This window comes from Ciconia boyciana, chromosome 5 (assembly GCF_034638445.1).
Source record: "Ciconia boyciana chromosome 5, ASM3463844v1, whole genome shotgun sequence".
NCBI lineage: Eukaryota > Metazoa > Chordata > Aves > Ciconiiformes > Ciconiidae > Ciconia > Ciconia boyciana.
In genome coordinates this window covers 64,824,501-65,096,197 of record NC_132938.1, presented here as the reverse complement: position 1 = coordinate 65,096,197, position 271,697 = coordinate 64,824,501, and the positions used below count along the sequence as shown (strand labels likewise).

The window sequence follows — 271,697 nt, the reverse complement described above, 5'->3', positions numbered from 1 at the left end:
GGCCAAACAGAGTGCAAATGTCCTCTTATGACAGAGACAGTGATGAACTAAGAAATGTCCCTCTCATTAAAGCTGCAACCACCTCACTTAGCATTTCAGAAGCTTGAAATTATTTTGGGGAAAATTGTCCTCATACTGGATAGAGACTGCCTCGTGAAAGAGTAGCCCTAGATTAATGGTGACAGAATAGAAGCTGATGCTTTAAGTGTTGAAAGGAGGTGTGCAAATATTAGATGATTATAAATCTGCTTAAGAAAGTGTAAGACTGTCAAGACCAACTGTTGCAAGACATTACTCACTTACACAATATAGCGGCTCAGCATTCCTCCTGAATGCTATAGCCACCTTATCAACAGAGGCAATGTGGTTTTTTGCTAGAGACACACAGAAAAGTCAACCTTAAAACCCAATACAAATGTGACCATGATTTTTCAGTAAAGACTATTTCAGTTTTCTGCTTTTTGAATTTTTGGAACTAGGAAACAGTTATTTCCTAGACATGTATATTGCCCTCTTATCCACATGCCACCCTGTGACAACGTACAAACAAGCAAAATGCATACAACAGAAACTGTAAAGACAATACATACACTCTGTGCAACATGCTAAGATAATGGTCTACACAACACTTCTACCTTTACTCTAAAATGGATTAAACAATTCAGTGCCTCATGCAGACTTTCTGGACTTACTTTTCAGATAAGGTTCTCTACTGCTTGTGTCGTGGCAAGAGCAGCACAGGTAAAAGACCATTCTTGAAATAAAAGCATATTTTATAACAAGATAATTATATTCTGGACATAATTTTGTTGTGCATTTACTCAGTGACAAAGGGATCATCACTCTTGTTCACTCTGAACATGCAATGCTGCTTGAAGAAAATGCAAACTGGATCTTAGTCCTTCTCCAGAGCTCAGGGCTACTGTGCAACTGGAGCAGTATGCAAGCTCTTCTCTGCCAAGCACCAAAGTATGACTGTGATAGTCAGGAGGAACATTCAACATAGTCTTTCACTGGTGGGCCAAAAATTCACAGTTCTGATAGCACTGACAGCAATTTAAAAGTTGGCCTTTCATCCAACTTACAGCTAGGATGAAAAGCCAACACTCCAAATTCTGCACACACTGACATACAAATTTTTATGTTAGATGCATAAAAGGTTTCTTCAACATACACTCCTCCCCCCACCCCCTTTTTTTTTTTTTTACAACATTATCTAATGTTTCAGACATCCATTAAAAAAAATGCCTGGAAATTTGTTTCCACCTGTTATTCATTCTTCATCAGCATATTTCTAGATCCATCATATCATCTTACTTGGAGTTCTTCTAAGTGATCTCTAATCTACCACATTTAAGCTCCCTTCCGAACCCAGTATGTTACAGAGCTCCTTTCACCTTTAATTACTATGGATTCCTACAATGGAAATTACCCTATCAGTGGGAACACAGCAGTAGCCTGTTCCAACAGCTGAGGTAGGGGGTTTACCTAGAACATATTTTTATGTAATTATAATAAGCCTCCAAACTTCTGAAGAGAATTAATACTTAAAGTTTCTTTCCTCCTCAGGTGCTTTTGTCAAGGAAAGCATGTTCTGATGAACTGACCAGGCATACTGACACTTGTCAGAAATCATTAAAAGTATAGCAGCTTAGTGAAATTGAATAATACATTTTCTTCAGTTCATCAACAAATGCTTGCATTAAAAAAACCCAAAACCATTGCTATGCGATGTAGAATACAAACACCTCTGCCTTTACTGTCTGCATGGTATGATCTGGGCATTCCTTGATGTTAGGACTCTCAATTTTCTTTGCTTTTCCACTTCCATGTTTAATGGAAACTTACAGCTAATTTTCCTCACAGCCCAAAGTCCCTTACTAAAAAAGTAAGGGACTTTGCCCTTTTTCCTTCTTTGCCCTTTTCCAAAGCACGGAGACCATTGGCAAGACTCCCACAAAATCTTTTTTGCTTATTATGTGTTTTGTCTTAGCTTTCACAGGTATTAGCAAAACAATAGCTTGAGTTATGACCTCGCCTTCCAGATGGTGAAAAACCAAGTTCAATGGCCATGGTTTCCTTTACATGCAATAACTGCACTAACATACTACACTCTGTATTTGCTAATTAAATTAAACTCCACATACACATATAATACACATTCACATCAGTACACCCATTCTGGGTCATTTGTTGCAGAGCTCTCCTAGCTATGTTTGCAGCTACTCCTGTTGATAAATGACTTTTCGTATTAGAAAGAATATACAGACAAATATCTGCAAGATTAGCCTCCAGGCCTCTTGTTTTTATCAGCAGCAATATTTCACCAATGTTATTTAGCATTACTCAGCCTTGCACAGGGCCTCTGCAGTAGGTAAGTTTCCCTACTAGCTGTCACGTGTAATTTTTATGATCCACAACTTCTACAACAAGAAAGCCTCCCTCCATCACCACCATCACACAGAGCACCTCCAGAGCTCTACTTTTAAGAGCTGTCACTGATGCCTGGTACTTCAGCTGAGCTGCTGGCACATGTACGAATCCGATACTGCCATTCATCTGCTTTACAATGACCTAACAGAATCAATCAGCAGCTTCATAATCAGGGTGGCCATTTTATGCTGAGTAACATCAGAAGGGTCAGACAGACCAAGAAAGGAAACTCACAGAAAGAGAGCAGGACAATGAAACACATCTTAAGCTGTACCGCAACAGTGCGCTGCAAATCCAGTGTTCAACCATCTTCTGTGTAAAATTTTGGAAATTCTCTTTTTACCTGTATTGAGTATTATCTCTACTGCAATTTTCACTGTAAGAAAACTGACAAAACACCAACATCAGAGTCACAGCTTGAATCTGCTTCATATCAGCCTCTCCGAACAGGTAAAATTTGACCTCAGCTTTAAAAAAAAGAGAAGGGTAAGCCAAATCTTTTTTAAAAAAACCTATAGTTCAAGCATTACTTCTGAGAGCCTCACTAGCCTGTGGTGCAAGACAACCAGTATCACGACAATGCACTGACATTAAATTTTCCTCAGTAATTGGTAGTACATTTGTGCCAATACATCAGCAAGCTAGAGGCTGGATCATCCACAGTTCTGAAAGGCGATAGTAAAATGCAGGTATTAGAATTCACTGAAGTATGTTGAATTATTTCCTTTTGATTTATTCTTTACAAAATGCCACACTAAGACTGGTATTCACACAAGCAAATGGTTTTAAGTAAATTTGCATCATGGATGTCTGAACTGCCCACTTCACGTTGTTTTCAAAACTACAAGTTGCTTGTCCCATCCCTATGACAGAAGTCCGTCACTGCTTTTTCATTCATGGTAGTCTTTGGATTAAATCTACATAATAAAGCAAGTATAAGTAACTGGTAATGGAAGTGAATCCTGAAAACATATAAAATGTTTCAGAGCATGGCTGAAAAATCATCTGAGCTGTCTCTGGAAGCTTCCAAAGAACTACTCCATGCTATGTCAAACTGTAATTAGGAATTTCCTGCAGTCTCTAAAGTACAGTCTATGGGAGAAATGAGACCCAAAGATAATGAAAAAAGGGTCAGCAACTTGCTGGCAAAAAAAATACCATCTTGTACAAGAATTATATTAATAGTAGAATACAATGGAGACAATGTACAGCTGAAACATGTTTGGTAAAGCATGCTGAGCAGAAAGACTAAGAAACATCCAGTCAAGACTAAGCTATTTCATCAGAGAGGAAGTATTTACCAAGAAGCTTGTTTTAAAAGAAAATACAATTGGTAATATTTGGTGAAGACAAGACAGACTTTAACGAGTATAACTAGACAAATTTCTGCTACCCAACATGTGTGTCTGCTACCCATAGGAGTGTTTTAAATTAGGTAGAAGCTGTGTCTTAATGGTTGTTTTGCTCAAACACTCACCAAGCCTATCTTGCCTGCTGAACAGGGCACAACCTGGCTTAAAAGTTGACTGTTTTTCACTAGAGTGGAAGTACCTTACCCAGAGAAAAAGGGTTGGTTGTCAGCCATTTGCATCTCACTGGGGAAAGGGTTGCCATGCCAAAGAACAACATGCTGCTTTGGAAGCTTGGTAGAGCAGTCCCTTTAAATGTACCACCATCAAGCACAGCATAGCTAGCTGGTTGAGGGAGGTGGTTGTCCCACTCTACACTGCACTGGTGCAGCCCCACCTCGAGTACTGTGTGCAGTTTTGGGCGCCTCAATATAAGAAGGACATCAAACTATTGGAGCGTGTCCAGAGGAGGATGACCAAGATGGTGAAATGTCTCAAGGGCAAGACTTAGGAGGAGTGGCTGAGGTCACTTGGCTTGTTCAGCTTGGAGAAGAGAAGGGTGAGGGGTGACCTCATCGCAATCTATAACTTCCTCAAGGGGGGCAGCGGAGGGGGAGGTGCTGATCTCCTGTCTCTGGTGACCAGCGATAGGACACAAGGAAATGGAATGAAGCTGCATCAGGGAAGTTCAGATTGGACATTAGGAAAAGGTTCTGAGAGAGTGGTCCACTAAGAGAGTGGTCGATCACTGGAACAGGCTCCCCAGGGAAGTAGTAACAGCCAAGCCTGTCAGAGTTCAAGGAGTGTCTGGATGACACTCTTAGTCATATGGTTTAGTTTTAGGTAGTCCTGCGAGGAGCCGGGAGTTGGACTCGATGATGCTTATGGGTCCCTTCCAACTTGAGATATTCTATGATTCTATTACAGGTCTGATCTGGCCCTACCGAGCACTGTTTGTCCTTCATCCCAAGGCACACAGAAAAAAGCAGCAACTTCACTAGTGAACAATGTTATTTTCAAATTATTCTTTCTCAACCTTGTCTAGATTAATAGTCCAATTTTCCTAATCTTACATGAGCATATACACAGATAATGGTTGCTACTTTAGAGGGCTACAGTTACAGCATCTCACAGCGCCAAAGCGTGAGTACAAAACATAAGACAAGATACATAAAACACTGGTTCTTTAGGCGAGGAAAAATTACCATTTCAAGCACTGACTCACAGATTTTCACTGACGCTTAGTACCTGCAGCTTTAATGGATTTCACAAGACCAGAGACGTGTCCAGTCATTCTTGAAAAACAGTCATGAAATGAGCATTCAAACAGAGACATCTGTATGAATTAGAGCTGTATTTAGGAAACATCCTCTCTCCAAGTGAACAATTACAAGACCAGCTGTTGGCCAAGTAAGAGGGCTTGTGGCAGGTGCTCCATGCTGCAAGGCCAAGGGGGACACACCACCACCCATGCTCCCACCAATGCAATTCCCTTTGCTGCTGCACACAAGAGGGAATCTGCCAGACCACTTGGCTTTGCAATGAGGAACAGTATCAGGGCCCCAGAGCCAACTTTATCCCTGCAGACAATCTGTTTCACTCACCTACTACCCTCAGAGGACCTTTTTCTTTTCTCAAGATGCTGCTTTGCCAAGCCCTTGGGTGTGTGCAGCAGTGCCAACTATACCCAACTTGGCATGTTGCTGTTGCTTCAGTCCCACAAATCGGACTCAATGCTACAGGCACAAAGTGTACAAAAGATACTCTTTTCCACTTCACTGTTGTAAAATCTGTGCTATTTGTTTCCTCTTCCTTCCAAAATGCAGAACATCGTCATCTGAGCAAGGCCAAACCCAGGAACTGGGAAGCCCACACCCTGTTTCGGTTTCTGACCAAACTTCTTGAAACATTTGACAGGAATAACCTCATGTTTATTACCTTCTGAGTTATCACAGAAGAAATATTAGTTAAAGCAATATAACCATAGCATGCTTTGAGAGCCTGGTCTGCAAGGAGTTTGGTTCATGCAGAACCATAAGCACACATATTCTTGGCACAGGGAAAACAGAGGCCTTGGCAGTGAGCTCCTTCTCGTGTCCTGCACTGCTGCTCAGCCAGACTCTCATGAGAGACTAGTTTTGGCCCTTCCACATTTATTGGTCTCATCTATTAATATTGACTTGCCTGTCCTGTTGTGATTATCCCCTGCACAGAAGATTGCCCTCTTATGTCTCCACCTACAGTGAATGTAAGCATGTAATAAATGAGTATAACTGAATCAGTATGGTCACTTACCTGGAGTGTTTTAGCGGACATGAAACTGCACTCCAGTAGGCTGATTACAAAACCTCCAGGGCAATAGTAACTCAACTATGATAGCCAGAACATCACTAGAATTACAATAGTATTTCATCTCTGAAAGGAGTTGTTCATTATTTTGCACAATGATCTCATCTCAGGATCCATCATTTGCTTGTTCAGTTGTTTTTCTTTTTACTGCAGTATCTGGAGCTTAGATCATGAGCTGTTCTAGAAAGGGCAGTCTTGACTTAGCCAAACTCACAGGGGGCATATGAGTAAGATGCAAGAGTTAACTGAAGTTCAGTGAGAGCTACTTAAGTTTATCAGAGTGGGAAGGTAGCAAAAAAAGACTGTTTACCTGCAGAGCAGGCTCCCCTTGGCTAGTGCTTGTACTCCCAAATGTGTGACAGCTGACCTAACTCAGGCATAAATTCAAGGGGCCTCTCCTTAACCCCTTTCTCAGTTAAACTCTTCTACAAAATTGACTTTCAGACATGAAACATCTGCATCAAATAAGACATCCAGGTAAGCACAGACAAACAGAGCACTCTCCTCTTTCTGTTCTTATACCTGGAGAGTGCAGAAGACAAAGGGTCACAAGTCAAGCTGGCAACAGGCACAAAGTTGGCATTTCTACTTCTAAAAAACTTCTCTTGCGCCTTCTCACCAATCCACCCTCAGGTACTGAAGCATCTAACTCAGGAACGTTCTCTGGGTATGCCAAGATGGGACAATATTCACGCTCTACTTAATCCAGGGAAACATTTGAACTATACTTTCATTAGATATTAATTTACATCCTGAGTTATACTGTGATCCCAGAGCCTTCTCAGTTTCTGAAACAACTTAGGCTATCAAGAGCTCTACACTTCATTATTTCTAACATGTATGCAGACTTTGCAAGTATAAATCACTGTCATCAAATAATGCTGAGTTTTAAATATTTAAGTTGTACATTTGGACTCATCACAAACTAGGTAGAATATTTATTTCCTGTTTTCCAATTACTTCAGTTACTTTACCTTTACAAAGGAAATTTATCAAGTTTTTTTCCTTAGACTTTTAATATAGTAATTTTACCTGTACAAATAGAACTGAAAAAAATGTAGATGAGGCCTGACCAAAACAGCTCAGAGGTGTAAAACCTTTTAAAAATGAAAAGTGATATTTTGCATCCTAACCATTTTTAGATTTTAAAATTGCACATTATTTTGAAATAAACAAAATTACACTTTCCTGTGTAAGCACAATGCTGATGAAGTTATACAACCTATCTGAAATCTCACTTAAAACTCTTACAGGCTAAATTCCAGGCTCTTTACTAAGGAAAGAGGTACTTAGTACAGAGCTAAACCTTCACTTAGCTCTTTTCCATTATCCTGCAGTTCAAGTAGGAAGAGGGGGCATCCACCCTAGAAAACTATTTTTCATCAAGTTATAATTCTTAACACCTACTTTTTTTTACCTGGTATTTTCTCATTCTAGCTATTGAACAATCCTCTAGCTTTTTGGAGGCATGGCAATATTTAATAGTGTCAGTTAATTAAAACACCTGACTTTTCCAGAAGCTTCTACACTGGAAACTTTTTTGACTACAGGAAGAAACCTTGAACAAACAGCAAAACAAATCAGACATTTAGAAACAGGAGATAACTGAAGGCTACAGGAGCTATATAATCTCTCAGCTGTGAAGAAACCACCACTTGCTCTTGATGTACCTACAAAAGGTTCAGGCAAAACAGTAACAGAGTGTGCACATGTTCTTTGTTGTCGAGCCTATAATTCTTAATTAGGTTATTATTCCCATTTGCTATGCCAAAGAGGCTAAAGAAGAAGCCAGAGGTTCCTATCCAGGTATTAAATAGCACCACGTCCTTAGGCAAATGACTATTTGACAATCTCTCCTCTTCCTCACTAGACTGCTTACACAGAGCAGTTTTTAAGACAGATTCAATCAACTTAATTTCACGGTTAACGTATTACAAAAAAACAGTTCTTAAGACTTCTGTGTAATAAAGAGTCTAGAGTGCTATTTCTCATTTAATGTATGATTTTTTAAATAGATTTGAGTCACAGATTGTCAAATATGAATTGCTGACTTTTTAACCTTTGAAAAATACTTTTGTCTGAATCGTAACATGCAAAATAAATAAAAATAGATGGTAGAACTACTAAGGAATTTGTCCTTTCAGTTATACAAAGAAACAGTTTCCCACAAGAAAACTGATACTCTAATTATAAGCTTCTGAATGAGACAATCTTGTAAAACTTTGTATCCACTGGTACTATAAATCAGAAGCTTCTAAGTTAGTTTCATTTATTTTCTTCATCTGGAAGCCTTCCATATGCTTTAGTGTTTCAACATGCTGTTCTTTTAAATCAGAAAAGAACTTTGTTATTACAGCTATAGGGAGGGTTATTGGTGCTTTAACCAGTAAGTTAGATTTTCATCCTGGCTCCTGCCTCAGGGTTTGGATGATAACATTCATTTCCCAAATTATGTAAACAGGTATACTTCCTATTTATTTCCAAGGATAACACTAAGCCATACTATACCTAAGGCTCAGACAACTTTATCTCAAAGAGAATGGGTTTGGTTTAGTTTCATTGCTTTATTTGAAAAGTACCTGGAAATTGGTTTGGCAGTTTTTTTGTTTTTAAATCTTTAATACATGGTAGCTGCTACCTCCAGGGTACATCTCCCAAAACACTTTCTTTTATTAGTACAAAGACTTAACAAAACTTCCTTTTTCCCTCTGAAAGGAGTTTTCAATGAATGACAGACTAAAATGTGTCCAAAACTCTTGTGATGTGATCCTGGCCCAGACAGAGCTTCATGCCTGCTCAGCCCAAACTTTTGCCTCCCATGAGCTTTTTAAACTCAAAAAAGTCAATTTTTGGTTTTCACCTGCCTCTTAGAGGCTCCCCCTACCTGTACAGGCTTGGTGGCTCACAGCACCTTCCTTGTAAACAGCCCCAGTTAACCCAGGCTTCTAAGGCAATCATAAGACTGGGTGCAAATGGAAGAAAAGGTGAAAGACAGCAACCATGCTGAAACAATGACAGTTTGTTACAGCCTGGATACAAGTTCTCTTATAAAATAAAGCAAAGCAAGAACAGCTGCAAACACCATGCTGACAAAACAAACAAGCACCTAGATAAATTGTTCCAACTTTACCATAGTGTGATATAGAGTGTTTTGATGTTCACTTAAAATCAGTGTGCTTAAATCCATTTAAAATCAGTTTAAACTGCATTGGTTTAAAACAATTTTCAGCTGGTGCCATTAAATTGATACAAACTGCATGTGTTTTCTTACAAAACAGCTTTTGCTTTGTACTTAGTTTCTCTCACCTGGCTGTCACATGGCTTACACTACTGGAATACGAAACTCTTTCAGTCCCAACTTTCTACTCCTATCACTGTGTCACCATTTAGAGTTGTACAAGGAAAGAAAATTCAGCACTTCATCTTCAGCCAGAACAAGGGTAAGTAACTGCAGTGCCTACAAGGCAGCAGAGAGATCAGGCCCAAAGGGAAAGACACTGAACAAAGGTTGGGGAGTTCCCTCCCTCTTCCACCAGGGGCTTCAAAACTCTGCGTCAAACTTTACACCTGCTTTTAGTCTTCCATCTGCCTGCCACAGACAGAGTACCAAAAAAAGTCATGGCAAGGAAGCATGCAGTGAAAGACCCAGCAAGAAGCATCATTTTCACCCTGTGGCTATGCAAGCATCAAACCTCCTACCTTAACTGCTGGGTGAACGAACTCTACCCCTTATTTGGCTGCTCAAGGACCAGCTGGGCACTGGGATATCCTGATATCCCAAGCTATATGGAAGAACAGGCTGGAGTGGAGAAGAACCTACACGCTACAAGTATGGAAGACAGTATCTCTCATGCACAAGGAAGCCATCATCAGGTGTGCTAGCAATGAGGGATTTCACACTGATTATTCTTCACTGACAATATATGAATATTTTATTCCAGCTTTGTGGTAATACTTGATAATCAAACATCTCACTTGTAGGTGTGCAGTAAAAGTAGGTGAGCTATCAAGTTAATTCATTAAATATTTAACTTCCTAACATGTAATAACAAGCGAGAATTCTCCCCTAAGCCCAGTATTAACTGAGGTGTCAAACCATGGCAGACAAAATTCTGGCAATCTATGAGTTAGCTGGACTGATGTACCAGGAAGGAAAAGTTCTGCTTCCTTTCTTCACCAACACATTAATATCACTGTGGAGGAGCAGCTTGTCAAATACACAGAGCTAAAAGTCATATTTCAGCCCTGTTTTATGAACTCCAGATGCCTTTAAATAAAAAAATAAAAAAACCCCAAACAGAACACCTCCACAAGAACTTTTTTAGAAGGCTCTTTTTGGGAAAAGCGGGCTGAAGAAGAGAAATGCAGGACAGGAGCTAAGGGCAAACTTAGCCAGAAAAATATAACACAGACCTCCTTGCCAAGACACTAGGAAAGAGCAAACTATCTATGGAACACATCAATGATGAGACCCACAGATGGCAAAGCCTCCCAAATGTCCAGCCAACTCACTGAGAAAGGTTTGGCAACCCTCTCAAAGAGCATCTCATAAGCGTGGGGAGCTAAGAAGGCCTTCTGTAATTTCTGCATCTCTGTCACATTCAGAGATTTACAGTTCAAACCCAAGCCATGTCCCCAAAATCCTGAGATCTGAACTAGCCCAGGTAGCTTGGCAAATGTGAGTCAAACAGCGTGTATGCAAATCCTGCCCGCAGGTTCATCAACACAGAAGAGACGTGCCCAATACATATAAAAGTAATTCCAGGTGTTCTCACAGAGTTTGATGAAACACCATCTTTGTACTCACCTCCCTCACTAAAAAAGGTGCTTACCAAGTTATCTGTATTTTGACCTATCCTGAAACCATGAAATTATCATTATGTCAATCACCAAACAAAGATATGTAAACAGTGAAGCCTTTCAGTGTCTGAAAATACAGTTGTCAGTTGCTTGCAACATTCTGCGTGTATGCAGGAAACAGTGAAAGGAAAATTCTATACATGAAGCAAATAATATAAAGGCTGTTGTGGTGGGAGAGCACTGCATTAATATCCTGGTAACCAGGCTCATGCTAGCCCTTTAAGGTGATGATGGGTCACAGTTTTTGATACACAAGGTGAAAGGAAAAGTTGATCAAGAGAGAAGAAATACTTCAGGTGTTACTAGAGAGACTTTTTTTCCAATAAAGCTTCAGAGATGTAACAGTACAGTAAGTGCAAGCAGATTATTGAAAAGGAACTACCAAAGATTTTGCAATATACTGAGCAGAAAATGTTACACAACTGCCTTCTAAGACACTTCTAGACACAGTACTTGAGCTGTTTACTGAGCAGTCCACAAGCAGCCTACTCAGATATTTGATCTTATCAGAGCAAGCCACCCACATCTGACCCAGTAAAAGTGCATATGTGGAAGAAGAATTCCCCAAAACAGTGTAACCTTTTTATATAATCTGACCTTTAGCAAACAAAAACTCTCCTTTTCTATCATGTTCATACAGAAAGAAATCAAGTACAGAGTTTCACGTCACTTCTAAATCATGGAAGATACACCAGAAAAATGTCTACATCAATAAGCATGGCATTAAGTCAAAATAGGAATTTCTTCTCAGACGTGTCAATAATCCAGCATTTGTTTTAGTTCCAAATTTATGGAAGAATATAAATAAAAAATGTTTACATATCATGCATGCACCTAATGGGTTTCAGTCTGGCAAGGTAGACCTGAGACTCCCTGAGGAAAAATGGAAGGCCAAAGAAGCAGAGTTGCTCATTACAGGAGGTGCTGGACACTGCATACCAACAATTTCCACATCTATGTGACCTGAAAATGTGTGTTTTGCTTACATTTTTCTTATGGCAGAGGCAGGATGAAAAACAACAGGAACTACGTTTCATCTTTTTTTTTTTTTTTTTCCTCAAACCTACAATTTATTCATGGAAATACACTTGCGGGCAATCTTTAAGGTTTCAGAACAGGGAAAGCAGGAAGAAACAGAACCTACAGCAGCAAAAAAATATGCAGCGAACAAACCTACATCAACCACAAGAGAACCATTCACTGTGTTTCAGTTTGCTTTAGAAACCATAGCCTGGACTGACTGAACAATTTGATTTATACTTTCAACTTAGTCCTTGTGTGTGGCGCCAATTCCTCATGTCTACAAGTCAAGCACAGGTACCTAGGAGAGAATAAGCTCTTGACATAAATGAACATATGACACTTCTATATACAGCATTGAAAGGAACTTACTCTTCTAGAGATAGAAAGAGTGCAAAATAAGCAGTGTTACTGTAAACATATTTGCAACACTACGCTATTCTCATGCTTGGTATTGGTCAGCACCGATGTCAACGGAGACACAAGGGAAATGAAGAATACTGAGATCTAAGCCCTTCCATCAGACACAGGAATGCCTCCAGGACAAGTGTAATGACGCAGGTCATGGGGGAATTGAGCTCTGCTGTGGCTAGTGTTATGTTTATGGAACAGCTATAGAGGAAATCAGTCTTGATTTCTGTAAAAGGTACAAAACCAACAGCTAACAGATTAATTACCAGCCAAGATTCATTCTCTTCCCTCAGCAACATTTCAGACAGCTACTCTCAGAAGACAGGAAACTTATCTAAGGATTACAAAAAAAAACACATTGCAAGTAAGATCATATTCAGTATTAGACTAGAGGATGAACAGCATGAACAGCACTTTTGTACAGTGAATTAAATAGCAATTTATTACAAACTGAAGACTACAACATACTTTCTGTAACAGATACGTCTCCAAAGCTTTCACACATTTTGCCTTGTAAACCACACTGAAAGTGTGCCTCAAACCAAGTTAGACAATAGAAGATGCTATGTAATAAGCACTGATAAAAAACACCCACTCCATGACAGTGCTGAAAGACTGCCTCATGTCTTTTATATAGTGACTCTTAGCTTCTGTATACACCTGGACACCTTGATTTGCTCACCTGTTAAGATTTTTTTATCACTCCATGCACGTTAACTATCACAAGCCATCTGAGAGGGCAACAAAGTGAGGACATCCATGAGCAACTACTTTGTTAAGCACAGCAAGCAGCCTCAGGGCACTACCAGGTACTCATCCATTTTTCACTGCCTCGATAATAACATGCCACAAAAATGGGAAACACCGTTTCTCTGCATACACTTTGATTACTTTGAGGTTAAAGAAGATTATATCTTAAGTATGTTAAATCTTAAGTCACTCCAAAAAATAAAAAAAAAAAACCAAGTCCCCCCCAAACCTTCAAAAACTCAAATGGTTCATTGCTTAAATCACTAAAAAATTACTTTTGTGATAGCTCAAGAACTAATAGGCATTCAATGATGAACTCAGTGTACATTCAGGGAAGTAAAGCATGATCACACAGTGAGTATATTCTTTAACTATTTTCAAAACTTATTTTGTAAAAGTGATCAATTTCAAGTTTAAAAGATGCTATGAAATACAAGGTCTTAAGACGCCAAGAAAAATACTGTCACTATTCTTTTTTGCATTTCACTTGACTTGCTCATCTGTCTCCATGACTTCACATTGTAGGTTTTCAAAAACTAACCCTACAATCACGTTTGAATTGTAGAGGAACAAGCTAGGTGTAATAGCATGTTAAGTAACAATGGAACTTCATTTCCCATATGAATAATACTTTCTCCTGCTATTATTTCACTATACTGAGTCTAAACTCTTTTACCAGACAGCTAAGAAGCTCAGATCAAATGTGAAAGAAGAAAGATGTTAGAATCTACAATTTATTAGCTGCCAGTGTCCAGCTGTGCAGTAAACCTTTTGTAGGAAGAATGGCAAAACGTAACCTCAGTTACCTAGTTGGATAGCACAGTGATGACTGATGAAAGAATGTCTCCTTACATCCTACAGGTCATTACTAGGGCAGATAATGTCTGGCTATACTGTAATGTCAGCTCCCAATAAACAGATCATATTATTTTGCTCAGTTCTGCTCAACCCTTCAGTTTTAAAAACAATCACCCAACCCCATCAAAACCTATTGCAAGTTTCTATTTTCTGTTTTTACATGTCCTACTCTATGTAATTCATTTAGATGGTGACCAAGGGATTTAGTATTGAGGTCAAGCATAAGTTACAGCAGAGAAAGAACTTATGCTGAGAAAAACTGCTTCTTGATGCATACTTAACTTTTAACGCAGCATGCACTTGGGAGCCACTAATGAGTTAAACCTACCCCAGACCTTGCCAGCTGCTCTATGTGCTTCTGAAATAACCTCGGAAACAGTCCGTGTCCCAGCTCCCAGAATGTCAAACATTCATGCATTACAGTAACAGATGCTCGATTATGGCATTGTAGCTTTCTGTACTAGCACACTTTCATTTGTTCCCAGCCATCATCTCCAGTGACCTCCTACAGACCTCAGCTCAAAAACAAAGGGGAGAAAAATGCATTCAGGATCCCAGACAAAATGCAATTTTCCCTCAATATAATGGTGCTACCTGACAAACTGAAAACAAAAGCAAAAACATAATATGCTAGAAATTTTCAGATACAGTCATAGTATCACACACTTACAGTATTGTTAAAACAGTGCTTATATTAGTAAAATCAGCATATAACAATTTAACCTGACAGAATTGTTTCCATCCCAAGAAATCAATATCAAATTTTACCACTTACTAATCCTCGCAACACAAGATGTGACTTGCACATGCAAAAACATGAAGCATATACTGGTTGCTCAAACAGGTTGTAAGGTTTCCTCAGATACTGTTGAAAACATGGCCCTTAACTTTAGCCTCATCCTCAAGAATCTTTTAGGGAGTACAGTGTTATTTATCAATATCACAGACAGTTGGGTGAAATTTGTATTTCTGCAGGCCTTCTGTGCAAGGACTGATACTGAAACTTTTTTTCCAGCAACATGAAGGGATTTCAAAGTAAGATCTTCCCAAACACCCAGAACAGTTTCCACAGCAGGTCCTTTTCACATAAATGTTTGCCAAAAAGATGATATTCATAGGAAATATTTTTTGTTTTACACTTAACTAGGAATGTTCAAACAAGTTCATTCTTATAACTGTATGAAAATTATGACACAGAGCAAGCATGAGTATGAATGCAAACAAACCTTATCTGTGAACTGACACTTGAAATAAAGTACACATAACTGGTATAGGGAACTCAGATACTACTTAATAAAGGAACAGTAATGCTTGAATCTTTTACCAAAACATGCATAAGACTCTTAATCTAGAGCTGGCTATATAACCTGAAATACCCTAGCCTTAGATCTCCTTCTTCCCTTCTATAACCTACTCTTACCTACCCTAAAAAGGTATCAGTACTTGATAGGACCTGATAGTACCTGAAGGACACTGTGCATCATTTCATTTTCTTAGTTTCAGAGTCTGTGTCACTTGCAAGCAAACAGATCTGGAACTCAAGTGAAAAACAAAGTCGCAGGACTGGTACACAGCAGATTTCAATACACAACATATAGTGGTCAAACAATTTTGCATCAGCATACTCAAAAAAAGCTCTGAGCTTTAAAGGCCTCCCTTGACGTTTGATGTGGCAGTCTTAAAGGGGAAGGTGAAGGGTCAGAGGATGTACTAGAGGTGTGCAGCAAACAGTGGGTGGCAGCCATCTCCAGTCCTCCAGCCCTTCACCTGATGAGCTCACCAGCCTGAAGTCTTATAAGCCATCTCCCACAGGGTTTGCAGAGGTAACTTCTGACTTGTGACTAATTTTTTATGGTCTCTCTGGGTGTCCAGACAGATACAGCCACCATAGAGATAACCTCACACAGCCGTTCCAGAAAGCTGGAACAACTGAAAACATACCATTCATTACTCAGCCTCCTGACACATCACTGACCATTTTCATTCATTGGCCGGACAGACACTTCATGTAAGGGGACTTTGTGTCCTTTTATCTCCTCTGTTCTCCTCTTCTGCTTTCTCCTAGCAAGTGTCATTAATAATGCCTCTCTGGATTTCGCTTGGTCTGACCTCTGTTTAGGAGGAAGACTATGGTAAATCCTCTTGAAGTACCAGGGAAAAGCCTAGGTATTATTCCAACACCAGCTATGCCTGCTTTAGAGAGCGCCTTCAGAGAGCGCTGCATGGGGAGGGCATGTGGAAGGTCTGTAGGAATGTTTACAAAAGTGGTCTCTTTGAAAGGAGTTTCTTAACAGCCAGCCGCTACATTGAAGGAAATAATCCTTGCAATGCCAGTTTAGGACAGGACGTATGTACATACAAACAGAATTGGATTTCATCGGTCTCATCACCAGGGTGTCAAGTGACAGTGAAACTGGTACAAAATGTTTCACCCCATAAAAATCTCAAATCTTAATGAAACCATAACAGTTGCCAGGGAGACAGCTTTCCTGTGTTCTGGGAAAGCAAACACAGATTTGATCTGCCAGGAGTCTCGTATTGCACTGAAAACAAACAGCTTAAAGGGTTAAAGTCAGCGGAAGACAGATGCACTGCCCTTTCCCATCAGCCATCCATATCCTGTGTCAAGTCTGCTTGAGACCACAGTGAAAACTGGAAGCCAGCCTGGGTAGCCCATGAATCTCTTGCATAGCACAGGTTTGGAAACATTCATCCTTCTGTTAACAGCTGCCACTTCAGAAAGTTTTCAAGAAATATGTTTGGAATAGAAATAATTCGGAATACAGAGGCAATTGAACAATGAAACCCTTAGGTCATGCCCATAAATACTTTCTTTCCCCACTGCTATTTTAGTTAAGGACAGATCACGCCACCCTTACACATACTATTCAATCCACTTGCAGTAACTGCTCAGAAAGTAGGTGTTATTAATGAATTAACTTTTCAAATGGTCGTTTAGCCCCTAATTCCCCTGGCTTTCAGTGAGAAGCCCAGTTGCAATACAGCTCAGAGCCTGTATCTCACATGGAGAGCAGTGTCTCCCAAGTCTCTGCTGGGGAAGTTTGTGCACCCTCATACTTTTTTGATCTTTAAAAAGTTACCATGGTAACACCTGCGCTGCACTGCAGCCTGGAATTCAGCAGGCCTTGCTACTAGTCCTGTGCTTTAATTACTGGACCAGACTTCTCCCTGATGTTTTACTTCTTTGGTTGAATTCACCATCATAACATCCTGGTAAGGCAGAACAGGTCAGTTATATATACCTGTATAGACAAAAAAAAAATCCACTGAGTAGCACACTTAATGAGCAAATAACTGTATGCAGAACTGTTGATTTTGCTGGGCAAAACTAACTGAATTTTATGCAAGAAGCTTAAAATAACTGAAAGTTATTAACTAATGAAGGCATTTAAAACCAAGCAGCTTCTATTTGTAACTGAATTCAAAGTGTTTGAAACTTAAGACTAATAAATGTACTACCACCATGAAACGGAACAACTAGTTCTTTTTTGTGTTTCTAGCAACTCCATCATTTGAGCTAGTAATGCAAGATCATACAAAACATTTTCTGAGTAGGTTCAGTTTGCACCACCTGAGTCAGCCAACCACCAGTTCTGACACAAGCCAAGTAGACAAGCAATAATCTGCAGACATAATGGCCTGTTATTCAAGTATCTCAGAGAGCTGGGCCTGGACTAAGCTGAATCTGTGGATTTTACAGCCTCAGAATCAATCTAGCACTACAGATGCCAAACTCTTAAATTAGTGCAACTTCCTAAGACTGGAAATATGTTCCTGGGAGAGCATGTCACATTATGAAGTACACAGGCCATATATATATATATGGCGCATATATATATATATACATATATATATATATAAAACAATTAAAAACAACAGTATAAAGGGAACGTTTGCTTGCTTCTTATATATACATAGACACAGACAAGAAACATGAACACTAATGGGAACATAGAATTCCCATTCTCAGAGGTAACAACTTAACATAAACAAGTTTTCCCAACAGGAAGGCCTCTGGAGAACAGATGCTAGAGGGGACAGCTTAGATCTGTGTTGAGAGAAATAAAAAATAAAACCTGTTAAGACACACAAAAAAGGAACTTCCAGCTGGAAAGGTGAACCTCCTCTTCACAGTGTAAATCAAACACTGCAACTGTTCTTTAGTTTCATTTCTCAGCCCTTTTACACCCTCCTCTTCATAACTTGTCATTAGCTTGCTCCTTGGTTAAAACTAGCAGTCCCAAACCATGAGCACAGTAGTCTAAGGGCAACCAAACAATAAGTGAATCATGCCTCCTGTCTGGAAAAATCTGTCTAAAACCCCAGTCTCATTGGTCAGATGGATCACTTCAAATATGTCACAAGTGCTGTAATGTAAAAAAAAAAAAAAGTACCCCTAATCCTTACTTACGATCAAAGGAAGGAGATGATTGCAATCTTTTTAACAATACCAAACAGGGGGAGTAAAGTGAGCATTTACACACGCTGATCTCTCCTCCAGCATTTTTTAGCCTCCTTCCAATGTTAACAGTCCTCTCCATCCCCTTGAAATCCATCACCCATGACACCATGAATTCTAGACCACCTGCAGGTGTTTGGTTTGTCAATACAAGTCATGTTTATTTTCTCTCACTCAAAGTAGACAGCTGCCCACATGCTCTGCACCAGTGAACCCTAGCTCACCATTTTCTTAATTGTCCCACTTTAACCCTAAAGGAGGGCTGATGTGCAAGATACTAACCCTGTGTTCCAAAGGAAGGCATGGAAATCCAAATGAGTTCCATAACAGCAGCTTGGGAAGAATTGCTAGACAGAAGGAGCAAAGTACCTTCTTTCTTTATTATATCACCTATTCCTTCAGACAAGCTCTGGCTATATTGCCCACAATAGGCTGAAAGATACCTCCTCTTTGACATCTTCACCTGTGTCTGGCACAAGCTGCTGTAAAACAAATAATCAGTACATAATACAAAAATGCCTCTCGGTCACTACTGACCTAAAATGGATCTGAGTAATACTAGATCTAAGAAGGCTTGCAAAGTTTTCTTTCCATCTTTGCATCATTCTATCTTTTACCTAATGAGATTATTTAATGGTATACACCATCTATGCGATCATACGGATTAAGAAAAACATAACAAAGAGGCATTTATCAATTTTCTCAGTGCCTTTTTAAAAAAAATTATCAGCTCAAAACACACCTTATCTTTTGTGTTTGCATCAAAAGCAATAAGTAGTTGAGAAAGCTAAAAGGATAATTCATTTCAGCCAATGCCAGAAACTTCTTTATCCATCATAAAACTTAAAATATCACTGAAGACCAGTAAAGTAGAAGTTATGCAATACAGATGCTTACCTTTACAGCCCATCTAGTACAGCTGTCACCATTGGATTTAGTGATAAACTAGCATAATGGCTCTGCTTACTGGGGAATTTTGTTATTCTAAATTTCATCTGAACCATTATTCCAGCTGCTTTAACTGCCAATCCATTGCTAGCCAGGTCAAACTGATACAGACAGGTTCAGCAGAGACGGCTGAGAGAAACATCAACTTTTTCAGCTAACACCTCCTCTGACAGTCACCCAAGCCAGAGACTTTTTAGAATCAACACTTCCATAGGAAGTGGGGTGGAAAGGAATGGGTCCTCTTCTCAAATGTTTAGTTTCTGAGACTAAACACTGATGACTTAAGTAACAGAAAACTCTTCCTACACAATAAGTTTTCTCTGTAGTTGTCTGACAGAAGAGCATCTCTTCAGTGCCAGCAAGCTTACAGATCTACACTGCTAGGCAGTTCAAAATCAATAGCTTAATTTTCTGGATGGAAATTCAGGAACAATACAGGGGACCCACTTTAGATTTTCCTTGTGGGTTTTCTTATCCCTGGTCTGAGAGGCTTGTACTGTTGCTGGTACAAAACCCTTACACTAAACATATTCCAAAGGGAAACCATATCAAAGCCCAGATTTACAGAAGCTTCAGTGTTCCCAGTTTTGAAGAAAACCACTCCACTGCATTTATGTAGAGACCTAAACACGAAGCATGACCCCCATACGTGGGGGTCACGATGGGGGTCATGACCCCCACTCTGCAGAAAAAGCAGCAAGGATTCTTGACAGCCACAGCTATCGAAGTGAAAAGAAGGTATCCTGCAGGCTTTAGGAATACATGGAACAGCTGTGATCCAATTTCACTTTCAGTCTTATTTTATGGAACTGTGAATATTAAATGTTGACTTTCAGAACACTAATCCATATCACACCCTTTGAAACACAGTACAACGCTTTCTGCAGTTTGCCTTCATGGGCAATTTTTGCACAAGTCTAGGCCTTCATCGGTTGCATGTTTCCTCCTACCATCTGTGGCTCTGAAAACATTAGACAAGATACCTTTAAGACAATCATAACAGAATGAGGTAGCTATAACAAACAAAACACCAGTAAATACACACAGTTGGTTGCTCAGAATCTCAGTTCTCTCTCATCTTACCCCTGCCTAACTCGCATTTTGTTCCACCTGCCTCATGTCATAAAGTCAACCTCCTTGCAAGCACACTTTCTGTTTGTAATTTGAAGTCACTGCTTAAGTTATTCACAATTAGGGATTTAATTTTTCTGAAGATATTAACTCCTGCTTATTTCAAAACAGAATTATATGTGTCCTGAGTTTATCTCTTAAAAAAAAAAAACAACACCTCTTTATAAACCATTCCACAAGGTTTTTCCTTGGAAATCGTGATAACTTGGTTGTGTACACATAACTCTCCCACTGTTTATGGCCAGGTTTGTGACACCTTTCTGCTGCATTCCTAAGAAAAGTACAGCTCATCCATTTCCCACAAAAGCTGTCTACTGACTTCTGAAAACTAAGTAGCTTAAGAGTGCTTTTGACATCATACTATATCTTGCAGCTGGCTACTAAAAATGTTCCCAAATATTCAACTTTAACATAGTAATTTAATCCCCAAAGCAACAAGCTTAAAAATAACATTTTGAAGTTATAAAATGAACTCAGAGAAACAGATAATTGTGTGCCAGTGCTGCCAGAGCACCTTTAATTGAACCTTGCCATAGTCAGATACCGTAGCACATTATATTAATTACAAGTTCTCTGCCAAATCAGAACTCATAGCAAGAGGCATTAATGTAGAGAACAACAGCCCCATGCAGTGTTCTGTAAAGGCAAAGGCTTTCTTTATCCACACTAAGAAACAACTCCAACCCTCAGACACTAAAATTCTTACAAATAGCTAGGTCCCTAACAGAAAGCATGTTAAATTAATTATTTACACTTGTTTATTGCTTTAATTTTTAGTCTGTTAAAAATATACTCAGAGTCAAACCTTAAACTCCACCCCACCTCACTTGGAGTAGCATTAAAGATATAAAAGTATCACCTTTCATTACTTTGGTTCTTCTCACTTATTTTAAAAAACACATAGACCCCTAACTTGCATTTGACATTATAGGCAGTATTAGTCTTTCATGTAGTAGGCACACAATTGTGAACTCTCAGAAACATTCATTTCTCTCCCTGTACTGTTTTCAAAACCAAGCAGAACAGAAGGAAAACTGTCTATAGGATATGGGAATATCACTGTTATACTAGTCCAATAATAGTGGTACATACCAGTTGACAATTAGAATGGCTTTCTATTTTGAGGTTATTCCAATGTATTTAAAATTTCACTCCACAGTAAACCATGAAATGTAGACTGTGTACTTGTTGCTTCTCTAAGCCACTGAACTAAGGCTCCTCAATTCATCTGCAGCAGGACAAAAATCACTGTTACAATACACAATCTTCTCTAGCGCTAATAAAGAAGCAACAATTTTAAGTATCTCTAATATCTACACACGTTGTAAATGAAGCAAAAGACCTATCAATGCTAATTTTAACCCCTGGAGTTAAAGCCTAGTGATAGATCAAGTTAAGCAAGTTGCAAGTCAGCATTAAGGGAATTTTAACTCCATTAGGGGGATTTTCAGGTAAAAAGGCATCAACTCTGCAGCAGGCTTTGCTGGTATGGTTATATTCTTACCACAGATGCAAATCAAATTGTTTGCACAACAAGTTTATATTTACAAAACACAACACTGCTGCAAGTATTGCAGTGTACTCTGCTTGCTTACAGTCTGCCCACTCAACCTCTATAATTTATTAGAACTTCCCAAACACTTCCCTTAAAAGCATTGTATGCAAAGTCCCCGCTCCCTTCCCCAAGTTGCTCCATGTTTCAGGTTAAGCCATGTTCATTTCACCACATCTATTCATAGAAGGATGCCTGAAGGACAGGTCTTACATTCCTGCAAAGGCTCAGAGGGAGATGTGGTCTCCTGGAAATGGAAAGGTTTCTACCAGTGCTGCAACTATCAGCACTTGATTTTTAACATTAGTATGTTCCAAAACAGCAGAGCTCAGATTTTCATGTCCAAGAAAGCTATTTTACAAAATTTTTTCCTTCTCCCTTCCACATGTACATAGTTAGATTTCTCAACTATAGGGCACATGGCTTTACAGGTGAAAGGATACAATGAATAGCCTGTAAAAGTAACCCAAAGCAGCCCTGAAATAGTCTGTCTTTCCCCTCTGTAAAGTACATTAATTTTATATGTATTATATGTCTTATATAAAGGTAAAAGGTGTGATATTAAAGGATGTCAGCTTTCTCTTAAGGCAGCCCATAGGTTTTAGCTGAGGCTGCCATTTCAAAGTCATGCCTATAAAACACTTCTGTCAAATCAAGTGTTGCACCTGCTTTTATACCTATACATATATTTTAACAGGACTGTCAGTGTAAGAAGATACTGAAAGCATGCAAGTTTAAAGCTAAAGACTAAATAAATGCATCATGAGTCAGGCTGTGGTAGATCACAACAGTGTTTAATAGACTTTTTCATGCAGGTGCAGAAAATAACCAAGTCAGCCTATTTTTACAGGGAATACTATAAAGCCTAGAATTCCTCATCACATTTTGTAGGCTAGAACAGGAAACTCATTATTATGAGTTTCTGTAAAAAGGGCAGCACTCCTGAGTCTTTTTTTCCTTGCATGGCTGAACAAAGCTTTTCTTCATCTTACTGTAGTAAAATGGTCAGCTTTCTGCCTCACATAGATGCTTACAGAGGGAAAGGTTGCAGCCTGCACACAAAACACCAGAGGACTAAGTTGGAAGAGATCTCTGGAGATCATCTGGTCCAATGCCCCTATTTAACACAGGTCAGCTAGAACGGGCTGTCCAGGACCAGGTTCGTTTGGGTTTTGAATATCCCCAAGAATGGAGATTTCACAGTGTCTCTGAGAAACCTCTGATCCTACTTGACCCCTTCTCAGGAGAAAGATTTCTTATGTTAAAACAGATTTTCTTGTTTTTCTGTCTGTGGCCATTGCCTTTGCCCTTTCACTGGTGTAAGAGTGAGAGCAATCTAGCTCTGTCGTCTTTACTTCCTGTGAATGATCAAGTTTTCTTTTACACAGAAGAGTTCCCATAGAATCTAAGTTTAACTGCCTAAATAAAGAACAGCGACTCTGAAATTTGAAGGCAAGCTCAGTAAGGAAGCTAGTAGATTAAAACCCCGTCTGAATAAAACAGTAATTTTCTTATACTACTTTGCTTTTTGCTCAGGGTGAGAGAAATGTATGTCTGGTTTATTTCTTGCCATCACATAAGATAGCTCCTTCTTAAAAGGCTGAATAGTCCATAAAATCAAGCATTCACTTCATGTAGCTGAAAGCCTCACAATCCCAAACTCTACCTGAAGAGAGACCAGTAGCAAGCTACTACAAACATGAACCATACTGTAGGGCATAACCCCGTCTTTCAGATGAACCCAAACGCAACATGAAGACAGGGGTATCCTGGCATGTTCAGAGCACTGCCATGCTGAATGACCAGCTGTAAAGCATCATGGCACACTCTTACGTCTTAAGGCCAGAACTGATGCTGACCTTCGGTAATCTCTAACAAGCTCTGTTTTTTTCCTCACCTTTGATGAGGATTCATTGCTACTCTTATGCTGCAGGGTATTGAAACACTGTGACTAGAGTCTAGCAAGCAAAAGGATCCTGCAAGTTCCCTAAAAACCACACTGCCTTCTAAGTGGTTAACTAAAGAAGGAAGTATTTCCACCTCCCAACAGCACAGCTCCTCCCTACCTGGGAGTATGGTATAAGAAACAAACGTGTAAATACTCTTGAACCTTAACTTTGAGAAAAAGTTTGTGTAGCTCTTTTTGACCATGTTTGCTCTGTAAGCAAACTACAGAGGCAAGAAGAGTATTTAAGGCATTCAGGATCAGTCAGTGAGCGGGTGACTCAACCTCTGCAAGTCTCCGCTCAGACAGTCTTTGCACAGGTGAGTAAGCAGCACTTCTAGCTTCTTTTCAAGAACTCCACGATTGACTCATTTGATATAAAGGTAAGGGGAATCTACAATTGCTAGAAACAGGCACAGACTGAGCAGCAGGTATGAAAACAGAATAGCCTGAAGCTCCAAAATTCTGATTTAGCCTTAAAACAAACCTGAGCTTAGTGAATTCATAGGGGAGAGGAGTCTGTCTCACAGGCTATCCAGGCAACACAGAAATGGGCTTCTCTTTCAAACTTTCTTGTAGTATAAAGAAGTTTCAGTCCTGGCCCTAGGTAGGGCCATAAGAGAAAAAGAAATTGCCAGAAGCATATCTGAAATGAAAGTAAATTTTTGATTTTTGACCTAACCTGCTTTTCAACTCTTGCCTTCTGATGGAAGTTCACTCCAGACAGGTTTTTGATTTTGGTAACTAGGCTAATTCCCATTTCTCAGCTAGTAATGTTCAACCGTGTGGCCAAAGCTTTAGGATTAGTACCACAGGATTTACCAAAGATTTGAATTTAAATAGTCTGGGGTTACACACACTAATGAAACTAACCACCACTCTCATCTGGAGACAGGGGAAACTAGATATGTCTGTGTTCAATTAGCAGCTCCCCTACTCTACTGCTAAATCCAAATCCTTCCCTCAAAACGGAGAGGAAAAGCTTTTTTTTTTGGTTTTTTTTTTTAAAGAATAAAAAGGGCATATTCCAACAGTTTAAGGCATGCTCATATTCAGCAAGTACAATAATGTTACTATACCACTATGAATAAGGAACAATAAGGGACTTAATACAGAGAAGCATGAGATAACATAAGCAGCATTGTTTTTCAACTGTCAGATTAAATGGCAAGACTAAAATACCCACATCGTCTTCTCACGCACTTGCCAGATGCTACCTGCAGGTAAATTAGCGCAAACTCCCACACCTCGAGCATTTAAAACTAGACTGGGTAAGCTAAATAAAACATTGTGTAATACTCATTTATGGTCTGGCAAAGGGAAGGACATGATAGGATGGAAGGATTAGATATAAAACCCATTAAACTACCTAATTATGTTAGGGTTTTCCTGTAGATATTATGACTGTGTAGGACAGGTAGCTACCCTAAATAAGTAAGCTTAAGCATGAGGTTCTTAGCAACTTCTGACAAACTACTTCTCTTCTGCTCTTCTGAGATGTTTCTGCTTCCCTCTAAAATTAGTAAGCCCTACTGGAAGGAACATTTATTTGCCTATTTTCACATATTCTGAGAAAACATTGCTCTCTTGGTCATACCATTCAATATTTTTCACACTTCTTTAATTTGGCACCTGTAATACCAAAATGCTATGATACTTATTTCAGCAAAACTAGAATATCAACAGGACATTTGCTTGAATACAGAGCAAATACAGCCTACAGGACCTACCTGCCTTAAAAGTTCTGCCTTTTGCCTGAACTTTTGCCTTGTATCTGACTTGGAAAGAACGGACACTTCCATAAATCTCAGAGCAGTAACCAGCCAGCAAGCACTAGGGAAACAAGGTGATGAAAGCCAATTGTATAACTAAGACAAAAGCATGAATTGAACCCAAGTCCTTGTGAAATTCATTACTGGAGATTCTGCCTTTGCCTCAGTACAGCTTGAAGGACTTTAAAGGTTTGAAAGTCAAGCTATTTTTTAGACAACAGATTTATTTCCTTCTTCCCTACCCTGCCCCTCCTCTTTTAAGCAAATAAGAACAGCCTTCCTTTGTGAACAGTTGGGTGGAATGATTGAACTGAGATCACATGTCTACTAGGATTTGAAGTGACAACCTCTATTCAGTCCAGACAGCCTCATAACTGATAACACAATGCCCTGGGTCCTCAAACTTAGGTGGCATGCATGTGACTTTTGCAGTTAACAGAGCCATCAAAAGTGTCAGCATGAAAGAGCAGTCAGGTCCAACAAATTAAATTGGACAGATAACTGGGCAGAAACTTGAGTACCACCAGGAACGATTAAATGAGAAGCTGGTGTCTGCTGTTTGCTGAACAGCCAAGTCTCAGACTTCAGTGCCCCTGAAATGCAGGATATGAAACCCAGACTGAGTCATATTTTGGACATTCAGCCCACACCAAAACAGCATGCCAGAGATCAAAGGTGAAAATAATCACGTGCACTTGACTGAAATGCAATTTACCCTTAGCATCTCTGTTATAAATGTTAAGATATTATTTAAAACTTTATAGAAACCCACCTTCCTAGAGCCAGGGCTCACATTTAAATACTGGATATTTTTTTTCTACACAATCCGTTCAGTTTATGTCTGACAACCATTATGATCACACACAATATTAAAACTGACAAGCTCTTTCAGACTAAATCAAAGCCTGAGCACTTCAGACAGATGACAACATCTGCAATTCATTTGTCAGTGTCCTGCACCCCAAAGCGGGCAACTGAAGCAATTACCACATTGCTGATAATCTTGCAAGCCTATTTTTTCTCCTATTGCCCACTTCCATTAGGAGAATTACATTTTACCTTTAGGTGCATAAAATAATTTTAAACTGCTCATTTGCTAGTGCTTTAGCTGTACAGGTGACTTCAGCAGCTTAATAACTGGGGCTCTTGTATTCTGGCCTAGCAGAGAGCTCAGTTTTCAAAGAGTCTCATTCATTGCACAGGATGACCTACAGAGCATCCAAAGTAGTCTGTCATTTTGCCCTGAGGGCAACCACTCAGCTCTGTCTCTGCTACGAGAAATATCAACTGTCACGTATACAAACCCTCAAGGGATCTGGCTTCTCTTGCTGTTCTTTGTCCAACTTTATCACCAACAGAAATGTCAGTTTAGCAGACAGTTCATGGGGCACACTGTCTCAGGTTCCACCATGACACAGGTTCTCCTGGGCTAAATATTGCTTAGGGTATGAAGTTGGAGGGTTCATCGTCCCAGAGTTCCCCATCCCAGGACACAGCCCACCACAATGCATCTGCACCAACAACAGGTTTTGGGATAACCTCTCCTTGCCGGAGAGGCTGTCTTCCCTCCAAGAGCCCCTCTGTAATCTCCCAGGCCTGATCTATCCAAGCAGCATGAAGAGGCAGTTTGCTCCTCTCCAGTCCTCCTTCTGCCTGGAGCCAGTTTGATTGCTACTAGGGGTTGCTGTACTGTACACCCTAAATGCCTCTTCTCCCACTGCTCCCTGGAGTAGCTGAGAGACAAAAATACCATTGTCCCCATTCTTCACATTCAGTTCCAGCCCCAAAATGGTTGCTGAAACTTGCTGTCCAGACATCATCCCTGAGGTACTTCCCATTAAACTTCTGCCTCTTTTTTGTGGCCCCTGTTCAACTGTCGCAAATTTCCATGTTTTTTCTCCTCAGACTTTGATCTACTTTTGAGCAAGCAGAAACAATAGTGGGAAAACAAGATACACTGGAAAGCTGCATCCATCACTGAAACATTCAGTGAAAGTCTAGTCATTTAAAACATGGAGAGACATCCCAGCTAGCACTATCACGAGACACGGTTTTCTGACACTAACACATACACACACACTATTTCCAGGGAACCTTATGAATACAGCCACTGCCCCTCCCTTCTTTTTAGAGGAGAAATTCAAAAGTATTACCAGTATATGCTCAGTCCAACCTTGTTCAGAGCAAGAGACAAAAATCTTTGTTCAGGCTTAGAAGGCATTTATTGCTCCTCTATGATGACAAAAACTTAAAGGTAAACAAAAAGGTTTCCTTGGTATTAGCAGTAGACAGTGTTAGATATCCATGTGAACTTGTATTGTGTTATTAAAAACAATCTTGGAATTTTCATGCTGCGTATACATTAAGGTGATTCCTTTCATTATTCTCGAAAAAGAAAGTGCTAATATCAGCAAAAATTGAAACTAAACTTGTCTATGCTGCATTTTATTCTACGATCATGCTCCCTTCTGGTTTTGCAGTCCTCCTTTATGTTATATAACCTAATTCTACTTTGTCATCAATTTATCTTCCTTGTTATTCACTTTACATTTTATAGCAGTAGATCAAAAGCATAATTTCTGGTGACAAGTTGCACTTCTTAATGAAAATACAAAAATTTTAGTTAAAAACCAAGATATTGATTTTATTTTAAAACAATAATTTGTTTTAATTTAATTTAACAATAATTTAATTTAATTTCTCTGGCTTAATTAAAAAAAAGAGAAAACATCAATTATCTATCACAACTTCTTTCTCCACATCATCTCTGAACTTTTTAAGCAGAGCTCTTAAAAAGAGGCAATGATGCAATTTAACAATAGTACATTGCCAGTAAGAAATACAGTTCCATTGTTTCAAGTAGAAACAGTTAGTGGGGAAACAAGCTTTCAAATACATGTCTGCAAAAACATACAAATAACTGCTTAAGTTCGAATGTCTTATAGATGGTTTGCTACCCAACTCAAATAAGCTTTGAAACTGATCTGGCTTTGTTCTGTAACTTTGATTTTCACACGTTTCTGTAGAGGACAAAAAAACCAAGTTTCCTACACAAAACTGTTGCCTGTAGCAGAAAGTGCTAGAATAGTCCAAAGAGTCATATTCTGTATGCAAAGACCACATAACAAGCTCAACTATGTTACTAGAAAACTAGCATCTTCACACTTGTTTAACACACTTGTTCTCAACACTGATTCTGACAGTCAAGCACACCACTTGAAGAGTGCTGGTTTGTAACTCCCTGGTAACACATTAAGTTTTTTAAAATGCATTTTTAAATCATGTTTTCATTGGGGGGCGGTGTCGTTTGGTGGGGTTTTTTTTCTTTCTTTCCTTCTTTTTTTTTTTTTTTGAGTGTTACATGGATTTTAAGAGAAAAAAATAACTTCTGTCCTGACAAAAATAGGGACAATTCAGCCAACTCTGTTACTAGAAACCGTCGGTGTCCCACATTTCCAAACACTCTCATCAGTGTATCATAAAGCTGTGTAACCGTAGTGTTCAACTACTGTAGCATGACTTAGATCTCCAGTCTTTGTGAAATAAAAGGCCACCCATGGTCAACTTGCAAAAGTAATACTTGGCATCCTTAGAAATCAGTTGTCTCCACTGGTGGCTTCTTATGAGACTCTTGAGAAACCAGTTACTCACTCTCAGCTCCCCATCTGTAAAGCAGGAGTAACATTTTTCCTTCTCGCAAAGAGCGAACGTAAGGGTAAGATGCAAGTTGAGCCACACTCCAGACACAGACCACTGGTACACTCAAATACTGTGGCTGATGACTGATGTAAGAACTTTTGAAACCATTTAATAGCTGCAAGCAAATCAGCTGGACAAACAGTTTTTACCACACCTCAGACTCGTTAGTTCTGGTGGGTTTCTGTCCTTACTGACAACAGGCATCCCAGCTCCAGTACTAACAATGGCATGACATGAGCTCTGAAATCCCACTTTGTGTTCAAACTCTCAGGTTCTGAGCAGAGTTGCCTTTGTCAGCCAAATTCAGGCACAAGACACACTTGCCTCTGGATAGACTAGGAACCCAGGACCTGGGACAGAGGTTCTTCTGCCTGGATGCCCACCTGTGGTTTAGCTTGGTGCAAGCTAGTGACATAAATCCCACATAATATGGGGCAATAGGACTCAATTCCATAAGCCCTTTCAGACAGACAGTGTCATGCAATTGCAGAGGTTTGCTGTTCTCCTAAATGCATGTGATGGCGCTATATCATTCAACCAACTCAACAAAAAATAAGTGTCAAGTGTTCAATCCCCTTGCCACCAGGATCTTGATAAAAAGAGTAAACCAACCAGCAACATCTCTTACTTCCTTCTAGTTTCCCAAACTACTGCCATCCTTCTCAGCCGTTTGTCTCCCTTCAGGAATTGTTGAATCAAGACTCGTTCCCCTCTCCTCTCTTTTTCTCCCTTAAAATGGTTCATGGCCACCTCTATTGCCCAACTGCAGTCTTCAGCATCTGCCTCAGGCAAGCAGAGGACATGCCAGTAGCTCACTAAGTGCTTGTTTCCAAACCATTTCAAACTTGACAGATGGTGCCATAGTTCAAAGACACAGCCCAGCATCCATCTGTCAGTGCCAGGCATGCATTTCTATTTCTACACATAAATACAGGTTTACAGTACACAAATTACTGCAACATGTTACGGACATACCAAACATGCTAAGGGCAGAGAGACAAAATATTTAAGTGAATGTATGGTTTTCTAGGAGTCAAAAAGGAAGTATTGTTATTACAAGTTTAACATTATCAGCATTATTTCAGGGCCAGTACAAACCAGCCATATTAGAAAAACTCTTAGCTTCACAACCCGTAACACATACTTACCCAATCTTTGTGAGAAAGGGAAAGAAGCATAGCAGCAAGCCAATGCCACAGGTTATTTCTATTTGTACAACCCACCTTCTCCACAGGCTCCTCTATTTCTTCCTCTTGGAAATGGTCTCTTGCTCAGTTGACATTATCTCCTGTCTCCTCAGTCCCCTGCCTTCGTAGAGCTCTCGTATCTAGGAAAGGGTGAGGGAATAAAGATGACATGAAAAAAAGGCAGTCTCCCACTGCCACTTACTCAACTCCCCTAGACAAGCACTTACCTTCAGTATTCTGTGTAGGCTCAGATAAAAGGAACAAAGGTAAGTTACCTCTGCATAAATCAAGCCGCTCTCTAAGGAAATCCATTCATGGCTGTTGGCCTCTGCTGCTTCTTTATTCTCTCTACATTGCCTTGGAAGGGCAGCATTAAAATTCACAGCTCTTCCTGATAGAGTTCACAATTATTAATGAATGACAACTACCCGAGAATAATCTACTTTTTCTAGCATATTACTTAGCAAGCATTTCAGGATCCACAGCAATACCTCTCCTGTAACAGATAAGCTCAAGTAAGCATATCGCAAAAGGAATCATGTAATTCCACTGCCCAAAATCTGATGGCTCATTAAGTCTTTTCACCTAACAAATGTTTTGATTACTTATCATGACAGGTATTTCAGAAAACCATGTGGTTCTACTGTTTCTGCAAATACAACTCTACAAAGCTGACAGGCAGGATGTTGAAACCTCTGCAGCAATTTTAATAGAAATCTCTTTTGGAATGCGATGTGTAATACTATACCTCCATTGAATGGAAACTCTCAATGTGAGATTCTGGTCAGGATTATCATGATTTCCCTACAGCTTTCAAAATTCTAGATTTGCAGAATACACCAACTTGTATGGATGAGCACTGAGAGCACATCCTTGGATTCAGATATTCAGTTTGGCCAGATGCTCATCCCAGTCCTGGACATAATTTTTCCTAGAATTCCTAAACATGATTTATATTGGATCAGTAAAATAACCAAAGTAGCCCTTTTGTCATACTACTCATTTGGTCAGTTTTAGACCGGCTAGAAGAGGAGAGAAACTGGCAAAGTAAAGCACATTACAAGGCAACATACAAGGAGAAGTTATAGGGTCCACAACCTAACAGAAGTTTAACCCCATTTTTGAGATTAAAGCTTGGTCATTTCATATTTCATCCAAAGCAGTACTCCCATTTCTAATTCCTACCATAAGACTCACACCATGGGTCATTTAAGACATGCTTGCACTGGATGACTAAAGGGAAAAAGGCTTCCTGGAAGCTATGAAACAAAACATTAAACCCAGTGCTACACTGGTAAAAGAACAATTGTATTATGAGTCAGATCTCAGTCATAATGCTGAGTATGTACTACAAGAGGTATATTTAATCTACAGAAAGAATGGTTTTGTTTTGTCCAAACAATTTTACAATGTTATTAGAAACGGTATATATAATTTAAGGTAACCACCAGGAAGAGTTGAGGTGGTTATGATTCTTCATATTTATTGTTCACTAGCTGCAGTAGATTGTTTTTGTAATGTAAAAGAACACTTCATATATACGGTTCCACTCATAAACATCTAGAAAACAATAAAATCCAAAAGAAAGGGTTGGGTTTCTTGTTCGTACTTTCTCACAGTACTGTCAGCATTAGCTGATGTTCAACAGAAGAGAATGATACTGCTCTAGCATTATTTTAGGTGAAGACAAGAGCAACACCATGTCAGATGTACCCAGGAAGGTACTAAATTCTGAGAGATGAACCACTTAGGAATGCTCAAGGGATCTCCAACAACACTCAGTTGCAGATGGCTGCACTCAGGAAATTAGCACCTTTCACCTGAACTTTCAGTATTGTACTGCACTTGGAAAATAGCATGCTTTACGGAACATGCAAGAGAATGAGACAGATCACTCTCCAACATCTTCACTCGTTAAGGATTAGCTTCATTCATTCAAAGTAGTAACTATATTCCAAAGGCTAAAAAATGAAGCCTTAGCACTCAGAAATGCATCGGTTGGCAAATTTCTGCACATCAAGTTCCTGAAGCTGATGGGCTGGTAAGCAAGGTAAAAACAATGTTTTGTTGCCCTCTTCATTGCAAGGTTAGTGACTAATTATATCACATCAATCCCTGTGCAAATTCAAAACCTGAGTTAGAAATGCAGGGTGCAGCACCCCACCCCGATAAGCTTATTTACATATCACCCCCAGCAATTTGGAAGCACAACCTAGCTCTTGGGCACACACTCCAATTCAGACTCACTTACAAACCCTACATTTACTTGATGCTTTTGTGTGCACTAACTTGGTTGTTCTGGAAGCTCCTTCCCAAGGGGAGAGTTGCCAATCACCCTCAGACTACCAAAAATTCCAGTGTCCTTATGATATTCCAATTTTTTTCAGCGTTCTCTACTATGGTTTAAGAGCCAGCAGATCAATACCTGGCTCCAAGCCTGGTGTCACTGGCAGAATTCCATTTTTTTTTATCATGGGTCTGTCTACATGACACCAGGCCTGCTGGTGACAGATGAGGTACACCTGTCTCAAAGGCAGAAAAGGATCTTTGTACAGGAGTTAGCAAGGCTCATTGAAAGAGGTTTAAACTAGATTTGAAGGGGGAAAAGGATAAAACCAGGCTCGCTAGAGATAAGCCTGGGGGCAGCGTGCTAGTGAGGTCCTTCGTTCTGCTGTCTCAGTGGAGGTAGGGGATGGAGATCCACATGGCAGCGAAGACACGAGGGTTACTGATGTGTTAGAAATTGTGGAAGCGCCTGAGAACAGTCACATAGGAATTAGGGCTTCTCCCCCAAAAAAGGTGGCAGGATCAATAGCCCAACTGAAGTGCATCTACACCAACGCACACAGCATGGGCAACAAACAGGAGGAGCTGGAAGCCATTGTGCAGCTGGAAAACTATGGTATAGTTGCAATCACAGAAACACGGTGGGATGACTCACACAACTGGAGTGCTGCAATGGATGGATATTGTCATGGTTTAAACCCAGCCAGCAACTAAGCACCACACAGCTGCTTGCTCACTCCTCCCTGGTGGGATGGAGGGGAGAATCAGAAGAGTGAAAGTGAGAAAACTCATGGGTTGAGATAAGACAGTTTAATAAGTAAAGCAAAAGCCGCACATGCAAGCAAATCAAACCCAGGAATTCATTCACTGCTTCCCATGGGCAGGCAGGTGTTCAGCCATCTCCAGGAAAGCAGGGCTCCATCACGTGTAACAGTTACTTGGGAAGACAAACACCATCACTCTGAATGCCCCCATCCCGATTCCTTCTTCCCCCCGCTTTATATACTGAGCATGACATCATATGGTATGGAATATCCCTTTGGTCAGTTGGGGTCAGCTGTCCCAGTTGTGTCCCTTACCACCTTCTTGTGCACCCCCAGCCTACTCGCTGGTGGGGTGGTGTGAGAAGCAGAAAAGGCCTTGACTCTGTGTAAGCACTGCTCAGCAGTAACTAAAACATCCCTGTATTCTCAACACTGTTTTCAGCACAAATCCAAAACATAGCCCCATACTAGCTACTATGAAGAAAATTAACTCTACCCCAGCCAAAACCAGCACAGCTATAAACGCTTCACAAAGGATAGGCAAGGAAGGAGAGGTGGTGGGGTAGCCCTGTATGTTAGGGAGTGTTTTGACTGTCTAGAGCTTGATGATGGTGATGAAAGGGTCAAGTGTTTATGGGTAAGAATCAGGGGGAAGGCCAACAAGGCAGATATCATGGTGGGAGTCTGTTATAGACCACCCAACCAGGATGAAGAAACAGATGAAATATTCTATATGCAGCTGGGAAAAGCCTCATGATAGCTAGCCCTTTTTCTCATGGAGGACTTCAACTTACCAGATGTCTGCTGGAAATACAATACAGTGGAGAGGAAACAGTCTAGGAGGTTCCTGGAGTGGGGGGAAGATAACTTTGTGACACAGTGGATGAGTGAGACAACTAGTGAAGGCACCCCGCTGGACCTGTTGTTTGTGAACAGAGAAGGACTTGTGGGGGATGTGATGGTTGGAGGCTGTCTTGGGCACAGCAATCATGAAATGATAGAGTTTTTGATTCTCAGAGAAGTAAGGAGGGTGGTTAGCAGAACTGCCACCTTGGACTTCCAGAGGGCAGACTTTGGCCTGTTTAGGAGCCTGGTTGACAGACTCCCTTGGGACGCAGTCCTGAAGGGCAAAAGGAGTCCAGGAAGGCTGGACATTCTTCAGGAAGGAAATCTTAAAGGCACAGGAACTGCCTGTCCCCATGTGCCGAAAGATGAGCCAGTGGGGAAGGAGACCAGCCTGGCTGAACAGAGAGCTTTGGCTGGAACTCAGGAAAAACCAGAGAGTTTATGAACTTTGGAAGAAGGGGCAGGCAACTCAGGAGGACTACACGGATGTCATAAGGTTATGCAGGGAGAACATTAGAAGGACCAAAGCCCAACTAAAACTTAATCTGGCTACTGCCATAAAAGACAATAAAAAATGTTTCTGTAAATACATTAGCAACAAAAGGAGGGCTAAGGAGAATCTCCATCCTTTATTGGATGTGGGGGGAAACATAGTGACAAAGGATGAGGAAAAGGCTGAGGTACTTAATGCCTCCCTCCTTTGCCTCAGTCTTTAATAGTGAGACCAGTTGTTCTGAGGGTACCCAGCCTGCTGAGCTGGAAGACAGGGAGCAGAATGAAGCCCCCATAACCCACGGGGAAATGGTTAGTGACCTGCTACACCACTTAGACACACACAGGTCTATGGGGCCAGATGGGATCCCCCCAGGGGTACGGAGGGAGCTGGTGGAAGTGCTCACCAGGCAACTTTCCATCATTTATCAGCAGTCCTGGCTAACTAGGGAAGTCCCAGTTGAGTGGAGGTTAGCAAATGTGACGCCCATCTACAAGGAGGGCCAGAAGGAGGATCCGGGGAACTACAGGCCTGTCAGCCTGACCTTGGTGCTGGGAAAGGTTATGGAGGAGATCATCTTGAGTGCCATCACACAGCACATGCAGCACAACCAGGTGATCAGGCCCAGTCAGCACAGCGTGGATTTATGAAAGGCAGGTCCTGCTTGACTAACCTGATCTCCTTCTATGACAACATGACCTGCTTAGTGGATGAGGAAAAGGCTGTGGATGTTGTTTACCTGGACTTTAGTAAAGCCTTTGACACTGTTTCCCACAGCATTCTCCTGGAGAAACTGGCTGCTTGTGGCTTGGATGGGTGTACTCTTCGCTGGGTTAGAAACTGGCTGGGTGGTTGGGCCCAAAGAGATGTGGTGAACAGAGTTAAATCCAGTTGGTGGCCGGTCACAAGTGGTGTTCCCCAGGGCTCAGTACTGGGGCCAATTCTGTTTAATATCTTTATCAATGATCTGGATGAGGGGATCGAGTGCACCCCCAGTAAGTTTGGAGACAACACCAAGTTGGGCAGGAGCGTTGATCTGGTTGAAGGTAGAAAGGCTCTTCAGAGGGATCTGGACAGGCTGGATCGATGGGCCAAGGCCAACTGTATGAGGTTCAACAAGGCTAAGTGCAAGGTCCTGCACTTGGGTCACAACAACCCCATGCAATGCTACAGGCTTGGGGAAGAGTGGCTGGAAAGCTGCCTGGCAGAAAAGGACCTGGGGGTGGTGTTAGACAATCAGCTGAATATGAGCCAGCAGTGTGCCCAGGTGGCCAAGAAGGCCAATAGCATCCTGGCTTGTATCAGGAATAGTGTGGCCAGCAGGACTAGGGGAGCGATCGTGCCCCTGTACTCAGCACTGGTGAGGCTGCACCTCAAATACTGTGTTCAGTTTTGGGCTCCTCACTACAAGAGAGACATTGAGGTGCTGGAGCACATCCAAAGAAGGGGAGTGAAGCTGGTGAAGGGTCTAGAGCACAAGTCTGATGAGGAGCAGCGGAGGGAACTGGGGTTGTTTAGCCTGGAGAAAAGGAGGCTGAGGGGAGACTTTATTGCTCTCTACGACTACCTGAAAGGAGGTTGTAGCGAGGTGGGGGTTGGTCTCTTCTCTCAAGTAACAAGTAATAGGACTGGGGAAAACAGCTTCAAGTTGCTCCAGGGGAGGTTTAGATTGGGTATTAGGAAAAATTTCTTCACCAAAAGGGTTATCAAGCACTGGAACAGGCTGCCCAGGGAAGTGGTTGAGTCACCATCCCTGGAGGTATTTCAAAGATGTGTAGATGTGGTGCTTAGGGACATGGGTTTAGTGGTGGATTTGGCAGTGCTAGGCTAACAGTTGGACTCAATGATCTTAAAGTTCTTTCCAACCTAAATGATCCTATGAACCAGCCTTAAAAATAACTCACAGCTCCTGGCTATCAGTGTTAAGAAATCCACACTTCTACTGTCCACATTATACCTCTTCTGTGATTAAACCCAGTATTTCACTTCAAGAGCTGTCTGTCCTGAATTTCTTCCATTATAAATTAAATTAGTTTTTTAAAAGGACCTGGGCATCTGAAGGCCTCTTTTCACAATATTCACACAGTGAAACAAGACAGTGTTATTACAGTAGCACTCCTTGTAGCCCTAAAGATGAAATGTGTCAGTATTTCCATTATCATAACCTCCATTTCTCAGAGGTTAATAACTTTGATGTATTACTCTGCAGCTACACAGAACAAGCCACAAAGCCTCTACCTTGGAGGAGATCTGCAGGATACAGATGGGTCTTTTCCAATTAAAATTAATTTCTTCAAGCAAAACAAATCTTGCAATATTACAATGTTAAGATAATTTTCAAAACATCAAGGAAAATAAAACTATCACTTAATAAATGATACTAAGGTGAAATGTGTAAAATGCCATACTGAATAAAACTGCATTTTGAGCCGCAGGTATGCTCCAAATTTAATTTTTATCTTTAAAGTGTTTGGAACATAATTTTTTTTCCCCCGTCTTCTAACTATGAAGAGAAAGGTTTCTGACCTCACCAAAAATCCCACACTTGAACTTTGAGGCTCTTACATTTCAACAGACCTCACAGTCAAAAACAATCAAATGTCACAGGTAATGTGTGAAGATTTCCATTTAAAAGATTTGTTGCAATTCTAAAATTACCTCAAACTCTTAACCTAAAAAATGTTCATTTGCTCATAATGTTTTCTCACCAGTCCATATGTTAGAACTGAAGGACAAATTCAGTTCCATTAATTTCCAGCACTTACAGAAGATTTAATACAGCTAATGGCACTCTGGCTTTTGATGCACTCTTAAAAACATATGTAAAGATATTATTTCACATATCATTTTCTAGAACAATAGCTTTCAGTTTTCAGTCTGCATTCTTTGTTATTCTGTGTGACTCTGTTTAAGTACAAAGGCCCTGGCCCCCAAAACATACTGATCACTTTCTGATAAGAATATTGAATATATATAAACACAGGGGAAAAAAAACAATGAGAATTCAAAGCTGCATTAATGAATGGCACTACTATGTGCAAAGCAAATGGCCAGTTTTGATGCCTTAACACAAAGGTCCCTCAAATTCCATATGCCCACCTGAAGATGTGCTTTTAGAGACAGATTAAGGATTTATACTGGAGAAGTCCAAACTCTCACACAAATGTTAGAGTGGACACGCAACAATTGCCGTTCACATGAAAACAGTTCAGTCATGATTCTGCTCTTATAATACATGTGTGATTTGATAACTCATTCTCCACACAGGTGAAAGACTTTTTACACAGAGACCCTTGGGCCAGGTTGGGGCTTTAAGGACAGTTCTAGATGTCACTGAGTTTTGCAGAATTATTTCCTTCTACTGATATGACCATTGCACAGGCATTAAGGAGATTTAAATGTAGCTAAATACTCACCACACTAAATCCATGCTTATCTGATACTTTACACATTTGTAGAATTTTAAGAACTGATTATAGTGAAACAGCCAATCCTTCCCGCATTGGTTTGCCTACTGCAAGAAATACGTAATTGTAGGATTACACCTGATCTCTTACTTCCATTCATTCATTCCATTCAATTCAGAGCTTAATGGGACTTGCAGTCTCTCACTGGCCATCATGCATGTAAACTTGATATTCTGCTTTGTGGAAGAAAAAAGGTATCAAACAGTTGCCTTATTATATGAACTACTAACAATAGCTGCATTTTTCATCAATTAAATCTTCTAGAATTTAGCTACAAAGTCAACTATCTACTTACTGTAAAAAGTATAATTAATAACTTGCATCTTTCTAGATATGACATTAACATAAATGTCCTTTGCATGTATCTAAAATATATGATATTAAGATGACTTACAGCGCAGACAGGTAAAGCTAACCTGGGTTTGATACCACTCAGGTGACCAAGTCAACTGAGCAATAACACATCTTACACAATTTGGAGAAAGTTTCAAGTAAATCAACCAGAAAATGTACACAGCCCCTAAAAAATGACACCCAATGTTGTGCAGGGCTATCATACCTTTACAGTTCAAGAAACTACCGGAGTCCAGATTTTACAAGAATGAGCTTTAACTCTTAACACAATATTGGAAAAATAACAAAGTGTTCGGAAGTGGATCACCTAAAGCATGTTAAGTACTGCGGAGCCACACTGAGGATGAATATCCCCAAATCTAGATTCCCAAAACACAAGTGTGTTCTGTTGTGAATGTGTTGGAGGCTTAGTGGGATGAAGGTTCTCCATTCTTGTCTGTGCTCTCTCAAAGTAGCCTGACAACAGGGACAAAGAGGTAAAGTTACAGTATTAATGAAGCAAAGATCTGAGCATCTATTTGCAATACATTTTTGTTTCTTCACCGATGTAATAAATGAAGTATCAGTTTAATTAGTCTTTCCTGATATATGTGTTCTTCAGTATGTGAGGTATACGGGAACTTCCAAGTTCAGAGGTTGGAAATGGGAGAGCGCGCAATGGTGGTAAGTGCAACATTTTCAGGAAAATTCCATGCAAGGATATTACACAGAGAACAAGATGGCAGCTTAAGTTAAAAATTTGCTTTCTTCTACACTCAGAGAAAGCTACAACATACCTATAAGCTAAAGACAAGGTGCCCAGCTACACAGGCTAGAAGCCCCTCCTTACCCAAGTTTTCAACACTTTTTTCCCTCTTGCTACTTTCCCTTTTCCACTATGCTGCATATACCCGGTGTGCATTAGCCATCTCTGTTATTCTACTCTCCCTTAGTGCTGTGCTAACAGCTACAACACACAAACAGCAGAAGTCAGGGCAACAGTATGTCATGCTGCAAGATTCCTCAAGGACCTTCATACTCCAAGATGAGGGTCATCTCCACACCAACAATAGCCACTGGCTAGGCAACAGCTGTAGGAGGTTTCACCAACAACCTCTGACCAGGACAGTGATAATTAGGTATAATGGGAGCCACAAAGCTGAAATCAGATTGATGAGCAGCTGTGCAGAACATCAACTAAGTGATCACATCCAGACTTCCAGGCTAGGGAATCTTTGCAATAAATGCATTCTCCAAGGACTGAAAACATTTTGGCCGAACTCATGCAGGTACAGCTCGAGATAAACGTGGCAAAGCTAAATTGGTCATTGGAGGACTAAGGACCTCCCCCTGCCTCCCAAACAACTGCTACAATGCTGTCTCACAATATTGCCATAAATATCTTCTTTTGAAAAGACAAGTGAAAATCCCACAGAACACTATTTATCCCCTAGAAGACAGTAACCTGAAAGCTACTCCCTGACCCTGGTAAGTCCTGAGTAGACAACGTTACCTCCCAGCAAAAGTATGAATAACTCAGTAGGGCGCAACCAGCACTGAAGCCTAAGATCCAAAACTTAAGGACAGTTCAATGAGGTAAGAAATATCGATTCTTTTAGCCAAGGGAAGAAAAACTGTACAGGTAAGCTCAGTAATAAGACACCAGCAGCTGCCAGTGGTGTTCGTGAAGATCAACTGTCTGTTGTTCCCAGAAGGTAGAGAAGTGACTTTCAGCCAAACCATTAAGAATATTGATGCTTCAAACTAATGTACATATAAACATATAAACAGCAATAAAGCTGAGTTCTGGTTAGCCAAATAAACTGAATTTTAAGAATGGTATAGAAATTGTTGAATTCCCATTGTACAGGCTCAGTACCAGTGAAAAAATAAACAGCAACAACTCAAGAATTTAAGAAGCAGAAATATTTAAAGACATTTTTCAGGTAACAGCTAGTAGTCTTCAATATGTAAAGTGATGGAAAGAAAGAAAAGTTGTAGATTAGCGATGAGAAAAGACTGAATATTGTATTTCAGTAGCAAGTTGTGAGCCACAGCAAGAAAGGGATGAACTCAACTCTTATAGCATCAGATTTTTCCATCCAGCATGTGTCACTTAGGGACACAGCATGTCAGGTAAGATCACAGCAGTGCAACGTAACAGAGTACACATTTACCCATGCCTTCTTGACTCATCACAAATGAGTAATCCGCTGCAAATCACAACCAAATAACTTATTATTTGCACCTCTGAGACCCAAACATTGTTACTTCCAGAGAACAAAAGCTTAAGTAGGACCTTCAACTGACGGAATTGTCGTAAGGTCAGCCAGCATGCCCACAGTCATCTACACTTCACTACTCTACAGTAGCATTTTATGTATTTGACTCACGAAAAAGGTGGTGAATTAAACCACTCCAAGTAACTGTTTATTCTATTGTAAAAAAGGAATTAGGACACAGCTTAGCAGACTTCCTAAGTTGCTTATCAATACCAGGAATAACAATGCCACAGAAATACTATTATTATTTCTTGTTTAACTACCTTTATTATACACATATATTAATTTTACTTTCTTTTAGAAGTTCAATAACAAACAACATTGTACACATAAAATACGTGCTCATTGTAAGCAAATCAGCCACAGAACTCTTTCCAAGGTGCCACACTGCTCGTCCACCTCCAGCTCTATACTGTGAAATTGTCTTGCAACTCTCAAACCACGGTAGGGAGCCTAAAAAGGAGCCACTCAAAAGGCAGGGATGTATTCATTTGGTCGGGGACCCTCCTCCTCAACCTCGCCCTGTCCCGCCCGCTCCTGGGCGGCGGCGGGGACCCCCAAAAGCCCCCTTGGTCCCGCAAGCGCCCTCCACGCACCGTCGCTGGTGGCTTCCAACCCTGGTTGCAGCAGGGAAGCAGCCCCCGCCCTCCCCGCGGCGGCGAGGCCGCTCCACCGCGCTCAGCCCTGCCCGCGGCTGGCACGCACCGCCCGCCCAGCGGCAGCGCCTCCCTGCGGCACGGAGGTCGCGCCGCAGCCCAGCCGCAGCACGGTTACGGACTGCAGCTCTGAAGCCTGGTTTTGGGATGTATCGGCCTCTGAACATCTACTGCGAAACCCGTTTTCCTTCTAACAAGAAATTACACGACTCCAAGGCTAGGATCCGCCACTGCATGTCACATTTCTTTAAATCCTCAATAAATTAAATAGCTTTCTCTTAATTGTGAAGTTAGAGAAATCTCTCAAAAATTCAACAAGAGGCAACAGATGAGAAGAAACTTGTCTTTTCATGTTCTTTAGCAGGAAAAAAAAATGCTTGAACTGATTTGAGCTTAGTACTGGCACAGTACTAAGCAGCAAGAGGCATTTCTGCATAGTTTCCAAAACTCACACCTCTTGAGGAACTCGGCACAACTCCTTTTAAAACAAGCCTCACTCACCAGTCACCTTCGAAAGGGGATGGGGTTCACTGCATCCTCACACTTCACTGGAGGTGTAGAAGCAAGCTGAGACTGGGAAAAACCTGGCTACAGCAAGTTTACAAAGGAAGCAGATTAAAGAAAGTTATGATCTATAGACCATAAACTGTAGGAAGCACCTTACAAGCATGCCTCATCGGAGGCTTGTTCCAAAGCAAGTAAACTCCATCATGATCAATAAGCCCTTGAAGGGGATTCCAGCCAATTCATACAGGAAAAAAAAAAAAATTCTTTCAAAGAGAAGAATAGCCAAACAAGACTAAGAGGTAGAGAGGCTGCAGCTAGGCGAGTGCAGCCAGAAGTAACATGAAAGGCTGCACTCAAGATACAGAAGTCTACTGAAGCATCCCAAAGTGTTGTTGCTCCATATATTGTACAAATCATTCCTTTAATTCTTCCTCTCCTTTATTATTTCTCGAGTCGAAGCCAGGTGCTCCCTGAACAGATCTCTGATTTCAGAACTGCTCCACTCAGATTAATAATAGATATCAACTCTGAAAGGAAATAGTTTGAAATTTCAAATATGCTTTAGCACCACAACAAAGTCATTTTTGTCCATTGTCTCCACAAGTGAATGTATTCTCCTGCAAAGGAAAAGAATGTATTTTCTAGGGGAAAGGTTTCTTCCCAGAAGAAAACCAGTTTAGCGCTAACTTTTGCTCTGCACTGGCCAGAAACCTTAACCTGAGTGCAGATCTGCTTATTTCCACAGATAGCAAACTTTCAAGTGTTTAAGGGCTGTGACAACAGCAGTTGTGAGACTGAAGAGAAAAAAATTTTCCTTGCTAGTATTTACACCATGTTCTCCCCCACAGATGTGAAAGCATTAGGAGAACGCAGTCAGTTACCCTCCCTATTTTACAGGTAGCAGAACTGAGACAGGCTTGGCACATGATTTGCTTTGAGTGGTGTGACCAGTCAGTAGAAGAGCTGGTATTATCACCAGACCACACAATCTCAGAGTGATGCTTTACATTCATTGACCACCACAGCGTCTCCCTTTCCTGATCATGCTGAAAGGAAAAACCTTAGTTTTCAAACTCTTGATTGTCGTGCAAAATAAACTCTCCTAAGCTATGAGAGTGTGTAAGATTAACTTAACTCTCCTGAGCCCTGTCCCGTACACAATTATGCCAACAGCAAAACTGACATACACAGAGCATTACTGGCAACATACGCACAAGACACACTCTCCTTATGATACTCTTCCTGTTGAATATAAGCATGCTTCACAGATGTCTTGTTCCAAAATGATTAAATTCCTTTATGAACAATGAAGCCCTTGAATTGTATTCTAGCCAATACTTAGTGAGAAAATAACAAGTCTCTCCAAGCAGAAGAATAGCCAAACAGGACAAAAAAGCTTACATAAATACTACAGTTGATTAGCCAACTTTCTAAAATGCTAAGCCTTGCAACAGAGATCTGAGTGAGTAACAAAAGTCAAAGTTGGTTTATCTGCTAGGTCATTTCCTACTGTGAAAGATGCACAAAGATTTTCCTTTACCAGAATCAGTCTTATAAGATATAACCTCTCAGGAAAAAACTTTGGGCAAATATCCTTAGGTGTCAACATTTTTGCCTGCCTGCTTTCCCAGCCCTCTTAAGAAATGACTTATATTAACAGAACAATACAAACTTGTCCTAGCAGGAACATGAACTGTGTGACTGTTCCCTTCTCAAATATATTCCTTTTCTCATTCATTCTCTTTGCAAATACCTTGAATTGCCAAAATCATCTGACCCACCTTCCCCCAGCAGTGAGCAGGGCATGAGCCCTTCCCACAGATAACCCTTTCTCCTTTTGCAAGCCGTTCTGACCATGGTTCAGCTGAGGCATTAGCACAGGATCCATGACTTCTGCAGAAGAAATCATGCTTGTCCTTGGGGACCGCTCATTACATGAACAGCTTTAGCACTCATTTCATCCACCACTAAATGTCACCACCCTCCCAAACTCAGTGCTTGCATTCAGCATTAACAATACTTCCTAGCAAAAACAAGGATGAGCACACATCTGACTGTACAGCTTAGACATTCATTATAGCCTTGAGACCTGGTCAGTAATTGAGATACATGCCTTAGTTTTGCAAATCTGTTTTGGAGAGATGAAGCTCAGGGTCTCAGATCACTGCTCCACACATGGACACATATCGGTGTCAGGTTTTTCCTTGCTATGTCACATACCTACAACACTAGGCATTTTGTAGTGTCAAACTCTGTCTTTAAAAGCAGCACGCGTCTTATTTTAATAATTTTGAAAGGCAAGACTTAAGGGAAAATGTATGCCAATAAGCCACGTGGCTCTTCTCACAATCCAACTCCTTCAAGTTAACTGCACAGGCTGGGCTGACCAGATGGATACTTGGCTATGTTTTCATAATTAGGCCTGTACTGAAGTAAAAGAGATGGTCTCACCTTCAAATTTTAGCTCTTGCCCACCCCACCTCATCTGCACAGAGGCAACTGTTTGTCAAAGTGGTGCATCTGACCTAAGAACTCATCTCTCCTTTTAATTTTCATTTTTTTCCTCCATTACTTTTAACCACCATCAACTTCTCCCTATGAAGTTCACTACTGCACAACAGCTCAGACAAGGGTGCTCAGCATTACGGTGCTGCCACAACCTCCTTTTTGGCTGGGAGACCGCATTGCTGCCAGATGCGGGAAAAGGAAATCTAAGCATCTACCTGTCACACCTGAAGGCAACCACAGTGGTTTCTCTTGGGAAAATTCCTGTAAGGTGGATAAAGGGGATTTTACAGAAAAGTCAGTTTCAACTTCAATTATGAAGCAGTTGCTACTGTCCAGAAACCAACAGCTTTTTCTAATTGGCATTTCAGATCAGGGGTCTGTAGTTTGAGAATTAGCAATTGCAGTCTCTTGTCCTTCATCCTGCAGGATCCTTGCCCTCTCCCCCTTTTCTCTTCACACTTATTCTTGGGACACAGACAATAACCTCTGCTTGAACAGTACAGAAACCTTGTGCTGGCTCTGCATACTGTTTCCACATTGCCCAGTCAGCCTCAGTCCAGTTCCAGCACTGCACTACTCATGTCACTCTACAGCTACAGTGTCTGGGGCACCAAGAAGTTAACAGGACACAAAGATATAGTTGGTAACCCTGCCTAGTAGCTGTTGCATTCCTTAGAAGTTTAGGAGCACTTTTTTTTTTTTTGTAACCCACCTGGAAGCCAGCAACTTTCTCCAGGCCTATGATTCAGGTTAAGTACTTGTCTCAGCTAGAGTCTTGGAGACATCCAAAGAGCACATAGAAAGCACACAGCATTTAAAGGTGAGAGTACTTGGACATCAAACAGATAAAGCAGCAGTAAACAAAATCCTAGCTCAGTCTGAACAAATAAATGCCTGAGATATCCTCCTTTATCTGGGGCTGAGGTATGTCAAATTTTTTTCCATCAAGGCTGGTAAAGAGTCTCTTCAGGTCTTAATATCGTAGGTTCCCTCCTAGATCTAGCACAGAACAGTTTAGATTCACTTTTCTCTGTGCCTATACACCCCTTATTCAAGAGCTCTGGTCCACAGTCCTGTGAAGCATCCAAAACACAAGTGGAGTGAAGGGGTTGAAGAGGACATTAATTACTTACTGCTGACAATTAGTGAGAGAGTTTAAGGTTCATTCACCATAGCTGTCAGCCAGACTTTTTCATCTGGCACAACCACTGGCCCATGATCGTGCTACAATATCAAGTCTGAGGTGATGCTGTGTATAAATTACTGAGTAATTTCCATGGCTGAGGACTTAAACAGTCAAGTCCAGCCACTGAAGAGGCATCTATGGCATTATACCATGCTGTGTCCTGGCCAACTGTTACATACCAAAATCCTTGCTTTCCTTCGCTTGGATTGCACATAGGTGGCAATGGCCTAGCAGCCAAGTGCCTCCTCAGATTTAAGCTGACAGAGGAAAGAGGGAATGACCCCATCTACCACCATGCCACAGATCACCTGCATTGCCAAGCTCATCTGTGGCACCTAGTCTTAACTGCAGTGCCCAAAGTCATAGTGACCATCTTTAAGGGGCTTGAAGTGAAAACTCCAGTACCAAAACAAGGAGTGTAGCTGATGAGTTCATCCTGCAATGCAATTAGTAGAATGCAAATGTTGGATAGATTATTTCCCTGTCACTTGCAGTGAAAAATGAGATAAAATGTGTATGTTTTAACAGTGTGCAATGCAGCCCTGTAGAAAAAGTGTCATCTGAGTGCAACAGGTACCAGAATTCAAACTTCTCCAGCTTTGCTATATTAAAGACACCCTAGAGCACTATCAATTATTGTGCATTCATCAACACATGGCAATTGCTGTCACATGCTAGTGATAGATCAAAGTGCTAATCCTTTGTTAACTTACATTTGCTGCATTAAGCCTGCATGAATCAAGTGAAGCTCAAAGATATGCAATGATGAAATCTTACTAACAGAATGAAACCTGACACAAATTTAACCATTTCCCTGCTCTTGAACTATTTTCCCCAGATAACAAATTTTTGGTGCAATTACATTTGTTCAAACATTACCTCTACTTATTTGACCATTATCAAAAAGAAATGAGGCTGAAATTTGTTAAGTATTCTAGCTTGGTCCTGAGATCGTGAAAAAAAGATTACCTTGCTTTAGCCTGCAATATCTTTCATTAACAGTCAATTCTGCGCTTTGATCACATGTGGCAAATAATGACTTGGGGATCCTTTTCTCTTTCTAAAAGTTTGTAATTTCACTAAATGTTGCTAGATATTAGTCCTGTGCATGTCATGTGCTTGCAACAGATCAGTTGGAATGAAAGCATACTGGTGCAATTGTAACCAGTGTAATTTTTCATTACTTGACATGGCCATAAATAAGGAGTACAACAGATTTACTCAGAAATAGTTTTTATCAATAAAAACCCAACAAATAAGCAACTCACTTAAGTAACATTACACATATAATGTAGGTGGGAAAGTTTGAGATGAGATAATTTATATAGCTGAAAAACGTAAATTCCAACTATTGCTTGTAGAATACAGTAAATTATATTTCAACACATACTTGGAGTTACCAAGAGAAGATGTCACTTAAAGGACAAAAGTCAAGAAGAAAACTGCTGGTTTAGCCACAGGGGTTGTGACTTGTCTCTCCAAACTTTATCTCATTCTCTGGACATCATATTAGAAGAAACAGTATGAAAACACTATGATGTTATTTGCTGTTCTTCAACGGCTTTTTAAAATGAGGCAATGATTTAGCAGCTTTCTAACTCTCCCTTTGTAGAGATGAAAATTTATTACATCACTTGATCACTGCAGTGGGAGCAGATATATCATTCTGATGGAAAATCCATGCATTCATACCTGCCCTTACAAACATTTTAATCTCCTAGAAATAACCTTGTGTTCTAGGAGAGGGAAGGGAAGTACAAATATTTGTTTGGGTGCCTTGCTGTGTAAGGAAAAGCGTAGGGAAAAATACTAATCAGCATTTCCTGGAATCAAGAGTGTGGTCATTAAAGCCATGGGAACCTACAGTTACAACTCCATAGCTTACAGCTGAAGTTGCATAGAACTGCAGATGACATTGCAGACCACTGCATCTTTTTGTTACACTACAGAATTCCACAGAAAATCACCACTGGAAAGGCTGCTCAAAGCCTTTTTTATGTGGGAAAACCATAATTGTACTTCAGACATATCAGTCAAGCAGAAGAAAACAGTAGAAAAATCATCTGAAGCACACACTCTTAGCCATGCCCCTGTTTGACACCAGATGTTTTTCATTTAATTTAACTAAGAGCTTTCTCTGCTTACCACAGTTTATGAACTCAACTGACTGCAGAAGAGGTATTTTATCAAGTCTCTACTGCAGAGTTATTCGTGAAAACATTTGTAATTTGGCACATGAGCATACAGAAGGTAGAAACTTAGCTATTACTGTATCAATAATATATATATTTATTCTGAATTTTATGATTTTTTTTTTTACCTATTGTGAAAAACATTTTTATAGAACATCTATTTCCTTTCAAAGGAAATTTGCCACTGGTACTATAAGCATCTTGGTTCTATTCTAGAACCCTTTCCAGAAACTAAAAACACCAACTAATTGGGCTAAAATATTTTGAAAAAGTTTCTGATTTAAGACCAAACTGGTATACTCCTTTGTAAAACCCTTGATGAATGGGTGCCCTGTTTATCAATTAAAAAAAAATCTACATCTGTAAGATGTAAAATATTTACAGGAATGTTCACATACAGTTATACACAAGATAAAGCACGTGGAGGGTGGGATGAGTATGACCGCCTGTTGAATATCAGCTGATCTTGGACTTCATGTCCTTGGACTTGCCTTCTTTCCTAAGGTCTGCTTCTCAGTGTGATCGGAAGCAGCTTCTACTGCAAACTTTACATCTCTGGAAAATTTCCTGGGAGCATCACCAAGCTGAGAAAATTACTTGCCCAGCTTTTCAAGGGGCTAAAAGACCAGGGATGATTTGAGTTTGGCCGCTGGCAAACGGGGGGTTCTACAGCGAAGTGTGCCTGTAAACGAGGTATCATGTGCTTACCTGTTTCATGTCACTGCAGTATTGAGGCACTGGGCACTGCTGAATCAATAATACACAATAGCAGCAAATTCACAAATAGCACTTTTTCCTTTACTGTTTACAGTAGATGCTCTGCTCAACTACACCTTCCTGCCTCTAGGGTTCCCAACAGCAGTCAAGTCGGGACTTCAAGCTCAAACTCTTGAATAACAGAGGCCATGAGAAACAGTGAGAGTGCACAATTGTTGGACTCCCCACAACAGTTTCTGTGGGAGATGCCGTGCCTGGCTGTATAAGTGGTGCTCATTCCCACTTCACTTAATTTCACCTCTGGTAGTATCCATGGCTTGGTTCCCATCTATCAGGGATCAGGACAGGGCCTTACTGAAGCATCCAGCCCAACCAATTGCTTTAGATACGAAAGTATTACTTGCAAAAAGCTATGAAATACCTTTTCTACCCTCAGGAAATGTAACAGCAAATGAGAAATTGGATTCTTTGTGTCGCTCTACCATGCATTACCAATTAGTCAGGAAATCTCACTAATATGAAGTGCTACAACTATTTTTTCTGATACTGCTATTATTACTTTTACATGAGATAATTAATCTTTTCCATGTCTGCACTCAGTATACCTGTCACACAGCACCATCCCCAAAATCCTTGTTACATATCCCTAAAGCAGCACTGTTTACATTCACACATTATTATTTATCAAACTCTTCAGACCCTATGTGCATATCTGCATCCAGCTCTTCTCCACAAAGTTTTCAATTTCTCACACTTATCTTTGAAACAGCTAGAAGCAATTGCTGGAAAATCCTGACAATCCTATTCAGATAAGCCACAAGTAACACTACACTGCTATTATCCAACAGTGTTCAAGTAAATGAGAACATGAAGCAACCAGCCTGTACAGATATCTATCTTTGTAATATCTTATTTAGTTATTTTATCAGACAAAGGTTAATAGATGTGTTGGGTAGCATACAACTCACCCATCTATAAAGAGATCCAAGGAACAGCCACACATCCAACAACCTAACAACATTTAATTAGAAATATACTACATAATACACTACAAGTATTGAAAACAGGATCCTTTTTCATGCAGCTAAGTGGAGATTATCTGCTTTCTTTTCTTCAAGGTTACACCCAAGTTTCATACATGGCTTGATCCCCAGCTGTGCGAACGCTTAACTTGCATTCAAGTTAATGGGTGTTAAATATTTCAGTCTCTGAAACCATGACCACAAAACGGAGAATTTCAATTGCTACATTTGAATATGCACATTTGAAATATAGATCTTGATGAGCAGGTAAAATATTTCCATTTCCTCCAATTTATGGATTCCTTGATTTCAAATCTAAAAGGAATGGATCCGATCACACCACCTGACCTCCCACATACCAGCAACACACTAAGTATCTCCAGAAGCACAGAATTACCATTTGCATTCACTGCCTGGTTTACTCTTTCACATCTAGTCTCAAGCAAAGAGCAAACCTGGGTTGTGTATTGCGGAGTATCCGATTCTGCTGTGACCCAGAGAAACTTCACTGACTTTAAAGTTTAACAAGTGTAAAATCTCAGTTACGTAATGCCATTTGCTGTGAAAACGTTATGCTATTTTTTTAACGTATACAATTATGTCTTGGAAAAAGTAGCGGGCAGCTTCTTTACAAGATGGCACTCTCTACAGAGTGACTTTCTACTTCTTCCCATTTTAACTGTTGTGCTTTGACATTGTCTACAAGTCTGCCTTAGATACTTGTTTACAACATGAAAATAAATTAATTATGTAGACAGATATATTTATATAACTATTCTCTCAGATTTACTTCAGGAGAACAAATTCCATGAGAGAAATAGATTGCCTGGGAACAAATGGTGATTGTCAGACCACAGCCAGGGTAGTATTACACAGACAACTGCAGCTAATTTGTTAGTCACCAGGCAGAAGGCAAATGCAGCACGAGGTTGTATTTCTCTCTTCCTGTTTTCCATAACCACTTCTTTATACTTCAGCTTTCAGTGCCTTTCCTTGGCTCTCCCTTTCTTGACAAGATCATCCCTTTAATTAGCCACCCTGTTGCTATTTCCTCCTTTTCTGAGAAGTGCAACCATTCCTTCTATATCTGTCTATAATTTGCCTAAACAGCAGTTACTCACGTGGCTCTAGCAGCAAACATCCACTATAACAGAAAAAAAAATTTTATGAAGCTACCCTGACACTAAGAGGCAGTGAACACAGCATTGCTTCTTGATGCTAAAAGGTGTTTCTCAACTGGTAGAGTTTTTATTTTTCCCAATAGATGTTTTGCAAGAGGAAAAATTTAAAAAAATGCACACTTCTAAAGTTGTATATACAATAACTTGATACTAATACAAAGAATTAAAAACCTCTCGACAGACCTACTGGATAAAGCACATCATCCATGTTGTGCTACACTCAGTAGCTGTACTGCAATATGCAGACTCACTGAAGCCTGTCTGCAAATTTGGTGTACGTAAATGACAAGGTAATTAAAAACTTACTGTTAAAAAATAATCAAGTGCAGCTCTAGCTTTGGGAAGAATTCAGTCTGAGACACTACCTGGCTTCCAATATATATCAAGTAATTAATCTAGCTCTCCACAACCTTGCCAGTGCATGCTAACTGCATGAAGAGTAAATGAAAAAAGCACAGTCTTTGCTTTGGGCTGGTCAGAGTAGGCTCTGGTAGTATATATAGCAGGGTCAGTACATACATTCAGCACTTACTGTTAGGCAAAGCTGGTGAATGAAGAGTTCCACCCAGTTTTGCTGGTTATGGAGTTTCTTTAAAACACGGATATTTGACTGTAAAAAAGAAAAAGGCTATATGTGGAGTAGGGCCAAATTTTCTTCCCTGACTTAATTTAGAAACCACAGTCTCGGGTATGTGCAAGGCAGATGCTGTTCTATCCCTATTGCAAACAACTAGTAATGGGCACTTTGGGAGCACTTATACAGAGTACAGGCTACTGCTACTGAATAATTGGCTTTCTACTTACATAATTCTTCAGATAGATTTGTTGCCTTTTAATAAATTTTGTACTGAAATAAGAATAACCTAAAAGCAACTCAAAATCTAACTTAAGTAACTAGTATTACAAATCCAAGTGAACAAATCCAGTTCCACTGGTCACTGACAAATACCAGCTTGCTTTGCAGCACTTCTTCACATGTCAAGAAATCACTTTCCAGTACAGAAGTTGAATGCCCATATGTCCATTTTACAGCTGAGTTATCTAAGGCATCAAACAGGCTAAAAGAACTTAAGATCCCAGAAGGAAGCAGGGTCAGGCTAGAGCACCAGCAGATATGAAAACAGTAGTCATTCTTCCAGCACAATATCAGTGCTCACTAACTTTTGACAATTGGCCTGCCTGTAGCGTCCCTTTTGAACTCCTGCTGCCAAATCACTCATGTAACATTTTCTCTAAAATACTTTCTACTAAAGGTTAGCATCTCCTTATTTTCACATAACAGCCCTTATTTGAATTATCTGCCTTCAAAAAACCTTTCAAGACAATGGCAGCCCAAAACAGCCTCATGTTGCTGTTGGGTTACTTTACACTAGGTAAACTTACTAGGCACTTTACACAGGGATTCTGGTATAACAACAGTTTTGCAGCCTCAGTATATTATGAATTTTATCAAATCTACTAGATTAATTGTACAGATTGGGATGTTAACACATGGTCCTTATATTTAGCTTTTCTCAGCTCTTATCTTTACTAATCGAAGCTAACCATTTCAATTGGCCATTCTAGAGGCTGACACGTTACTGTAACATTGGAAGTCTACCCACAGCACCTCTCAATGTGCTGTCAGAATACAGACTTATCCATGACCAGCATGCAGGAAAAAAAATCAAAGACAACTATTATGTTGGATTTTCATTACGGACCACCAGGACTCAATCCATTGATAAGAAATGCTTGTCTGACTTGAAACTCATCTCTCTGCAGAAAATTTTGGTGTTTGATTTGAACACAAAATTCAAGCATGAGACCAGAGCAAGAGGGTAGTGTTTTTTGGCTGGACCATCATATGTTTAGGAAGATCAGACATCAGTGTTACTATCAGTAGCGTGGGGCTATAGTCAGCATGCGGGGATATAATTTCCCAGCACGTCCTGCTAACCAGAGCTGTTCCAAGAGGCTGCAAGGCTCCAGTTAACCAGATGCCATTTGGTCTTGGCTGCTTCTGCATCCCAGGTGCCTTTCTCTGACCATGCCCAAACTGCCCAGGACCTATCCTCACCAAGCTACCTGGCTGTGGACAGGCATCCCAGCAGTGGCTCAAAGGTGGGATGCACTCCACTGCTTCACCAGACTGGACAGCCTTACTCCGCACAAACCATCAGCAGAAAATTAGATTTAAGGCGAAAGGGGTCTAACAGCAGCAGACTGCGGCTCCCAAGTTGTCTCTGGGCAGCAGTACCAAGAAATTAAGGCCTACCAGCATCGCCACTCTTTCCTCTCCCAGTCTGTAGCAGCAGCAGCTGTGTCTGTTTCAGCTTTATTTCCCTGTGGCCCCAAGTCTTGCCCAGGGTCCCAGGCACAGGGCCAACAGCCACAGGTTGAGGACCACTGCCTGAGCACAGAGATGCACACATTTCACTGAACCACCAAGTGTCTCTAGCTTATCTTTCCAGTCTCCACAAGAAAATGCAAGTCAATTAGCTAAAAGCTCTGCATAGACAAGTTGAAGCTACATCTATTTCTCCAGAAAGCTATGGATGTAAGCTATATGCAGAATCTACAGGGTTGATAATTAATAGTCAAAACATAAAACAGAAAGGAGAAGCTGATACTAATCCACAAAAGAGTTAATCTTGTAGGCAAAATATGAAAGAAAGCCTAGCGAAAAACTATGGTAGCTTGTTAAAAATGAAATACTCGGTCTAATGTTTGGCCTTTAAGTCATTCCAGACTGACTACGGTAAATCTGCTAGTGTTTTGGCCTCTAGATAACTTGCCTAGTAAATCAAAGCAAAACAGTGCATAATTAAAAACTAGTCTGCTTCAGATTATAGAATATACAATTTATTTTCACAAATAAGAGGACAAACCCCATCATTCACTTGACATTTCACCACTGTCTTGATATATAGTCTTTCCACTGGTGAAAATAAATTGCCTAGCAGCTGTGTCATATATTTTACCTAAATGTATATTTAGATCCATCATGTGTAGAGTCTAACAGATTTGTAGAGGTTTTAAGGGGCAGAGATAGTCCCTACTCAACTTTCACGCAGGCAAGTTGACAAAACATGATAGTAAATGGCATTTGGGTAAACAGAAGAGTAGTAGAGACCAGCAGGACATTTCATTCATACCAACTCGTTAAGAAACAGCCTTTACCTTGTTTGAATGCCTCCATTCCAACCAGCGGCTGCAAGACCTCTGTGCTCAGGATCAGTATGGTATTAACAGAGCAAGTTTCACAGTTAACATCTAAATGAGAAGCCCAACACCCCTGACCCTTGTAAGCACAGGGTTTTGTACCGGGTGGGATTACCAGGCATATCAATAAAGTTGCTGATCCATGTCTCAAGCATGTACATGCAATCATGCACCCAGCCAACACAAATTCTCCTGTAAAACTCACAGAATTTCAGACACATCACTAATCTATCTGGCTCACTTTCTACTCCCCTGTGAGTTTATTTCCCTGCTCCACCCATCCCATTTAGACAGCATAAGTGTTGAAGGCATGCTGAATCATTCTGTACAACCTCAACTCTAGCAGTGCCAATTCCATCCATTATCCTATAGCTACATAATTATTAAGGCTGTGCACTTGATGGAAGGTGCAAGAGAAGAGGGAATAATCTCTGCACGTCTTCATCCCTTTTTTGTGGCTCCCATTCCACTATAGTCAGAACAACTCCGTTCTACTTTCCTCAATCATAGGCGACGCTATTGTGGCACATTTTGAAGGAATAACACAAGAGTTGCTCCAGCTACAAGCATTGAGATAGTTTCTGCAAAGAAAACAAAACCTTAGTCCCAAGATATCCAGTCACCATCTTCATTACAGCTGCCCTCAGCACTGCCTATGACCTGCTACATGACTCAAGGGAAGTCTATATCACAGTAAGTAGAGAAGATATTTTCCTATTGTTACTGTGTGACAATATTTCTATTGACATTGTCCCCCAAACCCAAGACAACTCAGCTCACAGCCAGGGATCAGAGCCTGTTATATATCTTCCATCTTCCCTTTGACAAGGAGCTGCTGGGAATATTTCAGCTGAAAATGAGCACTTGCTTCAGGCTAGATTTTGTAGATTTTCTATATTGCTACCTCAAAGATCTCCTTACAAAGCAGGACTTCTCAGCTCTGACACTGTCAGTGCTCTTGTCAAGTTCTATCACCCAACATGTGAGGGGAGGAAGGATATTTATGTCACCTGAAAGGACCAATAGCCCTTAGCAAAACTTACTTGCACTAAAGCACAGTCCTGAGAATCACTGAGCAACAGTGGCTCTGCTTTCTCAATAAAATGTTTATTGCAGACAGGAGTGTCAAAGGAACTTCTCTCTAGATGAGCATGAAGTTATCATACACATGATTTATGAGATTGTATGCTTTGAAGAGAAGGCATTTCTTCCACTGCTCCCTTAGAATTAACAATCTACCTGATGCTCATGCAGCCACAGGAAACTAACTGAGAAATACAGACTGAACACGAAGCAATCCTGGTTTGAGAATCAGCATCTTGCAACATGGCTGCTTCCACATCTGTGCAGTCAAGAGGGCATATACACATCAACAGGCACACAGGAGCTAGCTTCCCTTGCTGTACTCTTTCTTAGAAGACTGATAGCACCAAACACTATCTGTAACATTCAACTGTTTTTTACTAATTGCATTGCAGTGTAGAAAGGAAGATTGCTCCAAAGAGCCAGCCCTCTCAAGTAAGAAAAGAAAAAAAAACACAATGACTAATTGGCAGAAGTGCATTTATTCCAGTAGGTCAACAGGCTGTAAAAGATTAAATGCCAGTTTTCCATGCATCGGAGTGCAAGCTCTGATAACAAGGGCAGCATTGCCAAGAAAATTGTTATTACTCACAAGTTAAAGGAATGGCTAGGACAACTCCAGAAAGTCATACACAGAAACATACTCAGACAAGAAAAGAAATAACTTTGTCCCATTATATCTTTCTTGACATGTATAAACTAGCTTATTTCACTTTCAGTTTGAAGTGACAACACTAATGTACTGTCACATTAGTTACACTGATTCTGTTACCATCAACACAAGCATGTTTTCCATTCATTTGAGCATATCTGTGGCTCATTTCAATCTTTACAGAAGAGGTTAACCAATTGGGGTGATCTGAACATAATTCTTAGAGGAACGGTTAACACTTGGGATGATCATGCAGCTAAACAGTCATGGTATCAGGGAGAGTGCTCTGAATACCGTTTGTCCTGCCCAATGAATGCTGTCTAAAGGTGGTGTAAGCATGTTGCATTCAAGGCATGTTGGCTCCCTCCATAGGCAAGTAGGAAAACCAGCACTCTCCTGGGCACGGGATGTCCCACACATCTTAAAAGATGAACCACTCTCCTCAACTACAGGAGACTGGATGATTAGTTATCCACACAGTGCAACAGGTAATGCTGCATAAGAAACTCCCTGACCACCTTGCAGGCCACACTAAGATGATTTGGAACAACTCACATTTGGCTGTCTTCTCTGGTACTTGGAAACACTAATTCAGTTGGGCTAGTATTAGCTTGTTTGTAAATTAAAGGTACAGGACAAGGGTCCATGTCCTCCCTTATCTGAACCCCTGGCATTAAGGGGGTTTTGGATGGGGTTGCATTTTCCCTCCGAGAAATACCATGGGACTCATTGCCTGGACATGCAAGGGCTTTGTGTGGCCTCCCATCACAGCTTCAGGCTACTCCTTCGAAGATTCGTCTCCAAACCTAGCGAGCCTAAAAAATTCAAACCCCCAAGGGGTCCTAAACTTTTACATAACTTTTGGCTGCATTTTGTAATTTTTCTTGTCTAAACAGATCTTAGAAATACACTGCTGCTTATTCTCTCCTGAAGAGGAACCAATGGAAGAGCAAAGACTAATTTCTGCTTCCAGGTATTGGAACAAAAACACTCTGGCTGAGCCTTCTCTCAAGCCCTCCTCTGAGGAATTTTAAACCCAGAAGGTGCCACCAGGGACCAGTATAATTCAACAGTTTGCCCTCCAATGCTAGAGAAATCCCTGTGGGGCATTTTTCAGCTAACAAAAATAAATCCCTGGCTAACATGCTATATGCAGACATTTGCACAAACCACCAGCAAGACCTCTGATAGAGGAGAAATCAGGTTTTTAAGAAAAGTTCTTCATTACTATGTTTAAGAAAGGATTTTTGTAGTCTCAGCTCAGCAACCTTTAGGCTTTTCCTGAGACTCCCTAATGCACTAGCCTGGCGGCTCCTGTGTTCAGTGAGATGATGCTTCATCCATGTTAATACTGAAAATAAACCATGACACCACTGTGAATCCCTGTGCGTCCTTCAGAGTTTAAAACGTTTCAGCAGAGATTCGGAGACGAGCTGCAGAGCACATCAAGAATGATCCGTGTGACAAAGTGGCAAGTGTTTGAGAATTAACCAAGTGTTGTATGGCTAGCACTCAGGTTTTATGGCAGCAGATAAGTTGTTTGGTGTTGTAGGAACACAAACAAGAGTTCAAGAGGAGGGATGGCCTGGAGAGAACCCTTCCTTGAGCAGATTCCTACTGTCACTAATGAGAAAGGAGTTCAGCTTCTGTGAAGTGTGCAAACTGCTGGTAGCAGGAAGTGATACAGTCAGGTGAGAGTCTGAAGGCAATTTTTAAAAGCTCATAACCACAGGATGTTCTCTAGAGAAATTTTCATATACTCTGCAGCATATTCCCCTATGCTGGGTGCTGTTATTGCTGCTTTTAGAAGTGCTTGTGCTGACCTGATTCAGCCCTTTACTAGCCAACTGCCATTAGGCCACAACTACCCTTGGAGAAGGCAGCTCGTATGTTTCAAAGCAACTAAAGCCCCTATTAACCATGCACAAACTAATTATGACAAGAGATACAAAGGCAAGCCTTAACTGAGGTGAACCGAGAGCCTACAAGAGGTTAGGTACAAAAGCTCAGAATTCAGTGCAGCCTATTTTGTCTTGCTTGCTAAGTAGCTTGGATGTGTCTATGGTATAAAGTCCTTTGCAGCATGGACACAGCAAGTGAACATAAGCTTGAATCAGAAATCCACATTCTGCCACCTGACTGCCATAAGGCAAAACCCAAAGAAAGTGCCTTGCAGCGAGGGTTGGCATAGCTTCCTCTCTTGTTCTTCCACTTGTAGGTCCCACGGGAGTCACTGTCTGATAGACAGGATAAGGTGCAAGAGCAGCTTGCTGCATCCTGCAGACATAGCCTTTCCCCTTGCAGTGGAAACTTCCACTGTGGGAGTCAGCTGCTCATTAAGGAAAACTACCCAGTTATTTCACCCTCACAGGTGTGGAGATGCTGTTTAGACATTAGGTGGCTCTCTGGGTCATCATGCATAGCAGCCATTTCCAGGAAACAAAAAACCAACAGCATGGAAAACATGAATAAAACATATCCCATGCACAGCAGTAAAGAAAAGCCTTTATCACAAGCTAAAACAATACTGCACATGATTTATTCTTTAAGACATGCCCCAAAACAACTAATCAGTTTAAAGAGTAACTTTTTAATGGGATATAGATCAGAGAACATTTTAGGTACTACAACTGATGCCATTTTACAGCAGCCATTTGTACTACTAGGTAATCTGACAGCATATTTTCACTTGGTTTCCTAACTAGCTTCTGCTGCACGTGCTTTAACCTTGTGAGCCATTTAATTCAGAGATTACTCACTTGCTCAGAATTAGGCCCATGCTGACATACTTCTGTGGAAGTAGTGCCAAAATATGCCCCTTTTTTATGCAACACCAGCTTTCAGAAGTACAGTACTGCTAACTCAAGCTGGGCTCCCTCCTTCTCATGGGCTACCCCGTAGAAACAAAGGCTAAGTTACTCTTGCACATCTGTAGCACTTTGGGACTCTGTGACTGTTGCTGGGGAAAACGCGGCATGCTGAGCTGCTGGAGCTGTAACTCCGGCCTGCCCAGGGCACATGTCCCAGCCATGTGCAGCTCACCTGACTGTTTAACAGGAAGGACATGGGACAGGTTTATAACTGTACCTAGCATACAAAATAGTTGGTGAACACCCAAAACTAACAACTGAGAACACACTGTTTTCACAAAAGGCTATTCACCTGGCTGAGACAGCCCAAGTACAGCAATTGTCACGTGTCCAGCACCAACGGACCTGAACCAGTTTTCTGTCTGCCATGAGGCCAGCACAGAAGATCAAACTGCCTGTAAAGCAGGGCCATCCTTTGTGGAAACCTCTGGTCACCACCATGAGAACAAATAGTCAATTACAGGAGAACTCTTGCCCTGTACTGTCTTGTTTTCTTTATCCCTGATTACCTCATTTCCATTGTTCTGAGGGTTTTTTTAATCAATTGTCCACTCTGGAAAGTATATCAAAGAATTAGTTTAAAAGACTAACTTTCAGTTAGAAGACGAGGCTCACTCTTCAGCTCCCCCAAGACATGTTTCTTTAAAGGCAAAGTCTGCAACAGCTGCTCAGGAAGCAATTATGACTTGTATTAAATTTACTGAACAATACTGACTTCGAACTGCATTAAGTATCCATGCTTAGTGTAGAACAGTAAGACTGGTTACCTGCATGAGATGTGCAGGTGCTAACAGAAGGCCCGTACACCCACTACAACCTAGTTATATTTGCTGTGAGACAGAATCAATGTTTAATTTCTGAAGCCCTTAAAATATGAGGCAACAGACTCCCTTTCCATGTACTTCATCTAACTTGCAGAAATCCTAAGTTGACTTTGTGGTGCTCTCAGGAAAATCAATCCAGCTAAGTACAAGGGGCTTCCCACCAAAACTGAATATATCTCATTTTGTGAGAATGCAACGATTTGTTCTGCTAGCCCTAGCATCTTAGGAATTGATTGCTATGTACTGGTGAGAAAGAAGAGCTAACCATTTGCATAGATTCTCTCTTATTGTAATACAAGCTAATACCACAATCGATGCTGATAGCAGCCAGAAGCAATTGCAGTATGTCAACAAAGGAAGAAAATGCCTGCCAACTCTACAAGTGTGGGAAACAAAATAACTAGCTTGGAGGAGCACATGGAACATCTTTAACCATCTTCTCCTTTAACTATCATAATTGTTTTAGACCCTCAGGAGCAGGTAGCAGATGGCTAGTATCTGTCTCCTAGTGAGACATTTGAGTAAAAATAGGTCATCAGAAACCAACATAACAATTACAGTATCTTAGTGAAAGAAAGGCCCAGAAACAGTGATCTGTGGGAATCAAGCCATCTACTCTGTGTGAGCTAGAGTACAGAATCTGTCCTCAACAGCCTTACCTAAAACCATTAAATACAGTATATATGCAAAGCAAACCCAACTTTCTCTTTAATCACCTGCAATTCTGCCCATGACCGTACTTCCCCTCCCAGCTCCCACATGCATAAACACACCTAGACATCCCCAATGCCTGGTGTGAGCACAGGATGGACAGGCGGGTTTGTAATAACCCTTCGACGCAAGCCAGACAATTTTCTGCCAGATCTCTTCCTACCAGCAGCAGCTCCAAGCTGACTGCCCCATGAGCTGCAGTAGGATTCCTCAACACAGGCTGGTGCATGCAGCAGCTTGGCAATGAGAGATTAATGGTCACAAGGCATCAAAAGCAAGATCAGGGTAAAACCAGGTCTGTCCTTGGGCAGAGAGAGGAGGAACAATTGGCTATGAAATTGACTGTCTGCATGTCAAGCCATGTAATTGAATTGTCAGTTACCTTTTTTTAATTAAAAATTACGCAAGAGTCCAGTGTGATTAAGTATTACAACTGATAATCCAACCTCTCTCCTTTAGTGGTCTTACCAATCTGGCTCCCAAAGGCTATCCACATTCATGCCGGGAGGCAGTACGCTGATGGGATTTCAAAGAGCAGCTGCACAATTTCATGACCAGCATCACTATCTGTAAATTATGTTAAGAGTAACCCCAATGCCACAGGCTCTAGCTGACAGCAGAAGGCATTTCTGGACAACCCCACCATTCTGCTAACAACAGCCCCCACACATGTGACGTAGGGAAGACTGATTTGAAAATCACCCACTTGCCTTTTCATTTTCCCCAAGTATCCAGCTCTGTCACTCATCAGCACTAATAAGATGTCAATGTCACTCACTAGTCCTCACTAGCAGGCAAGGCACAATTATTATTAGCTTCTCAGCCATGTTTGATAATTCTACAAGAGGCAACTCAGGAAGTAAAGACTAAAAAGCCAGGCGATTAGGAGATTCAAAGGCTTATGTACCTATATGTGTCTTCCCATCTGACACACTTAGTTCTTCAAGCATTGCTGCTGAGCAGTTGTTCTGCCTCTTCAGGTGTCCAAGACCAGCAGCCAGACACCACTGACACCCTCAATGCCATCATTCAGCTACTACCCAACCCACCCAAAAGTACCTACACTGCATTGCTAGCCATGGCTTGTGTCTGAAAGCATGCCCAGAGGTGCCCAGTCATTTGATGACAGCCCTACAGCTTCAGCAAAAGGCCTGGCCATCCCAAAAGGGCTTTGAAACCAGAGACCATATCCCCAACAAGAAATTAATTATTTGCTGAGGCCAAACTCCCACAGATTTAGCTGTCTAACACCACTCTCCAACCATCAGTGGAGAAAAGTGAAAACAACAGGAATGATCCCATCTCCTAATAGAGGAACGCATCCCACCACTGCTGGAGGATGCAAGTATTCGCCAAGCTCCTGGCACAAGCACACCATAGGCTTCATCCTGGCTCCCCTTTCATTTAATCTCCTTCGCGTGGAACCTAATGCCACTGCCACATTGCTTCTGTTTGTTCATTTGTACTTCCTAACGGCTTAACACAGCATAAACCTTCCAGGGCATCACCTGGGACCTGTGTTTGCCAAGGCTGCTTAACTCCTTGCACACCAGTGCTTGAAACGATGTCTGTTCTTTGCAAGGTGAGAATAGCTTCTTTCCAGAAAGCCTAACCTCCACATTGCTCGCAATGCCCCATGTGTTCAGGATAGTCCTCATCTTCCCACAGAAAAGCATATACCATTTCCTTCAGCTGAGCACCCACTGAGAAGCCAGGTAACTCTCTTCTCCCAGGCCCACAGACTTCCTTGACTAGCGAAAAACTAGAAACTGTAAGATCACTTCTAAGCAAGCATGTGGCATAAAGCTACCCAGAGGTGGAAAACATTTTACTGACTCAACTATATCAAACCACAACAGAAAAAAAAAAGTGTTTCACACGTGGCAATATGTACTTTTAGCAGCTTACTTTTTGATCAAGGAATTTAAACATGTATTTCATTAATTAAATTCAAACTTTCAGATGAAGTATGATTATCTTATTGGAAAATGGAATGTAACCTTCCACTCAGAGCCAGAAGTTAATGTAGATATTACCTGATGAGCTTGCTTGCTTTGTTGTCTGACCATAAATTTCTGATGCTGCTCTGCTTCAAATACAAGCATCACAGAATAAAAATAATTAAAACCTGCAGCATGGCTACTGTGCAGAAAGTGGTAAGGTACAAATCTTTTCACCTTCAAATCACTTCGTAGCTTCAAAAAGCTTAAAGCCTAAATAGACCATTAGATCACCATGTCTGACCTCCTGTAGATCAGACCCTTAAATTCCACTGTTACCTCTGGACTAAACTCAGCCAGTATTAGCTGACTAAGCCACTTTCCGGCAAGGTCGCCAGTCTGGATTTCAAGAAAACAAAACAGTGGAAACCTATCCTTTCCCCTTGATAGTTAGTTCCAGAGCTTAATCACTGCTCTTAGGAACTGCTGCTTTGTTTTCTCATTACAGTTGCACATTTTCAGCTTCTACCCATTTGTTATTACATCTCTCACCCTAATTTAGTTAACATGTTTTCCATGGAAGAAAATGGATAGTTAACTCAGCCACTCCAGGGACTTCTGAAAGAACTCAATAGCATCAATTCCTCAGGTCCTCCCTAAAAGGCATTTGCCTTTTTAAAAATCAGTCTGACAACACTTTGCTGCATTACCCCAATGCTTTAACACCCCTTTTAAAACATGTGTATTAAAATTTCAGGCTTATTTCTCTTAATGGTTTTGCCAGTGCCAATATGCAAGCTAAAAAGCAATGAAATACTAACATACCTATGTCTAATTTGCACACAGCCCTTTCAAGGTCTATTTTGCATTAATGACTTCCCTCTATCCAGACTGTCTTGCCTTACCAGTCTGTCCTTACTGTAATGCAGCATCCACAAATATCATTGTTACCTATTTACTTGCAGACTGTAAATAGAAATGCTGAGTTGTGGCTGCTTCTAACAAAAGCCCTCAGCAGATAAGGATTCCTTAATCAATTGCCAGAATGAGATCAGTTCACTAACTCTAATCCTATCAGCTCTGAACAGCTAACCCTTGCAAATCACAAACTCCTGTGAAGTTGAGTACCTCTTGTCCCCCAAATCTACTACACCTGCACAATTACTTTTTCCAACCCTAGTGTTTCTATTTAAGAAACTCCACATGGCTTGTTTGCTGGCATCTGTTTTCCTTTAAGCCATATTGACTTACACTAATACATTCCCATCCTGTAATTCTTTATTGAGTGAATCTCATTTCACTTTTGATATATTTTCCCTGGGACTACTGACAGGATAGCAAGCCTACTGATGAGCCCTAAACTAATGAGAGCTCCCAGTCCAGTGATCAATTCCCTTCTTTTTGGCTCTTCACACATGCCACAAAGAGGAGAAACATCACGCTGAAAGGCAAATTTCAGCTAAAAACAATACTTACAAAAATCAAATTAAACCTGGAGTAGATAACAAGGGCTTTTTTGCTGTAGAAGTCATGGCACCTTTTGCACAGACCAGCGAAAGTCCTCCTGCTCCTGTCTTGGGTTTTCAGTTATCCCTACAGTGCAAACATACCTTCTCAGGAACATGCATAGTATATTAGCCCCCTCGGCTGGCTGTGCATCCTGAATTCCCAGCCAGCCTCTACCCATGCAGAGTCTCCACTGAAATCATACTCTTCCCCTCTCTGCTAATCCTCCCCTGTCTGTTAATCTTTATTCTGCATGGAAGGAAAAAGCATCTCATCAGAGAAGATGCCCTAAGGTTAGGGGAACAGGTATTGAGCTCCATTAACAAAACCCTATAGGTCAAAGCTATTAGTCAGCGGCTGGTAAAGGAGGCTTACAAAGGTAAGTCTAGATTTTCAGCCCCATCTCCCAGCACTGCTTTAAGCAAAAGGAAATGTCTTATATCAAGCTACAGCTTTAGTTATATATATGGCTTCTGTTCTTAAAACGTTTGTAAAAAAGCCTTTAGTGGAGGGTTACATTCAGGAACTCTTTATTCTATACACACACCCTTTTATTGTCTTTTTTTCTGTGTACAAAACAAAACCTATGAACTAGGATCAAGTTTGGCTATATTTGTTTTTGAAGATCTCAAACTTTTTAGCACAGAAATAACCTGAACTCAAGCTTTTGAAAACAGCTCAAAGAGCTTCTTTATACGGAAGACTTCAAATTGTGTTTCGGCATCTGGCCTCCCACTACAATATACTCTTGAGTATTGTTGCCTCCTCTTTTTTCTGTACTTGCCTTCATTTAAAGCTTAAAACTGTACCACACCGTATCAGTGCTTTAAGTCCCCACAGTGCTGCAAAATGGATGTGAACAGAGTAACACAACACAGGTGAAAATAGACAAGCACTACCTTTTCCCATTTTTAATCCACAATTTTTCTGAATCTTATTTTGAGTCTCTATGATTACTCAATATATATACTTTGCAAGTATAGGCTTTGCAAGAGGTCTGGCATCTCATCTGGGGAAAGATGGGACTTGTATCTTAGAATGTACTTCACTTTCAAAAAGGAGATGACAAAAAAGGAAACAGCACAGGCTTGGAGCACACTCACGTGACAAGACATCTTACAAAGATGGTGGTAGTTTAAAAAACTCTCCAATTGTTCCTCCCTGTTTTTATCCATTACTGTAAAGCAGAAATACATAACCACAATTATCTGTTTCCAGATAATAAATACGCTAATTCAAATAACCTAGTCATATTGCCTATGAGGAGTTGCAACGAAATGCCATACCCAGCATAGCTAAACAAGGCAGTAGTTAACTATAGAAAGTGACTATTCCCCATCCTTCAGAGCAGACAATTCTAGCTGCCAGTGGATTTTGACCATACAAAACAGTTACAGATTACTATACCTTACCATTTCCCTCCAATTTTATAGTTAGTGCAGTAACCTGGGACTGTCCATATAGAGTGGAGTCCAGCTAGGCAGAATATGCTGGAGAATACAGTCTTTATGCTTCCTGGCTTTTGAAAACACTCAGTAACAGTTACTGCAAATCATTACATGATGCTTTAATGGCACTCAGGTGTGTAACCTGAGTTACATGCAGTACATGTTTTAAAACCAAAGTCACAGCAGCAGTGCAGTGTTTTGTACCCAGAAATGATCAGGTACTCAGATATCATTCTCTGAAGTCCCATACAGACAAAAATGGAAGCATATATGTACCCTCAAGTGTAGAAGTTGCAACAATGATTGCAGCATTTGAAAGCCAACAAAAAGATAACCGTGCCAAGCCTCACCCTGAATTATGTGGTAACTGTCAATACATGTTTTCCTTCATCATTCACAAAAACATTCCACACATGCTATGCTATGAAAATATTTTATCAATTGCTTTCTTTATAGCATGGTAACAAGCAAAAAGGAAATTATGAAGCACTTCTTATTTATCCCAGAATACACTGGCAACCTAGTTCTCCCTGGAAAATGGGAACCGAGACTGCCACAGTAGTAATATTAGAGCAAAGAATTTCTCTTTCCATTTAACAAAAGTGAAACTAAACAAATTTTGCATTAATGAAAGCAAGAAACAGCAAATGCTGAATATATATTAAAAAAGACAGCTTTCTTTGCTCTTTAACATCAAAGTCTAGCAGAAGCCACCAAGCTTGTGAGACACATGGTCAGCTAGCTTACTGCATCATTTCAGGCAAACAATGTAATTAAAGTGCACTTGAATCAACTCAGCACAGTTAATAAAATAAACTATTCATTAAATAAAACCAAGACTGGAATAGGTTGAATACTTTAGACCTTCCCTCATTATGTACAAACTCATCTTTCAGATCTCCCCTTATCATGTACGAATACATCAGTCACATACTATCAGTTCTACCACAAACATAATGAACACACTGATAAAGATGCAGGTAGCTAAAAGCAAGCCTAAAGCTATCTGGCAACCTACTCTCCATTGAAGCCCTAGCATAAAATACTCCAAATTCAAAAATTCTCTTCCCTAAAAAACCCCAACATTTAGCAATACAAGAAACAACATACATAGAGCACGAGGAAAAAAATTTTCTTCCTAGAGTTTTAGAAAAAATTACTAAATAGCTTAGGGTGACACAAAAAACCCCTAAGAAAATAATGAAAAAGATACTTCAAAAAATACCTGCTTATCCTTTTTCTAAAACAGAAAAAAAGAACAATATACTAACCAATCTAAGAAAAACTCTACCTAGCCTACACTGCAAGCTTACATAAACTTAGAGTAATTTGGCCCAAAGCCAAGGCACTGATTAACAGGAGGGGGACATTAGTTAAAAGCAGCTGGAGAAAGACCCAAATAAGTTGTTTGACAAGAGAATGTTTAGGTCATGTTATGATTTTACAGGTTTTAAAGAGTTGAGTGATATGTTGTTCTAGTTTAACATATGATAAAAGTTGAATAAAGCTACAGTTTTTTCAAGTAGTTGTTACATTGTGTGAGGTTGGTTTGGGGTTTTTTTTGATAGTATTAAACAGTTGATAAAAACTCAGTCTTGTTATAAGAAGAAGAGTTCAGGTATTTCATTTAGACTAATAATTCGTAGAATGGGGAGGAAGAATATTAGTATTATTAGTGTTCAGCACGTAAAAATCACATGTTCTAGGAAAATATTCAACTTTGTTTCTCTGTTTATATATTTTGGGTTTTATATTAGGTGTCTTGAGATTGTTAAGAAGATCTGAAATAACAAAAGAGCTGGCAATGAAACTCTAGGCTATTTGAATATATCTTTTTATTTTTCCATTGAATAAATATTTTTTTAAAGTGTGACAGGAATACACCTAGTTACTCAGGCAATAAAAACTTTTTGGCAAAACAGCAGAGAGCCTTACTGCTAGATTAGCTGTCCAGGCTGGTTTTTAACATTGTGGTTAAAAAAAAAAAAAGGGCAAAAAAAAAAAAGCTGTTTTCTGGAAGTGTTCTGGTCCAGTTTTTTCTTAAATAAATGGTCATAATTTCAAGTTTATGCTGTTGTAATACAATGAATGTTGTACACTCACTAAGAATCATTCAAGGCTGCCTAATTTTTAGTCTAATGTTCTTAGTCTGGTAAATTTTTTTACTTTGCTTTTGGATTATCTTTTGCAATGAATAACAAAGTTGGAGTAGTAACTACTGCAAAGAACAAAAACATCATTTCATAGTGAAGTAATTTATCATGTATAAAGGAAAGTCTCTAAGCTTTAAAAAAAAAAACATGGAGAGGGATTTGCGTGGCTGTTGCCTCTCTAACAGATGACTTACAGTGTTTTCAGGTTTCTTCACAGAAGTCCTTTTTACTAGATAAATGCAATTCAGTGTACTAAGCTTTTATTGAAAAAAAAATTGTAAACCCACAGACTTCATGAATCCTAAGTTCAGTCCCACACTATGCTTAAAAGCATATTATATTGTTTTGAATCAGTCTGCAAAGCCCAGTGGTAGTGTTTACTTCCTTATTCTGAGTTAAGTCCTATTCTTGTCATTTTTTCCTCTGGAGGAGGGAAAACTTTCCGGTACCAAGTGACCCATTAGTTTAAGTACCAAAGTATGACCTAAGCTATGCATGTGGGAAGCAAGCTCTGTAACATGCTTTGAGTACAGGTGAAGGCTCAGAAATCTAAAAAGCCCAGAGGCTGATTAATTCGTTCTTCTGTACTTGCTACAGATGAACACAGTTTAATCACAAAATAAAACTGGGAATGTGCTGGTAGACTTCCACAAGAGCAGAAGCCTTTACATTGGTTCTCTGTGCTTAGCTCTCCATCTAGTGGGGAGCTGCTGATTTTGGCTCCTGCATTAGGGCAGGCCCTGGCTGAAGCAGGAAGGATACCCGGCCCAGCAGTGGGGCATGGGCTCAGAGTGGTCAGCACCGCCCTATTCCCATGTTCTGTTAGCTGATCACCAAAGGTCATCTTGGTTTTGGGGCTAGAGTTCTCCTCTCAGAAATGGTTCAGTAGATGTGTTTATTGCTTTCCAGAAGTCACTCCTGGCCCACAGGGAGAAAAGATACTCCACAAAGCAGCTGTGAACACACCCTATTACAGCTTTTTAGAACTGTCTTCTCCCTTAAGTAGCAGAGTGAAGCAGCAAATGCCCTAAATTGGGATGTATATGAATGGCATACATAGCACACCTCCATCTGCAAAGGGCATGCTCCCAAGAGAAGAGCTGTGCACAGAAGTCAGTGTGACTTGCTTTTCAATGTAAAAAAAAGAAATCTGTCAGACAAATATGAAGAAAACCAACAGGCTCCAGACTAACAGTGACTATGTAATTTCTCTTGAAGGGAGAGAAAATTCTCAGCCAGTACCACTTTGAGCAAGTTACAAGTAATTTCACTTGAAAATACGTGGTCAAAACACTCTGCAGCCCTGAAAAGGAACACCATTTATGTCACTATTTTGCTCTTCCTTTTCTGATGCTATTGGACCAAGATGTGCAAGAATACTTGCATAGTGAAGAATAACATTACAACCGGGTCTAAACTCGACAGTTTCTTACTGAGTAGTAGTGGCAAGGCGCCTTGAAACAAGACACCTCTTTATGAATCTAGGCAAGTGTAATAAGTATAGCAAGTGTGCATGCTATGTTCTTTCCTGTATTAAAGAATTTGATTTGATAGCAAGTACTTGCTGCTGTAAAATTATTTGAAAGAGCAGTGACGTGCTGTCACCCCGAGCCTGACATCCTTGAAACCCTGTGAATTTCTTTCTTGAGGGATGTTTGCTTTGTCATCCAACTTGGTTTTGTTTCTGTAAGCAGTTACAGAATTGAAAAGTATGAAGTTGCTTGGATCCAAGGTATGCAGCTAGATATATGATTAAGTGAATGGAGTTTCCAACAGAATGGAGATAACAAAGCATAAAAGCCTCTGAAGACTGAAATGTTTGTCATGTTTTTTAAACATCAACAGTAGAGATGGAAAAAGAGTAGCTAAATATTAAAATTCTGTGAATGCCAATATCACTAAATGTTTCACTTTTTTTTTTTTAAAGAAATTTACATAAGATATTTCCTGATAGCAAATATAAAATTTTCAGGCTGCTCTCTTTTCTATGTCAGTTACAGTACCAGGCAAATCCTTGTTGGTTGGTTGTTTTTGGGAAATGGTGGCTTCCTCTACAGCTGTTGCTTTCATATTTAGATGGTTCTGAAGTTGCTTTTTCTCCCAGATTGGAACAGTGAAATTAATGAAATCTTGGCAATGCATATTTTGTTGCAATAGGCCTAAATTTTTGTTATTGCAAAACCATTAATTCATCTCCTTGTAGGATTCAACAGGTAAGAGTTTGTGCATCCAACTTAACCCCAAATCCCCAAGTAACGTAAGTTTCATGGGTCACTGAAGTATTACAGGGCAAAAGAGAATATAAATGAAGTCAAAACATAAGTGATAATTTCTGGATAAGCCAGGCACACAACGAACCTGCTCTGAAGAAATGAGACAGGATGTCTGATACTCTGTAGAACAGCTGTTAACCAAGGTTACACTGCAAATCTCAAGCTGTAATGGTATGACTAGTTACAGGAGTGAATTTACCACATCACTTGAAGTTTCTATTTTAATTATAAACAAGTCCCTGCACTTCAATGAACTGATCAAAAGCCTAATCACAAATTTTTGAATATTTTTTTCTATTGATACTACATTAGATTACGACTCAAGTAATTACTAATTAGATACTGTGTATCTAACTGTCTATGTATATGTTTTGACACTATAGTTGCCTTTAAAGTAATTGGGAGAGTTGAGAGGAAAAAATGTAATCTGGAAATAAAAGAAGCTATCCAATTAATAGCCAAAGCCAGCTCTGAGTTCTGACACTGTTGACTTGGAAAAAGCAGTACAGCAAAGATGTGTAGTGCACTCAGGACTTGCTTGTGGTCAGCTTGGCTTTTACTGCCTTCTACTGAAATGCCAGCACCTCTCCTGTAGCCAATAAATTATTTACATCTGCTGTGTTAGCAGGTAATGCTATCTAGTAAGACAGATGACCCTTGTGGGTATTGGAGGCGAGCGTTCAGAGTGCCAGACACCAACCATTGTAGACAAAGACCCTTATACTGGACTATGTCAGCCCACACTGAAGGACAACAGCCACCCAACCTCTATCTGTAATAAGGATCTGGAAAATCTTCCACCTCTGCTCTTTTACAGTAAACTTGTCAAGAGGTGGGCAGCTCCTTCCTGCTCCCACAGCTGCTCTATCACCGCTCTCCCTCCCAGAGAAACTAAAGGATGCTACCAACTGGGAGCTATTGTAACTTACTTGGCCAGTTGTTTTGGGACTCAGAAATATCACCTGCCAGGCTGACAGAAGTCCATCCTATTTATGGATGAATGACCCTTCACTAGACTGCTGGCTTTTCTAACAAGCCTAACAGCACTACAAATCTAAACACATAAACATGTTTAAAAAAAAGGGCAAAACAAAAATCAAGGCATTGGAGTTGTGGATTAAGCCAAAACCTTTGACTCGAGAAGATATCAACATTCTCCAGATTTTGAGACAAACAGACTAGGATGAACATAGACTGAAAACTCATTAATAGTATTATTACTTGACTGAAACGAAAAAGGAGCTAAGGTAATTCACATCAAAGCTGGAATTACAACCTGAACAAGGTCACCTCAAACTAAAACATAACCTCTGGTCAGGAACAGCTACTGATGACACTCTGCCTTGGCTCTCCATTAGCAGAAGAGCCTCTGTGAAAACCTCTCCAGCAAATTGCATAGTAAGACTCATATATCTGGCAGACCATAACGATGGGTAAAGAGTGCACAACTCCAGACTGATAAACATCAGAAAATCCATTTTAATACTTTGTTGCTGTGCATAAGCATTTCTAGTTAGTCCTGCTTACCACATGACACCTTTACCTAGTCATTGTATCTCATTATGTAAGTAATCTGCACCATATTCTCCAGCCACTCCAGTTTCAGAAGGTGTTCAATCTTTCATAGTGCAGAATCCCCACCCATCAGAGTCTCTTGTTACACCTCCAGTTCCAAAAAACCACTATGGATACTTTTGTAAAACTACCAATTCATGCTGACCTAGAAAATAAAACAAAGAGCATACCTGACTTACCTTACTTGGCATGTGCTATGTTCTCATCACTTACCATATCATTGCAACAAGCTTTCTTGGGAACACTGGTCTTTACCCTATCTCTCAGCACAGATAACTCTGTGTCCTGCTGCACCAATGCAGAAGGGTCAGTATTTCCTTCAGTTAAGATTTCAGACTTGCGTTTTATAAACAGAGAAGAAGGAAAAATGCTGTTTTTCACTTAACATTTTCAGGGGCGAAAACTGACAATTCCAAAAATTGAACTTATTTCAAGTTACTGCTTAAGAAAAAAAAAAAACAAACAGGTCCCTGCAACACTTAAACCAAGTGGCTCATTCTAGCCTTTATTAGAATAATTACAACTAAAAGAAACATGGCACTTACATTTTCACAGCAGGACAAGCATCGTAGGAAATAATGGACTACAAAGCTATAGCAATACAGTGGAAAAAAGATAAAATTAAATAAACCAAAACAAAGCTTGCTGCAGACATTACAGCTTCTTCTACGTGGAAACCACAGCTTACAGGACAGCAGAGTGCAATGCGGAGGCAGCAACAGCATCTTTCTACGCTCAGAGAACTGGGGGACTGTCACCCCAAATATGGTATCACCTAATTGTGTCCTAAGCCAGAGTGAAAGCAGAAGGTGGGGAAATGAAGGTGGGTTATTCATTTGGTTCACAGTCCTGCTCAGTTCCCTTCTTCCAGCACAGCAGGCAGTTGATTGCCTCTGTTCAGACAATGGCTGCACAGTCACTGAGCCATCTGGGCCTCCATTGCCTGCACTGTCCATTCTGGGGCTGTCTGACTTATCTTCTCCAGCAGGTTGTTAACCTGGAAACACAGTGACTGAATCTGCTTGTCCCAAGTTGGCAAAGCTTCACGAGCTGAAAAAACAAAAAACAAACAAAAAAACCCCCAAACCATACAAAACAAAGTAAGTCTTAGCAATTCCCTTGCCTTTTCAACTGCAATCTTTTCTTCTGCCACTGCCCTCACCTACCTCACAGAGGAAGACTTCCTTGCAGGTACATCATGCTCATTTCTGTATTCAAAAGCTACAATGATTTTGGCTGTCTGTTAACAACCCTAACTCCTGCACTGCAAAGTATAATTGAACAGAGAACTTCCTGGTGAACCTGTTCCAAGGAGACTGATGGAATAAATTCACACTTCCCTGTGGGTAAGGAAACGCACAGTAGGGAGGGTGGGTGAAGTGTGGTCCTCCATTAAGGGAAACCCTGCCACCTCCTGGTCACAGCAAGACGCAGCAAGCTCACTTCAGACGGAAGATATTAAGAAACTTAATTTCCTTATCCTGTAAGGCACCAACTCAAAAAGCTCACTCTGAACGGTGCTAAAAAATATAAATTACTGTGGTCGAACTTACTCTCAAAATGAACAATTCCATCAATCTGATCAATGAATCCATTCATGCGACCCTCAGTTATCATCTGAGAAGCTATCTTTTCTGCCTGAAACAACGAAGGGAGAAAGATGTTAAAACTTCTTCCATTCTGAAAGAAGTTAAAAATTATTAAAACTTAATAGTCCTTATGGGTTTTTCAACATCTCCACACATTGGGAGGGGGACACCTACAGACAACACTAATTATGAAATGATTAGACATACTACCAGTGGCATCTAACTCCACTATTGTTCATTTCACATCATGTACCTTTCCTTCTCATAAGATGCGCTAGATATTTAACCTTCCTCATAATATGGAATATTTAATTATTTCCTAATATTGAACTAATTTTCCTAATATTTACCACATCTATTTTCTCATGTCTCTGATGTTCTGTGTTTTTACAAAAGATGTAGAAAACTGATACCTTAGCTGCAGGGATCTCTAGTAATGCTCCAAGCTCTTCAAAAGTAATGTTGTTGTACAGTTTGCTCGCAGATAGTAAGTTGTGTTCAATAACAGCTCTGTCCAGGATACTGGAACCTTAGGTGTTAGATGAGAAAAAAAACCCATTACTATATGATTGAAATACTTGGTTTATATTGTAGAGCAGATGGAAAATGCTTTTTTTCCCCAAGGGTTACATGTGCAGAAGGTCCAGATGCATCTGCCTTGCATCAGTGTTATGCTACGCAGGAGAAATTGAACAAAAAGAAATGGATGGCATGTGGTTGATTTTAAGATAGGTAGCTTACACCCTTTTATTTAATTTCTAGAATAATCAAGTGGAGCCCTTGGTTTTGCTACAAGACTCAACACCTGAACTGAGGAAGTTTGACCTCCTGTGATCAGTTCCTAGCTTGCCAAACGGAAAGACCATTGCTTTTTTTTTATTCATTACAGCTCTTAGAGGTACAATTAACCTCTCTCTTACTGTGCTTGTATGGTGATAAGCCCTCATCTAATTTGGCTCTTCTTGATTTAACAATTTAACTCATTTGCCCCTTAACCTCTAGTTGAAGATAAGCACATTATTAAATACCAACTAACCTGCATTCTTTAACTTATACAGACAAACAGTACAGGTTATAAATGAACAACAAATTGACCCAAGGAAAGGACTGCAGTTTATTGTTAGTAAGTACCTTTAACCACTTTTCACCTCTGCAGTTACACAGTTGTTTATTTGTCCTTAATCAACGAGTATTGTTCACTAGGAAGGTTTTCCTGATTAAGAGACATTTCATGCTTTTGCATTTTTCCACTTCAATATTCTTCTAATTTAGAAAATTGAGACCAGTGTGTTTAGGATTCCAGTGAAGTCATTACTTCACATTATTTCTCACTGTTCAGAGGTTCCAGGAAGAACAGGGCTAATAAGATGTCAGTGAGATGGATCAGAAACCAATTTGGAGACAGTGTGAGGTCCAAGTCATCCCCTCACTATCTGTCATCTTTCTGTCAAGTAAGGAAGCAGTTCAAATAAATTTATCATCCGCACAGACCATTTACAGCCTACGTGCATGCCACGTGTTTCTAGGCATCCTATTTATAACAGTGTCTTAGAACTGGAGAAGCTCAAAAGGACAGAGACTCAAAGTATGAGGCAAGGTTAGAAATACTGGGAGGCTGTCAGTGAAGAGGACTGTACAGGGACAGAGAAACAAGACTTTACAAGTTTCCTTCTAGAAGAGTATTTCAAAACCTTAACAGCCAATCAGAAAGACGAACTGTGGCTAAGAAGCTTTACTATTAAACTATACTCATAAGGGTAACATGCTGGGAAATAACTTTATAATAATCATACAAGCAATACTAAACTCTTTTCCATCACGCTTCTTGACTGCATTGGGCAAATCTAACTCTCGTGGATGAACACCTAGCATTACAAGGCTTTAAAGAAATACGTACCATCAGCTGTAGTTGCTTTCTGGTGAGGCATTAGCATAGCTGCAAACTCTTGCAGTTGATTGCCACGGATAATTCTGTCGAGATACATTTTCTCCAAGATCCCATAGGCTGCAAGCTGCTGGCATCTCTCATCCTTGAAGAGTGTAGCAAGCATACGAGAACGCTGTTGTCCTAGAGGAGTTAACAAGAACCTTCATAAATGATCACCAAAGCATTGAGTATTTAGAGGTAAACAACAGAAAGTTATCATCTTTTTTTCTCAATACATGCAATTAACCAACAAAGCTCTACCAAAAAAGGAACTCAGCTGTGTTGAGTTCCGAAACACTGTTTGCCACTGACTATCTTTTGCATCTTTAGCCAAGATGCCACCTTATCACTGGCAAAGACAGAGAATTAATCCAACTCTGAGGTAACAGCATGCCAACAGGTAATTTTGACACCATGTTCACAATTTTGGATTCCTCACCAAATCTTAGTGAACAAGATCCCTCCCCACAAGTAATGCACAAGCTGATTTGCTTTGGAGGATATGAAATACCTATGTCGGGTCTTTTAAACAAAAAAGTAACATGTATTTTACCTGCTGATGCCAAAATAGTACAATGCAAAGCATGCTTCAATGCCTCCAGTCGCTCAGTTTCATGGACTATGCTCTTATAGGAGAGCTCATTGTATCTTTGGGCAGCCTCAATGAACTTTCTTCTGTAATCAAGAACGCGAGCATAGCAAACCTAGAAATAAAGTATCTCTCGGAAAAAGAAAGCTAACAGGGGTGGCTGCATAATATAGGTGTGTATAAACTGCCACATTATCAAGTGTCAACTCCTCTAAATATTGCTGTATTGCATCCTAGGGAAATCTGTGTCTTTGAACAATTAGCTTGACTTGTAAAGCCCTTGCTAAAGAATCATGGAAAGCAATTGAAAGGGCATTTCCCAGCACTATTCACATGTTAAACACTGCAAATGTCTAAACGCCAGAAACTAAAGAAATTAAATATTGTACAGCTGATATTGTACTCATGTAAGCTTCCCTTTCACTACTGACATTGACAGCTAGCACTTAGGTAGCAATTTATATGTTTCAAGTGTTTGCTTTTCCCTTTCAACACTGTAACAGCATCTGATATTTCTTCTCTCCCTTCCTTTGTGCTTTTCTAATGCTTACAGAAAATATTTACACTTTCAACTGAGTGCACCCTTTAAAACATAGCATGGGGGAAGGAAAAAAGAAAAGGGAAAATCAACAAACCAAAACCACCACACCCCGAGTTACAGCTCACGGCACATCTGCTTTGTGTTGTAGAATTTTAAACGCCACCACACTTGATTGGTACTGTCACACTATAGTTATTACTGCTCATCCCAGTTACTAAAATGGTTTGAGAAATCAGCGTATCAACTATGTACATAGTAAACCCACAAATAAGAAGAAAGGTCAGCAGTTACTTTATTACTTGAGACTTAAAGGTACTTTTATGGATGGGACTTTACTATTTAATTACTGTTGGGGAGGGGACTTTCATTGTCCCTAATATTGGACGTGTCTTTTTTCCCCTCTTAGATTTACAGACAAAGGTGGAGGCAATATTTTCAACAATATTTCGGATATTTTGAAACCTAAGTTCTACTTTCAATCAGTAAAGCTGGCATTTAAGGAACTTTACAGACTTATCTCCAAATCATAAGGAATGACCTGTTTAATTATTGCTAAGATGTGGCGCTCAAGCTCCCAAAACCATTTAGAAGCTTTTCCCCTTATCTCTTTTCTCATTATGAAAGTTTTAGTGGCATTGCAGAAAAATATCTCAATGTGGAACCATCTCCCTTTAGAAAGAGAAAGCAATAAAGCAAGTTAGACAACCTTATAATGGATTTGCAGCTGTTCGTTAGTTGATTCATTCTGAAGCAAGGAAGCTCGATTAATATAAGCTTCTGCTTGAACGGGGTCATCATCCTCCAGATACAGCCTGGCAATTTTCAGGTAGGTCTCCAGTTTATAATCTACATTGTATTGTCTGTAGAGAAAGAGAAAAGCAAGCGCTCAGAGTTCCTCCACAACTATTCTTGCTCTTAGCTGTTCTAAACATACATTATGATTCTTAAGCACTTGGCTATGTTTGCTTTACTCTGCTTTCTTCTTCCCTAACACCAAAATTAGTGCTGTCTGTTCAGGGTAAGGAAATTTGAGATGAATGCCAATATAGAACTGGCTCCTACAAACACCAGTAGAATAATGCTGTCCACCAAGACACAAATGTACACTCTAATAATCTGGTTTTAGTGGACTGGAAGTTTTCCATAAGTGGTGAGCCACTCGAGTTAAGAAGCAAACTTGCAGTGGAACAAATAGGTGCTAAATAGGCAAAACCTACAGCAATTCCTTCTACATGCATACAGAGAAAGAGGATAGAAAGGACAGCCAGAGAAAAGTAACAGCAAGGGTTCAAGACTTAAAAAAAAAACCAAAACACAAAACCACAAACAAACAAAACCCCACAAAAAAACTCAACTGTATTTGTTAATATCCAATTTCAAACTCTGTCTTCATTTTGAACTATAAAGTTGAACACGTGGAAGAACTGCCACCTTTCAAGAACCTTTCAATATCCTTAGAAGCATTTTTGTAAAATACTATCAAAAAGGCTGTTACCAACAAGACTAATAAATAGTGCAAAACTTCTGGTGCAGTATTTTTACCCACTAAACTGTTTACCGTAATGTACAGTCATCAAGCTATACTTTTGTCATCTGGCAGTAGTTCTGGCCTGAACTACTGAAACTCTGGGAAAATATGCAACCCCAAAATTCTCACTTGCTGGTCTAGTTAAGTATAAAGGGAGCAAGTATACCTAACAACACAGAACTGCGTCTAGCACAGTACTTACTTTTGCCCTGTTTCCAAAGGGATCCCCACCAATACTTGTGCTGCATTTCTCCAGTCTTCTTCTTTCTCATAGATTGACGCAAGATGTTGCCTTATTGAAGCGACCTAAACAATCATAAAATCAATAGCAAACACTATAAAAGCTGAATGGTTCTGTATTAACTTTCACAGTATTTGTTCTTGTTCATAAATCCCCTCAACTGATACCCCAGCTTCACAGACACAGCAACCTGCACGCACGCAAATCTTCCCACACACGGAGTCCTGCGTGGGACTCCTGGATCAAGCTTTAATACCAAGCTTTTTAAATATAAGTGCTGATTTGAAGAATTTCCACTTAAGCTTGTGACAAGATAAAAGGATTTTATCTTCAGGGAGCTATTGCTAGTAGTAACCTTTTATAAAGCTTTTAAAAAGATGAAACGAGGCTTTCAAGAACCAGAGATTCACAAGATTCACAAGCCATTTCTCACAGTTATACCTCTTATCATGCCTGTGAGATATGAATGAGGTGAACTATGATTAGATCCTAATGCAGAAACTTCTACTTTGTAGAGCAGCTGTCAGCAGGTAAAATATCAGTGCTTACAATCTGGGTTTTATAAGCAGAAGTGTGGTTAAAACACCAAATCATCTGATGCCTTGGATTTAATTTATGCATAATCATTATAACATAAAGGCAAGCATGTTCAGTGAAGACTTAGAGTAAAAGCTGCTTAAAAAGACAAAAGATAAAGAGAAGCAAACACAAGTCATTGCGGAAACTGCCTTGCTTTTCTTCTCAAATACTAGATCCTAAAGGCTTTTTATATAAGCATCTTCCATAAGAACTCTCAGATGATGGTGTATACTCGTACAACAAAACCAAGAGCTGAACTGAAAAAGAACTGCAGCACATTCAGTAGTTAACTAGAATTGGGACTTCAAGAAAACATTTTTTCCTGGTAAAATGATTATGGCTAAAATACACACACACACAGAGATATTTATTTTGAAACAAAAGCTATTTGTCAAGATGCTTCTCTCTTTACATCACCTGTCTGTTCCATTAGTTGGGTAAAATGCAATACAATGAGTACCAGTCTGTCTCTCAACAGTACCTCCAGTAGCTCAAGTATTGTTCCATTGTAAGAAGTCATTTTCTGGTAGTGGAGGAATTACATGCCCAGCATCCTGATGAAGAGACAAAGTCCATATTCTTTGCAGTCCTAAATACTCTCTGCATTTAGCTCAGGTTTTGCATGTACAGGAACACAAAATTGGACTCCAAGTACGAGTATCTGTTTTGAGCAGCTTTTTTAAAGACTTGAAATAGTCAACAGATAAGGGAAAAAAAACCCAAAGCCAAGCCCGCAAACCAAAAACCCATCATTGATCTCACCTGCTCTTCAAATGAAATAACTCTAGGCTGTATCTTTTCCAAGGTGAAGTGGTAAATTTCTTTGGCGGTGCTGTCAGGAAGACTTGGAAGATGGGTACAGAAATCTGTCAGTAGCTGACGTGAGATCACTAGACTGACATTCTCGTTCACCACTGGTTCAGAGACGCATAGAAGAAAAACACAAGGTGGATACAATGCTTGTCAGTGCCTTCACTGTAATTGATCATTTGCTTTTATACTGAATTTGAATATTTCAAGTTTTAAAATCTGTATCCAAGTGAAGGGGTTTTTTTTCTTTGTTTTTAAAGGGTGAATTTTTTCCTCTCAGAAACAGTTTGCTTACAATAGAGGTCACCAGAGTTCTAACCCCTGACAGGTAATAATTAATTTCTCACTTTGATTTATAGTTTAGAGAGATGTTTCATTCTGAATCACTGTTCTCAGTTGCTGAAACTTCTTGGACAAGGTAAACGTTTAGGCTGAATTTCACTAAGTTTTATTCTCAACTTAAAACAATTACAACAGGTATAATTTATAGAGGTATTCAATAAGCCACACATCCAATACAACACAAAAAAACCCTAACCATTTCTTCTTGACAGTTTTTCAAACTAACTTGAGACAGGGGAAGAAGGGAATTGTTAGTTTAAATACCACTTGGCATCCAGTATCAATTTTAGCTTTCAACAGAGACTACTTTATGTTTTCACCTTCCAACAGTCACACTGACAGGTTGGAAAGTTATAATAACTTACAAAGCTTACAAGTCCATTCTCCCTTAACTTCTGAATGTGGCAATGATGGTTCCTCTTCTAGTTGTGTTTGAGTTCCAATAGGACCAAAAAGTCATATATTTACGTAGCCTCACGTAGAGCTAACAAATATGGAATCCCATAGACCTCTGGCCTTCATTCATTGTGCAACCTATTATACCAGATGCACTTACTTGCTTCTACGAAAGCTTTCAAAGCTTCAAGTTGTTCTACACCCGACAGCTGAATGGCTTTTTCCAATATTTGACGATATCTGTCCACAGATTAAAAATATAATAAATTAAAAAAATCACTCATAGGGCATATTTTTCACTAACAAGTTCTGTTTCTCTGCTTATTTTCTATGTCAGAGTCCTACTTTTGCTTGTATTTTCTATACCTTTCAGGTGGCAATTTTCCAAAGTGTTTGTGCTCAAATGTCAGGAATATTCACCTGGAATTGGTATCTGGCTCTTTTTAAATCCCAGGACTAGATGCTCAGATAACATAGCTCATCATTTTGTTATCTGTGAATATATGTGCAATTTTGAAGGTTAAAAAAAAAAAAAATCATGTCCCTAAGATAGTGCACAGAAAAAGTAATGAAAACTATATCACTCATGGATTAAGATTAATAAAGTTAGTCAAACATTCAAAATGCCATATTCAATGAGAATGAGAAACAGTGTTGGGAGCGGGAGGTAAATAGTATGTTACAGCCACTTGACATGAGCACAGGCCCAGACCATGCATTTTTAAGTGCCTCTTCATGCAAAAATAGCAACTCCAGTTTTCATGCTTCATAAAGCAAATTAAACTTTGCCTTGGCCATAACCTCAGTGTGTGCAATACTGATGAAGTACTGCATTCACACTGAAGCCACATTTTGAGGAGAACATTTCCAAGTTTTTACATTAAACCTGTAAAAGTGAAGCAACTCCTCTAGAAAATAAGCAACTGGACTAGGACTTGAAGAATATCAGTTGACTGATTGACATCTGACTGAACCCTCGGGGGAGAGAAAATCTATGTGACGCATTGCACTGTAAGTAGCTCAAACCCCAAGGTTTACCATCCAAAATACCCACTTATATGAAACACCCATTTATATGAAAATAATAATAATGGAGTTACTGACATATCTACAGCAGTCGAGGAAGATAAATTCCCCGACCTATCAATTTCGCGCAGCCGACGGGCAGGCAGCCGAATTCTGAGGGGCGGCAGGCAAACACGAGGGAACTACGGCGAAGGGCTAAGGCCCCGCGAGGGAGCCTGCGCTAGGACACCACCAGCACAGAGTAAGCCATCGTTAGAAAGGAAAAAGAAATAAAAAATGACAGAATCATGAGGTGAAATCTTTTTTTCTTTCTTCTTTTTATTTAAAGGAGCGCGGCCCTTGGACAAGAGCCTCCTCGCCCGCCCAGGGCCTGGCAGACCCTCATCACCCCCGCAACGGCCGTAACCCCAAAGGCCGCTCACCCGCCTCACCCCGCCATGGGGAGGCCGGCGCCGGTACTCACTTGCCCGCCAGGTCCTTGTGAGAGCCGCTGGAGTTCATCAGCTGCGCCAGGTCCTGCCTCACTGCGGCCGCCATCTTCCCCGACCCGCCGCTATCGCCCTCGCGCGCGCCGCAGACCTCCTCGTACCATAGAGCAGAGGCACCGGCAGGCTAGAGGGGCCGCCGCACGGCGGGGTCACGTGGCAGGGAGCGTCCGCGCACGCAGAGCCCGGCCGCCGGGATAAAGCTCGGGCGGGCCCCACGCACCTTCCCCCGGGGCCGCAGGGTGGCACATATAGAGCTGTATACGTAGATAATCGCGCGTGGCGTGTGCGCATATCGGCAGCCTCAACACGGGGCAAGGCTGGATCCTCCTGGAGTGGCGCGCGCGGCCCCGGAAGCGGGCGGCCCGGCGTGGGTGGGGCGGGCCCGGAAGCGCGGGGCGGGGCGGGGCGCGCGGGGCGCTGCGCCGGCGGTTGCTAGGGCGCCGCAGCGCAGTATTATGGGATGCGGCGGGGGAATGGCGCGGGGCGCGTGATTTTGAACAAACACGGCGGCTTCGTCGCGGGCGCTGCCGCCGCCGCGGCCGCCGGGCGCGGTAGCGGAGGGGAGGGGGCCGGCGGGGGCGCGAGGCGCGGAGGGCGTGCAGCGACGGCGGCGGTGGAGAGAGGCATCAATAGCGGCAGTGGAGGAGGAGGAGGAGGAAGAGCAAGAGCGCCCGCCCGCCCGGTGAGTGCGAGGGGCGGGAAAGCGGCGGCGGGAAGACGAAGAAAGAGGTGTGGGCACGGCCCCGCTGGCGGGGAGGGAGCGGTGGAGCCCTGACAGCCGCCTCCTACCGGGAAGGCACAGGCCCGGCCCCGCTGGACGCGCTCCCCGCCGCGGGGCGGGCTCTCGGGCGGCCCCGTCGACCTCCCTGGGCTTGTGGGGACAGCCGTCCTGGTCTCCTCTCCGCTGCAGGAGATGCCCCCTTGGCGGGTCTCTTCACCGCTGCTTACTGAGATCAGCTGCGCCCGAAGCTGCAGCGGAGCGGTGGGGGGCCGGCGGCGAGGCTTCCTTCTCCGACCGGGTGTCTGTGCGGGACCCGCCGCCGCCCCATTCCCTGCCGGTCCGGAAGCAGTTGGGGTTTGGTGGCGGGGCAGCTCGGCGGCGGACGCCCGGCGGGGGGGCGGGGTGCCCGGGCGACGCGGCGGGGGCAGGTGTGGCGGGGGCGGGCCGCGGGGGGCGGTGGTGACGGGGTGAAAATGGCGGATCTTTCGAAATACGGTGGCGGCTGCTGACGGAGCCCGGTGACTCCCGGCCGCCCCCGCGCCGCCCGCCGATGAGGTGAGGCCCTGGGGGGCGCGCGGGGGTAACGGTCCCGGGGGGGCGGCCCTTGCTGGCGTCGCGCGATGCCAACAGTCGCGGCCGCTGGGGCTCGCCTCTCTGGGCCTGGGGCCGGTGGGGTCTGGCTCCTATGGTCCACGAGACACCGGATCGGGCGGTGGGGAGCCCTCGGGGCCGGGCGGTCCCGGGCCCCTGGCTGTGGCGGCGGCGGGACGCGGTGGCGGCTGACTCAGGCCCGGGGACGCTCTCCTCGCCAAACTTGCCAGCGTGGGCCGCCGGAGGAGACCGGGCTGCCCCCTGAGGACGTGCCGGGGCCGCGCCAGACTTGGTCCGAGGTGAGAACGTCCTGCCTTTGTCTGCGGGGATGTTTGCTCGGGCTCTGCCCTGCAGAGCGGGGTGCGGTGAAAACGGCATAGGGTGTTTTCCAACTTCCTTAACTTGCCCAAGTGCGAGGGTGTACCTGTGCCTTCAACGTGCTGCTGCACGGCTGTGGACAGCCTCTGAGTTCGAAGTGAATTTAGCTGGACCATCTTTTGGGATAGTCCCAGCTTCTGTCTTCATCTTGAAGATGAGCTCTTGCTCATTACAAGGTATATTGGAGGTCAGAATGTTATTAGTTATTTGTGGCCTTGACTTTGAAGCACATCGTGTCCTAATTACGTAACATTTGGTATGGAGGTTTTGAATTCTGGAAAGCACTGCGGTATTGAGAGCATGTGAAATTGTCCACTGGAACATAGTGTGAACAGGAGGAAAGCTCTCAGACTTCAGATTTCAAGTGAAGAAGGAACAGATACGTAAATGATCTTTGATTAGGTTCATCCTTCTGAACAGTTGCTTGAAATATGTTACAGTTATTGTAGAAAATACTGACTGTAGAAAAATAGCTCAGAATATTCTTTGCAATGTTTACATAAAGCTGGCAATAATAGGCAATGCCTTGTGGTGTGTGGTTAGCTTATTCACAATAACTTTTTGGCTTGTTGGAGGCAAGAATAATAGTGGGTTATCAGCTGAGAATATTTCTTCTGTCAGGGGAATCCTTTAGTAAAATAAAATGCATTAGACTTGTCTTTTTTATTCCCCAAGATGTCCAGTTTACATACGCATCAGCAAGTGGTAACTGTTGGTTACATGCCTTGTACAGACTGTATCAACCTCCAGAGAGATGTATGGCTGTATTGCTCTGTAGGCCAAGCACTCTTAAAGGCTGGCCTGGAGTGTATGTTAGAAAATACAGCCCAGCTTCTCTAGTGGGTTAAAAAGGTACTTCATGCTTGGTGTAATGCGGTAAGTTTCAAAAGCTTGTTATGCAAGGTTGATTGTTCAGATTATGTATCAAGAACTATCCGCTGTTGTTTGGTTTGCTTATACTTCTGAGATGTCCAAGCTCAGATGGTTTGTAACTGAATGCTCGGAACGGTTCAGCTAGAATTCTCAAAAAGCTGGAATTCTCAAAAAGCTCAAAAATTCTCAAAACTGGTTTCAGGTTGAACGTCTGCTAACCACAGGTAAATTTGAAGTGTAGCAATGAAGAGCGCTGTCAGATTTCAGCCTTAGACATTGTTATCTTGTACGTTGGGATATCTTTTATTTTAGGTTTTGAAAAGCGGTCAGAGCCCCTTAGATTCTTTTCCCTTACACTTGTTTGAAAAATATTTTGTGGGGGAAAAAAGGTAAGGTAGATTGGGGGGGGAGGGGGGGTGTTTTGATTTCTGCTTCAGCAACGAACTGTGCTTCTTTATCTGTTGCTTGGTCTGCTTGTGCTTTTGTTCCCTTCCTGTGCTATAGAGGTAGTGCTTTTTTACTTTACGTGCTGTTAGAAGCACATCTTAATGTCCTATAGAATTTGTATACTACAATGGTGGGATTCATAACAACTACCTAGGAGACAAACTCATGGTGGTTGTTGGTTTGTGGGGTTTTTTTTATTCTTAGCTGTAGGAGCACCCAATGAGAAGTGGAAAACATTTCTTGAACTCTTGATTTGTATTTTGCCAGGCCTTACATTTGAATAGCTTGGTTTCCTCAGTTGCTTAGAAAACTGGTAAGCAGCATGTGGCTTTCAGTACAGCCTGTGAATAGGCTTGCTCACTTGACAACATTAGAAAACATAGAAGTTTTTCTTGCACGAGAAGGAGACTGCTGGAATAATTCCTTGATCAGTGATGGGGGCGCATAGCTACATGATGCGAGAGATTCAGGTTTCTCATGTTCCCTTACTAGCTGTCCCAAGGCCCTGAAGTCTCTTTTGATTGCCCTAGGACTTCGTGTTGCAGCTTCGTCGCCCCTCACATGGAAGAGCAGTAGAGGGTAATAGTCCGAGGCCCGTACCAGGCTAGGGAGTATCCTAGTGATATCCTTCACCCGGGCCCTGGGGAGGCAGCAGACTTCCCTAAGAGGAGGGTCCCCTTAGAAGGGAGTTGCCCACAACTATAACCCGTCTTCTCTTCCTTGTGCGGGTGGTGTTGATACGAGAGGTACGCTTTTCTGACCTAGGCGACACCTCTGGTGTCGATGGACTGTCATCCCCATCCTCCATTGACTGGCCTTCCACCTCCAGGGCCTCATACCTGTTGTACAGAGGCACCTGGGAAGACGAGGTGGGCAAGGAGGGCGTTCACCTGCTGCCACGAGCGTGGACTCGCCTCCATTCACTCTTTTCCTTTGAGCTGCTGCCTTCAGCCTGGTGGGGGGGATACAGGATCCCCTTGATTGTGGGTTTTTACTGGTAGCTGCTGCTCCTGTTCCTGTCTCAGGGGAGGCAGAGCATAGCACCACCAGTCTATCTTTCTCAGCCAATGCTCTTTCCATGCTGCTTCTTCCTTCTTCCATGCTTCCCCTTTTCTTGTGCTTTGTAAGCACTTAAGCAGCTACGTGTAGACCACAGTTAAAGACTGATCTGCATTAAAACTAACCTGACTTTTGTTCCAGGTTGGAGTAAATCTACTTAAAATGGCCTGACGTAGTCTAGTGTTCTGCCACCACCGAAAGAGTTGGTTGTACTCTTCCCCTTCCCTCTGTGCAGGGAGTATAAATGCTGACCTGGGAGGGGAGGGAGGAGGTTCCTGGGTTTCCCCAGCCCCCTGACTCAGCTGGATTGTTGGCTGTGGTGCTATTCCTTGGTGCCGTTCTGGTGCTCATAGACCTTGAACTGAGCTATCTCAGCACACTGACCCACCAGAATTTACTCGCTACTTTGTGGAGTAGTTTTCTTCCTGGGTTGAGCACTAGCATCAGCAGCATAGAGAAAAGCAGGGCTGTGACAGCCCACAGTTTGGTTTGGATGGCTAGCTTTAACCCAGCGCGGTTCCTTCATCTGGGCTGCCCTTGCAGCTATATAAATGTTTGCTAGTACAAGGAGGAGGGAAAATGTTTGTATGGAAATGAATAGAGAGATGCCAAAGGAGGACGGGAGAGCTTTAGCAGTAATGCTGGCTTAATACGAATTGGAGTATAAGGAAAGTAATGCTGGCTGGTGACGTGCACACAGTGGTCAAAGTAGCAAAGGATGCTATTTGAAATAACAGTGCAATAAAGATATTTCTAGAATGTTTTTCACAGTAAATCCTAAAAAAATGTAGCAGGTGCTTGTTTTGTTAGTATGTAATTACCAGTTTGTTGACAGATAAGGTTTTTCAGCTGTTGGTTTTCCTTTTAAAATTATAATGGAAGCTTAAATTACCCAGAACTTGCCAAGGGAAGAAGGATCTCCTCATAACTGGTATGTGGGCAAGTGGTTGGTTTCTTTGGGTTTTTTTTCCTCCAGCCATTCTTATAAAGAAAACAGCTAGCACCTCTATTATAAACATGGCAGTGGTGACAAGAAGTTAATCTTTCTTTCCATGGTGGGGGAGAAACCCCACCAAAACAAAACTTAACTGTGTAATATAAACCTCTCATGTCCATATAACTTGGTAACTGTTACTTTAAACACATAGGAGTTGCTAATTTGTGTACCTTGCCCATTCCTCTGATACGCTGCACATAGTTGTATGTATGGTGTGTCATGTAGGGAGTGTTCACTTAACAGAATGTGGAGTAATGGGAAGGGAACAGTGTGCATTGGTTGAATGAATTATGGTTGCCTTGGGAACTATTTTGAATTTTTCGACTATAGATGGTTAAATTTGTGGTGAAGAACACCTGATATTTTCTTAGTATTCCTTATAACCGGTGAAAAAAGACTGGATACTTACACTAGTTATGTATTCAACGTTTGATAAGGAGTAAGGTTGAGGTTTTTTCCTTGCTATGGTTTGCCATTGGTATTGTATTTGATAAATCTAGAACCATGATCTGTTGGGAAGCATGCAGGCAAACTGCCCCCATAGCTTGTCTTCTGTAGAGAATGGGAAGAAGAATGGAAATTATTTTGTCTGTGTTCCACATCCATATTTTGTTACTGTGTTAAAATGATTTGCTTTCACTCTGCTGTTACATATGCAAACATGGTGAGTTTGCCCTCTTTGATGATTAATTTTTCCACTTACCTTTGTTAATCATAGCTTTCTTATGGATTAATCTTTTTTTTGTTTCATGACATGTATTTTTTTAAGGAAATCTCTAGCTCAGTAAGCTTAAACAAAAGACACTCTGTTGAAAAGATGCAGTGCCGAGTGATTTTGTAATTCTTTGCTTTACAACAAAACAAACCTTTCAATCTTAGAGACAAAACGTGGAGTGTCAGAGAGAGTAAGAAAATGGGGAATGTGTAAAATGAATGACACCATTTTACCTGTTATTGAAATAGTAGCAAAATTGAAGGATGGCAATTAATTAGGAGAATTGTAGTACAGTAAGATTGCCTATGTGCAGTTGTGGTCTTTCATTTGATATGCCAGCAGTACGGGTGAATCTTGCGTATACATGTGCTTCTGTGAAGGCTTTTCTAGCAAATGAGAGAAAACATGTCCAGTGTCATGAGTTTCTTAAGAATTGCATTTCCTATGTTTTTGTGCCATTGATCTTTGTGAATGTCAGTTGCCTGGAATAGCTGATGTGTGCTTGCATGTACTTGGCAAAAAGGAATGGGAGAACGCAGCAACCAAGGAAATGAACTAGCATGTTCTTTATTTTGTTTTGGTTATAAAATGACCCAATAAAATTATTTGTTTCTCTAAGATTTTTTTTTTACCTTTGAAATCAACTTAGGCAAACAAGTGACCTTCATGTTCTTAACTGTAGCTTGTTTCTGCTTTGCATCGGTAGGTGTTCTACGTCACTTGCACTAGCAAGCAGTCAAGAATCTGTGGGAACTACGAGCCTTGTGTTTTTATGTAGTGTATTCAGTCTTTTCTTGAAATAAGTTTCTTCTGTTTGCTGAGTTAATGTGTGGAACATTAAATGAAGAGTGTTTTTTTCCACTTGCAAAGAATAGTTCTGGTGCCATGCTGTGAACTGGCCACAGCAGAGGGACCAACAAGGCTGTTAGTCACTTTAGCACCTACAATGATATTAGCAAAGGTTGTCACTTCTGTTTCCTGTGAAGAAAAAAATTAACAACTGCATATGAGCTATGGATTTCTCCCAGCAGAAAACATGAAAGAGGGAGGCTACTTATGAATTTTTACTGTTGCTACTGGAATGACTGGGAAAAATAAGAACTCATTCTCTGTTGAACAGGAAGGTGAGTTTTGGTGTTATGTCAGCAAAAAGACATAGGTTGAATAAAAAGCTTTGACAAGTTGGTGGTCCTGGATTCTTAACAAAAATTCTTAATGACGTTGTTATCATGAGTTGTTACATTTGCTTCTGCTTCTAATATTTGTTTATGGCTGCAAAATAAGCTTTGTCTTTGGAAGAGAGTTATCTCTTAGTTGTCCAGATAATAAGAACCTAGACTACCCTCAACAACGCAGATGCTATGCAATTTTGCACAAACTCATCCCATGGTCACTTATGAGTTATATTGCTGCAGCTCAGTTGGTTTTGATAGACTGTACAGTTTGACACAGAGCTGTTCGGGTGCATGTCCTGAGCTGGATTCTGAAGGAGCTTACTGAGGTGCTGAGACACCCTCTGGTTCAGGTGCATCCAGCTTATTGTGGGTATGTGGTGCTTTAACACAGTGTAGTGATTGCCTAGGGCAGCTGAGTCACAGCAGCTGACCTGCCAAGGCTACAGGTCAGCTTCTATGTCCCATCATATATAACAACACTGTTAATTTCCAATCTCCAAAATTATAAATTGACAGTTGGCAAAAGCTTCTTTTGTGTATACAAAGTTGTCTTAGATGTAGTAAAGAGGGAAGCTATGAGCTAGGTGATCTTGCAACATAAAAAGAAAACAACTTTTTCCATGGAGAAACACAGTTAAGGCTTTGCATATAATTGTTTCTTCTCTTATTAATTCTGAGAATGAGATGAACCTTCTGGATCCATTTTAACTCAGACAGTGTAGTGGTGACTCGTCCAACTGGTGGTAGAGCATGTTTGCCATAGAAGTCAAATTGGGAAGGGTATCCTGTAAGGACAGAAAGGGATACATTGAGCAGCACGGAGGGTGCATGCAAAGAACTCTTCCTTCCAGGTGGCCTTGGTATGCTGTCTGGAATAAAGCATCTCCAGGGACAGAGTAAGATACAGTAAATATCTCTCCAAAGGTTGTAAGAGATAGTAGTCCTAGTCACTGAAATGCTTCTCTGGCTAGTCCTGTCTGTAAGGTTTTTTTTTGAGGTGTTTATCCAAAAACCTAACTGTTGGTTTTCTTGGGTACACCTAATGAAACTTACCCATTAGTGTTTCAGAAGCTCTTCAACCTTTTGTGTTATGATAAATGGGGCTTCAGAGGTCTTAGAAGCCTGCATTTGAAGAGGCACACATGGTTCTGGAGCAGAGATGAAGCTTTCACTGGAATTCCCATTTCTTCTATTGACTTGATCTCTAGACTCAAAATCTTAATGTGGAATTTCATTCCACAAAAGCCAGTCAGCTATTGTACAATCCTGGTTATTTAAATAAGTTTTCCCCAAAAGGAATATGGAGGTGCTTTATCTGGAGATTAAAGTGGGAGGGAGGGGGTAACAGCATTTTTTTGGCACCTAAACCAAGTCATTATTTGCCTGCAGGCAAGCTACTTGTCTTCAACTCAGTCCTTCTGCAAGTAAATACATTCTGTACTTGTTAAGTGTTGCCATGTTTAAGGCTGGTAGAGCTGCTGAGATCTGCAGCTAGAAACATGTTTTCTGGTGAATCAGTGCAATATAACTGTTTGTTGAGCTATTTTTCTTTCAATTTTCCATTGTACTCAAAAAAATCAGAAAGCCAACTTAGATTTCTAGGATAAGTTTAAAAAGCAGTGGTGGCCATAACAGCTTTCACTGCTGTCCAAATCTTGACAGCACTACCCTGAAAGTATTTCACTTTATGATCTTAGATTTTTATCTGGTTTTTATCTCTGCGTATGCAATGATTGCATAAGACACATAAGGAATTAAGTTTTTAGGACAAAATGCTTTTCTGTGCCATGTTAGCATATTTTTGGAAATGAAATACCCCACTGAAATCAGTGTTGCGTGTGTTTTGTTTTGGTTAGAATGAACTTCATGTATTGTACCTTCTGACTGGGCAGCGCTGCTGAAGTATACATGTAATGCACTGCATAATCATTGTGCTTCCTGATTTGCAAGTCTCAATAAAATTGGTATGTTACAAATCTGTTGTGATGAACCTTTGCTCATAAATATAGCGCTAAAATGCACTCTTGCTGAAATTTCTGGCAGCAAGCCTAATTTTAAAAGATGTCCAATATGATAACACCTTTTAAAAGTCTGTGGGGAACTCGATATCCATATCCAGCCTATGATGGCAGTTTTCATGCTTGTTGTCTTTAAGAATGTTCTTGGTATGATATTGCTGTGTGTTCTGAATTATTCTGTAGCCCCATGTTCGAGGCATCCAGAATTTGGAAAGCAAGACCTTTATTTCTTTTATTTAAAAGACCGAAATCTGTGTTTCTTGGGCCTAGTGATAAGTACTCTTCACATTTGTTAAGTTTGGTTGGGTTTTTTTTTAGTGAAGCTAAGTTCATATGTATTCATTTTAACTTCAGATTCTTAATGCTTCAGTTTTGGCCTCCTAAACACTGCAGAAAATAAAATAATTTGAAGTTATTTTAGGGGTTATTTCTTTTGGTCTCACCACAAAGTTTGCATAGAACATAAGGTTAAAATGCTTCATTAAATGTAAAGGCCCTGGAATCTACAAACCTAAATATTGGATTGTTCATGGCAGTGAACACCTTCAGAATGTGTTTAATGATCATAAGACCTGTGCAGTTTTGGTTTTCAGCTTTTGTGCTACTGTTATGTTGTGAAAATGACTGAAACTGGCATGAAAACCAAGGGAAGGGTTGTAATTTTTGGTTTCTTATTTTATTTTTAGTTTGCATGAAACTCTGCTTGAAAGTAGAACATTGTTTCCAGTTACAGAAAGCAAACTGAACTGCTTTGAAGTGCTCTGCTGCAATGAATGTTATTTCCAGTTTTTCCCTGGAAAGTTGCTATAAGTAAGATGTGTGCTAAACAAGCAATGTTTAAGACTTTAACCTTACCATGATAAAGTGGTCTTCAACACTTCTTTCTCAGAGAAAAGCAGGATGTACAGATGTGTATGGAATCTCTTTCTGTGGTTGACAGCATGCATTTGTTGGTAATCAGAGCATAAATGGCTATCCTAATTACTTCTCTATTTCTGCCTTCTGAGTGTGGATATGCCAGTCATTTGAAAAATATACTGATGTTCTTTAGAGCATTCTGCAGAGCATTGCACTGTTAGATTGGTGGGCAGCATTCACATAATAGTAATGCCTTTGCTCTTCAGTGCACTCTGGAATTTACTCAGGACAGGTGAGGATTAGACCCTGAAAGGGCACTAAGTAGTTCTCAAGAAGCAAATTTATCATCAGCTTGCTGATCCTGGACCATCTTCAGAACGACGTGGAAGTCTAAGTTTTCGGCTTGTTGTAAGCCACAAGTAGCAAACACTGGAAGTATCAACTGATGATTATGAGATGTAGATATGCAAATTTGAAATGTAAACATGGCTTGAAATACAGACTAATATTAGTAAAATGGTATGGTTTTGCCCCCTTCTTAACGGATGTTTAATTAGCATGTGAGAGCTAGGTAACAGCAGTGAGCCATGCATGGGAAAGTAATTTGACCTTTAAGTAGTTTAGTTTTCTAGATACTAATGATTCTGGGTGAGTGCTTGGAGTTTTGTTGGTTTTTTTTCCCAGTAATACTACTCAATACCTCACAATGTCTAGAATGTTCTTCCTTACTAATCTTGTTTTGTAATTGATGGTACATCTGGGCAATGTAATATTTTCTTCTTGTGGTGAAAAGGGGGTTGTCCAATCCGGAGTTAGATATCTGAGTGTTTTAAAATGCTGGTTTTCTAGCAAGCAATGCACTGATATGTATATATAATGTAATTAAACTATTTACAATTTGTATGACATGCTGCTTTCATCAAAAACTTAGTTGTGGTTTTTTTCCTCTTTCTCTCTAGCTTCCATTTTGCCTGAAAGATTCTGTGACTCATGGGGATTTTGGTTATGTACTATATCTAAGGTCTTTGTTAGTTTGACTGTAAAAATTGCTTTTGTACTTGGTGTGTGTAATCTAATTTCTGTGGTAGCATGCTGTGATTCCTTGTATGTGAGAATTAATTTTGAAGTGAATTAAACAGCTACAGGTCACAGGATAGCTGATTCTTAAAGTATATTTGTAACAGTGGTTGTGGTGAAGGAAGAAGATGAGGTCATGTTGTGTGCGTTGCTTCTAAAGCTTTGGGTATGATCAACTAAAGATCTTTGTGGTGAAGGCAGTGTATTTCATATCAATATGTTGCTAAAACATTTCTGGTTTGAAGACAATAGGACACAAATTTTTTAAAACTTAAGTAAAATATTTTTATTTTAACTGTCACTGTTTTAACTGTCCTTGTCAATATTTTGTAGTGTTACATGTCAATGATAGCAGCATGGAGAGCTTAGTAACTGTTTCATGATTGAATAATTGCAAGATGCTTTCCTCCCCAATCCCAAGAGCTGGAAGATTAGGAAGGGGAATGGGAGCAGGTGAATGAATTGCTACTGCAGTGTTCCTACTGGATCGTACTTGGATCTCTCTTTTGTGGCAGCTTCCAACTACTCGAGGCCTGGTGATTTTAAACTGCTTAATGTCTAAGTATTAAGACCAAAAAAATTGGATTTTTTTTCAGCTCAGCAGCCTTCTGGAGGTTACATATCGCCACTATTGGAGAGGGCAGATAAGCAGATGCTGAAAAATTTGAAAAGCATTTAGGCACTTATACTTTAATTACATGTGGCTGACAGCATCTCATGCTTCTCAGATCAATCATCAAGGATCCATTCTGTGTTTCCCCTACTTCCTCCTGCTCTTGCCGTTGTTCTAATGAATGGATTTAGGAATGAAATAAATGGTGTTTTTAAACCTTTACCTAGTTAAGAGAAATATGCTGATTTTATGAATATAACTTCATACAAATATTGTGGGACTTTTGGGTTTTAAAATCCTCAAATCTGAGCCATAGCCTGCTGACAATCCCCTGCTCTGCCTTTATTTGAAAGAGAAGTGATGGTGTTGTCACATTTTTGTCTCAGCAAAGGAAATCCCAAATGTTACCCCTTTTGTATTGGCTAGCTGGTGATACTGTATTCTTTTGGATTTTCCCCCCACATTTGCATTTAGAGTCCATCGTACTTGCAGTGAACAATTACTTGTTAGGGTGTCCACTATTACTTTTCTGCCATTCATCTGACCCTAGTTTCCAGCCTCATTCCCCGCCACCCGGCTTAGTAAATCCCTTGGGAGATACTGCAGCTATTGGTGTTCTCCCTTCCACTTCGCAAATTATTAGGGATACGCCTTGATTTTCTTAAAAGCTAACAATGTCGTCTTAACTTCATTGATCTTCAGAAAAGACTTGGCCTTTTGCAGCACCAAGGGTTTGTGGAGACATTCCTAAGTCCCTTAATGCAAGGATTCTGATTTTTTTTTTTGTTTGTTTTTTGGGAGCTGCAAAACTATCCTGCATTACATTTCTCAGGAAAAAAATTGTAATAATGAATATATGGTCATATTTCCATCTTCCTGTGGTTAGTGATGTAGTAACTAGTTTCATATATGGTAGATGTGTCCATGTGATTTGTCTCGTTGAACAATCACCCCAGTGGTGACCTCTCAAGGGTAGGGATTTTTTGTGGGTTTCATCGTTCCTCTTCATGCTTCTTTTTAAGGGTTTTTGCAGTTCCTAGCTCAGGCAGTTGAAAGTATTTATCTTAATAATGCTCTTAATAACACTACGCTTAAGTGTGTGCATCTATCCCAGTTTTAAAGAACTACTAGCTGCTGTATCTGGCAAAGATACTTGGTTTCAGTTAGCATTTGCTTAGCATGCATTTGCTTAGCATGCAGCAACAGTTTTACTGATCCCAAGAGAATCCCTGCTATTTTAAAGGGGCTATGTTGGACTTAATGCATTTATGAAGCTTTTGATTTTGGTGCAGGGTGTTTTGCACTTTGAGACAGGTGCTCATACAAAAGCTGTTACTGATTTGATTTCCCTATTTTCTGGTGAAAGTGGCACTTCAGAATTTAGTTTAAAATGAACATTGCCAATGACTTAAGGCAGGTCTGGCCAACATTCTTAAACCTGTCAAGTTATACCAGAGGCTTCCCATGGCTGAGCGCTACCAGGCCTGTTCTGTGTACTGAGAAGAGAATGGGAAGGGGACTGCTAATGGGGCCACAAATGCTGATGAGTCCCTTGGTCTGCTGCTTCATTGTGATGACCTTACTAACACGCAGCACCATCCCAGGCCATCCTGTAAATTTGGTCTCAGCAGCCTTATTTCTGAGTAATCTGAATTTCTGAACAGTTTTCCTTGTAGTACATAGCCTTGCTGATGATTTTGTAACATATCCTCATGTATGTGCTACAATCGAACTGCTCATGGTTGCAGACTGGAAGGTTAGCTATTCTTAGTGAAATGGGGGCATTTCTGGAGATGTAATAAGATGCAGTTAGTTACTATAAAATACAGGCATTTTTATATCTTGCATTTTGCTTACTTGTTTGCAGATCAATGTGCTTTATTCTATTGATTCTTTTGATTTTCCTGTTTAGTGTGGCTGCTTTGCATGTTTTATCAACAAAGGTGTTGATATAATCGATCTCAACACTTTAACAGTGTTAGGTTCTTAAAGATTCTGCACTGACATACTAGTGACAAAAAAGGAAGAAATAGATCAAAGTTCACAGGTACCTGTGAGACACCATTCTGTATTTTTGCCAACAATGATGGCATTCTTTATCCTTTTCCTTATAAATCACCTTTACCCTTTATGACATTATATATATATCTTTATATATATATATTATTCTTTGTGAATATCAAGTATAGAGATCTGTGTTATGGGTAAGATGATCAGAGGTGGTTCACTCAAGCTGAGCTTTTGTCCCTGTCCTCCGCCTAACAGTACTCAGCATTTTTCAAAGTTGTTACTCCAAGACTTTGCTGACTATATGCTTTAGGTTTTTTTATATGTGTTTGGCTGGTTGGGTGTCCTGAGCTATGCTGGGACAGTCTTTTTCTAAACAAATCTTCATTACATGAATTTCTTCTTGATCTTTTAATTTAGTTGTATGGCCATTATTTTGTAGGCTAAAATTATCTATTTAGTAATCTGATCCTAGAATTTTTGTGGAGTTCCCCAGTCTGATAGTGTGCTTATGCACTTCCTTGGTTTAGAGTGTTTTTTCTTCAGGTTTTGAGCTAAATAAGTGTAAACACTTACTGATGCATCTTTTTGGGGGTTGTAGGTACAGCTCTTCCATTATCAAGTGACTCAAAGCATAATTGCTGAAGTGAAGGAAACTTTCAAGTCTTTTTAAATAGTTAAAATAATTCTCTACCCTGTCTTGAAGCTGTTAGAACCTTAAATGAGGTTGGCATGCTTTTACTATTGGAAGTCACTTTAGTAGAGCTGGAAAAATGGAAACAATGTGTTTGGTATAAAAGCATTAGAAAAAATAAACAGCTGAACTGTTGAGAATCCTGGCTAAATACCTAGAAGTAAAATCCGCTGGGATGTTGAAGCTGCCTTTGAGAGCAGTCTCTCATATAGCTGGGATGAGGTTTTCATTGTTGCATTTCATATATCTATTTCAGTCATATCCAATAAGCAATGAAGAAATAGAACAAATGGGTTGTGTTGTGGTTCTTTTCTTGCTGTTGTTGATGACACTAGCCTGAATACGTTAAAGGAAGCCAACTGTAAAATGATGAGACCTAATAACTAAAATCTTCCAATGTGATGGCTATAAGCTGTTAATACAGTAACCATGCATAATGTTTCTTTTCTTTTAACTTGTTGGTTTCTGATTCCAGACTTGATGTAATGTATTTCTTTTTTTTTTTTTTTGATTGAGCTTATGGGGTTGTTAAAGTCTGTCACTAGACAGCTGTTTGGTTTTTTGAGATTTCCAAAATGAGGATTTGGCAAAAATGAACCTCTGTTATATCTGGTATGGGTAATGGTATTTAACCTCTGGTAAAATCTTGAGGCAAGATAACCTGCTAATCAATGTTGACATGTATGAGAAAAGCCATTATTATCTGTTGGATTTTTAAAGCTGTTGTACTGTGAAGCTTTATATTTCAGTAAGCTTAAATGTCTGTGAACAAGGTGCCCATATCTTGCGGGGGAAACACTACTTCTTTGTGTACTGTATTGTCAAGAGTGGACTGGTAATCCACAGCAAGTCAGTGCCTTGATTTGACTTCAGTGGATGATGTTGAAGAGGTTTGATATAAATTCTTACTGAGAGTAAATTCAGCTTCATGTGTTATGTTTTGATAACAGTTTTTTTCATGATATCCCTCCTGTGCATGCACAACAACTTCAGTCTGAAAAAAAATCTGCTACTATATTTTCTTCTTTGGTAATATTCATAAAGCTTTGAAAATGTATGTTTTCTGGAAGCCAATAACTCTTTAAAATATTATTGCAGTACCTGCTCCAGTCATCACTGCCACAACTGCAAAAATGGAGGTGGTTTCAGCAGAAGTCAACAGCTTGCTCCCTGAGGAAATAATGGACACTGGTATAACTCTGGTGGAAGATGACAGCATCGAGGCGGTTATCGTGTCATCGCCGATGGGAGATTCTATTCCCATGGAAACAGAACTGGAAGAGATAGTGAACATAAGCTCCACCAGTGACTCCTCAGCTACAACTACGGCCGCAGTCACCACAGAATCAGTTACTGCACCCAGTAATCACTCAGGCGATGCGACAGTGAACACCACAACCCCAAAAACTGATGTGAATGCAGTGGTAAAGCCTACCTTTCCAAGTGGCCTCCATAAACTCGGTGCTCAGACCCCTGTCACTATATCAGCCAATCAAATTATTTTGAACAAGACTGCTGATATTAAAATAGGCAATCAGAGTATTAAACCGGATGGGCAAAAGCTAATTGTAACAACTCTGGGCAAGTCTGGTCAACCTATTGTTTTAGCATTACCCCACAGCCAGCTCCCGCAGGTGCAGAAGGCCACATCCCAAGCCCAAGGTGGAGACTCCAAGGTACAAGGCCAGCAGATCAAAGTTGTTATTGGAGGTCGGTCGGAAGTGAAACCTGTTGTTGGTGTCTCAGCTTTGACACAAGGAAGTCAGCTGATAAACACTGCGACCCAGCCTTCTGTTTTGCAGACCCAGCAATTAAAAACAGTACAGGTAAAGTGAGTTATGCTGATGAAACATCTTAAACAATTTTGTTGCTGCAACTGTTGTCCATTTCCTTCACTGATGGACACACAGTTGCTTTCAGCCTTTGCATTTATTCCTTGTATTAAAAAATACAGTGCTGCTCTTAGCCCATGTTTTCATCTGTGGATGCATTTACCCTTTTATGCCCTTTACCTCTAGGTACTGTCTAGAAACTTAGGATTTGCCTCAGAGAAAGTGAGCTATTAAAAGTCAGTAAATTGAAGATAATTTTCCCATTATTTTCATTTTATAAAAATAAATTCTACCTGTTTTCAAGAAGACTGAATTGAACTCTATATGCCTGTTGTTCTTTATTCAAAGTGTACGCTGCTTTACTCCTTTATGAAAGAGTAGCTTCTGCCTGTTATATTTAGTTTGTTTAAATAAACTTGCTGAAAAAACCTTCCAGCATTTGAAAAAGAACAGAAAGCTGTATTTTGTCTGCCTCAAATCTAGTTAAGCTTGTTAATAGATACTAATAGACTAGACGCTATTGTAAGCTGGACACTTCAGGGTCTTGTTCCCAATCTCTGGCATGGATCTTGAGATACTTGAAACCACAGAGAATCTGCTGGGATCTGAAAATGTGTTGAAAAGACTTGGGTTATAACCCAAAGGGTCTGATTTTCATCTGGTATATGCCAGAACTAAATGTGAGTGACTTTGTTCTAGTTGGCAGTGAGGCAGAAATAAGGCCTCATGAAAGTGAAGGAAAAGTAGAATTCGATGCAGGTTATGATGGAAAAATATTTATTTCACAGTCTAAATGAAATGAGAAGTTAAACTCCAGGTATGCTAATAAAAACTAATTTGCTGCACATGAAAAATGACAAACTTTTACATGTTATTAGCTGAATGGTAAGTTCCCTGAATAGTATTTCATGGCAAGGTAATGTGAGTAACTCTCAAGCTGGTTTGTTTTAAAGCTGCAGATGATCCCTGCACCGATTTCTGCTTTTTCCTTTTTTGTTGCTACATCATACCTGTGGAAAACATGTTTAATAATGGCTGTTTGAAACATATCAATTTTCTTAAGTTTGTATTATTTTTATACCTTTGATCATTAATGATATGGTTGTCATTATAGCTTTCAAAACAGCCTTTGCTCTTGACTTAGCATAGGAATGTTTAAGAGTGGATCAGTTCCTGTTACTTGGCTTCAGTTACTCCCTGCCAAGTGACAGATACAGGAAACTGAGGAGAATGACTTAGCTGTGATGTGCTTTTGCTTGCATGAGATGACCTGTGCCATCAGTGACTGAAATACAGTGACTTGGCAATCGACCTCTGCAGTTGTCACTAGGAATTATACAGATTCCTTAATAGAAGCTATTGCAAATGGACTTCCATCCATTTGTAAATCTAGTTAATTGCAGTTTGAGAAAATTTGTTTTGTTTTGGTCTCTTTTTATTAAACCTTTGCTTCCATTTGCAAAACAGATCGAACTGTTAACACCTGGCATTCCTTTTTTCCTATAAGGAGAGGAGGAAGCAGAAATGAAAAGCAAGACAACAATGTTCAGTTGGTTATAAGTACCTGATACTGCAGGGAAGATGCTTACGCTAGCACTTCCCAGACAGTGCTTTTCCCTGTAGTAAATTACTAAAGTATCAGAGGGATATATGAGGCTAGGCAAGAGGTTTGTGGTCTACCCTGTCATGAATGATAGGGGAGGTAACCCAAGGCTTGAGTCCTTGGCTTAGAAGATGAAGTCATGCATTTATCCTATCATCCTGAACAAGCCTCTTAACCTTTCAGTGAGTGGAAAAGGAAGCTGTAAATGCCTCCCTGTCTCCCAGGGGTCTTGTGTAACTTATCTCTTGTGGCTTTGCGAAACAGGTATTTCAGATGCAAGGCAGCACAGCAGTTTAACTTGGTGCTGAAAAGTGAATTGGTAAAAGATTAGATGACAAAGAGCTCTCTTCAGTCTTCTTACATCCTCACTGTGGTAGGGGCTTTGCAGGTCATTAGAGAAACTCAATTAGCCTTGCTGTAATCTAATTGTGACGTGAAATCTCAGCACTTGAGAAAAGGCGTAATTGGTAGAGTTGAGCAAAATGTTCCTTGGAATCTGGCTCCCTCTCTGATTACAATTTTAGAGGTATAAGTCTGTGAGGTGTAAAATGTGGCAGGACCTTGGGCTTCATCTATATCCAGAGGTTTATTACTGTTCCTGGGCAGCTTGTCCTGATTTAGTTGAAACCACTGCCCTGGATGTGTGGTCAAAACTACTGGGCAAGTGCATCTGCTTTCAGCCTGTGGCTCCTGCCTGCATACAGGCTTAAAAACAATGATATGCCTGCTGGTGTACTACTTTAGTCCAAGTGCATTAAGCAGGAGTTTGGCCTTGCAAATGACTCTCAACCAGATGTCCAGACCCATCACCATTGCTGTCCCTAAGCTAGTCTAACTTAAACTTGTCTTGATGTGGTAACTGGCTCTGTGTTTCAGCAGTTAAATCTACATGTCCATAGCATCGTCGCTACCATGGCAAGACAACTGCTAAGCTTCATTGTGGCTTCATCTCATTATGGAAAAGTGACCTCATGCACTCCCTAACCTCAGAGCAAACTCCCATTCCTAGCTCAGTTTCTTCATCTTCTCTGAAGTACACTGTTCTCTTCTTCTATTTCTACAGTCCCTGACTTTTTCATATTATGCCAAATACAAATTACATAGGGCATGACTACATGGACAAGCTCCCATGAGGTCATCTAGGGAGTGGATTTATGGTATACTAGCTCCTTTGTGGTAGCTGACTATGTGGGTATTCCATCCAGCAGTAAATGCAAGGTATGCATGTGTCTTTTTCTGTATAAATAGAACACAGTTTGACAGCTGAAAACAAAGTCTGGCTGTAGAAACTTGCTAGTTCATCTTGTTTAGTGGAGAGTGCTTATGAAGAGACAAACTGAACCTTTAAATAAAGACACTTGCAGATAAATCACTTCTGTAGGGGGAAGAAGGTTGGTGTGTGCTTCTAAATATAATAATTTTCTTATGGAAGAGCTTGTTGCCCCAGGAAATATTTTGCAGTCTAATTCAAAGTAACTTGCAGAGAGCATGCTTAGCTTACATAAAGGAATAATGTTAAGCTTCTTGTGATTAGTACAGGCAATGGCAGAGGGCTCCAGAGAACTTGCTCTTTCTGAAGCATCAAAGGGGCAGCCTGTCTTCTTGATTATTTCCTCAGGCTTCTCCAGTCTCTACTGAAATGGGTAGCGAGTTTTCCATTGATGCCTAGAAGGCTCTCACAGGTGGCTGGGGTTATCAGCTCCAGTGGCAAAAACCTCAAAGGCTTGCTTGGGTTTTTGTAAGGGCAGGAGTAAGTAAGTAAGGGCAGGAGTGCACTGCCTGCACTTGGGGGCCAAGGGCTGTCCCTCACCTATAACCAACCATGCTTGAGTTTTGCCATGTTTCCTAAGCTCTGAGGGGATTTGCTCATTTGTTAGACCTCCTTCTTCATAGACAAACAGTTCACCCAAAAAGCAGGGGGGAATTTATCTGAGGAGGATATCGCAAGTTGAGTCTGAGGGAAGCAGAGCTACTTCTGTTGACCAGCTATCGTTTGGGGATTTTTAGGTTTTTTTCTGAAATACTTCATGTTAACGGGTAGCTAGTATTTTACACGTATTCATGCAAGTCACTTAAGCATGTTTATTGACTGTTACTGGGAAACGACTGCTGTTGTCCAGAGCTGGCTGTTCCTGCTGGATGTTGATCACGTTCTGAGCCAGACTTTGCCCTTGCTTCAGAGAGTAAAAGCAATAGCAGTTGAGTTACAATAATACCTTATGGCAGGGTAAGATTAATTTCAGCAGAATGGAAATCTCAAATCAAGCAGATGAAATGTGGGGAATTTATCAGAAATTAAAATGTGCGCAAATTTACAAAAAATTTACTGATAAAATGCCTGCTCATCTATCAGCTGTGTATGCACTAAGAGAACTGAATCCTTGAATCCTTGTTAAAATGGCTTTGAGTTAAATTTGTAAACTGGGCTGTGAATGAAGCTTCCTTCGTCAAACAACTTACATTTCAAAGTTTTAGTTAATCTCCAAAAAGAGCAGGTTTTTTCTCTCTGTTTCATTTTGAGCCTTGACTATTGTATGCCACCTACAAAGCTGCTAACGTGGCCTGTGTGCAGCATATTTGGGCAAATGACCTTCACCTGCCAATGGTCTGAGGTGGAGGTTTCCTCTGAGGAACACTTGTACTGTAACTGTAGAGCAGCACATGGCTTCCTTTAAATGAGGTCTGTTTTCTGGCACTGCCCAGTGTCAGAGCTGCTCATTGCTGGCTTGCCTTGGCTGGGCACAGCTCAGGCACACAGAGGCGGTGTTTAATTTCCACGGGAGGCTGGAGGGCTCCAGTGCCATAGCAGGGGGGAGCTCTGCCTTCCCTGGCCATGCTGTGAGTGTGCTGCTGGGAGCTGAAACAGCCTCATGCTTGATCTTTGCAGGGCAGCTGGGGAATTCTTTACGTGCTACTGAATACTTCAAATATTTTGGTGTTACTCTACTGTAAAGGAGGTGTTTTCAGTCAGTAAATTCTATAAATAGGGTTTTGGGTAGGAAACCATAACATCCAGCCTACTCAATTGCTTCATTTAAGCACTCACAACTTTCTCAAGCTGTTAAAAGTAGCTGTCATCTCTGTATCTTTGCATGTCAGTGAGATTTCTCCAGTTAGCTACTTGAGTAACAAAGGGGGTTCTGTGCCTTTGAGAGGTGGCTCCCCACATGGATACCAATGTCATGCCTCTCTGATATTGCTGGAGTTGGTGGCTGGTGCCCATGGGATGTGGCTGGGTGTGTGTGGTAGAGGAGAAGCAGTATGGGCCTGACCTGTGGGGTGGGTACGGGTTTCAGTAATGCCTTCTAGTGCACTTACTTGGACTCAGGGAAGATTCTAGCAATGGTCCACATCTGCAGGCAGCCTCTGCAATCAACAGGTTAAAATAGTCTTTGAAAGAAGTAACCTCTTAATTGAACTATTCACCATCTGAATGCCAGTGTATAGAATCTATTAGGATAAATGCATCTGGTAGTTAACTTCTGTCAGCGTGGAAAAGGGGAAAAAGTCTTGTTTAAGACTATAAAACCCTGCTTATAAAGATTTCAGGTTGGTGATCTGTCTCATCAAACTGCATGTACATGTTCCTGGTCCAGCTGTGTTTCAGGAGACTGGATCGCAGAAGGAAAAAAAGACCTCCTTGTATCTGGATGTAGCAAGCTGATTTGTTCTTGGCTAGTGAGTACCCAGTACTGATGATCCACGTACTTTTTGAGAACTGTTGCAGAAGGCTGTTTCCCTATTTGCAGGATAAGTGTGCTGCTATGTCAGAATAGGTCAAGAGATGTTTCAGAGCAGTAGTTGTCATATTTAAATCACTTGAGGAACAAGTTTTGTCCTGGTTGGCTGAAAAAGAAGTAGCTTTTTGTAAAGCTTCAAATATTGAGAGTTGTGTGTTTAATTTTAACATTTTTATATAGATCAATGGCATGTAAGAAATAATTTCAGCATCCTGAAGATGAGATATGTTTGCACAGAGAGATATCATATGAAAAAGCTGTAAGGGATTTGGCTATTCTGCTTTGGTGGCTGGTTTTCTAAAGTAGTGTGGATGATATCCTAGTTCTCTCCATAGTGAGAAATGGAGGTGAAATGCAAGATAAGCAATTATTCTTCCAATTATGTGTGCAAGTATTGTCCTTTTTATTTTCTAATGTACTTAACAATACAATAATTTAGATCCAAAATGCTCAAGTTGCTTTAGATCTTTTTTCCTCCATCTTTCAGATTGCGAAGAAGACCCGAACCCCAACTTCTGGCCCGGTGATCACTAAGCTCATCTTTGCAAAACCAATCAATAGCAAAGCTGTTACAGGGCAGACCACTCAAGTGTCACCAGTCATTGCAGGTTGTACTACTTTGACTTGTTTTGCTTTACCATTTTTTTTAAAGGCTGTTCAAAGAGATGGTGATTGTAGAAATTTTTCTGTGTTGATGATTTTACTGTAGTTTCTGTTGAAGTACCTCAAGCAATTGGGGGGAAAAAAAATTAGCAGAAAATTTTGTAGGTAGAAGCAGATAAATGCAGTTGTTGGTACCTTTACACTTTGCTCATTTAGAATTGTCTTTGTGATTCTAGAGTTTGATCATTTTGCTTTTACTGTAATATGCGTTTACTTTCTGGATTTTGGGCAGGAGAAGAAAATACCTCACAGCCAGAGAAAAGGCTACTTGATAAACAGAAAGTATTTGTAGATACATTATATAAATACACAGGGGGGAAAGGAGACACATACTTTATTACTTTAATCTGCTTATACTTGGACTTAAATGTAATACATGCAAATAACAGGAAAAATGTTTGAGTGAAAAAAGGTGAATAAAGCTGTGTTTCCGTTAAGTTGCTCATGTACTTAAAAAATAAGCATTGCAGAAGAGTCCAAGAAAGTAATTAAGGCAAATAAGAAATGGTTGGCTCTTTAGAAAACAAATCTATGTTTGCGTCCTTTAAAATAACCCTTACATTAAAGAAAAAACCCACAGTCTAATAATTTGTTTATTATGGCAGTGGGATTGATTTGTCCATTGCTAAATGCATCACTGCATGTATGCAAGTAACATCTGAGACATGTAAATTATCTCAAAAGGACAAATGTAGGAGGCCAGAGTTGTCTTCAGAGCTTTGAAGGATGTCTTCAACTGCTTCCAGACTGACCAAGCCAAATCTTTTCCACGTATTTCAATGAATTTAAGCCTTTACAGAACTGGGACCTGAGCTGGTTTTAAAAAGAATGCAACTGTCTCCTGTATTCAAAACTTTGATAGATACAAGTTAATGGCACATAACTGAAACAAACTTTTCCTTGAGTTGTCACGCTGCCTGCACTGTGAAGCCCGATTCATGTTTCAGGTGAAAGAGGGATTCCCCATCCCACTCCCCAGTTTTTCCCCTTTCTCAAACAATTCCCTATCAAATGTACAGACCTGTGAATAAGAAGATGGCTTCACTATGTTTATAAATATTTTATAAATATTTGAGTTAAGCGGTTTGTGTGTTTTTAAAAAAAAAAAATTAAAAACCCTGAAATGAGGCACTTGGAGCTGCATTACATTTTCATCTGGCAATATATGAACACTGGTAAACAATAAGGAACCACAACAAAAATAATACTAACAAGAGCATGTTTTTAAGTTTGCTGCCTCAAGAAAGAAGAGCAATGTCCAAATCAAAACATCTGCTTGTCAATATTATGTAGGTATGTTACAAAATAAACAACTTCCAGCTTTTAAATCAATATGTTGGAAAATCAAGAGTACCTGTCCCTGAGCCTGTGAGAGAAGCATCACTGGGAGATGAAGATGCTTCTCTAATTGAGAGGGAAATCTTTTTAAACATCTGCCTTTCCTCTGATCATCCCAAACAGTCAGCACAGCTTGCCAACTTTGAGAGGTTGGCATCATTTTGGGGAAGGTGTAACACTTGTGTGTTGTGTTTTGATTTTGTATGTGTGTTTTTATGAGTCTGATAAATATTTTTAATTGCCTGGGAATTTCTGCAAGTTGTAAATTTGAAAGACTTGTCAGTATAAGCAGCCAGATTCTGTTTAGGAAGCTGATGCCAAAGGGCACAGAGGGGATGTAGTGAGAAAGGGAAAGCTGTTGCCAGGAAAAAAGCAAAATCAAAGCATTGAATACTGTAGATGGTAAAATTCCCACAGAGTGACATTTTTCAGGTTGCATGTGGCTTTAGCAGCTGCTGGCAACTACGTGCACTGTTACTTAGGCTGCACAAAAGTGAAGGTTATTTTAGAGCACGTAGACCTCAGAGGAAGGCAGCTTTCCACAAGGATGATGCTTTTTCTTGTTAGTTCCAGTTGACTTGTCATGCCACTGGTTGGTTTTGAATGGAAAAGTTATGCCTGGTGTGTGTGTGTGTTTGTTATTTTGATAAATGTAGTACAAGAGAATGGGTGACAGAAGCTATGACAGAATTGAGTCTGAGCCAAAGTGCAGCAGAGGAAAGCTCAGTGGTCAAGCACTCTATGGAAAGAAACTTAGAAGTATGAAAAAAAGAAAATCTGTTTTCCACTCTGGGAGTTTTACAATATTCCTAAGCCTGATTTAATGATTTGGAGCTGCTGGTTTTGATGTTTAACCTCTTTTGCCGTTGTAAAAGCACATAGTTTGTAGAGTTACACTACCACCCATATTTTAATGGGAGTGTCATATATTCTGTTAGGCAGTGAAAAAAACAATGACCAACACAGAGGAGAAAAAAAAACACCTTAGAGTTGAGCGTAGACAGACCAGACACCTTTTTCTTGGTCACTGTAACACAGCTTGTTTCTGATGGCTAAGGTTTTAAAAGGAAATAGCCCCCCCCAGATGCTCAGTTTCTCTGTACATTGGCAGCAGCCCAGGGAGCTCCTAGGAAACTGCTAGCTGGCTGGGTGTTTGTGTGCAATGCAGGTATATTGGAGGGCTGTGTACCCAGGGTGCTGTCCTGGCTTTAAAGAATTTTCAGCTGAATGTCACAGGAAGCTCAATGTACATTTTGGCTTTTTCAAGCCCAAGTGAACTGTCTTTTTATTTGCAATAATGCCAATTATTTTCTTCTTTGCTAAATCTAACTTAAAGAATGCCAATGTCCTTCCTACCAGGTAATACACTCTCAGAAGTAGAAATCAATTGCACAATATGCAGAGAAAACTGCTTTAAAAGTTAATGTAAACGGGAATAACTTGAGCTGATGGTATCTTCATTGTTTATAGGTAGGGTTCTTTCACAGTCTGCTCCAGGAACACCACCAAAGACAATAACGATCTCTGAGAGCGGAGTCGTTGGATCATCTTTGAGTACAACAACACAACAGACACCGAATAAAATAGCTATCTCACCACTCAAATCCCCTAATAAGGTAAGGACCTGATTCTGGCTGCAGCCTTCTATGCTTTCTGCACAGTGGTCTGAATGGAGCTCTCTGTGTCTTCGCTACAAGCTGTTTATGATCCTGCTGCTCCAGAGTCTCTATTGCGCATCATGATGCTCTGCAGTAATGGCCTAAGATAGATTTTTTGCAATTGGCTCCCTTACCGTGGTTTTAAGTAAATACGTGTTACTGCATTAGTTTCCCATTCCTGCCATTTCTTGACGTTCCCTAAGCACCCATTCCAAGAGCAGCTGTTCTCTCTTAGCCAAGTGCTCAAACTATTTTTTTTAATGCCTTCATAAAATGCCAACAGGCTGTTTAAGAGGAGACCTCAGTGATCTTAAGTCAGCACTTATTAACCATTGCCTGCTACTGCATAGATGATTTAGTCTTCCCTAATCACATCTGAAGTAAATGAGATTTGCAGTGGTCCTTGACAAATACAGAGCTGGAGATTGGCACAGGTGGGCAATAGAAAGAAAAGGTACGTCATCCATCATAAGTTGTGTTATAGACGAGTGTCGTGGTGACATTTGTATTTTAGACTTGATAAAATTGTCTTGAGAAGAGGAATATTGCTGGAGAAAGGAAGAGTTGAGGGGGGCAAGATGCTTAGTGCATGCAAACTAAGCGTATAAAAACTAACGTAAGAGTAAAGAATTCTCTTAGTTTGGCAGTGGTTTAGCTATGCAATGTTATACAAATTGAGTGAAGGACTTGCGTTTGAGAATTATTACTGAGGGAAGCAACATGAGGAAGAAGTAAAAAACATATAAATCTAGAATCAAAATTAACAATGAGTGGGGGGTGAAAAGACTCCTTAGGGTTACATCTTGAATTCACTGTAGATAAGTAATTCTAAGTATCTTTTAAAAGCAAATGGTTTCAAAAATTGGGAGTTTTCTTAACACATAAAGTAGGAAGTTTAGAACAAAAAGTAGAAAACTAACCTTGGAAGGGGTGTGGCTATATAGAATAGAATACTTGGGACACTGCACTCTGCAGAAATGCGGTCAGAAGATCTCTGGATCTCTATAGGAATCTGGAAAGTAGATTTGAAAATACCGATGTTCTTATACTTTGGCTGAATCGGTAGTATAAGGTGAGATTTTTTTTTTCCCTTTCCAAAGCTCTCCTTTAAAATTTCCATTTATGATGAAATAGTCATGGTACCGATTATAAAGCTGTTACTCAGAAAATCCATCCTGACAATGCTCAGGCTTCAGTGGGCTAACTTCCTTAAACCCAACCAAACAAAGAAACCCAAACCAAAAAACAGAAGCAGTGCTAGCTTTCTGCAGGGGCCTTTTGGTGCTGGAAACCAGCAATGCCTTGAAGTTTCTAATGTGTCCATGTGCTGTTGTTGCATGGTTGGACCTGTGTGAGTTGTGATTAGATACAGCACCCTTGTTCACAGAAAGAACTCTTTGTACTGGTGGAGAGCTGTACTTTCATGAGGAGGGGAATGTATATGCAGGGTCTTGTATCCTGCACAGAGATTTAAACTGCTTCTTTGTTTTGCCAAGCAGCTAACAGTGGTGTCAGTGGCCTCCCAGTCTCCCAACTCCCCCCAGAAGACGGTGGGCGTCCCACTGAATGTAGCATTAGGACAGCAGATCCTCACAGTGCAGCAGTCAGCACCCTCCTCCCCTGGGAAGGCTATAGTCAACCACACAACCGCCCAGGTACAGACTGACTTTCCTTTGTCTTCTAGCATGTCTCTGTCTCATCACTTGTGGGAAACTGGAGTGTTGAACTGCAAATTGGCAGTGGTCAGTCCCAAGGTGTTCTTGTAATGGTGTTTGCTTAAGAATTTGCAAAAGCATTGCCCTGAGGAGCACGTGCTTCTTCAATTGAGGGGTGCAAATCATTGCAAGCCCATACAAGGGCATGCTGTTAGAAGGCAGCTTTTCAACCTGGAAAGCACCACGTGGTGCAAGTTCTTGTCTCTGTATACTGAATGTCCCAAGTCATCTGAAAGGCTCCCTATGACACGAGGAAGAGTTCTTTGAGTGGTTCTATCTCTTCTACCAGTGTTTCTGTGCCACTGACTAGGACTGCTTTCCAGCTGTTTGAGGTTTGCAACAATGAAGTTCATATTCTTGTGGTAGAGGTCTGCATGAGCAAGACACCATGGTCTGAGACCTACAGAATTAGAAATTATTAATTTCCTGTGTCTCATTTCTAGAAAAATATCAGGGTTTTCCATAATAGCTTTGATAAATTGATTTGCATTAATGAATGACAAGACAAAACTAACCTTTCTTACAAACTACAGTTCTTACTTTTTTCCTCTTTTGTAATCTTAGGTGAATCTTTTTCGGTCTTAATGTCTGTATTCCTGTTTTGGTAAACATGAAGGGATGCATAAGAGTGTAAATAACCAGAGTGGATATAGTAGGGAATGGACACAGTTGTATGTACAGCATGAGACCAGAAACTCAGATTTTGCCAGTCTCTTCTTACTGATGCAGGTGATAACTGGAATGCTGATATGGGGACGTGGACACCAGTGTGACTTGATTATTTTTTTTTCCCCCAGAGTAAAACTGGCAAAATTGTCTTTTTGAAACAGATGTTAAAAGGTTAAGTCACTCTAATGCAAGTACCCTAAGTGACAAAACAGAGATGGCTGTGTAGTATACATACTGAGTTCTGATCCAAAGCTATCTGACACAACACAAGGGTTTCACCTGTCTTCACTGGGCTCAAGAACATGCCTTTAGAAGAACTGTCACTTGAATTTTACAATTTTCCCAGTTGTCCTTGGATGGCAGCCACTAATTTGTGTGTTAGAGGGAATTTTGCCCATGCTGGTCTCTGTGATAACACTTAGGCTGTGACTGTGCTTACAGATAGTGCTTATTTTGAATTGCTCTGGGTTTTTGAGGTTTCAGTATATTTAAAAAATAAAAATTAAAAAAAAGAAACCCAGGCTTATATTTCCAGTGAAATATGTGCAAATTGAGATTTCATTCATGTAGTTGCTGAAAGCTGGGGAGCTGGGATAATCTTCTAATAAGAAGTCACATCATACTATCAACCAAATTTAATACTAAAACTTAATGCCAAGGACAAATGATACATTTAATATAGATATTAAAAGATACTGAGAATAAAAAAACTGAGCTCTAAAAGAAGTTGGAAGGAAGGAGAGAAAGGAAGAATAAACCAAGGTTTCAGGTTGTCAGCAAGGCTGGAAAAAGAGGCTGTTATCAGACTGGTAGACTTATGAATGGGTATAAATAAAATAAACACTTGCTTGTTATCAGTTTGTAGTTTGAGAGAAATTGGAAAGATGAAGTCTTGCAAATTCCAGATGTACCATTATTCCAGCTGTGAGGTAGCACAGGCCTGCTGAACTTCCTTTCTTTCCCCTTTTGTTTTTTTTTCCTTAATAAATGTGGTTTGCTACTCTTCATTGTTCTTGCTTCTTTCATTTCTCAGCTTGTGCCCTCTTTCTCATGTCTTCAGCTGTCAGTTTATGGACTCTGTTCCATTTCCTTCTCAAGGGCTGCACAGTGATTTCTGTGTATTAATCGCAAACTGTCTTAACAGGACGTATCTGTACATACAGAGATAAATCATGCCGCAGTCCAGCACGAACAGTTCTGCAAATTCTTACTATGTGTTTTTATTAGTAGGAATATTTCTAGGTTTGTTCGTTGCTTGATTTTTGAATACAAACTGAGCAATGTTCGCCAGATGCAATGTCTGCCCAGAACACTTCAGGTGACTAGAGAAGTGGACTGAGTCACCCTACTCATGCAAATATTAGTTTACTCTGCTGTTTGGTGTAGAGCATTGAAAATGGAACCGAGTTTGCTCTGAGCTGTTGAGAGGCATTTAATCTCTTCGCATCTGTTTTACTTTTGAAAGCAAAAATGGGGTAACTGACTTGCTTCTCAAGGATATGAATGGATTAAAGAGTTGCTCACTAAAAAATTGAGGGATAAACACACTGATGTTCTTTCTGCTTTTGTACAAATAACTGTGTGCTGTCTGCGTTGGCTTAACAGGCTGTGAAATCAGCAGTGCAGACCATTACTGTAGGAGGAGTGGGTACATCTCAATTTAAGACAATTATTCCCTTGGCAACTGCACCCAATGTTCAGCAGATTCAGGTACCTGGAAGCAAGTTCCATTACGTCAGACTTGTTACTGCCACAACAGCCAATAGCTCAACCCAATCAGCCAGTCAAAATCCCAGTACAAATACACAGCCTCTTCAACAGGGTAAGTGCTGGTGCTAATGTATTGTCTGAAGTAAGTTTTTCTTGTTTTTTTTCTTGTTTGTTTTGTGAGGATTAAAATGAGTACATAATGATCTATCAAGACTACCAGATGTACTTGGTTTTGTGGTAGACTCCTATAAATTTCCTATTCTACTGTTTCCTCTGGTTTTTATGTGGAAATGCTCCTCTGTGTCAAATTGCTCTGTATTTGGGCCTGAATCCTTGGAGCATTTTAGGTTGCTTTTCCCTAGTTTACCAGCTTTGTGGGTGACTCGTGGCAAGTCCCAGATCCTCTGTATGAAAAGTGTGGAGCCAGGACAGCCCACAAACATATTGCCAAAACTCCTGCAACATGAAGATCCTGCCATGTAAAATGCTTTAGAAGCGCCAGATGTTTCTGCTGGTTTCTGTCCATGCTTTCTGGAGCTATGATGGAATAAAACATTTCAAACCAAGCTATGGTTTTTTGTATTCTCCTCTTGCCAAGGGAAATCCAGTGTACAGAGGAGCTCTGCACCCAAGCTGGTTTTTAAGCCATTGCTGTGAAACGCGTGCATGTGCTCTTGTGCCAAATACCTGTTTACAAAGGTGTTCTTTAGACATCTTGAGTGCCATGAGTTCGGTCAATTAATCTCAGTGCATAGTTACAGTATTAAGTACCTTTGCATTATGAAACCTTGCACTTGTGAAAGTCTGGAGGACTGAACTGTGGACTTTGAGTGAATAATGTGTGTTAATGTGATGTTGTTTCTTGATACTAGCGAAGCCAGTGGTGGTTAACGCAACCCCAGTGCGGATGTCTGTTCCCATAGTGCCAGCACAGACTGTGAAACAGGTGAGCTAAATGTAAAAGGCATATTCCTGACTTATTTTGGCTGGATGGAAAAAAAAAATATGGTTTCAGCACTGTAATGAAATGTTCTATTAATAAAACTGCATTCTGAATCAACAAAACAATGAGTTCATAAAGACCTCTTTTGTCTCCAGGTGGTGCCCAAACCGATCAACCCAACTTCCCAGATAGTGACTACTAGTCAGCCCCAACAAAGACTTATTATGCCAGCCACTCCACTGCCACAGATACAGCCCAACCTCACCAACCTCCCACCGGGCACTGTACTGGCACCAGCACCTGGCACAGGAAACGTCGGGTATGCAGTCCTTCCAGCTCAGTATGTCACACAGGTATGGCGTTAACCCAGAGATAAATAAGGAACTAGTGCCGTTGTGGAACATACTGCCTTCCTCTTAAAGGTTCTTGCTCCCCAACTGTCACCTGACACTAAGGGGATAAACAGTTTCTTTTAGGGATCCTTGGCAGAATTATGATGGCACTAAATCGTAGTTACAATTAAAGCTTTATTTTCTTAACAGAATTTTTTTATTAACGTAGCATAGAATTTATAATCAGAATAGCACAGGATGTCTATAAGCAGAATCAGTGTAGTACAATTTTATAAGTAGTGTAGTATAGAATTTCTAATACAACTTAACTTATAACTTCTAATCACTTAGACCCTGTGTAGATTGGGTCAGATCTTAATACATGGTTTGCTTTATCAATATAACAATTACAATCTAGACTTGAAAATCATATAAAAGAATACAAGTAACTCAATTCTCAGAGGAAGCAGATGTCAGTGGAGGCATCCCCAGCCACCGGGTGGTCATGGGTCTAACTGTCCAGCAGCAGTTCTGGTCCAAGTTACTCACTTAAGACTTGTAACTGCTTGATTTTATAGACAGTATTCTGTGTGCTGTTATGCTTCCCTGTTCTGTGACAGGGTCATCATCACCACCTGGTTGTCTGGGCACCCAAGACCTTCACGGCCAGTAAGGAAGGGAGTAATTGGCCTGGTGCCCAGGAATCTTGAGGCCAGTAGTGAGGGGAAGAAATCCGTTTGGTTTGTCTACTTGGTTCACAGGACCTTCAGGGCCTGATAATGAGGGTAAAGGGAATGAATATGTGACCTACTTGGTCACAGAGGATGGCTGCTTGCATTATAAAATGGTGTTAGTAATGCTAACCACATTACCAGGGGTCAGGAGCAGGGGGTACCAGTCACACCAACCCAGATCTAGGGATTAGTTTTTTGCTCTTTGCCAAGATCTGACCAACATTCAGAATGAAAAGGAGAATAAATGAAACATTCTGCTGAAGGCTGACCAGCCAGTCTGTACAAACAAGGACTCCGTCAACACATGGCATTACTGTACCAGCCTCATTTCTGGTTCCCTTCTGGTTTTGTCACAGCTGCAGTTTGACCCTGAAGACTCTTACTGTGTCCTTCCAGTCCACTTCTACAAATCTTGCCTTAACCTAAATAATACCATTTCTTGGACCTCTCTTCAGCAGTTTTGTGTTCTGGACACAGTCTGTCCCCTTTGGCCTGGCCCCAATAGGTCCTTATCTTGTTATGTCCCAATCTGTCTTCAGAACCTGTCCCAGCAGGAGAAAATGGCTGCACGTAGGTAATACAAAAGAAGGTAGCCCAAAACAGTGTCGTTTGTCATGTTCTTATGAGGTTTTGGTTTTTTAATGTGAAAAACAAACTGTGGGTCTATGTATGCAGAGAAATTGGAATGTAAATCATTTTACTTGATTTCATTTAATTCTGTAATAAGTGACTTGTATATTAAGGAAGCTACTAAAGTCATTTGTGCAGGAATTGATCCTGCTCATTTAGGGGCAGGGTTGATTAGGAAAAGAAGGGGGAAAATGAGCATGTTTTTAGGAGCTGGAACTGTTGGTGGTCTGAACATTTCTGTGTGTAGTCTCTGTGTTACCTATATGGCTGTAGACACTGTAATAGAGAGCAAAAATATAATCTAAAATGTTTTTATGCTAAGTTGCTGCCTGGTCCAAGTTCTACAAATGTCTAAAACTGTGCTTACAAGCAGATTATGTTTATAACAATATCTGGAAAGCTAATTAAAAGACTAGATACACATCCTCTTGTGTATACTTTAATTTCTTTTATGTCACACATTAACCTTTTTGTTTTGTTAGCTGCAACAATCATCATATGTATCTATAGCAAGCAACACTGGCTTTACAGGGACATCTAGCATCCAGTCCCAAGCACGGCTACCATTCAATGGGTGAGTGTTTTGCAAAATAAAAAACAAAACTGCAGTATAGGCTGCTGAATGAGCAATCTCTTTTTAGTCCCATTATAAGGAAGGGCGGGAGCTGAGGTGTTGGAGTTTGGTTTGGGGGATTTTCCAAGAAAATCAAGCATACTGTGGTATGGTTATTACCTCTGACTAAAGGGCATGGAACTGCCTGAGTTCCATGGAGCTACAGGCCTCAACTCTTTCTTGACATTGCTGGAAAGAGGTGCTGGACGATATAAGAGCTAGATGCTTAGCACATGCAGAAATCCAGCCGAACAGCAAAATGGAACTAAAGCCCAAAATGGATCCTGATAGGAGGCTTTGGTTTTTTTCAGTCTTGTGTTTTTCCTTTAAGGATTAAAATAATGGCTAGCATGTATTATTTTCCCTTTGCCAATCCAGCAGTCTTAGCTGTTCTGCACAGTCATTTTGTGCTACTGTTTGCTGGAAATTGTAAACGCCAAGGTGCTTTTTGTTGCTGCAACCTCAACTGATGCAAACTAATACCAAATCCAGATGCAGCTATTCAAATGAATGGGTTTGATTTAATCTCCCTGGTATTACGTGCAGAAATTGCTGGATAGGGATGGAATGAATCTCATCAAAAGCGATTAGTGACACAAAGTCCAAGTTTTAAGAGCAGTTAAAGACTGTCTGATATCAAATTTATCTATAAACTGAATACCATGTTTTGGCTTGCTTTCCCATTATTCCAAAGCTTTTTTTTAAAATTCCAACTAGAACAAAAGGGAAGGCACAATCATGTTGCGTGAACCTTGGTTGGATCTATTCCCCCTGCATGTAGAGGGGTTCTGGGGAAGCTTTCCCTAATTCCAGTTTTCAGTTATGATGCTTCCTCTAGCTTTAAGCCTCATTTCTACTTTAGGTATGCAGCCAGATTTGCAGCAAATAACCCAGCTCTTTCTGGGTTGGAAAGGCACTATATAAAGGCACTATATATAATAGTTACCTAAATGCAGTCAGCCAAAAACCTAATGCAAGGGGAATATAAAGATTTTTTGAAGTTTTTGTTATGAGCTATTTACTCGAATTTAAAATAGGAAGAAACTGATAAAACAGTGTGCGTGTATATAAATGCACTTTTTCCCCCCTCAGAATAATTCCTTCTGAATCTGCAAACCGCCCCAGGAAGCCTTGCAATTGTACTAAGTCTCTATGCTTGAAATTGTAAGTACAGCTTGGTTTTGGTTTGGTGTTTGTTTTTTTAAAGCCTTATTTTTGACATCACAAATTTATGCTAAGTGTCAGAATATAATGTTTTTAAGTATGTCAGAATGTTATATCTAGATGCTAATTTAAGGTCGCTGTTGATATTGGTGGAACTGTGCGGTGCCTGTGTAATGTTGCAACTCCTGTGCGCTATGTGGACCCTCACATTTTATAAATTTCTAGCTTTGCAGCCTTGTTGCATGGTGGAGTCAATTCCACTCAGCAGCTGTAGTTGTGATGATGTTGCTATGAGTGAAATGACATCCCATGGTATCATCAGTGGGCATCTACTATAATTTGGTGAAGCACATCAGTAATACCATGCTTTATCAAGTACTTCAGAAAAATTGGGCTGTGTATCTTTTCTTAAATGACTGAATAGATAAGTTCTTCACTGATAGGTCTGAGTCTTGCTCATCCTCATGAGATATTTTGCTATTCCATTCAGTGTCTTTGTAAGAATTTGACATAAAAGCATTTTAAGCTGAGGAGATGCTAAGTTTCTTTAACTTGAGGCAAACTCAGTTTACCAATTTTTGGGACAATAACAGAAGGAGATACTGAAATTAATCTGTGGTGCCCTGAATTCTAGACAATGAAGAGGAAATTGGTGGTGTGCTACTCAAAGGGAAAGCGATGCAACAGTATCTGAACTCAAGAAGTGTGTTTAAACTTTTCAGCTTGGGTTTCTTTTTGTGTAATGTACCCCACCTCTACGTGGGGAGGTATGCCCTGTGCTTCCTAGCCTGAAAATTGTCTGTTGCACAGAAGACATGGTAAATGCAAAGATGTGTAGCTGTTTTGTCAGATATTTTACAACATACGTGACTGACTTCATAGTGCCAAATTATGTTACATGCTTAGGGTTTTCCACTTATTTTAGTCTTTCACGCCTGAATGCTCTAGAAATTCTGGGAGAATAATGGCATCGCTGGTAATGCTTTGCACCTTCAGAATGCTGTTTGGAAACAAACTTTCTTGTAAATTACAGTACTTATCTTTAAGCAGCTCAGCATTGGTGCAGAGCAAATGGCTAATTCACTCTGGCAAAGGTGCTTTCTCACTAGTAAAACTTTCCCCTGTCTGGAAGGGGAGTTGCTTTTTCACAAATGAATGTTGAAGGTAGGGATACAGCCTATTCTACAAGAAGAGAACTCGGAGAAGTTATTTGCTCATTGATGCTCTGGGTTGATGCTGGCACTGTTTGTTTTGGAAACCAGGACCATTCCACTACTGAATTTTAAACAGGACAGAAAGGAGAGCTATTAGATTGTAAAAGCTTTTGATGTAGTTTGTCCCTGGGACCATTCAGGATGCTAAAAATGACCAAAATGCAATTCAACCACATGAAGGGTTGTAGTGGGCAGCCCTAATCTAGTTCTTGTAGCGTTACCCTGGGCAAGCCACAGGAAGCCAGTTTTGCAAGGGGTTTAGGCCCCTAAAAATGAACATATGCTCCCAGCAGGATTTGAAAAGCAACTGAAGAGGATCAGCAGTTTCCATCAGCTATAGCTGGAGGTGGTAATGGAAGCGTTGAAACATGCCAGAGTTTGTCATGGCCCAAAGCAATGTCTGAGCTGGGGATGAATGTGGTGCTTCCATGTATCAGATCTGTGGGATGGTGAGATCTTGTTTTTGGTGGGAGGTAGCAGAGGTACATAAGAGGCATGGCAATGTGATTGATTTTTCCTGTCAATGTTTTGATGCTTTTCATTCATACTTGTCCCTTTAAAAAGTCTCTGATACAGCTTTATCCTCATTCAGATCCTTTCTGTAGTTACCTGTGCTTCAAAGCCTATGAGGTGTACCACTTGTTATTCCTTTTCTATTCTTCCATCCTTGCTTTGGTGAACTCTGCCTCAGTTCACAGCTGCAAACAGCTTTCGGGCAAAACTTAACAAAAAAAGGCTCATTGCTGTGTTAGTCAGTTTGCCTGTTGATTGGTACTCCAATTGCTTGCCTTTTTTTGGCTGTATGAGAGCTCCTGAAGGCTGACTTGAACTGGCTGGATCAGGAACTGGCTATGAGGTGGCTGCGGCAGGATGGCCCTCAATATGTGGGTCAACCACCCAGGAGTCACCCTAGAAAAAAGTCTCATTAGCTTCTCTTGCTGCTATGGGGACCTGTGCTCTGTGAACACCAGCTCAGACGGACACCCCTGAGCTATACCTGTGTCTTTAGACAGCAACTAGACCTGCACTAGAGGACCTTGCGATGAGGCTGATACCACTTGTGTATGTGGAGTTGAGCATAGGGTGACCCTCTGCCCTTGTTGGTGCATGTGCATATCGCCAGACTAGGAACTTCTATCGGTACTAACACCAATGTAATGGTCATGTTTACAAATGCCTTCTGCATCTTCTGTTTTAGGTATTGTGATTGTTTTGCAAACGGTGAATTCTGCAATAACTGCAACTGTACAAATTGTTATAACAACCTGGACCATGAAAATGATAGGCAAAAAGCAATAAAGGTGAGGGCCCTCTTCCTCTGCCCGTGGGATGAAAGCCGTTAGCTTGTGTCTTCTGAAGCCGCAGCGTGGGGCAGAGTGGGTGTAGAATGCCCTGATCTCCTCCCACATGTGCAAGGCTTAAGTTTTTTTTTTATTGTACCTCTAAATTCTGCTCCACGCATGCAGTGACTGTCCCTTTGGGTCTGTATTGACAGGCCTGCCTTGACAGAAACCCTGAAGCCTTCAAGCCCAAAATAGGGAAAGGAAAGGAAGGAGAATCAGATCGGAGACACAGCAAAGGCTGTAACTGTAAACGCTCAGGATGTCTCAAAAACTACTGCGAATGTTATGAGGTATGAAGCATTATCTCATCTTAAAGATACTGGCTTTTTCCCTTTAGTGCTGTGACTTCTCTGATTTGCTTTGTCTCTTCTTTGTATTGCTACAATGTTTTCTATTCTTTTCTATTGCTATAATGTTATCTCTTCTTCCAACAGCTTGCACATAGGAAGCCATGTATATGGCAAAATTGATCACTTCTGTTATATAACTTTAATTTTAAACCATGCAGCAACTTTGAACTCAGGCTTGGATTTGTCCTTTACCGAAGAGCAGTATTTCCTAAAGAAATCTACTGCACCAAGTCTCTAAGAAGAGTTGAAGCAGCATCCCACAGATACTCTGGGATAGAACATGTCTGTGGCAGACAAAAGCAAAAGTTGTTGTTGTGTCAGCTAACTGATTGGTCTGTGGATGTAGAGGCAATAGCAGACTGACCTCTGTCATAGCTCAACCACCTAAATTCCACTGGAAACAGTAGGTTGGTAAAGAAAGGGATGAGTGGGAAACCATTGATTTGCATTTGATTGAAGTATACATTCTGGGAAGGCATCTCAGTTTGAGGTGAGAATTTAGAGAGAAAACTACTACTTGGAGGTTTCTTCTAGTGGCTCATTGATAAGAGATTAAAACAAGATCTCCTTTTCGTTGTGGCTTGTCATAAAGGGAGTCAAGGTTGCAACAGGTTTCTCATGTTTTGTTTGTTTCTTTCAGGCAAAAATCATGTGTTCTTCCATATGCAAATGCATTGGCTGTAAAAATTTTGAAGAAAGCCCAGAGCGAAAGACACTGATGCATTTAGCAGATGCTGCAGAAGTTAGGGTTCAGCAGCAGACTGCTGCAAAGACCAAGTTATCTTCCCAGATCTCAGATCTGCTGACAAGGCCAACACCAGCACTCAGCAGTGGTGGTGGGAAGTAAGTTAATGCAGCACCCTGTTTCAGTTGCTTCTAATGTGTTTTTTCTGATGTATGTGACAGGTACGTCCCTGTTGTCTTTGAATACTATCTGTGTAAGCTGTAGAAGCAGGAGCACTTAGGTGAATGGAGCTTTTTGTTCATGCAACCTGTGCTTTCTGTGGAACCTAGGGTATGCCAAGCTTAGCTGTGTTCAAGCACATAACTAAGCATTGTCTTGTCATGGTTGCCCATGTGCTCACAGAAAGCATGAAGTACAAGTGTCCCATTTACTGAAAGGATGCAGTCCTTGAGCTGTGCTTATAGTAAAAGCTGGAGAATTGTTCTATGTACCTAGGCATTTCAAATTCTATTTCAAAATGTACATCAGTGGAGGCAGGCACCAAAGCACAATGGCCCACCAGTTCATTTGACTGTAACTGTGGCTTATTCACTCCCTGTTGACTGTCTAGAGGCTCTTAGAAGCAATGGGACAGATGAAATCTCATCAGTCCTTGTACTAAAAGGTTGCCCAGCCCTGGAGTTAGGTGCATTGTGTGTTTTTGCTGAGAGTGAGTGGATCTTTCTTTGTTTCAGGCTGCCCTTTACGTTTGTAACCAAGGAGGTAGCTGATGCAACCTGCGAATGCCTTCTTGCACAGGCAGAGCAGGCGGAGAAGATGGGCAAGTCAAAAGCTGCAGCAGAGCGCATGATCCTGGAGGAGTTTGGACGCTGTTTGATGAGAGTTATTAACTCTGCAGGGAAGTCCAAAAGTGACCCTTGCGCCATGAACTGCTGACTCGTCCACATGAGCCACAACAAAGTGGACTGAACAGAACACTTAAGGCACAGGGACACTTTGGTTTGGCATAGAGGATTTAATAATATTTGTTAATTTGGTGCTTGTTGTAAATTGACCTGCGTAAGATTGAAACAAGAAAATCTTTTATAACAAGATGTAGAGCCTTTTAAATCTTAGCTAAATCCTCTTCTACTTAAGACAATGCCTAAAGGTCAATTCTTCTTCCCAATGTACAGCTTTTTACCTTGGGTTTCTTAACAATTAGATGTGTTCTCCCCTTTCCTCCAGAATAATTGCCTGAAGGGCATATATAAATTATTATAATATATTATATTTACAGTGTATGGAGTTGCATCACTTTGTGCATACAGGAAAACACAGGTGATGTCAACAGACAGGTGATGCTTTTGGCAACAGGCCCGTAATAAGGAGGCATCAGTGTATCCAAGATAGTTCTGAAAGGAAATGTGTAAAAATGAGCATCTAAATGGAAGGTAGTACTTGTATTTAGGACCTGACACAGCATGTTCCTTTAGTGGGTGGAGCACTGTGAAATACACAGGCAATAATACAGAGGGATTGCTTGCAGATTTAGCATTGGGCTGAGTGGTGGAGAATCTTGCTGGAGTGGGACCCAAGGAGTTTAGAGGCAAAAGGAATTAATGGGAAGTTTTTGATAGGAATGTGGCTGAGGGCTCAGATGTTTCTTAAGCTGGAACTTGAAGGTTAAGACAGTGGGCTCTTCCCAGAAGTGAGGAAGAGAAGCCATGCCACAATGCCGGACTGTCTGCTCAGTGTACAGTGTTACCTAACTGTGCAGCAGATGATGGATGCTGTTGCTTAGGTGAAGCTTGGTTTTTCAGAGGTCTGCAGCAGCCTAATCCCTCACTGGAGGTAGGGCTGTGCAGTCCGTTATGTTTTCTAGGATCGAGCTGTAACCCTGGAAAAGTGTTTAAGTCTGAGAAGCTGAGGTCAGGGGAGACAGTGGAACCACAGTTGTCTTAATGAGGACTCGAAACAATCTGCATCTGAATCAACTTGCAAATGCAGGTAGGGATCATGTTCACCCTGGTTGTGGGTCTTCAGGATGCTGCTTCTCTGTGTGTTGGCAATTTACTTGGTATAAGGGTGTTTTTAGTGTTGTTTAGAATGACTGAGAGCTGTGATCAGAGAGGATGCTAGCACAGAATCAGGATTGCTACCAAAATGGACACACAGATCCTTTTACACAAAGCAGAGGGGCACGGGGAATCAGCTATAGCTGTGTACAGACTAGGGCAGGGGATTTTTTCAGTATTTGTTACGAGCAATCTCAGATCACATTTTTGCTAGTGGAACACATTTGCTAAATTAACCTGGTAGGTTACTTACCTACCATGAATGTCAATAACCATGTTTAATCACAGGCATTTTTATTACCTGTCTCACTGCAGTCTGAACTAGCTAGGTTTTTCCAAAAGGGATTTTGTATTCCTTGTGTAAAACTGTAAATACAGAGAAATGCAGCAGAGCTTGTCCTCCAGGCTTTCTAGCAGGGCCAGGCTGGGGAGAGGTAGGGGCTAGGCAAACAAGCAGCAGAGCTAAGTGCCAACGTGTGTGATGGCAATAGGATGGGAGGGTGCTTGCACTCCTGTCCTTACCCCACGGTCCTGTGCACTGAGCAGAAGGCCCTTTCTCCTTGACTCTTCTCTGGTGCCTCCTCAAAAATGCCTTGGGGGAACAAAGGGCCTGGGAGGCAGCCAGCAGTGGTGGCAGGCCTGTTGAGTGGCCATTGCAGACAAGGTTTGACCTGCCAGTCACAATCCAAAGGGGCCTGTCTGCTATTAACATCTCCCTGAGCATAAATAGCAAGTATATTTGTGCAAATCTCTGAAAAGGGAATCCACCTCTCATGTAAGTAAATGCCATTTTTTTCATAATTAGGACTTGGATTAATTTACTAAAAAAAATCAGTGCAGTAACTTTACATGTAGATAGTGCGGATATTCAGTTTACTTCTAGTCACCTAATATAGTATGTCCAGTAAGATTTGTATAAATGTAAATTAGTGTAAGTGAAAGTAATACCTACTTAGGTTATTTTTCAAACAGATTGCAATATGCCTCCTTTTGTTTAGACTTCAATCTATGTTAATTTTGTATATATTCCATGTCTTACTCTAAATTGCACCTTTTGTGATGTGTATTTATATACAGTGTGCAAAAAAAACTTGTGAAATTTAGATTACAGTTGTAATTATGTATGATGGCATTGCTTGAGAATATTTTGCTTGTAAAGACTTTGAAGGTGCAATCAAATGCTTTTAGTTCTATTTTGTTTTGAACAAGCTTTCTCAGATATTAAGCTTGGATTCCTTTCTCCCTCTCCCTGGTGTAGAATGTGTGAACTGGTTTTTGTACTTCCTTAGCCATTTGCATCAAATTGCTGGACAAGACTTACAGTCAAGTTCATCCAGTTACATAAAAATAATTGGGAATGGGGCAAGGGTTCATTTTCTAGTTCTGTTTACATCTGAAAGTAGAAAAATTAAATTTATATTTACTAGACCTATTCGAAGAATACACTTTTCTATATTGTACAAATAAAACAGTCAGATAAATCACAAAGAAAAATAAACATTTATACTATTGCATAAATATGATTTTTTTTGCACTCCTTTCCTTCAGCATTGACAAATATACACAGAAGATTTTCACTGAAATATCAAAATAAATCTGTTAACGCTAGGCCCACTTCTGATGCAAGTACTGGCTTGGATTTTCAGTATGAGATCGAATCCTACCAGAGATAAACCCTTGGTTACTGGCATACTGTCATGCATAGCAACTCATGGTGCATTGTGGCACAGTTCATAAAGGGCCAAAATCTGTCAACCAGGCCAGCACCAGGTAGTTGAGCCCATGTGATAATTTCTCAATTTCTTTTAAACTCTTTAATGAGAAAGCATAGTTTTTTCATGTGCACTGGCTGGACAAGTTAGGCTCAGACTGAGCAGAAAGACGTGCAAGGCCGTTCTGCAGCACCCTTGAAGACAGCAGGGTGCTATACAGAGCTCATTGAGGATCCTGGGCAAAACTTTGAGGCTAAGCTTTGTCAAGAGCCTTAGACTGCTTGTTAGCAGGATGCAATGCACTGTTTTCTTGTGGTATTTGTCCTTTTTTGTCTCTCTTGGGGAGGAGGTTTATGAGCAGCTCTTGCAAGGCTATATTACTCAGTTGCATTAAGGAATACAAGTCAGTTAAGAGAGCTTGTGGTTTGTTTCTACAAAGTAAAACCTCATTTTACTTTTGTGCATCCAATTTCTACATTCAGCTTTTTTAGAGGCTTGGTAAAGGTTGTATACAGTCAATGCTCAGGGAGTCCCAGGAGTGTTGTTAGGGTGTTGAGCGAATGAAAGATGTTACTTGACTGAGCTTCCCCCCCTAGCACACCAGCTGCTGTGAGAGAAGGCTGTCACTTACCTTAGGCTGCAGTAGAGGACTGAAAGAAGGAATGAGGTGCTCAAAGTGACTTACGGGTGGATTTGTATGGACCTCATGGAGGGTGTGGTGCTAGCAAGAGTGAGGGTGTTTCAGAGAGAGATGGTGAATGTCTGAGCAAGGAGCTGCTGAGAAGAGAAAGCAGTGTCCAAAAGACACTGTGGGAAAAGGAGTGGTGCAGGAAATCACTTGGTCACAATTGTGGAGTTATGAATGCTGAAAAATTCCACTGAAACCTAACAGTTCCTGTGGTGTGAGTACAGCCAGCAGTATCTGTGGTGGGCAACAGCAGGTCTGTATTTTTGGAAAATAATGGCAATTGGTACAGGGTTCCTATAAGAACTGTCAAGTTTTCTTATAATATTGGATAGCTTTGTTAATTAGATAACTGCCATGCTTTTTCCTAATAATGTGCTTTTGCTCAAATGTCATCCTACCAAGCTCTATAAAATTTCCTCAACATCTCTTGAAAACCTGTCATCAATATTTCAGTGAATTACAAAAGGATGTGTAAACTGTGGTGGTCACGTTTACAGGCAGGTCAGCCATGGGAATGCACAGAGCCTGACATAAGCCTATCTGCACAGCGGTCTCTGGCTCAGTTCACCAATTGGCAGCAACTGCACAAAACCCATGAGAAACTCAGAGATGGGGAAGCCCTGTGCGCAGCATGCCTGCCATGTTCACAACTTCACCCCAGCAGCCAGGAGCTCATGCATGTCTTTGTGCAAGAGCTTCCCGTTTGGGAGGAGGCTTGGTATGAATCGAGCAAGACAAGCTCCCTCTAGATGTAAACAGGAAGTGGCAGCAGGCTTATGTCCAGCCGAAAAAAATGCACAGTGAGGAAGTGCCTGTTCCCTATGGCTCAGCTGATACTGGGGCTGGAGGTTTAGGCAATGCAAGCATTACAACATTATGTGAGTGCAACCAATCTACTGCTGGGATTTCAGCAGCATTTTGCCAGTTGTCCTACAAATCACATATATATGGAAGGGATAGTTTACCGCGGAGTCTTTTGTAGCTGGAATGGCTCTGTGGCAGTGACGGCTTCAACATGGCTTTTTGCATAGGTAATTGGACAGGAAAAATAGTCTAGAGGTTTTGGTTTGCTACTCCCAGTGGAGAATGCATGAAGTTCTGTGGTGCTGCTGCTCTCAAAGCAGAGCTTGAAGAATTGAGTGCAGCAGCTCTCACCATGAGTGAGTAGGTCTAAGGGGAGGAAGAAGAACCCAAACTGACCAGGGACAGTGTTGTCAAGTCACTGGTAGGTAGAATGGCACCTGGAATATTATTCCTGCCCTGGGACATGGTGGATCACCATTTTTCATCCCATCTCCACCATGCAGCTCGAAAGTAACTGAACAGCCAGAGTTTTGTGGGAAGTAGTTGCCTTCTGTCTCTATGGATGCAACCGCCGTTCTGCATGGCAAAGGGAAGCCATTTAGCAGCAGTTATGCCAAGCTTTGCTATTCCAGGTAAAGCACTGCGCATACCAAGGCAGCCTCCTTGTCATGGAAATGAACTGACTGAAGAAGCCTGTCCTACTTGGTGGCATCAAATCTGTGATTCAAGTTATCAGTGGAAACAACATCTGAAAAGGAGACTGCATCGTGCCCTGGGCTGCAGGACACATGCCAGCTCTGGGAGGATGGGGGCATGTAATGGGATCTGAAACACTTGCCCTCCTGCAGCACACCTATCTGCTGGTGCCTGGGGCTCCTGCCCAGAGAGGAGGGTGTCAGTGCCCCTGGGTGCTGCTGGGCAAAACAGCCTGGTCACAGCCTCAGCGCTGCTGTCTCACCTTCATGGGCAACAGCCTCTCTGCTTAGTAAAACATGGGGCTTTAGGGGTGTAGTTTCATACTGTAGTCATCCCCCCTCCAGGGCATCTAGACTTAAACAGCTTGTTTAGCTGTTTGAGACATGCATGAGTGGAGATTTGAGCTTGTGTACAACTCGAGTGCCATTTTCTTTTCATGTCTTTATTTTCCTTTTTAAGTAAAAGCTCCGCAAGTTTTCTTGCCTGCAGCTCCTTTAAAGCAGATCTGCTTTGGTGATAATCACATTGCCAGCACACATGATCCCCCCCAACCGTGTAGAAGATGCATCAGTTTTCTCCTGGCAAGAGCACTCGCAGCACTAAGCCACCCAGCACCTCCAGGGGACACTCTGCAGTGTCCCCTACCACTTTCCCAGGCATCTTGCGCAATCATTGCTCATCCTGACCTGCCATGCAAGTCTCATGAAGTATGTGGCTGCTTTGCAGGATTGCTAGATGGAACACAGGATCAGATGAACTTCCTTGCTTTGCTCAGCCAAACTCTGATCAGATGGTTTGCAGTGGCCCAACACATAACACCAGTTTTGCCAACCAAATCATGGGAAGACATCACATCAATTCCTTGCATGTGTTGCCTAGATCTGGTCATCACTGAGCCTCAGGGGACAGCCATCCTTGGAACAGCAATGGGTACTCATGACCCTGTGTGTGTTTGGCTTGACTGACAGCTACCCAGTGGTGATGGAAACACATGTTTTCTCTTCAGTCTCTTCAGTCTGTGCCTTCCACAATGGTATTTCAAGTTCAGGTGTTTGGCATGGTTTGTTTTGATGTTTAAGTAACATCGTGTTATTTCCTTTACTAAGATTGTGTAGTGATTGTTGACACACAACTCCCCATCAAATAAATGGTTTGTGAGTGTGGGGAAGAGGGGACTTTCTCCCAGAAGCTCCTGGAAGACTTTCTGTTGTAGATACAAATGCCATAGCTTGGTGTTTTTGTTGCTGTCTCCTACTTTGCCATAATGGTTTAGGACTTGTTCTGAAATGCTTGTTATGTGGTACACGCTTGCTGAGGGCAGACTCACTCCACCTAACTTTTTTATGTAGAGTACTGACCCGCATCTTAGCCGGCTCTCATCTGACTCGAAGAGGGAAGCAAGACAAGCCTCGCATTGCAAGTCAGAGGCTAATTGCTCGGCAATGAAGCCTGCAGTGCAGGTGATGCTCTGTGCATGCAGTGATAGGTCTGTCAGTGCGTTACTCAGTGCAGAGCCATGCAAAAGAAGGCCTGCACAATAGGGGTACTCTGTTGCCAGTGTCCTCCCATGAGCTGGGTTATACTGAGCACGAACACTGCCAAGGGTCAGATCTCTCCTACGAGACAGAGATATGTCCAAGGAGCTTGTATTGCCTAAGCCACTGCTGTGTGGTGAGCCTGGCACCAGGCTCCAGCTGGCCAGCAGTTTGTGATAAGCAGCCTGGAACACAGTGCAGGTGGGGCTCCCACTGCTGCCACAGGCTTGCTGGAGGGCCTTGAGAAACAGCTCCAGTGGGTTGAGGCTGAAGGCATAGGTCAGGAGGTGGTGGGAAGGAGTGCCTTCTGGACACACATAGTTGGTGTAAAGCCACTTGAGGCTTTCGGCATTGAGCAAGAAACTCAAAAACCCTAGTTTGCGTTTGCTCTTAATAATATATCTCCCCATAGAGTCCGTTAAGGTGACGAAGAAGCTCTTGGCCTCCTTAAAGAGGTGGCTTATTTTGGTGTAATTTCCAGCTAGCAAAGGCCCCTTCAGTCCCCTTCTATAGGGACCTCTGCCATGAAACACATCGCACAGACGGCTCATCAAACGCACAAACTTGGCAGTACCACTGCAGTTCTGGAATGAGGCCAGGCCCAGCTTCTGGAGGTGTTCCAGCGCATCAGCAACACCCTCGCTGAACAACAGGGTAGCAAGGTTGACCTTCAGGTGGTAACTCTCCTCACTCCCAGGCCTGCCTGACTTGGGACTGCATGGCTCTAATACCCTCTGCTCCTGCAAAGCCGCCAGCTCTACCACATGCTGCCACTGCATGGTGTCACTGAGCCACTCTATCTTCTGGAAGCACTGTAGAGCATTCCTTATCAGCTGAAGTGCATGGCAAATGTCGAAGTAGTACATGATGCTGTGAGCAGAGCCGGGTGGATGCTGGAAAGTGCACTGAATCCTTTCGGGATCTAGCCTGACCCCCAGAGCTCTGGCAGTCTCAGCACCGCGAGCGGTGGCGCCTGATGTCACAGCCAGCACTGTGATGCCAGTGTTGTTCAGCTTATTGATGGTCTGACGAAGCAGCTGAGCAAGTAAGTGGCCAGTCGTGCTGTTCACGAAGAAGTAGCCAAGTGGAGCTGTCCAGGGACTTGAGATGCCAACTGCCATGAGGATTATCGCTTCTGAGGCCAGTGGAGCTTCGTCAGCATCAAGGATGCCTGCTCCTAAGTCAACAAAGCCTGTCAGGCACTGGGTCTGTGGGTCCCACTCCTGCTGCTTCTGCAGGGACATGTCTTGTACCATCAGGGTACAGTAGCGGTAGGCCTGTTCCCCTCTCTCCACCTTTTCCTGAAGGCGGAGAAAAATGTCGTTGCTGAAGCCTGCAGCAGCCTCATTATTAGACAACCAACTGGAAAAAAAGGGAGGATGTGATTAGGAGATGTGATTCTGAGAAAACTGAAGCAACAGTCAGCACCTTTTTACCACTTAGGACATGGTCAGCCACATCAAGAGCTGTAGAGCAGGCTAAGGCACAGAGTATAAAGCAAGCAGCCCTGCCTTTCTTAATGCATAGTCTGAGTTTCTTTTCTCACACCCTAGTGATGGGAAGCCAAGCAAAAGTACTGACCACGGAGGGAAGTAACAAAGCAGCTTCCTGCCTCTCCAATGTATAGGAGATCAGGACAACAGGAAAAAAAAATTAAACTAAACACAGAAGTGCAAATCAGGCTAGGCAGAGGGCCAGCAACGCCAGGTCATTCTCCTTCCCAACTGGCTTTCTCCACGCTGTACACCTTAATCCAGTTTGGAAGATGTGAAAGCCTCAGCAGCCCATGTGGAATGCTACTCTTCTCAATGCGCTCTGTGTCCCCTACCTCCTGGCACCCATTTGAGCAGATTCTTTGGAGGAAGCTGTGTGAAGCCCCCATAGGCTGGTATGGACAATGTATGTATCTGTTGAGCATCCTCCAACTGCACTACAGGAGTTTGAGACTCAAAACCTGTAGGGGGAGAGCTGCTTCAGCTTTTGTTTCGTGTGCTCCTACAACTTCGCTCCTTGTTAATGGGTCTGATAGCATTTCAGGTAGTAAATTCTGAGCTTACATAACTACTGGCAATGGGTTATGCAACTGAGTTATGTGATACAGAAATATCTCCCTTCTATAACTTTGAAACAGACACTTGTCAAGATTCACTAACTTCCCAGAGTCCTTGTGGGGCAAGGTCAGAAAAACCAAAGCTCTAGTCTGACTGCTTTATGCAGTCCTTCACTTTCTCATGTTCCCTTCTTGACTTTTCCCTTTTCCAGAAAACAGTCCCAAAGTTTTCCATGTATAGTCCTATTGGTTTTGACTTCCTTTATTGACACTTATTCCTGCCCATCTCTCTTCACTCTGTTTTGGCTGTTGGTGGAGTACTGCTGGTGCTCCCTTAAGCCTGCCTCCTGATGCTTCTTTTTAGATGACCTTACCCATATTTGCCTTCCCTTCCACTATTTGGCTCACCCGTCCGCTCTCATGAGTCTACACTGCACATCACAGCATGTGCCAATGTGGTAAAGCACCTCTGCTTTTTTATATTCCTCCTTCCTCCCCAGTGAATAGTAAAACACATATAGACCCTACAGCAGCTGAGGTCCTAAAATGTAGCTTTTTTCACACCCATACTCATCTAGGAATACTTAGCAAACTCCACACTTACTCTAAAATTGTTAATGTGAGGAATGTGTTATTCTCATGCTGTGACCCACCTGCATGAACACATACCAGCTCTCTGAGATGAGGGGTATCAATATTTCTTGACATTTGCTTCTCACTCTGCTTCTGTTACTAAAATAAAGCAGGGAAAAACTACTACTACTGAATGTTTCAGAACAGATCTGTTACACCTATTTCTACATGAGTACCTGGAAATACATTCAGAATGAATGAATGAATAAAAACTTGCTTTGTCAGGCTGTAAGGATGAGGGAGGGGAAAAATCTTCCGTAGATAATCATAGGCCTTAATATGGTAGAGGTGAAGAACGCAAGCAAATTGCCTCATTTCTGGCGAGTATTCTGCCATCTGCCTCCAGCTGTGCAACTCACAAGGCAAATCTGCTTAAAAAAACCAAGAGGTCAGCTTTAGTGAAGCAAATAAATAGCTGATAACTTAACAGAGGGATGCATAATACAAACACATTGCAGAATACAAGGCAAGAGGGTGGCCTCTGGAACCACTCAGTCCTGAAGTCTGGTGTGAAGTGTACAGCTCAGCAATACTATCACCATGCCTTACCTCTTCCTAGGGACGGGCAGTGGCCAGGGAGCGTGTGCCCTACCACACTGTCTGAAGCCAAGTCCCCAACACATCTTTCCCCTCTTTTCCTATCTAATGTCATTCCACAGTTTTGAGTAAAGACTGTGTCTTACATGTGGGTGCTGCTTAAAAATTGACATAACAGGAGAGAAGCCATTAACTTACGGTTGACTCTGCAATTTGAAATGGCTTCTTCAGGTTATATTATTAATGTTAACAGAGCTCACTTCTAGACAGCACAAAAGACAAGGTTTTCCTAGTTAAATATACTCTATTCTTAAGTCATCTGTCAGCTGAACGGTGGCACTGTTTGATTTAACAGCTTTGGTTACAGGTCTGACCCAAGTACTGTAGCCAGCCTTAAGTAACTGAATTTTTCAGGGAGATTTTAATTCTTTGCAGGATTAACTGTTGCATTCCAGACCTACAAATCGCAAAGCCTTTGCACTATAGCATTGGACCTGGGAGTCTAACAATCAGGGATTACCGATACCATAAAGTCAAACAAATACATAAAAATGGGGCAAGGGAGTACAGACCCTGAAGCACTCTGCCTTAGCAAACGCCTCCAGCAGTACCTGAAAACTGGGCCTGCAGCAAACTCACGGTTTCCTCAGAAAGCTGCTGCTTCTCTGCCAGCTCCCGGAGGATGTTCGCCACCGTTCTGGGCCCGTGCATGGAGGAGCATCTCCCGGCCGCAGGGAGCTGCTGCTGCTGCAGGGTCTCCAGCGGATGCCGTGCCTCCCCGCCCGCTGCCCGCTGCCCCTTCAGGCTGTAGTTGTGGTCCCCGGCGGGGGGGCTGGGGAGAGGCTGCTTCAGAGCTCGGACGGGGCGCCCGCTCCTCCGGCCGGCGCCCAGCGATTCCTAGAGCGGGGAAGGGAGACGGGAGGTCACCGCATACCAACGCAGCCCGGCTCAGGGGGGAGACGGGAGCGCGGCCGTTACCCGCACGCACTGGGTGGGAGAAGCGGGAGGGCACGGCCCCCCGCCGCAGCTTCCGCCGCAGCCCGTAGCGCTCGAAGTCGGCCTCGGCGAAGTGTCGCGAGCAGAGGATGGCCCCGGGGCCGGGCCGCCAGGCCTGGCGGCTCCGCGGGTCCACGCGGTTCACGGCGCGGATCCACTCGCGGCGCTGCGCGGCGTCCACCGGGAACCTGCGGTAGACGGAGAAAGAGAGGGAGGCAAGGAAGGGCGGACGGGCGGGGGCTGCCCGCCCCGCCCGGGCGGGGTCCGGGGTGCCGCCGCGGGGGATGGTCACACTCACTGGTGGAAGGAGATGCCGCGCTCCCGGCTCCGCCCGTTATCGCGGGTGGTACAGCCCAGCGCTGAGCAGCTCCGCGTCATGGCTGCCCCGCAGCGACCGCCACGGCCCGCCTCCACGCCCCCCCCCCGGCAGAGAACGCGCCTGCCCATTGGCTGCCACCGCCTGCCCTCCCAGCTTTATCCTTCCTATTGGCTCGCACGCCATGACCCCGAGCCTTCCCGTTGAAAGCTGCTTCTCCATTGGGCGCGGCGGCCGTTGCTGGTCTTTTTGTGGCAGTGCTGCAGTTCCGCCTCGGTTTAACGTAAGCAGAGAAGCGGATGGTGGGAATGGGAAGAGAACAAAGCCAACCGGTAGCGGCAGTGGAGGAAGAAGCAGCCAATGACAAACGGTGATCCTCGCAGCCAATGGGAGCAGCGGTTCCAGTTCCTATATATAGTAGGGCCGGGAGAAAGCGCTGCCTTTCCTGCCGCGCGGTGCTTGGTGTTGCAAGTAGGGCTGTGGTGCACGTCTGAACGATGCCCGACGGCGGGGCCGCTGTCTGCGGGCGCTCAGCCTCGCAGGGGCGGGAGCCGCAGTCGTGCCATGGGGCCGGGGTAGCGCCCGCCCCGGGCACAGCGTCTTCCCGCTGAATCCGGCGGCGGGAGGCGGCAGCGGAGCTGTGCTCTGGCTGCCGTGAGAGGTGGGTCAGGGGCCGCGTCCGGAAGCACCCCCCAAGCCACGAGCCGCCGCCCCTTCCCCCCGCCCCCGGCTGTGAAAGCCGGCGGATCGCCGGGTGCGGCGGCTGGGTCGCTAAGTCACGCGTGTTGGTGTTATTCCCCCGCACCGACAGGCGGAGGAACCGCCCCTGCTCGTGGGTCTGGTCTCTGTCCGATGATGAGCCTCACTGCTGTTCACATCATGACAACGCCGTGATTACTGCCGTTGAGCTGAGGAGGACAGGCGGTACCGGAGCCCCCGTGTTGCAGGCGCTTTCACCCGGTTCCTCTAAACCTCAGCGGGGCGGCCGCCCCTAACGCCTGTCTCTCTTCCCCAGGGCCGATCGCTGCTCCTGCCACGAGAAATCCGGAGGAGACCCAGAAGAAGAAGGCGGCTGCACACACCCCTCCCCCCGCCCCCTTACCCCTCCCCACTCGCTTCCCGCGTAGGGAAAGGTGGAGCCCCTCTCTCCGCCGCCCGGAAGGCGCGGGGCGCGCCCGGAAACTGGCGGCGGGTAAGAGGCGGTGCAGCGGCTGCCACGTTGGAGCGGCCCGGGAACGGTGAGCGCCGGGGACGCAGAGGTGAGGGGGGTGAAATACTCGTTTGCCACCTTTTTTCCTTCGGTTCTTGTCGGAAACGGCGTGTAGGTGCTGGTCGAGGAGGTGGCCAGCGGGCTCCGGCTCCCGCTGGCCGTGCACGGTGTTTCCGAGGCGGGGGGAGCCCCAGGGTGTTAAAATAAGACCCAAAAATGAGGCGGTGGAGGCTTTTAAGCCGTTTTTCGTTTTCTGATCCGGCTGGTTGCTCAGGGTGTTTGGCGGCGAGGGTCTAGTGAGGGTTTTCCTGAGGCTGGGTTTGTTTCGTGGGTTAAGGCTGAAAGCTGCTGAAGGGTGCCTGATGTGTGCCTTGATGCTGCTAGAAGAGGGTTTTTCAGAGCAGTTGAAGCTTTGCCCACGTTTTCGTGTGTTATGGTCTGTTCAGCAACCATCAGTTTCCTCTACGTGTCGATGTTATTCTGCCAACGCAGTATTATTCCTCCCCCCTGGCTGTGCCCTGGAGGGGATGGCTTAAGTGTTTGTCTGTGGGATATCTTTAGGAAAACGACCCTGGCTGCTTCTGCCAAGTCCTAATGCAGCTGCTGAATCTGTGGCAGTGCAGTCTCCCTGTGCTCCATTTAAGCATTACCTTTCTTGATTTTACTTTTTAGTGAAATGAAGCTGAAGGAAATTGATCGTACTGCCATGCAGGCATGGAGCCCTGCCCAGCAGCACCCCATTTACCTGGCCACAGGTGAGTTTCTGGGAAGCGTGTGCTAGCAGGCCTCGGGCTACGTGTGGTGGCTGCCATGAAGTGGTCTTAATTGAAAGTTGTAGGAGTTATTTTGTGTCCTAAAGGCTGGAGCAAGGTATATGGTGCGGTGCTTTCAGTGGAGTTCTCCAGTTGTGCCGTACCTAAAAACATGCTTTGCATTCTGCAAGTGACAGCAAGCATCCTCTTCTTTCTGCCAGGGTAAGGTGACAGCAATCCTAACTGGTAGTTCACTGTTCTTTGCTGCTCGTTTGTAATTTTGATCATTTTCTGTGCATCGTCAGGGGGAGAGAGGCATTTGCCCAAAGCTTTTCCTGTCCATATTGGTTAAGAAACCCCCAAAGGGGGAACCATGGGGAGGAGAGTTATGTAGAACTACATGTAAATAACAGAAACCTGACCCCATCTCAGGGTCCTTTTTGCAAGGATGGTGTTTTTATGCCCCTCCTTGTGCTGCTTTTGCAGTAGCTCTTTGGCTATCATGGCTTTCTCACTGCCAAGCACGCTTCTTTGCAGGTACATCAGCTCAGCAGCTGGATGCAACCTTCAGTACAAGCGCTTCTCTAGAAATATTTGAGTTGGACTTATCAGACCCTTCACTGAATATGAAGTCCTGCGCCACCTTCTCGTCCTCTCACAGGTAAGCAGTGGGGTTGTAACAGATAAGTAATGGCTGTGGAGCTGTTATATGTGGTGCATGTGGAAAGGCCACTTCATAAGGTTTACCTGCAGCTGTTAAGGAGAGGAGCAGAAGTTCAGCGATGAAGGTGCGTGAGTGCCATTGATGTTGTGGGACAGTGAGGTGTCATTGTGAAGGCAGCTTGGGCTCCGAGGAGTTGCAAGCAGCTCATGCTCTGACATAAACCTAAAAAATCTGACATTGGCTGGTAGGTTTGAATATGTATGCAGACCATTTATCTTGGGGAGCCTCTGGAATTCTCCAGCAAACAGAAGGAAATGTGAAATTATGAAAATGCAGTGGCAACTTTTCACATTGCCCCATCCTGTTTACATTTAGGTATTTCAGGGAGACTCCTGTAACATAACTAAACTGGGTCATGTTGTGTGTGTAGTATCATACCTCACCCTGCAGCTGGGAAGCCAAGTCCTGAGTGTACAACTCTACTTAGCTCTTAAGTTCCTTACCATGCGCTTGTCCAAAGAAATATTGTTACCATCAGAGCGTCCAGTTTCCATCTTGGCAGCACTTGTAGTGGCTCTCTGGTGACTGGTCCAGTGGCTGTCACTCGTTGTGGGTGAGCTGAAACAACATAGATGGAAGTGCAGGATGTTTCTGTGGGTGGAGAAGGAGGTGAAAATTTTCATTGCTGTTGGATTGGATCCGTGACTCTTTCATACCAGCTACAGTGTCAACATAACCACTCTTTCCCCTGGTGACCTGAAATGACTTGACTGGAGGTGCAGGCAATTACAACATTTTGCCAGTATGTTCAAGTGAGAATTTGACGCTTCTAGAGAATCAATTGCCATCTCTGCTACCTCTGACATGAGTAGAAATTAATTGGACTTGAGTCTTCATGATCTGTTCTAAAGCTGTTATCTTCAAGACTGAAGGACTTATAACTGTTTCATAAAGTTCTTGACCAAATGCAGTTTGCTGGGTTCCTAGAGGTTAAGTGTTGCCTATAAACAACTTGAGGGGGGTTGAAATTGTGTGCATTTGCACGCAATAAGATTGTGAGGCTGCTTAGGGATGCTCTCTTGATTTGGGTAAATAACGGTTGTGGTAGCTTTTGCAGGAGGAAGCACAAGGTGTTAGGCTGCTGACTTTGTGCCATGTCAGTTTTGTTGTAATGATTTGTGGGGCTGGCAGAGCAGTTGTGCTCTGCTCACAATCTGTGCCCTGCAGTTGTCTGCATTTTAGTATGTGGGGCTTGTGAGAAACAAGTCACAGTCTCTGTTTAATGTCCTGCATTGTGGGCAAAGCTGATGTTAACACGTCCTACTGACCCACTGAGAGCAGGATGAGGTCTTTGATCTTTTAAAATGTCCTTGTTCTACCTTGTTTTAACTATGACTGAGATTTTTCAAGGCTTGCCAAGTGACATTTGCTTACTGACTTTCAAAAAACACTTCTTATAGCCAGGATGCAGTGCTCCTTTGGAAGTACTTCCCTTTGTGAGCAACACAAGAATTTGACTTTGCCCCAGAAAATGCATTACAAAGGAGGCTGACTTTTTTTTTAATTAAAGATAACAAGAAGTGCCCCAGCTAGCAATGTATACGTCAGGCTTTATTTTGGTTTGCAGTAAATGAAAATATCTGGGTGATTAAACACACAAAAGATAAATCCTGCAACAAGCTTTGTTAATTGTCCTCCAAGGAAAGTTTTGCACTGCTTTTATAGAGCCATACTTTTATCTTGGAAAGAGCAAAGGGCAGGAGGAAAGTTGCACAGTTAACTCTGGCTTTTGTTCCTCACAGTTTTCTGCCTTCATTTTGGATTATCTTGAGTCCTGTTGAATCTTGCTGGTGGTGTAATACTAGTGCCCAGATAACCCTGTCAGTCACTCCATTTCTCATAACCTTGCATAGTTAGGTGCAGAAGTATAAAAATCATACTCAGGGAGAGGGTCTGTCTGATATCACAGACCAATTTCCATTTGTAGCATCATTCTTTGGTGAACACCCACTGTAATCTGAACACTGCACTAGGAGACTGAGCACTTGGCTGTTAACAGTATTTCTCACCCATCATATCCTGTTTGTCTAGCTTTCTGCAGTATGTATTTTATCATGCTGAAGTTGCTGTGATTTAAAGAAATTACTTGAAGGTTGTCCAGAGATAACAAAGAGATTAATAATAACACGGCAAATGCTAAAGTAACTCCTTGCCACCTTCTAGTCAATGTGGGTCTGCTTTCTGCTTGCTTAAGAGCTGATATGTAACTGTGTCATTTTATGTAGAAGAAATTCATTCTTTGCATGGCTGAATACACAGGAATACTGTTTTGCTTATGCAGCACGTTCATTGAATTGAAGGAAATTTGGGTATTTGCAGATGGACACAGTGGTGTGAAAATACTTCATTTCTGGAAGTATGTTTAATTCTTCTTGATTTAGCCTGGAAAATAGATTGTTGTCCAAGAGACACGTATCTGTGATGTGAATAAACTACTTGCTGAGCCTCCAGTACAGCAGATTAAATGCTTGCACATCCTGAAGCACAGATACGGAAAGGGATTTGGAATTTTTCCACCTTTTTCCTCTCTTGTATGAAGAGTTGCTCACAAATAGCAGAGGTTTACCTGCAGGCTTTGATTGGATGGCTTACAGTCCTTACTTTGATTACTCCTATTGCTTTGCAAAGGTGAGCTCAAAATCACGTGCAGTTGGGAGCACTTACCTGATTCTGCAGCCAGGAGAAGAGATGTTATTGGTTACCAGGTTATTGGTTGTGCATGTCTTGACCCTGCGTCTTGATAATGAGCAGAATTGGGACACATTGTCTTTCTGACAGAAGGGGTTGTAAGTACAGAGACTCATCATTAAGGAGAAATGCAGGCATTGCTTTTCTCTGACGTGTCTGCTCTGTCTGTTAGCAGCAGTCTGGAGGCTTTAGCTGGGGTGAGCAAAATGGGGTGCATCAGTGTCTGTGGAGCAGGTGGTGGATGGTTGTAGACTGTGGGAATCTCTGTGTCTTACAGGTACCACAAGCTGATCTGGGGGCCACACAGCATGACCTCGGGTGAGAGAGTCTCCGGAGTCCTGATTGCTGGGGGTGAAAATGGAGATGTCATTCTGTATGACCCAGCCAGAATCATAGCTGGAGACGCTGAAGTAATAATTGCCCAGAAAGACAAGCACACAGGACCAGTAAGAGCACTCGATGTCAACATGTTCCAGGTTGGTTTTCTGCTGTTCTTCATCACATGCTGTCATAGATGAGTGACCTGTCTTAACTTGTAACCTTAAATGTTTCTGTCCCTTTCCCCTCCCCTGAAAAGCATGAACTAAATTTGGTGTTGGAGTGTCTGTTTGTATTTAGTAGGAAAAACCTCTCCTGTTACTGGCATTTCAGGATGGGGAATGAAAGAGTTTAACGTGTCTGGTTTACTCCTTCCCCTCATCAGTTTATGTTGTCAATTTAGAGCATCTTTTTAGCTCAGCTTACATGTAAAGTAGAGGTGGTCTTCTGTGGTGTTTTTAGCCAGTCTCCCTCTTTTAGCTCCCACATACTGGGCCAATATTGTTCTCATCACACGGGGAGTATTTACATGCTCTCACTCATGTTTCTGGTGACATCAGATCTTAGGTATTGAGGGTTGGGTAGGATCTGTCTTCAAGACCTCTGAGTATTGTTACTTGGAAAAAGGAGATGGAATAGGGAACGTGGCGACGTGGCCTCTTTAGAAGAAGAGCTCTCAGAGCCGAGAAGCTTTCCTCCATCACTAATGAGCGTTTACTTCCTTCTAGGTACAGTGGGTTGGTTTTTCCTTGTCCCCACCAGCTGTGCAAGAATTCAGTTGAATTAGTTTCCTAAATAGCACTTCTGTCCCTGCACACTTGCTTTCAGCAAGGCCGTCCTGTGTTCATTGTGTCCTCTCTGAATTGCTTCCTTTCCATTTCTGCCTGTTATGAAGTCGGGACTTGCTTATCACCAGCTGCAGGATATGATCAAAGGGTGCTTGTGTCCTTGGCTCATGTCATCCTGCCTCGACTTTTACATCCCAGAAACGGGATTGCTCTGGACGATTGCACTCGCTGTGGGCAGGGTGCTGTGTGCCGTGATAGCTGCGGTACTGCTTCCTCATTTGCCCTCTCCCAGAAGTGTCACTGCTTTTCACTTGCCTGTCCATGGCTGTGCCCCTGCAGCCTCCTTATGGGTGTTTGCCATGCAGTGGAGGAGCGCTCCACAAAATGGGAATTTTGGTCTTGGCATGCCAGTCTAGTGCAGTGTATGGATTTTTTTAATTAAATCAATCTTACTTGCAATCTCAAAAACCTGCTTTTTTTTTTTTTTCCCTAAGCTGCTCTGTGTGAGCCAAAGGCTATATCCTGAGCTGATAGGAGAAATTGGCACAGTCCTGTGGATCTGATGCCTCCCAGCAGCTAAGTCTGTGAAAGCTGATGCTGAAAATACTCTTAACATCTATTAATGTGTCTTACAGACTAATCTGGTGGCCTCTGGTGCTAATGAGTCTGAAATCTATATCTGGGACTTGAACAATTTTGCCACGCCAATGACACCAGGAGCGAAGACACAGGTACCAGATTTGTATTTGTTAAATATTGCAAAGCAGGCTAATGAAAAATATGCATCTAACTTAAGTTGAGAACTCATTGAAACCTACAGTTTTAAAGCTGTCTTGGGGCGGGAAGCCTTTTGAAATCTAACTTCGGCAGCAGTGAATCGTAGTTAGCCATGAGCTAAGTTTCTGGCAATGTTAGATACAGTCTTTAAGGGGTGGTAGAACAGATGTCTTCGTATCAAAATAAAGAAAAATATGTTCCTGCATGTTATTCTCCAGTGGCTTTCCCAAAGGCCAACAAAAATAGGCCTCCTGTTGGTACTTAATTTTTTGTAACATGCTTATTAGACTGTGGGATTTGAGATATTTTTCTTCTTGTGACATGACTGTGACTCAAAGCATACAGCAGGAGCCCATGTCCTTAAGGACAGTACTCTCTGAGCGGCAGTGTATGTAGCTTTCAGTGAACACTTTTGGAAGGAAGTCAGTCGTGACAGGACTATTTTGCCACAGTTTGTGTCTAGCCGTGATTTTTTTTGTCCAGCTCCATACAAGGGTGACTGGATGCTGCTACTTTTCTAGCCCATGGAGTGTGCTTTCCTGGCTGTGCCTGTAAGTGCAAGCATGCACAGGTCCATGCGATGAGTCGTTTGCTCTGCTTCCTATGCAGCAACCCTGGATGTGCAGTCATGTTTATCCACAACAGACCTGCAGTTTTGGCTGGCTGCACAAGCAGTTGATTCATGTCTTCATGTGGTGGGATTTTAGTTTTTTTAAAATTGTAGTTGGCCAGGGAAAACTGAAGTATCCCCTTAGTCTTTGAGAAACGCTGCATTTTATCAAGCAACAAGTGATAACAAGCTGAATCTCTCAGGTTACTCTTTTTAAATATCCATAACCATTACACATCTTCTAGTCTTCCTCTGCATGTTTCACTGCATGCATGAATCTGAAGATTGTGAAGGTATAGATTGAGGAAAATAGGAGGAAGACAAAAAGCAGCTACTGAGAAGCCAGAAGATAAGGCAGTAGGTTTGGCAGTTACCTTCATGGGTTTCAGGGAGTGTTTAATTGCTATACTTAAGGGTCAGTGTTTAGACTGTGTCTCTTAAAGATCATCTATGGAGAAAAACAATAGCCTTTTGTAATTTGTGCCTTGTGAAGGAGATAGAAGAATGGGAGGAAGTTGTTTCATGCATGTACGTTTCCATAGCTGTTACAAAATTGCACAAGAAGTTTGTGGTTACTGGAAAATGCGTTTATTACTGCATGATAATTTGGAGACAACAAAGTGAGGAAATGTGATGAGAAGTAATCTTCATTTTAAAGATTTTTAGTTTAAACTCTGTGGGTTTGGATACTTTGTTTAGTCTGAGTCATTATCATGTGGACATTTTGGAGGACACTCACCCTAGTGAAAGATCCCTGTATAGGATTTTTTATGTCTAATAGTAATTTTTTAGGCTGGGAAATTTTTTAGTCCATATGCTTAATGACAGCTGGAAATAATAGTGTGACAAGGACTGGGTTAACATTGCTTTTAATTCTCGGACTAAGAATAAGCACTTGCGGGAGGGGGATTAAAAAACCCCACAGAATTCCTCCAAGCAAACTTTTTTTTGTAAGTCAAAATCTAATAATCCAAGGCAAAAGGGCAGTTCATATACGCGGATATACTTTCATGGAGTAATTTTCTATTCTTGAAGACAGTTGTGCTGAGTCTTCAAGTGACTAATGTATCATATTGTAAAGCAGAAAATGCAGATATTACAGAGAAATACTAGCAGCTTATAAATCAGGGTTTTCAGGCATTCTACCCTACAGCGTGTGTACATAGGAAACCAGAACACACGCAGTACCTGGGATGAGTCTCCTTGCAGATTTGTCATTCAGCAAGTCCTGAAAATAACAGGTTTTGAGTCTTCAGTTTGGAAAGGTTGTGACAGGCTGTTCTCTGTGTGCAACAGCCTCTCGAGGACATCAGCTGCATTGCATGGAACAGGCAAGTCCAGCACATCCTGGCATCCGCCAGCCCTAGTGGCCGAGCTACTGTGTGGGATCTCAGGAAGAACGAACCTATCATCAAAGTCAGTGACCATAATAACCGGGTGAGTTAGCTCTCATGCGGCTGCATGGGTGCTTGTGGAGAGGTGTGGGGTGCCTCTTGGCATGTGGGGACAGGTCGTAGCACCCCTTCTTATGTGACATAAAGATACTGGTGTCTGGCCCAGTTTTATACAACATGCTAAATATCTAATGCTTTCTCTTAAAAGGCTACGTATATGCAGAGGGATTGTCAGCATTTTAAATGAAAATCAGCACATGCAGATTGAAGCAAGGCAAAGCATTCAGATTTCCTATTGGAGTGATAAGTTAGTTTGGAGAAAGCCATTACTGATCTCTTTGGGGCTACCACAGAAAGATTTTTATTCAGCTAGTGAGAAATGACATGTTTTGTGTGCTGGAGAGATGAGGTTGCAGCTGATGTGCTCTGGGTGAGCACATTAGTTTCGCAGAGCGGGTGACATCATGACTTAGTGCTCAGGCAGAGAGGGCTTCCTCCTTGGCATCACAGGTGGGATGAGCACAAGGGCTGAGCCCTGGCAGGACACTGATGACTGATGGAGCTGGGGCCTGTGCTTCTGCTGGTCTGGATGTGGAAATAGGAGCAGGCTGCAGCTGAGCTTGGAGAGGGCAAGGTCTGTGGTGGAGAGCGCCCCAGAGAAGTGTTGGCATTGAGTGGGTTACAGGGGACACTGCCTGGTATAGTTACAACCACCATGCCTGCTCCTCAGGCAGTGTAAATGTAAAAAAGAGCCTGTTGAACTTGTGGAGAGTGACATATTTGTATAATTCTGTATATTTTAAATGGAATATTGCTATAACAAACTTTGAAAATGTAGCAAGAGTTCAAAATGAAATTTACAAATGGGTGCTCTGTGGTCACTGGCTCTTATTCTGATAAACTATGTAACTCTCAGTTTTATGTATTTGTTGCCTAACATAACAGCAGCACAGTAGGTTGTCTTCATCATGTGACAGTTGTCTTCATCATGTGACTGTAGTCTAGTGACACAATGTTCATATGACAATAACCTCTGCCTAATGATGGCTTTTATTAAAATATCAATAAAAATATTAGAGAAAAAGGTTTGTACAGAGGGCTTTACAGTTTTCTTACATTAAAACATAGGACTGTGAACAAGACAGCACAAAGTAATCTCTTTGAGAGGACCTTGGGAAACTAAATGCAAGTCTCCTCACTCAGAGAAACAAGGAGACTATCCCAATCTGAATGCAGTCAGAAATAATGTGCAGAAACACAGCTGCAAATTCTATCGCAATGGTGTTTTACCACTCATGTAGACATATTTAGGCTAGTTGTCTCTTGTCCTTTAGTGCCACGTAGTTATTTTATGCTGTGGTGCAATGTTGTCCCTCAGATGCACTGCTCAGGCCTGGCGTGGCACCCTGATGTTGCTACCCAGATGGTTTTGGCCTCGGAGGATGACAGGTTGCCTGTGATTCAGATGTGGGATCTAAGATTTGCCTCCTCGCCACTTCGTGTTCTAGAAAGCCATACAAGGTATGAGTCTTATGTAGCCTGCTGCTCCATGGTGTTTGCACTGTTGGTGAATGCGTACCAGTTTGTGCATGTCAATTCTTGCTCAGTTCCCTGTGAAGGCTCACTTACTTGGAGGTGGCGATTCCAGCAGCAGGCAGTGTTATATGCTGGCTTGCTGACTAACCAACCAGGTATCCTGAAAGGCTTGCCTTTTGGGGGCCTGCTGGTTTGAAGGGAACAGGCCCCAAAATAAAAAAACCCATCCTGCTGAAACACTGAAGTTTCCAGTTTGTTTCTATGCTTTTCGAGGAGAGGGAGCTGAGGTACAAAGAGTTAGTAGTCGTTGATTTTGCCTGAGTAATGGACTGAAGGCGCACCTGGGCATGTCCTCACATGTGGACATGCAGTCTCTCTGCTCCTCAGTCTCCTAAATGCCTTAAGTTTGGGTACAAGGAAAGATTTTTGTTAAATTCTTGTCCCTCCTCAGTTGTTAGTGAAACTTTCCTTATTGCCCAAAACCAGCGCTTGATTTAAGGACAGAGAACAGGTGTAAGTATGTGTTGCAGCTTCTACCAAAAATGCTGCCAGTGGTTCTGCTGACTTGAATCTCCTGCTAATAAAAAGAAGCTGACAAACTTTGTAGTCGCTGACCTTACCTACAGGTTTGCACACTGTATGTTAATGATACTGCAGGCAAGCAAACCATTTTGTTATATTAGTGTCCAGGTTCTCCTGTGTGACTGATGCATTTAATTTTCAGATACAATGGCTGCACCTTTATAACTCTTCATGGAGAAAATAGAAAGCATCTATTTCAATAAATAAAGTACTGATAACATTGAAAAATTTATCCTCTTGTAAGGGGAAGGAGTGGGGAGGGCATTTTGAGGTGGAATGCTCAGCTAATGTAGAAACTCAACTTATAAATATGCTTTATTTGTCACCATTTTGTGTTTACATTAAACTTTTTTGGTTGTGACTTTTCATGCAGGGGTATATTGGCCATTGCTTGGAGTATGGCGGATTCGGAGCTGCTACTTAGCTGTGGGAAGGATGCTAAAATTCTCTGCTCCAACCCTAACACGGGCGAGGTATTGTACGCACACCACTTAAAAAAAATCTCTGTTCAGAGGTGGCACAGTGGCATGTGTAAAGCAGGTGTTGGTGTGCTTGCATTCCTAGGAATGGTGCTTCTATGGGATGTTTCTCCCTATCCTGTGTACTTGGATTTGGTATACGTGCCTTCTGAGCTTGTTCTGGTGGTGCAGGATTCCTTCCTAGTATTGCTGATATTACACATTTGTCCTTACTGCTTCTCTCCTGCTAAGTAGTAAGGTCCCTGCTTGTTATAAGGATTAGAAATGGCCCCACTTACACTATTTGCTTCTTACTCTTTTGGTTTGGGCCTGATGTGGCTGGATTACTGTTGGAATTGCCTTTTTCCTTCTGTAAGAACTTTTATGCAGACCAGAGGGATTTTGTAGGTTACTACAATAGTGGCAGATCAGTGAGAGCAGTGGGCAATAATCCTGGAGGACAGAGTGAGAAGTGTGTCTAAAATTCAGACATTGGCCCAAAAGTGCAAAAGCTGTGGGGTGGTAAATGAGTTATCTGAGCTGGATCCTGTGCTGTTAGGAAGGCTTTACATGTGGATGAATAGTACTACATGTTTTTATTAAAAATAAAAAACAGTTTCCTGGGAGACAGCGAGGCAGTTAGCATTTTGCTCTTTGAGTTTCTCCTAGTTTATGGTTAAATGTCTGCTGCAGTGGTGGGCTTGTCTGTTCCAGGGCAGGAGAGGCTCTCTGCCCAGATTGCAGGTTTTAACTTTTCCAATTTTCCTGCGAAAACAGACTTACTTTGGAGCCTGGACATGTCTCCATGTAGTGTGTAGAGATACCCAGATTAGCTTTGAATGAGCTAGCATGAATATCAGCAGCAGCTCACAGCTTGCAGTGGGGACAGCACAGACATACACCACCTGCATAGTTTGTCCTGTGTGGATTAAACAGAAGATTTAGTGGAAGGAGGAGGAAATTAAGCAGTGGTGTGTGATAATTTCCTGTTTGGCGATTGTCAAGGTTTGCCCACTATTGGTGTGTACGCTGATGTGGAGGCTGCTGGGGAGCAAGAAGAGCAGACCAGTCTCAGGGCAGGCAGGATAACTGTTGCTGTTGGTTGTGGTGCTTCATAAAATCCCTGATTTGTTGGACCTGTTTTTGCTGCCCAGGTGCTGTATGAGTTGCCCACAAACACACAGTGGTGCTTTGATATCCAGTGGTGTCCCAGGAATCATGCTGTCTTGTCTGCAGCTTCGTTCGACGGGCGGATCAGCATTTACTCCATCATGGGAGGCAGCACGGATGGCTTGAGGCAGAAGCAAGTTGACCAGGTATTGAGAAATGTTCAGCTAAGAATATGGACAGAAAGAGTGGGGGGAAAAATCATGGGCTCATGGGAGGTCTTCAGTGGCTGTCTGCAGCCCTGCTTGCAGGAGTACCAATCCAGTGCAAATAAATGCTTATGTTTAGTTTATTGGAGATATGTCACTTTTGCGGGTTTTTTCCCCTTTTGTTATCGGAGCTTTCATCGTCTTTTGGGAACCTCGATCCATTTGGTATGGGACAGCCCCTCCCGCCCCTGCAGCTTCCCCAGCAGACCACCCCACAGAGTGTCACTTTGCCCCTAAAGAAACCACCCAAATGGATCCGGCGACCTGTGGGAGCATCATTCTCGGTAAGCAGGAGACAAGGCTGGGCATGGTTGGCCAGGCAAGGAGTGATACAGTGGTGGCACCTGCAAAACACTTTAGGAAGAGGGGAGTTCAGTGTTGTGCCCCACCTTGGGAAAACTTCCCCTGTTTGTCGTCATGGTGGGAGATGCTTGCAGCAGCTTCCAGACTGGGTGCTTGGGACAGCAAGCCAGCAAAAGCATGACAAAAATGCTTGGGAAAAAGAAACAAGGAGGAGGTGTGTTGCCAACAGGCACTTGTTTCTTTCTGTTTGGGGATTAGGGCTTTGCTTTTATTTATGTGCAGTGCTTGCTTTGGAGTAAACAAATATACACTGGGAGGGGGGAACGGGACCAAACTGGGCAAGTATCTGAGACTTGAGCGCAGTTTGAAGCTATTATGTGAGTCAGTGTGGTGGAGAATATTGAGGTTAGCTCTGATCAAGGTAGCAGGAGTCACTGTAGCAGCGCACATCTAGGCTCCTCTGTGGCTGGTTGATTTGCAGAGGAGCCAGGTGAGAGGGTGGCAAGGCCCTGCTTTTTGTGAGAGCAGAGTTGTCTGCTCTTTGGTTCCACCTCTGGCTTATTTTCTAGACCCACAGGCCATTTCTTAGGGATCTCCTGAAGATTTTAGCCTGTCCACTTGAAATTGATTTCTTTGCCAAAATACTGTTCAGTTTTCAGCATCCTATGTCTGCTTATTCATGATGTGACGCACAAATTAAATGCAATTGTCTCCCATCAAAGCGAAGTGATGTTGCCTAGCCACTGACTGATGTGTCATTTTATAATGGTGTTAATTCCCTTAATTCATCCTGGTTTTCCAGAAGCCAGCTGTCAGTATTTTTCTTGGCTAGGCTTTTTGCTTTTTGTAATGCTGATTTTGTCATTTATTGAACTGGCCTGTGTAAACGAACTTTGAGCTATAGAATGAAATAATATTATATGCACCTTCTAGTTTTTTTTCTTCTGTTGATTTTACTTCTCTAAATAATGACACAACTTACTGCCCTTCTCTCAGTGGGCTTTTAACTGTTAAACAGCCTGCCAAGAGCAGGGCAGATGTCATGCTTGAGCATTTACTTAATGATGCATAGGTTTCTTTGGTAATTACATTGCAATATCATGAGATACTCCATTTATGCTGGGCACTGTACAGACCCACAGCTCCAGTTCTCAGTTTCTAGTCAGTCTTTTGCCTGAGAAAAAACAGGCACAGGAGTAGCTGTGCTCATAAGTCTTACTAAATGTGTATCCACTTATCCAGCAAGCTCCTTACATGCATAGAAATATGGGGTGGTGGAAAAAAAAATCAATGAGTTGATGTCAGGAATGTTTGTCCATTGGATGATAAGCATATATACGCTATATAAAATCATGTGCATACATATGTGTATGCACATACTTTTTCATATACACTCCAGTGTATACTTGTTTACATACTGCATGTGTCCCTCAATTCCAGTTTGGAGGCAAGCTGGTTACATTTGAGAATACCAAGTCTCAGCAGCAGCCAGGCATGGAGCAGCAGCAGCATCACCATGTCTACGTGAGCCAGGTTGTTACAGAGAAGGAGTTCCTGGCCCGCTCAAACCAGCTGCAGGAGGCTGTGCAGTCCGAAGGCTTTGTCAGCTACTGCCAGAAGAAAATTGACATGGCCCAGGCTGACTTCGAGAAAAACATGTGGGCCTTCTTAAAGGTAACAGGATAACAGCAGTTTAGGAGCTCCCCACTGACTTGGAAAGCCAGTGCAGAAATGGTTCCTTCTGCACATTATGGTGTTTTAGCAGAAGAGATGCTGGGAACCAAAAGTGTAGGCTGTGGGAATAGTGCCCATAAGCCCTGTTGTTGGAGGTGGCGCACCAGAAGAGAGAGGGTCCTCAGGGCCAGGGGTGTTTGCAGGGTTCATGAGAAATCATGGCAGAAACCAAGGCTTGGGAGAACGTATCCTGTGTTTTTTGACATCCCCCATCAGTACATCTTTGTACAAGGAGCTGGTGAGAAGGTATAAAGCTTTGGGACAGCTTTAGATGTGCTTTTCACTGCTCACTATGAACATTTAGAGGTTTCTAAGTGAAGCAGATAAGCAGATTGTTCACCTACAATAACCAGATTGAAGCCTTACCTACCTGCTCAGGTGCCCAAGTCAGTGAAGACCTTTTCAGTTCTGTTTATTGCACTCAGTCTCCACAGTCACTAGCTCTCACTGGGTAATTTCTGCCAGTCAAGTAAAAAACCAGTGAGGGAGAAAATGAAAAACTGTGAATTGCAATATACTCTTTAACTTCTGTTTTTTAAAGGTGAACTTTGAAGAAGATTCACGTGTTAAATACCTTGAGCTCTTGGGATACAGGAAAGATGATCTGAGGAAGAAGGTAAATGTTCCTGGAAGCTGTGCTTGTGTTAAATGCTTTACTGATGGAAGTATCCACAGAGTAAAGCCTAAAATGTTGACAATGCCATGTATGGTTGAAGTACTCATTTACCTGGTGCCTGGAAGAGCAATTACCAGTATACACCAGTTGTATACAATAAACATTTTTATACAACATTATTTTCAGTCTGTTTCCCAGCAGATAGTATTTGTCAGTGCTGCAGCTCTCCTAATAGCTATAATACAACTGTTACCCATGGTGCCAGAGCCTCTTTTTAAACATGGCTGACTTGAATAGTTTTGTTATTTAAGGAATTCCTTTGTTCCAAAGGACACTAGGAATCTTCCTCTGCTCTTTAAATTTTGTCTAGATAAACAACTCATGAGTAACTTCAGAATTCTTACAGCAAGCAGTTTGCTTTGTTGGTTTTTTTATTAGCTATATCATCTTCTTGCAATATGGAAGTTCAATGAAAATTTCAAAGCAGGCAACAGACTTTAGAGGCGTGTCTGCATCTGACTGTCCAGTGTTGGTCTGAAATTCTCACCCATCAAGAAGCTTTGATACTTGTTGGTTCAGGCTACTCATGTAACTTTGTTATGTGACATCCTTATGCTGTAGGAATCATGGAATCTGATCTGATTTTAGGCTTTCTGGTTGAAGAACATGTAAGTCTTCAGGGTTTCATTAACTACCTTGAAAAACCTAGAATAGTCCTTTTTGCGTGGGACACCATTTGTTTTTACAAAGAAAAAGAAAACAAAGATCAAACCTGGTTACATTTGGAAAGGCAAAATTTGGATTACCAGGAAGCAACTTGCACATCTTAAGTATAGAGCTTTCTTCCAAGTTGGAAGAAGTTTCTTATCTCAGTGTTACAGGGGGATACCTGATGTGCGTTTGCTGTACCCAGGAACTGTCTAGTATTTCTTCAGTTCTGATTCAGTGGATTTGAATGTTTGACTCATTTTCATTGTATCATCAAACTAATGTTTTATTTTCAAAGCATGGCTCCATAAAAATGTCGTCATGGTTACTAATTAAGTGGTGTCCAGGGAAAACTTATTATGATTACAGAAAAAAATAATGTTTTTGCTAACAGTCTGTCCTCAGCTTCTAAATTTTTGTTGCATGAGTTGAAGGCAAGCACAGCAAGGGAAATCCTGTTTTTGAAAAGCAGATGTCAGTTAGGAAATCCAATTGAAATTTAGTAGTGGTCCTGCGGAGCGGCCTCACGCAGACTGGAGCCCACTGCCATTGTTGCTCTGGGTTTGATATGCCCTGTGCATGGGGAGAAGCTGGGAAAATGGGTGTAGCTGAACTGAGTGGGCTGAAATGCTGGGCCTACCCCATTATTTCAGTATTTGAGGAACAGATGAGGGGAGCTGCAAGGCCATGTTTTCATGTAGCTGTTCTCAACAAAGCATTCCACGTTGAAGTTGAATCCATTATTTTTAGTGTCAAGAAACAATACAGGACAGCTCGTCTGAAAATTTGTGATACCCAGATGATAAACTTGCTAAATCACAACTTGTTTTTCATGTTACTGGTAGGGTAAGGAAAGTAAAAAAAAAAAAAAAAAAAAAAAGTCACAGATTTCAGCTTCTTGGAATAGGCTGTTAAGAACATGGTGTTTTGTTTTTATCTTCTTAAAACCTGTGATTCTCATATGCAAATCAAGCCCTGGATTTTTCCTTTCTATTGTAAATGAATGATTAAAAAAGAAAGGGAAAACTATCTCCAGCAATTTGAGCTCAGCTTTTTGTGAAAACCAGCCTCCAAGGGTAAAATAAAGCCTGCAATACTAAAAGCAGTAGATAACATTAGCAGCATTAGGAAACCCAGGCTCCCAGATGCCAAACTAATATATTTTCTGCATATACATTAAACTATACACTAACTCTATACTCTATAGACTATCACAGACACTAAACTATACATTAAATTGGCATTTTTGAGGTCCCTAATTGAATCTGGAGTCATGATGTGCTTTGCAAAGCAGTAAAAGCTGGGCATTTTAACTCTTCTGTACCTTGGAAAATCCTAGCCCACAGCCATATATGCCTGCTGTGCTTGAAACCACAGCTTCCTGCTCCACAAGGATTGTCACCACTTCATTTTCCCTAACCAGAGCAGGCGGAGGGTTTTGTCCTGTATGCTCTGATACTATTTTTATTACTGTGATTTTCCAGCAGCTCTAGTGAGGTTTGAGGCCCTTGAGTTAACAATTAAAGGTTTAAAGGCATAGAGCAGCTGTTGTTTCCACCAGAGCTTGGGACGCCAGGGGGCTTAGCAGTATCCATCATCAGGCTGGGAAAGGAAATGGCTTTAGTTTCATGTTAACTGTTCTGCAAGCAACGTATTAGCTACGTGTGCCAGTTCTGCAATCTGAGAGATCAGTGAGAGGTCTGCCTCTCTAAAATAAAAGGGCACTTACTTGAATCTTGGTTGTTTTCTAGATTACATCTGCTCTGAATAAAGACGGTCTTGCAGATGGTGACTTGGGAGAGGTAAGCAAACACGTGTACAGCTCTGTGTTCAGTTTGATAATGCCATGGTAATGTGCAAAGTAAGAATAATTTTTCTTTCCACTTGGTAGCTGTCCCAAAGTAAGTCACAAATAACCCAGCATATGACAAGTTCCTACATTCAGTAGGTTGAAGGTACTTATTTAAAAAAACAAGCACTTTTTTCCACTCAGATTCCCCCCCACCAACAAAGGGTGCTCAGTCACAGGTTTTAGTTCAGGGTCTCAGTGATGTCCCTCCACCTTTCCTTTTTGCTGCCTGTGTCTTGCCCACTGTCGCACTTTGTGCTGCCTGTGAGGTAGGGCAGAGCCTTGCTGCCTGGCAGCTGGTTTCAAGAGCAGCACCTTCCCCAGGCTTTAAAAAAAGCAGGACTGAGAGTGTCGTCCTGTAACACTTCCCTGCAAGAGTGATAAACACAGTTCAGGTGTTGCCTGTTGTAATTGCAATGGCCTGAGTCTACACAGGAGGACTGCATTGCTTTTGTGCTGTAGGCATTTTGGATGTCATCTGTAGTTGTCTAATGGGAAAGAAAAGGTCTGCTGCATGTTTCCAGGCAGCTAAAATGCAAACAGCACAAGGTACTGTGTAATGACAAAGAGTGAGGAAACGGAGGGCTTCTACCATGTTTGTCATACTCAAGCATATATTGCCAATGCATTTCTGTGATTTGCAGTCTGGTTCTGGCTATTGCTGGTGGGAAGGTGGCTATACTCTGCAGTGCAAAGTAGTTCTTCCTCTTTTGCTGGCTTTTTTTTTATGGCATCTTCTTTCTGCTGAAGGCTCCTGCAGAATCTGATGAATCTGAGCCCAATGAGGAGGGTGAAGGCCAGACTACAGAGGAGCAGTTCTTGGGAGAGGTATCTGTTGCCTTCTAGACTAACCCTGTTGACCTCCTGTGTATTTACTTTGTTACTGTTAAGAGCATTTTATTTTGTTGGCTTTTTCTAGTCCTGAGGATATTTGGAAATACAATAAATTATTCAGAGTGAGTAAAATGTGGGCTGTTGTTAAGTTGCTTGAGATTTTTTCATCAGCCTCAGACATCATGTGACTGGATTTTGGTGGCAAAGAACAACGAGTTTGTTTTGTAAGGGTGCGGTTGGCACCAGACTCAAGCACTTCTGCCATAATTTTCACTCTGACATTTCCCTAACACGTACTAAATGATCTGTTGCCACAACTCTAATGCATTCCTTCCCCCCCTTCCTCATTCCTTTCTTCACTCCCTCTGGTTGATTATTATCAAGCTGTCAGCTTATTACTGCCCTGTTTCTAGGTATAACCCTTCACAGAGATGCAACTGTGGTACTGGAGGAGAGGGGGAACGTTTGTTCTCTGTATTGCTCCCACAGACATCACAGTGCCATCCATCCCCTTTGCACTTGAACAGCTAGCTTTGGTAGCTAGCTGCCTTATGAACATCTGTTGCAACAGTTCAGCCAGGTTTATCACAGGCAGTTTGTGCTCCACCACTTCTGCCTTTGGGATCCTACAGCTTTTGTTCATTTCTGTCCTTTGGAGCAGCATTGTTTTCAACCCTGTGTTTTAAATATGGGAACAGGTCTATAATTAGAACTAAGGACCCACCCTCTGCCACGTGAGGTTAATAGCACTGAAAATACCAGTATCGCTGTGTGAACAGGCCAGCTTCATTCTCCCCCATTCCCTCAGTCTCCCTTTTGGGTTAGAATTTGAGCTGTTAGCACAAAACTACCTGTGCTCAAACCTGTGCTTGGTGCCTGTCTGCAGTTGCCTGTGAAAATGAGGACAGTGATTTATGGCTCATGTATGTTGGAGTGGTGCACTTGTTGACTCCATATAACAGCCTGTTAATAGGACACCAAACAGAGTGTTTTCCTTAGGTTAGGCACTTGATTGCTTGTTAATTCATTAGACAATATAGTGGCAGACACATGTATCTGACTGCGTAAGGATTTTGCTGTATGTAATCATGAAGATGTTAGATATCTCATAATAAATGTCTCTTCTAGGAGAGAATTCACAGCCAAACATGAATTTAGCCTACCAGCATGAGTGGTGAATATTTGTGAGATTGGCCTGAAGCCACTGATGATGCATTGAGGAGTGCTGTCACATACATAAAGTAACCGGATGGGCACATTATTTCAGTGATAGTCACAACATGCTCTCAACTGATACCAAACACATATCGTGCATTATCTGACAGCAGAGTAATTTTCCAGATGCTGCCTCCTTTCATGAGCCGAACATAAAGCTTGTTTCAGACTTACCTCCCCATCCCAAATGCCCGTTCTTGGTCGACTGTGTGCTTGTTCTTAATCCTCTGAAGTACAATTCCACTGCTTAGCATATAAGCAGGGTGTTCTCAGCAGAGTCTTGGAACTCCCACTGTATGTACTAGTGCACTGGCGTATGACAGAGGAGGTAGTTTGTGGGACAATTTCTGCACTCTTAGGCTGTGCTGTGAAAATTGATGATGGAGAGAGACTTCCCTCTTGGTATTATTTTTTTATTATTGAAATGTTTTGTTTGAAATCCCAAAATCCAAGTACTTGCAGGAAATGCTCCATATCTTAATTCCTGGGGGAGTTTTATAAAAAAGCAGCCTCTGTCCACTGAGCACTTCTGTACTGAGTGCAAAGCGCTTAAGTCTGTGTGGACCATGCTGGACTTCTGTGTTGAAAATTAAGCATGTGTTCTTGTGTCTTGCTTAATTAAACTAGGGTGTATGCCTAGTGCAGAGTGTTTCAAGGATGAGCTAGAAGTCTAAGTGGAGCAAAGTGAAACCTAGGTGGCATTATGGTAGACTGTTCTTGGTAGGGGTTGAAGTTGAAAGAGGAAGGAAGAGAGAGGGTTTCTGATTTTTGTAGTTGTGGCTGCTGCTTTACTTTGAGAGGGTTGCATGTATATATGGGTACGGATGCACGTATGCAAGTTAGTACCCAGGATCCAGGTGTCTGGTTGCTGGTATTTGTGATCTCTAGGTATGCACGCTTGTGCTTGCATAAGCCATCCCTGGTGGCTAGAAATCTGGGGCTTCCAGTGCTTCCCCGTTGCATCCATTTTAAAAAATAGTCCACTGTGATCTCTCAGAACAATGATTTTTATAATGGTGTGTTTGTGCGCACTGGAGGTCCTTTGATAAGCCCAGGCCTTTCTCAGTGTGCTTAAGAGGTGACTTTATGCAGGCACCAGGGGAAGTTGATTATCCTGTGCTTGAAACAGTGTTCTAACAAATGACAGGGATACTCTTCCCTTCTAAGTTAATGATCTCTTAGGTGACTGGTAGTCTGAAAGTCTATCTTTAACTAGTACTGCAAAAGCCATATTTTTTTAAGTGTGTGTGTATATTCCAAGTGCTTACATAATCTCAAAAATTACGCTTTTCCTTTCTCTTAGAGGGTGAAGGACCATAAACAAGAAACTGAAGACTTGGGATCTGCAAAGAAGACATTTAACATCTCTGTTAGTGGAGGTAAAAAAACCCTTGATATTTATTTCATTGTATGTGCTGATATTTGTAAATACTGATGTTGATACTGGTGTTCCAGTGAGAAGGCAATTTCTGCACAGATTGTGAAGGATTATCATGATTTGCCTCTAACTCCATTCATTTCACAGCAGTCTCGAGGCACTTGAAAATACAGCTTCTTTAGGGAAGAAAAGGAAGTATACAGCACTCATATACCCCATTGCTGAAATCCAGCTACTCTGAGTGATTTCTGATATAAAAACACCCACCTGATCAGGCATGAAGTGCTAACGTCGCTGTTTGTACAGAAACTGCCAGGGGATCTTGAATAACACAGAAGCCATTGAGCCCTGTCTGGGTTTGACTTTTTTAGACCTCTAGCATCTTGCTAGCATTTACTAGTCATTTAGAGGTCATTTAGACCTCTAGCATCTTGCTAGCATTTACTAGTATCTTGCTCTGCAGCAAGGTAAGTGATGCTTGACAGTACTACACCTAATGTGGCTGTGACCATAGTGTGTTTGAGACTGGAGATGAACTTGAGCATCCCTGTAAGTACCTGCCTGAAGCAGGCTGGTTTGCAGAGAACTTTGCCCAGTGTTGTACAGTTGGACAGAATCACTTGCTGTTGCATATTTAAGTGACTTTTCTGCCATCATCTGAAAATGCACTCCTCTCTTGTTGCAGATGTGGACGGTTTGATTACCCAGGCTTTGCTGACGGGTAACTTTGAGAGCGCAGTAGATCTCTGCTTGCACGATAACCGCATGGCTGACGCCATTATCTTGGCCATTGCAGGCGGACAAGAGCTGCTTTCTAAGACACAGGAAAAGTACTTTGCTAAGATGCAGAGCAAAATTACCAGGGTATGTTTTTTCAGTTAAGAAACAACATGCATGTAGGCCTTTGGCAACTCCTTTTTTCACCTAAAAAGTTTTTTTGGTGTTTCATAGGTTTATTTCTGTGAGAAGCTAATAAGTATTCAAGTCACCCACAAGATCTCAGAGCAGAAGGATTTATGTTATTCTTTTTTCATGCATTGATAAGGAGAGAAGAGGCACACTACCTGGATATCAATACACAAGAAGAGCGTTCTTTACCTTGTCTCCAGTGTCTCTGAGTTGCATATACGCTAGTAGATTCTCACTGATAAATATCTTAAGCAAGCACACATTTCAGTCTGTTATCTTTCACATTTTTCAAGAGTCACACATGACCCATGCTCAGTGCCAGCAGCATTATGTTGATTTCTGCCTGTGATGAGTCTTAACAGATTTTGCCAATGCTTCATTTCACTGCATGCACAGAAGAGCTAAGTATGCCCAGGGTAGATCAGTCACCCTTTGTCTAGGAGACTGTGTGTTAGGGCCAGCTGGTTATTATTCTTTTCAGCTTTTTGCAAGGCTAGGGATTGCTGATGCTGCTCATTCAAATCTTTCTTCTTTACTACTGATGTGAGAAAGTAGCAACAGGAGGATGAAACAGGAGAAGTGGCCTTAAAAAGAGCACAGGACATTTGGTTTGGCAAGGATGGCTGCTTTTAAAGGACGGGAGAAAGTTGCTCATGGTCGCTTGTTAGCAGTCCATTGTCAAAGACGAGCATTTTATACAGTAGCAGGAGGCAGCCTATAAAACGGGCATGTGCTTAAGTGCTTTCCTGGAGCATGGCTGAAGGCTGCAAAGCACAGTCACTTCAGGAGTTAGGGCACGCAGCCCCACAGGCTAGGGTCTGTAAGTGGGATTTTGCTGGTCATCACCTGCGATCCAGTTTGAGATAGGAACAATTTGCATTTCTAGTAGTGGACAAGTGAAAATCTCAAGTATTAAGACTCTGCAGGATTTCCTCCCCCACCCCCAGCTCCTTTCCTGCCTCTGGCCTAATCAGAGGAAGGAGAATTTTGTAGTGCATGGGAAACTTCTTCACTGTAGTTCTTCCTTTGGGAAGAGGTTTTTTTATGGAGAGCTGACCAGTTGTCTGTGCCTGTGCTAACAGGTGAGTGTTGACCTTGTAGTTAGGACCTTGCATTTGTTTTCAGGTGTGTTTTTTTTCTTTTCTGGTCCCAAACTGCACACTTACTCATTGTTCAGCTGTTTCTGAGCTTGAAGTCTTGGCATGACAAAGGCTTTGTTCACTAAATAGTAGCACAGCTGCCAAGTCTGTCTTTTGTCTGAAGCAAAATAACTGGAGGCAGAGTTTGCGATGGAAGAAACTGGAATTTTGTTCTGAGGGCTTGTGGACAGGCAGCTTGCGTGCATGGGTGCAGGGTAGGGATACTGCAGCCAGCTTAGGTTGATATTGCTGCCAGCTTGCTTCTTCCTTCGAGCAGCCTTTTCAACTGCTCCTCACTGGTCAGCCTGAGGCTAAGAGCTTAAAGCCAAATGAAACAGTTTGACAAACAAAATTCATACCCCTTGCTGGGCATTGTGTAGAAGATTTATAGCTAAATACTTGGTATGTTATCTTTGTCTGCAAAAACAACGCTGAAAACCATCTGCAGCAATCCCAGCTTGCAGAGATTTGTGCATTCTTTTCTTGCACGTTTTGTAGTGAGAATACACTGTCTGTGTTATCTGAGCTTATTCTGTGATTTTCACTGAACTCCTTTTGAAGCAAAGTGTACTCTTGTGCAGCTGTTGAATTGCAGTGCAGTATCTGCCATGGCCCTGGATACAGTGGGGATGAGTACACTTGAATAGGTGTAAATTATACTGTATCCTAAAAAACAAAGGAAATCCTACCAAGATCTTAACTGTTGTCTCTCTCCTGGTCTAGCTCATCACTGCAGTGGTAATGAAGAACTGGAAAGAGATTGTGCAGTCTTGTGATCTGCAGAATTGGAGAGAGGCTTTGGCTGCTGTGCTCACTTACGCCAGGCCAGATGAGTTTGCAGCCCTTTGTGGTAAGGACACTTTACAGACTGGATGTCATTTATTCCACTTATAGCAAAACTACGCTTTGCCACAGTTGTTTTCCTTCAGTAAATTACTGTAATGCCCCTCTAGCTTCTTTGATGGATAATATAGTTCTTCGGTCCTGTTGCAGAGGAAGAGAGGAGCCTCTGGGGTGCGTGTTCCCAGTATGTTCCCTGATTTTCTGAGCACAGAACCCAGACCCTTGTGAGCAGCTAATGGCTCTCAGCTAGTTCCCCCGGCTCCCATGAGATAATCTGTGCTGGACACTGGACTATGTCCTTACCAATGGAGCCCAGAGGCAATATCCCTTCTCACTGCGCTGAGCAGAGACACAACAGGCGTTGCAGGCTTCCCTGGCCTCGGCAGTGATGGAGGGGTCACCAAAGTGATTCACCAGCATCATCTTTGTTCATATTTTACCTAGATCTCCTGGGTAACAGGCTGGAGAGCGAGGGGGACAGCTTTCTGCAGACACAGGCTTGTCTCTGTTACATTTGTGCCGGCAACATGGAAAAACTCATTGCTTGTTGGACCAAAGCTCAGGATGGAAACAGCCCCTTGTCCCTTCAGGTTGGTAATTCTGTTAAGAAAGGTGTTGGAAGTAACACACTGCAATCATTTGGCGCTTAAATCAGATGATCTAGTGTAGAGCTTTGATGCTGTCTGATAGCTACATGTATCTCAGGATGCAAGTCTCTTCCTTCTGGAATGGGTGGCTTTTGTACAAATAACATATAAATATGATATTGGAAAATGTGTTGTGAAGCACGATGGCCCTCATGTCTGCTCTAGTTTTTTGGGTAGTCAAGCTAATATGCTTCTTGTGTAAAAAGGTAGTTGTAGGGCTTAGAGTGTTTTGGTAAAGAAGGGTCTTTGAAAGCTTGCATCTTTTGCAACAGGGTAATACTTGGACATTTTTGCATTTGGAAGAGATGGCTTGGATGTTCATGGGAGGAAATCTAATAAATTAGAGTTAAATTTGGAGAGAAAACTATAGGAAGGTTCTCATGAGAGTTTTCTCTAGGGTACATACAGGGTTTGGTTTCCAGCAGTGAAATATATTGCATATAGCAAATATCTTGGGGGGAATAGGATTGATGACGATGAGATGAAACAATTATGGAATAATTTATTTTATAGTATAATCTTAGTTTCTTCCATCTGTTCAGGGCCTTTGAAGGACCAGTTTTAGAAAGTACTTAAAGTGATGTTATCTGGCAGTGCTGTGAGTCTCTGTTTAGTCAGTTGAAGGAGTTTTGTTTCACATTACTCTCCAGTTTTGAATTATCAAAATTATTTTCCAGTCTGTTGATCGTGAGGGCTTAATTTACAGACTTACCTTCTGTTTGAATTTGCATTTTGATTGCATTGGTTTGCTCTCTTGGACACTGAAATTGAAAAATATTGTTGGAGTCATAATTAGGCTGCTTGTTTATGATGATGTGGAATTACTGAAACTCATAGAAGCTGTTGGTTATCTTCATTATTTTTTTTACTTGCCTTTTTTGAAGTGCTGGTTTGTTGGGAAAAACAAAAATGTATTATTGAACAACCAGTAAACAGTCCTTATTAGTGATGTGTGGTTGAAATTCTGTGTGTGGTACGCTCTTATTAAATCTGCTATAAGATCTTAAAGAGGGATTGCATGTTAATATTGGCAAATGAATATTTGCATTATCTTCCAATATAATACAGTGAGAGTAAGAAAAACATGAGAAAACTGACCAGAAAATGTTCCTGTAACTTAGCACTAGGAGGAAACACAATCAAGACCAGCTCTGATATTTGGGGATGTGCAAGGAAGGCAAGATATGGAGTATTCCTGGTGAATATCAGGAAAACCATGGATAACTCTCCCAAGGGAGTTGTTAGTTCCTTTTGATCAAGATGGTTAAGAACTGACTTACTAAAATGCTGCAAATGAATGTGCGGCACCCCAGCACTAATAGTGGTGATGGGCATGATGTTTTCCATTTGCTTTCATGGGTCTCGCCAGATATTTTTATGAAAGCATGCTCTTTTGGTAGACGTTCTCAGTGCTGATAGGGCCCTGAAATCCTGTTTAATAAAAGCAGTTCTTTTGGCTTTGAACTCTACCCAGTGCACTGCTGGCTTTGCTGTTAGAAGCCATTTGGTGCGCAGTTGCCATTTGCTGTTCTATTGTCTCATGTGCTAGGAAAGTCATGCCTTCGGTGCAGCTGTAAGTGTCCAGGAAACCTGCACTTGTTTTGGGCTTCCCATTGGGTAAGGGGGGTTCTGCAGGGCTGCCCTGAGGAACAGCCCTCCACAACAGTCATTAGCCAGGGCCTACTTCACCCTGTTGTTCTCATTTGTGGGTTTGGTTTCTTTTTTCCTGATCTTGCAGGATTTAATAGAGAAAGTCGTAATCCTGCGCAAAGCTGTGCAGCTCACTCAGGCTGTGGACCCTAATGCTGGGGGGGCCCTTTTGGCCAAGAAGATGAGCCAATACGCCAACCTCCTGGCTGCCCAGGGCAGCATTGCTGCAGCTTTGACCTTCCTCCCTGTGAACACCAACCAGGTACGGGGCCTTCAGGTTTTTTACTCCCTGTCTCTGTGTGAACAGGTGTACTTCGAGCAAAGGTCTCTGCATGATGCAGTTAGCCAGCAAGACTGCCATTTAAAATGCACCTGAGGATGTGATAGTCAGGCTGTTTCCCCTCCCCCTGCGTTGGCCTCGCTGAGCTGGCAGAATTACACGGCCTTGTTCTTCTCCCTCCATTTCACACCCTCGTCTTTGCAGCCAGTGGCTGCCAAGGGGCAGCTGTCCCTCCTGCAAGCCAGATGGTGAAACATGTACCTTGACACATGGTTGGTTATTTTCTTTTGACTTCTCATCTTCTGTCAGCTGGTATTCATAGACAGGCTGGCTTGGGAATGATGCAGCTCAAGATGGGAGGCAGGCACACATAAGGCAGTTCCAGTGGCCCCAGGTCTCATGCAGAAAGGACTTCTTCCAATCAAATAAAGCAGAGCAGGCTTCTGAGAGAGAGCTCACCAGTGTGTGGCCAGTCAGCCTCTTGGTGTGATGCACTGGGTGACAGGCAGTGCAGTTAACCTTCCTTCGCTGTCCTTTTCTGATTGCAGCCAAACATCGTGCTGTTACGGGACAGGCTTTGCAGAGCCCAAGGGGAGCTCCCAGTGGGACAGGAGGCCCTCAAGGCACCGTACGAGAGACAGCCCATGCCCAAAGGACAAGCTGGCCCTGGGGCTGGACAGATGCAAGGGCCCCAGGCTCCAGCCCAGCAGTATTACCAACAGGTAAATGTTTTTTGGCAGTCAGGGAGGGTCATGGTACTTGAATTCTGGAGAGTGATGGATAGAGGAATTTTTTTCCTTTCTCTTGACCTGAGCTGAGACGTACATCTACAGAGAGCCGTGTGGTGAAAGTCATTGGTGCTGCTTTTGAATTGGTACAGATGCCTCCTTTACTCCTCATCTGGAAACATCTGTTAAACACCTTGTCAAGTAGCCTGCTTCTGAAGATTAGGTGTTTTCCCCCTTTGTTTGAAGATCTGCTTCAGTGCCAAGAATGACTGTGTGGGAGAGCACTGCAGGATTTTTCTGTCCTTGTTCTCATAGTCCCTGATGTCGTGCCATCCCTGCAGGCCTTGAGGCTTGCTCATGCTGCTCACCAGCCTCTTCTGGGGCTGATTATTTCCCCCCCAGCTCTGATACTGACTGCAGAAGTTACTGAGCAGTGGCAATAGCAAACATGTTTCAGCAGTTGTGAGTACAGCCTACTATGAAAACACCTTTCCTAGCCAGGTGTAAGGGGGCATAGGCAGCACAGGCAGGGGGTGAGACAGGAGCAGGGAGGTAGGCCTGGGCTGAGAGTGAGCTGTGCCAGAAGAAGGACCCAGTGAGTATGGGACTTAACAAGGGAGCTGCGGGCTGTACAGGAAGAGGAGAAGTGGGGGAGGCAAATGCCCTGGTTTTATCTCTAGCCTGAGGATGACACTGCATCAGACCACATTGGTCATCACCAGAGTGTGGTGTGGTGGGCAGCCCTGGTTGTGTGCATGCTTAAAGAGCATCGCCAAGTTCCTAATCCCTCAGCACAGCACTGGAGCTCTACACGGGCTCTGGGCTGGGCTTTTCTGAGAGCGGAGCTGTGTTGTTAGTGCTGTGAGTGTTCTCCTTACACAGAGGAGATTGGCACAAGCAGAGGCATGTCTCTGTCAGTGCTGCCTTTCAAGCACTGCCTGCCAGAAAAATGGCAGGAAGGAAGAAGGGCTGAAAAGTGGGGGGGGAGATGGGCTTTGTTCTCTCCCTCTTGATGTCAACAATTGTGTGTGCCTTCGCCTTCTTTCCAGGGTGTTAACAAGGTAGATTTCAGAAGGGACAAAGCCTTCATCCTGTTCATACAAGATTACCTTGCTAACGCCATTGCATATGACTTTAAATGCATCATTCTCAATAATTAACTCTACTATTCTTTCCTGTGTCTTTGACCTTCCTCCTTGTAACCAGTGAATTGCCTTGAGAAGCAATGCTGCATATTTCCTGTTGGGCTGTGGAAGATAGCAGCTGTCCTCTAGATGGCGTGATCTTAGCAATGCTTTTTAAACCGGAGTTCCCTGTTTCTCCTGCTGTTTCAGGAATGTCTCATGCTATTATTTAAGCAAGCCCTGCTCATTAATAGAAGGCTGGGTGTATCACAACCCCACAAGCACACTGCAAGTGAGTTACCCCCTGTGTTCTTGGCTTTCTGGGGAGCTCATGCTCAGCAGGAAGGGCTTGAAGGGAACAGGTGCCATGTCAGAAAGTATGTTGATGAACCAGAACGGAAAGAAATTACATATTTGAGTCTTAGGATACTTGTTTTGTTTGACTTCCTTTTAAGAAAGTGTGTACGTAGGGCTTGTTCAAGTTTGAGGCAGCCTTTGTTTAATTGCTGTCCCAAATAGGAACATGTACTTAAAACTTGGTTTCCTTTAGCATAGGTTTTTTGAACCCTCTTTTTCATCTGAAAAAACAGGCATGAAAGGGTATGGAAAAGTCTTGTAGATTATTCCAGTGATGAGTTATGCAGACATTAACAGTGGTTGTTTTATGGCTGACTACACCATTAGCCCAGTACTGCTCAGGGTTAGAGACCAATAGACTGAAGCTAGCTGAGCCAGCCAGGACTTCAGGGCCATAGCTGTCCCTCTGCCTGCACTCAGGTGGGATGTCGGGCTCCTGACCCTGGCTGTGCATCCCACTGCTGGGCAGCACACCCTCTCCTTGCTCAGGGATGTCGCAGGCATACAAGGTTCTTGGTTTCTGTCCCATCGGAAAGGTAGCAGTGGTTGTATGGAACTGAAGGGCTTTGGAGTGGCAAAGGAGGAATATGGAGGAAAGGAGCTGTGGGAGGGAAGCAATTAGCATTAAGATGTATGTTTGTGCATGTGCAAGAGCTGAATATCAGATTTTAACCTTTTTTAATTCATCTTAAGCTTGATTTAAACAGACTGCTTTTGTGTGAGGCAGTATATTTGAATTTAACATGGAACTTGGGACTTCCAGCTGTGGTTACAGATGCTCAGTGTCATGCAGTAGCCCGGGGGGAGCTTCTGCAATAGGAAAATGTGATGAAAGAGGCAGACCTGGCTCACTGGCACATGTAACACTGCACTCGCTCCACAGCCTTTTGTAGCTGCGTCTCCGCTGTGCTTCGTCTTCACTCTGCAGTTCACTTAAGCTCCAGTGCATAGTGGTTTCATCTGCCTTGAATGCACTTTTCCTTCTTCCTCTGAGATTTTATGGCTGTGTTACAAGTGCCAGCATGCAAACCTTTTTGTGTTCGCTTCTTTGCATCTTGTTTTGTGAAACCCTTTAGACTTTTTTATTGTTTTGTTTCCCATGATTGGTATTTCTTTGTTCGATTCAGGTTAGAATTGCCCCTACTGTCACTACCTGGAGTAACAAAACTCCTACTCTCCTTCCCAGCCATCCTCCTGCAGGCTGTCCCTCTGACACACAGGTATAACCTTCATTATTCCTCTCTGAGCCCCTGCTCCACCCCGATATGTCCCCTGGTGTAGTCTGTGTGCTTGACACAGTCTGGTAGGGATAGGTAGAAGGAGCAGCTTCCACGTGTGCTCTCGTTCTGCTCCTCTGCATCTCATGTTACATTTTTTCACCAACACCCAGATGAGTGGCTCTGGAAAGCTTTGAGCGGGAGCTCAGTGTGACATGAGCCCCGCCCCCCCCACCCCCCACCCCTTGTCCCACAGTGGAGTATTTGAAGTGTGATATTTTTCCTTTCCCTCTTCCAATGGAAATCAGAAGCTTCAGAGTTAACATTTAAGTTGTTTAGTTGAAAGCTGTGGATGGCAGGGTGCTCTTGGACCGCCTGAATAACAGGCAGTGCTGGCAAGGAACCTTCCCACACAAGGAAGAGGATGTGCTGCTCTGCTGCTGCTGGAGTCACTGCACATACAGGCTGTGCTTTCAGTGTTACTCTGGGCACCCTAAGGCACTGGGGTGGTTAGAGGCATTTGCCCCTGTGCTGGTGGCTCTTCCAGGGAATGTGGTTTCAGGCCTTGAAATGTGAACTGATGATTTTGTTACAGTTCTGCTTCAGCACTGCATTACCATTGCTGGCTAAATCCTATCTCCCCCTACCCTTTTTCCTGCAATCTTTTTTTACAGGTAGACAACCCACCTCCTCCAGGGTTTATCATGCCAGGTGCCGTTAACCCCAACATGCCACCGCAGCAAGCCACATCTTCCAATTACAGCATGTACTTACAAGCAGGGGCCCGGTCAACGTACCTGCAGAGTGAGTAGCAGCAGCTCCCCTTCTCCCTCCCACCCAGATGGGCTAGCCAGGTGATGAGGTCACACTTACTTGGGGATAGCCAGTCCCCTCCTTGGGGTTGGGAGGGTTCAGACCAAGCCAGTCCCACATTTCTTGGGGGGGGAAAAAGCTCCTGAGATGACATCTGAGGATTGTCATTTCTTGGTCAGGTCCAGACATAAGGCACCCTCTGTCAGACACTGTCTCTTCTGCTGAGAAGGTGTCTTCCCACAGGTCTTAGACTCACTCCTCAGCTGGCCCTTCCCAAGGGTGTACTGGGGTCAGAAACCCCCCCAGTGTGAGTCCTGGAGAAGCAGCACAGGCCTGGCAAAGAGGGACCCAATTCATCTGTGTGCAGCTGGGCTATACAGTTCTCATTGGGACTCCATGAAGATGGGAAAGGGGATGGGGAGACAAGGGCAGTAGTAGAGGTGAGTGAGGAAGAGGGCAGAGCATTGACACCCTCAAAGCAGGGGACTGAAAGTACAGGCACCAGGGAAGAAAAAATTGACAGAGAAGGGGCAGTGAAGTTAAGCTGCAGGGCCCACAGTAAAAGGCTGTGAGCTTGCATTCACATCCGGAGACTGCTGTTCACTTCCATGGCCTAGGCTTTCCCTTTGTGCGAACCTGGGGCAGGGGTTTCCTTTCCCTGAGAGGCACTGTGAGGACTGCAGTGGTCCAGAAAACAGCCAGAGCAAGAGCATCCATGTGCTGCAGCCACAGCCCAAGTGGCATGGTGGCTCTGAGCAGGAGAGTCTGCGCAGGAGAATGGGAGTCCTTACAGCCGAGGCAGTCTGTTCTCTGGCTCCCCGCTCCCGGTGGCAGGCTGAGGTTTTGAGCAGTCCTGCAAGTGCAGGCAGAGTCGTGGGAGGCAGGATTTGGCTGGGAAAGTAAGTGGTTTGAGGGGGAAGGGGCAGGAAGAGAGGAGAGTCAGGTGCAGAAGGAAGCAGAGGCAGACGAAACCTGCTACTCTGTTATGAACTCACTGACTGAATGTCTCTTCTCCCTGTTTGTAGCATATCAGGCCACACAGCAGTACTCTTGTGGAACAGGGGGACCAGCTCTCTATCAGCCTCAGCAGCCTATCGCTGTCCCTGCTTCAGCCTCTTACTCGAACCCTGCCCCTAACACCACTCCTCCCTACCCGCCCTCTGCCCCTGCTCACTCTGTGCCCTCCCCGCTGTACCCGGGACAGCCTCAGCCCTCCCCAACAAGCCTGAATCCCATCTCTTCCTTCCCTCTTCCTCCTTCCGGCACAACCTTTCAGCATGGCAGGCCAGGACCTCCAGCAACTTCTGTGGCTTATGCATTACCTACTGGACCAACAGGTACTCTGCCTGCAACCAGTGACCTTCCTGCATCCCAGAGAACAGGTCTGCTCTTGAATGGGGGGGCAGGCAGGGAGGGGGAGGGTTTTGCTTTATTACTCACTCAGTTAAATGTGCACCTTTTCCTTGTGAATGCTCCGTACAAAGTTTGCTTGTGCTTAGAGGTCAGTTCAAAGCATTTCTAAAACACATCATCTTTCCTGTGCATCTGGCAATGATAAGGCTATGTTGCTGCAGTGAGCACTTGCTGAGCAGTGTGAGCAGTTGTCTTTCTCTTGCAAATCAGGCCTTGCCACACAGAGTTTTTTTCTTGCCCAAGACAGGGTGCTACAGCATTGTCTTGTTGTGCGGCTGTCATATACTGTGGATGGATGGTGGCACAGTTTTAACCTTGTGATACTGGCATCAAAACCTGCTATGTGGCTGGAGAGCAAAATACAAAAATGAGCAAGTTTTCCTGATTGCTGCAGAGAAGATGGTCCCAATTCTCCTCTCAGAACAACTTGTCCCTGGTTTGTGAGCGGCATTCCAAGCCCAGGATTGGTGGCATATTTAATTCAAACAGCATTTCCTGTGGCATCAGCTCACTTCCATTTTTTCTCCTAACCACTTAGTGTGATGGGATTTACTGTAGCTGTGAATGCCTTAAAAGATAATCAGAAGTGATTTAGAAATGCTTTTACATGTCTCTTTCCTGAATGTTAATCAAAAGCATGTTTGTGTGGCTGACACATAAGAGCATATTTGAGCACGCATGGTGAGAGAGCACACACTGAGGTGTGGGGCTCAGTGTCTCCTTGTGACTGGCTGGACCATAACTGTTTGCTGTGGGACAGTGACCTCACTTGTGATAACAAACCTGTCTCTTCACTTAGCAGCCTGTAAAACAGCAGCTTTGCATATGTCAGACTGTGCAGGAAGTACGAGCGGTCCTTTTCTAAACCTGGCCATAAACTTCACATCCAGATGGTCCAGCTGGGGAGTCAAGGACCAAATCTGTGAAGTAGGGAGTGGGGGGAATATTAGGCAGGATTTGAGGAATGTTCCAGGGATGCTGACTGCTGACAGGCCCTAAGGACCCCACTGTGACTCCCTCTCTTCTTTTAAAAGTCTATTAGGGGTGATGCAGTATAGAAAAGTCATATTGCCTTTGTCTTGGCAGCAGCAGTCCTATGAGTAGGTGTTCTTGGTGTCCATGAGGCTGGGAGCCCACACCTCTCATGGCATTGCGTTCACTCACACTTGTGTTTTGAGGAGAAATGGTCTTTTGCTCTGTCAAAAAAATAGAGGACTGCAAGGGGAGAAGAGGCCTTTTCCCTTCCTCCTGCAGCCAGATTCGGTGTCCTCTCAGGTTCTTGGAGATGCCGTACTGTGAACTTTCCTGACCCCATGTTATAGGGCATGTCAAACTTGTATCTCTAAGCCAGAGGAGTTATTAAATTGGACAGAGGAAGAGTTGTTGGATAGGGTTCTAGGACTGGGATGTGAAGCAGCACATTATAATACAGACAGCATAGCTTCTGCACCTCCAAATAAATGCAAGGAACAAGAAAATTGTTTGTTCTTACCCATTTTACTACTCTACTTGCGTCACTGGCAGGCACTTCAGATCTGTCACTTGCTAAGTTTCTTGCATTAACAGTGAAGTGACATAGTCCATGTCGCACGCTCAGAGCAGGTGAAGCTCTGTACTCTGGACAATAGAAATTAGGGACATTAATGACAATACTGGTCTGTTTGTAAAATTGTGTAATCCACATAGACAGTAGTATAACACATCTTGCCTATGTCATTTTAATATAAGGGGAACTGAAGCAGTCATTATCTGCACTGCCTTGCCAGATTTCCTTTCAAAATTAAGTTGTCCATACTGGGCTTTTTCTAAAACTTTCTGAGAACTATTGGTGCTGCTTGTGTCTTTCCCAGCAGCTGTGGTGAGAAGGCAGCCAGTACAAAGTGTCAAACCTTCAGGAACCCAAAGTTGGGCATCATCTCTGATTCCTGGCAAACGCCAGCCTTGGGTTGAAATGCAGAGGTGGACTCCAGGGCATGGTGAGATGCTGAGGCCAGGTGGCCTCATGCATGTGGGCTGCTGGCATGCAACTGCTGCCTGCAGCTGGAGAACTATGGAAAAAAGATAAGAGAGATCTGAAGAGCACAGTCTGTCCTCTTCTGATTTTTTAGATTATGCCTTTCAAAAAAACATACAAACAAGAACAAAAACAACTGGCTTTGTAAGTGCAGAAATTACAGTGTACATGTTTTATATGCTTAACCACCAACATATTTTCCAGAGTAGTTGCATTGCTTAGTGAAGGATGCCTTGGCATGAGATCCCATAGAACCACAGAAATCTACAGCCAGAAGTAGATCTCACCTGTAACTCTGAATGTTCCAGTGCAGAGTGTATAGTGATGCTGATCTTGGCTTTGAAGTAGTGTGCTTTTGTGTGTGGTGATGATCTAATCTGGGAACATCATGTTTCACTTTGTAAATGTGATTCACTTAAAGGTGGGGGTAAGGGAGGAAGGAAAAAAGATCTCAAATTTGAAGTCTTGTAAAGCACCTGACCTCTGAACTGGCTTGGATTTAAAGATGCACTTAAAGAAACAGTTCTATAAATACTTCCTTTTTTTGCAAATGCATATATAACATCAGTATGTTAAGCTGTGCTTGGAGCTCCAGTAAGCAAGAAAAGCCCACAGTTAATTTCACTTTGTTTTGTGATAGATCTTGGAACCTCCTTTCAAGGGAGTTTTAATTTTCAGAGTCTTGAATCTTGTTTGAAATTGTGATAGAGCAATTCTGAGCTAAGGGAAGGGTTTGCACAAGAACTATAAGTGCATCAGACCAGCCCCAGGGACAAGAGTTATCTCATCCCTGACATTTCCTCTTCTCTTTGAAATGGTAAGGCTTTATTGGCTGCGTTTTGCCATTTGGATTTGTTGCTCAGCCTGAGCAGGCAACATGCCATTTCACATGGGTGTAAAGGTGCTGTGTGAACATACTTTTTTTTGCTGGGCTGGATGCAGTTGAGAGTGTGTCTTGATTTGGGAAAATACTTGACGTCCACCTTGTAGTCAAGTACTTTAAGCATCTCCTGAAAAGCTTTCTGTAATGGTAAAACAATGGTGAGAAGATTGTTGCTAAGAGTAATGGTCTGTTGGCTCCACTGGCTGGTAGGAATAGAAAATGAGAACACTGGAAGAGATAAGAAAGTGGGCCAGGACTCTGCAACATTTGTTAGAAGCAACTAGAAACACTGATTTACTGCATGGAAAGAACAACAGGCTTGTTTTCAGGGAAGGCAGACAAAAGCAATTCCACAGGGTGGTTTGGACAAATGGCTTGTCTCTAAACTGGCATTGTAATTAGGTTTGGCATTTTTTCTCCTGACTTCTCGTGCTTATTAAAACTAAATCGTTAATCAAAAATTACAGACCAATTGTTTTATTATTTTCAAAGAAAATATTTTTTAGTTCTCTTTGCATTTTATCTGCAGAAAGCCCACCAACTCAAGACCAGGCCTCTCCCTTCACAGGTGAACTAGGTACCACCTAACCTGAAAATAATTACAGCCACTACATGAAATTAATTGAACAGACATAAATAAGGCATATGTTCTTCAGAGAACATTGTGTGATGCTGTTTGCCAATTAGACTTTAATCAAATCAATTTTTAATTCCTTAATTAAAACCAATAACAACATATCTGGAGTTTTTAACCACAGAAGCAAATGCTGGTTTTCCTTTTTTAAAGCAAATTATTCCAGGAAATTAACAGCAGTAACAGTCTGGGAGATTTTCTTAACATGTTACCACTGTCAGCACTGCAGAAGTTAGACTTCCTATATCAGAAATACTCTGGGATTTTCTGGATAGGGAGGAACAGATGAGCCCCTGGCGCACATGGCTGGCAGGAGATGGCACTGCCTTTGGTTAAAGAGAAAGCAGATGTGAACGGGGTTTGAAATTGTTTTTCATTTACCCCTTTAACATGCTCTGGATGTGGAACTTGTTTAACAAAAGCTCAGGAGCAAATGAAATTTCAAATAAATTGAGTAAATTCTGCAGTGATGTTAAGCTCTGCTGTCTAAGGTGAATTAATCATCTGCTAAGTGAAAAACACTGTGGTGAAAAAGTCCATTGAGAAGGGATTTGGTTTTGTTGGCTTTTTGTGGCTTTGTGCGATAAATCCTGATTACTCAGCGAGGCCGCAGTAATGCTGAGATATAATGCTGTGGTCCTGAGGACATGTGCTCCATGATAAGATGGGGAACTATTTCTAATGCAATAACATGAGCTTTGGTGTACAAATCTTGCAGCTGCATGGAGCGTGCTTTCTTGGAAGAGCAGAACGTTTGGTACAGAATAACACCCTGGACTTGGAGTGAATCTGCTCAAACATCCCCTGCTTCTTCCAGTTTCAAACACATTGCCCTTGGTGCAAAAAGCTAGATTTTGCCACGTTGCTCCAGCAGCTCTGCTGTGCTTTTGGGACACAAAGCACCCATAAACATGCTGTAGCTGGCAGGGGAAACCTGGTTTTATGGCTGTCTTGTATCTCCAGGGTGGCTGGGTGAATCTGGCCTGAAATGTTTAAGGCTCCTGTTGCCTCTTATGCCGCTTCTTTCTGTGTTGTATTGCTGGGGAACATGTCTTAACTGTCATGTATAAATCCATCACAGTATGCAATCACAGCAGCAGCTCTTGGGAAATGGATGCAGCTTAATGGTGTTCTTATTCACCCATGGTTTCTGACATCTCTGCTGCTGATTAATGCTTATAATAAAGTTACGGTGATCATGGAAAAAAAAGTTCAAAACCAGTTCTAATTTCTTCTCGTGATACAGATGGGAGAAACTTTCACTGGTAACTGAAGCTGTCTTCACATATTCAGTCTGTGTAGCAGAGCTGTGTTTTGGGCATGGTAGGCAACTGCCTGCCTTTTGAGCAGACATGCCCCTTGAAAGTTTTTTTCCTGCAAGAGAAAAAAAAGTTATTTAAAAAAAAAAAGGGGGGGGGGGGATCAACTTCTGTCAAACTTGAGAACAGTTGGTCAAGATGCCAAGCCTGCGCAGCGGGCGCAGACCCCACCAGGTCTGATGGCTGGAGTCGGCTCTGGCTGACTCAGGAGTTGTTCTGGCCCCCGGTGAAGGGCAGAGAAGCAGGCAGGTGAGGGCAGGCTCTGCCAGGCCCCTGCCAGTAGAGCTGTAGCAGGGAGCTGGCCCAGCTGAGATCAAAAAGGCATCACTGCCCTCCTCTGAGATACTTAACAGTCTCGGTTTTCTTTCTTTCCCAGGGCCTCAGAATGGCTGGAACGACCCTCCTGCCCTGAACAGAGCTGCCAAGAAGAAGAAGGTACTCTAGGAAATCCTGTCTCAACACAATTGAGTGCTGACCACTTGAAAAGCAGTAGCTTAAGCTGCTCCTAGGAAACTTGTTGGCAGGAGGAAAAAGAAGGTTTAGCAGCAAACAAAAGCTGCACCTTATGAGCAGAAATGACCTCTATGCCTCTCCAATATGCATTATCTCTCTCAAAATATTTAAGCCTCTAAAGAGATCGCGGCTTTTTACTAAAGTTGTGGTTGTTAATACAACATTGATCCTGGTTTGAGGGAATAAGATACCTTGGACTATTTTCATCTGCAGTAAAGCAGATGAGTTTGCAGGAGATGATACTTATGTGAAATAATGAGGCCGTGCAAGTTGTTATAGATTACTGACTTTGCTGGAGCTGAAAGCAATTTATCCTGATTAAGGGTCTGACCCTGAGAGATCTGCTGAGAGTAAGACAATTTTTGTGATGGAGACAATGTACTTTTGTAAAATGGATTTAGATTGCAGCAGGATAGAATAACTGGGGACACTTGGCACAGAGCAGAGTGAGCCTTTTCATCCCCTGGTGCTGCTGTAGTCTTGCGTATGTCATCTGCTGCTCTCTGAGCCTGGTGCACTTGGGAAGCAAGAGTCAATCTGGAGTGTGTAAAGTGTGGGGAGAAAAAAAAAAGTTGGAGCAGGCAAGATAAGTTCTGGGTGAAGGTGAAGGCAGAAGTCTCCCTTACCCTTTGGGTTTTGGTGTCTGCAGTTAAGATTAAGAAGCTTTTGGAGGATGGATAGGGGATGCTTTGTGTGCTCCTGACTGCCCCAGTGCTGGGAAGTTTGTTGCAGAGCAACCACCATGCTGCTTTTCAGGGCTCCAGGCTCTTAAGTAGAAGGAGGAAAGTTGTCAGTGAGAATAACTGCTGGACCTGAGAGCTCAAGAAGCAGCCTTCTGTAAACAGGATTTTTGCTACTGCTGTGTGTCAGACAGAATTTCCTTGTCAGCAGAATTTCTGCCAGAAGCCCTGCTCTCACAGCTTGAGGGTTGGCTCCCTTCTAAATGAGGAGTCATGTTTGTTGCATTCCCTGTTGGGTGTTTAACAAACCTCTGTCAGAAATGTTTCTATGTTTGTTTCCCTTATGTCCACTGTATGAGGGGGTGGTTTAGGATATTATAAAATGACTCACCACGTGGGCTATTGTAAAATAGAAGAACCGCCAGGCATTTCAAGCTGCAGCATAATTTGCAACTGTTTTCCACCTAACTAGGAATTTATCTACCACTCAAAAGTTTATTGCTGTGATTCATTGCTTTTATAACTAACTTTGGTGCTGGATTGGGAATATTTTTCTTGCTGTCCCAAACTACTAGCTTAATTCTGGCATTATTCATTCAGGGTTCTGTAATCTTTACTTTTTTCCATGCACACCCAAAGAAATATGTGCATTCCCATGGGAGCTCTTTCTTTTGTTTGGATTCCTGTATGATGCCTGGCAGAGGCCAGTAGCTCATTTTGTTGTTTCTTCCCGCTACCAAACGTTTCTGAAACACCCCTGTGTAAAGACTGGCAGATGCTTAGGGATGAATCTGAAATGCGCTCATAATCTGTCTTAGTGCAAACCTGTTTGCCAGAAGCTTGGAAGGCTTTCAGAAGCTTTATTGGTGCATGTTGCTAGCTGTGACCTATGTACTGCATGGACAAAAATGTATCCTCGAAAGTGAGACACAAAAATCTAAACATAATGACCCAATAGTAAGAATAGATGTAGGTGTGGGTTAGTTTTTGTTAGTGCAACTCTTCTGTTAGTGCTGGTCTTCCAAACCTCTGTTTTGTGCCCTTAGAAGAGGGAGAGTAGCTCTGATTTGAGGTGGCTGTACTCGGCTCTTGTGGCCAGGGGCAGGCTGGGCAGACTGCTCCTGTCCTGTGCGGGCAGGAGGACAGGCAGAGCACACAAGACTGGAAACACTGGAGGATATTACTGCCCCAGGGCACTTCTTACTGTGCAGCTGCAGCCAGAGGAATGGGTTTGTTTAGCCAGAGTAAAATCCTGTATTGCCTGCCCCTGTTATTTCTGTCTCCTGGGGGCTCAGCGTTCTGCTTGGCAGAGCTCTCAACTGCTGTGGGTTGGGAAGCCTGTAGGAGCCAGGTGTTGCACTCTGCCTGCGTCAGCTACAGCAGCATAAATGCACTGTTTGTATCTTCCCCAGGTCCCTGATAACTTCCTGCCCCCGGTTCCCATCACCTCCCCCATCATGAACCTGCTGGCAGATCCACAGCCTCAGATGCAGCAGCATCCAGCTCCAGCACCACCCACGGGTGCACCCAGCTTCCAGCCTCTGCAGCTCCCTGCAGGGCAGCCAGTGCTGCAGAGTGGCTACCCACCTGCTCCCCAGCCCCTGGGGCCGTGCATTGTGCCACCCACTGTTTCCAAACCCAGCGCGGAGGGGGCCCCTGGGGCCCCAATCGGCAATGCCATCCAGGTAATGTAGCCCCATCATTGCACAGTTTTGGTTTGCACATCAGCGGAGCCTTGCAGGCTGGGATGCTGTTGGACAGGCATTTCTTGTAACCTCCAGAGTGTACTGCAGAGTCAGTAGCTTTGCGCCATGCTGGCATTTTGCTACTGTAATCTCCACCTAGACACTACCTCTTTGCAGTTAATACTCTAGTCAGTATGGACCAACAAGCTGCTTCCTTCTGCAACTTCACAGCACTCCAGAGGGAGCGACAGCAGATGCTGATAATGTCACCTCCACAAACCCACAGGGGAGAAATGAGAGTTGTGCTACAGTGGCTAATAATGCCACTTGGTTTAGTTGAAAGCAACATGTGGTCACAGTGACCTGGAAAAGCCTCACCTGCTTTCTTTCTCAGCATGTGCAGGCACTGCCAACAGAGAAGATTACCAAGAAGCCCATCCCTGAGGAGCACCTTATTCTGAAGACTACATTTGAAGCTCTTATCCAGAGGTGCCTTCTGTCTGCCTCCGATCCGGTAGGTCTCTGCGGTGTTCCCAGAGTACCCCTGGTTTTGGGTGAATACGCTGGTACCTGTAACATAGCTAGCAATCACAGCCTCTCCTGAGATAGCTTTTTCCTTCTAAAGGCTGCTTCGAGCAGCCACAAGCAATGCGTAGAAAAGCCATATGCATATAGGATGTGGCAATCTGGAGCCAGAGCACAGCTCAGCTCCCTTGAGCACTTTGATTCTGGTCCTTACAGCCCTCAGCATGGGCAGAGCACGATGGTGCTGTTTATGGGCAGGGAATTAACCCATTGCAGCCCCCTCTGCTGCTCTCTTCTAAGAAGGAGGGTTAGAATTGGTTACAGTTGAGGTTTTGATGTTGATGGTTTAAAAAAAAATAAAAATAAAAATTAAAAAACCTTCAGAAAGGGCTGTCCTTCCTTCTCTCAGGTGATCACTGTGGAGGCATGCCCTGTACATTTGCTTAACTGTTTCTTATAATTCAGAGCAGGAAGCAGCTGGTATTATGCCAGGTCTGAGGTGAGGCTCACATACATGAGTACATGCCTCAGATTTTGACCTGTGATTTGTAATTTTTGATAACAAACTCATTTCAAAAGGAAACAACGGGTAGCAGAGAAGTGGAAGGTTATGAGCTTTAACATGACCACTGGATCTGGACAGAAAAAACATTTCCTGTGGCAGTCAGACTTTGTAAAACGAGCCATCCGTCTCAAAGCTTCTCATTTATTTCCAGTGGTCAGTAAATAACACACATCCCGAAGCCCACATGCTGACTGTTCAGCTTGTGCCTGCCACATGCTGAAAGGTGGATAATGACAGACAGGCTGGTGGTGTGCAGAGGGCTTTGTGTGCTAAATGTGCTTGGTCAGCTGCACAGACTTGCACTCCTGGTACGGTGACTGGGAGCTGAGCTGTCTGAGGGCTCTGTGGCAGTGGGTATGGGAGTATATTGGGCATTCAGTGTCACTTCTATCTTATGTCTGCTGTACTATTTCAGCTGGCTCTGTAGTTTAGACTTGACATTTGCATGTATGTACTCCTTCTTTCCCCTATGGGTCTCAGCTCAGCAGTTTCAGGGTGGACTTTCTCACATGCTCCTTTACAGAAGCTTTTCGAGGCCATAGAGCTTTCTTTGGACAGACCTCATTAGGTTCAGTAGCATTCGATTTCTCAGAATCCTTTATTTAAAGGTTAGGCTGTAGAGTGCAGAGATAGAAGTTGTATACTGCATGGACCCTTTGACCTTTTCTTCCTCTGAGTGCCCCTTCTCCCAGACACACAAAGAAAGCAAAAGCATTCAGTTCACATCTGCACCCAGGGATTGCTTTTCTGCTCTGCCAACAAATTTTGCTTCCTTTTTGTTAAGTCTCTGATATTCTTAGGCAGAGCAAGCATTTCCAGCATGCAGTGCTGAGAGACACCACCCTGACTGTATACATCAGTTACTGTCAGAACAAATGCAGACGCTACTCAGTTATTACATTCCGAAGGGGAAAATGGAAACAGGAGGTAGAGTGAGGAGAACAACCAGTTTGCACTTCTTCCACCTAATTTCCTTTGGTTGGAGAGATGTCTTGCTGTACTAAACAAAATTTATTCCTCTTTGCCCTAGTTGGCCATCTGTAAAATGAAAATAGCATGTATGCCTTTTCACAGGTTTTGAAACAAATGTTCTGAAGTCATGTATCTGAGAGAGTTAGCCAGTCCAAAAGAATTAGCCAGTTTCTTATCTGCTCCTCCTGGGGTACTTTTTCCTTACTTGTCTCGGTTCCTTGACAACATAACTGCTGCTGAGGGGTTTTCCACACGTGGCCTGAGATCCACATGCTGTGTTCTCCTTTATGCCCTTTGCCATTCGAACAGCTTTCCCTAATTTCTAGCACAGCAGGCAGCCACCAGTCTGTCTTTACCCCTGAGCTAGAGCATTCCCATAGGCTTTGTTATTTTCTCTCTGGGCAATTATTTAATCCAGGGAAACTTTTCCAGATGCCAGGGAAGATGGATTGATGTGCATACTGATTTTGGCGGAAGTTCCATTACTCTTGTGCACTGATGCCATTTCTACTGCTGTTAACCACCTTCTTTTTTTTGTGCTTCTGTAATTGTAACCTTGATGCTTCTTTACTGTTTTATTATTCTGGATTAAAATCTTCAATTTCTGTACCTGTTTGTTTAAAAAAAAGTGAATAAAAATGCATTTCTCCAGCAGCTGCTGTGGCACTCCAGGTGGAATATACTGGGGTTATTTTAAGAGCCTTTGGTGGCAAAATAATTCCAGACACATCAATAGGTGGTTTACTCTATATAAAATCATGGAAGCACAAAGTATCTGTAAGGACAGTTTGGGTTAGGCTATTAGTTTTTCTGTTGACAATAAAAACTTACAAACAAACTCTTGGTTTTACTAATCACATAATGAAAAATATAATTGGGATTTGCCATAAATGATGACTGAGTTGTACATACTTAGACTTCAGTGACTGCATGTGCCCTTAAGCTTTCATTGACGTTGCTGGATACTTGATTCCAGTAATAACTTTATCCAGGTATCCTATGGTTCACTATGCCAGTGAACCATAGAAAAAAAAAATTGTGCTGCAACTCAGAATTCTGTCATTTTCCATATCAGCTATACCAGTGGGTTTTGCCAATGACCAGTGGCTTTTGGGATGCAGTTTACTATTCTCAGTAGCTAACTAGAGCAGTTACATGGGGAGAACTACAGTCATATCAAGTGGTCTTTCCTAGCAAAATCAGAGGAGAAGAGTACAGAGCAAAGAATTAAAATTATGTGTTAGGAAAATGTTGTTGAGAAAGGAATTTCATGTGCTGCGTGGACCTCTTTGCAATGATACCAGATCAGTATGGTTTTCTTACAATCACTGTGTTTTAATGTATTTATTTCTCTTGCAGCAAACCAAGAGAAAACTAGATGATGCAAATAAACGCCTGGAGTTTCTATATGACAAACTTAGGGAACAGACAGTAAGTTCTGTTTTACATTCCCCCCCCACCCCATCAAATATTGCAGGTATGGCCAAGAACTTCATCGATAGTGTGGACCCTTCTGCAATATGTAGCAGGTGCTTGTTCTTTCTTTGGAAGCGTACTTCAGATCCATTTATTGTATGTTTCCATGCATTTCCCAGAAACAGTTAGGTAGAGTGCTTGGCCCCAAGTGACTGTGCAGACTTCACAGTGTTTTGGGGTCATGTCGTGAGTTTTATGGTGGTGTGCAGGGACTGCGCTGAGCCAAAGAGCAGAACTCCTTGCAGTAGGCACTGGGTGAATGCATCCAGAGGGTCCCTGTCCCCAGCTGCTGGCAGAATGAGCCAACACAGCAAGTTCCCCTGCTCACAGCAGGAAGTGAGACACACGCAGCCTGGCGTCAAAAAAAACCCCAGAAAACGTAGATGTTGGAGGCTCACTGACTTCACTGAAGGCAAATGTGCAAGTACATTTGAAGATCTGGTAGTTTTTCCAAAGCCTTCCAGGAGGTCTGTGGCAGAATAAAGGACTGGACTTAGATCTCTTAGTACTTTAGGATTAGAGTGGTCTAATCCTGTCATTGTCAGGCCATCTTTGCTGAGCAATTAACTTTACCCCAAAGGTATAAAAGCTTAGGTTTTTCATGTGCCACAGTCTGTCACAGCAGGTCTCCCACCTCAGGGAATTGCATCCAGGGGCTGGCAGTGAAGGCTTGCAGGGCTTTGCAGTACTTCAGAGAAGATACATTCTGGCTGAAGTCTGCTGTTAGACTTCCCAGTGACTGTTCCCAGTGTGGTGCAGCTCTGAAGATGGCTATCTTTAAAGAAAGGAACTAATTGCTGCACCTTCCTGAGGGCCAAATGTTACACTCAGGATTTCTGTTTTTCTAGCACTAGTTTGTGCTGTTTTTTCTTTCTGCTGACCTGTCTTGCCTGGCTTCCTTGCAGCTCTCTCCAACCATCATTAGCGGTTTGCACAACATTGTGAAGAGCATCGAAACCCGCAACTACCAGGAAGGACTGAACATCCACACGCACATAGTCAGCACCAGCAACTTCAGCGAGACCTCTGCTTTCATGCCTGTTCTGAAAGTTGTCCTCACCCAGGCCAATAAGCTGGGTGTCTGAAGTAACCCTGCATTTGCAAAGCTTTGACGGTTGCTTTTCCAAAGAAGTGCATTTCTGTGGCAAACATGCAGGAAATGGACCAAATGCTAGTCCTTACAGCATGTCGCAGTAGAGCGTTGACAAATGGCATTACATTCTCCCTGCAGAATACTTCATTCTAGGAGGGCGAAGGAGCCCTGGTGCTTTTCCTTTTATTTTAGTCCTTTTCCCATCCCTAATGATTCTTGTCTACAAATAGTATATTTAATGGATGATGCCCCATATTGTCAATTTTTAGATGCATGTTATACTGCTAAACAGTGGCTTTTAATAACAGATATATGTGTTAAAACAACAAGATAGGTTGTGTATCAGACCCTAAAACAGATTATTCCCTTCCACCCCACTGTTCCTTATCCACCAGATTAAAGAGTCTGATCTCATTATAAGTGTATTTGGGTCTTTCATTTTATGAAACTGCTTGGAGTTCTGTTATTACAATTTACATGTTAAATTGCTTAATTTTGCACTGGGGCAAATAAGCAAAATATAAAGGCTAATGTGATATTTTCAATAAATGTTAATTTATTAAAACTTGTCCTTATGAAGTGCAACTTGGAGATTTTGAACCTGGAGTACAGTGGGGTGGCTTTCTGTTGTGTCCTAGGCATGAGGATACTTTTTTCTCCATGCTCATCACTAAAAGCTCTGTTTTTACATTTATACTGAGAGATTTACATTTCAAGGAAAGGTTTAGTAAGGATTCTGAACACATCTGTGTGTATTTTTAAAAGCTAAGAGTGGAACTAATGCAGAGTGGTTTAAGCCACCCATACAGAGACATGGATCTTTAGCGTGTAAACAAGGTGCAAATTGTTTCTTGCAGTCCCCTGAAGCTGAAGATTGCTGCCTCTGCTGCACTGCTTACCACTGCGAGGGCATGCTGCGCTGTGAAAACTGCAAGCATGCTGCTTCTGGCCATTAGCAAGTTGGGGGAGTTTCACAGCATGCTGTCGTTTCCTCTGGCACAGTTGGAGTTGGCTTTAAGTTTTAAAAATTTGAAACAGTGTGCCATGAATAGCAAGTATGTCTAGGAAGAACAGCAGTTGGAAGAAATGTCCAGGTTTTTAAAAAAAGACAGTTTTGCCTGAAAACTACCCAAAATATCAGTGCCTGTAGAATTAGATTTGGTAATACATACTGCAAGAAATATTATAAATAACAATGCAAATCATTGCTGACTTCTGTGACTTAAACTGATTATGAGTTACAGATTTGTCAAGCAAAACAGTTCCATTCCTCTAACAAAATTGAGCTTAATTTTATTTCCTTTCCAGTATTTTCTGATCTCATAAGCTTTTGTCATTGGTGAACATAAAGCATCAATTTGGAGTTGCTTTGTTTCAGGAATGTAAAAACCAATTGGAGTCATTTTCTTCCCCTTGATCTAGGTTATAGTTTTCTAAGCAGTGTTATAAGTAGATTGTATTCTGTGCCTGTCATTCGGAAGGTTTGCAGGTATCCTTCTTTATTCATCTGTGCCCTTAATAAAAACTCCTTGCCCAGCAGGCTCTGGTATTGGCTGAATCACATCAAAAATGTGAAGTATGTTAATGCTGCCAGAAACTGGTAATAAGGAAGTGGCAGTCTACCGCACTGGGGGAAAAAACATTCAGGTCACCACTCCTGATTGCTGGGACCATGTTATCTAGTAAATATTTCACAGCATCTCCCAACACAGATGAGAATTGTAACAGCTTGGTGTGCTCCACCTTTCCTCCCCCAGGACTGCTTTCTGCAAGCTTGGAATGAAATGCTGGGGCCCCCATAACAGGGAAGGCAGGAGGAAAGGGGACCGCACAGAAGCAGAAATGTTGCCATCTGCAGCAAAAGCAGTATTTGAACAGCTTAGTACCCCAGGATCTCTGCCCATGTGGAAAGGACTGCTGCACTGAACTTCAGTGTTGATGCCTCCCTCAGGGTAAACTGGGCACAGTCTGGCCAGAGAAACACAGACCCTTGTGTCTTCATTCACGGTGGGAAGGAACAAATTTTAAAAGAAGACATTCAAAGGTAAATGGGAATTAAAAAAATCTCAGTAGGGTGAAAAGCAGGTGTGCTGTGCTGGCCTGATGTTTCTGTGATACACTATTCATCAAGGAAAGGAAAGCAAAAGGTAATCTCCGCACTTCAGGACCAAACTGGTGGATGGGAGGTGCTGAGAGAAGGGTAGAAGTGGAATTCAGAAGCTGGTCTTGCATATGGTCTCACTGAGTATTTTTGGGAGTACTCCTGGACAAGAAGCAGGAGTGGTGGCAAGTGGCACCTGTGAAGGACATGCAGATGGTCTGCAGTTTGTGAAGCTGGCTGTTTCTGGCAGTGGGGAGACTGATGACAGTGGCAGAAGTGGGATGCACTCCGGTAGGTGCAGTGTGCAGGGCTGTGGGCAAAAGCATTGCTGTAAATTGGAAGCTTGTAAATTGGGAATAAGAGGAGCAGCAGGACCTGACAGGATTAGCTGGGAACAGCTCCTCAGTATGATGTGGCTTTGTAAAAGCCAAGGAATGTTTAATGGCATTGCACAAGCCTTCATGAGACTTCCATTCACATAAAAGAGGATGCCAAGTGAGAAGGGACTCAGCGGGACATGCAGATGTTGGGGACTGAAGAATTTGTTTAATGGGAATAGACTAAATAAACTTTGCTTGTTCACCTAGTGAAGAGCACAAGGGAATCAGGTTGATTGGAATTAAAGAGCAACGTTAGCATGAGAACAAAGCTGGTAAGAGCTGGCCACGAGTAAGCTTGGTCTGGAAATTGAAGTGGTCAAAAATGAGACCACCGGATCAGAGAGAAACACTGGGTTTTTCTGAGATGATAGTATCTTTGGGTACTGTGATGTTGCACCACTGGTCTGGACACTGTACATCAGCAAAGGAGTAATCTTGCTCTCCTTGCTGAAAGGAAAGCTGTCCTTGGCCATCCTCAGGAGCTGAGGACCAGAAAACAGCCATGCCCAAGTACATAATAGGACTGGATGTGAAAATCTGCTACTGCTCTCCTGAGAGCAGCTGAGATGAATAATAGTTAATCAGTTATGCTGCCATCTGTTCTATCTTCAAGGAATGCCAAGCAATTAGCCACCCGTCTGATGTTACAAACGCAAATGGCCATCTTTGTTTACAGAAGGCAATGAAGCCCTGCCAATTTACGCTGGTAAAAGAATTTGGCCCCAAATAGCCTAATTTTGATCTCACTGAGTGACAAGAGATTTATACCATGGCATTAACACCAACCAAGCTACTCCTCTTTGCAGCCCCATAAGGCTGCAGAAGTATAAAAAAGGGGGATGGAAGGAAATTCAAAGACGTAATCTGTGGCAACGTGGGTGTTGTCCAATGGCAGCTGACACGAGGAGGTATCTTGCTACTTCAGCTATTGCCATCCAGGCAAAAGCACCAGTAGGAGAGTTTGTGGGAAAGGGCAGCATTAATGCAGTTCTCTCCTGCTGCCAAGGCAAATAGGTGGGGATGTAACAGGGGTGGTACTGCAGAGCAGGCTGCCTATGGGCAGAACGTCTAAGTTAGGTACTTGACTGAAAACCTTTTTCAGCTTGTAAAGCTCTGTAATGGATTTACCTTGGTTTTGCTGGCAGAAGTCCAAGGTCAGCATTAGACATGAATGTTGGAGATTGTCTTTTAATCACTGCAGCATTTGTAGCCTGTGCAATGTTTACATCAGATTTGTTCTGTGCTGTGCCTTTCAGATATGCTCTCTAACATACAGATTGGGAATGTGGGTTTACTGTTTAGTAACAGTGTTTCCTCTGCCCAGAAGCGAGCATATGCTAGACTGACTAGGCTATGGGGGAAGAAGGGAGGGGGGTCTTGCTGCTATAGCTGTTTCCCCCCAAAACTATGGAGGGGAGGGGGCATGTTTTGGGAAGCATGGCAGAGACAGCATGCAGAGCAGTGGCTGTCTTCCCAGGGTCCTGCAGGCTCCCCTCAGCTTCCTCCTCACCCTCACCACCATGCTGGTCTTTTGCTTCATCAGCATAAACCCCACCATGTCGTTAGCCTGGCTAAAGACTCTGTTATGCCCAAGACGGGAAAAAAAGGAGTCCCTGAGTCAGATATTTCCCTCCCCTGTCGCCCCCCACCATATCTGCAATCCCACATGGCTCCGCACCCATAAGGGTTCACTGTTTTAAGCCGCATTAAGCATCCATTGCAAAGACAGGGTGGCATATATAGAGCCAGGCATGGCTCAAAGCTAAAGGAAAAAATAGGTTAATATGGCCAAACGCCTGCCCCGACTGATTCTGGCTCCCCTGCAGGGGATGTTGAGCATCCTGTTGGGGTGCCTGGTGCTGAGCTGAGTTGCTCAGCCTTGAACAAGAGCCAAGGCCACTGTCAGATTATACTGAGGAGTGTAATAAATAATGTACTGATACCAGGAACAGTTTCAACGTGTCTAATCTTAAATAGGGAAACTCAAGGTAATCTCCCAGCCTTGACTTGCTGTATGCTGAGTTGGTCATTCCCACATTTCCTCTGCTGGTCCTGCAGATCAGATGGATACATCACCAAATGGCCAGGCAGGATGTATGGATACATTTAATGCAACCCTCACTCAAAAGAGGCTAAATCGATTAAAATTCCTATGAGCTTTAGAGCTGCAAGTTAGCCAGAAGAGAGTCTCACTAAGAGAGGATTTATTAAGGAGCACTCTAAAAAGGCAACTGCATCTGTCCTCACCAGTAAGTCCGTGCCTGCCTGGACAGCACAAGGGAGACTTCTTGGGAACCTGTTGCTCAGCTTCTTTGCCAGGTACACGAGAAGCACTTCAATACATAAACATTGAGCCCATATTTCTTGCCCCTCTGATGTTTTAGGCTTTGTTTCCTTCTTTACCACTTAAGGCCTTCATTTGAACAATGCTTTGGGGTCATTACTTCATTTCTCATGGCAAGAGAAAACATAAAAAAAGGCCACTCTTGTCAACATTTTAAACAGCTCTGTGCTGAAATGTGATGGTAGCAGGCAGCAGTAGCATTAAAATTATACTCACTGTGTTTTCATTAACTGTTCGCTACCTTTCGTCATCGCTGCCCTCTTTCTTTCTTCCAGGTGGAGAATTCTAGAAGAATGTTTAAAATATATCAAAACCAACCTTGGGTTTAATTATATACTCTCTGCTGATTCACTTGCCTCAGGAGGTGTAGTTAGTAATTAATTAGCACAGCAGACTAATGTGCTTTGTACCAATATTGCCGTGAGCCGTTTGGGGTGGAGATGAGCTGGTCTCTGCCTGCCTTCCCCTGCCATGCTGCCCTGAAACTCTGGCAAGAGCCTCCTTCTGAATGCCTTTGTGCGGCCTTCTGAAGGCCAAAAAGGGTAACGCTTTCAGGTCAAATAACTAAAGAAGGACAAGTAAATTCTGGATCTATGCAATGTTAGAGCTCAGTCTTTGCTATGTTTCTTAAACCTTTGTGATAATAAAAAATTGTAAAACCCTAAGATATTGCAAAGCCTTTCAAGCTCTTTGCAGCCTCAGCTTGAGAGTACCGTCCCAGCCTAACTCACCTCAGTAAGGCAAAGAGCCTCTAGGTCTCATGTTATTTGGCAGGAAGGCTTTTTGGTGGGATAGGCATCACCCTGACAGCCACTGCTGCCCGCCCATGTGCTGCCACACAGCGCACAGCACAACAAGCAGGAGCGAGTCGCAGGTTTAAGTGGATCCCCCTTTTCTACCCTCTGCAAAGCAAGAAATAAAAACATACTTTCTCTGTGGGGCAGTACCTAACTCCAGCAGCAGCGCTGGATCCCTGCAAGTCCACAATGTCTTCAACCGAACAGGAAGTCCCACAAGATTTAGGTCTTTGTCCTTTGTTCTTGCGTTGGCTATCTGACACACAGTTGTGTTGGCTGAGAGTAACCTGTAACCTCCTTCCTTCCAGTAAGACAGAAGTGTCTTTGCAGCACAGAGACGCCTGTCCCCATCAGTGGTAGGAATGTGCCAGTGAGATATTCACAGATTCATGTCATGGGCAGCATTTCTCACCTCATTGCAGCTGATGGATGAGCCCTCTCTCACTGGCGAGGCTGCAAGAGGATGTGCATTCACTTGCAGGGTGCACCGAAGCAATACTTTAAGCCTGTGCCTATCTGTTAAACAACCTGGTGCAGCATTTCAGCCAGGTTCAGAAAGGCATGCTCTGCCTTAGGGGGAATCACAAGCTTGCATGCTGCCTTCGAGCAGGCTTGAGCCCATAGTCCAGTCCTCTCACCCATCAGTGAGATTTGAGCAAGAGCTGTGCTGAGACAGATAACAGAATGAGACTCATTTGAAGTTAGTTAGCTCGTAAGATAGCACCAAGGGCTATGTACAGGTCACCCAGACACAGCTAAACGTCAGGTGCCCCTTTCACCTGCACAGAAAAGGTATTATTGCAGAGGAGGAGCCCAAACTCAGCAAGTAGACAGACACACACAACAGTGGAAAGTCCAGCTGGGATTGCCAGCAAAGGCAAGATGTACAGAGAAGACGGAAGCTGTAACTGTTCTCTCCAAACACTGCCTTGAGTTCATTTCCAGCGTGTCTGCAGTCAGTACACCTTCACCATTAAGTGCAGCAGACAAAACCAAGCAGTTTCCAGATTTCTAAAGTACATTCAACCATTTTTTTCAGACTTGCACATCCTTCACTTTTAAAAATATGAACGCTGGAGCGTTTCCTGAGAAAATCTCCTTTTGCATTTGTTGCTGTTTTGGTTGCAGCTCCTCAGGTTTCTTCTCTAGGCAAATCTGGCTCACTGAATGTTTTCCAATATTATTTTTTACCAAAGGAAATAGGAGTCAGATTTTCAAAGTCTTTTCTTTGCATCTCTGGGTGCTAGAAAGATCTTAGCCCAGCAGTCCAGATCTCTGTCTGTGGCATGTAGTCCTGACATCATGATCTACATAGCCTGGTAGCTTTTTAAAAGAGAGGAGATGTTTTCACAGCATAATGTGTGAAAACATGTGCTGCTGCCCAAAATGTGCTGCTGCCCACAGCCACTGCAGCAATCCTGGGACAAACGCTGATGCTGTCACTGAAGTGCTGCTGCCTGAGCAGTGATTTCTGGGGTCAGGGGAACAGTGATGGGCTCTACTCCTGAGGAATGACACTATGCAACAACAGTCTCAAAGGGGTGACTTTGGTCTGGCTTGGGCTTCATCTGCTCCTCCACTGGGACCAGCAACTCCATGAGCAAGCAGGGACACCTCTGGTCCCAGGTGGGCTGGGTACAGGACAATGTCCCCCTTCCAGTTTCGCTTCTGCACTTTGACAAGCTATGTCTGCATGCGACTGGCTTTGCTAGGACAGGGGCATGAGGCCTCTTCCTTCACAGAAGATACCTGACAGTGTCACCCTAAGCAGCAGCACTCCCCGCACCCAGAGGACATCCGGCCACAACAGAGCATTTGTCATGTTATCTTTGTTCACCTGCTTTCCGTGCTGTGTTGACTACTGTGTAAACAAACTGCTATGGAGATAAAAGTAGGATAGGAAACTTACAGTATTGTGTGCGAAGGTAACATTGCACTAATGCGCACTGGTGACAGAGGGAGCCTTCACGGATGCATTCATCAGTGACCCAAATTAGTTGGAAATCTTGTAAAGAAGTTTCTATGTGTGTTTGCCTCTTGCCAGGGTGGCAGGAATGTTTGTGGAAGGCAGCTGCTAGGTTTGAGCCACTTGCATCTGTGTGAGCGTACAAGACTAACATCTATCCCATGGCATGCTTTAACAGCCTGCAGAAGCTGGGTCAGGATGACTGCTTTCATCTTGCCTTTCCAAAGGGACATGCTCCCCGGTCTCCATATTTCCTTGCTGCCTGGTAGCACTCACGTTTCACTCATCCTAAGCCCTGACCTTCCTCCATTAAACACTCAGGACAGTGTACCTGCACAAGCTGCAGTATGCGGAGGTGGGCTTGGGCTGTGCAGTTTGCTGCTGTAAGCCCGAGGGTCACCCACAGCATAGTGTGTTCATCAGCAGCCGGGGAGCAGCTGGTGTGTAAAGGATGGGGGCTTCTTCTGGCTCTTGGACACTGAGAGATGGAAAAGTCATTAAGGAATGGTGTCCTGCCTGTGCCACTCCCTCCTTCTCTCCTGTCCTCCCAGAAACATTCAAAACTAAACAAAATGGATTGTGGGCAAATGTTTTATCTGGACTTAGCATCTGACTCCCACCTAATGACTTAAACCTGCTCTGCAGCAGGTAAAGCACCTCACTAGTAACAGTGAACTACTTTCTGCCTACCACTCCTCCGCGTATCTGGGTCATCCTTCTGACATGGGTGAACTCGCCATTAACAAACCCCACGCTGGCATCCAGAGTAATGCAGGTCCTTCCTCTCCCACAGTGGCTTGCAGCGGGAGGCCATGGCAGCATGGGGGGAACAGCATCCCCAGGAAACCACATCTGAACACTAAATCAATACTCCATCTGTGGTGGGATGAAGTAAACAAAAAGTGTGGCACACTCTTCATTCGGGTATGCACTGCTGATAAAAAGCTTGCTGTCTTTTTTTTTTTTGGTTTTCAATGCCCACCTTGTTACTCTCAGCCAGATAAACTTTATTCACTAGCTCTTGAATATCTGCTTCTCCCTAGCATCAGTGGCATCTTTTACTCCGGTTTCATGGGCTTCCAAAATTAAACGTCTTTGAAATCCGTCTTCTCTCGGGAGAGTTTGCCTCCTCACACTCTCAGGCAGCCGGCAGGAGAGGTGTCCGCCGTTCTTCAAGGGCAGCCGCCTAAAAAGGCGCAGGCAGGGCGGACGGAGGCCTGTACCTCTCGGCCATCAAGGGCGGAGCCCCGGCTGACGCCCGCCGGCATCCGTGCTCTCGCTTCGGCGGGTCGGGACCGAGCCCGCGGAGGCCGGCTGGGGAGACCCCCACGCGCGCGCGGCCGCTGGGGACACCGCCACCAGCAACCGCGCGGCCCGAGGGGTGCCCCGAGGGGCGGCTTCTCGGCGGTGCCGCTGCCGCTGCCGGTGTCGGGGGCGGGGCAGGGCGGTCCGCGGCCGCCATTGGCTGTCGCTATGCAGGGCCGGCGGCCGCCCCCCCGCCCGTCCCCCTCCGCGGTGTGGGGCGCAGCCGGCGGCGCGGGAGCTGCGTGGAAGCGGCGGCAGCAACAGATGCGGCGGCGCGGCCCGGCCGCCCCTAGCCGCTCCCCGGCCGCGCTGCGCGGGGGCAGCCGCCGCCGCCGCCGCCCCTAGCGCCCCGCCGGCGAGATGGCCGGGTCCAGGCGGGCGGCGAGCGGCGAGGCGGGCACGGCGGGCTGCGGACAGGCCATCGTCTGGCGCAACGTGGTGCTGATGGGGCTGCTGCACCTGGGCGCTGTCTACGCGCTCACCCTGGTGCCGCGGGCGCAGCTCCTCACCCTCCTCTGGGGTGAGTGCGGGGGCGGCGCGGGGCTGCGCTGCGCCACAGGTGGGGCGGGGGACGAGGGGCCGGCTTCCCGGCGGCCGGGACACCGGGGCTCGGGGCGGAGGGTTTCCTCCGCGGGTTCTCCGTCGCCGGCAGTGGGGGAGCAAGCCGCGTCTTGTTTTCTATGTATTTATCCCCTGTTTATTTGTGCACTCACTTCGCTGCGTTTGGCGTGGCGAGTCGCGCGCGTTCGCGGGCAGGCGTGGGCCGGGCGCTCCGTTGAGCGCCGAAGGGGGCGGGCACCCCCGCACTGCCCGGCAGTCTCCGCCGCTTTTGTTCCCGTGCCCCCCCCCCCCCCCCCGCCGCCGCTCCCGTGCTGCTGGCGCCGCGCCAGGCCGTCGGTTGCTGTAGAAACAGGAGGCACTCTCCCTCCGGTTACATTTATCGGGTTTTTTAGTAAAAAAAAAAAAAAAAGTCAAGCAGCTGATATTTCCATTTAAAAGTCTGATAGATAACGCGTTTGTCTTCCCTTTGTTGCTTCCTCTTGTTACTTTATGAACACCCACGTCTTTCTGCTCCCGTTGGGAGTAGACGATCACCCTGTCCTTTGTCTCTTGGGGAAGGTGATACATCTTCTCATTAGGGAAGATTTAAAAGTCGAGGAAGAGCTGTAAGGCACTGGCAAGGAGAAAATAAGCCCAGCTGTGCTTTCCGAGGTGAGGTGGCTTGCTGCGTTTGTCTTCTTGCTAGCTGTGAAAAGCTCAGGATTCCGTTTGGGAAAGAGAATATGAAATACAGCGTCTTTACTTCCATTCTACAGTGAGGTCCTCTTTTCTCCACAACAGAATGATGCTGGGAGAAGAGCTACATAGAAGCACTGCGGTATCGTGCAAGGTTTGTGGGGCTAATAGGTGGTGGATGTTAGCATCACCCTTCACCGGGCAGAACTGTGTATCAAGTCATGTAAATGTGGGTGGCCAAGAGGATAAAAACTTGAATGCTACTTAACAGCTGGTGTAATTTCTTGGGTAAAAGACCTGCTTTGGGGAGCTTTTGAGTGAATGGAGAATGTAATGGCCCAGGACTCTTTTATACAAATAGAGGAAAGAAGGGTCTCTGCAGGGAACTCACAGACAGGGAATTCGGGTTGTTAGGCTGCCATCAGTAGTGTTGACTCTCAAAAAGCCCCAGCCAAATGCTTTAGAAATTAGGTTTATTTCTTCTGTTTGAGGAATTTCTAAATCTGTTTTTTACTGGTTCAGCTTCTGATATTCAGTCTGTCTTAAGTGCTTAGAAACAGCCACCATTGCTGTTTGCAGTTGGGAAATGAACCCTTCTGTCAATTACCATCCTCTGACAAGTTCTTAATTGGGGAAACTGCTTGTGGGGACCTGGCGTTTGACTGGCTGCCTGGTTTGCACAAACCCTTACCTGGCTCGCTTGTGACAAGAAAAGATTTGGGGGGTGGTTGTGTTTTGCTTAGTTTGCTTCTGTGAGCGCTACTCCTTTCCCCTCCCTATCCCTGGTTGTGTTCAGGCTGATTTCATAGTTTACCCTGGCTGTAGCTTGACGGTTGGGGAGACCAGGAGAACCTGCAGGAGCTGCGTGGCCAGAACACACAGCCTGTGGTTTGCTTTCAGCTCTTTTAGGTCTGGTAGCATGCGGGCAGGTGGGCTTTCTTTTTAGCTGTTTTGCCTTTCCAAGGAGACAAGTTGAAATAATCTCTAATTTCACTGTGTCTTAATTACAAAAATCCCTAAGGCTGGAGCCGAAGGACTGAATTACCAATTTCAGCCCTCCGTCTTCCAAGGTATTTTCTCCTACTTGAAATTAAACCGATGCTAAATAACAAACAGGTCTCAATGACTTTGCAACTGAATGCCTTTCTTTCTGAAAGCAAGAGCCTCCCATTTCTCAACATCGTTATTTTTAACAGCCACCCTAAAGCAGACCACAAAAGTTTTTACAAGAGTTTGCTGGGTGGTTTTTACAGGAGCTCCACAGCAGGGAGTGGGTGCATTGGCTCTAGCTGTCCTGGCCAGCTGGACACAGCATGCTGCTCTTGCAGGCTGCTGGGGGGTCTGCTCCCCTCAGAGGTGGTGGGCAAGGTATACAGGATCTCCTGCAGAATATGTCAGACAAAAGTAGCTTGCTGTCATGCTGGAGACCTGTGTCCAAGGTCCCTCTGAGAGACTCTCTCTCAGGGTAGAGAAAAGCAGGGTTGCTTTTGCTTAAGTTAAACCCACCTTGCTTCACTCTGGAAGGAGCCAACCAGTAAAGTTGTGTCTGAAGGAAGACATATTGACCAGATGTGTCCCTTGCCCTCCCCAGTTCCCCACATCTCCTTCCCTGTGCAGACCAGCTGTGAGACTGCCTTTCTGTGGGCAGTGGCTGCCAGCCAGCCTTTGGAGCAGGGCTGGTGCAGCGGCGAAGTTGGGTGGCAGGTAAGGGTGTAGTGTCAGATAGTGCAGAGATGTGCATACGCTGAAGGGTGCAGATGGAGGAGCTGCAGCCCTCGTTTTTCTTCCCAAGCTTGCCTGGGAGTTGGGAAGCTTCTTATGGGACTTGGAAGTGATCTTATGCAAGCCCTTGCATTGCTGTGTCCTGTGATCCCCACCACTGCTCCCCCGTGGGTAAGCTGCAGGAGCAAGTGTGTGGAGACTGGTTCACTGGTGCTGGGTGTGACCTCCGTGGTGTCTGGCAGGAAGCGGGCAGCTTCCCATGACTCGCCACTGCCTGCTTGGCTTTTTACTTTCTCCTCCCCTGAGACATCCATGTCTCTGTGAGCTCTCAGCTGGAGCAGACTGGGTGCTTCTCTCCCTCTGTGCAGGGTTTGCTTTCCTCCTTCCCACCCCTGAAGGCAGTTGGTAATCCCTGGTTCACCACTGCTTGCTAAGCAGAGCTGAAACGCCACTGTGCCACCTAGAAAACAGCTGTTCAAGCCAAACTGCCTGCTCAGCAGGGCTCATTTCCATGGGTAATTTGTTGACATTTGTCCAGCTGCACATAATAGACAATGGAAAAATGCTGCCTAGCAAAGTCTGGGCTAGTTGTTTTCTCAGGATTATCTGTGCTCCCCTGTTCCCATCGCCTCCCGCACTAACGCATTGAGGCCTGTGTTAGAGCTTCCTGCACCCCACGTGGAGCTGGGATTGCACAAGGGATCCCAAACAGTGTTCTGGGTGGTGCAGCCATGTCTTCCAGGGGTACCAGGAATTGGGTTATCTTTCAAGGGATGTACAGATAAACTAGTTAAAACATAGGCTTTCGGGCCCATCCCAGTGCCTCCGTGGAATTTGGTTTCAGTCCAAGCTGAACAAAACCAATAAAATTACTCATGTCAAAATTTTCAATGAGTTGGGAACTGCCTTAACCTGAAAGGCAGCATATGATATGTGCGAGGCATCGAGCAGCCCTGGACTGTGCCCATGGGACAGCCATGTAGCTGTCCCAGCATATCCCACTGGCACTGTGCCTTTGAAATGTCCCCTGCTCTGCCAGCCCAACCGCACTCGCTGGGAGCCCTCTCACCTTGCTCTTTTCCAACCTGACTTGTGGTTTGGTGTAGGGGTGTGTGAAGAAGACCCTGTTGCCTTGCCCTTTCCCTCCTGACCCAGAGCCAGGCAGCTTGCGATACATGGTCCCTCCTCTTGGTGCTTTGCTGTCTGCGTCCGTGCTGTTTTGTGTCTGACAGCTGCTGCTTTGGGGTATCCCTGCACTCTGGGTTCCCAGCCTTGGAAAGGGGTGGGAAATGTTGAGGAAATGTGCCTTGAGTCTTGTCTGCCTCCAGTCCCACCGGCAGGCTTGCTGGGCACAGCCAGCAGGTTTGGCAGGGTTCACCAGCCATCCTGCAAAGCCCAGAGCATGGTGCAGCCCAGGCCCCAGGGAGCTGGCACGTGGACCTTCCCCTTCAGGTCTCTCTTTGTCCACCTGCTTTTGCAGGGCTTTGGGCTCCTGGTGCTTAGCACCCTCTGTAGAGAGGTTTGAAGGGGAGCACCTTCAAGGTGCTCAGTTTGAGGTGGGAGCACCTCGTTGTTAGTGGGGCCAGAAACCAGGGAGTGGCATGATGGGTCTGCCGGCTGGGCCAGGCATGCAGGTTCTCCAGGAATGAACTCATGCAAAGGGGTCCTTGTGGCCAGCTGGGGCTGTGGATGTGGCTGTTGACCTCTTTTGGGCTGGACGTGCTGCAGCTCCTTCCACAGGCCACTTGCTTGGAAACTCTGTGTGCAGCTCATCCCCTAAGTTTGTAACATGCCATTAAATGATGCTTCTTAATGAGGAACCTCTCTGCTCCAGCCAGCTCCATCCTATTGCAGTCCAGCGAGGTTATCTGTTTGGGTTAGGAAAGCAAAGCAAAAAACTCTGAAATCCCTGTACGGAGAAAATTACCAGCATGTTTCACTGCAGGGCCCAATGTTTCCGCTACTAACAGGTTTTTTTGGTGGGCTCATGATATCTTCTGGGATCACATGATGTGTAAGGGCCTCAGACTTTGCTTGGAAAAAGGTGCTTTTTAGCCTTCACAGGGGGCTTGTGAGGAAGCACTTAAAGTAGCCAAATGCATTATAGGAAATAGAAAAACACCCACAAAAGATTAAGCTGTTTAGCTGCCTTAAAACCTTTTCTTTCAGGCTGCCGAGCATTACTAGTACTAACAACTTCAAAAACTGGCACAGGCATGGCCACCAGAAACCCTGTATCATGTGGATGTGTTTCACAGAGCTGCCTGATAGCGGAGTTAGTGTTGATTCACATGCTAATACGCCTTGCCAGAGCCTAGGATCGGGGAGGAGGATGGCCTTGCTGTAATGGTGCTCATATGGGAGAGGAGGCTTGTTGCTGTTATTTTAGCAGTGTTTAGGAGACGTTTTAGTGCTCTTGAGAATGTCAGATTGATCATGTTCAGCCATGGAGGGCCCTGTGCCATGCTTACCCACAGCTTTCCCCTGCGCTTGAGCACTGGCTGTCTGAGAGTGCAGATGGAGCGGCGGTGCTGCCCAACTACATCCCTGCCAAAATGCAAGCTGCGCCTGGGCACGGGTCTGGATCCAAATCCCGCTGCCTGGATTCCTTCTATAAGAGAGATTAAAGCAATTGTGGTCTAAGCACTTTGGGTTACTGTGGTGCCTGGAGGGAACCACTGAGATCATCACCTCTTTCTCAGCCCTTCTGTTAGCCTGAAGGTAATGAGGCACATGTTGCTGCTGTGCACTGCAGATGCAAATTTTATTGGTCTTGCACATTTCAGAAGCCTTGCATATTCTTGAGTGCCATCTACTGGCATTTTGGTTATTAACTGGTTTTAGTTGTTAACCATTTCTATGCACAGTGTTAGAAACTCTGCACAGATGGCTGTAAATAAAAAGTCCTAGCTCCAAAGAAGTTCTACTCGGTACCTCTGCGAACGAAGGAGAGTGGAAATACTTCTCTTACTGTCACTCCTGCTGCTACTCTGGCAGGAGCATCCTTCAGGTCCTGCCAAGTGGTTATGCTCAAGGGATTTCTGTAGGCAAGGTTTTGGGTCAGGAAACAGGTAGGGAATGCTTTCCCTTAGATACCTCTGCGGAGGTGTCTGCGGCCACCTTGGTGGGAGGGGCTTAATGAACAGAAGGCCCTTACCTCACCTGACTCCCAGGAGAGATCTCCTGTCTGCCATCTCACAGAACAGTCCTGGCTGTGAGCAGTGAGCAGCTCTGGGAGGTTTCTGTGGCATACAGGAGGCCAGCCTTGTTGTCTGTCAGCCCCTAGCTCCGTTGTGCTTTCAGCAGTCAAGACAGCAGGCAGTCCACTGGATAAGCAGAGAAGAGGTGGACCTTCAGAATGGGAATTGCATCTCTGAGGTGCACATGAGCACCAGGGAATAGCCCAACTTATCTCCAGAACAGGTTTGGACTGGCTTTTCTTCCCCTGCTCCATTTGAAAGCGTTGTTTTACAGCTCTCTCTCTTAATAGTCAAGTTCTTGGCTTGTTCGTTCCCCCCTAGCATCAAGAGCTGAACTCCCATCATCTCTGATGGGAACAGAGTCTTTTCTCAAAGTACTTCTCCCCTTAAAAGTGATGGGTGCACTGGAGCAAGGGGTGGCTGTAACATGCCGTTCCCTAGCCTTTCGCATCTGGGAACGGTTTGAGCTCTGTGTCCACCATAGAGCTGGGGAACACACCCTCCACCTAGCAATGCATGGACATGAGAATGGTCCTGGGCCTGTTCCAGATCCCGCTCTGAGATGCTCTACTGTAGAGGATACTCCTGTCTGTCAGATGTTTTCCCTTCCCCAGTGTTCACTCCTCTCTTGTTTTAACTTTTGCTGGAAATGATTCCTTAAGGTCTTGTCTTTCACGATGAAATTCACAATGTTCAGCTCTAAGTACCTATTTTTGTTCCCCATCTTGATTTCATCCCCAGTACATTGGTGGTGCTCTGTTTTGTTTCCCTCTGTTTTGTGTGCTGCACATCATGTGGTCACTATGAACACGATAAAGGAACGGAGAAAAAAATCTAATGTCTGTGTGGGTGCGGAGTGTGTGCGTGCTGAGCCCTGAATGCATGCGATGGCCCTTTGGTCCTGTTGTTCTCGGGAGGTGGGTTCAAGGCACTCCTAATGAGTTCTTCCAGTTGGGCAGCATGAATGGGTGAGTGAGTAGCGAAGCTGTTCTTGTTTAGACACCGGGATGTTCACCCGACATGAAGCACTTGCTGGGCCCTCAGCTGCTCTGAGCTGTGCTCCAGGCAAACCAGAAGAACCTCAAATACTCTTTCCCTTTGACCTGTGCAGTGAGGACAGAGATGAGAGCTGTATCCAGCAAAGGTAGAAATCCCTGTCTCTACTCCTGCTGAATTTAATGGGGATTGTTGGCTTCCGGGCTGCCCCCTGACATCAGGGGGCTGGGGGAAGCATCCTTGTGAAGCAGCTCCGTGAAGGAAAGAGCAAGGGAGGTTTGTTGGCACCCCCAGAGCTGTCTGTGTCAAACACACAGAAGCCCAGCCAAAGGCTGCAGAAGCGTGAGTTGCTCCTCCAGCCCTGGCCCACCAGCTCCTGAGCTGGTGCAGGCAGGCTCTGGGGAGGCAACAGAGATTTGTGGCTCTGGCTTTTTGTCTCTGGTTACATGCGGAGGTGGGGATGGCAGTATACAGGCTCTGAGGAGTTTCTGTGAATGAGTTGGGACAGACTTTGCTCCCAGTAGAGGGAATGCATTGGTCAGAGTTGTGTCAGCATCAGAGAAAGTCTCAAGGGGCTGGGAGCAGATCAGATGCCTCTTCTTCAGGAGATGCCACCAGGCAGAGCAGTGTGAGCCATGCAGACCTGCTTGTCTGTGATTGCTGCAACGGCTGTCAAGGAGGCAAAAGCGTTGCTCTCTCCCCCTGGGAGGGCTGGGCTGGAAAATGTCGGCTCGCCCACCAGAACTTAATATGCATCCTCATCACTGCCACTCCGCCTTCCCTCCCTGCAATTACAGTTGCACTTGTAATTAACACTGATGTTATTTATATAATTGTTGTTATTTATATATGCCGAAGCCAAGCAATTTCTTGCAATCGGATTTTATTTTTACCATGTAGGCTAACAATAAAATGTGCTGCCCCACTGAAGAGCTGAAACATTAACAATTACTGTGCTAAGTAAAGCAAGGCTGATATGAAAGAGAGTGGAGGGCTGTTTGTCAGATGCTGGTGTCAGGAATCCTGTGTGCCATCCTTCTTGTGCAGGGACCTCAGCACCAGGAGGGTGGGGATTTCTGGATGGAGACTGAAATGAGGATCTTTCTCAACCCATTTTTGGCCACTGGCTTCTCAGATGATGTTCTGAGTGGCTCAGAATAAAATAACCTGGCCTTGGCAAATGGGGGAGCTCTTCTTGACTGGACTCTTTCTTTGCCTGGGTCTTTGGCTCTGTTCTTTGGCTGACTTTATATTTTTGAGTGTTTCATATCCTCCCCAACCCAGGCTAACTGTAATGCCTTCTGTGCCTGTGGGATCCTGCTGTGTCAGTGGAAGAGGTTGCAGTGTTTGGCTGCTCCTACCCTGCCCTCTGCATCTGGAGTAGTTCACAGGATGTCTCCTATCATGGCTACACAGCTGGATCTGTGAAGGGACTTCTGCCTAGGCCCTTAGGTGGTATTTCAGAAGCAAGGGAAGAAGGCACCTGGAAGGGGTTTGTGCTGCTCTAACCAGCAGTTGCTGCAGTTCAGGGCTGAGGTGAACATACAAGCTCACTGTGCCCTTCTGGACACCCAAGAGCTTGGAGAGAAGCAGGAGGCCAGGGTGAGTTTCTGATGCTTATTTCATGTTCTTCATAAATGGAGGGGGAGGAGTTGGGATGCAGAAAGGCTGTAGCTCATGTAGAGAAGTGCTTGGGCAGAGCAGCAAAAGCGGGTCCTGATGGGAAAAACTGGAAGTAGGTTCTCTGAGCCCTGGCAGCATGTGGGGTGGAGGAGCAGCAGTCCTAGGCTTCCGCTTGGTGCCTATTGCTCTCTTTGGGTGATCCTTCAGGCAGGGCCACTACCAGGGCACTGGAGAAGGGAAATGTATGGGTGTTGGGTAACAGCGCAGGTTGGAAATGGCAGCATGTCTTATGAAAATGTCAGAAACTCTGTATTTTATAGGGGATTGAGGGTTTAAAAAGGGGTTTTGCCTTTTAATAATTTTTTTTTGGCCAGCACCATAAGGTTATAACTTCTTTCCAGAATACATTTGGCTGTAGATGTGGAAAATAGGACCTTTATAGTCAACTGAAGCAATCAGTTGTAATGGTGGTCATAGATGATTGTTTTCATTCTGAGCTGCTCCTTCCGCTGCTGCAGTCAGTTGGACTCAGCTGCAGTGAGGCAAGCATGCAAGTGTGGCCAGACCTTCTTGCAGGAGCCATAGAAGGCTCTCCTTGTTTTCTGTTGGCTTCAGCTCCTACCTTTGATGGAGAGGGATAGGCTTGTGTGCTTGAGTTGGACAAAAACTGCCTGGCCGCTATACAGCAGACAGATGAAAGCCGGCCTCCTTATGCAGTGTATACACAGGTGGTGGTGGGGAAGTGGGGTGAAATATGAAAAACATCGTGCTGGGTAAGTGGAGGCAGAGAGCCAATGTGTGGGCTTTCTCCCTGTGCCAGAGCTCACTGCAGGAGCAGAGCTGGGCTGGGCTAGGGCTGTTTGAGCTGGAGGGGCACAGTGAGTAGTCATTGAGGGAGCGTGGTGAGCAATCATCCAGTGAGTGCCCCTGGAGAGCTGACAGCATCAGCCTGCCCACTGTGCTGGAGACAAAGGTGTCCTCCTCTCACCTGGCACCATCCTCTAACCTGATGGCTCTGGGTAACTGACCTGCCTGCCGCACATTTGGCTGGATGCAGGAGGCTTGTGCCTTCTAATTTTAATGAGCTGTAGCACTTGCAGCCCAGCTCTGAGTCTCAAACTGCCAGAAGGAGAGAGAACTGGGAGAGGCCATTTTTTGCAACAGGTTTTTCTCTGAACTCTTGTTTTGGAAAGGGGAGGAAATGGTGTAGGAGCTGACAGCATACAAATGAAGCAGGCACAAAGCATCTGGGCAAGATGCAGTGATACAAAGGGACAGCAACATCATCCAGAGTATGGAGTCCTGAGAACTCAAAAACATCAGAGCTCTGCTTCAGCAGCCACTGGCTGACCTGGGAGGGCACTGGGTTGGAGCAGGGTCTGTCCTGTGCAATGGATCCTGTTCAGCAGGGAGCTGGGACAAAGGTGCTGCTGCCTCCCCAGGGAATCGTGTCTGGAGGCCCAGCAGTTCAGGAGGGGATCACTCCCTGCTGAGCCCTGCTCCTTTCCTGTGTCCCATGCCTTGAGATTGTAAAAGGTGGAAACTTTCAGTTTGCCCAAATCACAAGTGTGTAGCATGCCACATCTTTTGTTTCTAATAGCCAAGAAGCTGCTGTTCCCTGGCTCTGTGCTTTGGGTGGTCTTGCCAGCGTGCACAGCATGAATGGCGGGATGAAGCCATTCCCCCGCCATGTACCCAGCTGCGTACAGGGCAAGCTTTGGTTGGTGATAGGCAGGGGTGCTAAATAACTAATCCTTCTTCCTTGAGGCTGAGCTGCCTGCTGAATGCAAGGCTCTGGAGTGTCGTACTAATGGCTTAACTGCACTATTTCTTTGCTCTGTCCTTGAAAAAAAGAGACAAAAATGGCATTAATTCTTTCTTGGCATTTATAGAGGACTTAAAAACCACCAGAGCCCTAGCCGGCATGCAGGTTGAGGACAGCAGTGAGGTAACTGGGAGAGAAGTGATATCTGCCCATGGTTTTGTGATGACGCAGGATTCAGCTGAGTTGAGAGAGGCTACACATAAGCATAAAAAATTTCAGAGAAACCAGAGCATCTTCCAGCCTTCTCTTTTGATCTAAAAATATATATAAACTGGTCGGCATCTTAAGGCAATCTTCAGTTGCTGGTGAGTTCAGGGAATCTGTATTTGCTTCCTAGGGGAATTTTAGCATTCACTGGAATACTTGCTGCCAGCCGCGATTTCTAATGCTCTATTGGCTCTATTTATGTCATATTGGCTGCAGTTGTCAATGTGGACATTTCTGCTATTCCAACTGGAATAAAGTCTTTTGTATGCTCAGCTAAAAGGGCAGGCTCTGGGGAGTGTTCCTGAAAATGCATATGCAGGCATGTGCATCCAGGCAGAGACAGACTGGATTTCATGAGCTGGTGATGGCAGGGCGAAGAGGATGCAACAGATGGCTTCTCCTGGAGCTCCTCCACTGTGGTACAGAGGGGCAGGAGAAAGGCCTCGTCTGAACTAGTCGTCTCTGCAGCTCTAAAACTCTTGCTTCCCCTTTGCCTTTGATGTGCTTCCTCTTATCTCTTTCTCTCTTGGCTCAATTTAGAGTAGCTCAGAGAATATGTAGATCTAATTTTAGATGAACCCGCTTCTGACCTGAGATTTCACACGTTTGGTCTTCACAGGAATGCATGGGTCCCCATGAGAGCTGGCATTTGCTATATGGTGAGTGGCTCAGGGAACTGGTGCTGCTGCACGCTGGTGCTTTTTAATTCTCAGTAGCTAGTTTGAATCCAGCCCAAGGTGCTTTTGATGCCAGCCTTTGACAGTTAGCAGGACTCAGCGAACAGTGGGTTGGCCAACTGACTCCGTCTGCTAGCAGAGAAGTGTTTCCTTCCCAGAGACCCTAGGGCCAGAGCACTAATTCAGCATTTCTTCTTGGCAGCAATTTAGGGACTAAGGTGGAAAATTTATCCCTCCTTAGTAAGTGTAGTTCCAGGTCAGGAAATGAGGCGTTTTTTGGTAGGATCATGTGGATTAAGTGCTGTGTTACTGCTCCTCATATCTCTCTGCTGTGGAGAAAGAGATCTCCAGGGTTGCCCTGGAGGGTGACAGAATTAGAGATGTATACTGGAGACTTGATATCTAATCTGGATCTAATAATGCTGCATGTTGACCCTGCCCCTCCCACCAATGCAGTGGATGACATCAACCAGCATTTTTAAATGAGATGTTTGGGTAGACAAGTGTTGGTCTAATTTGGCATAGGAAAACTTTCCTTTCTTAGGGCAGACACAGCATTTTAGGAAAGTATATCCCAAAACTTGGTGTTATCTAATGATAGCGCAAAAAAGCACTGTGGTACCAGGCACCATGAAATTATTGGCTGCATTTCTGGTCTGAGCCCTGATGTTGAATCAGGAGAGAATCTTCTACCACTGTCTGTGTGCATAGTGAAGTGGAGGATCTCTGAGGTGTTCAGAAGAGGCCAAGCATGGTGCAGCTACTGAAATGGATGGCAGTGCTGCCCTGAATTTCAGTGGGAATGGAGTTAGGCACCACTCAATGCTACTGGAAGTGCTTTCCCTGGTTTGGTCAGGTTAGCTAATGTTGTTCATTAGTCCTAAATCTGCCACTGTATAACAGCAAAAACCCACAAGTGAAGAAGAGAAGGCAGATGCAAGATACGTAGATATAATTTAATTTTAGAAAGGAAAAAATCCTAACTGTAAATACAGAAGCGTTACGTATTTATGGCAATCAGTCAGCTTTGTGATGCTCGCTTTGTGCTTGAGCAACTCGCTGTTTGTATTTCTTATGCAGTTCTTGTAGCCTGATGGAAGTCCTTAGGTTTTATGTGTTCGGTTACTAAAATTCCCAAGCAAGCAATTTTGATCTGGCTGACTAAGCAGAGGTAAAATGCTGGTGTGGAAAAGGACAAATGTTGCATGTCCATCCCTGTTATTTTAATCCTCAAATAGTTATTTGTACAAATAAATCAAGTTGTGGTATGCCTTTATATACAGGGATGAAAAAAATGGCCTGTGCTGAGATGAAAATTTCTTGCCAGGCATTGTCACACAGAGGTTTGCCTGAGACTTTGCTGGCTACTCCAGCTATGGAGAGAGTATTTCCACCAAACAGTGTCATGTCACAAGATGTATTCATCATGCAACAGCATTTTTGAGGTCAGTTGTTTTCAGCTGCGCTATTGTTGAAGAGGTAACAGATATCTACAGGTGAAGCACAGCCCTTGTGTTTGTTAATTTTTTTTCCCCAAGCAAAAGATGTGCTTTCTTGGCCATTAGTGTCACTAGAATTCACATCCTCTTAAGAAATGACTCCCTCCTGTATCCATGGGATCTTGCCTCCTGATCCTTGAACTGCTAGAGACACAGTGTGCGTGCAAAAATGTATAAGCCTTTGTTTAATGTAACTTCAAGCACTCCCACCTGGGGCTGGTAATGCGTCAAATGTTGTAGGCTAAACAGTGTTGGGAATGTCATCGCCCAGCAGTGAGACCTCCAGCAGAACCAGGGTGCTGTATGCTTCTGAAGCTGTCCTCAAAATGATGGCAGTAGGAGAGCTAAGGTTTTTCCACGATAGCAACTGAAAGCTAAAGACACTACTCAAGGAACAGGTCCCTGAGCAGATATAAAATAACGCTGCAGGTTGGTTGTGAGTGGGGCTTTGCATCGGGGGCTGGCAGGAAGTGGCCATGGGCAGAGGCTGTGACACAGAGCTTGGGAGAAAGGCAGCCACAACCAGAAATCAGATGGACTCCGACAAGAGGTTCAAACAGGGTGTGTGTTTGTGGCTGGAGTATGCAGATTTCTTCTACTCTGTTTCTCACAACAGTGAGCACACTAGATGTTTTTCTGGTCTGTGTTTCATTGTTGGTGCTCCTGGCTTTCTTTGCTGGCTTGTGATCTTTCCGTCTGCCAGAGTCCCCGCTGAGTGGGGTGCTGTAGAGAACCAGAGGAAGCGCTTAGCAGTCTGAAGAGTGATCTGGCAGCCCCAGCTGGGGGTCCCCTACCTGCTGACTTGAGGCCATGGGAACAGCAGCAGCCAAAATCTGTATTAGGGCTCTAGCTGTCAGTGATAATGGCCAGTTCTAGGAGAGAGCGATGCTCGTGCAGCTTGTTCTGAGCTCTCTGCATTGGGCTTTGCACTAGCGCAGGAATAAATGGGGCTGATGTCCTCAGAACGAGACATAAAACCAAGGCCCTGACCCTTGGTGGCTATCTTGATCCAAGATCTGTCACCCTCCTGGTAAGAGCAAGTGTGATAAGAACTCTGGGACAGCCTTCAGCCTTGGTAATTACTTTCCACACACTCTGCAAAATGCCACATCTTGAAGTCCACCAGTGTGCAGACACTGATAGTGCAACAGTAACTGGGTTGTCTTTTTTCCCCTTTTTAATTTTTTTGTGTTTTTTCTCTGTCATTGGTACTGGTGAGACAGAGGTGGTCTGTGAGTTCTTGCCCTGCTTCCTGGCACTTGATGTAGTACATCCCCATGCTGGCTGACCAAAGAATTGTAATCACTTAACTTAAAACTGAGTCAGCGATTTGCTGCATCAGGACCAGAAAAACACTTGTTGTATTTTGTAGCATGCCAAAAAGCTCAAATGTTCACAAAACTTGCCTAGTCCCAAAGTCTGTTTGGAAAATGGGGCTGTGGTAAGATGTATGTTTGGTACAACTCACCTAGACCAAACTGTGAGGATGACAGCTCTCCAGGCTTGTGTCTGGTTCAAAGTAGTCACCTTGCTATGGTTGAATGTAGCGTCCAAATAAATCCCTTACTTCTGCAAGGGACTGTGCAGGTTTTTAGCCACGTATGAGAGAGATGCCAGCAGTGGGACTGGCAAGGGCTGATTCCCTTCCCTGCTTCCAGCCCTGCTATCCCTCCTCTCCTCGCCACCCCTGTGCAGGCAGGGACTACAGGCACTGGGTGTGAGTTGTTGCCAGACTCTGCATGTTGCCACCCTATGGGAACGGTTGTGGGACATTATTCTGTATTTTAAAGGTTTTATATATTGACAGAAATTGTGAATGTGCAGTTGATTTTGTTTCACCGCTACTATTTTTATGACTGGTGTTTTGTCCCTCAGAGATAATTGTGATTTGCTCCATATAATTAGGTTATGTTTTATGTTGGTAACGTGTGGATAGTTGCTATCTGACACAGTGTCTCCTTGTAATCTGTGCCTAAGAAGGATGTCCAGTCATCTTGTCTCTTTCAGGAGCCAGCATTGTCTGTTCTGATGTGCAGAGTGAACCCAGTGCTTGTTGGACTTCTTGTATTCGTTGATTTGATTTTTTTTTTTAATAACCAGATAAAAGTCAAAAGCAATCTGGAATCTGCTGGATTCACAAAAGGTAAATACATATCATGTTTCTAATGTGGTCCCAGGTTTCAGAAATGGAAGAGGTTCTAATTTTGATATTCAGCGTACAACAGAGTTGACATTTTTTTTGGGAGAGATCTCCAATTTAAGCAACCACTTAGAGCAGAGGATGATTTCCTGATGCCTGTGAAGTAGCTACAGATTGTGGCAATATCTCCCCGTATCCTCATAAGAGGTCAGTCCCCTGGACACTCAGGTTTTCAGAAGAGTTTGGTACTGAGCGTAGTAAAGGTTTTCTGGAAATCCAGCCATGGGGATAATGAGCTGTTCTGAAAAAGATGGCTCAAATGTTTTATGCTGTTGATTTCCCATGCATTTTTAAACTGTTTGCCTGATATAGGTTTCCTTGCTTCTCTCTGACAGTGAGATGATACCTCTGTGCCTGTTGTTCAAAATCACACTGATGTCTTGCTGCCTTATCATATTGCACGCTGAGAATATTTTATGAGCTGTTGGTGATCCTCCTTGCAGGCTCCCACTTCCCAAGCATCTCATCCTTGTTGCAGATGCCTGTCTGCAGTTATTGCCCCCCTGAACTATATTACTTTGCTTTTTCTATCCAGGCAGATCTTTATTTTGAGCCTTACTTTCCCTGTTTCTGCATCGATCCTTTTGTGTTTCTTTCTCTCTTGCTGCTGGTCCAGATTTAGCATCATCTGCAGTTGTAATTAATATGCTGTTTGCTTTTGTTTTGGGTCATTAATAAGGATGTTGACTAAAAATCTTCTGCCTATTGATTCTGGTGTGTTCCCATAAATAGCATCTGTGCACAGGCACAGTGTACTTGGAAGCCTAGCAACCCGCTGTCTCCCTGTTTGCATGGTAGTTTAACCTCGTGTATCTTGTCTCTCTTGCATCCTCTCCCCGTTCCCATGCACTGGTTCTCTCTTTTGTCCTTTTGCACAGGCTTACTTGTTGTTTTCTCTTCCATCTCTTCCCCTTTGTTCCCTCTTTTAAATGCTTCTCCCATTTTGCTTATGCTGTGCTCTACTGAGTGAGCTCATGGTTGGAAATGCTTCTGTCAGACCTTACGCTTCTGCAGGGCTCCAGGAGGGAGAGCGTGCTACCTGCCCAGGGGAGTGATGTCTTGGGTCCCCGCTCACCATGCAGGCATTTCACACCAGTTTACTCTATAAACGCATGGTTTGTGTATTGCAGAGCTTGCCCCGGGGGCGGGTGTCAGAAATAATGGAAGAAGGAAGTAAAATTCCCATATTTGAGAGTAATTCTGCCTTGAGGCCTTGAGAAAGAGTAGGGAGAAACAAGGAGGAACCCACTTAAAACCTCTGCTCTGCTGAATTAAATCATCCTTCTTTGAAACAGGTCCTGGTTTACGATCCAGTCAAAGGCAGCTCTGGGCTTGGTGTTTGAGTTGTGCAGAGCCCAGAGCTCTTGGCACAGGCTCTGCTGTTTCAGGTACTTGCACCCAGGTTTCAGACTTCTCCCGGACCTGCAGCAAGCCCTAAACCTCCCTGCAGAGTTTTGGGTCTTAATTGGTATGGCAGTTAGAGCTGTTGGCTGGGGACACTTGTTCTGTATGTGTTGGGGATAGAGCTCTGGCCCTGGCAGAGGGCTCTGGCTGATGCTGCAGCCCGGCTGCCTGTGCTCAAGGATCCAACTAGTGGGGTGATGGGATCAGAGCTACCTCCTGGGCCTTTCTGCACAGCTTTGGGCACCCTCCTGGCTGTGATGAGCACCTGGATGGGCATAGCTGAGGACAGCTGTGGGCATGTACATGACCATTACTGTAAAAGAAGGTCCAGAGGCTATGTTTCTAGGGCGTTGTCCTGAAGCCAGCATGTTCAGATAAATGGGAGAAAAGTGGGCTTGACCAAAGCTAAAGCTCCTGTAATCATTGCTTTGAGCAGACAGTGATTCAAAGCAAACCATAGCCAGCTGAAATCCTCTAAAACTCTGTAAACTTGGGGCTCCACCACCTGTCCAGGCCAAGCTGGCTATTGCTCTGGGGAGCAGCAGGCATGGCACACAGCATTCCCACACCATCCTAGGGAGTAAGGAAGATAATTTAGCTCTTGTTCTGAGTAAATTCTCAAAAGAAACAATTTTACAGTAGCAGAAGCAGGAGTAAAGGCCCAAGAGGGCCCTCCAGACCTGTGGAGCTCCTTGCCATACAATGCCACGGTATCCAGAAGGTGCAGAGGTATGTGAGGATGACACGTGCCTAATAACATGAGTATCTGCATTAACAGAGTAGATCTGAACTCTCACACTGAACGTGGTAATTGGGAGCTGATGCTGAGAAGGATCTGCTTTTGGGTCCGCATGTGGCAGGAGAACCCTACTGCCAGGTGTAAGGCGGACTGTAGAGCCGTGGAGTCAGCACTGGGATGCATTCCCAGCCCAGTGGCACACTTCAGCTCCATGCCAGGCAAATGGCTCCCTGCCAGTGGCTCAGTGAAGCAGAGGCTCCACACTGCCATCAGTCCATGAGCGAGGCAAAACTGAATAAACGTTCAGAAAATGGCTTGAAAGGATCTTCCTCCTCTCCCTCCAGCTTTAGTATGAAACTGTGAGCTGCACAGCTCTAGCTTACTTTTCACAGTACCAGAAATACCAGCCTTAAACCCACTGTCTTTCACAGATCTGTTCACTGGCTGCTCTATTTCCTCTCTCATCCCAGGTCTCTCCAGACAGCTTTTTCTTCTGTGTTAGCTTTTGCTTTTTCATTTTTTTTCCTCTTGAAGTCCTCATTCCACTATTTTCTTTTTTCTTACTCTTTCTTTTACTTTGGTATTAGCGTGACACAACCTTTTGTCAGGTGGCTTCAGAGCTCCTGCTCAGGCTGCTGTACTGTTGGCGGAACTCCCATGCCCTGGCTCTCTTAGATGCTGGCCCTGCCTGGCAGCTCTGTGTGCTCCATCCCCAGGCTTGTGGCTAGCAAGTCCTCACACAGCCCTTTTCTAGCTCCATCTTCCGTATCCCTCAAGCACTTCTCGTTTCACAAGCAGCCCTCTCTGTGCAGTCAGTGCTGGGGCCAGCTTGGCTTCCCCGTGAGGACAGCCCTGTGGAAATGCCTCGCGGCCTCATAGCTGGGCATCTTGGGGAGGTGGGGGTGCTTCCAGCTTGCTGTTCTTTCTTCACATCCATCATCAATGGCTGCTGACATCCTCCTCCGCCACGCTCCAACACGGCCCTCTCCCAAGCTGCACTCCTGCCAGCCCTGCAGCACCGGTTGAGGGGAGGAAAAGTAGTATATTATTCCTCCTCAACAAGATAGTCATCTGTGCTCTGAATTCAGAGTCTCTGGTACTCATGGTGGCCTGTGATCGTGTGTGAAGCCAATATATATGGATAGCCCAGCTCAGTCTTCAGTCTATAGGTTAAGTTTGAAATGTTGTGGTTTCATTGTGAGTGTGATTTTGTTGTGGTAAGTCAGCCCAGTTGCAGTTAGCTCACTAAAACATGCAGAAGACTTATCTAGCTATTGTAGCAGCTTCCTCTTTGTACATTAAGTACCTCACTGAATTAAAAAGAACTGTATCATTAACTGTTTGGATTCCAGGTTGTTTATTGGTACTTTTCTTGTGTTCCACCCCCCCTCCTTTTTCTGCATTTACTGTGTTGTTTACTCTCTATTACTTAGGAGAGCTGTTTAATTACAGATCTAAGAGGGAGTTTTCAGTATAAGGGGAATTTGCTATTAACTGAGCTGCTTTGCTCCACAGTGTAATCCTTTCGTGTTTCATGGAGGTGTTCACCCCACGCACACACTCCCCACCCCCAAAAATGAGCCAGGTTGATAAGTAGTGGCTCTCTTCTCATGTAGTTACTGTAGCTGTGTATAATTAATGTAAAGTCAAATGATTTATAGTCTGATTTTTTTGGTTTGAGTTCATAATTTATTCTGCAAAGGAAAGCTTGAGACCTGTCTTTACATGGCAAATATTTATCATCTTGGCTATTTATGCATTGGGAATTAGTGGCTGAGTAATATTTTCAGGCACCCTAATTCCTGTAAGAACCACAGAAATCTGATATCGCTGCATCGCATTTGTCTAACAGGATTTGTTTCTGCTCCGGTCACCAAACTCATGAGTAATTTTCTTTGTTTGTTTGTTTCTGGGGATGCTTCAGCCCTCAGGATTTATATTAGGAAAATTCCTGCTGTTAGGATTCCTCCTCTGCAAAGCCAAAAAATAGGCATGTTGCATGGGTATAAGCCCCAGCTGTTTTAGCTTGATCACTCTGGTAGTGTCTGGGGCTGGCAAGTCCCTGGATGGCTGGAGAGGGCAGGAGGACAGAGCTTGTGGTTGTGGCCCAGGGAAGCCATGGGAAAGCCCCATTTGATCAGGGCAGCATGTTTCTGGGAGGCTCTGAGGGTATTTCCTCAGTCTGGTGGTGGTTCTCGTTGGCATTTCTGCTTGCTGAGCCTTGCAGGTGAGAGCCAGCTTGCTTGTGACCATGGCCATTGAGAGACCCCCAGCATGTCGGTTGCCCCCTGTGAAACAGGCATCCCCCTCCTTTTGCTGGGTCACAACACCAGTCACTCCCTGTCCTGAAGTACAGCTTAGCTTGTCTGCTTGTGGTTGATGGCTGGAGACATGCTGCCTGTGAGGCTGCCTATGCAGCAACAGGACTCCTGCAGAAATGTTTCAGATAAATCCTCCTCCCATTTGTAGCCCAGGTTTTCCTGGGAAGCGTGAATCGGGAATGATGCTCGCAGGGGGCCTGGGATAGGAGGTGTTCACACCCAAGGTATGGACACAGGGTGGCACATAGACCCTAGGGCAGCCCCCTGACTTCCAAAATACTGTTGTCCATTCTGCTGCAATGCTGGTGGTGTGGAGTGGGCTGAGTGAAAGGGTCTCTGTTAAGCTGTGCTCTATAAGAGCTGAATCATCAGGTGGCATAAACCCCTTGTATTCAGTGCAGCTATTTAATGTAGTCTGTATGTTACCTACCACTCGGCCTCTTTCTTGCACTGGACAGAGAAAAAAAGCAAAATCAACCGTAATGTTGCATATGTCTTGTTCTACCCACTTATCTTTAATTCTCATTTTAAGCAATTGATCATGATTAAGATGGATGGATGCCTTGAGAAGCGCTTGGTCATCTAAATGATCTGTTGCTTTGAAGTGGGAGAAAAGCCCCTCTTTGTGCTTTAAGGAAGCAAAGAGACTGCTGAAGATGGGAGATTTCAGTCCCTGTGACTAGCATGAAGTTAACCAGTCAGAGCCCACAGACAATATGTTCTTGTAATGATTCAGGACTATAACCTTAATATTTTTATGCTAGCTGGATAATGTCAGTATTCTGTGTCACAGATCTGTTCCCACAATTACAGTCATTTGAGCAATTTGGAAGGCTTAATTTAGTGACGTTTTTGCACAGCTCAACATCACATACAGAAAATGACAGGATAGGTTTTCCCTAATTTCGTAGAAGTCCGAGTCCTTGCACTGACAAGGCATGTATAAGAACTGCAAGACTGCAGCAGAGACTGGAGTGTGGGTTGTTGTAGTGTTGGCATTTTTACTGATCGGAGAGTAATCTGTAAATTCAACAAAACCTGTAAATAATGTGCAGAGAGAATGCATGATTTTCAGTTCATATCTGTACCTCCCTTCAGGAAGCAGGCAGAAATCTGAGTTTGGTGATAGACTTCAGTGCACTGGACTTAACTGCACAGATGAGCCTTTTCTGGGAGTAGCTTGAACACTGCAGCCTGCTGAAAAGGAGAGTTGCCTTTTCTGGTGCTGGTGTCCAAAGCGGGTTTTAAAGATGTGTGACCTTTACTAGGACCATTCTCACTCCATTTGTCTGTTGCATTTTGTGAGAAAGGCTTTGATTTGCTGTGTGGGAGGTGACAGGAATTTGGGCCGTGTACATAATGTGAAACAGTTTGGGTAAATCTGGTTTTGATGGATCCACCAGTGGAGTGGATAATGTCCATTTACTCCTTCAGTCTGCAGGAATGACAATCAACATGAAATATGGTTGCCGTTATTTTACCAAATATCTTTCTATTATATTTTCTCTTAGATGCTGTAATTTTAAGCACTGTGAGTTGAGAGTTGATAGAGGGACACAGCAGATGCCCCCCTACATATACATATTTTTGTTTTCTTTTTGCAAAGATAGATGTTTTACATTACCTACTGGAAAAAGCTGATTGTGAATTCCTTTCTAGCCACTGCATGTCTAACAGGGTTCTCTGCTGGACAGACTGTTGTGCAGACACAAGTAGAAAACCCCCTTTTGGGGATAGGGTTTTCCCTTTTTGTTCCAGTAACTCTATTTAGGTATTTGAAATAGGCTGTTTTAACCAAAACATGCATGTGTGTGTAGGATGGCAGGGAGCCCTGGCTAAACAGCACAATGCTTCAGACCATGCAAACTCATTTGAGGTTGTTCTGTAATATTGTTATTGTTTGAATCCACTCTTGTTTTAATTTTACAATTGTAAAATGAGCCTGTACTCTTTAGGCACAGTATGAGAAATCAACACCTATGGGAAGGAGACATAAGAGTCTATATGTCATGACAGCTGGATAGCTTGAATGTGAATAGTTTTAAATAGTCCAGTTTATTTGGGACTTACATAATACTTTCCTCCTAGCCATTCCCATTTTCCCTCTGGTCTCTCTCCAAAAGGAGGAGCAGCTCTAATGCACTATTCTTCCAACCCTTTCCTATAGTCTCCTTTTGTTGCAAGTCAAAGCAACTCAGGCTATGGATCATCCATCACACAGGAATTCGAAAACACCAGAGACAAAACCAGTGAGCACATCAAAGGAGAAGCAATCTGTGCACAGATGCATGGCTCGAGCAGGCGGGCCTGGGTCCACTGTCTTGTTCTGCTGTCCCAGCCAGCCATTCCGCCTGCCCCTAGAGATGCAAAGTTAACCGGCCGGAGCATGTGTGAGCGTGGCCCCTGCTGAAAGGAGAACCAGAGATGTACTGATGCTTCGATGGTGGTTGGTGGGGATATTATTTTAAGCATGGGGGCTATACTGCGGGACGCATGTGCTTAGGCTGTGTGTCTAGCCTGGAGCCAATGTGGTGAGTAAGGAACAGACCTGCTCCAGTGCTGTGTTGGCCATCTGAAAAAATGCTCAAAACAAGTTTACTTGGCCAATTGTTTAATTAAGGGAGAGAAAAGCAGTTCCTGAAACTGAGGGAGATGGTGAATGCTCTGCTTCCTCGCGCATTTTTATTACTGAGTCATGAGCTCACTATGATAAGAGAAGTTTTTATTGTGGAAACTCTGACACAGCTTGTATCTTTAGGGGTGGGACGTAATGCTCTTAAAGTAGCTGACAGATTGGACTCGAGCAAAGACCTGTCTGGAGGAGGCTGGCAGTGTCCTGTTAGAGTTGTTGCTACTCTTCTGACACAAGTGATAAACTTTCACTCCACTGTACTTGGCGAAGGCACACTGTGTAAACATGTCATGGCATGGTACTTCATTGCTGCCAAACTCTCCTGAACAATGTGCTGGCTAAATGAGGAGGGGTGGGAGGTGGAATGATGTGTCCCTGGGGCTGCAGGGCAGAGGTGGGTTGAGAACCTCACCTCCTGTCTACCCAGCCTCATCTTCTGAGTGTCCCTGCAGGCATCAGCAGGCAGGGGCAAGGATCATCTTTACATCAAAGAAAGCAGAAATGGCAGTTGCCCCCTGGCACATCCTGTGTTTTGTTTTTGTCTTTCAGCATATTTCTGTTTCCTGATGACAGCCCTGGGTGTGACGGCTGGTGCACATCGCCTGTGGAGCCACCGTTCCTACAAAGCCAAGCTGCCTTTGCGGATCTTTCTGGCTGCAGCTAACTCCATGGCTTTCCAGGTGGGGTTGTGGTTGCCTGTCCAGATTCTTGGCCTCCAGGCAGCTTTCTCTCCTGTGAAGGGATGCCCTCAGCTTAGAGACAGCAAAAGGGGAAAAAAAAATACTGGGAGAAAGACATTTGCTGATAACACACTGCTGGCTCAGGGGTGCAGAGGCCCTCTCACCACCCACTGTCTAGTATGCATTAGATAGTCCAGGAGCAATAATTACTTAAGGACCAAGTTGAACCTGCCCAGATCAGGGGCTCAGCACCCCAGCAGCCTATCTGCGGCACAGGTTGGGCCCCACACTTCACAGGACAACATGGAAACTTTTGTAAGGGCCAACTGGATGCAAATATGTCTGCGTAATCAAGTCTATTTGTCCATCCAGGCAGTTGGAGATTTTGACATGCCCAGAAAGGAGAGCAGGCATCCTTTCACAATCTTAATTTATCTCTGTTTTATGCAGCGTTTTTCACCAGTAAAATTCAAATACATTTGCAAAGAAGCATGTTACTAGCTCTGTACTTACTGATAGGCAATCTTAGACCTCAGAAATGTTTGTGTAACACACAGCTGGTGGTAGGAGTTAGCCCAGAACCAGGATCTTACTGGTGTGAATTTAGTTACTCTTTTGGCTGTTCAAAATAGAGGTATGAACCTGTACTAACATTAAACTTACCGAGCTTGGCTGCCATAACCCCTTGTGGCACCAAGTACCACGTGTGTGTTGTGCCTTGAGTTTTCAGCTTTTTCCCTTCAGTCCGTTTGATTGACTTCTCGTTCATGTACCTTGACAGAGGATTAAAAGAGTCCTTTTATCCACTTCTGTACTGTTCATTTATCATCTTTGATTTATCTTTTTTTTTAAGGTGGAAAGAATTAATCTTGTTAAACCCTCTAGACATTACAAAGAGCACAATGCTTTTGCTTGGATGTGTGAATGTATCCATGTTGACTATAACCTTCCTTTACTCTGAGACATATTCCAGCTGCTTTGTGCAGCTCGGTTCCTTGCAGAGCTTTACAAGCCCTTTGTTCAACGTGTTAAACAGCTCTTTTGAGTTTTGAGAACCCCCTGATACTGTCCTCCTGTTTTACAGCCAATCTTATCTTTCATAAGTAATTTAAATGAATGTGTCGAGCTGGTTGCAGTGAGCCTGCACATTGGGGTTTCATTGCGTTCTGCTCCCTTGTTGCTCTGGATTTTGCTCTCAGCTGTTTTGGCCTCATCACTGCTTTTGGCTCTGAACATGGTGTGATTCTGAGGCAGGGAAGTACTTCAAACTAGCTTCAAGCCACCTTTGTGCCCTTCATATTGGAAAGAAAATGAAAGGCCAAATCACCCACTCTAAGTTTTAAGTAGTCTGAAGCTTACTCCTAATTACCATGACATCCATTGCCTGCTAAAGGCTGTTTTCACCACCACAAGCAGACTGAATGAGTTTTCAGGTCCCTCTCCCTCATGTAGGCTTTGGGAGGAAGAGGCAGCCTTGGAGATACCTACAGCATGCTTGGATGCTGAATATTGAGGAAATATTCAGACTTCTTGAAGGGCAGGGGAAATTCTGCTGAAGAGTTTTAACTTGATGCTGCATGGGCTGTGACATGCTGTACTTCTGAAATACCATCAGGTGCAGCCATTTTTGCCCTCTTGCCTGGTGATTGGAGCATACTGAACTGTGTTTCCTCTCTTTATCTAGAGTGAAGCTCTCACAATTTTGAAAGACTGTGCTTTTTGCTGTCACATGTCTGTTTCAGAAATAGGTAATACCTGGCTTATGTCTACTTGATCTCCTAGTTGTTTAAGTTTCAGTATCTCAGTTGGGATGCGCCGGTGTCTTTGCTAACTGCGTTGTACTGTTGCTCCTGGCCATCTCTGTGAAACAAACTGCATTCCTCAGCTGAGGTTGTGCTGTGAGCGTTTGCACACAGCAACAGTGGTTGTATGGAAATTTGTGTCAGCACACTGAAGTTGTTACATAGCCCAACTTGTTGTCAAATTTCAGTCTGCAGGTTTAGTAAGAGACCTGCTTATGAAACCTCATGTTTGCATCACTGTGACAGCATGATGCTGTCGCTTTGTGCTTTGGAAGGGACTTCACTCCTGTGTTTACCTGAAACTTGATCAAGAGTGATGTGTTCGTGAAAAATGGTTGCTATTAAAATGCTTGGAGCATATTTACATGTGCTACGCTCCAGTTCTTGGTGTATTTATTGCCAACAGTTCTGGCCTTTGGCCTTTATTTCCTCTTAGCCTTTGTGGTTTTTAATTAGATGCAATTCAGTTGTTTCACAACTTCCTAACCCTTTCATCTGGGGAATCGTGTTTTTTGCCAGCCCTACAGGTGTTTGCTGTGGTATGAAAAGCCAAGTTAATTTCTCACGGTATCATTGCTTTGACCTAGTTATCTGCTGTCCCACAAATAATTTTATCAATTGCTCTTATTACAAACTCATCAGTAGTTTCACTTGAAAAATTATTTCTTGTTAAGAAAGAGAACCTTTCCTAGGTGTGCTTCTTGCATAACCCTGTTTTATTTTTAAATGACTTAATCTTGGCATTTTCCAGTCTTCTGGATATTCCCGCTGAAGCCACTTGAAGCAGTGTAGAGGCTTTCATTCCCTTTGATTTCTCTGCAGGAAAAAAATAAGATGACAGCAAGGTGAAGATCTCCCTGTGTTCTCACTGAGGAGTTTGGTGACTTCCTTTGCTTCACTCAGTTTACTTTGTTCTCTTGTGCAATGGGATAGTTAAGGTGTGACATACTGGAGTGCTGGTAAGGGGCTGATCTTTACTGCTTCCTCTCAATGGCTTAGATGAGTCCATGCTGCAGAAAAATGTTCCCCTCATCTCCAGCCCACTCCCAGCGTCACTGTGGCCATGGTGTGACAACAGTACAGCACTGAGCACAACTGAGTGCAGTAGAGCTGAGATCTTTCCAGGGCTTTTGTTCTTCGCTTGTCCCTTGTGGGCTCTTGCGGACAGAGAGCATCTTTGCAATGCTGAAATTGGACACAGAGGTATTTGAGCTGGATTCTTTAGCTGCTCTTTACAGTTGGTCCTGGAGTCCCCTTAGCAGCACAGGTGGCCTCAGTGCTTTCTCTCTAATGTTGGCAGCTGAAAGACAAATGATTTCTGTGGTGCTTTCAGCATAGGGCTTTTGTCTCATGAAATATAGGTATATACAGTTGTCATTAGCCTGGGCTTACTGTGTCCTGCAGTATATTCAGCGCCATGATGGCTGTTGCACTGCGGTTACTTCACAGACACCGCGAATAGTTTGCTCAGTTCTGCTGGGAGCAAAGCTGCTGTGGTTGTGGGTGCTACTGCTGTTCCTAAGAGTAATCCAAGCCCTTCCTTCCTTTGAGTATTACTGCTTGGGTACCTCCCTGGCTGTGCAAAGGTGGAAATAGCACAAGAAAGTACACTCCACTCAGCAATCTCTATTAAAGTTCACACTGTTGTGGATCTAGGCATTAACTAACATTTCTATGTTTTGGTGCTGGTGTTGAGCAATTCAATTCATAGATGAGTGTGTGGCCTGAGTTTTGCAAGTGTTGTACATGCTTAAAATGCCCTGCCCTAACAGCTTGGCACAACTGCAAGAGTCACCAGTTTAGTCCAATACCCAGTGCATCCTGCAGAGCAAACTGGGAGGCTGAAATCCCTTATGGCTGAGTAAACTCAAAATATCACTTTACAGATCCAAGTCTGAAATTGCGGTCCATCCCTTCCTCCCTGCAATCCACATAAGCCCATTTACAGCCACAAGGTATTTCAGTGACCCATATCTGCTGATAGCTTGAGCAGAGACAGGACTGAACTTGCTTTTTATCTGATCTGGATCCAATGCTGAGCTGATATTTGGGTCTGAGACTTTTATTCCAGCCTGGCTGAAATTGCAAGACTTCCCATAAAATAAACACATCTCCTTTGATATCTTAACCATACAATTATAGAATGGTTTGTGTTGGAAGGGACCTTAAAGATCATCTAGTTCCAACCCCCCTGCCGTGGGCAGGGATACCTTCCACTAGCTCAGGTGATCAGGTTGTTCAAAGCCTCATCCAACCTGGCCTTAAACACTTCCAGGGAGGGGGCATCCACAGTTTCTCTGGGCAACCTGTTCCAGTGTCTCACCACCCTCACAGTAAGGAATTTCTTCCTAATACCTAATCTAAATCTACCCTCTTCCAGTTTAAAACCACTGCCTCTCGTCCTATCACTACGTTCCCTGATAAAGAGTCCCTCCCCATCTTTCCTGTAGGCCCCCTTTAAGTACTGGAAGGCTGTGCTCTTTTACACATCCCTGCAGACAGAGCAGTAATTTAAATGGAGGTGCCAGTTTTACTGTGGAAGACGCATCCCTCCAAAAGGCTGAGCAAGTTCAGCTCCTGTTCAGATCAGGATAAGGTACGTGTAGTGTTCTACAAGCTCTGTCCCATTTTCAGTGCTGTGTTTGTGCCTGGAGGATGTCACCAGCCGCAACCAGCTTAGAAAAAGAATGCCAGAACTGAGTGCCTCTGCACAGTAGTGCCCTGAAAATAAATATGCAAGCTCCCCCATGGCAGGGTCATAAAATAACAATGTAAACATGTATGTACCTGTTCCTCCAGCCCAGTGTCCACCCTCAGACAGTGAACACCCAGGGAAGACACGGGACCAGGGCAACCTGATGATGGTAACTCCCAAGAGGCTGTTGGCTTCCAGCTGTCTCCAGCCCTGGGACGTGTCCAATCTGTGTCACCAGTTCCCAGAGCGTGTCCCATTCTGTGTGGGCACTGACAGGAGCAGCGTGATGGGCTGGCTATCTGCAAAGCTGGGGTCCCTCGGGATGTCTCTAGTTGATAACCTTTTTTGAGGAGCATCAGAGAGAGGCTTGTTGCTGTTACTGTGTGGGGAAGGAGCTGGAGGTCGTACCACTGGAGCAGCGCCCAGCCTCTCTCCTCTCACCCCGCCATGCTTTCTATGCAGAATGACATCTATGAGTGGAGCAGAGACCACCGTGTGCACCACAAGTACTCGGAAACGGATGCGGACCCACATAATGCCCGCCGCGGCTTCTTCTTCTCCCACATCGGCTGGCTGTTTGTGCGCAAGCACCGGGACGTCATAGAGAAGGGGAGGAAACTGGATTTCAGTGACCTGCTGGACGACCCTGTCGTCAGGTTCCAAAGAAAGTAAGTGGGAGCTCTGGGCCCTCATGTGAGGTGGGGTGTAGAGGTCCCTCTGCCTGGTTGTCTAGTTGCAGCTTATTCCTTACTTTTATCTTTCCCTTTTGTCCTCCAAGATATCCCTGCCACCTTGATTGCAGGCATCAGGACTGCCGTCCCTCTGGCCCCCACTATTGCCACGTGGTTGATGCTTGCTGACTGTCCTTGCATGCTCTGCTGCACAAGCAGTGAGCCCTGTCCTTATCCCTCTGCTTTTCCAAAAAGCCAGGGCTGACTGTGAAAACAGCCACAGCAGAAGTTGCTGGGATCTTGGCCTTCTCCTTTGATCATTGGAGCAAATTCTGTAATCACTGCCTTAATGCAGAAGTGCACATTTCACTCTGCAAACTCATCTTTGACACCTCTGGGCAAGCGCTTCCTCTCCCAAGACTGTAATTCTTCACAGGATTAATTATCTCCCTTGAGAATTAGTACAGACCTAGTTCAGTTTGCTACACACTCTGAGAGGTGGGAATTGAATAACATGCTTTGTCCTCTATGTGAGTACCTGTATTTTAGGTACAAGAAGACTGTCTCTGCCTGCAAGCATTTGGTCCAGGTACTTCGGCAAACCACATAAGCTTATTTCTGAGTGTTTTATGGGTGAGGGGAGCAGTCAGTTGAGTCCAGAAATCAGTTTCTTTTTTGCATTAGAGAAATCCGTGCACTAGCAGAATTACCCCTGCATTGGAAGAGCCCCAGGGATGAGAAATTCACTGCCCTCCGCGTATTGTTGCTTCTACTGGTTCCTCAGTCAGCAGTGCCTGTTTGCAAGGGCTCCCTTGCAGTTTGCTGCAGCTCCTCTTGGTTGTGTTATTACCTTTTCCAAGACAACAGCATCCCACGAGAAGCAGGCTCTACTGCTTTGGTTATGCTGCAAATGTTGTGTAGTGAAGTATGTTTTCTGCAGGTAAGTTATATCTTAGCAAATGTCTCTGCTCTGGATTTGAATTTAGGACTTTGGAGTTTAACTTCCCTTATGTGGGAAGAAGTCAGGTTTCTCCTTTCTATAAGGTTGAAGTGTTGGTTGTTTTTTTTTTTTGAGAGCATGGAAAACCCAGCAGGTCAGATCAGTAAGAATCGTAATAAACCCTTCTTTGCCACATTTTGTTTTAAGTCCAGATTGTTAGCTTTGCTGAATTTAGTGGTGCTGGTGAGCATGGTTCTGGTGAGCTGTGGATGAGGTACCACTCAATCAGTTTAAAACCACATCACTTCAGCTGAAATCACAGTACTGCTCCAGGCATGACTGACAGCAAAATTTACCCTCTATGAATAATGGAGCAATAATCCTGCATGTGATGTGAAAGAGAGGCTCACAGGTGAAGTGTCTTCGTGATTAAGTTTTCATGTGGTAAAAGCAGTGCTGTTCCCCAAGCATGTGTTGAGGCATTGGTTCCTCTGAACTCCAGGTAAGGAGGTTTCTCATTCCAGGGTGGATGTTTCAGTCAAAGGGAGACAGAGAAAACGTAGTCGAGTGCTCATTTGGATGTGAGATCTCATGTCTTCATCAAAGACTTCAGTCTGGGCTTCTTGCATCTCACAGAATGGTTTTAATTGGTGCCTGATAAGCTGTTTTCATATTTTGTTTTATTTTCCTGGAGTGGGAGGGGCTTTGAACTTCGAAGGAGTTTTCTGGACTGGAAAATATTTTTCTCCTCCAGCTCTACTTAAATCCTGGCCTTGAATTGATGAGGTTTGCAAACCTTATCCACAGCCTGGTTCAGAAGTCAGTCAGATGAGTGGAAAATTATCTGTTATCTTTGGTGCAGTGAAGAATGGGGACTGTTTCCTTTGGAGAGCCTTGGCTCAGGTAAGTGAAGGTAGAGTTCTGAGAGAGCCAAGGAGATGCTCTCTCTTCACCATGGTTGGTGTTTCAGAGCTGCACATCTCCTTCTGGAGCCCGGTGTGTGAGGCACAACCTCCAAACAACAAAAAATATCAAACAGAACTTGCAGGGCAAGAGGCTAACTTATTTCATATGCAAGATGCTCAAAACTAGCTGGTGTGTTATAGATGAGAACTATGTTCATGGAAACTTCCTTCCTTCCAGAAATACTGCTACTATTAACATTTTTCCAATCCTCTGTGGGTTTTAATTGAAAATTGTTTGTTTGTTTTTGTCAAACCAAATTGACAGTTCTTCTTGTCTGAAAAACTTTCAGCAAATGGAAAGTTTTAATAACTATTTAATAAATCCAAACTCTGTTCTTCCTCGTCCTTCCAGAAAACTCAACAAAAGCAGCAGTCTATTTTAAAGCTGTCATATGGCACAAATAAGATGGTTCTTACTTTGCATTTCTTTTCTTTCTGCACCCTTCAAAATCCTGTCACCTCAGCCTGCTGCTCCAGTTTCATGTGGCAGTTTGCTTTGATTATGATATCCCAGGATCACTGTGGGCTGTAGTAAATTTGGGCTCCAGGGAGGTGGAAGGGCTCAACAGGGAAGATGGGGGCCTTGTTTCCTCTTGAGCTCAGGACACACTGTAGGTGGCTCCCAAGCTGCACTGTCTTGCTGCTCTCCGCTTCTGAGCACCGTTAGCCTGTTCTCCATTTAGAGTCATTTATTTCCTATCTCACTTTTGGCTTTGCCTCCCCACTTCTTGCTGACCTTCTCCCTTTCTCCACTTGCCTCAGATTAATTCCTCCAGCATGATTTTTCTTTGTTTCTCCTGCTATGGTCTCTGCTCTTCACCTCTGTGCTCCCTGTGTCGTAAACTTTCTCTTCCCTGCCTTGCCTGGCGTGTGGCTTTAGCGGTACTATAAATCTTTCCTGTTTGTTCTCAGACCATTCAGCTTCCTCCCTCCCCATTTTGCACTGCACACTGATTTTGTCCAATGTAGGGAGGAGTGGCAGGGCTTGTGCCAGTCAGTGGGCTGGGAGAGCAGCAGTAATCCTGGCCCCCAGGCCAAGATGCATCTTTCTCCTCACCTTTGGTGGGGTACCTGTGGTCTCTTGGCAGCTGCTTTGGATCTGTGCTGCTGTTGAAAGTCATGCAGCAGCAGTGGTATAGAAGGGAGCTGTGCCTGCCCTGTGCTGGAGGTTCCCTTCTGATCTAAGCACGGGGGAAGTCTTTGCCGGCTCTTAGCAGTGAACATGTTTCCGACACAGCTCTGCCAATGCCATGCCAAGCCCTGGCCTTTTCCAGTCCCAGAGCTGGACCCTATGTGCAGGGTGTGCAGCCAACTCTGCGCTTCCCAAGGTTTAAAGGTGCTCAACTTGGGAGCTTTGCTCTGGGACTGGGTCTCAGCTGTTCAGCTCCAGTATTACCTGCTGCTTCGGGGTTTTGGATTGTCTTGGCATTTTGAATTACACTTGGAAAAATTGTGGATGTCTCAAATGTTCCCTGCTGCCCCAGTTATGGGGCCAGCCCAGGTTATGCCAGGGGTTTCTTGGCAGAGTTGTGTCTCCAGAGATGTAACCCCACTTCACCCCAGCTGTCATTCCCACCACAGCAATGGTATTCTTTTCTTTCCCTGCAGGTATTACAAGAGTTCGGTTGTGCTGATGTGCTTTGTGATCCCTACCTTTGTGCCGTGGTACCTCTGGGGCGAGAGTCTGTGGAATGCCTACTTCCTTGCCTCCATCCTCCGGTACACTATCTCCCTCAACGTCACCTGGCTGGTCAACAGTGCCGCTCACATGTATGGCAACCGCCCTTACGACAAGTATATCAGCCCCAGGCAGAACACCTTTGTCACTCTGGGAGCCATTGGTAAGTGCTGTAGCCCTGGGTAGAGCTTTGCAAACTCAGAGTGACATCCCGTCCTGTTTCACCCTGGTTGGGGCTTTGGGCACCTGCAACTGGACACCACTTGGAGCCAGGGCTTGGAGGAGGCTGGAGCTTGTGCAACCTAGAGGAAGGCTCCCTTGTTCTACTGATGGTGCCCACATTGAAATAATGCCATGTAGTCTCTGGGCAGAGATGTGTTCAGAGTAGCAATCCTCTCTTCTCTCTTCTGGGGACAGCACAGCAGAAGTAAGTGACTCTGCTTCTTACTCAGTTGTGCATCTCCCCTCTTGAAGCACTTATCGTTTTTCTTCCCTGAGTGTAAGGGGTGGGACATGCCCCTTCCTACTGGGGAGGAAAGCCCAAAGCACTGAAATGGATTCCGTTACGGGTCTGCCCCAGAGGTCTCCCATAGCCAGGGATGGAGCATAACCTGCACTGGATTCGGGACTTGGGAAACATGCGTTGGCATGTCCTACCCAAGCGTGTTCCTAAATTCATAAATGTGCTGGCCATGTGGTCTTTAAACTCCCTCTCTGTTTTTCAGGTGAGGGTTTCCACAACTACCACCACACCTTCCCATTTGACTACTCAGCCAGCGAGCTGGGCCTGAAGTTCAACCCCACTACCTGGTTTATTGACTTCATGTTTTGGTTGGGGTTGGTCACTGACCGCAAGCAGGCTCCAAAGGAGATGATCCAAGCTCGCAAGGAAAGGACTGGAGATGGCAGTGCTTGAAAAGTAACGCTTCGCTGTGCCAGCACTGTTGTACATGTGGGTAGGTGGGTGTGTGCGCACCCCTGTGCCTGTGGTGGATTTATTTTCCTCTGGGTAAAATTAGTTTTTTCAGATCAGTTGGGCCAAATTAATTCCCCAGGAACAGATTTGGCCCCAGCTTTTTTTCCTTATTAGCTGTCTAAAGTCCAAACTGCAGACTAATAAGTGTAAAAATGTTATATATTATTTAATATTATAGTTAAACAGGAGAGAGATTTGATTTTAGTCACTGTAGTTCATGTCTGAAATACACTGGAATTTGCTTGTTCATGGTAAATGTTGGCAGGTTGGAGGAACTAACTATCCTTTCCAAGTGCAGTTAGGGGAGACTTTTGTTTCTACTATTAATCAAATATGCTTTTGAGATGCATCTCTCAGAGGGGATGGGGCAGGGCCCAGTGTGCTGTTTCAACTGCAGACTAATGGAAAGGACAGTAACAGCACCGATGAAAAACAGGATGTCCAAGGGGAAAAATGGGCCTAAATTGTTAGCCGTTAGTTTGAAAACCTGCTTTCTTCTTTTTGTTAGCCCTGTTAGCCAGCCCAGTGCGCTGCTGTCTTTGCTAAGTATGAAAAACCATTTATTGCTGAGCAGGCTTTTGTGTTGAAGATTAGTCTCTATACACGCCAAAATACCAACTGATGCTATGTTGAGGTGATTCCTTTGTTGTTGCATATACATTGTAATTTGTAAAGGTATAGAGCTCAACCATGTGTTAAGCCAGATAAAGCTTCGGTTTCAATGTTTGGAGACCTAAGTTATATTCTAATTGGTCATGGCCATCGATGCATGCATATTTTAGCTCCTTTTGCACAAGAGACCTCTTAATTTCTTTTTCTGCCTTTGACTAGCGGGTCTTAGAAAACTGACCTTTATCTAAGTCAGGGTCTCTACTAACATTTCAGCTGCATGCAACATCCATTGGTTTCTGAGCAAAATATAAAGACTGTAGCTTATGTAGATATGTAGCTTCTGAATTTTAACAGTTGCCTTGTTTAAAAACAAAACAAAAGCTTAAAAAGAGCATGTGGAATTAATGGGACATATAGCCCTTTGTGTTAGATATTAGCCAGTGCAGGAGAGAGGCTTTGTACTGTCAACACTGGAGCACTTTTGGAGATAGAGGGCGTGATTTTCATTTATAAAGAGGGTCACCACCTTGCCCCTTGGAGAGGTAGTTTCTGTTTCCCAGTTGCACAGCCCCACGCCCTGGGCAAGGCAAGGATCTTGAAATAACTGAGACTCAGGCCCAGATTATTTTCAGGAAAGATGTAGAACTGGAAAAAAAAATTAAAATGGTTTCTTTTTTGTTCTGTTTCTAGGTTTTGTTTTTTGTTTTTTTTTAATTGATGCCATATAATATAAAAGAATTGTCTTTATTCTGTACTTCATCCAGCAGGTGTTTTAACAGTGTTACTTTGCCATTAATGATGTGTAAACTCTTGAGTGATTTACAATAAACAGTTATGAGTTAGACTGGCTGCTGTTTTATTTTGAAACATCTCCCAAAGCGAAGGGCTTTGTGCATCACTCATCAGAATTACAGCAGTGTTTCACTTGGTGTTTCCAGCTATTCACTTGGTGCCATGTTTCCAAAATACCTACCCCCTCAGCATTTCTGGTTTCCTCGTCAGTGGAAGAGGAGTGTTGTCAAATGGAAGGGCATCAAGAGATTTGATTACTTCGGGCTTAGTGGCCAAGCTGATAGAGGGGAAAATGAAAATTCAAGCTGACATAAGCTTGAAAGGAGACCGTGGCAAGTTCTTGCATGTGAAAATCCTACTTTAATAGCAAAATATCAGTCCAACATGATTGCAGGACAACACTTTGACCAAAAATGTTAAGTATTTTGTTTAGATTTTGCTGTAAGTTCTACTTGTTTCTGCTGAGATGTGCCTGAAGACCTGGGTGTGCCAGAAATTGTATCTTGATGTGCATTCATCTGGAGTCAGGGCCATTTGACAGACATGGGAATTACATGCACGTGAATAGGAGATGTCTCCCCACCACCCCCTACAGTGCCTGCAGGAGGGGGTGGAAACAGTCTCCCAGAGCTGGGAGCTTTCCGACCTGCTGGTTAGAAAGATAGCGTTGTTGCTTTCTTCTTCACAGGCAGTTGGAGAGTGGCAAAAATAATTGTGAACCTGCCTTCAAAATTATGCAGGCGATGGGTTTGGACTTGATGTTTGAGTGCAGGAGCGAAGCTGGGAAGATGTGCAAATGCCTGATCTTACTGGTGCTCCCATAACTTCGTTTGTGCAATTTCCTGGCTGGAGGACTGCAGTGAATGCACTTTACAGGCACTTGGATGCACATCGTCCTGTTGATCTTTATCATACTTTACATCCTTTTTTTTTCCCCCCCCTTCTTTTGTACTGCTGTTACTTGGACCTGCAGAGAGGTACATGCTGTTCTGAACCTGTCTGACTACCTGAAATAACAAGGTAATTTCCACTCCCCCCGCCCCCCCCCCCCCCAGTATAAGACTTCAGCAGCAACAGCAGTTCCAGTGGGATTCAGGGATCTCAGATTTTGAAACCATTGGCAAGTTACCCATGGTTTTGAAAAACTGAAAGTAAAGAAACATCATTCAGAAAAGGAAAAGCTCCTCCATCAAATGTCTTATCTTGGAGCTTGCACTACCTGAATTCCTATTTCTGTAGATGAACTTCTCCATGTGGTGGAGTTGAACAAAAAATGTCAGTTAGGCTTTGCAGGAAAACTAGATTTTTGAAGAGAATGCCTTGAATTTTGGTAAAACAAGGAATACTTCTATGCATTTCCTTTTTTGCTTATTGGTTTTGATTTTTTTTTGCGTGTTTGTTTTGAATTTTTTGCTTGTTTGTTTTGATTTTTGTTTTGGAAATAATTTTGGCCATGTTCTCTAGTGTGGCCTCTCCTTCCTCAAGAAGACATAGGGTCTCTGGGAGGCAGGAAGGGCCCCAGCTGCCTCCCAGGACAGCTGCTGGATCCACCTGCAGCTGCATGCAGTGACCCATGGAAGCTGTGGAGCCTTGGTAAGGTGAGTACTGAGGCATGAGCTACACTCATTTCTGTGGACTTTGGCACCTCTCCTGCTGATCTGGTAGTCAAGGACCCTGCTAGTGCTTTCTGAGCAGCGTGAAAGTGTTGAGGGACTGCTGGTTGATGGGTGGCTGGCTGTAGGCTGGCCTAAACCAAGGATACAGTGACTTTCAAACTTCTAAGACCGGATGGTCTGACAGTGCCTCATCTTCTGTTGTCTCTAATTCTGTTCTTGGCACATTGAACCGTCTGGAATAACACCATGTAGGACTGAAAACAAGAGGTATTCGTATGCTGTCCTGTGTAGTGTTGCGTGCACTGAGTGTTTCCAGGCTCTCAGCTTTGGCATACAGCGGGGACTGGATCTTTTTTACTTTTTTTCCCAGAACCAGTGGGGCCCTTAGGAAATGCAGTGTTGGCTCAGGAGCCGTGTGCTCCTTCCACAGCAGAACCTTCTGTCATGGGGTGGCTCAAGGAAACACTATGCCTGCCCTGGGACTTGGCACAATTGCTAAAGGAGGATTTCGACTGTAACTTACACCATGTGCTTGGCTATGCAGATATTGATGAAACCCCATCAGGGGTGTGTACAAACACAACTGTCAGGGTGTGGACCAAGGCCAAGGTTGTGGTAGCTGACTACAGAGGAGCTTTTAGGCTCCATCGAACCCCATCTCTGCTGCAGTCAGGCGCACAGGCGGAGCTGTGTTAGCGTAATCCCCCGGAGTGGGAGGCAAGCATGAGCAAAACCTGCTGGCTCTGGAGTTTCACCTCGAGAAAGGGGCTGTGGTGAGAGAGTGAGTGCTTGCACTGAAGAAATGCATCAGGGTTCGCAGTCCCAGAAGACCAGAAATTTCCTGCACCATCTCCTGCCCAGCAGTCCCACTGCTGTGCTCAGGAAAGCTGGTGGCAGTCCTGCTCTGTGCCATCGGGCCAGGTGCTGTGCCAGGGTCCTGCATGGCAGCACCAAAACTTCACTTAGCCCTTTGGCACTTGAATGCAGAGCTTTAGCATGGGGGCCTAGGGTGGGAAAAGGGTGCGTGGTCAGCCCTGGGCTGGTCACCATATCCCTGAGCCAGTTTAAAAATACCTGGTGAAAGTGGGGGGATTGCTGAGGGAGGTGCAGGGATGCAGAGGAGGCTGCTTGGGGCATCAGAGGTGGATTTCTGCCCACTCCCTCCAGTGGCTCTTCTGTTTCCTTGTAACCCTGGGTGACATCTGCATCCCCATATCCCTCTGCAGCTTGAAAGTGCGAGGTGACTGCTGTCCTCTGGCTGGCGTTGATAATTTTTCAGGTGCAGAAATCGGCAGCCAGAACATGGCTTTCTGGAAATAAGCCCAGCAAACGGGAAATGCAGCCTGACTTCAGGTATCACATCGAGCTGTTGGAGTGGGAGGCTCCCAAGAAAAAAAAAAAGTCTTCTGAAAGGTGGCCTGTGTCCATGTGACCCTCGGAATCCATGCCAGGCTGGAAACATGGTGACAGACCTACAGGCTCTGGTCAGCCGATGTTTGGGGTATTTGCAGCTAGGAGAGCTCTCAGTTTGGAGGGATTTTTAACGGTTGATGATGTATCAGCTCCAAGACTGTGGCCCCACAGGCATGGCCAGGCTGAACTTATATTACCTCTGTATCTTTGCTCCGGACTGTTTTGTAGCTGTACCCTTATATAAAAGGATCTCAGGAAGTTATGGGGCTCCTTTTCACCACCTTCTCGGGCACTTCTGAGAATCAAGGTGCACTTTCCCTTAAGAACTTCTTTTAAAAGAAGAACAAAAAGAAAAACCGAAAGCAGAGCCCAGTGGGAAAAGAGACATATGCTAACACATGCCCACGTGCCCCAGCTCCCACAATGGCTCTGGCTCAGTGGTGCCCAGCCTGGGACCTGAAACCTCTGGCATCCAGGGCGCACACCCAGCAATGCCAGCCCCACTAGACATGGGGAATAGGGGGAAAAAACCCAAAACCCCTGAAACCTAGCAAAGTGCTGAGTTTGCGGAGGAGTCGGGGTGTCCCTGCATGGGCAGAGCTGCTCACTGGATGGTTTGGAGAATTTTGCTGTTTAAATCATCCCTTGCACATGGGGTGCACTGTGTTTACTGAGTGCATCTCCTGCTGTCCTGCTTCCTGGAGAGTTAAACCCTGATTTAGGCTTTTTCTGAGATAATGATAGCAGAATTCCCACCCTGGTTTTGTGAATCTGCAGCCACCTGACCCTGGCAGGCCCATCCAGCTGCTCTGTGCCCTGGCTGCCACCATACTTATCCCATCCTGCTGGCTTTGGTACAGCCATAGCAAGTCCCAGGGAGGTGAATGGTTTGCAGCCTCGTGCCAGGAGCTGTGCTGCTGCCCCCTCACTTCCTGCACCAGCCATGGCCAAACCAGGGTTAAAGCCAAAGGGGCAGGGAGCAAAGGTATGGCCCCAGAGCAAGTAAAGGTGGGCCTCTGCCCCACACCAGCTGCATCTGTGAAGATAAATCCGCTGCCCAAGAGAAGCAAAGCCTGCAAGCAGGACCAAAAAAAAAATATCCCCTTTTGTGGGCCTTGGAAGATGCCTGGGAGAAAAGCTCTAGTGAGTGGCATGGATAACTGTAGGTGAAACAGTGCCTACCATCTCTGCACGGTAACGCCTAACCTCAGTATTAACTAGGGGTACTAAATTTTCCTGGCTGACATAATTCCATTAGAGTTTATAGCATAATAATAGGAAACAATTATTTTACTAAACCTCATTATTCTTAAAAAAAAAAGTCTTTTTTTTACAGCATTTTCTCTGCTTTGTATAGGACTGTCCTCCTGCCAGGCCAGAACACGTGCCTGTTGGGGCCGGGGCACACCAGCACGCAGCTCTTATCTGCACACATTGACACTTCAAGGTTTCCTCCCCAGAGTTCGGACCCTGTCTGTCTTGCGGGCACGTCCTGTTTATCCCATGTATTTGTCATCACAGCAGTAATTTTTTTGTTTCTCTCTTTATGGAAAAAGTTTTGAAATTTTGTATCCATTTTTTCCATTTCCTCCATTTCCCTTCCTACCATTTAAATGGTGTCACTTTCTTGCAGCAAGATGGAGTGAGTCACTTCAATTTGCTGCTCCAGTCCCAAATCCAGGTGAATTTTTCTCAGTTGGGATCATGTGGGTGAGTTGGGAAGAGGGAGCGCTTCATCTTGGAGGGCTGGGATCTGGGGATATTTCTTAGGGTGAAAGAGAGCACTTTGCAGGTGACTGCCTCTCCAGCAAATCCTGAGCACACCTGTTAATGCCAAGCGAAGGGCGTGCATGCTCAGATGGCATCTGTTTAGCAGCAGGGCATTTGGAGAAATGAAGTCTATCACAATATTTAAAAAGCTGGATAAAGGAACAGATGGCTTTGGTGAGAGATGATCTGGCTAATGAAATGAGGGTTAACACTGAAACTGAGAAACAGTTGCTTAGGCACTGTATTTAGCCTATGCATCAGGGTATGGAGCAGCTCCGATGGCTGCTGCTGAGCGATCGATGGCCCCTTTTCCCTGCTGCTCCTGTTTCTGGGTGGGCGACGTTCCTTATCAGGCCTTGCTCTGGCTTTGGAGCAGAAAGGAGCAGGACAAGAAAACCAGGTGGTAAATCTATTTTCAGAAGATATATATTTCCCAGGAATTAACGCAAACTCAAAGCAATTCCCTTTTCCATTTTCCTTGCCTCCGTGTACCTGTTTCCACCCAAAGAAACAGCCCAGTAAAACCATAGCCAGTCTTCAGTGGTAGTATCACCCTGGGGAGGACTACAATTAGAGGGGAACAAGGTTGTTTTGTTTCTTCCTGAGCTGCAAGTGAGGTCTGCAATTGCAGGGGTTAGCTCTGCGGTAGTCCTCTCTTTTACATGAAAAATAAAATACCTCTGAGGCCTGATCGTGCTACTTGATGTCAGGACACAGGGGCTCAGCCTTCCTACTTCTCTGTTGCTGGAAGAAAGCTCAGTTCAGTCCCCGTGAAGAGCACTGACGTGGTGAAATTTGGACAGGGAACATGCACGTGTTGTAAGGCATTGGTGGGAGGAAATATTAATTAACAGACAGGAAAGCAAAGCCATAATTTTGAACGTGTGCTTGCATTGGAGCAGGTCCCTTTTCTGGGCCAGGCGAATTGCCAGGCAGATCCCCAGTTGGTCTCAGTGGCCCAGCAAGAAAACCCAGTGAGGAGAAGGCAGGAGAAGTCATGCGCTGCTCACAGTGTCCCAGCAGTGTTGTCATGTCTGTGCACCAGCATTATTGCAATTGTGTCTTCGAAGACATGGGCTGAGCAGGGAGGGGCAACAGTGTCAGCCTCTGGCACATCCACCCCTGGAAAAGCCAGGTGTAACCTCAAACAACATGGGGGAACGTACTTGTGGCTACTTGTCTTTGCCAAAGTAGTGTTGGTGGAGATGTGGGAGGAAAGACTTTCCACAGGTCAAGGTGAGCTTGCAGCAGGCTTTGGGATGTGCAGTGTTACTGCAAGGGATGCATTATTGTGGGATGCAGTTCAAAAGCAACACGCCCACATGCCCTACCTCCCTACCTACCTTTGCACCTGCACACCTCTTGGCGGGTGGATGCTGCAGGCCAAGGTTCGTGGGAGAGGGGCTGCTCCTCCTGTGGGACTCGTGTCCTATGAAGAAAGGATTGTAGGAAATATCCCCGTGGGCCCACGTAACACCACCTCTTGACAGCTGGTGCCTCCCTGCACCTCTGTTGTGTCCTGGACCGGGTGGGCTCCAGCACACACTTGCTGTCCTCAGGTTGTGCCCTTTTTTTTTAATTTGTGAGAGATCTTTGGTGGGCCTGTCAGCATCATGCATTTTCCAGCACTCTAAGGGACACCATCTGCTCAAAAAAGAGCTGTGAACAAAATGTCCCAGATGCTCAGAGTTTACCAAAAATGAAATTGCTTTAAAATCCCATATGCTGCATTGTTTTCCTTCCAGCTTTGGCTGATGGCAGAAGGGAAGTGACTGAGGCAGTTTCTGATTAGTCGCTGCATTTTCCTTTCTGGCCAAAATCACTGGGGCTGAATGCTGTCACTTCTTGCCTGTTTGACAGATTTTCTTCAGCCTCCACTGCTGAAAGCCAGAGGTTACTGAACTCAAAGACCTCCCCCTTTGTTACTTTTAAAGTGAGCTTGCTTGACTTTTGCTATCGCAGGAAGCCTTGCAGTTAGGGATGTGGTTAACGCTGATACTTCAAGCATACTTCTTTCCAGGCACCTGATTTTGGGGCCTGTCTTGGTGATGTGAGGCAATGGCACCTCCTTGCCAAGGAGAGCCATGCCCGACAGTCACTTGTCATGGCCTGCAGCTCCTTAGTGTGGCAGTGCCATGGGGCAGCATCAGGTGCATGCAGAGGGAAAACCTGGCCAAGATCTCTGGATTTTGTGGGGTTACAAAAAGCAAATGCTGTGAGGAGCCATTTATTAGTCCAGGATAACACAAGATTTGAATGGAAGAATATTATTTCGGCTCTAAAAATAGCTCCTTCAGCCTTAAAACACTGATAAATGTACACAGTGGTTGCCTTTCTGTGAGAGCAGCTGTCTTCTCCCTTGACAGTGCAACTGCCGCACACATGCGGCCACTTAGGTAAGGGCTCAGGGGACCTGCTGGTGCTGCGCTTGCTCTGAGGACCTGTGTTTTGAGGGGTTCATAATCCCCAGGGATCAAAGAGATGAAATCTCTTCAGTGTGTGCTATGAGGGCCAGAGCTGCAGGGCAAAGGACCATTGTTTGCCCGCAAGAAAGACAGTATATAAAATACTGATAAACTGCTGATGTATAACTCAGCTCACTTGTGGGGGCTGGCGTGGATTTAGGCAGGTGGCTGTCTTGTGTTGGTTCATCAGGGCAAAACTTTGAATAAGTGCCACTTTATTTGGGTTTTAGGAGAAGAAACAAGACAGTCAATAAATAACATCAGCCATACTGCATCCTGGCAGACAGAGAAGGGAAGAAGAGGAGAAAAAAGTGGTAGCGTTCATCTTGACTTAATCCCATGAAGGTCAGACAGTGAAGGGATCCCTCCAGCCCAGGAAACATTCCTAAATGGTTATCGCCAAGCTGTTCTGCTGGGAATGTTTCCTCTCAAAATTCCAGCCACAGAGATGCTTTACAGAGCCTGCAAAGCCCACAATCCAGTATGAAAGGAGGTGGGAGAGGACAGCCTGGCTGAGGCTGTTCCTGGGGTCTCTTGCTACTGGGTGGCTGCTTCTTTCAAGTCTTCCAAAATACTTAGCAACTGGGCACCACTTCCCAGGAGGACCACAAAGATGTTGCCGCCGGTTTTGGGTGGTGAGCCCTCTTCAGTGCCTCTGCGGGCTTTGGAGCAGGCAGCACACCCAGAGCCGCATGCTGGGTAGGTGCTGCTGAGACTGGGGAGGGAGGGCAAGGAACGGGACAGAGAAGGAACTAATTTACAGCCAATTCACAGCCCATTTCATGGCTATGCCAGGGACGGTGTGCAGCCAGAAGGCCCATGCACGGTGCTGGGGCTGAGCCCGGGGCTTGCTTTTGGCGGAGACTGGGGCCGGCAAGGACCAGCCATGCCCGAGGGGTGCTCTGAGGTTCCAGGCGGAACTGTGGTCGCGCCCCACCACCCCAAAACTGGCGGTCAGGGCGCAGCACGTTCTGCTGCCAACCGGCTCCGAGGAGCCCGGGGGCCGCCCACGGCCGCTCCGAGCCGCCCTGGCGGCGGCTGCAGTCCCCGCCCATCCGGGGCGGGGCCGGGGCGATGCCGGGCCACCTCCCCGGCCCCAGCCCGGCCTTCTCGGCCTAGCCCGCCCCCCGCTCGCCGCCACCGCCGGGGCCGGGGCCAGAGCCAGAGCCGCCCGCAGGTAGGAGCCGCCCCCGCAACGGCTGGGAACGAACGTTGGGAGGGCGAGACCCTCCGCCCCCTCCTGTCGCGCTGTCGTCGCCCTGTCGCACCGCACCGCGAATCGTCACTCCCCCTGCCCAGTCCCCCCCCTCCCTGGTCGCGGTCTGGGTGCCCTCGGCGGGAGGTGGTGGTCGGGGAGCCCCCCAGGAGGGCGACCCCCGCCGTGGGGAGCAGGCGAGCTGCCTGCCGCGGCGTGCCAGGGGGCTGCAGATGGCGAGCACTCTCCTCCCCGAGGGGCTGGCAGCAGGGGCTGGCCCGGCGTGGGGCACCACAGGTGCTGCAGCACTCGGGAGGAGCTGAAATCCCAGTGCTGTCTGTCCTGGAGCTTGCTGATTTACGCCAGGTAGACATAGGGTGGATAAGATGACTAGAGCCACTTGACCCAGGGCCTGAAGCACCTAGCTATGGAAGAGATCTCTTAGGTCATGATTTCAGCATCCCTCTTGCCCATGAGCCCCTCTAAGGTGTCCTTTCAGGGTTGAGGGATGTGATGATGATACAGCTTGGCAGGGCCATCTGCCAGCCTGCTTCCAGGACGCCTTCGCACAGGGGTCTGTGGAGAAGCTCACCTGGGTTGAGGCTGTGGGGTGGGACATCCTCAACCTTCTCCAGATCCTATCGGGATGCCTGACATGCAGGGTCCTTTTAAATTCCAGGGAGGGAAAAAGGTTTTGAGAAAGGCCATTTGGCTCTGCTGTGGTCCCTCAGGGAAGGAAGGGTGAGATCCTGCCTCTGAGTGATAGAAAGAGACAAACCGATGCTGGGTGCTAATGTCCCAGGGTGATGATGGGGTCACTTGGGATCTCAGTCTTAGCTTTTTCTTATAGCAGCATGCTTGTGCCAGACCTTTTTTTCAGAACCCTTGGGCTATAAATGTTGGAGAAATTCTGGGCTAATCTTCCCTTCTGTTTGTTTGGTTTTGGTTTTGTTTTCTTTTTAAACAAAGCTTCTCGGGAAGGTGACCTTAAGGATTGTGTGATCAACATTCACGCAGTCCTTACTAATCAACATTCATGCAGTCCTTACACCATAGCAACATACACATGTATGGTTAATTATGAATAGCAACTCAATATGGAGGAGGGAAGTGTGTGAAAGGTATATCCCAACACACTGACTGCCTGTTGTGTCTTGCTCAAATGGATAAAACTGCCTAAAAGAAGGAGACTTGATTCTTGCTGACTTTCTGCCTTTGGATAACAGGGTAAAGAATGGGAACTCATATTTGCTTGACAAACATCTGGCTTCTGTTTTCACTGTTGTACTGTTAAAAGTCAAATTATTTTCTTGTGCTGTTCTTCGTGCCCAGCTGCCAGCATTTTCTGAGCCTGGGTGGTGGAAGTCAGTGCAGTTGCTTCATTTCCCCTTTTAAGATTCTTTGTGCTGCAGTGTTTGCTTTTCAGATGCAGAGCAGGGATGTGTGCTTGTATGAACACCAACATTTTCAATTGTTTTTTCTTGGAAGAAATGGAAATTGTTTTTTCTTGGAAGAAACCGTCATGTCCACGGTTTCCTCTCCTTCCCCAGCCTTTTCCGGGCTGCCTGAGATTGCAAGATTGCAGATTTGGCCCAACAGAGACACTTTAAGGTCCTGATCCTGCAGTCCAAGTTGAAACAATGAGCTCTGGTTGCAGGATGGGAGAAAGGTCTGTGGGAAACAAGGGAGATGATCCTAAGTAATATATTGGGAGGAATAAACTGTGAGGGGGGATGGATGGCAGGTGAGGAGGCTGCTGCTGTGGTAGAGGAGTTTGAATGCACGCTCCTCTGTGCCACTAATTTCCCGTGTGACCTCTCGGTGAGCAACTCACTGGCCTCATTGTGCAAAATGGGAATAATGATATTTTTTGCTGTCTCAAGAAGACTTGCAAAGGTCTCTAGGTGCCTGACTTCCCTCGCCTTGGGTCCCCACAGGTTGCAGAAGTGGTCACCTGAGGTGCAGGGATGAAGGTGGGATGAGAGGGGTGAAAGGGAAGCAAAGCACATTGGGAACAGGTGGAGAGAGGGAGGAGCAGAAAAGACAACTGATGAAGCTTCAAAAGCCATGAAAGGAACTCTTAAAACAGCTATAGATTACCTTGCATGGGGTTTAATGCAAATTTTTAATGCTGAGGTTGCCTCTGGATGGTCATGCCTGCAAGGGAGAGGTACCTGCTAGAGCAGCAGTCTCTCTGTAAGAGTGCTGTTTTGCTCAGTCGAGAAGTGTTTGCCTTTGGCAGGCATGCAGACCTGGCTCCCTTGGCAGGGGAGCTGGTCCCGCCTGCAAGACAGGAGGGAAGCCTGCTTTCCACCCTGCCCGCTACACAGAAAAGCAGAGGCCTCCTCCCCAGCACCCAGGAGCTGCTGAGCTGTGCTCCCCTGTGGAACAGGCAGCATGTTTGGCAAGTCTGGTGGGAGGGGAGGCCGAGGTGCTCCCTGGTGCCATTAGGTGAGGTCTGTGCTGCCTCTCCTGTGGGGAGCAGCAGGAAGGGAGGAAAAGCCTGGGGGACTTGGGCTGGTGTGCTGCAATGGTGGTGGTGGGGGGGTGTCCAGCATCCTCCTCTCGATTTCCTGGGCTGGGGCAGATCCCAGGTAGTTGTGGAGAGAACTTCTGCCTACCCTATTTCCTATTTCCCATGAGGAACTGCTGGGATTAGTAGTGGTGGCTGTCTGAGCTAGAAGAGCCAGTGGCCTGTCAGTTTTGGTACCACAGGACTGCAGGAGTGGACTTTGCCTGGCCAAGCCACTGGAGATGGCCATAGCTTTGTCAGGGAGAGCCTCCCCAGTGTGGTCTTGGTGCAGCTGAATGCTCTTAGAGGTGGTTTAACGTAGTCTCTTGCGCTACAGGGAAGTCTCTCTGAAAATATTTCAAAAGACAGCAGAAGTTTTAAGCCCTCTGGATGTGATGGAGAGGCTGGTCACAGCCGGCTTGCAGGCTTGACCCCTGTTTAACAGGTGGAGGCTGGTCCCTTCCGGCTGTTGTGTTTGCATCAGGTTTGCATGAAGTGAAGCGCTGTATGGCACCTTCCTCCTGTAGCTCACCTGAGCACCCTGCAAACAGCAATTTATGGTTGCAGCAGCCTGGGAGACTGATAAATAAACATAACTAATTCCTGCAAATAAGGAATGCTGGCAAGGCAGTGATGAACACCACAGAAATGTCCTTGTATGATTGCTTACCTTGTACTTGTCTCGGGGCAAATGAGTTCCGCAGGTCTAAACAGAGCCAAAAGGCTGACGTGGTAGTTTGTACCCTTGACAATCTCTATGCCAGAGAGGGCTACCTTAAAGTAATGACAAAAGCCAAGTCATGGGTACTGCACATCTGTTCCTTGTAGTTTACCCTCCAGCTCATCATCTCGTTGCTGCTTCTCTGGGGCTTTGGTGGTTAATATGAGGGGAAGAGGACCTCGGTTTGCCATGTGAGTAGTGGAAGAGGCATGAGTCCTCAGGCTGAAGAGGTTGGTGAGGGAAGACTGTCATGAGAAAGCTCAGTGTGCTGTGCCACACTCCCTAAAAGCTCACAGGCCTTGGGTGTTTTCCCCATGGCTGACAAGTGCAGACTGCTTGGTATTTACGCTTCTACTGGTGGTGCCCACTGGTGTAACCAAAGGAAATGCTGCTTCGGGTACAGTGCACATCACTTCAAAAGCGTAGAGCTGCAAAGTGCAGTGAAGAAAGGAGCTTGTGCTCCAAACAGCAGATAAAAAAGGGGTAGAAGGTACAAGAGAGGTGAAAGATGAGGTGAACAGGTGGGAAAAGCCCTGCTTACACTGCGTGGGAAGCTCTATAGCTTGACCGTATGTTTTGTGTTTGTTGGGGAAAAAAAACAGTGGCAGGGTAGCAAAGGGAGGGAAACCTGGTACTGTTCTGGCCTTCCAGGGCATACACTCTCTCATCCATAAATTACAGAAGGAGGCAATATAACCAGGAATAACTGCTCTGTGAAGTCTGCTCTTCTGCACTTAGTCTGTCTTTCCTTACCTTCAAAGCTATCTGTAAGTCAACATGACATATCTGTCTCTTTCTTCGCCAGGTTTTGCCTCCCTGTTGCATGTTCTTTGCCACTCCCAACACTTACATTGTTTTCCTGATAATGGGACAAATCTTTCAGGCAGGCTTCATATCCCCTTCTGTTGTAATGTGTGTCTTGGCTTTGCTTGCTCCTGCACATGGGAAATGCTTGAAGGCAGTTGTGGTTTTGGAACTGAGCAGCAAATAAAACATCTCTGTGTTTAATTTAATAAAATTAAATCTATTAATACACCATCAAGATCACTGTACCTTGTGGGAGGAGAAGCACCCATTCTGCTTGTTGCTGGTTCAGGCAGCGGTCGTTAGATTGGGGTGGTTAAGGTGGAGGATGATCATTGGACATCCTGTCTGCATGGTGCCTCAGACTTTCTGGGCTTTGCCACAACATCAGCCTGCATTTGTGTATTACTTGCAGAGCAAGGAGATGGCTTCAGAGACTATAGAGCTCTATAGAGGCTATATAGCCTCACAGTATAGCTGAAGCAGGGAGAGCTTTGCTGTGTTTTATTTTATGAGGAGATAAATAGCCCTCCTCATTTTCCAGCAACTCTTCACCATAGGGTTTGGCTGGGACTTTGGGGTAAGTGCTGTTCTCACAAGCATCCCAGACCAAAGGGTTGGCTAATTGTGCAAGGGGAAAAATACGCCATTGTGGCGATGGTGTGGGACTGTGGGATTGAGTCTGTGTTGAGACTCTCTGCTAGAGACTTCACTTGCATCTCAGGAGAGGTCTGGCTAAAGTGGCCCCAGTCTTGAGCATCTCCGCTCTTGGAGAGGCAGTAAGGCATCTGCCCTGGGACGTGGGCAGTCCAGCACACTCGCACTGCAAGGACTTGCTGGGGGCTGGTTGCCGCCTGGCTCGTGCAGCTCCTGAGGTTGCGAGGAGCTAGGAGGGCTGAATCTTGTAGTGGGCGCTCCCAAGCAGAATGGGGTCCTTGTGGCAAAAAGACACACAGCACCTGCAAAATGCAGTGCTCCTCAGCTTGCTGTGAGTCTCGCTCTAAGCCCTGGCTGCTCCTGGCTAGTTTCACCGCCTGCTGACCCAGCTCTTTCTGTCTGAACTGGATGTGTACCTTCTGCCTTACTCAGCTCCTGCCTCTGCCTCCTTTGCCTATTGCAGGCTGAGGGCCACGACTGCCCACGGCTGCTCATGGTATGAGTGGGACCTCAGGGAAGTCAGTGCAGTCCCATGTAGGTGCACGGGTCAGAGCATAGCACTGCCTCCTAAGGTGGCAAATTATATTCATTTTTCTTTTATAACATCCAGGAGCCTGATCTTGAAGCAGGACATGCCTGGTTCGTACAACGCCAAATGCGAGAAAGGCAGACTCAGCCCAGAGGAGTTTACAGTTGATGTCTCTGGCTGTAACACAGCAGCTCAACACTGTTCCTAAATGGCCTGTAAGTACTTATGTGCAATTGAGGGCAAAGGTTGTGTGGCAGCAGGAAGCAGCATAGCAAGGGCACTCTTTGAAGGACAGTAGCGTGCAGAGGGGTGACGCTGGCCTCAGGACCCAGCAGTGCTGCAGGAGTATCTCTAGGTAGGACATGCTGTTGGTCATATGGTCTTCTTACCAAGGCACTCGGGAAAGGCTGAATATATATATATTTTTACAGAATTGATAACAAATTAATTTTACTCAACCCTAGGAGACAGCTTCCCAGGGGAACTTGGAGGGACAGTGTGGGCAAGTGGATGCTAATATAGCCTTTTCTGCCCCCATTTTTTGGTGACTAGAAGATTTCATTCCTTTGGTGCGCTTCACCTCTCTCTGCTAGGTTTGTGTTGAGCATTTCATTGTCACACTGAATGCATTTACAGTGTGTGAAATGAGACAAGAAATATGTACGGATGTTTCTGTGGGTGAAAGCATTGCCTCTCAACATTGTTGCAGGATTACTGAAGCATCTCCTGCTTCCCCCATGCACAACCTGGTGATGTCTTTACCTTTTCCCATTCCTCTCTTATATAAATAAATGGAAATGGCATTTCTGCACACCCTTGAGATGGTAAGTGGGTACCTGGAGTAAGCAGAGCATCATACTGTGCTGATAGAAAGGATCGCTTCAGTTCCTGTTACCCCACTATTTTGTTACGTATTTACAAGTCTCTGGCATGCCTTCTCTCTCTCATTGTGCACTCAGGCTGGGAACCTTGAGATAAACCTGAAGACGCTCTGCTTTATTATGTTGGCATTTGTGGCTTGTGGGTGGCAGGTTATGTAATGTGCTGGTTTGTATCTGCTCAGTTACAGTGATTAGGTATCTAGTGACTGTGGTTATTTTTGCTTTTAAAAGCAACAGAGAGCTATAGTGGGCTCCCCAAAAGACAAATTGTGTTTGTTCCCTGTAATTGTTGCTGACTGGCAGCGATTCTTTATGACTTACCATATGTTTTGAACAGCGTCCTCCTTCTCTCAATGCTTCTGGCTCTGTACCTATTCTCTGAAATGACTCAATGGCCTAGCACTGAGAAATGCAGGAGCATTGCTCTGGCTTATTATGCAGCTTGTGTATGGGCCCTTGAAATGCATCTGCATGCTGTAGTCTTAAAAAAGACATATGACTCTGTTAATGTAGTAGCTTTGTCCTTCCTTACATTCATGTTCTGTGGTGAAAGCAAATTCAGGAAGAGCCTGTAACTTTTCTTGGCAGATGAAATTAAGATGCACACATTAAACGAACCTTGAGCAAGCAGCAGTATATGTTTGGTGAGCTGCCTGCTGTAACTGAAGTGTGTACATTAGAGGAATGGGAGCTTAATTGGTTGAGGGTGTGTAGTGGGGCAATGGTAATAAGAGCAGAGCAAACAGCTGACAGTCTGAGCAGATTTAGACATAAAAATGGGAACGGAGATAAGGGATTAAGCCTGCATTGAGTGAAATTCTCAAGACACACTCTGTGGTAGTGCTAATGTGAAACCCTTTGTGGTTCTGCACCCTGACCCATGATAGCTGGCAGCAGGAATGCACCTCAATGGGGTTTTTGCAATGCTGGTGTGAGACCGTGAGTCAAAAGGGACTGGAAAACCACCGCGTGTCCTTTTGGGAAGGTGGGCTGACTCCAGCTGGGGTCAGCTATGAAGCTGAAAACACATTTTTATTAGCCTTGTGAATCCATTGCACCATGAGGGCTTTCTGTTGCTGAAGGCCTTCCTGTGCAAGCCTTAAAAATGGAAGATAAACGGGTGTGGGCAATTACCAACTGCCTCCTGGAGGCAGTGTGTTTATTTGGGAAAACATGGGCAGCGGCGATGGCTGTTGTTGCCAGCTGGAGTTGACTGCTCAGATTTGGCAACATTGGTCATGGCTGCAATGCGGAACAGAGCTTTAGAGAGAAAGGTTGGCTTTATGTCATCCCTGTGGAGCAATTAGTTGTCAAAGAAATTGTTTCTACATTTCCCACGGAGAATTTAGGTTATTTTTCCTATCGCGCTCGGCATTTTATTTTGGCTAAACTGCTGTGGTGCTGCAGGGGAGGGTGTAATTTGGGTTCCTTGTTCTCTTGTTCCTGGCTGCTGTTAGAAGTGCTGGTCTTAGCGTGCATGGAAGTCTCCCGGCTTGAAGACACGAACATCAGGGCCATCCCTGAAGAGGACAGGTTAACCTAAAGGTAACTGCTGAGAGTGTTATCCACTGAACACTAGTGCAAAGCTAGGCAGGTTTGGAACATGCTTGGGGTTTTTCCTTTGGAAGGAAGTGAGGTTACGTGTAATTTTGTTCCTGGCACCCAAATAACACAGCAGGGAGTAAATGAGAAATGTGCAGGAGCTGAATCCTGGTTTTAAACCATCATCTGCCCATGTGGGGATGTTGCAACATCTCAGTCAAGTTCAGGGAGCCTGACAGAGGTGGAGGAAGAAGCAGCAGGGAGAGAGGAAGAGAGGCAGCAGAATGAGGGAGAGGGAGCAGGACAGAGACTGACAAAGAAGGACAGGGAGCAGGACAGAGATGCAGGAAAAACCTGAGATGGGCAGCACAACAGAGAGGGAGGAAAGAAGAATAGGGGCAGGAAGCCAGACCGAGAGAGGAGAAAGACAAAAAAAGCGACAAGAACAGGGCAGAGAGGGAGGAATGAAACAACAGGGACAGGGAGCCGGAACAGTGAATGCTGGAGGGAAGGGGCAGGACAACACCAAACAAACTCCATAGCTACACGCTGCAGGGCAAAGAGGGAAGAATTAATAAATAGGGACAGGGAGATGGAAAAGAGAGCTGGAGAGCAAAAAGCGTAGCAATGCGTACAGAAAGAAGAGGAGGGGGATTCTAAAATCGTGTCATTGGGGAGCCAGAGACAGTGAGATGGAGAAAGGACAAAAGCAACAGGCTACAGGGCAGAGAGGGAGGAATTAAAAAAACAGGGATGGGGAGCCAGACAGAGAGAGGCAGAAATAAAATGGGGAAAAGCAATGAGCCACAGGGCAGAGAGGGAGGAATTGATAAATAGGGACAGGGGACCAGAGAGAACATGATGTAGAATGGAAAAAAATAGCAGTGGGCTACAGGGAAGAGGGAGGAATTAAAGAACAGGGACTGGGAGCTGGACAGAGAGACATGGAGAAAGGGGAAAAAAAAACTCCTCCAGTTTGCCAATGTTACCTGTATTGGGGGTCCCAAAACTGGACACAGTATTCTGGATAATCCCTTCCCTCAATCTCCTGGCCCATGCTCCTGGTCATACAGCCCAGGATACTGTTGGCCTCCCTTGCTTCAGGGCACACGGCTGCCTCCTGTCCAGATTGCTGACCACCAAGACCTTCTCCACCATAGAGCTTCTCCCTGGCCCAGCAGCCCCCAACCTGTGTCACTGCCAGGGTTAGTCCCCTGCAGAGGCAGAAACTGGAATTTGTCCTTGTGGGATTTCATGAGATTCCTGCCAATATGTGCTCGCCTGCTCCTTAAACCCTTTCCCTAAGCACAGACTCCTGGAGACCTTTTCAGTAAAGACTAAGGCAAAGAAGGCATTGAGTCCCTCACTCCCATCTATGTCTGCTGTTATTAAATCACTCTCCCCATGCAGCAGCAGCCACCATGCATTTTCCTTGTTTGGCCTTTGTCTCTATTGAGCAATAACTCAATCTCACCAGGGTGAGCATGGAAATGGGGGGTGACAGGTGCCCTGGACCACCTTCCTGGTCTGTCCATGCCACCAAGGGCATAGACCAGTCTCCTTTCTCCTGAACCTGCATGTCTTCAACCCCCTTCAGGAGACCAGGCTTTGCAGCACAAACCCACTGGTGTATGCCCTCACCCTCCATAGTCATAAGCTATACACTGATTACTTTATCTCCTGGGCACATTCTAGCCCAGCCCAGCTGTGTCCAAGCTCTCCCACCTCCCCTGCCCTCTCTCCACCTCCCCTGCCCTCTGCCCAGCCCAGCCCAGTCTCAGCTGCCCCATGGCAATGCCCGTTGCAAGGTGCTGCAGACCTCTGGGCACTCACACCACAGCCCCATCTGAGGGGCACAGCAGCTGCTGGGGGTCAGCCCCAGAGATGGGGGACATCTGTAGCACAGGGAATCAGAGGTCAGTGGCATCCTGTGTCCCCTACTTTTCTCTCCAGGAGATCCTAAGAGGGCTGCAGCGTTTCCTTGCCATCCCCTCTCCCCAGGCCAGCACAATAGCCCTGGCTCAGGGTGTCTGCAGGCTGCTCCTGCTGCCCCAGGGCCAGAGCAGCCTGCCCCGAGCTGGTGCAGCTGGAAAGGGATTTTCATTTCCCATTCAATCCTGCTCCACTGAGGATGGATCTTAGACAAAGATGTTGCTGCAGGTTCATTTATTTTGCTAAAATACATGGAGAGCCTGGCTCCTCATTTACACAAAGTCTCTGGATCACACAAGACAGGTGGATACATCTGTAGGAGGGGATGAATAATGACATTTCCTTGTAGACAACATCATGACAAGAGGAAAAAGATAAAAAACCAACAAAGGAAAGACAGGCTTGGCCTGTCACAACACACACAGAGAGCCACTTCAGGGAGCCACTTGCAGAGGAAGGTTGGCAGTCTGTGGTTGCTGAAATAAATCCAATCAGTTTCCTCAGGGCATCCTTGAGCTCCTTGTTGCTCATGCTGTAGAAGAGGGGGTTCATTGTTGGGAGCATCACCGTATACAGAACTGCCATGACCAGATTCAAAGATGGTGAAGAGATTGAGGGGGGCTTCAGGTTGGAAAACATGCCAGTGCTGAGAAATAGAGAGACCACGGCCAGGTGAGGGAGGCACGTGGAAAAGGCTTTGTGCCATCCCTGCCCAGAGGGGATCCTCAGCACAGACCCAAAGATCTGCACATAGAACAGCACAATGAAAATAAAAGAGCAGCAAAATAGAAAAGCACTAAACACAAGAAGCCCAGCTTCCCTGAGGCAGGAGTTGGAGCAGGAGAGCTTGAGGATCTGGGGAAGTTCACAGAAGAACTGGCCCACAACATTGCCTTGGCAGAGTGGAAGTGAAAACATATTGGCAGTGTGCAGCATGGCATTGAGAAAACCCCTGCCCCAGGCAGGTGCTGCCATTTTGACACGAGCTCAGCTGCCCAGGAGGATCCTGTAGTGCAAGAGTTTGCAGATGGCGATGTAGCGGTCATAGGACATGATGGTGAGAAAATAAAACGCTGCTGACATCAAAAAGAGAAAGAAAAAACCTGGGCAGCACATCCCGAGAAGGAAATGTCCCTGGTGTCCCACAGGGAAGTGGACATGGATTTGGGGACAGTGGTGGAGATGGAGCCCAGGTCAAGGAAGGAGAGATTGAGGAGGAAGAAGTACATGGGTGTGTGGAGGTGGTGGTTGCAGGCTATGGCTGTGATGATGAGGCTGTTGTCCGGGAGGGCAGCCAGGTAGATGCCCAGGAAGAGCCAAAAGTACAAGAGCTGCAGCTCCCACGTGTCTGTGAATGGCAGGAGGAGGAACTCGGTGATGGAGCTGCTGTTGGACGTTTGCTGCCTCAGGGCATGGGGCACTGTCCAAGGAGGAAAAGGCAGTGACAGGCTGGGGGAGACATCTCGGAGCAAAATAAAGGTATTTCTTACGGATCTTCCCCCTGCTACGCTCACCCCCTTTCCCTTTCCCAGGAGACCTTCCTTCAGCTCCATGGCTGGAGCTCTGGATTATGCTGGCTTAGTGTCCTGTAAGGAGCAGAGCTTCTGCTCACTGGCTACCCAGGAGTCAGCCCTGCTCTGCAGCAGTGGGTTCATGGGAATGGTAGGGGCAGGAGCCAGCCTTGGGGGTATTTTTACAGCTCCCTCCCATCTCACCTGCAGTGTGTTCTTGGCAGTGACAAGTTAGGGGAGATTTCTCTGAGCAAAATCCGTTCATGGCTCATATAAACCCCCCCAAACTGCCTCTCCCCTTTCAGAGACCTTTGTGCAGCTCCCCTGCCTGAGTGCTGGCTTGTCATGGCTGAGGGTGCCACTGGGAGGAGGGGACTCTGCAGTGGGCTCTGGAGGAATTAGTCCTGCCCTACAGCAATAGGTAAATAAGAACCAGAGAGCTATGTGCTTCCATTCAGATATCCTGAAGGGAGAGTCAGCTTAGCTTTTTCCTACCCCGTGCACTGCATTGCCCAGAGCCCCACTGGTTAGAAGGGGGTTTGGACATCTCCCTACCACGGAGACATTTGCATGGCAGGACCCACAGGGTGAGTGTTAGAGCTGCAGCTGAAACCCTCATCCCCAGAGAGCCCCAAAACCAGAACCACAGCAGCACGGGCAGGTGGAGACACAAGGAAAATACCACAGTGCTTCCGCCAGGGGAGGCAAGGCCAGGGAGGGAAAGATGGACACTCAGGAGAGTCTGCTCTGCTGGAGTTCTGGCTTCCAAGGAGTTGACTCATGCCTATAAAAACGATGCCTTTGAGGACTGACAGGGAGCTTCTCCCATTGCCCTGCCGGACTATTCTGTTAGCACTGTCCTCTCATTCCCTGCCCATGTCTCTGCTGCCTGGAGCTTCCCTGCCTGAATTGTTTCGATATCCCTGGGTCTCCTCCGTGTCATCACTCACAGACCTCATCCCACCTGCTGTGTGTTCAGCTCTGCCCTGCAGACATCTCCTGGCAGCAGGGCACTGCCCAGGGGCATCTCTCTGCATGCAGGGGTGAAGGAGCAGCTCAGACAAGTCCTAATGAGACCTGGGGTCTCAGTGCCTTCTCCAGAAGAGAGAAATAAATTCCCATTGCCAACTGCCCACCCAGACAAGCAAGAGGAGAAAACTCTAAGCACAGACACCTTTCCTTTCAGGTAACCCCCCACCTTGACCTTCCTCTTTAAAACTCCCTTCCAAAATGTTCTGGGGGTGATGTGGAGCTGTGGGTGGCCCTGACCCACACAGCACCCTCTCGACAGCAGAAGGACCCTGCCCTGCTGGGGGTCGCTCCTTCCACCCACAGCTTCTCCCCACAGCACTGTGAGGAGCTCCCTGGGCAGGCTGAGTGCTGACCCTGGCAGGTGGCAGAGTCGCTGCCCCAGCACACAGCCCCCTGGGGTGCAGGGACCCTGCTCTGAAGGACAGCCCTGGGCACACCTTGCTGCACATGCAGCTTCACAGCACTGCATCCATCCCTGGAAGAAAGGAGCTGTGATGCCCTGTCCCTCTGAGGGTGCAGCAGGGAATCACTGCTCATGACTACATTCTCCTTGAAACTGGAGAAACTGTGAGGGTTGTTCTGACAGATGCTTCGGATGTGCCATCTTTTGGAGACCCCTCCAGGATACTCATGTGCACTGCCCTGCAGCCAGACTCCTACCATATAAAGACCTGTGAAGATTTCTCCCACATTGAGAGCTCAGCCATTGTCCTACTTACTTCTCTCTGCTTCACTTGTCTCCCCTCGGTGCCTGCAGACAATGCCCTCAGCCCTGCTGCACTTTGCAGGGGAGCTGCTCCTGGGCAGAGCTGTCTCTCTGCAGTGCTGCTTGCTTGCCATGAGTTTCCTCCATCCCAGGAGCCCGGCCCAGCTCGGCAGCAGAGGACCAGCCCAAGGCATTGCCCATTCTGGGCTCCCTGGAGATGTCCCATGGGCTCCAGGGCTGACAGATCCTGAAAGGCAGCAGAGTCATCCCTGGGGAATGTACTTTTTAGCACCAATTATTCCTCCTAAAGAGTGGAGCAAGACTGATCTTAGAAGCATGGTTTGTCCTATCAGTGCATGGACATCTACAAGAGGTGTAAGTGTTCCCCCCCGGCAACCACTATATCTGTCCCATTACAAAAAGGACACGCAGGCAGTGACAGGGAGGTGTTGGCTGGACCCTGTGCCGGGCAGGGATTCAGCTGAAGCAATGCAGGCATCCCATCCCCAGCTGGAAGCCCTCAGGATGAAGCGGGATTCAGTTCCACCCATGCACCCCACAGACCCACAGTGTTAAGGGATGTCAAGACTGGCCACCACTTCTAGTTGTTCCAGCCGAGGACCCCTCCTGTCCTGCCACTGGTGCCCAGTACAGGCTAGTACCACCCAGTACAGTCCTGCCTGGCTGCTGGAGCCCAGCCTGGTGCCTAGGGATCTGGAGTCTTTGCGAGGCTGAGGGATGCAACTGCCCCTTTCCCGCTTGCAGGTGTAACTTGTAGTGAAGCTGAGCATGCATCTCAGAGACGCACACAGACACATACGCGTGGAGGACACTGACATGGCCAGTCACACAGACTGCCACAGATGAGGTGCTGCTGTCAAAAGCACCGACATGCAGGACTCACATAAAACACAGAGACAGCCACATCTCCTCCTCTTGGGCTGGCAGAGACAGGAGGTCGCCAGTGTGGGCACAAAAATGACACTCTCTAGGTTCACAAGCACATGCATGGTCACGGATCCTTTGCATACTGGCATGGCCCCTGTGTCCCCCCGGTAGCCCTGCCCTGATCTCATCCCTCTGACCCACCCCACAGGTCCCCGGCACACTGGCTGGTCCATCTTGGTGCTCCCTGCAAACAAGCAGCACTCACACATTTGTCCCGCAGGCACCCCACACTTGCGTACCTCCCCAGGTGCCAGCACGGACCCTTTGCCCACCTGATACCCCAGCCTGAACCCAAGGCCCCCCTAGTCACCAGCTGGTCCAGCTTGAAGTTTGCTGGTGAATGCACATGCACATCCCATGCATAGCAGGTTTGGGGAAGATACAGAGCGCTTCTCACTCACCTCACTCATACTGGTCCCACCCAGTAGGTGGTTTTCAGGACACACACCGTTCCCACCCCAGTGCCTGGTGGCCGAGAGCCCCACTCACTCCAGTAGCTGCACTGAGACCCCCCCCCTAACTCCACTAGCTGCACTGGGCCCCACGCCAGTAGCTGGCACCACAAGCCAGGGGTGCCTACACCCCCTGGTTGACTCCAGTAGCTGGCACCCAGTCCACCCACACCAGCCCCCACTAGCTGGCACATAGTCCTTTCAGTTCACATACACACAGGATAGAGAGTGAGATTACACAGAGAGATAGTTAAGAAAAGATTTAATAAGAAATAAGAAGACAGGACAGATGTCATCTGTGTCCTGCTACCAATCACTTGTCTCTGGAGACTCTGGTGTCATCAGGTCATTATCTGAAAGTTCTTCAATAAGATTAGCTTGCCATCAGTCAGCTCTCCCACATACCAACCCTCTTCATCCGCATCTCCAAAGATGTAAACATACTGTCCAGCAACTAGAGGAAGCTCTAGTTCAGGCCTCTCATTGGGACCATCGAAAGGATCATAGCTGTATCGAGCTATGAATGTTTGAAGCTCTGCCGGTTGTTTTCTCATAGCCTCCAGGAGGATGGACTCCTTGTCTGCTCCCAGGGTAGCCTGGTGCGGCTTGGAAATGATACGGTTGGATCTTTCTCTTTCCAGCTGTTCAAGTTCCTGAAATAGCTGCTGGCGTTGTTCCTTTAGCTTTTGACAAAGATCATTCAGTTCAGTTACCTGGGTTCAAAACAGTTGCAGGGTTTCTTTATGCTCCCTGCATACTTCTGTCTGAGCCCTCTGCAAACACTTGACTTCCTCATCTTTCCTCTGGAGTGCTAACTTTGTCTCCTCATGTTCATTCTCCAGCTGTTGACTTCTTTCTGCCATTTCTGTCAAGGCTTTCAGTTTACGCTCTGCCTCTTCCAGCTGGGTTTGAAGACAGATGTTTGTCTGGGTGGCAGAATCTGCTCCTCTGCCACTCACCTTAGTTGCCCTTTCTGTTAAACCCATCTGCCCACAGAGGCAAGCATTTTCTTCAGCCAGTCGGGTGTTTGCATTTGTCATTCCTGGAAGCTGCACCTGTAACTCCTCACAAGTTCTGCTGTGGGTGCTCATGTAATAGGAGCCCTCTTCATCTGCAGCCACTTGGGCCTGAAGCTCCTCAGCCACCTTCTGTGAGAAGTCATCCTGCTCGTCCCATGACAGCAAAGCTCCGGCAGGCTCTCTGATTTCTCCAGCCCTCTGCTGAGGAAAGGATGTCATACACAGTTCCTCAGTGGAGCTTTGGATGGGCAGTGGCACCAGAGATGGTCTGCAGTTGCCTGGCTCTTTCTTGCAGCTGCTTGCTAATAAGACCCAGCTTAACAGTCTTCTGCTTGAACCTCTCCCACGCCTCCCACACTTCAGGAGAGCTTGCCTTCCTCAGAAGACAGTTCTCCTCTTGCAGGACACTGCATTGTCTCTCGAGGTCCTTCCGGGCACTCTGGAGGTGGGCATTCTGCTCCAACAGCCTGCTGTGACTGCTACGAGGCAGCCAGTCCTCCTGCTGCCCTACAGTCTGAACACCCACCTCTGCCACAAACCACCCACTGCCAGTCTGTCCTTGTGGCAGGGAGTCCAAGCAGTGCAGCACCAAGTCTTGCCCCACAGCCTTAAGCAAAACCTCCATGCTGTTCCCTTCCTCCTGGAAACGAGCGTCTTTTAAGCTCTTGCAGGTTTTCCGCTGCCCTTCTCCATCGTGGGAGGAAGATGCCATGAGTCTCTCCAAAGAGCAGGGCCTGATGGCCCCAGTGCCCAGGAGGGTCTGCAGGTGGTGCCAGGCCGTAGCCTTGGCCCTGGCCTCATTGCAGGTAGTGGGCTGCTTGCCATCGAACCGCTCCAAGATGCACTTTAGGAAGCATCTCCTCTGCAGCAGCAGTTTCTCTTGGAGGCAGAGCATGCAGGTGGCCTGCTTACCATTGGTCTCCCAGTGCAGCTTGCTGAGGACATCCTGGAGCTTACTGTGAGCCTCACTGCTGCTCCAGGCTCCTCTCACCAGCTTCTTGGCCATCTGCTGCTGCAGGTCCCGTGCCTGATGGATGGCATCATCGTGCTGCTGCTGCAGCATCCCCTGCACCTCATGCAGCTCAGCCTCCTTCGAGCGCAGCAGCTGGCGGTTCTCCACTGCCCGCTGCCACTGGTTCAGGTCCTGCAACTGCTGGAGCTCCTGTGCCTGCCACTGCTCCCATTTGGAGTGCAGCCATTCAGCCAGGAGCTGCCGGTCCCGCTCTGCCGCCTCCTTCAGCTCACGAATTTCAGCGGCGAAGTGGCGGCACAGCTCTTGGGAGCGGAGTTGCTCAGCCTCCAGCTCAGCCTGCAGCCTCTCCAGCTGCCGCTTGTGCTCGTCCTTTTGTGCCAGGCCCCGGCGGGGCAAGGGGCGGCTGCATGCCACAGGCCCCTGTCCCACACTGTCCCGGCTCATGGCTGCAGGGATGGCAATCAAACACTGCCACCAACAGCCACCAACATCGCACATCACCCCCTCTCAGCGGCTGCTGCCTCCCTTGACCATGCAGGAGCGGAGACAGCGTCTGCAATCAGCAGGTGGGAGAATATGGCCTTATGTATGTGTCCTGGCCCTGAGCACACAAAGGAGGGATGGGACTGCATGGCCTGATAAGGTATGTCCTGGCCTGGACCACACAAAGGAGCAGTGGGGCCACATGGCCTTATGAGGTATGTCCTGGCCCTGAGCACACAAAATTTGTGTCATCTAACGCCATGTCCTGTGAATGTGCAGTTGTGTTCATCGTCTTGTTGAGTCCTTTTGACTAGTCTGGCTTGGAACATCATGAGAAATTTTGGTTATTTTAATTGAAAATGACACCTCCTGGGGTGTAACAGGTGAAACTGCCAGTTTTCCTCTCCACACCCTCAAAGTCCAGTGCCAAATTACATCACCCTGGGGCTCCATCATGTCCTGCAGCCCCCTAGGTCAGGAATGGTGGTGCTAGGACAGACACTGGTGCCTGTTAGGGAGCTGGCGGCCATGCCATGGTGGCCGTGATGGAGTGGGTCTTAGCCCTGGGCCTGGCTGGCCCTGGGCCCAGCTGACCCGAGCCCCATTTGTTTGGGCCCAGCGGCCCTGCATCAGGGTCCTTGTGTGTGGATGATGCTGAGGGGGTGTATCCCCACAGTCCCTGGGGCGTTGCCACCCCCTCCCAGTGCCCACAGGGTCCTGACTGCCCTCTCCCACCACAGCATGGCCCCTCTGGGGACCAGCCAGGGCAGGCACAGGGGACAGCTCCAGCCCTGCCACCCCTATGGTCTTTCCCCCAGTGCCCCCACTGTGCCAGGAACCCCTGGCACCAAGCAGGGACATGGGAGGGAACTGAGGAGAACATAGGAGTGATGGGAGCATGGGAGACAGGAGGAACGGGGGAGTTGGGGGTGATGGGGGCAGCAGGGGGGCCTGGGCAAGAGAAGCCCTGACCCCATGAGCAATGGGATTGAGCAGCAGTGGGTCCAGCTGCCCGTCCAGACCCCGCCTGGGGACACCACCCCTGCCATGGCTGGGGTGGACACTGTCATGGGTGACAAATGGCTCAGGGAGATGTGGGAGGAGCATGTGGGAAGGGGAGGAACATCCTCCTGAGGGGGGCAGGAAGAGTTATTCATATAAAACAACCTCAGCCAAGGGCTTGGCGAGCTGCTTACCTGTGACCCTGGAATTCTCTCCTGCCGACCTGCAGGAGAGTGCTTGAGCATCAGGGGATGCTTTGGGGGTCCAAAAGCAATGTTGTCATTGGCTGAGTTTTCAGCACAAAAACTTATCCACAAGCCACTGGGAGGTACTCCTTGCCACAGTACATGCAACCCAGAGAAGGGGTTGTAGCAGGTCACGTATTTACTGAAGAAATCCTTTGTCTTGGGACAAGGGTAACATTTTCTTTTGAAGCAACTATGAAATAATGAAGGTCATCATTATATTTGCTGAAAGGAAGATTTAAATAAAAACTAAATCATTAATTTACAGTATTTGCTGACAGTGTATTTAGTAAGCCCGTAATACAGAACTTTCATTTTTGTGGGCAAGTCCTAACTATATTAGAACAATACTTACATCTTTTTACAAAATCAAAATTAGCCACTGACAAAATTCATTTTTTGCTGGTGCTTAATTTTAGTTTTTAAAGTTTTAATTGGCAAACAGAATTTAGAAAACAAAGAGGCTCCTAGGAAAATAGAGGACCTCATTATACACATATGAAATAAATTACTTTTCAAATGAGGTACACCATCTGTTTTCAGGGAGAACAAGGAGACCAAGGAAACCTTGGAAAAACTGGTAAAGCAGGAAGCTTGAATTCTCTCTCTGGTTTTATTTTTAATTCTACGTTTATTTGAGTGTGAATGAGTAATTTGTTGCAGTAACTTTTTGATGAAATTTCTTGCACATGAGCAAAAGGAAGCAGCCCTTTTCCAAAGCTGCGTGTGGACAGGTGAAGGAGAACAGCAGCACTAATGCTGCCTCTACTGTGTGTTTGGGTTACAGATGAGAGCTGGGTCTTCTGGGTGCTCCTGTGCAGAGGACTACTTTGTCAAAAGCCTTTCTTCAGCCACAAGACTAGAATCTCCTTTAGCATCTGATTTCCTTGCTACCATTAGGCATTAGTGAGGGAACAGCTCTGCCACAAAGGGTCCTGCTTCCTCCTGAGAAGATTTGCATGGCCTGGCAGCAAACAGGCAGTGTCAGAGCGGGACTCTACAACCTGGGCAATATGTGCTTTCTCAATGCCATCCTGCAGCGTTTGACTGTGGAGAGCAGGAAAGGAGCCCAGGGCCGCAGCAGGGCTGTGCCAGCCCCAGCTGTCCCCAGCAGTGGCCCCAGCTATGTGCCCATGCCCCCTGGGCTTGGCTCTGTGTAGGGCAGAGGTGTGTGCTCTGCCCAGGGAGGAGCCCCTTCCCAGCAGCAGGCACCTGGGGAGGCCCTGCGTCTGCAGCTGTGGAAGGTGCTGGGTGGTGCCAGCCCAGTTGATGCGCAGTGCCGCACAGCCCCGTGTCACAAAGGGTGTCATAAGGGGTGTCCCCGGGCAGCTCCTGCCATGTTCTCTCCCGGAGCTGGTGGCTGTGCTGGTGAGAGTGAGGGTGGGCTGAGCTCAATGGCAGGGTCACCCAGCTCCTTGCTGTCTGCATTTCAGCCTACATTCTCCTTCCTGGAAATTTCATTCTTTTTTTCTCCCTCCCCTTCCCGCCAGTTTCAGTTTGTGGAAAACATAATTGTTAGTTTCCTTTTGGACAGGGGATTGCACACATAGAGGCAGGGGAGAACTGTCATTGGCCTGTACCTTCGTGGGTGTCAGCTGAGCTCTATTGTTACAGCTTGGGTAGACGCAGGCTGTCAGCATAATTCCTTTTTCCTAGTTATCTTTTATGTAACACATCCCAAGAGGGACAAGCCTAGGGATATGGGTCTAGGGCTCTCCTAAACCAAAACAAGAGGATCTCCTTTAAAATCTGATTTCCTTGCAGGCATGAGTGTTGGAACGGCTCTGCCAGAAAGGGACCTATTTCCTCCACAGAAGATTTGCATGGCCTGGCAGCAAACAGGCAGTGTCGGAGGGGGCCTCTACCACCTGGGCAATACGTGCTTCCTCAACTCCGTCCTGCAGTGTTTGATGTACACCCCGCCACTGGCCAACTACTTGCTCTCTCATGAGCACAGCCAGTCCTGTGAAACCTTGCTACACGTTCTATTACATCTCTTGGGCAGCTCTGAAGGATGAAAAAACACCAGTGACTCTGGGAAGACAGCTCTTAATTTTCCTCTAGAAGCTGCCTTTGAATATTGCCTTCAGAGCGTAGGGAGCGCATTAGTTTGATTTCATGTGCCATGCTCCTACTCCCAGGGAAGATAATTTATTGCCTCCTGTGGCTAATGAAGTGCCTTCAGAAGGCATGCCTTTAGTGAAACTTTGGCATTTGGAGTTCCTGCTGCTGCTGGAAAGATGCCAAAATGGAGGATGTGGGCATCCTAGATCCTCAGAGTTGCTTCATAGCTCATTTCCATAGTGCCCTACTGCTGTGGTAAATGATACAGTCAGTGGTGAAGCATGAGGAGGGAGAAAAAAAAAACCTCAAGCAAGCCCTAGCAAGCCGAATGAGGTGGCCTCCTCGTATGAACACAATCAGAAACTTGTGTGGGATTGTATTAAAGGCTGGAATTTTATGGAGGAGAAAATCATTCCTTGTTTGTCAAACCTCATTCTTCTTCTGCTTGTTGTGAAGGACACAACAAAATTCTAAGTCCAACCCTAAGGACTCTGAATCTCCTAGTACTCCCAAAACGTCCAGCAATTGCTCCCACACAAAAGGTGCCAGGAGTGAAAGCTGTTGCTGGTCCTCACTGTCCCTTGGCAGTGCATTCACAGTCCCACAAACTCTGGGGCTCTGGTCTTGTCTAGCCTCCTAAGGTTCCATCACTATCTCACTCTCACCAGAGCCCAGCTCCGAAATTGAAAACGTCCAGCGATTGCTCCTGCACCGAACATGGCAGGACTGAAAGCTGTTGCTGGTCCTCACTGTCCCTTGGAACTGCATTCACTGCCACACAACATTGGGGCTCTGCACTTGCCTAGCTTCATAAGAGTGCAAGACTGTGTATCTCACTCTCACCAGAGCCCAGCTCCAAAATTCAAAATGTCCAGTGATTCCTCCCACACAAAAGGTGCCAGGACTGAAAGCTGTTGCTGGCCCTCACTGTCCCTTGGCAGCACATTCACAGCCCCAGAAACTCTGGGGCTCTGCACTTGCCTAGCTTCCTAATGGTCCAACACTCTCCATCTCACTCTTGCCACAGCCCAGCTCTGAAATTGAAAACGTCCAGCGATTCCTCCCACACTGAACATGCCAGGACTGAAAGCTGTTGCTGGTCCTCACTGTCCCTTGACAGCGCATTCACTGCTCCACAAACTCTCGGGTTCTGCTCTTGTTGGACCTCATAACCGTCCAACACTCACTCTCACCAGAGCTCAACTCCAAAATTGAAAACTTATTTTGACTTTCCTCAGAGCCTCAGACTGCCACAGTAATAATCATACTTTTAGTCTTTAATTACACCTGAGAACCCTCCAAAGCTCCTGTCATTACACAAACACACACCACCCTGCAGGAGGACAGGACAACACAGGGTCAGCCAGTATGACTGTCTGTGGTGCAAGAGGTCCTTGTGTCCAAAAACACTTGATAAGTCCCTGATCCAATGAGATCAAAGACTTTTCACTTTTTCCTCCCCTAATAAGTTGAGGCCCTTCTAGAGATCTTTAAAAGATCCTGACCTTAAAATGGCAACTGGGTCAGGTAATTTGTTTTAGTGTTCTCATAAAACCCGAGGCATGTGTTTTATCTGTTCCTAAACTATTTTTCTCTTTTCTTCACATTCCTCCCCCAAAAGAGAAAAAAAAAGCCAATGAGTGGCTTGAAAAAAAAGCCAATGAGATGCTCCTGGCCTGAGCATCAGGACATTTCGAATGCTCTGCTAATACATGAGGTTTCCAATAAGTGTGCCACGGGCATAGGTGCAGCAAGCTGAAAGCTGCAAGGCACACTTACTGCAGTGTGCAATGAGGAATGGCCAGTGCACATCAGCACCCTTGTCCTGACAGACGGCCATCGCTGAAGACAGGTCTGCTCGGTCAGGACACTGAACCTCCACTGCACCCACACCCAGCCCTGACTAAAAGGGGACACACAGAGACACAGAGTGACTGTCCATAAACAGTATTTGGCTCAGGGGGCGTGCAGGGCAACAGGGACCCAGACGAACTGATAACAAGTCCCTATGGTCACCTTTTTCTCCTTTTCGCCTTCCAGGTGATGCTGGTCAAGCTCCAGGCACCTGCAGCCATTTGCTGTACACAACTCCCCTGATGCCAGATATCTGATATGCATTTAATAAAACAATGCACCCCCAGAGACTTCGTCTGTTCACCTTGAGCTGGGAGGAAGGTGCATGTGTGGGTGAGGAAGATCTGCTTTCTCCATTTAATTTTTTGCCTCAACAAAAACACTGCAAGATTCTGACTAGAGGGCAGCACTGAAATCAAAGGGTAAGCGATGCAGAAGGCTCCAACCACACATTTCCACCTGACTGCCTTAACCAAAACAGACTCTGGATCCTGATTGCTCACTTCAACCTGGAATAGTCCCATTCCTCATCTGAAAGCTATTGCATGCCTGGCTAAGGCCAGACACAGTCCACACAGAGAGCAATCAGAGCTAAACCCTGCACTTTCCTTGGGACAGTATCCTTTGAAAATTTATTTGCTGGGTTCTTTGAAAACCTGTAACTGCATGAAAACCTCCCTGACGAGGTGACGGGAACTCCCCGGCTGTGGTAAAACCATCTGCCCTCAGTACCCCCATTTCCCAAGAGCTGGCAGCACAGCAAGGGAGCTGCATCCAGCCAGTAGCACTCCCCACTTGCTTCTCTCACAACAAAGCCTCAGTGCATGCTCCCACCAGGAGGGAGAAACAACTCCCACTTCTCCAAATCCCCATTTAAGAAAGACTGTCAACAGAGATGGGGCTGTCCATGAGCATGAGAAGCATATGAAGGCCAGGAGATAGCAAAGGCACCTGGTCTGACCCCACTAGAGCATGCCTGCTCCAAAGCTGCACAGCCTCCTGTTGGAGAGGAGGCAACTCTACCTTCCCCTGGCTGAAACACCAGTCTCCAGCTTCCATGGCTCATGCTGGTGGCCCTTGGGGTAGCAGCAGGAATGCTTTGACTTATGTGCAAAGAGTTCCCAGAGCTTTCTGCTGGCATTTGCACAGCTCACACCCCAGGATAGTCCTGATTGTGACCACGACACAGTTTTCACCCTGCCTTCTCAGACCATGCCAAGCTGTGATACCACAGCTTTGGTCCCCCTTGTCTCCCAAGGAAAACTAGAAATGGCGTTATCACCATCGAGCTCCTGTGGGATAGAAAGAAAACTTGTCAGGCAGCAGTTGTGTCCTGCTGTGTAGGCTTTGAACTAGCCCTGGTGACTAAGCTGACCAGCAGATTGTCACTAGAGGACACTCAGGCTGCAAGGGTATGAATTTCCCAGCGTTCACTGACCTGCAGGGAGGTCTGCTTTGATGGCCCTGGCCTGGAAGGACATGCACTGCACAGGTGGGCATTTACAGATGTGTTTCTTGGACTTGCCAGCGGAGTAATCACCTAGGGCAGAGGACAACAGCACAAAAGCAGTGAAGTTCTGGCCTGTTTTTCAAGACAAGGAGGCAGTTTCACCTGGACGGGCTCTCTTGAACAGCTGCAGAAGTGCCAGCTGCCTGAAAGCATGCACAGCTCACTCAAGGGGTGGGCTGAGTGTTTTGTACCCTACTAAGGCTGGGCAAAAAGAAAGCGTGCTTGCCTTCTCTGAATGAACGGCTGGAGGGCTGTTACTCACTTGGTTCAGGCATGATCTCCATGTTTGCCCTGGGACATCTACAGGTGGCATATGCTGGAGCCACATACTTCCCATTCCTGGTTATGGAGGGCTCCACGTACTCACGAGCACCTGGAGAGCAGCAAGGCAGATGCACAGCCAGTCCTGTCTTTAGCTGTCTGGAGAGCACCTGCTCTCGGCTCTCAAGGTGATCTGTCTCACCCACCTCTAATTTCAGAGGAAGTTTCAAGGGTTTTTCTTTTTTTTTTAAATCACAGGTGAAAAAACACACACCTGCTTTTTAAGGAGAAATGAAAACTACAAGAGTAAGACTATGGAATCTGTGTAATTACTCTTCTTTCCAGGATACGTTGGTCATTTTTTTTAAATCTCAGTGTAGAGCATATCACTCAGTGCTGATATGGGAATAGCAAAACATCCTCTGTAAATCTTTGAAAAGAACAGTACATTGAAGGAAAGGTGTTCATATAAACTGTAAATGACACACTTCCGCTGTCAAAAGTTATAATGCTTTTGAGTATCTTTGCCATCTTCATCTTCTTTGTCTTCACTCTCTTCTGATGACACTAGAACTACTGTACCTCAACAGAACATTAAACTGTTCACGTACTCGTGCAAATCATAGAAAATCCAAAACGCCCTAAATAGAAGCCTGGAGGTTTTGCTATTACCATCATGTTAATGACACAATAGGTCCTGCCAGGCCTACAACCTGCAAAACCTGAAGATCAATTTATGCAATACACTTTCCAGAAATTAAAATCAGCACAGAGGAGCCCATGTATTGATCTTGTTCTGTCCTTGCCAAAACCGCTGGGTGACCTGTCATCAGCCTCAGTGACTGACAGCAGGCAAGACTCTCTCATCTGGCTTAGCTCTGATGCAGCTCTAGGAAAACAGCTCTTTCAGAAAGTCAGGTCTGGTTATGCTGGGAAAGTGTTTCAAGGAAATGTTTTTAATACTCTAGAATGGTAAGACTAAGCATGGTAATCTCGCTCCAAGTCCTAGCTCTGCCACAGATAACCTACCTGCTCATTAAAACTGATTAAATTTTATTCCTTGGAAAGCTCTACCTTTCTTTTTTTTTTCTTTTCGCCAAAAGGGTGGCACTTCTTTCCAAATGCAAGACGAGTTACATGGGGTATACAGACAGCCCATGGAAAACTGAGAAATCCATCTGTGATCACTTCCATCCCCATTCCTTGGCATTCCAACACTCCTGTCACACTCCTTTCCTTGCCAGCAGTCAAGTAACGCAGTCTGCGCGACATGAACAAGATGCTGATTTGGCCAGTGTCCTGGTTTCAGCTGGGATAGGGTTAATTTTCTTCCTAGTAGCTGGTATAGTGCTATGTTTTGGATTTAGCATGAGAATAATGTTGATAACACACTGATGTTTTAGTTGTTGATAAGTTATGTTTACACTAGTCAAGGACTTGTCAGCTTCCCATGCTCTGTCAGGTGCACAAGAACCTGTGAGGGGGCACAGAGAAAGGCTGTGTCCCTGGCTTTCAAGGGAATTATAAAGTCAGGGCCAAGGAGTGACAGCTGTGTCACTGGCAAGTCACCCCTTCTGTCACTAGAGGAGTGACATATGAATGCTCTGGCAACATTAATGCAAATCCTCAGAGCCCTTCCTCGCTCCTTCCATTTCTTTGTCTCTTCCCCCCCCACTATCATCCTCACATTAATAAACAAGTTTCAAGGCTGGTATGAAAATTTCTGAGCAGATCAAAATCCAAACCCCCTTTTGCCCATAATAAATATTCTACCACTCCTCCCACTTACCTAGTCTTGTCCCAGCTTCTGCTCTTTCACTTGCTTTTCTCCAAAACAGAGGCATGTCACATCCTAGAGAGGGGAAAAAACACACCAAACCAAAAAACAATTGTTTTTCTAAGAAAGATCCAAAAGGAAGCAGAGCCCCTGGAAAGAAAACTGATCATGACTACAGCCTCTGAAGACCCTTTTCCCCCTCCTCTGTTCTTACTCAGAGTTTACACCTGAGGCTTGAATGTCCAGGTTCTGCAGCTGCTCTAAACCCTTGCACAGATTCAACACAGCTTGAAATGCGTTACTCCCCCTCAGGTTGCTAATTGCCTGCAGGCAATTTAGTGAGTGTGGACTGAAACTCCCAGACTCCAGCAGCCACGTTCAGATGTACCATCATTTAACCAGACCTCAAACACTGGAGGATCCCTGTGGTTTCACGCTAGATACCAAACCTGGGAAATTCCTCTAACATGACAATAACAAACAAACACAAATCTCCTGGGCTGTAAGAGCTACAGCATGATCCCAGCATCAAGCTGCCCTTCCATATTGGCATTACAGCTTCTAGTCTGTCCAACATCTGTACAAACGTGTGCAGCATTACCTACAGAGATGACCATTTCAATGCAAGAGACAACTCCTGTGCACAAAGATCATGCAGGAAAAAAAAGCCCAGCACCAGGTGGCTGGATACGGCCTTTGCTCTATGGGGAGCTGCTTCCTGGGAGCAGGATCTCTCACGGGGGCACTCGGAAACCCTCGTCAGGCCTGAATGCTTGATAAACACCTCTGTGCTGCTCCATATCTCACCAAAAAACAGGGGCGGAGGAAGGCTGCTTTGGTGGCCTCCAAGAGAACCAGTTCACCTGGGCTCCTCTGAGGCCACTGGGCACCTTTGCTGTCAGGTGGGTCTCAGCACCGCTCTGCCAACGGCTGTCACTTCCCTGCAGAATGCTCTCCAGCACACGGTACGTCTCCACTGGGTCTCTCTGGGGACAAAGACTGGAAGGGAGGGGTTGGGTTTGCTTTGCCCCCATTCCCAGGGTGCCACAGGAGAGACCTGCTACCCCCAAATCAGCTGTGTGATGTGGACACCACGTACGAGCTGCAGACCTGGGTCACGAGGAGCAGGCAAGATGTTCTGCTGTGCCCCTGGCGCTGGCAGAAAGCAGAGCTGGGGGCACAATGGGGAGAAGGCCAGGGCAGCCAGTAGCCAGTGGTGGGGCATGGCAGGGTGCAGTGCCCACAGAAATGCCTGGCTCCTTGAGCCTCAGCCCTGGGGCTGCAGCACAGGGCCAGCACTGGCTGGGGCTCCGCTGGGAAAAATCATGTAGGGGTGACCCTGACACCCTGCACACATACCCGGCCCTGGGATTTGATAGCCTGTCCTTTGCCCATTGCTGCCACAGGATCCAAAAAGCAGCACCACCAGCCCTGGTGTGGTCCTGAGCCATCTCTCGACAGACGACTCTTCAACCAGCAGGCCTATAAAGAGGAAAAATGCCTACAATGAAGGTGTGCTCAAGTTTTTGCAGGCAGCACGTTTTTTGAGCTGCCTGGTGGTGCCATTCCTGGGGAGCGCTCAAGAAACAGTGCAGCTGCCTGTACTTTCAGGCAGGCAGTGGAGTGTCTGCAGCAGGACTGAGCGATGGTTTGTGAGGCTGTTGAACGGGTTCAGGCTTTAAATATGCCCAACCTGGTATGCCTGGTGCCTTCTTCCTTGCAAGTGGTATTTAGAGCTTAAATGGTATTTTTTTTAGAAGCAAAACCAACAAGCAAACAAACAAAAAAACAGCTGTGTGATTTCCCCCCCCCTCCCCAGCTGGGCTTTTTTTCCCCAGTCCTGGACAGTTTGCAAGGCAATGCTCGTCACCAATATTAGGGTACAGGATTGGGCCCAGAGCAGAGCATTTTTAGGCAGCACATTCCTTGAGGCTCCTGGTAGTCATTCTCCACGAACTCCCAAGTCTTCCATACCTAACCAACTACCTACCGACTCAGTGGAAGTGAGTTGCACTGCAACAGAAGTGACACTGCTTGGCCCGGTCACACATATTAGACCACAAATGGTGGTTACAAGACAGTTCCTGGGGAGTGCTCAAGAAATGTGGGCAGTTGCCCATAATTGCAATTTCTGGTCTCTCCCCATCGCTCGCTCTCTGGCTCCCTGGCCCGGTCACACATATTAGACCACAAATGGTGGTTACAAGACAGTTCCTGGGGAGTGCTCAAGAAATGTGGGCAGTTGCCCATAATTGCAATTTCTGGTCTCTCCCCATCGCTCGCTCTCTGGCTCCCTGGCCCGGTCACACATATTAGACCACAAATGGTGGTTACAAGACAGTTCCTGGGGAGTGCTCAAGAAATGTGGGCAGTTGCCCATAATTGCAATTTCTGGTCTCTCCCCATCGCTCGCTCTCTGGCTCCCTGCCCCCATTTTTTAATTCCTCCCTCTCTGTCTTTACCAATCACTATTTTTTTTTCTCTTTCTCTGTCCGGATCCCTGTCTGTATTTTCTAATTCCTCTCTGTCTGTCCTATATCCCCTTGCTGTTTCTTTCTTTCTCCCCAGTGTGCTGTCCTGCTCCTTGTCTTTCTATTTTTTCTATCACCATGTCCTGCTTCCTGGCTTTATTTTTTCTCTCTCTCCTGCAGCCTGTCCCCTCTTTCCTGCCTGCATCCCCTGCTCAGCTGGCTGTGCCTTCCCTCTTCTCTCTGAGCCTTCGTCCTGCTCCCCATCCCCTTTTGCTCTTCCTCCATCTCCATCTTGGAGGCCATCACTGTTCTGTCCTTCTCTGCTTCCTTGTCCTGATCCACATCCCTCTGTTTCTCAGTCTCTCTGGATTGCTTCCCATCCTTCTCTTGCTCTCCCACTCTCTCCCTGCCTCTCCCTTTCTCTCTCCCCACCCTTTTTCCTTTCACCCTTTCCCCTCTGTCCCTCTGTCCTGCTCCCTGTCCCATTTCTCTGTCACTCTGCTCTCCTGGTGCCTTTTCTGTCTCTCTGCCCCCCCTCTCCCGCTCCCTCACCCCGCCTGTGTTGGTCCGTCCCTCTGTCCTCCTTCCTGCCCTTCCTCACTAATTTTCTTCCTGACCCCCTCGCCCCCCTTCCCCTCCATCTCCTTCCCACACTATGCCTCTGCCCGCTCCTCACCAGTACTTTTCCTTTCTCCACTCCCTGCCCAGCTCCCCCCGCTCTCCCTGTCACTCTGTCCTGCTCCCATCCATCCGTCCGTCTCCAGTTCCTCTCCGGCTACCCCACCGCCCTGCCCTACCTCTCTCTGCTGCTCTGTCCCTCGCTCCTCCTCCTCCCTGCTCCACCAGAGCGCCGGGTCCTGGGCCTGGGCCGAGGCAGCAGTCCCGGGGTCTGTGGGGGGCGGGACCTGGCCGGGGGATGGTGTCCCCGCAGGGGCAGACAGCAGGAAGGAGCGCCCCGTGGCATGCTGGGAGCTGTAGGCCTGGGGCAGGGGGCTTCTGGGCGCCCATGTTGGTGTTGGGAGGTGCAGTCTCTGCTCCAGCCGTGGTCCAGCTGAGGTGAGGGCTGGGGCCACCCGTGAGGCGAGGACAGGCAAGCGACTGGAGCTACAGAAGAGGAAGGGAGGGAAGGACAGACACACAAAGAAGTGCCTGAGCTGAAAAATTTTCCTGGCAGCGCAGAGAGCAGGAGCTGCGGTGAGTCCCAAGTCCTTGGGGCCATGTCACCCCTCTTCTGCATCTCAGGCCCCTCCCTGCCCCGCCTTCCCTCTGTGTCATATTTTTTGCTTCCCCATACCTCTCTTCTTCTATTACTGTGTTCTGCTCCCCATCCCTCTCTTTTCTCCAAGTCCCTCTTTCTGTCGCTCCACCCATCCCTGTCTTTTTCTTGCTGTCCCTCTCCCCTGCTCCCTGTCCTTCTTTTTTACTTCCTCTGTCTCTGTCCTGCAGCACATTGCTGTTGTTTTCTTCTCTGTCTCTTTGTCCTGATCTGCATCAGTCTCTGTTTTTCACAGTCTCTGACCTGTTCCCTGTCTTTCTCTCTACCTGTATGTCCTGCTCCATGTCCTTGTCTTCCCCTCTCCCTCCTTCCTTCTGCTTCTCTTTGTTTCTCTCTGTGTCACTCTGTCCTGCTCGGTGTCACTGTGTTTTTTCATTCTGTAATTCTCATCCCACTGTTCCTGTCCTTCCTGTCCATCTCTCCTCTCTCTGTCTCTCTCTGCTGCTCCCTGACCGTTCCCCTCCCCGCTTCCTCCGTATCTCTGCAGGGCTCCTGATACCTCTCTTTCTCCATCCCTCTGTGCTGCTCACCGTCCCTGTTCTTCTCTTTCTCTTTGTCGTTATTCTTGTCTGTCGGTCTGTCCTGCTCCCTCCCTCCACTTTTTTTTACTCCCCCTCCATCCTGCTGCCCACCCCAGAGTTTTTTTGCAATCCCTATCCTGCCCCCAGTCCTTATTTCTCTCTCTTTCTCCTGCTCCCTCACCCTCTTTCTGCCTCTCTTCCTCTTTCCCTGCTGCATCTCTCTTCACCTCTGTCCTGCTCCCTGCCCCTTTTTTCCTCTCACTGTCCCTCTGTCCTGCTTCCTGCCCCCATCTTCTCTGTCTTTATTTCTCTGTCCCGCTGCCTGTCCCATTGTTTCTTGCTATACCCCTCTGTCCAGCTGGCTCTCCCTTCTATTTGTCCTCTTTTTCTCTTTCCTGCTTCTGAGCCCTCTTTTCCTCTTCCTTGGTCTCTGTTTTTGCTGGGGTTTTTTTCCCCTTCTCAGTCTTTTTGTCAGGATCTGACCCTCTCTTTATTTCTCAGTCCCTTTGTTCTGCTCTGTCCTTCTTTTTCTCTCTCCATCTGTATGTCCCGCTCCCTGTCCCTGTCCTTCCCTATCCCCCCTTCCTTCTTCCTCTGCTTCCCTCCCGATGTCTCTGTCCTGCTCTTGTCCCCACTTTTTCTTCCTTAATTTCTCTGCAGGTCTCCTCATGCCTATTTCTCTTGATTTGTCCCTCTCTCTAGCCTTTTCCCTGAACCTTTATTTCTCGGCTCCTCAGTCTTCTTCCTCATCATATTTTTCTCTTTCTAGTCCTCTGTCCTTCTCCCCATCAGCTTAAACTGAATGAGCAGGTGTCCCTGTGCTCTGGTATTTCCTTAGCATTGCCCTAGGTAAGATCTGTGTTTTTAGGGCTAGGGATCATTTAGGAGCTGGTCTCCTTATGTAGACAGCGGAGCTAGGTGTAGTTAAAGCAGAGGTTGTTCTTAGCTGGTGCTCTGTGCATCTTGTTGAAACAGCAGGCTGTGGGCCTTATTTTGAAGGAAGATTTCTTGTTCTGTGCTTATTGTTCCTCGGGACGCTGCACAGGAGTGGTGTTGGGGTCTGGAGGGATGGATGGGACCTGCTGTGATTCCTAGTAAATATGAACTTGAACTTATCTGGACTTGAATGAAACCAGACTGACTGCATATGGTTTTCTTCCCAGGCTCCAAGTCCAACCTACGTGCTCGGCGCTAATGAACAAGAGACCCCTGAGCACAAATTGAAGAGCTTTCTTCATACTGAAGGCAGGTCAGTACCCGCTATCTGTCTGGGACTGCTCTCAGGCATCTCCCGGAGCATTTTGGTTTCTTCTGGAGACCGGGGAATTCCCTGGTAGCAGCCCCAGACTATTCTAAGTTAACTATTTGAACAGCAGTGTGTATGTTGGTGGAAAGTCCATGGCCGGTAGCTCCCCAGGACTCCTGCCAGGCATCTCCAGGGGTGTTTTGGCCTCCTCTGGAGGCAGGTGAATTTCCAGGCAGCAGCCCCTGACTCTTTGAAGGGAGCTACACAAAGAGCATTGTGTATGTTGGGGGAAGGTCTATGCTCAGTAGCTCCACAGGAATTTTCCCAGGCATGTTCAAGATTGTTTTGGCCTCCTCTGAAGAAAGCTGAAGTCCCAGGTAGCAGCCCCAGACTCCTCCAAGGGAGCTACCTGAAGCATTTTGTCCATGTTGGAGGCAGGTGCAAGCCCAGTAGCTCCCCGGCACTCCTCCCAGGCAGCTGCAGAATGTTTTGGTGTCCCCTGGAGACAGCTGAATTTTGCAGGTAGCAGCCCCAGACTCCTCCAAGGAATGCACTCAAGTAGTTTTGTCAGTGCTGGGGGATGGTCCATGCCCTGTGTCTTTCTGGGACTCCTCCCAGGCAGCTTTGGAGTTTTTTGGCCTTCCCTGGATATAGCTGAAGTCTCAGGTAGCAGCCCCAGGGTCCTCCTAGTAGTTACTTGAAGAGCTTCCTTCATATTGAAGGCAGGTCAGTGCCCACTATGTGTCTGGGACTCCCCTCAGGAATCTCCAGGAGTGTTTTGGCTTCATCTGGAGACAGCTGAAGTCGTGGGGAGTAGCCCCAAACTCCTCCTAGGTTGTTAACTTAATTGTTTTGTCCATGTTGGAGGCAGGTCCATGCCCCGCAGGTCCTTTGGACTCCTGCCAGGCAGCTCCAGAATGTTTTGACATCCCCTGGAGACTGCATCATTTCGCAGGTAGCAGCCCCTGACTCCTCCAGGGAATCCATTGGAGAAGTTTTATCAATGTTGGAGGCAGGTCCATGTGCTTTAGGTCCCCAGGACTCATGACCTGGAAATGTAACTAGTGGCTGCACAAAGACTGGAAAAGGGAAAGGAGTTATATGCAAGATGCTAGGTATCTGTTTAGAAACTGCATTTCAAGAAAGAGAGAACAGAAAAAGAAAGGAGCAGGACCTAGAGAAATCTACAGAAATCTACCTACTCTTGATGTGGGGTGGTAGCTTTCTTTGGTCCTTAATTGAGTCGGTGGTCACAATCTCCCCCTGCCGTCTTTACCTTTCCCCTAGTTTCTGTAAATCTTGTTCACTTCATGTTGTGTCGTATCCTCCCAGCCCAGCGGTCTCCCTTATAGCAAGATGTTTCCTTTATCAGTCCTTGTAGTTCCTTGTCTTAGCTTCTTCTTCAAAGGTTAGTGATTAGCGAGGCCTACGTGTTCCCCTTTTATCAGTCTCTCAGTTTTCTTCAAGGGCACAATCGTTAGCAAGGCACGCGTTGTTTATACAAACAGTGTCTCGTTTCATAGGGCCTCTATGGCACTTACATCAATAGCTGATTTGGAGAAATGACAAATCATCTCCAGAACCCACGCCCCATATAACTCACCTGTCTGGAAACACAGTTCAGAAACCAGACGGGAGGTGGTGTATAACAGTCGATTATCTGTGCCTGAATGCTAATACAGCTCCGCTCACAGCTGCTGTACCAAACATTGCAAACTTAACAGCTACTTTGCAAGCAGCTGCACACATGGATGGCAGCACTAGATGTAAAAGGTATGTTCTTTATGGTTCCCTTAAAGGAGGAGGATAAAGAGAAGTTTGCTTTCACTTGTCAGGGAATACAATATACCTTTAACAGACTCCCACAGGGGTATAAACATTCACCCACAATTGCTCATGCCGCACTTGCACTTTTACAGGCAGTCTCACTCCCCCAGGAATACCAATATATAGATGATATTCTGATTGGAGGAACTTCCCCTGAGAAGGTAGGGGAAGTGGCAGCAGCAGTATGGCAAGCACTAAACAAAGCAGTAAAACAAATTTTTAGGTACTTGGTGGATAGCAGGCAGTGCAGTGATGACTCCAGATACCTTAAGAAAAATCAAAGAGCTGCAAATGCCCCAATCAAGGAAGGAGTTACAAGTAGTAATGGGAGCTTTAGGATATTGGAGGAAGCGTGTACCTGGATTTTCTATCATTTGCCACCCATTACACTCACTCTTATGGAAAGGCAAACCCTAGGAGTGGAAATTAGAACATGAAGAGGCGGTCAAAACTCTAACTGAAGAAGTAAAAACATATCAGTCACTGGGACCAGTACACCCCCGTGACCCTATTATAGCCAAATGGGGTTTCACTGAACACGCTACTGGCCCCGATGGGCCAAAAAGACCTTTCTTGTTTAGCTCAACCACATTTAAAGAAACTGAACAATGATACTCTGAATGCGAAGATTATCTTTAGTCCGAGCAGTTAAGCAAGTTGAGAAAATACATCAGGGACAACCTGTGCAAACTAGAGGACCATTTAATTTACTAGAAGCAATGCTAAAGGGGACTGCTCCCCCAGAAGGAGTTGCACAAAAACCCACTGTCAGAAAATGGTATGCCTACCTAACAGGAGTTGCAGAAAATATGCAGCTAACTGAAGGACACACTAAGGTTTCCAAATTGCAGATGCCCATAAACACAGACCTTTTAGCATTACAGCAACCTTTTAAACCTTCACCCATTCCAGAATGCACCACCCCTCACCGAGGGTACCCCATTGGTTTACGAATGCTTCAGCAAAAAGGGTAAATGGCAAAGAAGGCCGTTGCATTAGATATTACCACCAGCAAACAAGTAATAGAAGAAGGTGAAGGCAGTCCACAAGTAGGAGAAATAAGAGCAGTTGTTTTGGCAGCACAGAATGGAGCAAAAATCATATATGTAGACTCTTACGCTGTGTGGGCTGGTGCCACACAGTGGCTCTGTCAGTGGGAAACCTTGAACTACGAAGTAAATAGATCCCCAGTTTGGAGAAACAAAGATTGGCAATTATTACTAGATATAGCCAGGAAAACACCTTTCAAGATGGGAAAAGCTCATGCTAAAGATAACCAGCCAGCCACAAAGTGGAATCAAAAGGTAGATGAGCTAACTAAAATTAGGAAAATCACCTTAAATCTGGAGTGGTATCGACTGTGAGAATGGTTACATCAAAACCTAGGCCACACAGGTAAAGCATCATTTTACTTTGCTGCACAGAGTCAAGTCTGGACTGTAAAGAGAAAAACTTTTGAAAAAATTGTTACAGAATGTCCCCAGTATAGATTGAAACTACAAGTAGATATCCTGCTAAAGCACCACCTTTACATATCAATGAAGGGAAAAGTTTATGGTCTACATGGCAAATTGATTATATTGACCATTCAGATCCTCTGCGGTGTATCGATACATCCTTACAGGAGTGGAAGTAGTCTCCAGCTTGCTTATGGTGACTCAATGTCGGAAAGCCGATGGGTGAAATACAGTGGGAGGGCTATCGTTTTGGTTCTTAAATCTACCTACTCCTGATGTTATCCAAAGTGATAATGGCTCTCACTTTTCATGTAAGGAAGTGCAAGACTGGGCAAAACAAGAGGGAATTAAATGGGTATTCCACACCCCGTACAACCCTCAATCAAATGGGATGGTAGAAAGAGCTAATGGCTTATTGAAAAGGAGTCTCAAACTACACGAAGCTCAATGGGATATGAGACTTCCCGAAGTACTCCATCAATTAAATAATCAATATGGGCCTCCTGGAAGCCCTATAAGCTGAGCATTCTTTGTAAAAACTGAGCTTAGCACTCCACCTACAAGGAAAAGAGAATATCCGATGACATACAGCCAGGGCAGCCTGTGATGGTCAGTTTACCATCCATCGGTACTGTACCTACGGCTTTAATTAAACCTTGTGGCCCGCTTGCCTGGGAAGCTACCGATAGCAGTGGTGCAAAACACAGAATTAGTGCATGATGGATTTTTCCTTCTTCTTAACAGGGTAACCTGTTTGGACTCTCCCCACGGAAACAAGTCTCTTTTTTCTCTTACAGCACTCCACTGGATGGCAGACGGAAATGCTGTGTTCATGTTGCTAGTCCAAACCCTGACAACGCTGCTTCTCTTAACCTGTGGTCAAAGAACCCTAGAGTGGCCATGGTCCCAAGCCCATGTTACATCTGCCAGAAGTATGGAACTAAATTCTACTAAAGAGTTGGCCCTCTTAACCGTAGTAATGCACGGAACTGAAGTATATTTAGAAAATGAATGGAGCAGGGATCCTAAGGGTTTTGACCGACTCCTCTGACTCCGGGGAGTGACAGGCCAGGAAATAAAGGTAGGATGCCGGATGATCAATGGATTCACCTATGAGAAGGCATCTCAAATCGCTGCCTTTGACAACATTACATCAAACCCAATAGCAAAAGATACGAAACACTGCACCTCTGAAAGATGGAACTGTTGGTACAATTTTACCTTAGTATAACCTGTTTTTATAGTTTGTCTCTGGGATCACCATAACATGAGATGACCCATATTATCCTTTAAATTTAAAATAGACATTACTGAGCCTAGTACAGCAACATCTGCCCCGATTGTAAAGGGTAAGAAAACTCTCTTCCCATAGATTTCTGAAATTGGACCATATGTAATAAAAAATATAGGCCAACAATGAGTGTTATTTAACCCATCATGGTCCCTTAAACAAGTAGAACTATTGATGCAAATTACGCTCTCTGCAGTCAAACTGACCTGTTCACCATTCCTCAGTACGTCCTATGCCAGATGGTTAGCATGGTTACATGGGCGAACCCTCACCTCTCCAAGACAAACAAGGAGAGATGTGACCGCTATCATAGGGCAGGATTGGGAGTGTTAAATAGTATAGATGCTGAAGTACTTGTAAATAAATGGAGCACAACAAGTGATTTAAACAAATTAGAATACCCACCCATTGCGGTCTTCTCTATTAGCACTGGGAACTAACCAATGGCTCCTAGGTGATGTATTACCTCAGTGGGAAAGAATTAATGAAAGGGAACACCAGTTGACTGTGGATGCACTTGGTGTAGCCCAGGAGATTGTTTCTCTAGCTCTTAGTTGTATCCTCAACTATGCTCAACTATGGGAAAAGTCCCTTTTGGGGACTATGGATGCAATCTATGGTAGCAGCAATTAGAAGGTGAAGAGGGTACCTCTACCCACTGACATTTGAAAGGTAATTTGGGATAATGCAACTAAATTGGAGAAAGAATTCCAATCCTGGTGGCATTTAGTCAATTTCACTTATGAATTCATCATACATCAACAATGTATGGTCAACAATAAGGCCACAGCTTTTGTCTTAACAGTACACAATGCTTCGGTGTTCACCATATACCAAATCATTGCCTTAGGATTAAATCACAACGGAACTACACACTCTCCATTAGAACACAGAGCGTGGGCCCAACGAAATGGAAACAAATGGCAAACTGTTGATGTTAATGCATGCGTTGTATGGGAGCAACAAGGATTTATTTGTGAGAGTAACACCATCAAAGGCCAAGACATTTGTCTTGACACTGAACCAAATGTTTGTCATTTTGAAATACATCGCAATGAAAGCCCTGAAACTGTATTTGTATATATTGGAAAAGGATGTGTTTGTACGAGAACCCTTTGTGATTTTATATTTGTAGATAACATTACTATAGATACAAGCAATCATTCACATATTTGTGTTTATAACTTTACTAAAATTATGGGATGCAACTAATTATTCAGCTCCTGTTTTGTCTTATCAACTGTTACAATCTAATTACACATTCAGTCAAGATTTATTGCCTACCCCCATTGGAATGAATCTTACATTGGTGAAGAAACTAGTACAACATGATGACCTGCTAGACTGCTAGAATGTGTCCAAAACAATGGACACAAAACTCTAATCACCGTTCATCATGATACAGAAGAGGTACACCATCTCTTGGAAAGAGTGAAGAAGGATGGCAAACATCATTGGTGGGAAACTCTTCTTGGCTGGTCACCAACAGCAACGGGAGTTTTTAATCTCATGCTTCACCCCGTTGTGATTTTGCTAACTCTAACATTAACGTGTCTATTGCTTACAATCATACTGTATGTAAAGGCTTGGTACATGATAAAACAAATAACCCAACTCCAACCACCCAAAACATACAAGCTAATAGATAGCAAATAGCAATACTTCACTATCTACTTACCGTGGATCTGTAAGCGCATAAATTATCAATATACTATTTATGGCACAGAGGCAAGAGGTTACCGTACCACCAGCCTGTGAGAATAAGATGAATTGACTATAGTCACAGGGTGGAGTGTGACGGTGTGCTCCCCCCTCCCCCAACCTGACCTTTATCTCCCGTATCACTCCCTGCTCAAGCAATAACCACCAGTGGTGGTCGTAATGGATGCGTCTGCTCATGATGGCTGCATCTGGCTCAAAGTGGATTTAGGAGACAGATAACACAATAGCCAAGAGCTGTGGTGCAACGCGCCCACCTAACCACAGCGAAGAAACTAAAATCTGTGGTCGGTATGCAAATATGACTATGAGTCAATCATCTTAGCCCCACAAATAGTGAGCAGCCCAAGAGCCCTTGGAACTGTCCTACATAGCAGCAGGCTGCACGCCAGGATCTCCCCTTGAGTTAGGGACACCTCTCAAGGTTACTCCTTGAGGCTGAGAAATTCCTTGCGGCAGCACATCCCTGGTAAGTGACTAATAGCATGCTAAACTTTCAAAACTTAGCTAAGTGATAGAAAGGATTGATTGCACATATAAAATCCTTTAGACATAAACCGTTGACCAAGTCTGGGACTAGGATTGAATCCAGCTGCACCTAGACTCCTCTCTGAGAAGGAGCTTAGAAAGCAAGGGGGTCCTTTCTGAACCTCATGACTCAATGGGAGGGTTTCCCTGGCAGTTTTGTGTGACTCTGTCCTCTCTGCAGTAAATAATCAAGTGTACCTTGCCATCGAAACTTGTTAAACCACTGTCACATTTACCATTGACCGTTGTTACTCACTGTTTTATATCAATAAAGTATATTTTTGCTTCTCTCTTACGAGTAAAATGCATCACTCCATCCACGAAAAAGAAGCAGCAGGAGGCAAGAGCAGAACACTGGAGCAAGTGGAGGAGGAGGCAATAAAAGGCAACAGGATCATCTGTTGCGTCTTACAGCATCCTATTGCCTCCTCCTCTTTTTCTTCCTGTTGCCTCCTTTTGCCTCCTCCTCCTCCTTTACCTCCAGTGTCCTGCTCCGTCCTTCTGTTGCCTCCTCCTATTGCCTCCTGTTGCCTACTCCATCTGTTGCCTCCTCTTGCCTCCTTCTCCTTCTCATACTCCTCTTCTGGCCTCTTCTTTCACTCTTTTGCCTGCTCTTCTTCCTCCTCCTGTTGCCTCCCCTTGCCTCATGTTGCCTTGTCTTTCTCTTCCTCCACATCCTCCTGTTCCCTCCTTCTTGGCTCCTGTTGCCTACTTCTCCACTTCCTCTTGCCTTTTCCTTCTCATTCTCCTGTTCCCCTTCCTCCTGCCACCTCCTGTTACATCCTGTTGTTCTTTCCTCCTTCTCCTCTTGCCTCCCATTGCCTCCTGTTGCCTCCTCCTCCTCTTCTTGCCTCTCGTTGCCTCCTGTTGCCTCCTTCTCCTGTTGCCTTCTGGTGCCTCTTAGAGCATCCTGTTGCCTCCTCCTCTTTTTCTTTGTGCTGCCTCCAGTTGCCTCCTCTTGCATCCTGTTCTTTCCTCCTATTTCTCTTTTTGTTGCCTCCTCTTGCCTCCACCTTCTTTTGTGTCTTGTGTCCTACTGTGTTCTCCTCTTACCTCCTCTTGTTTCCTCCTCCTGTTGCCTCCTGTTACCTCAGGTGGCATCCTGTTGTCTCCGCCTTTTTCTCTTTTTGTTGCCTCCTCTTGCTTCCTCCTTCTTTACCTTCTGTGGCCTGGTGTGGCCTCCTCTTTCTTCCTCCTGTTGCCTCCTCTTGCATCTTGTGGCATCCTGTTGCCTCCTCCTTCTCTTCCTCCTCTTGCCTCCTGTTGCCTCCTCCTCTTCCTCCTCCTCTGGCCTCCCCTTGCCTTTTCCTTCTCTTCCTCTGCATCCTCCTGTAGCCTCCTGTTCCCACCTGTTGGCTCCTCTTGCCTCCTTCTCCTCCTGTTTTCTTCATCGTGCATCCTTTTGCCTTTTCCTTCTTGTCCTTCTCTTCCTTTTTCTATTCCTCTTCCTTTTTCTCCTGTTACCTCCAGGTCTAGCTTGTTGCCTTTTCCTCCTCCTGCTGTCTCCCTTTGCCTCCTACTGCCTTCTCCTCCTCCTCCTGTTGCCTCCTGTGGTAGTCTGTTGCCTCCTCCTCTTTTTCTCCCTGTTGCCTCCTCATTTATCTCCAGAGTCCTGCTGTGTCCTTCTGCTGCCTCCTCTTTTTCCTCCTCCTTTTGACACCTGTGGCATCATGCTGTCTCCTCCATTTTCTCCTCCTCCTCTCCATTGCCTCCTCCTCCTTTACTTTCTCTGTCCATCTGTGTCCTCTTGTTGCATCCTCGTGTCTCCTCCTGTTGCTTCCCATTGCCTCTTGTGGAATCCTCTACCCTCCTCCTTCTCTTCCTCCTCTTGCTGCGTCCTCCTCCTTCTTTTCCTCTTACCTCCTTTTGCCTGCTTCTCCTTTACCTCCTGTGTCTTGCTGCGTTCTCCTGTTGCCTCCACTTTTTTCCCCCCCATTGCCTCCTCTTGCTTCCTCCTCCTCCTCTTGCTTCCTCCTCCTCCTTTTGCCTCCTCCTCCTCCTCTTGCCTGCCTTTGCCTCCTGATACCTCTTCCTCCTAATCCCCCTGCGTTACCTTCTGTTCCTGCCTCTTGCCACTGTCTTTTTCTCCACCTTATAGGCCTCCTCTCATCACCAGTTGCCTTCTTCTGCCTCTTGTTGCCTCCACTTCCTCATTCTCCTCCTCGTTGTCTCCTCTTGCTTCCTCCTCTACCTGCTCCTCCTCTAGATGCCTTCACTCGACCCTTGTTGTGTCCTCCTCCTCCTTTGCCTCTTCCTCTTTCCTCCTATTGCCTCCTATTGCTGTCTGGTTTTTCCTCTTTCCTCCTCCTCCCCATGTTCCCTTCTTCAGGAGGCAACAGGAGGTAACAAGAGAATAAGGGAATAGTAGGCAAGGAAAGGCAATAGAAGGCAAGAGAGGAGACAGGAGGCAAGAGGAGGAGGAGTGGGAGGATGCAGCTGGAGGCAACAGGAGGCAACATTAGGAGGAAGAAGAGTAGGAGGCAAGAGCAGGATGAGGTGGAGGAGGGAATGGGAGGCAAGAGGAACAAACAGCAAGAGGTGGAGGAGGAGGTAACAGGAGGCAACAAGAAGCAACAGGAGGAAAGAGGCAGACAGGAGGAGGAGGAGGAGCAAAAGTGAGAAGTAGACAACAGGAGGTGAAGGGCATAAACAGGAGAAAGAGCTAAAAGGAGGTAACAGGAGGCAACAGGATAACAAGGCAAAAGAAGGCCAAAGGAGGAGGAAAAGGAGGAGGAGGCTAAAAGAAGCAACAGGAAGAGGAGGAGGAGGAGAAAGAGGAAGAGGAGGCCGAGGAGGAGGCATAGGAGGAAAGAGGAGGCAGAGGAGAAAGCAAAAAAGGGCTAACATAGGCAACAGGAAGAGGAGGAGGAAAAGAAAGCAATAGGATGCAAGAGAAGGCAAAGGGAGAAGGAGAAGGAGGAGGCAAGAGGAGGAGGAGGAGCACAAGCAGGAACACAAGCAGGAGGAGAAGGAGGAGGATGAGCCGGAGAAGGAGGAAAAGCAACAGGAGGTAGCAGAAGGAGGAGATAATGAGGCAACAGGAAGAAGAGGCCACAGGAGGCAGAAGGAGGAAGAGGAAAGAGGCAACAGGAGACAGAGGCAAAATGAGGATGAGGAGCACGAGGCAATAGGAGAAGGAGGAAGCAAGAGGTCACAAGAGGAGGAGGAGAAGGAAGAAAAAAGGGAAATGGAGGAGGAGAAAAAAGTAGGCAACAAGACGAGGAAGACTGCAGTACATGGAGGAGTGTAGCACTACTACCGCAAGAGGAGGAGACAGGAGGCAAGAGCAGGAGGAGGAGGGGGAGGATGCAACTGGAGGCAATAGCAGGTGCAGAGAGCCTATGTTTCTAGGGCTGTGAATGTGGTTCCAAGGGACAGTGAGGAACAGCAACAGCTTTCAGTCCTGGCACCTTTCATGTGGGAGCAATCGCTAGACGTTTACAATTTTGCACCTTGGCTCTGGCGGGAGTGAGATAGATACACAGTGTTGCACCCTTACGAAGCTGGCCAAGTACAGAGCCCCAGTGATTGTGGGGCAGTGAATGGGGTTCCAAAGGACAATGAGGACCACAAACAGATTTCAGTCCCGGCACCTTTTGTGTGGAAGCAATCCCTGGACGTTGAGAATTTTGCAGATGGGCTGTGGGTGACAGTGAGATAAAGAGTGTTGCACCTTAGGAAGCCAGGCAAGTGCAGAGCCCCAATGTCTGTGCGACACTGAATGTGTTTCCAAGGGACAGTGAGGACCAGCAAGAGCTTTCCATCCTGGCACCTTTTGTGTGGGCGCAATCGCTGGACGTTTACAATTTCGCAGCTGGGCTCTGGCGAGAGTGAGATACACAGTGTTGCACCCTTATGAAGCTAAGCAAGTGCAGCACACGAAAGCCTGTGTGGCAGTGAATGCAGTTCCGAGGGACAATGAGGAAAAGCCACAGCTTTCAGTCCTGGCACCTTTCGTGTGGGAGGAATAGCTGGACGTTTCGAATTTTGCAGCTGAGCTCTGGTGACAGTGAGATACAAAGTCTTGCACTCGTACAAATCTGGGCAAGTGCACAGTCCCAATGTTTGTGGAGCAGTGAATGCAGTTCCAAGGGATAATGATGACCAGCAAGAGCGTTCACTCCTGGCACCTTTCTGTGGGAGCAGTCACTGGATTTTCGAAGTTCAGAGCTGCGATCTCCGAGAGTGGGATACACATTGTTGTACACCTACAAAGCTAGGCAAGTGGAGAGCCAGAGAGTCTGTGCGGCAGTGAATGCAGTTCCGAGCGACAGTGAGAAACAGCAACAGCTTTCAGTCCTGGCACCTTTCGTGTCGGAGCAATCACTGGACATTTCGAATTTGGCAGCCGGGCTCTGCGAGAGTGAGATACACAGTGTTGCACCTTTATGAAGCTAAGCCAGTGCAGAGTCCCGGTGCCTGTGCGGCAGCGAATGCACTTCCTAGGGACAGTGAGGACAAGCCACAGCTTTCAGTCCAGGCATCTTTTCTGTGTGAGAAATCATTGCTCGTTTTGAATTTTGCAGCTGGGCTCTCCGACAGTGAGATACAGAGTATTGCACTGTTACGAAGCTAAGCAAGTGCAGAGCCCGAGAGTGTGTGCAGCAGTGAATGCAGTTCCAAGAGACAGTGAGGTCTAGCAAGAGTGTTAAGTCCTGGCACCTTTTGTGTGGGAGCAGTCGTTGGATTTTCGAAGTGCGGAGCTGGGATCTGCAAGACTTGAGATACACAGTGTTGCACCTTTAAAAAGCTAAGCAAGTGCAGAGCCCGAGAGTGTGTTCAGCAGTGAATGCAGTTCCAAGAGACGGTGAGGTCCAGCAACAGCTTTCAGTTCTGGCACCTTTCAAGTGGGAGCAATCGTTGGATGTTTAGAGTTCCCAGCCGAGCTCTGTGAGAGTGAGATACACAGTCTTTCACTCATAGTAAGCCAGGCAAGTGCAGAGCCCCAATGTCTGTGCGACAGTGAATGCGTTTAAAAGAGACAGTGAGGACCAGCAACACCATTCAGTGGTGGCACCTTTTCTGAGGGAGCAGTCGTTGGATGTTTAGAGTTTCGCAGACGAGCTCTGCGAGAGCAAGATACACTATTGCACCTCTACGAAGCTAAGTAAGTGCAGAGCCTGAGGGTCTGTGTGGCAGTGAATGCAGTTCCGAGGGACAGTGAGGACAAATCACAGCTTTCAGGCCAGGCAGATTTCAGTGTGAGACATCATTTCTCATTTGACTTTTGAAGCTGGGCTCTCTGAGAGTGAGATGCAGAGTACTGCACCATTACAAAGCTAAGGAAGTGCAGAGCCCGAGAGTGTGTTCTCCTGTGAAAGCAGTTCCAAGAGACAGTGAGGTCCAGCAACAGCGTTCAGTCCTGGCACCTTTCGTGTCGGAGGAATCATTGCTCCTTTCGCAGTGCGGAGTTGGGCTCTGTGAGAGTGACACACAGAGTGTTGCACCTTATACAAAGCTAAGCCAGTGCAGAGTCCCAGTGTCTGTGCGGCAGTGAATGCAGTTCCGAGGGACAGTGAGGACAAGCCACAGCTTTCAGTCCACACAGCTTCTCTGTCTGAGAAATCATTTCTCGTTTGAATTTTGCAGCTGGGCTTTCCAAAAGTGAGATGCAGAGTATTGCACCGTTACAAAGATAAGAGAGTGCAGAGGCCGAGAGTGTCTTGGGCAGTGAATGCAGTTCCAGGAGACAGTGAGGTTAAGCAAGAGCTTTCAGTTCTGGCACCTTTTGAGTGGGACCAATTCTTGGATGTTTACAGTTTCGCAGCCGAGCTCTGCGAGAGTGAGATACACAGCGTAGCACCTTTAGAAACTAAGCAAGTGCAGACCCCGAGGGTGTATTTGGCAGTGAATGCAGTTCCAAGAGACAGTGAGGTCCAGCAACAGCGTTCAGTCCTGGCACCTTTTGTGTGGGAGCAATCGTTACACTTTTCGAAGTGCGGAGCTGGGATAGGCGGGAGTGAGATAAAGAGTGTTGCACCGTTACGAAGCTAAGCAAGTGCAGAGTCCCAGTGTCTGTGCAGCAGTGAATGCAGTTCCGAGGGACAGTGAGGACAACCCACAGCTTTCAGTCTACGCAGGTTCTCTGTCTGAGAAATCATTTCTCGTTTGAATTTTGCAGTTGGGCTATCCGAGAGTGAGATGTACAGTATTGCACCGTTAGGAAGCTAAGCAAGTGCAGAGGCGAAGAGTGTGTTGGGCAGTGAATGCAGTTCCAGAGACAGTGAGGTACAGCAACAGATTTCATTTCTCCCACCTTTCGTGTGAGAGCAATCGTTGGACGTTTAGAGTTTCACAACCAAGCTGTGCGAGAGTGAGATACACATTCTTGCACTCTTAGGAAGCCAGGCAAGTGCAGAGCCCCAATATCTGTGCAGCAGTGAAAGCGTTTACAAAAGACAGTGAGGAGCAGCTACAATGTCCAGTGGTGGCAGCTTTTCTGAGGGATCAGTCGGTGGATGTTTGGAATTTCCACCCTGGCTATCTGAGAATGAAACAGAGAGTGTTGAAT

General features: G+C 44.6%; 6 protein-coding genes and 2 long non-coding RNA genes across 28 annotated transcripts; 5 read left to right on the top strand and 3 right to left on the bottom strand.

Annotated features, from left to right (window-relative positions):
• Window positions 1–71,897: 71,897 nt before the first annotated feature.
• Window positions 71,898–81,924, bottom strand: COPS4 (COP9 signalosome subunit 4). The gene is made up of 10 exons (XM_072863473.1): window positions 81,455–81,924; window positions 80,126–80,205; window positions 79,180–79,331; window positions 77,800–77,903; window positions 76,776–76,929; window positions 75,493–75,643; window positions 74,910–75,080; window positions 73,426–73,541; window positions 72,977–73,061; window positions 71,898–72,473 (listed from the first exon to the last, which is right to left on the bottom strand). The coding sequence occupies exons 1-10, from the start codon at window positions 81,526–81,528 to the stop codon at window positions 72,340–72,342; spliced, it is 1,221 nt and encodes a 406-aa protein (XP_072719574.1). The 5' UTR covers window positions 81,529–81,924; the 3' UTR covers window positions 71,898–72,339.
• Window positions 81,925–82,019: 95 nt separating this feature from the next.
• LIN54 (lin-54 DREAM MuvB core complex component) lies at window positions 82,020–122,688 on the top strand. Of its 5 annotated transcripts, none has more exons than XM_072863468.1 (14): window positions 82,020–82,161; window positions 96,801–97,528; window positions 103,365–103,485; window positions 106,349–106,494; window positions 108,033–108,191; window positions 110,526–110,742; window positions 111,503–111,576; window positions 111,729–111,926; window positions 113,752–113,843; window positions 114,975–115,046; window positions 117,459–117,561; window positions 117,756–117,893; window positions 118,594–118,796; window positions 119,373–122,687. In XM_072863468.1, the coding sequence occupies exons 2-14, from the start codon at window positions 96,836–96,838 to the stop codon at window positions 119,572–119,574; spliced, it is 2,418 nt and encodes an 805-aa protein (XP_072719569.1). In that variant the 5' UTR covers window positions 82,020–82,161; window positions 96,801–96,835; the 3' UTR covers window positions 119,575–122,687. The 5 variants fall into 5 exon arrangements, with proteins under 5 accessions (XP_072719569.1, XP_072719573.1, XP_072719572.1 ...); XM_072863471.1 differs by having other exon boundaries at window positions 82,021–82,161; window positions 108,036–108,191; window positions 119,373–122,684; XM_072863470.1 differs by lacking the exon at window positions 82,020–82,161 and adding an exon at window positions 82,662–82,755 and having other exon boundaries at window positions 119,373–122,688.
• A 2,193-nt stretch (window positions 122,689–124,881) lies between these two features.
• THAP9 (THAP domain containing 9) lies at window positions 124,882–131,124 on the bottom strand. 2 transcript variants are annotated; one of them, XM_072862601.1, is made up of 5 exons: window positions 130,645–131,124; window positions 130,339–130,534; window positions 129,962–130,247; window positions 129,031–129,184; window positions 124,882–127,492 (listed from the first exon to the last, which is right to left on the bottom strand). In XM_072862601.1, the coding sequence occupies exons 1-5, from the start codon at window positions 130,791–130,793 to the stop codon at window positions 125,530–125,532; spliced, it is 2,748 nt and encodes a 915-aa protein (XP_072718702.1). In that variant the 5' UTR covers window positions 130,794–131,124; the 3' UTR covers window positions 124,882–125,529. The 2 variants fall into 2 exon arrangements, with proteins under 2 accessions (XP_072718702.1, XP_072718703.1); XM_072862602.1 differs by having other exon boundaries at window positions 124,884–127,492; window positions 129,031–129,181.
• A 7-nt stretch (window positions 131,125–131,131) lies between these two features.
• Window positions 131,132–176,405, top strand: SEC31A (SEC31 homolog A, COPII coat complex component). Of its 7 annotated transcripts, XM_072862597.1 has the most exons (29): window positions 131,132–131,323; window positions 131,678–131,921; window positions 132,545–132,627; window positions 133,162–133,285; window positions 136,314–136,512; window positions 137,778–137,873; window positions 139,826–139,966; window positions 141,302–141,444; window positions 142,415–142,514; window positions 143,654–143,815; window positions 144,007–144,159; window positions 145,619–145,852; window positions 146,454–146,528; window positions 148,988–149,038; window positions 149,836–149,913; window positions 152,438–152,513; window positions 153,198–153,376; window positions 155,284–155,410; window positions 155,848–155,993; window positions 157,789–157,962; window positions 158,529–158,702; window positions 161,317–161,409; window positions 162,081–162,210; window positions 163,245–163,601; window positions 168,859–168,917; window positions 171,088–171,360; window positions 171,755–171,874; window positions 174,782–174,853; window positions 175,804–176,405. In XM_072862597.1, the coding sequence occupies exons 3-29, from the start codon at window positions 132,549–132,551 to the stop codon at window positions 175,981–175,983; spliced, it is 3,795 nt and encodes a 1,264-aa protein (XP_072718698.1). In that variant the 5' UTR covers window positions 131,132–131,323; window positions 131,678–131,921; window positions 132,545–132,548; the 3' UTR covers window positions 175,984–176,405. The 7 variants fall into 7 exon arrangements, with proteins under 7 accessions (XP_072718698.1, XP_072718695.1, XP_072718694.1 ...); XM_072862594.1 differs by lacking the exon at window positions 131,132–131,323 and having other exon boundaries at window positions 131,678–131,900; window positions 163,245–163,556; XM_072862593.1 differs by lacking the exon at window positions 131,132–131,323 and having other exon boundaries at window positions 131,678–131,900.
• Window positions 176,406–185,093: 8,688 nt separating this feature from the next.
• SCD5 (stearoyl-CoA desaturase 5) lies at window positions 185,094–219,020 on the top strand. Its single transcript, XM_072861606.1, has 5 exons — window positions 185,094–185,404; window positions 207,715–207,845; window positions 212,805–213,010; window positions 216,527–216,759; window positions 217,322–219,020. Exons 1-5 carry the CDS (start codon window positions 185,245–185,247, stop codon window positions 217,510–217,512), a joined length of 921 nt encoding a protein of 306 aa, XP_072717707.1. The 5' UTR covers window positions 185,094–185,244; the 3' UTR covers window positions 217,513–219,020.
• An 8,305-nt stretch (window positions 219,021–227,325) lies between these two features.
• Window positions 227,326–252,126, top strand: LOC140651970 (uncharacterized). Of its 2 annotated transcripts, none has more exons than XR_012042608.1 (3): window positions 227,326–227,417; window positions 232,740–232,873; window positions 249,489–252,126. It is a non-coding gene; the product is annotated as an uncharacterized lncRNA (long non-coding RNA). The 2 variants fall into 2 exon arrangements; XR_012042607.1 differs by lacking the exon at window positions 249,489–252,126 and adding an exon at window positions 234,997–235,084.
• On the bottom strand, window positions 241,934–256,429 carry LOC140651966 (RIMS-binding protein 3C-like). 9 transcript variants are annotated; one of them, XM_072862171.1, is made up of 9 exons: window positions 256,119–256,429; window positions 254,210–254,332; window positions 253,658–253,849; window positions 252,863–252,925; window positions 252,148–252,334; window positions 251,075–251,185; window positions 250,741–250,842; window positions 245,334–245,577; window positions 241,934–244,456 (listed from the first exon to the last, which is right to left on the bottom strand). In XM_072862171.1, the coding sequence occupies exon 9, from the start codon at window positions 244,150–244,152 to the stop codon at window positions 242,911–242,913; it is 1,242 nt and encodes a 413-aa protein (XP_072718272.1). In that variant the 5' UTR covers window positions 244,153–244,456; window positions 245,334–245,577; window positions 250,741–250,842; window positions 251,075–251,185; window positions 252,148–252,334; window positions 252,863–252,925; window positions 253,658–253,849; window positions 254,210–254,332; window positions 256,119–256,429; the 3' UTR covers window positions 241,934–242,910. The 9 variants fall into 9 exon arrangements, with proteins under 9 accessions (XP_072718272.1, XP_072718267.1, XP_072718271.1 ...); XM_072862166.1 differs by lacking the exons at window positions 251,075–251,185; window positions 252,148–252,334; XM_072862170.1 differs by lacking the exons at window positions 252,148–252,334; window positions 253,658–253,849.
• On the top strand, window positions 255,930–265,432 carry LOC140651968 (uncharacterized). The gene is made up of 3 exons (XR_012042606.1): window positions 255,930–256,515; window positions 258,282–258,367; window positions 262,446–265,432. It is a non-coding gene; the product is annotated as an uncharacterized lncRNA (long non-coding RNA).
• Window positions 265,433–271,697: the final 6,265 nt, after the last annotated feature.

Coding starts and splice junctions, on each gene's coding strand:
- SCD5 (XM_072861606.1), top strand. CDS start 185,245: ATGGCCGGGTCCAGGCGGGCGGCGAGCGGCGAGGCGGGCACGGCGGGC. Junction 185,405..207,714: donor GCTCCTCACCCTCCTCTGGG/GTGAGTGCGGGG, acceptor TTTGTCTTTCAG/CATATTTCTGTTTCCTGATG. Junction 207,846..212,804: donor CTAACTCCATGGCTTTCCAG/GTGGGGTTGTGG, acceptor CTTTCTATGCAG/AATGACATCTATGAGTGGAG.
- COPS4 (XM_072863473.1), bottom strand. CDS start 81,528: ATGGCGGCCGCAGTGAGGCAGGACCTGGCGCAGCTGATGAACTCCAGC. Junction 75,644..76,775: donor AGCTGCAAATCCATTATAAG/GTTGTCTAACTT, acceptor CTTTATTTCTAG/GTTTGCTATGCTCGCGTTCT. Junction 73,062..73,425: donor TAGAGATCCCTGCAGCTAAG/GTATCAGTTTTC, acceptor TCGTTGTTTCAG/GCAGAAAAGATAGCTTCTCA.
- LIN54 (XM_072863470.1), top strand. CDS start 96,836: ATGGAGGTGGTTTCAGCAGAAGTCAACAGCTTGCTCCCTGAGGAAATA. Junction 97,529..103,364: donor AGCAATTAAAAACAGTACAG/GTAAAGTGAGTT, acceptor TCCATCTTTCAG/ATTGCGAAGAAGACCCGAAC. Junction 108,192..110,525: donor TCAACCACACAACCGCCCAG/GTACAGACTGAC, acceptor TTGGCTTAACAG/GCTGTGAAATCAGCAGTGCA.
- SEC31A (XM_072862597.1), top strand. CDS start 132,549: ATGAAGCTGAAGGAAATTGATCGTACTGCCATGCAGGCATGGAGCCCT. Junction 171,361..171,754: donor CAATCGGCAATGCCATCCAG/GTAATGTAGCCC, acceptor TTTCTTTCTCAG/CATGTGCAGGCACTGCCAAC. Junction 171,875..174,781: donor TTCTGTCTGCCTCCGATCCG/GTAGGTCTCTGC, acceptor TTTCTCTTGCAG/CAAACCAAGAGAAAACTAGA.
- LOC140651966 (XM_072862171.1), bottom strand. CDS start 244,152: ATGTGCGATGTTGGTGGCTGTTGGTGGCAGTGTTTGATTGCCATCCCT.
- THAP9 (XM_072862601.1), bottom strand. CDS start 130,793: ATGGGCAGGCGCGTTCTCTGCCGGGGGGGGGGCGTGGAGGCGGGCCGT. Junction 130,535..130,644: donor CGCGGCATCTCCTTCCACCA/GTGAGTGTGACC, acceptor CGTCTACCGCAG/GTTCCCGGTGGACGCCGCGC. Junction 127,493..129,030: donor CATCCTTACAGCCTGACAAA/GCAAGTTTTTAT, acceptor CTTTTTTTCCAG/TTGGTTGTCTAATAATGAGG.